The following is a 216,851-nucleotide window of genomic DNA, read 5'->3' on the forward strand; positions in this document are numbered from 1 at the left end:
ATGGTCAGTGAGTCACACAGAGCAGTGCTTCTCCACAGGTGCAGTTCCTTTCTGGACCAGCTTCGGACAGACGCCCATGCCAGCCTTGGGTTGGGCGCGGGGAGTGCAGAAGGGGCTCCGTGGCCTGAAAGAACCACAGGGGCAGGCCGGATGCCCTGCAGCAGCCGCTGAAACCGCAATGAAGCCACACGGCGTTTTCTGGGGCGCTGGACAGAAATGCAAACAGGAGGCTGCACACAATCTGCCCTCCCCCTGAGCAGGGCAGCAGGCAAGGCTGAGGCCTCGGACAAGGTCCGGAGGGGTCCTGACAAGTGCTTATTCAGTGAGTCAGGAGGGTCCCAGGGCCTCCAGCCCCGACCTGAAGGTCTCCACGGCCCGCCCATCTTCCCCACCAAGGCCCAAGGAGGACCGCTGTGGGGCAGAAAGGCCCCGGACCCTGGGCAGACGCCCCTTCCCCCGCCCCCCCCCCCCCCCCCGACCTCCCCCGACCAGGCCTTGCAAGCAGTTCTTCCCCACCCCCTCTGCCTCCTTCCCGATGCTTTTTCAGGAGATCATAGATATGCAAACAGGAAAAGAACGCAAATAGAAAAAGGCAAAAGAGGTTCTCTCTGGGTAATGAAGTGTATGTATGCTTGTCCATAGTCTCAAATTTTTAAAAATAGAACACCTTCACCTCCCGGGCCCTGATGGAAACCCCAGAGGGCTCTCAAATCAAATGGCGTGATTCTCAACTTCAGCCACCAGGTGGCGGCCAAGACCAGCGCATCCCGCCTCGGACCCGTCTCAGCGCGGCGGAGGGCGTGGGGCTTCTTCCCAGGGTTCTCTGGGTCCCAGGAGGTAGGAGAGGGCGACACCCGGAGGGAGACTGTCAGCTGCGGAGGGGCCACAGAATACCTCCCTACCGGTGGGCCCTCCCGACAGTGCCGAGGGGCAGGGACTGCCGCCCTCATTGGATGACTGGGGAGCTGAGATTTGGGGCGGGGCAGGGCCTTGTCCACCCTCCAACTGGCCAGCGTGGACAGAGCCTAAGCTGCAACTCTCCTCTCCCAGCTCGATCTAACCCACTCCGCAGATACCCAGGGGTCACCTGGCTTCTCCTGCCGCGCTCAGGACGGCAGGGCCGGGGTGCGCACCCAGCTGTGGCCTGCAGCAAACCAGGATGAGCCGGTTTTGAGCCCAGTCGGCCTGAGCACTCGCAGCCGCCCCGGAGCTTGTAGTCCACCTTCCGCGGCCATCCCCAGGGGTGAGGCTCCAGCAGCGGCCTTCTGCAACCGAGTCCAGGACTCATCGGGGTTCCTGCGCTCCAGTGTTCCAGTGGTGGGGGGCCCTTGGGGGCCTCCTGGGGTCCCACTGGGGCTGCCACAGGCAAGGGCTGAGCCGCTGGGTGCAGGGTATGGCCCAGGGCGCAGCTGGGAGGCTGTGCCATGCCCAGCCCAGGGATACCCCGCCCCAGCTCGGGAACCCATGTCAGCAGGAGTCTCGAGGGGGCCGGTCCCATACCAGCCAGACAGAAAGCAGCAGGAACAAGAGTACCAGGGCTGCAGCCAGGGTCAGAGAGGGCACCAGGTCCGAGTCCTCAGGGCCGGGAATGACGTCAGCCGGGGCATGGTGGGGGGCGGCCAGGGCACCAGACAGCTGGGTGTCAGAGACCTTCTCCCCGGGGGGCCCAGGCTGGCCCATCTGTGAGGAGGAGATGAGGGGCAGGACTTCCTCTGGGAGGGGCCCACCTCACACCCACCACCCCTCCCATCCGTCCCCCCATCACACCAGGAGCCAGGGGCCAAGAGGTGCCCCCGGACAGTGACTCCCTGAGCCTCGATGTTTTCCTCTGTGAAATGGGGATGCGGAGGACCACGGAGGGAGGGCAAGGACAGCCCCGGGGGCTGCCAGCGGCCCTGCCAAGCTTCCCACCTTCCCCCTCGAGATGACGGGGCCGGAGGCCAGGTTCAGCCCCACAGCTCCCTTCCTCGGAGACCTTTCCCCCTGTGCCAGGGAGTCTGGAATGCAGCTGGGTTAGTTTCCTGGGCAACTGGAAGCCAGCGGACTCGTCTGGAAGGCCCTCCTCACAATGCAGAAGCATTCGCAACAAGACTACCAGCTGCTCTCCGCCTGCATGGCAGTGAAGGACGGGAGCACCAGGCTGTGTCCATCTGGCAGATAAGAAAAGTGAGGCTCGCTAAAGGGAGAGCCTCCTGGAGCAGGTTCCCAAGAAGCCAGAGTCTGGCAGAGAGGGTCGCGGCGGCCTGAGACCCTACCCTCAGCCTCCAGCACAGGGAGGACTAGGTTTGGACTAGGTCGGTCGCTTGTTAAGCTCCAGGCCCTCGATCAGCCAGCGAGGTCCAGGAGACACGGAGTGTCTCTGCCCAGCCCCTGCCAACCCCCAGCCCCACAGTTCTGCAGGATGGTTACCTTCAGGCCATCAGGGCTCCCGCGTCCTGGGAGAAGCCTACCCCAGAGCTGCCATGTTCCCAGGGACAGGGGCCAGTGGGTGGCGGCCTGAATGATCACCTCAGCGGCCTCCTCTCTCCTCTAAGGAAACCACCCACTCTGGGGCTTCCCCCAGGGCGTGGCTACAGCTGGAGGCCGTGTGAGCCCCCCCCCCGCCCCCACCGCCAGGTGGGTGTGTCCAGGGCCCTCCCACCTGCGGAGCCAGGTGCCTCCTCCCCAGACAGCGCTTTCTGCTTCTTCTAAGCTGAGGCTTCCACGTGGGGGCTGAGGGAAGAGGGGATCCTTCCGACTCTGCGACCCCATGGACTGTAGCCTGCCAGGCTCCTCCATCCATGGGATTCTCCAGGCAGGAATACTGGAGTGGGTAACCACTTCCTCCTCCAAGGAGAAGGGGCAGACTCTAAATTCCAGTTGGCAAGGGGCTTCTAGGCACTGGCTGTGTGCCCATGCTGTGCCAGGCAGGGGGGTGGGTGGAAGATGGGGCATAGGCCCACCCCAGCGCCAGGGCCAGGTTCTGGAGCAGCCCGTCTGGGGCAGACCCAAGTGGGAGGGTTTGGAGGCCGGAGGACCACAGAAGTGATCTTTGCTGAAGGAAGTTATCCCTTACTGGCAAAGATGTTCATCCCATTGCTAATTTTAAAAGCGAAAAAAGGTAAGGACTTCCCTCGTGATCCAGTAGCTAAGACTCCATTTTCCCACTGCAGGGGGCCTGGGTTTGAACCCGGGTCAAGGAACTAACTCCCACGTGCCAGAACTAAAGATCCCACATGCACAACTCAGATCCAGTCATTCAAATAAATAAACACTTTTATAAATATATTAGTTTAGGGGGGAAAAGGCAAAAAGGTGTGAAATAACCTTAATACCCATGAAAAAAGACTCCTGAGCAATTCCAGCCTCATCCACTTAAGAACCTTAAAAACCCCCTAAGAAGGGGCTGTGAACAAGGAGAGTCATACAAGATTCATCCTTTTGCCCAAAACTGAAAGTGGCCTGTCCAGGAGGGGACCCTCTCCCCCTGCCCTTCTTCGCTATTTCAGCTGGTCTAATAATTAAATGGACACAAGACAGATCAACAGGAGGAAAACTAAACAAACAAACTGAATTTCATGCATACGGCGCTCTCGTAGACACAGAACCCAAAGAAACGACCGAAGGCGGGAAGCCTTCAAGTTATTTAGACAAAGAAACAACAAATCTGTCAAGAACTGACAAGAGAAAGACCCTTAGGCTTGGATACTAGTTACTGAAGACACCGAGTAAGGCTTGTTACCAGTTTTCTTGCCCTGATCCCCGTCTCTGGGGATAAGCCTGTCTCTGCCTCCTGGTCAGGAAGCGTAGCTTCCACATGGGAAATCTATTCCCGACTTTCACGGGGACAGAGAGTAGGGTCAGAGTCTCCTTCTTGCGTCCACTGCTTTTCTCAAGTAGCTTAAATTCAGAGTCATCAGTCTGCCACTTTGGCGTATTTTAGGGTGACTTGCCCTGAGCCCCGTGAAACCCAACCGCCCGTAAGAGAATGGCAGTCACACACACAGCAGCAAGAAGGGAGTAAGCCACCGGAGCGCACAGCACAGATGCATGTTGCAGACGTGCCGTATAAAAGCAGCAGAAAGGAAGCGCCACTCTGCAGGCCTCTTTCTATGAAACTCGAGGAAAGACTAGTGTAATCGGCAGTCAGAGACGGACGCTCAGCAGTGGCTTAGGGGTGGGCGGGGGGACGCACTGACTGGGAAGGGGGATTCTGGAGGATGGCTATCTGTCTTGATTGGGGTCCCAGGGTGACACAGTTGTCAACTCATCGACCTACACACTTAAAATGAGTTCATTTTCCTGTGTGTAGATTGTCCTTCAATAAAGCTGATTTTAAAAGAAAAGGAAAAAAAAAAAAAACCTGGGGGCTTCCCTGGTGGTCCGGTGGTTAAGAATCCACCTGCCAATGCAGGAAACATGGGTTCAATCCCTGATCTGGGAAAATCCCACATAGAAAAAAAAAATTAATGGGAAAAAACTGGGGGCGGGAAGAGCCAAAAACAAGAGCAGGGGTCATTTCAAGAGGTTCAAGAGTAGGGAAATCCAATCCATGAGGACAGAAGTCAGTGATGGGACCTCAGGAGGGCGCACATGACTGGAAAGAGGTGCCTGGGGCTTTCTGGAGGTGGTCAGAAGCTTCTTTTTTAATATGTATTTATTTGGCTGTGCTGGGTCTTGGTTGCCACATGCAGGATCTTCAATCTTCGTTGAAGCATGTGGGATCTAGTCCCCCAACGAGGGATTGAACCCGGGCCTCCTGCATTGGGAGCCCAGAGTCTCAGCCACCGGACACCAAGGAAGCCCCAGAAACCTCTTTCGTGATCTGAGCTGCAATTCCTGGGGGGCACACAGAAGTTTATTCATTATGCCGTACGTCTGAGATGTTGCTACTGGGCTCAGATTTGGCTGCTTGAAGCTTGCAATCCGATACTCAAGAAACCAGGATTGTCAGGAAAGGAAAGCTTGCTTTGTGTACAAGGCCAGAAACCTGGGGGAGAAGGCCGACTCGGGTCCAAAAGCCCACTCTGCTTGCTACTCAGGGATTTTCAGGATTTTCGTAGGTGATGGAGGGCTTCCCAAGTGCTGGCTGCGTTGTTCTCGGTCACTCAGTCCTGTCTGACTCTTTGCGGCCCAATGGACTGTAGCCCGCCAGGCTCCTCTGTTCATGGGGATCCTCCAGGCAAGAATACTGGAGTGGGTTGCCATGCCCTCCTCCAGGGGATCTTCCCAACCCAGGGATCAAACTCAGGTCTCCTGAATTGCCAGTGGATTCTGTACCATCTGAGCTACCAGGGAAGCCCAAGTGGTAAAGAACTGGCCTGCCGATGAAGGAAGCATACGAGACACAGATTTGATTCACATGTCACCACTCCAGTATTCTTGCCTGGAGAATCCAATGGACAGAGGAGCCTGGTGGGTTACAGTCCATAAGGTCACAAAGATTCGGACACAACTGAAGCGACTTAGCACGCACACATAGGTGGAGGGAGGGGGCTACATACCGAAACAGCTCAGTCAGCTCCAACAATCATCTTGAAATCGGTCACACAGTGGTCTCATCAGCGTCATCTTCAGTTCAGTTCAGTCAGTTGCTCAGTTGTGTCCGACTCTTTGCGACCCCATGAATTGCAGCACGCCAGGCCTCCCTGTCCATCACCAACTCCCGGAGTTCACTCAGACTCATGTCCATCGAGTCAGTGATGCCATCCAACCATCTCATCCTCTGTTGTCCCCTTCTCCTCCTGCCCCCAATCCCTCCCAGCATCAGAGTCCTTTCCAATGAGTCAACTCTTTGTATCTGGTGGCCAAAGGACTGGAGTTTCAGCTTTAGCATCATTCCTTCCAAAGAAATCCCAGGGCTGATCTCCTTCAGAATGGACTGGTTGGATCTCCTTGCAGTCCAAGGGACCCTCAAGAGTCTTCTTCAACACCACAGTTCAAAAGCATCAATTCTTCGGCGCTCAGCTTTCTTCACAGTCCAACTCTCACATCCATACATAACCACTGGAAAAACCATAGCCTTGACTAGACGGACCTTTGTTGGCAAAGTAATGTCTCTGCTTTTGAATATGCTATCTAGGTTGGTCATAACTTTCCTTCCAAGGAGTAAGCGTCTTTTAATTTCATGGCTGCACTCACCATCTGCAGTGATTTTGGAGCCCAGAAAAATAAAGTCTGACACTGTTTCCACTGTTTCCCCATCTATTTCCCATGAACTGATGGAACCAGATGCCATGATCTTCATTTTCTGAATGTTGAGCTTTATGCCAACTTTTTCACTCTCCTCTTTCACTTTCATCAAGAGGCTTTTGCGTTCCTCTTCACTTTCTGCCATAAGGGTGGTGTCATCTGTATATCTGAGGTTATTGATGTTTCTCCCAGCAATCTTGATTCCAGCTTGTGCTTCTTCCAGCCCAGTGTTTCTCATGATGTACCCTGCATATAAGTTAAATAAACAGGGTGACAATATACAGCCTTGACACACTCCTTTTCCTATTTGGAACCAGTCTGTTGTTCCATGTCCAGCCCAATATGCTACTGGAGATCAGTGGAGAAATATGAAGAATGAAGGGATGGAGCCAAAGCAAAAACAATACCCAGTTGTGGATGGGACTGGTGATAGAAGCAAGGTCCGATGCTGTAAAGACCAATATTGCATAGGAACCTGGAATGTCAGGTCCATGAATCAAGGCAAATTGGAAGTGGTCAGACAGGAGATGGCAAGAGTGAATGTCGACATTCTAGGAATCAGCGAACTAAAATGGACTGGAATGGGTGAATTTAACTCAGATGACCATTATGTCTACTCCTGTGGGCAGGAATCCCTTAGAAGAAATGGAGTAGCCATTGTGGTCAACAAAAGAGTCTGAAATGCAGTACTTGGATGCAGTCTCAAAAATGACAGAATGATCTCTGTTCGTTTCCAAGGCAAACCATTCAATATCACAGTAATCCAAGTCTATGCCCCAACCAGTAATGCTGAAAAAGCTGAAGTTGAACGGTTCTATGAAGACCTACAAGACCTTTTAGAACTAACACCCAAAAAAGATGTCCTTTTCATTATAGGGGACTGGAATGCACAAGTAGGAAGTCAAGAAACACCTGGAGTAACAGGCAAATTTGGCCTTGGAATATGGAATGAAGCAGGGCAAAGGCTAATAGAGTTTTGCCAAGAAAATGCACTGGTCATAGCAAACACCCTCTTCCAACAACACAAGAGAAGACTCTATACATGGACATCACCAGATGGTCAACACCGAAATCAGATTGATTATATTCTTTGCAGCCAAAGATGGAGAAGCTCTATACAGTCAGCAAAAACAAGACCAGGAGCTGACTGTGGCTCAGATCATGAACTCCTTATGGCCAAATTCAGACTTAAATTGAAGAAAGTAAGGAAAACTGCTACACCATTCAGGTATGACCTAAATCAAATCCCTTATGATTATATAGTGGAAGTGAGAAATAGATTTAAGGGACTAGATCTGATAGAGTGCCTGATGAACTATGGAATGAGGTTCGTGACATTGTACAGGAGACAGGGAGCAAGACCATCCCCATGGAAAAGACATGCAAAAAAAGCAGCGTCATCTTAAGTACAGTTAGTTTTCAGTCCCATTGTTGGCTTGGGTCCATTTCTTTGAGGCCAGTTCTTGGAACTATGCAAGATGCAGCACCTTATGTCATGGCTACGGTCTGGTCACAAGGAGTTAACTCCTTCCACCTGATGGGGGTTTCAGAATCAGCCAACAGCTCACAGGAGATGACTCAGAGTATTATCTATAGCCTTTGAGGAGGAACTAAGAGGTCCTTGACTTTGTTTAATGACTAAACTTTATTATTTTTCCTGTTTGCTTTTCTTTGCTTCTGTATTTTTTTTCCCTTTCTCTGAATAAGTTCATTCTATGGCTAACGTTGTTCTATAGACAAAAGGCAGGTGAAGGACATCAGGGTGGTGTTCTGTCCTGGGAAAGCCCCATCGGGTCCTGCGCAGGGTCAATGTCTTTTATCTCAGTTTTCAAACTACAGTCATGAGGACCACACAGCGTTGTAGCAGGAGTCACCACTTATTGGGTATGCTGAGTCCAGAGACTATGTCCTTGATAGCAAGAAGAAAATGCTTAAAAGACAGTGTGAAGTGTCACACGATCTGATGCACATTCAGTGTGCAAATATGCAAACAGGTACGTGGAGAAAAGAGGGGAAGGTGAGGCTGTTGGCAGAGCGTGTGGTTTTCCCACGTCTGTTTTCTCTATTCTAATATATATGGTTATACTTTGATGAGTATAAAAGAGAATTGTAACAACTTTTTAAAACTCTTTGCTATTTTGACAGATAAAATTTGGAAATAACCCAAATGCTCAACAACAAAGGATCGGTTTTAAAATATGTGTGGACATCCATTCAGTACAATAGGTTCATCTTCCTCTCTCCTCTCTGGAAAAGTCCAAAGGGAGAGTTGACACTAGTAACTCAAGACTTTTTGTCACTGCTGTGTGGTGTGTGCGTTTGTGTGTGGGTTGGGTTGGTTTTTTTGTTTGGTTGGTTGGGGAGGTTTTTTAGGTTGGACTTCCAGGGAATTTTCAGTTTCTGCTTTTTCTATTTGTAAATTGTATCTTATTACCTGGATGATTTGCTACAAGCCCAGGTTACTCCCCCGTCAGAAATGGGAAAATATACAAGTCTCGCCCACGGGAACCACCACTCCCTCCTCCTTCTGCGTTCACGCCACACCCCCTGGCTGAGGTGGCCCTAGATCTGGCGAGCCTGCCGGGTCTCACCGCGTTAGGGGACTGCGGTGACTCCAGACGCATTGTGGCAGGCCGAGAGGGAGTGGAGCGCAAGGCGGAGCCCACGGCCTTCCTTGGAAGGGGCACAAATATCCCCTGGGTGACCCTGACGCCTTGCGGCCCCTCTCTGGGTTTCAGCTTCCTCCCTCTTATACCAACTGGGCCCCGGGTGGGATGCAGGGATGCAGTCTATGCCCCCAGGGCTGGTACCCAGCTTGAACCAGGCCCCCCACGACTTCCAAGTGTCTCCCCCCCGCGAAGGGCTCCTATCTGCCTAGCGAGCCCTGCCACCTCCAGGGGCGCACGAGGGGCCTGCGGCATCCAGGGAAAACCCTGCCTCCCGGTTTCGGTTACTCCGGCCGGGACGCGAGTCGGCTCCCGGGGAAAGCCCGGCCGCCCCACCCAGCTCGGCGCCGGCATCCTCAGCATCCGCACCACTCGCGGCCGCCCCATTGGCCGACGCCCGCTCTGCAGGGCCGTCCCGCAGCCAATCGCGGCCGAGGGGCGGAGCTCCGGGCTCCGCCGGATGCTCCCATCCGCTGCGGCCCGACGCGCCTCTGGACAGAGCTGCCCCGGCCACTCGCGGCGCGCCCGGGCGGGAGGAGCCGGTCATGCAGGAGCCGCTGCTGGGAGCCGAAGGCCGGGACTATGACACCTTCCCCGAGAAGCCGCCCCCGTCACCAGGGGAGAGGACGCGGGTCGGGTGAGAGTCGGGCGTAGGGTCTGCGGGTGGAGGATGCGGATGGCCTGGTAACCTTGAGTGGGCAGCGGGCTCCCCGACCTTGGGCCTCCACTGACTGTCTGGGAGTGGCCACCAAGGGGCCGCCTCGTTCAGACACACTAGTCCGGGTGCCCCCGCCGAGTACTAGGCCCAGGCCCCAGCTGGCAGAGACAGGGCCATGGACGCCCAGAGAAGGTGAGGTGTTTGCCTAGTCAAGCAGCAAGCTTTCTTGCATGGCAAAGCTGGGCGCAGACGCCAGGGCTCCTGTTCTGGGAACGGCGCCGTGCACCGGTGTCCCAGCCCCAGCGATGGGCTATCCTCATGCCCCAGGGGCTTCCCCAGGGAGCTGGGGCTCAGCCCCGGGAGGTGCCAGTCTGACCAGCTCTTGACCTAGCTGTCCCAGCACAGCCATTGTGCTCAGGCCAGGCAGCAGTCAGAGGCGGGGGGACTCAAAGATCCTGACGGCTCTGCACTGCCCCCACACACACTAGGGTCCTGCAGAACAAGAGAGTGTTCCTGGCTACCTTCGCTGCTGTGCTGGGCAATTTCAGCTTCGGGTATGCCCTGGTCTACACGTCCCCCGTCATCCCCGCCCTGGAGCACTCCTCGGATCCAAACCTGAATCTGACCAAAACCCAGGCATCCTGGTTCGGGGTAAGAGCCATGCTCTGAGCTGACAAGGGATAGGGCAGGGGGACCGGGGACCCACTGAGTTCTGTCCCCAGCTAGGAAACCAACCCCCGCCCCCCAGACAAAGCCACAGGACCCCCTCCAGGGCCCTGGTCTGCCCCTCCCCCATCCACTCGGGTCGGCAGTAGAGGTGGGGGGTAATGAGGCCAGACAGTGGCTCCGAAATGAAAGAGGGAAGTGAAAGCTGATGGAGAAGGCGTGGGAAGGAGCAGGTGGGGAGGTGTTCCTTAAGATCTCTACCCAGCAGGGCTGAGGGTTCCCCAGAGCACCCCCCCAAAACAGAGCAGGCACCTCCCTGGACGAGGAGAGGCAGGACACTGGTGCTAAAGGAAGAGCACTGCTGGGCCACAGGGCGTCAGGAGAGGTGGTGAGCATGCGCGTGGGGCGAGCACGGGTCCTCGGAGTCCCAGGGTTCTACACCTGCCGTCTTAGCAGCCTTGGGTTTGCAACCTCAGCGTTATCAGCTAAAATAATAACACCCGATGCACGCTGTGTACCTAGTCTGTGCCGGGCCCCTGCTCGGCATTTCCCATGAGAGCTTTTTCACTCCGGGGTCAACCCTACGAGGTGGGTGCTGCTGCTCTCCCCATAATGTAGCTGCAGAAACTGAGGCTCAGACAGGCTCAGCAGGATGCCCAGGTCACTAACTGGATCCAACTCCCTGTATACTCAACAGGGAGTCTGAGAACCCCCAAACCTTAAAATCCCAAGGGCTTCGAGTCACAGAACCCTCCTGTCTGCTATATGACAGTACTGGGCGTTTAAACATCGGTCTGGACAGAACTCCGGCAGACACCTGTTGTGGCTTCCCTCACAGACAGCTGTCCATGTGCTGCTTGTACTCCTCTGGGGACAGGAGGCTCACCACCATCCAGAGTCCCAGTCCTGCAGCCCAGGCTCCCGGGACAGCCTGGGAGAGCAGCTGTCCCTAGGCTCTGATGGGGTGGGGGTGGGGGGTGCTGGGTGCCCAGAGCGCCCAGACATGCCTGCCCTGCACCCTCCTCTGCAGTCCGTGTTCACCCTGGGTGCGGCGGCCGGGGGACTCAGTGCCATGGTCCTCAATGACCTCCTGGGCCGGAAACTCAGCATCATGTTCTCAGCTGTGCCCTCGGCAGCCGGCTATGCGCTGATGGCAGGCGCCCACGGCCTCTGGATGCTGCTTCTGGGAAGGATGCTGACGGGCTTCGCAGGGGGGCTCACAGCTGCCTGCATCCCGGTAAGACCAGGACTGCCCAGGCCGGTCCCCTCACTGCCTCAGTATTTGCACTGACCACCATGAGCTGAGGGCACCTGGCTTCGGGCCCCCCCCACAATCCATGGGGATATGTTTGCCAGGGAGCCTCAGCTCAGCACCCCCAGGGCAGCTAACTTGGGGGAAATGTGACATTATGCCCCAAGGTGCCCCCAGTCTGGACTCCCCAAACTTCCTGTCTCAAGGCCTGGCAGAGTCGTTGCTCAATCAGAGAAAATCCATATTGAGCAACGTAATGGGGAGGAAAAGGAAGTCCTTGCCCTGCACCCCTCCTGGGACCTTGCATGTTACCCACCACTCCCACATCGGGGCTGGGCAGGCCCAGCTGGGCACAAAGCCCTGGGTTGGGGGAGTGGAGGCCAGAGTCTGGGTGCCCTCGGGCCTCCACCCCCATGTCAGAGCTGAGTGGTGCTGCCCACTTGACCGTTCAGGCAGCTGAGGTCCTGCTGAGATCACGACCAGGGCAAGAACCCACGGAAGCCCCCACTCCCTTGGTTCCCGGGGCTCACTGGGCCACCCCGCTCATCCCAGCCAGGCCCGGCGCGTGTGCTCAGCAGAGACTGGGTGGGCTGTGTCTTGCAGGTGTACGTGTCTGAGATTGCCCCGCCCAGCGTTCGCGGGGCCCTGGGTGCCACACCCCAGCTCATGGCGGTGTTCGGGTCACTATCCCTCTATGCCCTTGGCAAGTATCATCCGGACGCACACGGAACACCTCTTGTGTGCAGTCTGGGGGGTGGGGGACGGGGCCGCTGAGCAGCAGGGGCCAGAAGGGACAAGAGAAAGCAAAAGTGAGTCACAGTCGTGTCCGACTCTGCGACCCCGTGGACTGTAGCCCACCAGGCTCCTCTGTCCATGGGATTCTCCAGGCAAGAATACTGGGGTGGGTTGCCATTCCCTTCTCCACGGGGTTTTCCAGGCCCAGGGATCAAACCCAGGTGTCCTACATTGTAGGCAAACTACTTTACTGTCTGAGCCACCCAGGGAAGCCCGACCCAAGAGAGGAAGGGACAAACCTGCCCACGAATGAACCCCCTGCCGGGAGATGGTCAGTGTTTGCTGGTGGAGGCCCCCAGGGCCTTGCTGCTCAGGCTACTCCCCCGTCACTCCACTATGACCCCTGGGGCCCTCCAAGGACCTGGGCCCTGTGATCTAAGTGCAGCCCGGCTTGGAGCAACCAGGGGAGGCTTCCTGTAGGAGGCGGCCCTGGGACTAACCCTTGAAGGCGAGTGAGGCTGCTCAGAGGCCCCCGATGGGAAGGGCTGTGTTCAGCCCCGCCCCAGCCCCTCACAGCTCCTGTCCGCAGGCCTGCTGCTGCCCTGGCGCTGGCTGGCCGTGGCCGGGGAGGGGCCGGTGCTCGTCATGGTCCTGCTGCTCAGCTGCATGCCCAACTCCCCTCGCTTCCTGCTCTCCAAGGGCAGGGACGCGGAGGCGCTGCAGGCGCTGGCCTGGCTGCGAGGGCCCGATGCCGACACCCGCTGGGAGTTCGAGCAGATCCAGGACACCGTCCGGAGACAGGTGTGTGCGGGGTGGGTGCCCCGCAGCGCTGTGGGACACGGGCCTTTCACGCCGCTGGCATGAGCCTCGGTTGCTTTTCCTGGGAAGCAGGGATGAGAGCAGTTCCCACCTCCAGGAGCGGGGGTCGGGGCAGGACGTCTCGGGGTGTGTATGCGTCGCACCATGGATGCCCAGGGACCCGGCCGTGTTGCCAAGCAGGGGGTCTGCCTCAACCCACCCACTGACCCGGGAGCCTGGGTCCCTTGGGGGGGTCCCCAGAGCTGGGGCTGCCCCAGTGACAGGGACCTTTCCTGGAAGAGGGAAGAAGGGAGCCTCCTACCTAGCCCCAGGCAGCCCAGGCCAGGGTGGCTCCAGCCGGAGGGGCCGGCACAGCCCCCCGCAGCGGCAGCCTCGTGTCTCCAGAGCAGCCACCTGTCGTGGGCCGAGGCCCGGGACCCGCACATGTACCGCCCGATTGTCATCACCCTGCTGATGCGCTTCCTGCAGCAGCTGACAGGCATCACGCCCATCCTCGTCTACCTGCAGTCCATCTTCGACAGCACCGCGGTCCTGCTGGTGAGAGCGCGCCCCTGCCCCGGCCCTCTGTCCCCAGGCCCAGGGAGGCCGTGCCCGCTGAGCGCCTGCCCTGCCCGGGGCCGCAGGCACACCCACGTCTCATAACTGTTTCTGTGCACCTGCCTGTCCTGAGTAATGTTTGTAAGGCTTCCATGTTTTAAGCAAGATACTCGGAATTACAAGGGAGACCAGTCTTCTAGAAAAACAACCCCCTGGGAACCACAGATCCCAGGTTCAGAGCATCTGTCACTCGCTGAGGAAGTCAGGTCCCCCCCGCCAAAACCTCAGCTTCCTCCTCTGCGAACTGGAGATAATAGCCAGCAGGCCTTCACATGTCTGTCCTGGGCTCAGAGATGAGATGAGGTGTGAAGATTAGGGGCAGTGGTGCCAGGATCCAGTACTAGCCTGGGGCTTAGTGGTGGGCATGACAGTTGTGCCCCCTGCCAGCAAGGCCCCGCGGGCTGGGCTGGGTGACTGGCAGAAAGCCACTGAGCCCAGGGCCTGACCCTGCAGAGCCTTGGGGGTGGGGGAGAGGCCCAATGGGCTAGGGTCGCTCGGCCTCACGGCTCCCTCCTCGCAGCCTCCCAAGGTTGACGCCGCCATTGTGGGCGCCGTGAGGCTCCTGTCCGTGCTGATCGCCGCCCTCACCATGGACCTGGCCGGCCGCAAGGCCCTGCTCTTCATCTCGGGTGAGTGCGGGCGGTCACCTGTGCTTCCTTCTTTTGCTCCTCCAGCTGCTGCCCTTGTGGTGGGAGCACCAGGGGGGCCTGGGTCACAGCTGCCCTGCCGGGTGGACTCGGTCTGCCCGGCACCTGGTGCAGGGCTGGACATCCAGAAAGGCCGGCTGGGGCTTGCGAGAGTGAATGAGCCGCTGTGACACACGCACGCTGGGCGTGACACACGCACGCTGGGTGTGACAGCCCAAATGCCGACGGGGTGGGAGCGGCCTGATGGGGAGCGGGCGGCGCAGGGCGCCGAGGGGCTCGGGCTCACGGGGTCCCGGCCCCCTGAGAGCCTCTGGTCTGTCCACAGCGGCCGGCATGTTTGCTGCCAACCTGACCCTGGGGCTATACGTGCATTTTGGTCCGAAGTCTCTGGCCCCCAACAGCACCATGGGCCTGGAACGCGAGGCCCTGGCCGGCACAGAGCAGCCCCTGGCCACGCCCACCAGCTACCTCACCCTGGTGCCCCTGCTGGCCACCATGCTCTTCATCATGGGTAGGGGTGCCCGTGGAGGGGTGGGGGCAGGCCAGCGTCACGCTCAGATGGGCTGGGGTGCTGCCATCTCGGTGGTTGGGGAGGGTCTCCCAGCAGCTCCAGGGAGATACCGATGGCCCCCAGACAGGGTCTGAGCACACCCTCTTGCCCCCCACCCCCGCAGGCTACGCCATGGGCTGGGGCCCCATCACCTGGCTCCTCATGTCGGAGATCCTGCCGCTGCGGGCCCGTGGCGTGGCCTCGGGGCTCTGCGTGCTGGTCAGCTGGCTCACCGCCTTTGCCCTCACCAAGTCCTTCCTGCTGGTGACGGTGAGTGCTCGGCCGGCGGGCCCCTCTGGCCGGTGCCGGGGGCCCGTGCAAAGGCGTCTCCATGAGTCCCCTCAGCCTCAGCACACGCTCCCTTCGCACCAGGCCAGGGACCGTGAAGTGAGAGCCTGACGAGGGCTCCTTCAGTTCAGCAAACGCTCGGCTCGGGGAACTGTTGGGAGGTCAGGCAGCTGACCCCCAGACCGGGGTGAAACCACAGAGCCGGGCCTGCCCGCCCTGCCGCACCCTCCCGGGCAGTGAGCGCGGTCTTCCCTCTGGTGGGCAGCTTGGGTCTCAGCCGAGCGCGTCCCCGTCCTGACTTCACTCTCGGTTCAGCTTCCCAGCAGGCCTTGAAGCCAACCAGAGTCCCCAGTCCCCGGGTGGGAGGGGGTAACACGGACAGCTTGGGCAGGGCCTGTCCTGGTGCAGTCACTGCGGCAGGGCAGGGTGGGGGCACCCAGAGCCAGTGCCAGCAGGAGGCAGAGCGATGGTGGAGAGGGGGGTGTTGCAGGCAGAGTAGGAGCCCACCCCTGGCCGCGCCGTGGTGGTGAACCTGCTGCAGGGAGGCGCGTGGGAAGGCTGAGAGTGAAGGTGGGCGTTGGGACCAGGGAGAGAGAGGCTGGTGTCTGGGGCCAGGGTGGGCTCCAGCTCAGAGGTGGTGGTCAGTCCCAGGGCCCAGCACCAGAGGAGGGCTGCCTGCAGCCCTGGGGGGCCTCGAACACCCTGCTAAAACGGCTGGATTTCCTGCCGATGGTGGGGAGCCCCGGGGTGTCTGACCGGGTGATGTGATGGAGCCCCACCACCCCGGCTGGCTGGCACAAGCCGGGCCAGAAGCTGGCACTGGGCTCCCTGTGACCCGTGCACTCTCCCCCCCAGAACGCCTTTGGCCTGCAGGCCCCCTTCTTCTTCTTCGCCGCCGTGTGCCTGGTGAACCTGGCCTTCACTGGCTGCTGCGTGCCTGAGACCAAGGGCCGGTCGCTGGAGCAGATTGAGTCCTTCTTCCGCACCGGGAGGAGGTCCTTCCTGCACTAGAGAGCGGCCCCGCCAGAGGGGCCTGCCGGAGTGGGCGGCGGAGCTGGGCTCTGGCCCCAAACTGCACCCTGCACCCAGGAGGCGGCAGCAACCCGCTGTCGACGGCCCAGGCACAGGACGGCGGCCCAGAGGCCTGACAGCCCCCGGAACACGCACGGGCCCTGGGCGGGCCCTGGGCAGGCAGCACTGCCGTCCAGCGGCGTCACACATTTATCCGCCGGACCTGCTGGCAGAGGCGGCCATCACACGGCCTCAGGCCAGGGACAAGGCCTCGCTGGGAGACCTCGTGCTGAGGACAGACGGGGCCGGTGCTGGTGGACTGGCTCTGCACAGGGATGCCGCCACCCCATCTGGTGCTCCCATCGCCTGGTGGCCACTCGGGGACCAGGACAGGAAGCTGCACCAGTGAGGCCTGTGGACGCCACAGGGGACGCGCTGGATGCCCACCGGCCAGGGCACAGGACCCAGCATGGACTCTGCCTCCTACACCCGCCCTGCTTCCGGGAATAGGAAGCGCTTGAGGGTGAGCTGTGTTCACACTATTTATACCAATAAACGAGAGGAGGGAGTGGGGAGTACTCCCTGTGAGGGAGCCCCGCCCAGCAGCCAGGCCGGACCCAAGATTCAGCCAAGGTCACCAGGGCCTGCTACCCCAGGCCACCCCAGTCTGCCCGCTGCGAGGCAGAAGGAAGGGGCGAGGGCTGGGTGCCCCCGGCCGTGAGGTTCCAGCTCCTCCGAGCTGTGCGCTCGGAAGAGCCACCTGCGCGGTCTGAGATGCTGGGAGCAGGCTGCACGGCGCCCGTGACACAGCAGGTCCCCTGGGGCTGGGGCCCCACTCGGCTGCTCTGGGGTCGGGGCGTCCCTCTTGGACCAGAGGGAAAAGTTAACAAGCAGAGCGTGGGAGCAAGGGTACAGACCATCACCAGGCTTTATTGCTCAAAACGCAAGCCAGACACGGAGAGTCGACAAGGAGCATGGGAGGACAGAGCCCAGACCCCCAGGGTGGGTGAGCCCTGGCCACCTCGGCGGGTGACCTGCCCACTCTAGCCTGTGACCCGGGGGCTGGAGGGCCTGCCCAACACCCGCCCAGCTTCCTCACAGGCCAGAGCCACAACCCTGCTCCACATACAGCCAGCTCTTCCTTCCTGCAGCAAGGAGACACCCATCAGCAGGAAGGACCCCGTGAGCAGGGAGACCCCGTGAGCAGGGAGACCCAGCAGAGGCAGGAGTGACCCCAGAGCCCCACTTCCTGGGGAAGGATGAGCCAGGAGGTGGGCAGGGCCCTTGCTGCTCCAGGGAGGTAGACAGTCTGATCCACGGCACACGTAGGAGACACACGCACGCACACACACGCACACCCGGCCGGCCTGCGGAGGCCCACAGCCCTTTGACCCCGGCGCTGGCCTAAGGAAGGTGGTCCCAGAGGACCCCTGAAGGCACGTGCCACGCCGGGCCGGCCGCACGGTAGACCCTGCCACCCCAGAGCTCAGCCCAGCTGAGGGCTGGGGGCATGCTGCTATCCCCAGGACAGGGCCTGCCCCCCAGCCGCCAACCCTAGCAACCCCCAGAGGTGAAGGTCCACCTGGAAGCAAAGACTGGGTGCAGCCCTGGGGCTGGCTCCAGAAGGCGGGAGCGGCCCCCAGGCTCCTGGGAGGAGCAGGGGCAGAGCCCCAGAGCCGCGCACGCTGGCCCGGCCGGCCAGGCCCAGGGAAGAGACCTGCTTCCACGCTCGTCCACGGTGCTGCGACCAGAGGCCAGAGCACACCCAGCCGGTGGTCAGGCTGCCAGGGCTGCCGGCGGGCGCACTGGAGGGGCATCTCTGGGCTCCATGGAGGAGACTGGCGGGGCCTGGGCGGTGGTGGGAGGCCGGACAGAAGCAGCCCAGGCAGCTCAGCTCACGGGGTACCCTCGTGCCTGGGAGGCCAGGAGGCCCGAGCGGATGTGCCCACGCGTGGAGACGGGACCCACATCCCCAGGAGCAGCTCCTCCCAGGCCTCTGGCCGGTCACAGTGGGTGGTCCCGCCAGCCACGCGAGGTCTCGAAATCTACCCCGTGGCCTGCGGCCAGCCAAACCAGGCCAGCTGGGAACAGTGGGGCCAGGAGGGTGTCTGTGCGGAGCCCTGCAGCTGGTCACCCTGAGGCTCCCCCTGCTCGCCCTGCTGCTGCTGGTGAGGCCCTCCGAGCCCTCACCCTGCCCCTCGGCACTTGGCTCAGGGTGATGCCAAGGGCGGGGTGCAGGGGTGCAGAGAGAGGAGGACTCCGGGCGTGGGGACAGGTGAGCGGGATTAAGAGAACCAGACACCGGCTCCTCCCCAGACTCCTCAGGGTCCACTCTCCTCGGCACACGCTCACACAGACCAGGAGATGAGCGGGGGCAGGAGGGCCCCCGACCCCTCACAGCTCCCCCTCCAGGGTGTCCGTGAGCTTCTCCTCGTCCACCTGCTGCCTCTGCTGCTGGATCCTGGCGTAGGAGATCGCGTCGCCCCTGGGGAGACAGGGCAGTCAGCACCAGACGGGGGACAGACCCCAGAAACGCAGCCGCCCGGCCTCTGCCCCATTCCTGGCCTAGGGCCCTGGGCAGGGAGGCCCTGCCTAGTGCCTGACGCACCCCCTGGTTTCCCCAGATGAGACCCCGTCACTGAGGATGGCAAAGACCCATCCTGTCGCCTCTAAGAGTGGCCTGGGCTGCCGGGGACGTGAGTTGAGGAGGACTGGGACCCTCAGGCTGGGCTCTGCGGGACTAGGGGGCGGGGGGCATCAGAACACCGAGCTGGGAGCGGGCCCGATGGGCAGAGGCTCTCCAGGAGTTGTGGCCCTGCGTCCCTGCCATCTCTACGCCCCAGGGGTCCCGTGAGTTCTCCTGCCTCCACCCCTTAGAGCTCAGATGCCTGAGAGGCACTGACGAGAGTCACTGACGGCGGTAAACAGGGCCACTCCAGACCTGCGTCCCCGAGAGGCTCCAGAAGGGAGAGACCACCCCCACTCCCACTGCAGCCGGGCCGGGACCAGTAAACGCACTTTTTGCCTAGCGCTGATAGTCCATACAGCACTCCGGTGGCGAAGGCGATGGCGTTGCCCAGCAGTGTGGTCAGGGTCAGGCTGATGACGATGGGAACGACCGCCATCCTGGGGGAGGAGCAGAGGTCACGGGGCAGGCCCGCCCACCCATGGCCACGACACCACTTCCTGCTGCCCAGCCCCTTCCCCCACAGCGGGCACAGGAAGGGTCCCCCGGCATCAGCTGGGACACAGGCTCACAATCGGGCTTCATAGAATCCTCAAAGGCCCATGAGCCTGTCTGCAAAATTCTGTGCATTGGGGAGAGAATCCAAAGCTTTCATCGGATTTTGGGGAGACCTCCCTGGTGGCTCAGTGGTAAAGAACCCCCCTGCCAATGCAGCAGACACAGGTTTGATCCCTAATCCAAGAAGATCCCCCGTGCCACTGAGCAACGAAACCCGTGGGCCACAGCTACTGAGCTCTCGCTCCACAGAGCCCGTGCTCTGCAGCGAGAAGCCGGCAGACTGCGACTGAAGCGCAGCCCCTGAGGCTGCAGCTAGCGAAGGCCTAGACAAAGCAACAAGGGCCTGGCACAACCAGAACACAAGCAAAATTATTTAAAAAAAAAAAAAAAAAAAGATTTTTGAAAGGGTCCATGATCCAAAAAGGTGGAAACAGCGCTGAGATGGTCCAAGCCTTCAATGTGCATAGAGACAGAAAGAGGAGAAAATTCCGGTGTCCGTTCAGGCCTGTGCTGGCCTTGTGACTCAGGACAAGTTATTCAACTGAGGCTCAATCTCGTTAGGGTGAGGTGGGATCAAATCTCAGAGGTTGTGAGATGGAGCAGGTAAGGCGTGTTAACTACCTAACACGATGCCTGGAACAGCATAGACAGTAAATAAACCAAGGCTCTGACTGGCGCAGTAAAATCAGCCACATCTCAACAAGGAAGATTCCAAAGGTTAAACTGCATGGGACTCGCCCGCGGTGAGGCGCACGCGGATCGCATCACCGGTGAGGCATCACCCCGCTCCGTCTGGTCCCGCTGGCACCACCTGGAGGAAGGTGGGCACTCTGGCTTACGTGTCCACAGGGTCAGTGCCTGGTCCTGGTTGGGACGTCCAGACCAGCGTCAGTGATCTGGGTTAACACACACACCCTGTACGCAATGAAGACAAGACTGTATACCCTCTTCTTGGGCACGACCAACTGAATTCTACCTGCGTGTCCATTCTGGCGGGATGTGCGATCATGAGGTTTTACTGGAGTTATAAAATTTCCCAGTAATAAAATAATAATAGGAACTGTGAAGGAAAAAAGAGACCGTGGGAAAAAAATCTTCTGTCAAAACAAAATTAAAGGCAAACAACAGGCTGGAAATATATTCACAGGAAACACAATAAAAGATGATAAAATCTTTAATACAGAAAACACATGCAACTTACCAAATAAGACATGATGATGCCAATGGGTAAAAAGGAAACGAGACCATTGATTACCAAAGAAGAAAATGCAATTAGTAAAAGTGTAGAGAAAAAGACGTCCCCTCTTAGCTAACAGATAGAAAGGTGAAAATAGCACAGCACCCAGGGCCAGGGACAAGGAGGAAGAAACCCAGGGAGCCCTTGCAAATTGTGGAAACAATTTAGCCACACATTGGAATCATCTGAACGACCATCATCCTTGACCTAGTCACTCCACACCTGGAAACAGATCCTGAGGAAATCATCAGAAACACAGAAATTTTTAGCACCAAGATGCTCATCGCAGCCTGACCTGTACTTCAGTTGGCAAACGAAGAAAAGCGTGACACAGCCCGTGGGGTAAGTATTTCTGTCACTAACCGTCATCTTATGAAGCCTTTGTGGTAAAACTGAAAACATTTGTACCATGATGTTAAGGGGGAAAAACCAGGACACAAATTTACTTGCAATGGTTAAAACTGGGTGAGAAGCGGGTTTTTAATATGCCTGCAGACAGACTGAAAGAACTCATATCACAATGTAACAGGCAGTGGGGCTTTGAGTAACAACTTTCTCTTCTCCAGGTTATCTTTAACAAACATACGTTACTGTTAGCATTTTAAAATACATTTAAAAAATAAAGATCAAGGCACAGGACATGCTGACATGCATTTCATATTCCTCTGTGATCAGACACGGGGAAGGCAGCTCTAGAACCGAACACACATCTTATGCTCAGACTGTCACAACCACTGGCCTCCAGGAAGGGAAGAAACCTTTGAAATAAAAACCTCTGTGTTGACGCCTAAGGATAATCCAGATAACCACTCCTCCTGCTGCTGCCTGGAGCTCTTAACAGCCTCCCAGACACCAGGCGCTATTCTAGAAGCTGCATTAGACACATCCTGAAGTTAGTTCAACCTCAGGGTTCAGACGCGAGGACTCGGATGCGGACCTTGTTGCTAGGGGTGGGACAATCCGAGAAAAGCACGTTTGGAGGCCCTATTTCCTGTTCTTCCCCCTTCCGTGTCAGGACACCTAGGTGGGCCACTCTCCTGAAAGGCTTTCCAGAGGGACACGAGGATCTACCAGAATCCGCCCAACAACTCCAAACGGATGGGCCAACAGCCCAGGGGAGCCTCCCTTCCCTTATCACCCTCGATGCTGCAAGGCGCATGGGCCTCGCATCTGAAGCCTGTGTGCCCGGAGCTGCGGGCGGGGGCAGAGCCCTGGGCGCAGAACCACTGGATCACGTGGTACAGCAGGTCCATCGTGCGACTCAGCACAAAGGCCGTCCCCGTTTAACCTCCCCGGGGAGTACACAGGAGTGGTCAGCCGTCCCCTCCCCGCTCCCGGCCAACACCGCTGCGTGGGGCAGAGGCAGGGTCTGGGGGAGCCGAGTCACGCCCGGCCCGCAGCCCCTCACCCGCAGTAGAAGACGGCCTTCTGCCAGGAGCGCAGCCGGTCTGCCTTGGCTGCCACGGCGTTCGCAAACTCCATGAACTGGCAGCAGAAGGGCGCCTCGCACAGCAGCAGGACAGAGGCGTTCATGCTGGAGGGCCGGGGAGAGGAGCAGACTGACACCGGGCCAGGCTGGCGGGTCCCCGCGCCTGTGTCCCCGGGAAGCCACCCCTCCCGCTGCTGCCTTGAGGAACCCCTATCTGGGCTGCTCACCCCACCAGGCTCCGAGACAAGCCAGAACAGGGTGGCTGGAGCAGGGTGCCCAGGGCAGAGCCAAGGCTGGGGGCTGCCACGGCCCACCTCGGGGAGCTCCCATGGAGGAGCCCAGGTCCCAGTCGCAGTGACCAGACCCTGGGCCCTTCCAGCAGGCCAGGCCCTTTCATCCCCCCCCGCCCCAGCCTGGAGGGAAAGAGCCCCTGTTTGCCCCAAGAACCCCCCGAGCCTCGGAGCAGGAACTGTTCTGCACAACTCACACCCCTCCCAGGTCCCCGAGCCCCCCGCACACCACCAGCATCCGGCATGCCTCACAGACCAGCGCTCCCAACTCGACCCCCATGGGCTCCCCCCAGCCCTCCTGGGAGGTGAGGCTCTACACACACCCCCAACCCCCTAGGCAGGACCGTCGCATGCTTACTCACACCATCCACACGCCGGCCGCGATGTTTAGAGGATGGATGGTGATGCAGTTGAAGAGGCCCGAGATCGCACAAGCTGGAAAGAGAAACACACGAGCGGGAGTCGGCCAGGGGAGGCCACCCAGGGAGACAGCTCCAGACGGTGCGAGAAGCCCTTCCGACTCAGCCCCAGGCTCTCCTCACAGCACCCAGACGTCTGCCCTCGGATAGCTGACCCAAGCGAGGCCAGCACATGGCTCCACAGACCGGTGAGGACAGACTCAGGCAGGTGAAGTGCTTGCCCAGACCCCATGGCCAGGGCGCAGCTGGATCCCGGAGCTGGCTTGCTTGAGGGCTCAGTGAGGGCATCCCGCCCTCTCTCTGTCCCAGGCCTGGGGGAGCCCACCCTCTGAGCCCCAGCTGTCCCGACACCCACCTTGCAAAGTGAGCAGCATCAAAGACAGACTGTCTCTCAAGGGCTCGGGGCAGGGAGGCGGCACCACGCACGGCGTGGGCCGCGGGAGAGGCCCTTTGGGTGTAGGTGCAGACAGGAATGCCCCTCTTGGAACAGAAATCGGGATCAGGTCAGCCTGGGTCACAATCCCCGCTCTGACCACAACCCAGCCCAGTGACTCTGGGTACGGTCTTTTCACCTTTCCAGGCCTGTTTCCTCTCCTGCAGCCCAGCCCACCCACCTGGAAACACCCAGGGCCTGCGGTGTGGAGGGGGCATCCTCTGCTACCCGGGAAAGTGGCTTCCCTGGGGCCCCAAACGTGGAGCCCGCTCACGCCCCCGATGGCCTCCCGTGGCAGGGTCTGTGCACTCGCCTCCCTCCGTCCCCAGGGCCCCAGCCCGCTTCACCAAGAACTCCGGGAGCCTGCCAGGCAGGGCCAGGAAGCCGGTTGCTGGGCAGGAAGCTGCCCCCCCCGCCCCAAGGCAACAATGAGCAACCAGTTCATTAAATTTGCAGCAGCTCCCTCCATACCTGATCCCTGAGAAGGCCTGGAGCCCTCCTGGTGTGTTCCCGTGTAACCCTACACAGACAGCAAGCGATGCAAGACGAAACCACGTGCAGGAAGGAGCCTGCCCTGTGTGACCCCCAAGGTCTCCCGCAGCAACAGACGCGCTCTGCCCTACTAAAGGTGGCACCTGTCCCGGACCAACCGTCACCTTCATTCAGGCAGCAGGCTCCCCAGGGCCACAGGTATGAGTGCCCAAGACATGGCACTGCTTCTGCCCGACAGTCCGCTGTGCCCGTCTCGCCTGACAGAGGCCCATACGTCCTGCTTTCCACCTCCACCCCTGTGTCTACCAACAGCCAACCTTCCAGGAGAACCAGGTTTCAACCCAGACAAGCAGGCTCCAGCCAGGAGCCCTTTAACCATCAAGGGCTGGAAGATGTCCCCTCAGGGGCCTCCAATGCTCGTCCCAAGTGAGGGGGGTGTCCAGGGCCAGCCTGTCTTCTCCAGATGACAATCAAGACCCCGAGGAAATGCCTCTCCAAGGCCCCCTACCCGAGGAAGGTGGTGCTCCCGCACAGCGACCAGACAGAAGCAGGAGCTCTATCTGAACTCTAGTCTCATCTCTAAAACTCCTATGTGCTTTGCAATCGACCCTGTGTTACATGCTGTTGGGAATCCACATGACAATCACGTTCCCAAATCTGCAGGTGAAAGTGACATTTCAGGGTGAAGCCACAGGTCTCTCTTCATCTTCATGGGTCAGCACCCCAACACTATGAACTCCTGCAGCGGCCCAGGTATCCTGCTTCAAAAGCACAGAGCTGGCTGGGATGCCAGAGTTAACAAGGGACTCAGCCTCATGGCTCAGCTGGTAAAGCACCTGCCTGCGATGAGGAGACCCGGGTTCGATTCCTGGGTCGGAAAGATCCCCTGGAGAAGGAAATGGCAGCCCACTCCAGTATTCTTGCCTGGAGAATCCCATGGACAGAGGAGCCTGGCAGGCTACAGTCCACAGTCCATAGGGTCGCAAGAGTTGGACAAGACTTAGTGAATAAACCCCCACCACCGGCAGGGCTGAGGACCCCAAGACAGAGGGAGGAGGGTGATGGCCCACAGGACACAGTCAGGCCCTCCACTCCCCTCCCCATGCCTCATCAATGTCAGTCCCACAGCAGCCTCACTGATCTGCCAGGGAAACAGCTACCCAGACTCTGAAGGATCATATCTAAGACCCGACCAGTCTCTCCTACAAAGTCAAAAGCATGCTTCCTCTGAATAGCAGTGACAGAGACTCAGAGGCCCTTTGGTGACTGGCAGAGGGCCTGTCCCACTCTGGCCTCTGGACAGGGGCACACCCTGCCAGAGTAGCACACTCCTAACCTGCACTCCTGGCTTTCTTCTGGCCTCCACCCACCTGGGAGGGCCCCTAAAGAGGTGCTCCTTCTGGCATATCTGATCAGGGTCTGCCTGGCCCCAGCCCTCTGTGCCAGGCAGTCACTGTTCAAATCCTGAGAATGCCTGGACAGACAGACACTCCCTTTTTAAGACCTCGGGCTGTGCCCGCCTGAGTCCAGTAATTCTCAAGGTTGTGGGTAGCAGCACCATTTAGCTAGACTGACGCTTGCCTCGGAAGACCTCCAGATCTTTCTTTCACTGAGTAGCAGATCCGCCTTCCTATACCTGATCTTTTGAGGGTAATTGTGCTAAAAGAGCCTGGCTTCCCGGAAAACTTGAGGTTGGGGGTGTGTCCAGGACGAGCCTGCGTCCCGGGAACAGGAGGATGCGAGGCGCTGCTGCGGCTGAGTTGACAGCCGGAGGCAGAGCTGACATCAGAGGAAGCGCACCATCTCCAGATGGACCCCGAGGACCCAGAGGAGGGGCCACCTCCCTTCCTCGGGGATCACCTGCTCCCTGACACCACCTGCCCCTTGGGAAACCTGGCCAGACCTGTACCCGCCCCACGTGTAAACAACCTTCGCCGGAGGATAAGGCGGTCGCTGTCCGCACGCGCAGCAGAGTCAGCAGGCGGGGCTGCCCTCCGGCCAGGCGCGTCGGGGGGAGGGGGGAGCGGCAGTGAGGCCACGTCGGACCCGCGGCTCCCCGGGCGGTCACGCTCCACCTCCCCCGCGGCGGAACGCGCCTGGAGTCCCGGCCGCCAGCCGGTAACCATGGCAACCACAGAAGCGCCCGCTTCCCGCGCGCCCAGTGCATCCAGCAGACTGCATCCCGAGCGGGTCCCTTCCCGGGGGCTCGCGGGGTGGGGGGCGCGGGGCCGGGCCGAGTACTCACAGACTGCACCTAACACCCCCGACAGGCGACACAGCCAGCGGTACCACCACGTCATGCCCTCCTCCTGCGCGGGCTGCGCCGAGCTCCCGGGCGCCACCGCCGCCCCGCCCGCGCCGCTCATGGTGCCGCCGTCCGGCGCTGCCCGCCGCGCGCACAAAGGGCCGCGGAGCCGGCCGCGTCGTCCCGGCGCGCGGCCTTGTGGGAGAGGCGGCCGCTTATTAGCATAGGGGGCGGGGCTGGCGGGGAAGGGGCTGGCGGGGCCGAGCGGAGGGAGGGCGCCCGAGAGGCCCGGGCTTATTAGCATAGGGGCGGTGCGTCGTGTCTTTAGCATGGGGGCGTCTTTAGCCCTCGGATACCTGGACGGAGAGCGCCCGGGGGCCTCGCGCTTATTAGCATAGAGGCGGGGCTTCGTGTTATTAGCATACGGGGCGGGACCCGCTGGAGAGCCCGGGGGCCTCGCGTTTATTAGCGTAGGGGGCGGGGCCGCGGCGAGGTGCGCCCGAGAGGCCCGGGCTTATTAACGTACTAGCGCAGGGCCGGGCCCGGCCCCGCCGAACTCTCCGACGGTCTGCCTTCCCACCCAGACTAGCCTCCCACCCAGACTAGCAAAGGGGCGGGGCGTCGTAGGGAAGCGACAGGAGCGCGGGCATCAGGGCCTCGGTACTCCAGCCTCCCTCCTTGGGTAGACGGACGTCCGCTGGCAGTGGCCAGGGGTTTTCTGGAATCGGGTGTGGATGTGGAGCCCGACTGCGGCCAGGGAATCCCCGTCGTGCGGTGGGCTGGGTTTTCAAGCCGTGTTCGGACACTTTGGATAAAGAAAACGCCACTCAGCCGGAACGCTCAATTTATTGGTATCCGAGGGCTGGGAGAGTCCCGCCTCCCACCCTCTAGTGTTCTGTCTGTTGGAGGAGGCACTCAGACACCAGAGTCAGCTCACCGGGGCTGGACGGACACCTGCCAGGTGTTCATAAATGTCAGGCACCTTCCTTTCCCTACCGGGACTGGGAGGAGGCATTCCACTGTGTCCACTGGGCAGCTTAAGGATGCGCTTGGAGAGGAAGCTGAGGCAGGGGATCGGCTGGCTAACCAGCTCTCGTGTGGAGGGTCCAGTACTGGCCCCGAAGGCTGGCGTGTGCTTCCAGGAAGCCCTGGCTAAACTCCATCTCTGCCTGGCTGCCCTCTGACTCCCAGTAGAGCGTCTTCTGCCCACGAAATGCTGTTGTCCTCAGGCTGTGGATGTCCCGGATCTGGGAGAAAAGAGGCAGCCCAAAGGACCGACCACAAATAATAATTAGCATAAGCATTTTATGTGTAAAGTATCGTACACCCAGGTCACACAACAGCCCATCACAAAGACGCTGTTATTCTACCTGAGCAACTGAGGCTCAGAGAAGCTGCACTCCTTCCTCAAGGACACACAGCCAGAATGCCAGAGCTGGGATCTGAGCCCAGATTTGTACAGAGGCCAGACAGCCTCCTGCAGGGAGCTGATACCTTACAGAGGCCAGTTCGCCCAGAACACACCAAAGCTCATCGAGGGAGGGCTTGGCCTACTCTTCCAGTAAAATTATCTGATGCGCTAAAATTATGCTTCAGTCCTGGGTGAACCGGCTGCCTACATCAGCCAGTTCTGTATTTCATTCTTGTAGGGAGCTCAAGAAACATTTGTTGGTGAATAAATGGAAGAAACTTATCTCCCATTCATTCATTGATTTTGAGGATTTTGGTCTGAAGTAGACTCAGTGGTCCAGTCCAGTCCCTGCCCCCTGTCCCCAGGGACGGCTGTCCAGAATGATAGCAGAAGTCAGCCCTTCCTGTCCCCATCCCAGCAGCCTCACCAAGATGTAACTGGCATCAGTTCCCTCGGCTCTGGTGCCGCTGTCCACGGTCAGGGCATGGATGGCAATCCGGGCCCACGGGGCCACGTCGATGAAGATGCGACAGCCCCCCACGTTCCTCCCATCTGGACTCATCGATGGGCTCGAGATTTCGCCCCGGGGTCCGAAGAGCTGCATGTCACATCCTGCAGGGGAGAGCAGGTGGACAAACTGGGAGAGGACCATCTCACACACAGAGGATGCCCCAGGGATGGTTGCTCCTGCCAGAGGCCAGGACAGCTTACGGCCAGGCAGCAGTGGGGGTCGGTGCGGCACCACGGTCAGGATCAGGGCCCCCTGGCAGAAGTCCCCACTGAACCCCACCTCTACCACTTCCTGGCTGGGTGACCCTAATGAAGGCTTTAAATGCTCCGGGCTTCAGTTCCTTCTGTAAAGTGAAGGGAACAGCAGCACACACTGGGCAGGGCAGACTTTTTAAGATACCTCAGGGAAGCCACACGTGCAAAAGAGCTTCACACCAAACCCGGCCTGGGGGCAGCCCTCCTGAGTCTCCCCCTAGGTAGGTGCCTGTGCGTGGGGAGCCTGGGAAGTGAGGAGCGATGACCAGGCCAGCAGCCAGGGCCTGTGCTCCATGCTGAGGGGCCAAGGAAGAAGGGTCCCAGGATCCCACTTCCCACCTGAGGTCTGGGGGGCCCAGAAGTGCCTGGAACCCCGGGGGAAGCCACCTTCCAGCAGCTTGGGATGCAGAAAGAGGGCAAGACCCCCAAAGCAAGCCAGAGGGCTATCCATGGGTCTGCTGGGGCCCCAGGCTTGCAGGGCTCCCGGCCACTGTCCTGCACATGAGGTGCGTGTGCACACACACCCTGCTCTGCAGAGGATGAGCCAAGAGGACAGTGCACTCAGGGGGGCTGGGCAAGGCAGCTTGCAGAAGGCCCTTAAAGGATCCTGAAGGACCTGAGTGCCAGGCCAGGGTGTGGGGCCATGGTGGCCTGAGGGAGGGTGTGTGCCCTTGTGCCATGGGGCCCCAAGAGGAAGGGAGGCCACACAGCTCGGGACCCCATCCTGGCCACACGCGCAGGGGTGGGGTGTCAGGGGGTCCAGGAAGGCCACGCATTTCATTCGCAGTCAGCTCATTACTTTGCCGACAAAGGTCCGTCTGGTCAAAGCTACGGTTTTTCCAGTGGTCATGTACAGATGTGAGAGTTGGACCACAAAGAAAGCTGAGCACCGAAGAATTGATGCTTTTGAACTGTGGTGTTGGAGAAGACTCTTGAGAGTCCCTTGAACTGCAAGGAGATCAAACCAGTGAATCCTGAAGGAAATCAACCCTGAATATTCATTGGAAGGACTGATACTGAAGCTGAAGCTCCAATACTCTGGCCACCTGATGCGAAGAGCAGACTCACTGGAAAAGACCCTGATGCTGGGAAAGATTGAGGGCAGGAGGAGAAGGGGGTGACAGAGGATGGATGGTTGGATGGCAGCACTGACTCAGTGGACATGGGTTATGAGCGCACTCAGGGAAACAGTGAAGCACGAGGAAGCCTGGCGTGCTGCAGCCCCTGGGGTCTCAGAGAGTGGGGCACAACGGAGCAACTGAACAGCAATGGCTCAGTCCTCTGTCTGCCTGGCCCGCCAGCCCATCAGCACTGGCCCTGCTGGCAGGTTCTGGGCGGGTGGGGAGGCTCCACTGCCTCGCCGTACCTCGGTGGAAGGCTCCCAGGGCAGGCTGGCTTGAATACCGCAGCAGCACTCCGCCTCCGGGCCGCACAAGACGCTGCCTCACCAGCAGCGTGTTGGCTTGGGAGCTGAAAACCATGCCGGCTGGCTTCCCGCACATCTTCCTCCACACGAGCCTGCCCCAAAGCAGCAGCATCTCCCCTGGGAAGGGGCAGTGCAGTGAGGACCCGGCACCCCCAGTCCAGCGGCAGCCCAGTGGCCTGGGGCAGACTCAGCTGAGTTCAGGTCCCGACGCTCCCACTTACTGGCCATGCAACACTAAGGAACTCCATGTGTAAATTAATCTCTTCTAGCCTCAGTTTCCTCATCTGTGAAATGGGGACAGCCACACCCCAGTCCTCAGCTGGCTGTAGTGATTACACATGGGGAGGCACTTGGAGCATGCTCCCAGGCATGGGGCACCCTCGAGTTACCCTCACTGGCACCCCCAGACCCTGGGACTGGCAACAGCTGCTCCCGTGGCCCCAGACATACCAGCACTGCAGTTGAGAGAACCCTCCAGAAACCGGAGAGTCACCACTTCACCCAGGGGCCGCCCGATGGCCACCGCACAGTCTGGCCGCGCCGTGCCTCGCATGTCGATGATTCCCGTTGGCCCAAGGTGCTGCCGGCCACAGACACCTAGCAAGCAAGCAGCAGGACGGCGGGTGAGCAGCACTCCCAGGCAGCGCGTCCCCCGCGGGGCAGGGCCAGGGGAGGAGCCTGGGAGCTGGGGTGGCTCATGTCCTCCCAGGCCCCACCGGAAGCCTTCTCAGGTGAGCAGGGCACTGCGTGGGTCAGCGCATCACCACCCCAGGCACAGAGCCACGCCTGATGCGCCAGTGGGTCACACGGGCAGGGCTTCTGACTCTTCTCAACCTTCGGGTTCTTCTCCCCGATGGTAGTAAAAGTGAGCTTGCACTTTCCCAGTGAGGCAGAGGGCCCAGCCTCCCAAGCCCACCCCTCCAGTTCAGCCGTGCTCAGCCCAGTGTCCAGAGTGCTGCAGTCACAGGTCCACCCCCTTCTCTGGGAGGTCCCCATGAGGAGCTCTGTCTTACTCTCCCCGGTGAAGATGCCTTTGCCCCCACTCCTGCAGCCCCCCCGCACAGAAAGAAGGAATGAAACTAACTGGTCTCCACTGGGCTTTCCTGGGGCCCGGGCAGGCGTCCTTGAGCTGGGGAGAGGAGGCGGGTGTGGGGCTGGGGCCACTCCAGGGACGCAGCTGTGGCAGCTGTGGTCTGGCCTGGAGCAGTGGCTTCCTCACGGGGCGCCGGGCTGGCCATCCCCTGCCCCACGCAGGGCCCAGCCTGGCAGCCCCGCACGGTCACCGGCTTGGGCAGGTGCTGGCAGAAGTCGGCGGGCACAGGCACCTGGGCCCCAGGTCCTAGGCAGGCGTCGTGCCGATGCTGGATGCCCTCCCCACAGGAGACGGAGCACTGCCAGGGAAGAGGGACAGAGTGAGGCTGACCCTGCCAGGGCGAGACAAGCACAGTGGTTGACCAGTGGCCAGGCAGGATCTGATATAATCTCTGCCCAACGCAGGAGGCGAGCATACGTGCCCATTCTCCAGATGAGAAGACTGAGGCTCAGAGAAGTCACCCTTCAAGGGTCACAGAGGGAGGAAGAGCATGGATTCAAACCCGGGTCTCTCACTGTGGCCCTCCAGGCCTCGCTGCCTCCAGGCTGCAGAGTGAGGACCTGTGGCTTCCTCCTTCCGCCCTCCGTCACTCACTCAGTGCAGTGTCCACCCTGCCTTCCCGCCCCGCACCGCCCCTTCCAAGCGATCATCTCTCCACCCCGGATGCCCAGGCTCCTCCTGACGCTGGCGGCCATGTGCTCCGCCTCTTCTTCCCTCCGTGCTGTGAGCAAGCCCCTCCAGGGGGAGGGACCCAGCCCTGTCTACCTTCATCTCTCCAGGGCCTTGCAAGGTGCTGGGCGTGGGATGGCAGCTACTCACCTTCCGGAGTTATCAGCCCTTCATCTTCGGGCGTCTCCAGACCTTGGGGCCTCTGAAGGCCTACCTGTCCCCTGACACCTCTAGGTCTTCCGTCCCTGGGTGCCCTAACAGGCCTGGCTCTCCCCCTCCTTTCAGGGGATCACGACCCCCTGCCCACGTCCCCATGCGTGAGGACCCTCGGCTGACACACTGGCCGGCCGGCCCCAGCTGCAGCGCTTACCTGTGTCCAGGCGCTGACGTGCCACCGGTAGGCACAGTCAGCGACGATGCAAGGGATGCTGGCCTGTGGCCGCACAAGACCTGCGCAGGCTGCCCCGTCCACCTCTGTGTCCTGGCCGTGGTCCAGCCGCACACAGGCCAGCGAGCGTGTGGCCGTGCCTAGCCCACAGCTGGCCGAGCACGGGCCGAGGGACGTGACTTTCCACCTGCAGCAAGAGAAGACCCCAGAGAGGGGCTCGGCTCCCCCAGAGGTGGCACTGCCCAGGGGGGCTTCTCGGACGGCCAGCCAGGACCAGTTCCGAGGCCCTGGGGGTGTCCAGCAGCACAGCCCCTGGGCCCCTCCTGGCTGATCACCGGGCTGAGTGGCGTGGGGGAGGCTCTGCAGGAAAGAGAGCTCTGTTTCCTTAAGAAGGTCCCCCCTTCCGTCCCCTTTGTCACAGAACACCCGTGGCACCAGCTGCTGGCTGGGTCAAGAACAGGGCCGGGGCAGCGGTGCCCTGGGATGATGGACAGCTGATCTCCGTCCCCATCATTCACTCCTGACCATGGTGGTTTATCATCTTTCAGCAAATGATGACGACTGGTGCATTTCAGAGCCGAGGCTGAAGCCAGGCAGGCTGCCCTGGGGCCTGGAGTCCTAATCACCACACTAGGCTGCCCCGGCCCTGAGACCCGAGATGCCGCCTCCCGATCGCGTGCCTTCTGTGGGCTTGGCGCTGTTCTAGATGCCAAGATACGGCCGGGAACCAGACCAAGTCCTCCCCACGCGCCTCGGAGCACACACAGGTCTCCGCCTCGTGCCACTTGGGGCCGGATGGGTCTTTGTCGTGGGGCCATCTGAACGGTGGAGGGTGTGTTTAGGGGCACCCCCGGCCTCCACCCACCATATGCCAGCAGCAGCACGCCCCACGCCCACCCGCGTTGTGACGGTGTCCCGGGGGGACCCCCTGCCTCCCTGTGATGGCACTTTGAGCAGAGCCTGGGGAGGGATTTCTGAGGAGACACATACAAGAGCAGCGGGAAGGCAGGCGCACAAGCATCCCCTGGAATGTTCCAGAACATCAAGGGAGGCCAGGGTGGCCACAGGGACATTCCAGGGGTAAGCAGAGCTCCTGTGTGCACGAAATGCCCATTTGAAAAATCCCAGATCATCTCAAATATGATGCGCAAAAATAAATGGAGTGCACGTTTTAGCGTGAGCAAGGAAATCAAGGGACACGGGTGTGGATAGCAAATGGATCATAAAGTTACAGCGATTAAAACAGTTTGACTTGGGGGTGGCGGTAGGTGGGGGAATAAGCCAACAGAGCCTGGTAGGAGGCCCCACACAGATCCGACACACAGGAGAAGTGAGGTGCAATACAGGGGGCGCGTGGCAGGGGCGGGGGGTGCAGCCAGCGCTGCCGCGAGCTGGTGATGTGGAGAAACAGCTTGCTCCCCTACTTTGCACGCGTGCTGAGTTGCTTCAGTCGTGTCCGACTCTTTGTGACCCTATAGACTGTCGCCCTCCAAGTTCCTCTGTCCATGGGATTCTCCAGGTAAGAATACTGGAATGGGTTGCCATGCCCTCCTCCAGGAGATCTTCCCAGCCCAGGGGTCGAACCTGAGTCTCTTATGTCTTCTGCATTGGCAGGCGGGCTCTTTACCACTAGCACCCCCTGGAAGCCCCCTACTTTGCAACAGACCCCCAAATAAATCACAGATGAGTTTAAAGGTTTCAATGTAAGTGAAGTCATCCTGTGGTGGCGTACTTCTTTAAAATGAAGGAGACAGAGGAAACAGAGATACAGAAGCATCCGTGAAGCCTGGCAGTAGGATGTGGGTGACTTACGCTCTTTTCTGGATGTTTGAGTGACACAGAGGAGCACTGTGTTATTTAAAGTGCAAAATACAAAGAGGAAGCCGCAGGAGCACTGGGAGCTTCCCCATCGGGCTCCCATCCATCTCTGGACCCCCCTGGCGGGACCTGTGCTGTCCCCGTGGCTTCAGCGGTGCTGAGCCCCAGGTGGACCGCCCTCGGGCTCCGCTCAGATGCTGCCTCCTCCACTGGGAAGCCCCCAGCCCCACCCCCATTAGAGCTGACAGTGACTGAGTTTGCCAGAATGGCACCGGGTGCAGCCTGCCAGGAGGAAGGTGGGGGTCCTGTTTCCGTTGCCCCCAAGACGCCCTGTTACCCCCATTGGCCCAGCCCCACATCAGCACACGCTAGGCACTCAGGCTGCCTACTGCCCACGCTGGGGCTGCTGACCTGGGCGGGCAGGGCTCCGGGCTGCAGGCCTCCTGTTGCTCCGGGCGGGGCAGCCCCTGGCACTGGGTGTCTGGCAGGATCTCCTCGTCCGTGTCCTCGCCGTGGGCCCGGGCACAGTACAGGATCCTCTGCGCCACCCCTCCCCCACAGCTCAGGCTGCAAGCGGCCAGCTTGTACCGCCACCTGGGGCAAACGGGAGTCAGGGGGCACCCTGGGGGAGCCCGGCTTCCCCTCACGTCCACCCCAGACCAGAAAGGGCCTGGAAAAGGTTCTCTTTCCGGGGAGTCACTTTTACGTTTCCCCTGGGAGGCTCAGCGCAGTGGACAGAGAACATTCAGAAGACCCCACTTTGCAGAAGGGGAAGTTGAAGGCTGACGTGTCCAGAAAAGCAATGGGGGAAGGGGCAGGGCACCCAAGGGGCCCTGCAGAGACATCGGTCTCCAACAGGAATCCCACACCCACCGTCACCCGGGCCCGCTCCCCCAGGACTCCCAACCTTCTTTCCCGCTGTGTTTCCACATCACACCAACACCGTCCATCAAATTATACATATACACACATACATCAATCTTCTTTGTCATGCGTCCCCCACCCCCAGCCCCCAGCGTCTGCTCCATGAGACGGGGATGCCTCTGTCTTATTAGCGGTAGGGTCCCCTTGTGACAGCACAGCAGCTGGGCACAGTAGGTGCCCAGTAAAGAGCAACTGATGAAAAATGAGCCACCAACCGCATGTGCCCACAGCATTCCAAACCCTGTGTGATAAACGCCCTACCCCCCAGTCTTCTGTGCACCAGTATGACCCACTCCTGCGGGTGAGGATGCCAAGACTTAGGAGCTAATGGGAGGTGATGATGCCACCCTGCAAGGATGCTTGCCTAGGACCACCTGCCTCCTTAGGGAGGGGCCCACCTGGCAGGGCAGGGCTCCGGGCTGCAGTCCTCCAGGGGCCTAGGCCGGGGCATGGGCCAGCACTTGGAGTGAGGCAGGGAGACGAGGCGGCCTTGGTCCATCCTCACACAGCGAACAGCCAGTGGCACCTGCCCGCCTCCACAGGTCACCGGGCACGGTGCCAAGGCTCGGGTCTCCCACCTGCAGGGAGGGAAGGCCAGTGTTCCGTAGGGAGCCGCAGCCAGGGTGGAGCGCCTTCCTCCCGGGGGCACCCAGACTGCTGCAGCTCTGCACGGCCTCCCTCCCTCAGACTCACCTGGCCGGGCACGGGGCAGCCTGGCAGGCCTCCCGCCGGCTCCCGGGCTTGCTTGCCAGGTCACACAGCTCTTCCCGGACGGGTGTCCTGAGGGCAGTGTCCACGCACACAAAACGCAGTTCCACCAGGCCTGCGGGGAGGAAGGAGGAACCCCGCACCCCGAGAAGGGGGTCAGCGAGGACCATGGGAGCCCCAATCTCTGGACAGCTCTAGCAGATGAGGCCTCCCTGGATTTGAGTCCCGGCTTCCCTCAGAGCTCAGTTGGTAAAGAATCTGCCTGCAATGCAGGAGATCCCGGTTCTATCCCTGCATTGGGAAGATCCCCTGGAGAAGGGATAGGCTACCCACTCCAGTGTTCTTGGGCTTCCCTCGTGGTTCAGCTGATAAAGAATCCGCCTGCGATGCGGGAGACCGGGGTTCTATCCCTGGGTTGGGAAGGTCCCCTGGAGAAGGGAAAGGCTACCCACTCCAGTATTCTGCCTAGAGAATTCCATGGACTGTATAGTCCATGGGGTCGCAAAGAGTCAGACACGACTGAGCGACTTTCACTTTCTGCCACCTACCAGCTGTGTGACCTTGGACAAGTGACTTAACCTCTCTGAGGCTCAGTTTTTTCATCTAATGGTGCCTGATGTGGAGGGATATTTATCAAGATTTTTCCAGGAGACTAGACAGTGCTTGATGGGCTTCCCAGGTGGCTCAGTGGTAAAGAATCTGCCTGCCAATGCAGGAGTCACAAGAGACACGGGTTCGTTCCCTGGGTCAGGAAGATCCCAGGGAGAAGGAAATGCTAACCCACTCCAGGATTCTTAACCTGGGAAATTCCATGGACAGAGGAGCCTGGTGGGCTACAGTCCATGGGGTCACAAAGGGTTGGACATGACTGAGCGAATGAGCATGCACGCACACACAGAAAGTGCTTGGCACATAGTAGGCACTCAGAAATGGTGGCTGATCTTTTTATTGAGGGGCATTGTAAGAGTTGCTACATTAAAACCCTTTACTGTGTCTACCACCAAGATGTTATTAGGGCCGTGTCCTTGAATCTCTCCTTTAGGAGTATCCACAAAAGAAATCTCTGGCCTCAATTCTAAGTACCCTGGGGTTTAGCTGAGCAAGTGATTAGGGTTTTAGGTTGGTTAGTTATTTTCAGCCTTGCCTCGCAGCTTGCAGGATCTTAGTTCCCTGACCAGGGGTTGAACTTGGGCCACAGCAGTGAGTCCTACCCACTGGCCCACCAGGGCATTCCCAGGGTTTTCAGTTTAAAACACTCTGTATCTTAACATTAATTTTTGCTTCTCTGGATTGGCCACCAGAAAGCTCAGAGCTAAGTTTGGGGCCTTCCTTAGACCTGAAGAATAAGCTCCTGGGTCCCAGCACGGCTGGGTTTTATGATCACTTCCTACCTTCCAGCCAATCAACAAGCACGTTCGCATGGTTGCTGTGCTTGGCTGGCCCCAGTCTCCTTGCTTATAACGTCACGTCCTTGTGTATGCCACCTCAAACACTATTCTCGAGTTAGCCGACCCTCAGGAGCACCGGGGCCTCACCTTGACCACAGGAGACAGAGCAGGGCCCCGCCAGGGGTGTCCACACGTGCGCGGCAAGTGCCTCCAGCCCGGGGCCGCCCGCTGGGGACGCAGCCTCCCGCCCCGGGGGCCGGACGTCCAGCTGCAGGGGCCAGGCACCGAGCTGGTGGGTCTGGGCCTCCCACCTCCAGACCCCCGGGCACCTGGCCCTCCACTCCCACCCAGCACACCCCTTCAGGAGAGAAAGGAAGTGGTCACCAGCACCCAAAGGCCACCCACCCACGGCTGCTTTCCCGGGAAGCTGGCTTCCTGGCTCCGGCAGTGACTTCATGCCCCACACTGGTCTCTACACCAGCCTGAGCAGTCACCGTGGGGCAGGCGGTGCTGGGCCTTGGGAGCCAGATCAGCAGGCACGCCTGGCCCTGAAGTCCCCTCCCCACTGCCACAGCCCAGGGAAGTCGGGGGCATGGGCTGGCATGCTTGTCTGAAAGCAACGCCTCCCAGCTTGAGCCCATGGACGCCGGTGGGAGCCTGGCAGCAAAGTGCCACCATCTTATCAGGCTCTGGACGCTTCAGGCTGCTCGCCAGTGGGGAGGGGGCGTCCCAGCACCCTGAGCTCTGCATCGAAGTCTGCCCTCTGCCCAGGGGCCTCCCGGGGACAGCAGCCCTGCACGAGGGAGGTCTTCCCGCTCTGGCCAGGAGGCCAGTGTAACCAGAGCTCCCCCTTCTCCCAGGACGCTCACCTGGTCCCAGCCGGGAGGACATGTCGCCTCGACACAGGGCTCTGAGGCAGGCGGCTTCTCGTCTGCAGAGCAGGGCCCAGCAGTCACCAACAGCCCCGTGCCATCTGACCCCGGCACACACGTCGTGTTTTGCACGGCCGGGTCTGCGCCACAGGCCGACGAGCACGCGTCTGTTTCCCTGAGGACAGGACACGACAGCCGTCAGGCTCTGCCTCTGCCTTCGGGCGGTCGTGCAATCCAGGTCCTGGCATAGAGAGGCGGTGAACCTGCTCCCCAGTCTCCAAGAGCCCACAGAGGGTCCCCCACAAAGAGGCAAGGCCAGGAGCCTTTCCCTGAGGCCTGGCTGAACAGCTGCGGGCCTCCACTTGGCACCCAGGGTGCAGAGACTAGCCCTGACGCTCCCGCCTTCCAGAGGCAAAGGCGGGTCCCCAACCAGAGAAGAGCGTGGCTCCGCGCGACCTAGACCCAGCGGTGCTGGGAGGCACGTGCCAGATGCAGGCAGCTCGCCAGCTCAGGGGCAGCAAATGCGCCTCCTACGCCGGCCCTGAGAGCTAGAGGCGGCCTGGAGTGCTGTGTGGAGAGGATCCCAGGGCAGGCTCAGCCCTCAGCAGGAGAGAGCAGTGACTGCTGTGTCTGCCACGGTCACACGGCATGCGGGGGACAGGGAGGGTGCCCAGGGCCACCCGCGGACCACCAGCGCCCAGGCCACTCCCCTCCCCGCTGCCCAGGTGACAAATCTGGGACCCAGAGAGGGAGGGGACTGGCTTGGGTGCCCCAGACGGCTAGCGGCAAATCAGACTGATAAGCCTCTGTCAGCTGGAACGCTGCGGGGTGGACAACAGCAGCGACAGAGTGACGTCTGTGGCTGGACATCTGTGCGTTTGCTCTGTCCTCACGAGTTCGAAAAAAAGTTCAAAGAGACGGGACTGGCCAGTCCAGGGCCTCCTGGGTGGGAGGGTGGCAGGGGCTGGCCAGAGGCCTCGGGAAGAGGGGACACCCCAAAAGGGAAGGGCTCAGTGCAGGGACGAGCCCCGCCAGGGAGGCTCTGCCCGGATCTGGCCTTGGGGGGCCCTGCCCACCCCGTGCTCACCTCTGGGGGCAGGGCTGGGAATTGCAGGTGTCCACGGCCGCCGGCTGCGGGGCCAGCGCTCTGCACCGGGAGCGGGGAACGGTCCTCAGCAGGCCGCCCCGGGCCTCCACGCAGCGCACCTCTCGCTCCCGCAGGCCACCCCCACACGAGGCGCTGCAGGGGCCGAAGTCTCCAGCCTCCCAGCTGAGGAGAGGAACAGGGCATCCGAACAGATCCGTCTGACCCGTCAGATCACTTCCCTGGCCAGGGCAGGGCTCAGGGTCCCTTCAGGGACCTAGACGCTCTCCAGGTGTCCCTGAGCCGCACCTGAGCCTAAGGACATCTGTTTGAAAGCGCCAGCGGCTGGCTGCCCCCTCCCCCCACTCAACACGGACCACCTTGCTCCTAGCATCGTGCTCCCACCGGGCTGTGGTCCCTCCCCAAGCCAACACCACAACTCTCGCAGGCAGGGTGGTCCTCTCCCCGAGCAGTGGGCGCCTGAGCTCAGAGAGGGAGCGAGCTACCCATAGATGGGGGCAGCAGGTCACACCAGGCTGACCAGCCACTCGGGTCTGCCCGAGTCTCGGTGTCTTCACCTGCCACCTGGGGACACTGCCAGGGCCGATCAAGGACTCGCCCAGACCCTGCCAGCTGTGCTGCGAGGGCCCCTGAGCCACCCCACCCCCAGGCGGGCCACAGCCAGCACTCACTGCGGGGGGCAGGGCCCGGGGGTGCAGGTCTCTGACCACGCCGCGGGGGGCCGGCTCCCTGCACAGCGGGCAGCCTCCACCCACTCGCTCCTGGACTGGTCCTGACACCTGTAGGTCACCTGGCGCAGCCCTGGAGGGGAACAGGGGGCTGGGCCACCTCCACGGGGCGGGTGGCATGCCAGGCTTCCAGGCGAGCCCCGCCCCGGGCCCCACCTGCCCCGCAGCTCACGGAGCAGGGCCCCCGCACCGGGGCCCAAGCCCAGGCCTGCCGCTCGGGCTGGAAGTAGGTGAAGGTGATGTCGGGGCGGGCGGGGCTGCCGTACTCCTCGCCGTAGCGCCTGTAAACCTGCCGGGAGAGGGGGGCTGTCACGGCCGCCTCCTTCAGGAAGCCTCCCGCCCTGCCCTCCTCCCGCTTACGTTCTTTCACTCAGCAAACCACCGCTGATGCTGAGCTCACGCCACACGTAGCAGCCAGGACAGTGCCCCCGGCTCCGGGAGCTCATGGTGGCTGGGGGAGGGTGGGCTGCAGCCAGGCACAGCGACGGGTGTGCACAGGGGGCCAGGGAGCACAGAGAAGGGCCCCGAGGAGGCTGAGCAGGGTGGACAGCTGGAGGAGGCCGCGGAAGGGGCCTTCCAGGCCAAGCCCGGGGTGAGAAGCCCACAGCTCTGGCTTCTGCAGCATGAGTAAGGCCGTGGGAAGGGCAGGGACGGGCCGCATCTGGGGCTCTGGAGGGGGCCTGGCAGCGTGGGCTCGGCCCTGAGGACACAGCGGGTTAAGGAAGAGGGTCCAGCGGGGAGACTGGGCTGTCTGTACTGCAGAAAGGTCCCCAGGTCCCGGGAGGGGCCAGCCTGGTGGGCAGAGGCCAGGAGGAGGCTCCTGGTCCCAGCACCTGCCCCCACCCGTCACAGCCCTCTGCTAACACGCGTGTTCTCGGCACACACACCACCCCCCACTGTCACCAGCAGGTCCTAGGTCAGAGGCCCTGAATGCGGCCTGGGAATCTGTGTTTCTATCCGCGCTGCAAAGGATGCCAAGAGAACTGCTCGATAGCCAGCGTTTGGAAGTAGGCTCCTGGGGTGGGGAGGGGGCTGAGCTAGGCAGGCCACATGGGGAGGCAGGGAAGGGGTTAACCGCTCCCCGGGGGCTCGCTCTGGCCTGGCCTTCTAGGGGGAGCCCCGCTGCCTCCCCAGCTGTGGGAGCAGGGGGTTGGCTGCTAGACCAAGTCAGGGGCTGTCGACACTCGGCCCACCCCCAGAGGTTCTCCGGGGCTACTTCACCCTCCACTGCTTTCTGTCCAGCCCCATAAGCACCTTCCTCAGCAAAGCACGCACGGGCCGCTCGCAGGCCAGGTCCCAGCGGGAAGGACCCGCGCAGACACAGCCTGGGCTCCGTCCGCCCCAGAGAGACAGCAAGACCCACACCCACGCCGAGCTGCCCTGGGCGGGGCCTGCGGCCAACACTGCCTGGCGCACGCTCGCGTCCACTCCCGGGCCTGCCCGTGACCCCAGGAGGTAGGACTGCTCTCCACGTGCACGTGGGGGGTGCCGACGCTCGGCCAAGTGCCTACTGTGCAGGATTTTGGGGAAAAAATAGACGAATCTTCACCATCACTTTATCTCGGCGTGCTTAGTTTTGTTCCGCAGATGGGGGAAACCGAGGCTTGGAAAGGTTAAGCGTCCACCCCAAGTTTCTGTGGAGCCAGGGCTGAACCCTGGGCTGAGCCCCTAACCGGGCTCTTGACCCCTGTATCACCATGCTCCCCTTTCTTTGGCTGATTCTGCTCCTCCTGTTGGGACGACAGACCCCACGGGGGCCTCTAACCCGGGCGTCGGCCCGGACCCCCCAGCTGTCTAGAGGCCCACGGCCTCCGTCGGCGGGTCTGACACAGCCCAAACCCCACTGCACCTGCACAGGGACCCCCAGCAGCTCCCCAGGCCCCCAGGAGGGAGCTCAAACCCCTCATGCGGCCAGCAAGGCCCCTCAAGGTCTGCCCAGGCCTCCAGCAGCCTCCTCACCGGAGGGCCCCCTTGCTCCCCGCCCCTGAGCGCCTCTCCACTGCAGGCCCTGGTCCCCCAAGACTCTCCCCGCCCTGCTTGCCCGCAGCCTCAGCTGCAAGGCCCCTTCCTGGAAGCCCCCGGTCCCTCTGCAGGGCTCTCCCTCTGAGCCGCTCTCAGGACTCCAGGGGCTCTGGTGGGCTCTGAGTGGGACCCCAGCCCTGCAGTGGCTGCTGAAGGAGCAGGTGTGGGTCTGAGCTGATGGACAGGCCGACCCCGGCAGAGGCCCTGTGGTCACCTGGATCTCCACGTCGTCCCGGGTGGGGCCCCGGATGCGGATCTCCTCCCGGCGGGGCAGCCGGTCCTCACTCAGGGTGACCCTGTACTCCACGCGGTTGTCCTCCAGGAGGGAGGGGTAGCTGGTGCTGGCAGACGCGCTCCCGTTTCCGGCCACGACATAGCGGCCACGCACCCTCACTGCTGTGGGTGAGGGGCCGTCAGCACTGCAGGGCCCCCCACCCTGGGAGCCAGAACCTCCCCCTCCCACAGACGGCCCTGTTAGGGAGAGGGGACAACTGTGCCGGCAGGATGCACCGTCCAGGGCTTCACCTGCCACGCCCGCCCCAGGGCCCCCCACTCTCCCGGGAGCAGACCTTCCTGGCGCCCCACGCACAGGGTGTCTGACCGACGGAGGCTTCCCCACACCGTTACTCTGTGCCTCTTCCCGGAGCCTGGGGAGCACTGTGGACCTGCTCCCTCACCAAGGGCAGGCACAAGGACCTCAGGGTGAGCACCCCAACCCAGATTCAAAGGGCACCCACGGTGTAGAGAGGTCGGCCTTCCCCAGAGACGGGTCTGACCAGCGCCCTGTGCCTGACCTGATCCGTCTTTGTTTAGGGTGAAAGGTCAAATATGTGATTTAGGGTGGGGGCTTTGAGTCACCAAGCCTCAGCCAAGCTGGAGACTGAGAACGGAATGGTCCGGGCAGCGATCAATCAGTCCCTCAACCTCATCGACATAAGGAAGTCCCCATGACACCCGGGCACTGAGCTCAGGAGAGCTCCCAGGGTTGGCAGCACACTGCATGTGTGGTTGCTCTCGAGGCTGGACATAGAGCCCTCCCTGACACCACCCTAAGCATCTCTTCCTTTGGCTGCCCCCTTGTAATAAGCCGTAACTGTGAGTTTAACAGCTCTCAGAGTTCTGGGGGTCCACCTGGTGAATCCCCCAACTGAGGGCATTTGAGGGACCCTCAAACTTGCAGGTGGCATCGGAAGGGAGGACACCTCGGGGCTGTGCCCTCAGACTTCTCGGTCTGGCCAGCTCACCCAGGTGTGTGAAGAGAGGCCTGCGGTTGATGATGTAGATGCTGGTGAGGTTGGGGGTGACGGTCAGGAACGTGACGTACTCTAGGAGGAAGCAGAGGAGGGGTGGTCTCAGGTCGCTGAGGTCACAGTCAGAAAGAGGAAGTGTTGGCGCCAGAGGGAGGTGGGACTTAGCTCCTCGACCGACTTTGCAAGAGACCTGACTTCTTACATAAATAGATCAAAGTCAAGGATTTTCCAAGCATAGCATCCCTCATGCTCAGATGCCTCCAGCAGGAGAGGCGAGAACAGCCCACCTCAGCCATCCCACGTCTGTGTTCTTCTGCGTCACAGGTGCTGAGAGCAACCGTGAGTGATGGGCCACCGCATCACCGACCTGAGCCTCCTGGGGAGGCTGAGACCCACTGGGAGGGCCGAGGGCCAAGAGAGCACGCAGCCCCACCACCTAGGCAGAGGGCACCGGGCTCTGGGCTGGCGCGTTCTCCTGGAGGCTGGGGGGAGCCGGGCCCTTCGCCCCAGGGAGGCCCTACCTCTGGCCCTTCCGGCCGTGAAGGAGCCGCTCTGTGGCTGGCACGTGCTGTTGTCCCCGCCGCACACCTGGCACACGTCCCGCACCTGCCCGGAGTCCATCCTGCCATCACAGCCAAACGTCTGTGCAGAGGAGAGTGGCAGGTGAGGCCCCGGCGGTGTCTTCGGACAGGGCTGGCCTTTGAGGTTCGCACAACCAAACTGGCTGTTTCTGCCGTTTCTGGTGTAGGAGGTGAGCTTACATGACTTGCCCCAGGTCATGGCAAGGCTCTTGACTCCAAGCTCGACCTGTTCCCCAGCATCACCCAGCACAGACTCTGCTGCAGCTTCGTGGGGGCTGCACCCCCAGACTTGACCCCCTCGAAGGCCCCTTCATGCCCTGGCTTCTCTGGGGAGAACCCTCGGGGCCACAGAGGGTAGAAGGGCACTCTACCGCGCACACACGCCTACCCTGCAGCTGCCTGACACGCACAGCCTCAGGGCCCCGTCCTCCTGAGGGTCGCCCGGCACACAGCGCGTGCCGTCCAGGAAACGGTCCCCACGCCGCACCATGAAACTCTCGCCGACGGCCCGGCATACGTGTCTGCACAGGGCGTTCCCTGGGGAGAAGCAAAAGACAAGGAGCCCGGAGGGAGGGTGCAGGGAGCCGGGGACAGAGACTCTGCGAAGCTGGATCCAAGTGGGCTCTCACTGACCCCCAAGCGCCATCTCACTGGGCTCTTTGCATTTGGGGTCGGCGCGGGTTTTACTTCCCACCTGCCCCGCCTCCCGAGGCAGTAATCACATCACCATGTGATGAGTGGGCCGACTTGTGAGCCGAGTGCTTTTCCAGCATCACGCTACGCCTCCTATCTCCGTTTGACAGACGGGAGATGGAGACTCAGGGAGGAGGGGTCAGGGCTGACCTGCCGGCAAGGGGCTGAGCCGGGGCGGGTGGGATGCTCGGTGAGACACAGAGCCTGAGCCTGCTCGAAACAGCATCAGAGTGATGCCGGGCCTCCCCTAGTGACGCTCCCCGCCCAGGGTCTTGGGCCTGGCCCCCCAACCTGGGCCCACCTTCGCTGTACTGCTCTGCGGTCCCCCAACGGTAGAAGGCGGTGCTGCCCCCTGGGGAGAGGCGCAGGGGCTCGCTGTCCGTCTGCGCACACTGCTCAGACATGAACTCCAGCTGGGTCTTCTCGCAGGCCTGGATGGAGGAGGTGGAGGACGGGCACAGGAGGGGCCAGGGCAGGGGGCTCGGGGAGGGAACCCTCACCCCCGGGAGACAGCAAGGGCCCCTGCAGCGGGAAGATGAAAACTCGGGTTTGAGCCTGGCTCCTGGCTGCACCTCAGTTCCCTGCCCTGGAGAGTGCGGTGTCGAGAACCTTCCTCTGCTGACAGGAGGATTCTACAAGAGTCTGAGAGGACACAGGGCAGGGCCTGCCCCAGGCAACGAAGAGGAAAGAAAGCCAGGCAGAGAGCTCAGCAGAAGGGAGGCCCCGTTTATGTGGATCCACTACATCTGTGCTACGTCTAGCCAGAGCTGTGGTTTTTCCAGCGGTCATGTATGGATGTGAGAGTTGGACTATAAAGAAAGGTGAGCACCAAAGAACTGATGCTTTTGAACTGTGGTGTTGGAGAAGACTCTTGAGAGTCCCTTGGACTGCAAGGAGATCCAACCAGTCCATCCTAAAGGAGATCAGTCCTGGGTGTTCATTGGAAGGACTGATGTTGAAGTGAAACTCCAATACTTTGGCCACCTAATGCGAAGAGCTGACTCATTGGAAAAGACCCTGATGCTGGGAAAGATTGAAGGAGGAGGGGAGACAGAGGATGAGATGGTTGGATGGCATCACTGACTCAATGGAGATGAGTCTGAGTGAACTCTGGGAGTTGGTGATGGACAGGGAGGCCTGGCGTACTGCAGTCCAAGGGGTCGCAAGAGTTGGACACGACTGAGCAACTGAACTGAACTGAACTATGTCTGTGCAGGTATCAGTATTGGAAAAGTCAGAGGAGTCGAGAGCAAAGGGCCTTTGCACAAGAAGCTGGTGCTGAGGCGGGCTGCGTCCTGGCCTGCTCTGCACTGGAGTCTGAGGAAAACAATCGGAGTGGGCCTGTTGAGTCCGCCTGGGAAAGGCGGGCAGGGAAGGTCTCACCACGTGCAGATCTTAAGTCAAGGCCAGGGGAGTCTCTCCACACCCTCTATGATGGCCTCGTGGGAAACACAAGTAAGTGCTGGAGGGGATGTGGAGACGTCGGAACCCTCGCACATTCCTGGTGGGAAGGCCAACAGTTCAGCTGCCATGAGAAATGGCTTGGAGGTTCTCAAGGAGTTAAATGTAGAATTACCGTGTGATCCAGCAATTTGGCTTTTAGGTGTACACCCCAAAGAGTGAAAACCTGGTGCTCAAATAAGGCCACGTACACACACACTCGTAGCAGTGCTACTCGCAACAACCGAAGACAGAAACAGCCCAAATGTATCGACAAATGGACCACGGATGAAGGCGCGAGCAAAATGCGGTCCCGTGGAGCATTATTCAGCCACGAGAAGGAGTGGAGTTCTAAGGCATGCTACACATGAAAATACCACGCGCCGAGTGGAAGACGCCAGATGCAGAAAGCCACGCGCGGTATGATTCCCCTTAGATGAGATGTCCAGCGCAGGTAAACCCCCAGAGCTAGAAAGTGGATTGGTGACCGGCAGGGACCGGGGGGAGGCGGCAGGGGAGTGGCTGTTTAATGAGCTGGGGTTTGCTCTGGGGTGACGGGAACCGTTTGGAACCAGAAAAAGGTGGTGGTCGCACGGTGCTGTGAAGGTGCGAGATAACACTGAACCGCAGAATTTCACATGGTTGACGTTATGGGTGTCAAAGTCACCTGAACTCATAACTAAAAAAATCACCCATGCTCTCCCCGTATCCGGCTTGGCTGTGGGAAGGAGAGGTGTTCTCAGTGCAGGGCAGTGCCATCCGGGTAAGGAGGGGGACACTCTGGGGGCGGGGGCTGCTTTCAGTGGTCGGACAGGCCTGGGCTGTGTGCTGTGGTCCAGAAAGTGAAAGTCGCTCAGTTGTGTCTGACCCTTTGCGACCCCATGGACTATACAGTCCATGGAATTCTCCAGGCCAGAATACTGGAGTGGGTTGCCATGCCCTCCTCCATGGGATCTTCCCAACCCAGGGATCAAACCCAGGTCTGCCGCATTGCAGGCAGATTCTTTACCAGCTGAGCCACAAGGGAAGTCTAAGAATGCTGGAGTGGGTAGCCTATCCCTTCTCCAGCGGATCTTCCCAACCCAGGAATCGAACCAGGCTCTCCTGCATTGCAGGCAGATTCTTTACCAACTGAGCTATAAGGGGAAGGTATCAATAAAACCACTTTTGCTCTCGAACGTGCCCCGTGTGAACCACAGATCACAGCCATCCTGACCCTTGGGCTCCTCCAGGCCAGTGCCACCTCTGACCGAAGCCCCTCCCCTGCCCAAGGAAGCAGGCCTACCTGGGTGTTGCACATCTCGGCCTGGAGGTCAGAACCTACGCACGTGCGTCCCCCAAAGGCAGGTCTGAAAATGCCCACAAGACGACGGGGTGAGAGGGGACCCAGGGCCCCGAGCCAGGGAGCACGGAGCGGCCACCTCCACGCAGTACCTGGGGTTGTTGCACCGCCGTCTCCTGATAATCACGCCGCCTCCACAGGAGCGGGAGCAAGGACTGGCGGGCCCCCAGCCAGACCAGTGCCCGTGCACCACCCCCACGGGGGCCAGCTCCGCCAGCGAGCGGCAGTGACCCTTGGAGCACCACTGCAAGAGACGGATGGGACCGTGTTCTGCACCCAGGGCCCCCCACACCCACAGGCACCCACACCCAGGGCATGCCCGCACGCACAGGGTAACCCCCATACACACACACACACACACACACACTTGCAACCTCCACCAATGCTAAACAGGACAGCCGACACCTGCCCGCAGTGCAGGGACTGCAGGAAGGTTCTGGCCACACAAGGCAGAGGGGACACGCAGGGGAGCCGCAGGACAGGTGACCAGGGCAGGGCACACAGAGGCCCATGGCCGAGCGGTCACGAGAAGCCCTGCCCCTCCCAGCGAGAGGTCGCTGACAACACACCCCTGTCCACAGGCCACCACACCGGGCCTGGGAGCAGGCATCCCCAAGTATACTGTGCTCTCTGGGGGGAGTGAGGAGGTCAAGAGGGGGACCCTGGACCCTCGCCTGCTCCAGCAGAGTCGCAAGGGTCCCGTAAGCCTGGAATAAAGCCACCTGCAGAGGGGGTGGGGCAAGCACTGGGCTGCCTACCTCTCCTGAACAGCACACCCAGGACAGCGCCAGGACCCTCTGCCCCCTTTTACTGAGGTCCTGCTGTCTCCCACCCCAGGAGGAGGGCTGCAGGGTGCAGGTCTGGGTGAGCACGTGTGAGTACGCACGTGTGTGTCCACACACACACACACACATGCACGCACATGCCCTGCTGACTCCCCACTGACCTTCCCCACGCCACACTCTGTCCCATCCAGGAGAGGAATAAGCAGGCGGCTACAGCTGCTTGGGTCCAGGGGGTCTGTGTGGCAGGAGAGAGCCTGGCACATGTCCTAAGAGGGGGGACAGATGGCCAGCTGAGGGGCCCCCAGGGCCCGTGGGGTCAGTGCCCAGCTGCACCTGTCCCTCCCAGACCACGGGACAGTGACACAGCCAGCACCCTGGGCAGTGGAGCGTGGAGAGGGGGGCCTGGCTGACCCCTTTATCGGGAACAGGAACAGTGGCCAGGGCCCACAAAAGTGTCTTCATTTCTTTTAAAATCGGAAGAAAAAAAAGATGGTCTTTTAGATCAAATAGAATGTCCTAATATATAGCATTAATATACTTGTGTTTATAACAACACCTGTAATATCACATATTTTATGAAAACACTAAGCGTAATTCCAAGTATTTTGTAAGCAGGAAGGGGCTCACAGAGGCAAAAGTGCCTGCAAGTCCTCTGCAGCCCAGGGAGGAAGTCTGTCTTTAGGGTACCTGCCTCCTCCAGCTCCCCTCCCACTGCACTTTGGGCTTGGAGGTCACTTCCTCCAGGAAGCCCTCCAGCTCCCATAGGGTTGGAAGCTGTTGGTAACCACCTGTGCAGGATCAAGGTCCATGGGCTCAGGGGCTCTATCAGAGGCAGCTCTACATAATTTGTGGGGCTTCCTCAGAAGGAAAACCTAAGGGCCCTTGTTCAGAAACAGAATTTCCAGAGGCATCTGAGGGTCTGGGCCAGTGGGCAGGAGGGCGGAGAAGGGCGGTGGGGGCATGAGCGGGCAGAGGGAGGCCCTGGTGCGGAGGGGCGGGTGGCGGGGCGCGTCCCCCACGGCCGGACTCACCAGGTGCTCCCCGCGGAAGGTGCAGGCGACCGCCGTGGGGCCGAAGGCGACGCGGCACTGCTCGTCTGCGCCGTAGTAGAGGCCGGGCTGCACCTCGGGAGGCTGCCCCGCGGGCCCGGACAGCGGCCCCGGAGGGTCCCACAAGCAGCGCGCCCGTCCTGCGCTGCGACAAGGCCGCGGTTCAGGCCGGGGGTGGACCCCGGGTGGGGGACCCCGGGAGGGGGCGGGATGGACGGGTGGGCACCGGAGGTGAGGGCGAGCAAGGCCGAGATGGAGGGGTGCCCCCCGAGACGGGCCGCGAGCCCAAGGAGAGGTGGACTGGGGCCGCGACGGGAGCGGACACGAGCGGAGGGCCGCTGGAGGGCTGGGCCGGGGCGGAGGAGCGGGGCGCGCGGAGCCAGATGCGGGCGTAGGGAGGGGCGGGGCGGGGGCGCGGCTACCTGAGCAGACTCAGCAGCTGCCGGCGGCTGCAGGGGGACCACGCCGGGCCCCCGAGGGCGAGGGCGGGCGCCGCGCCGTCCGAGGCCATCACGTGGCCGCTGGGCCCGCAGCCGCTGCCCGGCACGCCATCGTGCTCCAGGCCGAAGCTGCGGAGGAGGCGGCCCTGAGGGCGGCGTTGACCCTGAGTAACCCACCCACCCTCGACTCCCTCGGCCCAGCGCTCTCGTCGCCCAGGTGGCTCTGGCCTCTTTTAGCCGATACACATCTAAAGGCTTTAGAAACGTGCAGGCCACACTCTTCACGGGGTTTGAAATCTGGGAGGACGGCGCTCCAGGGAGGGCCGTTGAGGCCCTGGTGCTGTTTGCCTTCTTGACCTGGGGTGCATCGGTGGGGTGAACACAGGAAAAACACTGCATTCTGGAGAAGTGGAAAGGTGGGCCTCTGGCCAGGGTTTCTGCTCCCAATGGAAGGCAACGGTTTTCAATTCCTGTTTGTTTCTCCCAACAAGATAGATGGAGGAGGGACTGCCCTAGCAGTCCAGTGGTTGAGAATTATTCATTTTCCAATGCAGTGGAGGGTTGGTCCCCAGCACAGGGGAACTGAGGTTACACATGGTGGGGGGTGGGGGGCACCTAAGAGCCCATGCAACTAAATAAATGAATAAATAAATATTTTTTACAAAAAAGATAGATGGAGGAATTGTGGTGGCTGGGCCGGGGGAGAAGTCAGGCAGAGATGCAGAGAACTGGGGTAAAAGTTGTGGCTGTGGGTAGGAGCCCAGCCTTGTCCTGGGGGGGGCGGAGATGGGAACTCCTCCACGCTGGCAGGAGGCTAACAGGCAGCATGTGGGAGCTGGGGGCTGGTGGGTGAGGAAGTTAGGCACTCACTTTCCACTTTAGGAGTCTCCGGTACTACTTGAATTTTCATAGGAAGCAGGTATTTGCTTTCATAATGAAAAGACTAAAAATCAAAAAAGCAAGACGCCCCCCACTCTTGGTAGACAACACAGAGGAGCGCGCTGCTGCTGCGTTGCTCAGTCGTGTCTGACTCAGCGACCCCGAGCACGGAGGCCCCCAGGCTCCCCTTCAGTCGTGTCCAGCTCTGCACGGCCCCACAGACAGCAGCCCGCCAGGCTTCCCCGTCCCTGGGACTCTCCAGGCAAGAACACTGGAGTGGGCTGCCGTCGCCTTCTCCAGTGCGTGAAAGTGAAAAGTGAGAGTGAAGTCGCTCAGTCGTGTCTGACCCTGTGCGGCCCCACAGACGGTGCCCACCAGGCTTCCCCGTCCCTGGGACTCTCCAGGCAAGAACACTGGAATGGGTTGCCACTGCCTTCTCCAATGCGTGACAGTGAAAAGTGAGAGTGAAGTCGCTCCGTTGTGTCCAAGTCTTAGCGACCCCCATGGACTGCAGCCCACCAGGCTCCTCCGTCCATGGGATTCTCCAGGCAAGAGTACTGGAGTGGGGTGCCATTGCCTTCTCTGACAGAGGAGCACAGAGTTGCCCAAAGAGCGTGTAACAGTCATACGAGGAAAAGTCTGAAAATAACCTAAGTCTAACACTGGGGAATGGATTGAGTAAAATACGTGCATACCAAAAAAAAATCAACATATATTGTAAAAGAACATTTGAGAGAAACGTTTGGGATATATTCTTATATAAAAAGGTTAACTTGGCTTCCCTGGTGGTCCAGCGACTAGAAATCCGCCTGCTGGTGCAGGGGGCATAGGTTCAGCCCCTGGTCCAGGAAGATCCCCCGCGCCTCGGAGCAACTAAGCCGGTGCACCACAGCTACTGAAGCCCAGGACCCCCGGAGTGGGCGCTCCGCAGCAAGAAGCCGCCACAGCAAGAAGCCCGCACGCCACTCCTAGAGCGGAGCCCCCACTCGTAGAAACTAGAGAAAGCCCGAGAGGAGCCATGAAGACCCAGTGCAGCCGAAGATAATTAATTAAAAAAATGGTTACGTGGAAAAAAATTTTTTAAAGGCAGTTAACCAACGTACAGCATAATCCCAATTTTGTGGATGAAAATGATGTGTGTGTGTGTGTAAAGAAAAGATGGATGTTTTCTCCAAGTGGTGGGATTTGGGGTGATTTTTACAGCCTTGTTTTCCTTTACATGAATTTCCTACAATAATCACTTTTTAACTCCTAAGTTTGTTTTGCTTATATTTTGCGGGGGAAAAATGTTTTAATTATTAGGTAATAAAGAAGTATCAGATTTCCAAGCCCTTGCTCCTCACCCTCCCGAGTCCACTGGGTCAAGAGTAGAGGCTCCTCCCACCTGGCTCTTCCTGATACCCCCACCAGCCATGACCTCTCCTCCCCAGGTCATGTCCTTGCCTGGAGCTTGGGGCCAGGGCATGGGGCCCCTTACCTGTGCCCAATCTCATGGGCGATGGTGAGCCCCAGGTCAAAGCCAGTATCCTCAGTGATAAGGCAGCTCCAGGAGGAGGAGCAGGCGCCCCCAAGCTGGGTGACCCCCCGAACCTGCCGGTTACCATCGGGCAATTCCAGGTCAAACCTCAGGAAGAGAGAACAGACACCCGGGGGGCACTGAGGTGCCTGCCCGCCAGCGGGCCACCTTGGCAGAGAACGGGAGCAGCTCCTGGGCAGGTTGGCATGCCTGCGGGGGCTTGGCTACCTGGTGATGTACAGGACCAGGTCAGCATGCCCGGGGTCCGTGTCGTCCTCGGGGTTCACTGTCCTGCTCCATTCACAGACGCTCAGCAGCGACGCGGTGATGTTAGCTGTGATCTCTGGAGCATCCTGGGAGGCCGGCAACAGAGCACACTTTTAGGGGCTCCACCCCAAGCAGGGTGCTGACTGCTGCTGCAGCCTCAGTCCTCATGACAACGCTACTACCATCCCAGGGCACAGAGGAGGGGCCTGGGGCTCAGCAGGGCAGAGCTGGAGCTCAGGGCCAGGGCTGGCAGGCAGGAAGACATCACCCCTGCTGTGCACCCGCTGGAGAAGTGAAGTGCAAGTCGCTCGGCGGTGTCTGACTCTCTGCGACCCCATGGACAATACAGTCCATGGGATTCTCCAGGCCAGAATACTGGAGTGAGTGGCCTTTCCCTTCTCCGGGGGAATCTTTCCGACCCAGGGATCGAACCCAGGTCTCCTGCATTGCAGGCAGATTCTTTACCAGCTGAGCCACCAGGGAAGCCCAAGAACACTGGAGTGGGCAGCCCATCCCTTCTCCAGCAGATCTTATGGACAGAGGTTAAAGACTGCAGAAACAGGTTTACCAGGGACTGGGCTCCCGGCTCAGCACCTACCTCAGGCTGGGTCAGGATGACCATCTTCACCAGGTGAACTCGGAACTGAGCCCCCAGGGATGGGTCCCTCAGCAGCTCTGACCCCTGTGGAAGGGCGGGCAGGAGAGGTGACACATGAGGGCGGCCGCGGCTGACGTCAGGGATCCAGGGGTGGGGGCGGGGTGCCTGGAGAGGATGCTCCATCAGCCTGGGGGGAACCTGAGGTGCTAGTCCTCCAGCTGGAAGCCAGCCATAGAGACAGTCGGTCCTCCGGCCCTCCCTTTGCTCACGGCTCAGGAAGGCCAGCCAACACAGAGAACCCTTGAAACAACAGGATGCAAATAACTGCCATCCATCTAGAACGTTCCTTTCAAACACGGGCTTCCCTGGTGGCTGAGATGGTAAAGAGTCTGCCTGCAATAAGAGACCCAGGTCGTTCCTGGGGTTGGGAAGATCTCCTGAAGAAGGAAATGGCTACCCACTCCAGTATTCTTGCCTGGAAAATCCCATGGCCAGAGGCGCCTGGCAGGCTACAGTCCATGGGGTTGCAAAGAGTTGGAACGACTGAGCGACTTCACTTTCACTCCTCTCGGCCTGGAGCCACCCTGTCCATTCTCATCTCCGTCCAATACCTCTCTTATCTCTGCTCATCTCCACGAGGCAGCTGAGGACCTCCTCCCCCTGCCCTGTGTCTCCTCCCTGGGCACCCCAATGAGAAGGCTCCCCTCCGGGTTCCCGGGCTTCCCATGTGGTACTAGTGGTAAAGAATCCACTTGCCAACGCAGGAGACACAAGAGACGCAGGTTTGATCCCTGGGTGGAGAAGAACCCCTGGAGGAGGAAATGGCAACCCACTCCAGTATGCTTGCCAGGAAAATTCCATGGGCAGAGGAGCCTAGTGGGCTACAGTCCATGGGGTCGCAAAGAGTTGGGCACAACTGAGCAACTGGGCACTCCTGCACCCGGCTCCCGCTCTTCCAGTGCATCTGCCAAGATGCCAGCAAGGCTGTCACCTTGCACAGCGGTTGTTCACGTGAGCTTGTCCTCTAGAGACGTGGCGTCTGGCAGAGGATGTGGCCGCCGCTGGCCTCGGCTGACCTGAGTCTGAGCCAGGCTCTCCCCCTACCTACCTGTGTCCTCAGGATCCTGTTAACTAACCTCAGGGCCCCAGTTCCCTCCTCTGTAAGAGGGAGAGAAAGACTTCCATGGCTGTTGGCAGACTTAGCAACAATGCAGCCGGCACACGGTGGGTGCCCGGCCGTGACGCGGGCCGTTACCACGACCGGCACCCCCTGGGAAGGAGCCAGTCTGCGGTACTACCTGACCACCGCTGGGCCTCATAAAACACGTTGAATGGCCAGAGGAAGCGTGGTTTGATGATCAAATTTCAGTATATTAGACGTAGAGGCACCCCCAAAGCTTGGAAACAAGAGCTTTCAAGTGACTTAGAGGGAATATTTTCCTTCTTGGGGGCTGGGAGCTGGAAACCCAAGATGGCTTGTCCTGGACTTGAGCCAGCTTCTCCAGGGATTGGGACCTTCCTTTTCTCCAAGATAGCTGGGCACACCTGACGCTGGGAACAAGGTGATGCCAAGGACCCCACCTTCTGACGCTGCCCCGACTCCAGGGTCCACTCACCAGGGGAGCAGCTCGGGCCCTGGTGCTGCCAGCAGGGGCATTGCTTTCCCAAGGTTTGTGGAAACTTCCCTGGCTGCCTAGGACACATGTGTCTCTGTGTATTTACAAGCGAATGCGCTCTGGTGTGGCCCGGCTCCAGTGGGAGCGCGATCACCAGCTTTGGGGCCGACTGTGTCTGTGCTGCGTCTTTGTCTCTGAGATAATAATCAGTTGGAACTGTGCGTCCTGCCCCCGCTGTTACCCCAGAAGTCAAGTAAGGGGGAGCCCCTCCCACACGGGGGTGCCGGCAAGAAGGGCGCGGAGAGAGCCCAGCGTGGGGGAGCCCACTACAAGCCAGTGTGAGCTGAGGGGCCCCCAGGTCAAAGGGACATTGGGGGAGCGGCCAGGCTTGTGGGTCCGGAGCACAGGGACCCAGGAGCAAGAAGCTGGGGGTTGCACTCCCCAGTTGAGTGGGGGATAAGAACAGATCGCATCTCTCCCCACCCCAGGACCCTGAGCCTCAAATGTGACCCCAGCCTCGGGCTTACACTGAGTTCGGCCCACCAGATAAGCGAGCCCACTGATGCTGTGCGCAAGCCCCAGGTACAGGGAGCTGTGTCCACGGGCTCCCAAGGACGGGCCAGCGGTGGCCTCCAAGGACCGCCGCCGCCCCCAGACCCCCGAGTCCGCCCCCAGTCCACACTGCCCACAGAGCCCGCTGCCCCGGCCCGCTCTCACCATGTTGAGGTTGGTGAGCACGTAGCGCTCCGTCTCCTCCCCGTGGGTCTGGTGGACGTCAGGACCCACGGCCACCAGCAGCTCCAGGTGCAGGACGTGCCCGGCGGCCCGTCTCCGGAGGCGAGGGGCAGGGGGGTGGCCTGGTGAGGGAGCAGGCAGGGCTGAGAGCCGGGGTCCTGCAAAGCAGGTGAAACGGGGCTCTGGCCACCGGGTCGGCTGACCTCAGGGCCCCGCATGGCCAGGCCTCACCATCCCCTATGCTCGTGGGCTTGGAGACACGGTGGTGGGAAGCCCCCCATGCCATCCACTGTGGGGAGGGGGTAGTTGGCGGGCCCCAGCCTCAGCTTCCTTGCAGGGAACTGCCTCTGGGACAGGGAGACTGAGAGAGCCGTTTGCCAGTTCTTTTCTAATTATTAATCTGCTAAGCATTTATTTAGTTAATTAACTGATGTATAGTAACTTACAATGTGTCAGTTTCAGATGTACAGCACCGTGACGCAGTTACGCGTGTGTGTGAGCGTGTGTGTGCATACGTGTGCATATGTGTATGTGCACGCGTGTGTGCATACGTGTGTGTGCGTGTGTGTGTGTGTGTTCAGTTGTTAAGTCATGTCTGACTCTGCAGCCCCATGGACTGTAGCCTGCCAGGCTCCTCTGTCCATGAGATTTTCCAGGCAAGAATACTGGAGTGAGTTGCCATTTCGTCCTCCAGGAGATCTTCCCGACCAATACATATAACCCAAATCTCTTGTATCTCCTGCGCTGACGGGCAGATTCTTCACCACTGTACCATTTCATATATCAGTTCAGTTCAGTTCAGTCGCTCAGTCGTGTCCGACTCTTTTCGACCCCATGAACTGCAGCACGCCAGGCCTCCCTGTCCATCACCAACTCCCAGAGTTCACCCAGACTCACGTCCATCGAGTCGGTGATGCCATCCAGCCATCTCATCCTCTGTCGTCCCCTTCTCCTCCTGCCCCCAATCCCTCCCAGCATCAGAGTCTTTTCCAATGAGTCAACTATTTGCATGAGGTGGCCAAAGTATTGGAGTTTCAGCTTTAGCATCATTCCTTCCAAAGAACACCCAGGACTGATCTCCTTTAGAATGGACTGATTGGATCTCCTTGCAGTCCAAGGGACTCTCAAGGGTCTTCTCCAACACCACAGTTCAAAAGCATCCATTCTTCTGCACTCAGCTTTCTTCACAGTCCAACTCTCACATCCATACATGACCACAGGAAAAACCAGAGCCTTGACTAGACGGACCTTTGTTGGCAAAGTAATGTCTCTGCTTTTCAATGTGCTATCTAGTTTGGTCATAACTTTCCTTCCAAGGAGTAAGCATCTTTTAATTTCATGACTGCAATCACCATCTGCAGTGATTTTGGAGCCCAAAAAAATAAAGTCTGACACTGCTTCCACTCTTTCCCCATCTATTTGCCAGGAAGTGATGGGACCAGATGCCATGATCTTCGTTTTCTGAATGTTGAGCTTTAAGCCAACTTTTTTACTCTCCACTTTCACTTTCATCAAGAGGCTTTTGAGTTCCTCTTCACTTTCTGCCATAAGGGTGGTGTCATCTGCATATCTGAGGGTATTGATATTTCTCCCAGCAATCTTGATTCCAGCTTGTGCTTCCTCCAGCCTAGAGTTTCTCATGATATACTCTGCATATAAATTAAATAAGCAGGGTGACAATATACAGCCTTGACGTAGTCCTTTTCATATATAGTACTGTGTATATAGCACCCCACTCCAGTACTCTTGCCTGGAAAATCCCATGGACGGCGGAGCCTGGTGGGCTGCAGTCCATGGGATCACTAAGAGTCCAGTACCACTGAGCGACTTCACTTTCACTTTTCACTTTCATGCATTGGAGAAGGAAATGGCAACCCACTCCAGTGTTCTTGCCTGGAGAATCCCAGGGACAGCGGAGCCTGGTGGGCTGCCGTCTATGGGGCCGCACAGAGTCGGACACGACTGAAGCAACTTAGCAGCAGCAGCAGTGTGCATATGTTAATCCCAAACTCCTAATCTACTCGTCCCCTCTGCTCCTTTCCTAACTATAAGCTTGTTTCCGGTGTTGAGCGAGCAGTTCCACGCTGGCCCTCCTGGAGCTGGCTTCTCAGCGCCCGTGGTTTTGCGCCCTCGGACAGCCACCAACTGAGTTAGGACATCTCTGCCGTCCTCGGGTGGGGAGTGGGAGGTGCCAAGCTCTCGCACGTCACTCACGCTATGACTTTTAGAACAGACGGCTCGCCTGGCTCACAGGAGAGAGGTGGCCAGGTCTTGGGAGGATGGCTGTCTCAGGTGGAGATACTTCATTCCACCCTCTGGGCTGGCTAGGCATGCAGGGCAGTGCAAGGCCCAGAAGTCAGCTACTGTGTGGAGTTTACATCCTCTGGCTACCCCAAAGCCCCACTGTGGGCACACTGGAGAACGACGTCACCCCAGGATGGTAAGAAAAGCCCAGGGCCCCACTGTGCTTGCAGCAGACGCAGCCTGGGGAAGGCATGAGCAGGCCTGCGGGCGACAGGGCCGACTCCCACCCTGGCTGTGCCCGGGAGTCCTTGCGTAGGCTTGCAGCGGGCACGGCTCATCTTTGGGCCCCTGGGTTCCCATCTGCTGCATGGGAACTCTCAGCGACCTCTGACCTAGGGCCCAAGGCTCCAAGGCCCACGTCAGTGAACGTGCTTTGTAGACAGTGAATGGCTGTTCAGAGGCGGGAGGTCTGCATGTCCGAGCAGACAGTCTGAGGGCACAGCTGGTGGCCATGTGCCCCCCAGCCTGCCCTGTGGGCTGGCACACCCTGCATGCTCACGAAGGCGGCTCGAGGAGCTCAGCTGTTCTGCATGGCCCCAGGCATCAGGAGAGCTGGGCCCTCCCCCAGAGCCGTCCCTGCCCACAGCCCCCTACCCCTCCCAGGAGCTGTACCTGGAACGGTGGGGGCCCCAGGGGTGGGCCTGTGGGTCAGATGGGGCTGTGCGCCCCCCAGGGATGCACCAGTGCCCGGTGCTGCCTCTTCAATGGCTGGATGTAGAACCTGTCTGCACCCACCAAGATGTCGCCCTCCTGAAGGACAGAGAGCCATCTGGTCTACCAGCCCTTCCCCCTGTGCAGGGAAGGGCCTCAGTGGGCCATCACAGCACCAGGCACGGACAGGCCCTGGGTCTCTCCCAGGGCTCCTCCCCGAGTCCAAGGCCCAAGAGCCCATCTGTGGGAGACAGCAAGGGACCCATGCCCTCTGGGGCTGCACCCACTGACTGCCACCTGCCGCCAGCTCCCACGGCCGGCTTCCCGTTCCCCATCACGTGCTCAGGCTTCAGCCCCCAGATTGCAGGGCCTGGTGAAGACCACAGACAAGGATGGAGGGGTTCTCAAGGGCTGTGCTAGGCCTGCGCTAATGGACAGTGCTGCCTGTCACCAGGTGGACCGCGAGTGCCCTGTCTCGGCCCGGGCTGGACCGCCCAACCTGGGAACCTGGCGGCAGGGGGCGGGGAGCGGGGGGTTGTAATGACATAAATGGCTCTGCTCACTGGGTGACACCGCGTGACGACACGTGACGCCAGTCCCCACAGCCCTCAGGAGGCCGGGGCCGCCTTCACCGCGCCTCAGGGACAGCACAGGTCAGCCGAGGGGCCGGCCCTGGGTCAGCTGGACGAAGGGGTGCAGCTGAGCCCGAGCTCAGCTCTGACTGCAAAGCCCACCCTCTTCCCGTCCCCACGCCCCGGGCCTGCACTCAGCTCTGCCCCTGCTAGCTGGGTGGCCCTAGGGAACTCAGCGGCTCCTCTGAGCCTCCAAGGAGCAGGCCCTCACTGGGTCAGAGTCTGGCAAAGATCCAAGCGGTCTTGCTCTCGCATCTGGGGGCTGGGGGACACATCTGCCCCATGGTGTCCCCCCAGCCAGCCCGGGCGCCCACTCACCATGAGGCCCGAGCCGTAGGTGAGCCTGGCTGCTGTGTCCGGGGGCAGCAGGGCCCAGCCTCCTGTGAGGCAGGGGTGGGGAGGCCCCCTCAGCAGCCGCAGGGAGGCACTGACTGCGCGCTCGCTGGCGAAGGAGGCAGCCAGCAGGCCCAGCTCAGGCTGGAAGCGGAAGGAGAGGAGCCAGCCCAGGGCTGCCAGGGAGCAGCGTGGGTCCCTGCACGGCCTGGCCTCGTCCTCGTCCTCACAGGCGCAGGCCAGGGGGGCCACATCGAACGGGGGCACCACGGGAGACAGGAGGCCCCGTGCTCACCCCTGCTCAGCCCTCCGGGTCCTCTCGGGGGTCCCCGCTGGCCCACAAGCCCGGCCCCATGCACCTGACCCCGACCCCAGAGCAGTCACGAGTGGGACACCCCTCACTCTCTGCTTGCCCTGCCCCTGGCCCCTACCAGCTCTGGATCAAAGTCCCCAGTGGTCCTCGTCAGAAAGGGGGCTGGCACCACAGAGAGGCCCCCAGAGGTGGCCCAGGAACAGCGGGAAGAGGCTCTGGCCGGAGCGCGACCCAGTGCCCGTCTTGCTTCTCACAGAAAACATAAATGTTTACATCCTGGCCAGAAACCCACAAGACTTCCTGAGCTGGTCGGCCCAGGCTAGGCGCCGGGCCGGGAGAGACCAGCTAATGAGTGACCATGGCCTTGAGCGAGATACCGAGGAGACTCCCAGGGTCAGAACCCCAGCTCGCCTGGAACACCCGGACAAGTCTTTATCAACTTGGCAGAGAGGACCAGAATTAATTAAGAGCGACAGCGGCACCTCTAACCTCCTCCCAGCAGAGCCTCCAAAAAGCCGGGCCCCCTGACTCAATGGTGAGACACCCCTGCCTCCCCGGACCCCCGTGGGCTCTGAGAAACCTCCCTTGCAAGGGGGCCCGCCAGGACGTGTACCTTCAAAGGCAGCATCAGGGCCAAAGTAAGAGGTCATGTCCGCTGGCTCCAGGGCCTGCAGAAACTGCCGTGAGACAGAGAGACAGCGCTGAGGAGTGGGGAGACACGGGGCAGGGACAGGGGGAGCAGGCCGAGGGGCGAGAGAGGGGCTCTGGACGGAGCGGGGTGGGGGGACGGCATCTGCCCTCACCATCGGGTGTGCAGCACTGAGGCCAACTCCATCTCCAGGGAGCCCACTTTTCCCCTGAACCCCGAGTTCAGACTTCCTCCCCCTCTGCCCAAACGCTGTTGGGCGCCCCCTTGCCCCCCAGGGAACCCAGCCCTAAGCCCCAGAAGAGTCTGGATTCCCAGCTCCCAGGTTCCCCAGCACCACGGCCTCATGGGCCCACCCACCTGCCGGGGATCAGGGAGTGCCCAGCAGCTCAGGAAGAAGAGCGCAGAAGTGAGGGTCCCCCGCACGCCTCTCCCCTGTGCAGAGGGAGCCATGCTGCCTGCGAGGATCTGCAGGAATCCTGGAGTGCCGGCAGGCGGGCCGAGGGGCTGGACCAGGAGGCTGGGTTTACTCGCGGGCGCTTCCTCCCAGGGCAGGCGCTGGGGTCTGGGCGGCCTGCTGGCTCCTCCTGGCTGTGCGCGGAGCTGGCTCTGACTCAGAGGACTGCCACCCAGCCTGCCCCTGGGAGCCCGGGGCTGGGGTTGGGGATTGGGGAGGGGTGGGATTCATCTCCCAGTGGTGACACACGGGGAGATGAATCCCAGGGACACCCTGCTTTCCGGGACCTATCCCTGCGCTCCCATCATCACCTCATTCCCTCCCTCTCGGCCACTGCCTGGCCTGTGTCTGTACCCGGCGGGCACTCACAGCACTGGGCTGGGGGCACCGGGCACACTCAGCGTCCCAGGCTCCCTGGTCCCCTCCGTTTGCTGGGAGGTTCTCAGGGACGTGTGCCCCACTCCATCCCGCCTCCAGGAGGCCTTCCCCAGCAGGAGGCTAACGAGGGAGGGGTCCCCCCTGGTCCATGCCCACCTCAACCCACTTCGAGTCCCATTACGCTGGAGGCACCTGCCCGTCCATCTGGGCTGGTCCGCTTCCCCTTACAGATGTCAGTAGCGGTCTGAGCCTCTGCCTTTTATCTGCCACGGGCATCCCACCCCAGTGGGTGGTGTTCATGCCCGACTCCACCTCTGGCAGCGCTTCTGAGACCCAAACTGACAACCCATGCTCATCCAGCCATCTCATCAACCTGGGCTGGGATCTGGACTGGGCTCCCCACCTGGCCCCTTGGCTCTCCCTCTCCACTCCCATCTGATGTCCTCACGCCCCAGCTCTGCCCTTAGGATGGCATGTCCACTGAGCCTCCAGGCCTTGTGATTCGTGATCTGGCCCCTGTCAGCCCTCTGCCTGCCTCCCTAGCCCGCCCCCTGTGCTCACAGACCTTTAGCTACCACCACCCCAGCTTGCCTTCCATCCCTCAGACACTTCCAGGGTTCTGTCCCTCCCTCTCACCCTGGGTCTTCACAGTCCAGTTTCAGCCCAAATATCACCTTCTTCATGGCGCCATCTAAATACCCCTGCCCCCAAGAGGGGTGCCACATTTAGAAGAAAAAGTCAGGACAGCAGTGGAATTTTACTTTCAGATAAACAATGGAATTTTTTTTTCTTCTTCTGGTGTAAGGGTGAAAGTAAATGCAAGAAGGCAAAGTAGTTGTCCTGGGATGTCTGACAATTAGCTGAGAAAAGAGAAGCAAAAGACAAAGGAGAAAGGGAAAGATCTATCCAAATGAATGCAGAGTTCCAGAGAAGAGCAAGGAGAGATGAGAAAGTCTTCCTAAGTGAACAATGCAAAGTAATGAAAGAAAACGGTAGAAACGGAAAGACTAGAGATCTCCTCAAGAAAATGAGAGATACCAAGGGGACATTTCATGCAAAGATGGACACAATAAAGGACAGAAACAGCAAGGACCTAACAAAAGCAGAAGAGATTAAGAAGACGTGACAAGAATACACAGAAGAACTATATAAAATAGGTCTTCAGTTCAGTGGCTCAGTTGTGTCCGACTCTTTGCAATCCCATGACTGCAGCACGCCAGGCCTCCCTGTCCATCACCAACTCCCGGAGTTTACTTAAACTCATGTCCGTTGAGTCATGATGCCATCCAACCATCTCATGCTCTGTCGTCCCCTTCTCCTCCCATCCTCAATCTTTCCCAGAATCAGGGTCTTTTCAAATGAGTCAGTTCTTAACATCAGGTGGCCAAAGGATTGGACTTTAGCTTCAACATCAGTCCTTCCAATGAACACTCAGGACTGATCTCCTTTAGGATGGACTGGTTGGATCTCCTTGCAGTCCAAGGGACTCTCAAGAGTCTTCTCCAACACCACAGTTCAAAAGCATCAATTCTTTGGTGCTCAGCTTTCTTTAGTCCAACTCTCACATCCATACATGACTACTGGAAAAACCATAGCCTTGACTAGACGGACCTTTGTTGACAAAGTAATGTCTCTGCTTTTCAATATTCTATCTAGGTTGCTCATAACTTTCCTTCCAAGGAACAAGCATCTTTTAATTTCATGGCTGCAGTCACCATCTGCAGTGATTTTGAAGCCCAAAAAATAAAGTTTGACACTGTTTCCACTGTTTCCCCATCTATTTGCCAGGAAGTGATGGGACTGGATGCCACGATCTTAGTTTTCTGAATGTTGAGCTTTAAGCCAACTTTTTCACTCTCCTCTTTCAGTTTAATCAAGAGGCTATTTAGTTCTTCTTCACTTTCTGTCATAAGGGTGGTGTCATCTGCATATCTGAGGTTATTGATACTTCTCCCAGCAACCTTGATTCCAGCTTGTGTTTCATCCAGCCCAGCATTTCTCATGATGTGCTCTGCATATAAGTTAAATAAGCAGGGTGACAATATACAGCCTTGACACACTCCTTTTCCTATTTGGAACCAGTCTGTTGTTCCATGTCCAGTTCTAACTGTTGCTTCCTGACCTACATACAGGTTTCTCAAGAGGCAGGTCAGGTGGTCTGGTATTCCCACCTCTTTCAGAATTTCCCACAGTTTCTTGTGATCCACACAGTCAAAGGCTTTGGCATAGTCAATAAAGCAGAAATAGATGTTTTTCTGGAACTCTCTTGCTTTTTCCATGATCCAGCGGATGTTGGCAATTTGATCTCTGGTTCCTCTGCCTTTTCTAAAACCAGCTTGAACATCTGGAAGTTCATGGTTCACATATTGCTGAAGCCTGGCTTGGAGAATTTTGAGCATTACTTTACTAGCGTGTGAGATGAGTGCAATTGTGCGGTAGTTTGAGCATTCTTTGGCATTGCCTTTTTTTGGGATTGGAATGAAAACTGAGCTTTTCCAGTCCTGTGGCCACTGCTGAGTTTTCCAAATGTGCTGGCATATTGAGTGCAGCACTTTCACAGCATCACCTTTCAGGGTTTGGAATAGCTCCACTGGAATCCCACCACCTCCACTACATCATGGAAAATGCTGGGTTGTATGAGTCACAACCTGGAATCAAGGTTGCCAGGAGAAACATCAAGAACCTCAGGTATGCAGATGACAGCACTCTAACAGCAGAAAATTAAGAGGAACTGAGGGACCTGTTGATGAGGGTGAATGAGGAGAGTGAAAAAGCTGACTTGAAATTCAACGTTCAAAAAACTAAGATTAAAAACACACGTGTACCTCATTGCAGCACTATTTCCAACAGCTAGAACATGGAAGCAAACTCCATGCCCACGGACAGATGGATGGACAAGGAAGCTGTGGATATGTACACAGTGGAATATTACTCAGCCAGCAAAAGGAACACATTTGAGTCAGTTCTGATGAGGTGGATGAAACTAGAACCTGTTAAACGGCTGAAGTGACTCAGAGAGAGAAAGATGAATGTTGTATTCTAACGCACATATACGGAATCTAGAAAAATGGTTCTGAATAATTTATTTGCAGGGCAGCAATGGAGAAATAGACATAGAGAACAGATCTATGGACATGGGGAGAGGGGAGGAGAGGGTGCGATGCATGGAGAGAGTAACAGGGAAACTTACATTACCATATGGAAAATGGGGAGCCAACGGGGATTTGCTGTCTGGCTCAGGAAACTCAAACAGGGGCTCTATGTCAACCCAGAGGGATGGGGTGGGGAGGGGGATGGGAGGGAGGGTCAAAAGGGAGAGGAGAGATGTGTACCTATGGCTGATTCGTGTTGGAGTTTGACAGAAAACAGAAAAATCCTGTAAAGCAATTATTCTTCAATAAAAAAATTAATTAAAAAATAAAACTAAGATTATGGCATCCAGTCCCATCACCCCATGGCAAATAGAAGGGGAAAAAGTGGAAGCAGTGACAGATTTTATTTTCTTCGGCTCCAAAATCACTGTGGATGGTAACTGCAGTCATGAAATTAAAAGACGCTTGTCCTTGGAAGGAAAGCTATGACAAACCTAGATGCTGTATTAAAAAGCAGAGACATCACTTTGCTGACAAAGGTCCATATAGTCAGAGCTATGGTTTTTCCAGTAATCATGTACAGGATGTGAGAGTTGGACCATAAAGAAGTCTGAGCACCAAAGAATTGATGGTTTCAAACTGCGGTGTTGGAGAAGACTCTTGAGAGTCCTTTGGACAGCAAGAAGATCAAACCAGTCAATCCTAAAGGAAATTAACCCTGAATATTCATTGGAAAGACTGATGCTGAAGCTGAAGCTCCAATAATTTGGCAACCTGATGCAAAGAGATGACTCCTTGGAAAAGACCCTGATGTTAGGAAAGATTGAGGGCAAGAGGAGAAGGGGATGACAGAGGATGAGATAGACAGATGGCATCATCAACTCAACAGATATGAGTTTGAGCAAACTCTGGGAGATGGTGTCGGACAGGGTAGCCTGGTGTGCTGTAGTCCATGGGGTTGCAAAAAGCTGGACACGACTTAGCAACTGAACAGTAACAACGATGCTCTCAGGGCTTCCCAGGTGGCTCAGTGACAAAGAATCTGCCTGCCAGGCGGGAGATGTTGTTGGATCCCTGGGTCGAAAGATCCTCTGGAGAAAGAAATGGCAACCCACTCCAGTATTCTTGCCTTGGGAAAGCCCATGGACAAGAGAAACCTGGCGGGCTACCGTCTACGGGGTCACAAGAGTTGGGACACAACCTAGCAACTAAACAAGAAGTATGCCCTCATATTGTAGCTATTATATGGAACATATTATGGTAAAAATTATCCTTTATCTGAAATTCCTGTTTCTCTGGGCGTCCTGCGTGTTCTCTGGCAGCCTTAACCTTCCTCGGTCTCTACCACAGCATTTCATCTTCTCATCTTGGTGGCAGTTGCTAGGATACAAAACTGCTGATTTGGTATCTGAATTTCCCTGAAGGCCCCCCAGCACAGGTACAGAGGCTGGGATGGGAGCTTTGGGGAAACGCAGGCCTGGCCTCCAGGTGTTGTCAGAGCCAGGCAGGAGGTGCGAGTGACATCTCTGTTGTCACATAACATACAACACGCTCACTCCTTGGAAGAAAAGTCATGACCAACCTAGACAGCATATTCAAAAGCAGAGACATTACTTTGCCAAAAAAGGTCCGTCTAGTCAAGGCTATGGTTTTTCCAGTAGTCATGTATGGATGTGAGATTTGGACCATAAAGAAAGCTGAGTGGCGAAGAAGGGATGCTTTTGAACTGTGGTGTTGGAGAAAACTCTTGAGAGTCCCTTGGACTGCAAGGAGATCCAACCAGTCCATCCTAAAGGAGATCAGTCTTGAGTGTTCATTAGAAGGACTGATGCTGAGGCTGAAACTCCAATACTTTGGCCACCTGATGCCAAGAGCTGACTCATTTGAAAAGACCCTGATGCTGGGAAAGATTGAAGGCGGGAGGAGAAGGGGACGACAGAGGACGACATGGTAGGATGGCATCACCGACTCAACGGACATGAGTTTGAGTACACTCCAGGAGTTGGTGATGGACAGGGAGGCCTGGCGTGCTGCAGTCCATGGGGTCGCAAGAGTTGGACACGACTGAGCGACTGAACTGAACTGAACAGACAACACTTGTCCCAGCGCTTTATCCTTGTTATCGGATGCTGCTGGACCGCGGAGAGCCACCTGGGGTCCTCCCTCCCGGCCCTGTGCCTGAGTGTCCCCGCCGCGTAGGCAAGACGGCCAGGGTGGGGACAGCGGCCGGGGGACAGCGGCTCCGCGCCCGCCGCTCCCCGGTCCGGCCGCCCAGCGCCCCCTGGCGGCCGCCTGCAGCTCTCCCCTCCGGCCCGGCCTCGGTGCTACACCAACAGCGGTCCCCCTCGCTCCCCTTCCGGCGCTCGCCTTTCTCGGCCCCGGGCCGGCCCTCAGAGACATCCCGGGCTTCTTCCAACCCGACCCGTGGCCTCCAACCGCGGACGCCGCTCACTAGGGCGGCGGCCCTTCGCCTTAGCAGCCGAGGAGGCCCGCCCTTCTCCCGGCTGTGTGGAACCAGAGGCGAAGGCCCGGTTTCCAGCCCGATTGGGGAGAGAGCGAGCACTTCCCGGAAACCGGCGCCCACGTGAGGGGGACGCGTGCCGGGCGGCTTCCGGGGTCTCGGAGGGCGGTGAGCCGGGCTCCGGGGCCGGAATGGTGAAGGCGAGGGGGCCGGCCGCCGGGCGCGCCCCGCGTGGCCCCGCGCCGGACGCCGGGCCCGTCAGGAAGCCAAGGCGGAAGAAAAGAGTCTGGAAGAACAAAGCGCGAGAAGCCGGCGGGACGCCGGGGGTCGACCCCGGAGTGGTCGCGGTGCGGCCCCCAAAGGCCCCGGAGGACTTTTCCCCGAACTGGAAGGCGCTGCAGGAGGCAAGTCCGCAGGGGCCCTACGGGCGGAGAGGGGGACGGTGTGTGGGTCACGCGGGGCGCGCGGGCTGGTGTGGACTCGGGGAGCAGAGCCGATCGCAGGGGCCGGAGCGCGTGGGCTGCTGAACAGCAGAGGCTCGATGCAGAGGGTCCTGCTAACCGTTCAGGGTAGTCGCTCAGTCGTGTCCGACTCTTCGCGACCACATGGACTGCAGCACACCGGGCCTCCGTGTCCATCACCAACTCCTGGAGTTCACTCAAACTCATGTCCATCGAGTCAGTGATGCTATCCAGCCATCTCATCCTCTGTCGTCCCCTTCTCCCGCCTTCAGTCTTTCCCAGCATCAGGGTCTTTTCGGATGAGTCAGTTCTTCGCATCAGGTGGCCAAAGTATTGGAGCTTCAGTCAGTCTCAGCATCAGTCCTTCCAATGAACACCCAGGGCTGATCTCCTTCAGGATGGACTGGTTGGATCTCCTTGCAGTCCAAGGGACTCTCAAGAGTCTTCTCCAACACCACAGTTCAAAAGCATCAATTCTTTGGTGCTCAGTTTTCTTTATAGTCCAACTCTCACATCCATACATGACTACTGGAAAAACCATAGCCTTGACTAGACGGATCTTTGTTGACAAAGCAACGTCTCTGCTTTTCAATATTCTATCTAGGTTGCTCATAACTTTCCTTCCAAGGAACAAGCATCTTTTAATTTCATGGCTGCAGTCACCATCTGCAGTGATTTTGGAGCCCAGAAAAATAAAGTCTGACACTGTTGCCACTATTTCCCCATCTATTTGCCATGAAGTTCTGGTAACACTGGGCTTTTAATCGGTGACCACTGCCACTGATCACTGAGCGCTTCAAATGTGCTTTAGACACTGCTGGATGAGATGAGGTGACGTGTTCATATTTAACCTGAGACTGACTCTCAGATCTTTTATCTTCTGCATTTTACAGATGAGGAAATGGGCCCGAAAGTTTAAGTAGATTGCAACCAGGTCAGCAGAACCAGGAGTCAGACCCCTCCGCCCCGCCCAACTCCCTGCTCGTAATGTCACGTTATACCTCCTTGCCTTTCTGGCCCATCAGTGGGCCAAGGCTCACTTGCAGATTACTTACTGGTCACTATCTCCTGAGTGCTGTTTGTTGGCTGTGCTTCACTCGTAAATTGTCTCCGGTTCCACTGGAGCTGGCTGCTGCTGTACCGCTTATTTCTGGATGAGGAGACTGGGAGGGGCTGAGGGATGAGTCCCAGGGTCACACAGCCAGCACCTGGGGTGCAGCTGCACAGGGCTGGGTGGGAGATTGCACTCTTTGCTGCTGCCAACCCTCGTGGTGTCTCTGCAGCCTCTTCTGAGCTCCTGAGATCTCTCCCGGAGCCTCAGAGTGGGTGAGGGGGAGAGCAGAGAAGGGCTTCTGAGACTGTTAACCTGCGCCTTAAGGGGGAAGTCCAGATCCTTCTCCTGTCCTAATACACAGACCGTGAAATTCCCTCGGGCAACCCCAGGGGTCTTGGACTTCCTGAGCTGTGACTCTGCCTCTTTCTCACAAGAAAGTAAAGCAAAAAGAAGCGAGCAGAAGGATGGATATTTATTGTGGGAAGAAACTTCACGTTTTCTCTAATTCATACAAGAAAGGCAGTTGTCCTGTTCCCTAAACATCATGGGAACAGGTAGGTAGGATCCGCCTCCTCACTCAGCTGGTTGCTGCACAGCAGGGTCTTAACCCAGGGCGCTGGGCTGGGAGACCTCAGCCCTCCCTGGAGGGGAGCAGGGGTGTGGTGGTCCACCCCGTGTCATTGGACGTGACCGTCTCTTCCTGAGATCCTCACAGCAGGAGCAAACCAAGAAATCTCACTGAGAAAGTGGCTACCGCGTGCCAGCTGTGAAGGAGTCAACTCTAAAATAACTGAACGTGGGAACAGGCTGCTTTTAGACACAGACACACTTTTTTTTCAGTCTCTAGTGTGTGATTTCCAAATTACAACGTGTTGTGTATTTTGTTTTGGGTTCTGTTAGCTGCTGAAACAAAGATCACAGACTCCACAAGAGCCTCCACTTCTGTCTCAAACGGATTCCAAAAAGCAGCCCCAGCGCGTCCAACAAAATAGAAACTCCATCTCACATAAAGCAAAGACAGATGCGATGGGGACGGAAAACACAGACCCCGAGGTCACAGGGGCCTCCGGGCCCTCGGGATCGCTGATGAGCAGGAAGATACAGGCGCAGCCCAAGGAGAAAGGGGCCCAGAAAAGGACCAATGGAGACATTTCCCCGCAACAAGGCGACATCAAACATAAGAAGCGGAAAGCGAGGGAGCCGACCGCCCCCTCGCCTCCAGCCCCGCCCACCAAGTAAGTACCGCTGGACGTGGTGACGGACACGTCTCCCTGGCCGCCCCGTGCCTCAGCCTCCTCCCCGGTCACAGCGACTGAGGCCTCTCTCCCTAAGGAGGCCGAGGCTGGTGGCCCCTCTGTCCCCTTATCCTGGGGTTGTGGGTTTCTTTGTTGGTAATTCAGGGTAATTCAGGTAATTTAGAATTAACCTGCTGCTACTGCTGTCACTTCAGTCTTGTCCAACTCTGTGTGACCCCATAGATGGCAGCCCACCAGGCCTGTGCGGGCAGAGGCCAGGGGGCCTGTCCTGTCGTCCAGTGCGTCTCGGAGGAGAGGACCCGGCTGCTGAGCATCGCAGCCTGAGCGTCCCCGTCTGCGGGCTCGGCACGGGGACGCCACGGGCACCAAGGGGTGTCTGAGTCTCTGTTCTCCTGGTAGCATGTTTATCTGTGGTTCCTAAATCCCAGGCTCTGCCGTCCCTGGGATTCTCTAGGCAAGAACACTGGAGTGGGTTGCCATTTCCTTCTCCAGTGCATGAAAGTGAAAAGTAAAAGTGAAGTCGCTCAGTTGTGTCTGACTCTTTGCGACCCCATGGACTGCAGCCTACCTGGCTCCTCCATCCATGGGATTTTCCAGGCAAGAGTACTGGAGTGGGTTGCCGTTGCCTTCTCCAAGAATTAACCTAGGGTAGGTCTATTCCCCTAGAACGTAGGCATAGCGGAGGCTGACCCTGTCCCATAGCTGCTGTATCTCCAGGGCCCAGAACAGGGCTTGGCACCTCGTGGGCCCCCAGGAAAGACTTGTGGAATGAATGAACACCAAAGCCAGAAAGACTTGAGTTCAAAACCGATTCCCACGTCCTGCCAGTGGGTGGTTTGGGGCAAGTTCCTGAGGAGCCCTGAGCCGCAGCCTGGTCACCAGTGTGGGTCTGTGAGGTGCCCGTGCCGCCCCAGTGCCTGGTGGTTACTCAACAAAGCCTGGGTGTCGCCCACACAGGGGACCGGCCAGCAGCTGCCTGTCCATGGCTCGGCAGGGGTTGGTGTGTCTGTAAGTCTGCCTGGCTATGTGTTGCCGGGGGTTGAAGACACAATGGCTGGAGGTTTTGGGAAGCAGCGTTTAAGGGTCTGCGTGTGTCCCGGTGCCGGGCGCCCTCTTGGGAAAGAGTGGTCCCAGCTGGGCCCTGCGTGGAGAAGGGGCCGCCGGGGGGCGGGGACAGACGACAGGCTGGTTCGTTTCAGTGACTCCCGCGGTGTCGTCGGGATCAGCCCCGCGAGGGAGGGGCCTGTGCGGGCAGAGGCCAGGGGACCTGTCCGGTCGGCCAGTGCGTCTCGGAGGAGAGGACCCGGCTGCTGAGCATCGCAGCCTGGGCGTCCCCGTCTGCGGGTTCGGCACAGGGACGCCGCGGGCACCAGGGGGTGTCTGAGTCTCCCTTCTGGCAGCATGTTTATCGGTGGTTCCTAAATGTCTGGTAGCTGTTCATTCTGTCACTGAGAAGAAAATGTCAGCAGCCGTCACACCCGGGTAGGGGTGGAGGTGTATTTCTGTTTCGTGTTCTTTGTGTTGCTCTGTGGTTCCTCCATTTTAGCTAAAGGGCGTATTTTTTAATTAAATGGGAAAGTGCCAAGGTGATCACCGTGGCCGGCGGCCAGGCACACGGGCCTGAGCGCCCTGAGAGCAGGCCACGCTCGCCACCACTCTCAGCCCGTTCTCCCCTCTGTCTCTTAGAGACGACATCTGGTTTGATGATGTTGACCCAGCGGACATCGAAGCGGCCATTGGCCCGGAGGCAGCGAGCATAGCGAGGCAGCAGCTGGGCCAGAGCGAGAGCAGCAGCACGCTGGTGAAGGAGCGGCCCTTCGGCGGGTACGCGGGGCACACTCAGCCTTGGGAGGCCGGGGGGTCTTCAGGAAAGGGCCGCTTCCCTCCCCTCCCGTCATGTGGGCAGGCGCCTCAGCGTGTGGCCGAGCCCGGTCCTCGGCACGTCGCTGAGCGGTGGAGCCGGTCCCGGGTCCCGCGGGGTTAACCTGGAGCCTTGGTCCCCCAGGCTGACTAAAGCCCTAGCCATGGACTGCGAGATGGTGGGCGTGGGCCCCGAGGGGGAGGAGAGCGTCGTGGCCCGCGTGTCCCTGGTGAACCAGCACGGGAGGTGCGTGTACGACAAGCACGTGAAGCCAACCCAGCCGGTGACTGACTACAGGACCGCGGTCAGCGGGGTCCGGCCTGCGGACCTGGCGCAGGGTGGGTGGCTCAGCCGGGCACGGCCGCCGCGGGGGCCCGGCGGTCTCTCCTCCCTCCCGGGTGGGTGGGCTTTGTGTCGGCCTGGCTGCCTCTTGGCCACCTGACTGTCAGCCAGGCCAGTGTTCCTGAGCTGCGGTGTCGCTGGGCAGTGGGACGGAGTCGGGTGTCGGAGGAAGGCCGCTGGGAGGTAAAGATGGGCCTGGGGAGGCGGGACAGGTGGCAGGGTCTTCTAGATTGTTCGGAAGCCGTGGGGATGGGGTGAGCAGCGGGAGGCCTGGCCTGGGGTGGGTTCTTGAAGGTTCCCTCAGGATCCCTATGGCTGCGGCATTGGGAATGAGGTTGGGGGGCGGGCGGAGGTGTCCCACCTTGGGACACACCCAGGTGCCTGGTCTGTAGACTTTGCCCTTGGGTGAGCTGTGCTCGGGGCCCTGAGATCTGGGGCCTGGAGGCATCCTGAGGGGGGGCTTGAGGCAGCTGCCCCCTCCTCCGGCCGCGTGGTCTCTGCCGTCCACGCCTCTCGGGTCCTCGAGCACGGCCCATGCTGCAGCCCGGCCGCTCCTCGGTCCCAGGCTCTTCAGTGCTGCCTGGGCCGGGCGGGCAGCCCGAGGGCACGAGCACGGTTGGCGCAGCCTCCCCTTGGCCCCCCGCTCCTGAGGGCCTCACCCACCCCGGGTCTGACGGGGCAGGAGCGCTCGCTCTCAGCGCGGCCCTGAAACCCCTCCTGTGTATGGCTTCCAGGAGAAGAGTTTGAAGTTGTTCAGAGGGAAGTCGCGGAGCTGCTCCAGGGCCGGATTCTGGTCGGACACGCGCTGCACAACGACCTCAAGGTGCCGGCCGCGCCTCTGTGTCCCCGGCGTCGGGGGTGCCCCGCGTGCGCGCCTGTGTGCCCCGCGGCGTCGGGGGTGCCCCGCGTGCGCGCGCCTCTGTGTCCCGGCGTCGGGGGTGCCCCGCGTGCGCGCGCCTCTGTGTCCCGCGGCGTCGGGGGTGTCGGCCCACGCCTCCTGAAGTGGGTGATGCGCCCGCAGGGAGAGCCGGGGCAGGGGGCGGCTCCTCACGCACCCGGGTAGACGGAGCCACGGCTGACGCTGCCTCCCTGCCCAGCGACGGCCCCACTCCTCAGGGCAGAGCCCCCTCCCCGGGCGGGGGCACCCCCAGTGCCTGTTACCCCGAAACCCCGGGCAGGCCATCTCACAGGCTGGCCCCTGAAGGCCAGCACGCCGGGTGGCAGGCCAGCTCCGAGGGCCCCTTCCTGTGTTCCCGAGGGTGGGGCTCGGCCTGTGCCCGCTAGGGTCTCTGCCCCGGGCCGCACTGGCTTGCCTCAGGCTCCCCCTTCAGCCCCTGTGCCCTCCCCACCCTGGTAACCTGGGCAGACTTGCCTTCCACCTTCTCCTGGGCCTGTCTCAAGGTCATGGGGGGACCCGTTTCATCCCCGACATCCTGTGTGTATATGTGTGTGTGTGTGATGCAAACTCAAGTACGGGACAAATGGTCGCTGGTTCCTTCGTGACTGAGTCTCCACCTTCCCCGCTTTTAAGGCTGTGTTTCTGTCCACGCGTTCTTCCTGCTGAGCATCACCTGTCCCGCGATAATCGCCCCTGGAAGTTCAGGCTCTCATCAGTGCCTTGTCCTGTCTGCATGCTCGGTATGGGATTCTGAGAAGGGGGTGCACCTTTCTGCAGACAGACACCAAAACGCCTGTCGTGCCTGCCTTCTCCAGGCGCTGTTTCTGGGCCACCCAAAGAAGAAGATCCGGGACACTCAGAAGTACAAGCCTTTCAGGACCCAAGTGAAGGTACCTGAAGCCATGCGGCTCTGAAGGCGTGGTTCACATGATTGTGGGTTCTGGTCCCCGGAAGCTGGCTTCCTGGTTAGAGGTGTTGGGTTTGCTTTGGTTTCCCTTTTAACCTTTAAAACTAAGAGGAGGGACTTCCCTACTTGTCCAGTGGCTGGGACTTGGCGCTTCCATTGCCAGGGGCCCAGGGTCAGTCCCTGCTCAGGAAACTGAGGTCCTGCATGCTGCGTGGTTCAGCCAAAAAAAAACCAGTGAATAAATAAACGAGAATCACAAGGAGAATTAGACGTTTTTAAAAAAAGTAATCTTAGAGAAAAAAGACTTGGCCAACCCAAAGTTTGTGCCGCTGAGGGCAGTGGGTCCGCTCTTGTCTGTGATCACACCCCCAGCCGAGGGCCAGAAGGCATGTTGTGTTTGCTCCAGAAGCAGGCCGCCCCATGACGAGCAGGGCTGCTCCCCACCCCGCCACGAGCAGGGCCGCCCGGGGCCAACGATGCACCGTCCCTCCCTGGTCCTCCACAGGCTGAGCGGGCAGTCACCAGCCCACACGGCCACTTTGCGTGGGAGGGACACTCACAGTCCCTTGGGTCAGTGCTCAGCGGGCCACCCCCTGCCCAGGCCCCCCCCCGAATGTGGCAACGTGCTCCCCTCTCCTCGGCAGAGTGGACGGCCGTCTCTGAAGTTGCTTGCAGAGAGAATCCTGGGGATCCAGGTGCAGCAGGCGGAGCACTGTTCGGTAAGCGTGTCCCAGGTGATGGGGGCGACGGGCCTCTGGGTGATGGGGTGAGGGGCCTCCAGGTCCCGGGTGAGGGGGCTGACGGGCCTCCGGGTCCCGTCTAGACCACAGGCCCCCAAGGGCTGAGGGTGAGGCTGCGGGCCCATAGAGCCTGGCCCTCTGGGTGTCGGGCTGGGCCCGTGGGACGTGGGAGCATGTCGCCACGATCGGGTGGGGCCTGGGCAGGGGGTGGCCTTCCGCGTCGTGTGGCATCCGGGGCCCCTCATGAGCCAGCACGCCCATCCCTCCCCTGAGCGGGGGCCACGTCAGTGATCGTCATCGCCCCACGTCTGGCAGCGGGACTCTGGAGCTGCGGGATGGACAGAGGGGTGTGGCCACACCGGTCACCGGCAGGATGACCGTGGTGATGCCCCATGTCCCCCAGGTCCAGGACGCACAGGTGGCGATGAGGCTGTATGTCCTGGTGAAGAGGGACTGGGAGAGCCTCGCTGGAGACAGGCGGCCCCCCGCTCCCGAGGCCCACAGCCAGGACGCCTAGCAGGGCCCCGCCCCCGGTGACCCTCGCGCCCGCGGGAGCCGCAGCCACATCAGACGACGGACGGAGCCCCGGAGTCCCCAGAGCCGGGATGCTGCGGGCGGGTTTCAGAATCATGACGGCAGAGGCGCGCGGCATGCGTGCTGCTGAGCTGAGCGTCTCTGTCTGGTTGTAGCGTCCGGGCCTCTCCCACACGGGGGCCCGGGCGGGAAGCGTCCGGTTGTCTGCTGCGTGTTCGTCACCTTCCTCTGAGGGGGGCCCTTTGCCTCACTGCCGTCGGCAACGGGAAGAAAGAAACTCCGTGGACTCGGGCGTGGACCGCGTGGCTGCCCCGTCGCACTCTTGTTGAGGGATTTTCTCTGCCACTCGGAGGCTTGGGGGGATCTCCTGAGGCTGGGGTTCCGCTCGCCCCCCCCTCCCGTGCACACCCACTATATTTGAGTTCCAGGTTAGAGCCTGCAGCAGGCAGGGGGCCTCGGGCTGCCCAGCACGGTTTTCCCGGAGGTGGGCGCCCCCCGACCTGAATGGACGTGTGAGTGCGAGTGTCTGCAGCGCCCCGCCTGGCCCGGGGTGCGGACTCTCTCAGGACAGGAACAGCCTTCTGCACTGAGGGGGCGTGCAGCGCCCGAGGCTATGCTGAGCCCCCGCTGGCCGTGTGAAAAGTCTGCAGCCACCATGAAGGTCGTGTGACATAAACGCATGTTTTTATTTGAGTTGCGCCTTGTGGAGGCCCCATGTCTGAGAGGACGGCTGGCTCCCACCTCTTCTGACCCCCTGCCCCCCAGGAGACGCCCGTGGCACTGGGCACCCCTTCAGGTACAGGTCGAGGGGGAGAGGAGGGCCGGGCGGCCCCAGGGTGCATCTACAGGCTGCCCTTGGAGCTGGGCTGGGCGGCCGCCTCCAGTCTGTGGAGCACGCTGGCTGTGTAAGAAACGAGCTCCTGCAAGGAGAAGAGGGTTGGCTGTCCTGGACTGTGTCTGGGCGCTGCCCCTGCCCCGTGGGGTGTCCCACAGCCCTGGTGGGGCCGTGCGATGAAGCAGGGAGTGCCCACCGGCGCTTACCAGGCTGGAGGTGAAGCGACCATGGATCTCCGCAACCAGGGGCTGGATGCCGCTGGACGCCAGCTCAGACAGGATCTCCTCTGCAGGCAGAGGATGGTCCTGAGGCCGGTGCGAGAGGGCTGGGCCCCCACCCTTCAGGGCTCAGTGAGAATCCCAGGGACTCAGGAGCACAGTCCTGGCCCAGCGCGTTCCCGCCCACCCCCAGTCGGTGGCGGCCACGAGCCGGGGTCCTCACTGTAGGTGCCCAAGTGGGCCAGCAGCAGGCACACGCTCTCTACCACCTCTGGGTCATCACGGTGCAGCTGGTACGTCTCCTGGATGAGGTCCAGGCCGCTGCCGCTCTCCCTGGGCAGCACCACCTGCAGGGCGGCCAGCTCTGGGCGGGGGTGGGGGGGGGAGTCGTTCCCTGATGGGTGGGCCTCAGGGTCCCCCAGGAGATGGGGAACGGCCATACTGAGTTTGTGGGGTTGTCGAGAGCCCAGAGTGCTGTGGGCAGCAAGCCTCAGCCGGCTGAGGACACCACGGTGGCCTCGGGAACCACAGCAGTCAGGCCTTGACCACTGTGCACCTTGGGGGTGTTCTCCGGCAGAGGGCACCTGTCTCTCCACCCCAGCAGTCTCCCAGGCCGGAGGGGCGAGGGAGCGCCCCCACGAGAGAAGGCCCGTCAGGGCAGGTTAGACCCGGCTCCTGATGCCATGTGTCATCAGGTCCCCTGGAGTCCCGGGGGAGGTGGACACCCCAAGGTGTCAATAGATCCTCTAACCCTAACCCAGACTCTGACTCGGGTGTGGCTCACTGGGTTCTGACGACCCAGCTCCCGTGCGCTGAGCCACGAGCCTTTTGCTCTCAGGGCTCCAGGCCCTGTCCCCGCCCGGTTTGCTGGGATCCCAGACAGAGTGGGGGCAGGCCTGCAGCTTAGGTTATCTGCATCAGAAAGGGGCGACCCTGCCCCACTCCAGAGCTTCTCCAGGAGCGAGGGTCACCCCATCTAGCCTGCGCATCCAAGCGGACCAGACGTCACAGGCTGAACCACCCTGACGCTGGTGGCAGCCTTGGCCGGACTCCAGGCCCCAAGCATCTCTAGAGTCTAGAGGGCTGTGGTCCTGAGTCGGGCGCAGCCAGGGTTCCCATGGCGGTGGGGTTCAGACCCAGTCTGCTGTGCTGACTTCACAGCCAAGCACCTCTGCTCACACCAAGTGTGCTTGGCAGGGGAGGCGGTCATGATACAGGGTCACACCAGCGAGTGTGACCGGGTGCAGAGGACGCCTGCGTGCTGGGACTACGGGTGTTTCTTTTTCCTGCTTTGAGTGTGTGTGTGGTTTTGGTCTGTGGGCCACCAGCAGGCTTCACTGGGGAGCCCGCCCCCCCCCCGCCCCGCCTCAGAGTGGCAGCCCCGTTGGGTCCAGGCTCACCGGACACCTTGGCGAGGCTGGCCAGCCCGCGGTAGGCGTTGTTCACCAGCAGGACTCGGTCCTGGTACAGCCGTACGCTCTGCAGGAGCAGGTCCACCACCTCCGCACACTCCTGCTCCCGGATGCAGCCTGTGGAGGGGCCAGCACGCCTGTGTCCAGGGCCCGGCCAGCTCTCCAGCCCTGGGCCCCCAGCTGCTCACCCAGCAAGGACAGCAGCCACAGAACCGCACAGCCAGCTTCAGCCACCTCCGCGTCCCTGGGGAACGTGACCAGTATCTCGGTGACGAGAGCCGGGGCTCTCTCCAAGGGGGCCTTGTTCACAATGATAGCTGCAACGGGATGGGGTGAGAAGGAGGGGTCGCCCACTTCCTGGCGAGGGGAGAAGTGCCTGCTGTGTGCATGGCCCCTGGCCCCACCTGCCACAGGGATAGCAGGAGCTTTGGGGTTCCAGGTCCGCTGTCCTCTGAGATGGGGAAATGGGAGGGCCGATTCCAGCCTGCTAAGCAAGTCTGGGCAGGCATCAGACCCCAAGGGGAGGCTTGGGGTATCTTGCACCCAGCTGTGCTCAGGGCCCTCCAAGGCTGGGAGACCTCTTCTCCTTGGGAAAATGACTGTCCAGGTGCTGGAGGGCCCAGTGGGACCTGGAGAGGAAGCCATTTGGCCAGCGGGGGTCCCCCTTTCTGAATCAAAAGTCAAGAGAGGTCGCCCAGTGCTAGAGCCAACCTGTGAGACCAGGGAAGCCTCTGATGTGTGCGAGCAGAGGGCCTCCTGGGGTGGGCGGGTGGGGGGCCTAGGGTCAGGGTCTGCCCCTTCCCTTCTCCCAGCTCTCAGGTGGTCAGGGAGCAGCGGGGAGGGGTACCAACCTCGGGCCCACTCACCATCTACCAGCAGGGCCCAGAGCAGGCTCAGGCCGTGGATACAGATGTCCCTGCTCCTGGGGAGGCTGTCCAGGCGCTTCAGGATGTCCTCAAACAGCCAGGCCCTCTGCAGCTCGTCTGTGGCCAGTCCTGTGGGTGGGCCCTGGAGTGAGGCCACAGAGAGCCCCTCCTCAGGAGGCCTTCCCTGGGGCCCCTCCCTCCTCTCCTGACCTCGGACACCACGATCTCACGCGTGCTTAGTCACTAGAGCATGTTCTGAGCCAGCCTCTGCCCAGCATGGGGCTCGGAAACAAAGGGGTGCTCTTGGTCCATCCCCTGGGCCACCATTCCAGCACCTCGCGTCCTGTCACTGGGCTGGGACCAGCCTCCAGGGCTTCTCTTCCAAGGTGTTTTCTCTCGGGTGGTAAGCGGACATTGCCAAGTGGCCCTGACTTATGCCTGTCATCCCAGCATGAAGGCGCATGGCAGCGCTTTTCAGTCCCCGCCATGAGGTCAGTGGACTGTGGTGGGCCCGTTAGTGCGGGCGGGCTCCAGGTGAGGGCCTGGGCTCTCTGGGGCCCCAGCTTCCCTTTGCAGAGGTGAGTGGTCAGACGGGAGTCAACTTGGGTAAGGCCCTAGGGGGTGACCCTCTCCCCCACGCCGCCCCTCGGCCAGGACTTGCTGGTGGCCATTGTGAGGTGGGGCGGAGGGGCCGGAGGGGGAGCAAGGGCAGGAACCTGAAGCCCACAGTGATGTCGCCGCCTGGCAGGGCCCATGCCTGTAGGCAGAGGGACGCATGTGGGCGCAGGGCAGCCAGAGGCGGTGTCTGTGCCCCTGTGGAGGGGCTGGGTGCCGCCCGCTCTGTGCCCAGCGCCCGAGGACGGCCCAGGCGGCACCCACCTTGGCTGGCCACGATGGTAAGCAGGCTGTAGACCATGGCCAGGAGCTGCTCCTCCGCGGGGTGGCTCTGCAGGATGCTCAGCAGCACAGCGGCGATGGTGCCGGTGTCCGCCACTGTGGCCGCCGGGTCCTGGGCCAGCGCTGCGTGGGCCACGGGAGAGGAGGGTTTACCCCAGGCTGGGGGCTTCGGGGAGGGGGCCTCCGTGATTGCAGGGAGGACGCTGAGGACGGGGCACAGAGCGGGTCCCCACAAGTGCTTGTGTGACCAAGTCAAGGACCTCGGGGCTGGGGGCCCACGCCAGGGTAGACGTTAATCACAGTGGACACGTAAAGCGTTGCATGGGAATTCAACCTAAATAATAAAGTTCAGAAAAGTAGTGAAATAATTCCAGTTTAAAAACCAGGTATTTAAAGCTTTGTTTAAAGACTCCAGGAGGAGCCCAGACCGTTGGCTCCAGCCTCTCGCTTACCCCCTCAGCTGACCCCCGTGGAAGCCCATGTCTAGGACCCCGCCCAGCCTGCCTGGGGGGGGCGGGTGGTCAGACCCCGAGTCCAGCTCCTCCTCTCGTGCCTGGAGACCAGCCAGAGCAGGGAGGAGCTGGCCCAGGGCCCCAGAGCAGGTCACAGGCAGGCCCCGGGTGCTGCCCCAGTCTCCTGGCCACACCGTGCCGTCATCCTGGGGTGAGGTTGGCTGGCAGAACGCCCAAAGGGTCCAGACGCCAAGGCCAGACCTGGTGAGGGGGGCAGGGAGCCCACCCGGGCCCAGGGTGGGCGTCAGGGGGTAGGGGGAGCCCATCCGGGCCCAGGGTGGGCGTCGGAGGGTAGGGGGAGCCCACCCGGGCCCAGGGTGGGCGTCGGGGGGTAGGGGGAGCCCACCCGGGCCCAGGGTGGGCGTCGGGGGGTAGGGGGAGCCCACCCGGGCCCAGGGTGGGTGTGGGGGGCCGGGGAAGCCACCTTGGCCCAGGGTGCGCAGCAGCAGGGCGCAGGCACACAGCTGTATGTCCAGGATCCTCTGGTGCTGCTTCATGACGGTGAGCAACACGTCCACCAGCTCCTCTGGCCACGGCAGACCTGAGTGGGTGGACAGGAGCAGGTGGGGGGAGGCGTGTGGACCAGACCAGGGACCAGCCCCGCCGGGAGTTGGGGGCATCGCACGTGGGCCCTGGGTGGCCAGACAGCATTCGTCAGGTATGCGGAGTGCCTGCCACTGGTCCACTGTAGCCGGCTTCCTATCCTAACAGCTCTACAAGGTCAACCCTCCGCTGACAGAAGAACCCAGCTGGTGTTACTCCAGAGTGCCAGCGCCCTTGGCTGCGGCTGCCCTCAGAGGGGACGTCTGCGGGCCCCTTAGACTGTCGGCTTGGCGGCCCGGGACCTGTGCCAAGCACGGGGAGGGGAGCAGGCCGTGGCGGCAGGGTCCAGGCCCAGCTGTGCCTCTTCCCACTGCCGTCCCCTCTCCCAGCCTGTGTCCCTGTGGTGAGAGTGACAAGGTCAGAGCTGCTGGCGCCAAGGAAGCCGAGTCGTGGCCGGCCCATCTTCAGACAAGGTGCCTGAGGCTGGGGTGGCCACCAAGGCCCCCTTCGGAAGGGACCCGGCACCGCCCTCGCCTTCCCTGGGAGCAGACTCTCTTTGCCCATGGACTCTGTCCTGGCCACAGCCCAGCTCCATGGGATCGCGGGGAGGGAGAAGGAAAGGGAAATGGCCAAGGGGAGGTCTCCGCAGCCTCATGAGGGGGCTGGGGTTTGGCCTGTGTGATCTGTGCAGCCCAGCCACTGGGACAGCCTGCTATGGAAGGATGGACGATGGACAAATGGACGGTGGGTGGATGGAGGAGGAGGATGGACGGTGGACGGAGGGGACAGGTGGTGGGTGGATGGAGGGGGATACTGGATGATGGACAGTGAGTGGAGGAGATGGATGGTGGGTGGATGGATGGATGATGGACAAATGGACGGCGGATGGAAGGGACCGATGGTGGGTGGATGGGTGCATGCATGTAATATTCAGGCTGGCGAGACAGGTTGAGTGCAGATCTTCCAAAACCCATCTTTTGGTAGAATTAACGGTATTAGTATTAACACTCAACGGAGATGCACTCTTGAGAGGTGAGTAGGTTGGTGCGTCTGCGCAGGCAGTAAGCAGCGTCTGTGAAAACATCAAGTACTCAGACCTGCACATTTGGGGTCTTACTATGCAGAAGCGGACGGAGCTCACAAACGCCCCGAGGTGGTCCATGTGAACTCGGTTATGACCCTGGGAAATCAGCAGCCACTCAGATGCCTGACCAGAGGGACGGTGGAGAGGTGGGGTGTCTGTGTAGCATCCAGGAAAAGCAGGTGGAATGAGGCCACAGGAGATGGTTCTGACCCCGAGCCATCCACCACCCGCCACCCTCGGCTCAGTAAGAGAAGTCCAGGCTCCTGCTCCCAGCAGGCAGTGGAGCCGCGGATGCTGACAGATCAGGCCTCACAGGAGTCCAGCGAGGAGCGCTGGAGCAGGTAGGGCTCCCCAGGAAGCGCGCAGGGACGGAGTGGAGCTGGGGCCGGGGGCTCTACCCAGCTGGTCTTCAGGCATCCTCAGGAGCCTCTTCAGGGCCCTGTGCTGGACTTCAGGGCGGCTGGAGAAGTTCTGCATGACCTCTGCAGAGGACGGCAGGGTGGGGAGGTCTCAGCTCAGGGCCCATCTGTGAGCCCCCCACCACACAGACACATGTGACCAGGCGTGAGGCCATGCCCTTATCCCCACCTCCTGGGCAGAGCCACCGGGCCAAAGTCCAAGGTCAGCCTCAGCGCCCACCCAGGGGGTTCAACTCAGGTGACTCCCTCGAGGCCACTCAGTTAGCGGGTGATGGGCTTCAACTGGACCCAGCTGTCTGCCTCCAAAGCCCATGACCAAGAGATGGGGAGACTGGGCCGCAAGGACCCAGGGGGTGCCCCTTGCCCACAAAGGGAGGCAGCGGTGGTTCACTGGGGGGTAGGTGGGTGGGAGGGAGTCCCTTGTAGCCCAGGCAGGGGGCCGCTGAAGGGGAGAAGGGAGTGAAGGGCCCACCCACACCAGGGGCAGCGGGGTGGGAGGGCGGAGCCAGGCCTGAACTGAAGGTGACCTCCAGACCCAACGTCCACCCAAGAGCAGAGGTGTGGCCCCGGCCGGCGCAGGTGGAGGGGTCTACTGAGCAGGGCACGCTTGGGAAGGATGAGGGGCAAGCCCACCGGCCGCACGGGAGGAGCAGTCCAGGGACCCCCAGCTTTATAAAGAGGCCACGGGGCCCCCCTGCGCTGGCCTCTGGGGCCCCCACGGTCACCGAAGATGCTGGCCACGTTGCTCTCGAGCAGCATGTCAATGATGAACTCGGGCACCACCTGCCGGCGCAGAACCAGGGCGAGGCTGGAGGACCGGAAGTTGCTACGCACGAAGGTGAAGTGAATCACGTCCCTGGGGAGGGGCAGAGAGCCGCCGCTTGTGCCCGCGCCCCACTTGCCGGCAGCCGCGTGGCCCCCACCTTCTGTGGGCGCCCACTTCTCAAGCACCTCTCACAGCAGGCGCCCCGGCACGTCCCGTCCAGGAGGGACCCAGCACTCGCACCCGCGTGGACCCCTCCCTCCATAATGTAGACTGAAAAAAAAAAAGAATTCCCGGCTGTGTTGCAGTAAAGGTGAACAGAACGCAGAATGGATCATTTTGTCCTTCTGACTTTAAAATACCTTAGAATTCAAACACGCTCCTGCGCCCAGGGCCGTGGCCCCTGTCGGGCCAGGGCTCAGAGACATGGCCGCAGCTTGGAACGGCCCAGCTCAGAGGAGCCATTGTCCGTGGACGGAGCACTTTGTGGCATTGAAACCCCAAGTGGCCGCTGAGAGATTGAGAGGGGAAGACGGTGGCAGACAAGAGTGAGATGGGACCCCGGAGCCTGAGCTCACCTAACGGTGACTCGCTCCGCGGGGTCGGCCTGGAGCATCAGAGGCAAGAGGGCCTGGAAGGTTTTCGCGTCGGGGACCTTCTTCTCCTCCATGGTCCGCAGGACGCCGCTCAGGCTGGCGGGGGAGCTCCGAATGGACTTGCGCAGGTGCATGGCTTCCAGCGTCTAGGAGGAGAGAGGACCGTGTATACTCTCCCCGCGGGAGGGAGGCGGCCTAACCCCAGACAGAGGGAGCTACGGTGGCCGCCGCTGTCAGGAAGGCATGGAGGCCACCTGTGCCCCGGAGTTCTGGTCCAAAGAAGAAATGCAGGTTCGGAGAAGAGCCAGTGGCCATCTCACTGGCCTGAGGGAGTGGGGACAACCTCCCTCCACGGCCGGGACCCCACGGTGGGCCGGGTAGCGCACCTGAACTCGGCGGATCTCGTCCCCGAGGGGCTTCTGTGAGGGCCAGGTTGGCGTGTTACCAGCATCGCCCCCACACGAGGGCCCAGTGGGGTGGAGCACAGGGGGCTTCACACAGGCACACCCGCTGCGGGAGGATGCCATGGGGGCGTGTGCCCCTCTCAGGGCCAAGGTGGGCTCCCGGGGGCTGAGGGGCGGGGGCGGGCGGGAGGCCCTCACGTCCAGGAAGGAACAGCTGGCCATGTCCAAGATGATGCACCCCAGGGACCAGATGTCAGATTTCTGGCTGAAGGAGAAGCTGAGGGCTTCGGGCGCCATCCAGGACTTCTGGAGGGGGTCTGTTGGCAGGAGCGAGGCGGGCCATACGTAAGTCCTGTGCTCCTCAGGGAAGCAAGCAGCTTGAAAATGGGCCCTTGGTCACTCTCCTCGGGGGAGGGAGAGACACGCTGTCTGAGGCCCCAGGCCAGTAAGATCCTGGCCCGCGAGGCTGGGGCCCACCAGGCTGGCCGTGTGCACCCCTGAGTCCCACGGTGGCTGCCGGAATGTTCGGACGGGGCGTCTCCAGGAAGGCTGAGACCGTGCGCTCACTCAGCATCGCCTCTGCGTGTCAGGACCTCGAGACAAAGCTCTAGGTCCCTTTCCAGTTTCTCAACTGGAGGCCCAAACGGGGTCCCTGTCCGGCTCAGGGCCTGACCCACCTTGGGCACCCCTGCCTTTCTGGACCCCCACTGCCCAGACAAAGTGGGGCCCAAGGACCCCTGCCATTTACACTGCCAGCAGACCGGCCCATCCACGCACCTGCCCGCCCACCCACCCATCCATCCACCTGTCCACTTGTCTGCATGTCCATCCACCCACCCACCGGTTCACCTGTCCACCATGGGCAGCATGCCACCAGCACCTGCCAGCCCAGGACTCTGCCGTTCTCCCATGGAGAGCCGCCCTCTCCTCTCACCGCCCTGATGGCTGTTAGGCTTGAAGCCCAGCTCCCTTTGCCCTGTGGTCTTTTCAGAGGATGGAAACATCTCTCTGACTCCTCACCTCTACCATCTCCTGGGTTACTCTGAGGCTCAGTAAAGAAATCCAACCCGAGGGGCTTCCCTGGTGGTGCAGTGGATAAGAACTCGCCTGCCAGTGCGGGGGATACCGGTTCAATTTTATGGTCCGGGAAGACCCCACAGGCTGCAGAGCAACCACGCCTGGGTACCACAGCTACGGAGCCCGAGTTCCGGAGCCTGCGAGTTGCAGCTCGTGAAGCCTGCGTGCTCCAGGGCCCGCAGGCCACAACAGCTGAAGCCCGTGTGCCTAGAGCCCGTGCTCCGCAACAAGAGAAGCCCCCGGAGTGAGAAGCCGGCGCACCGCATCTAGAGAGCAGCACCCCCGTCTGGAACTAGAGGAAGCCTGTGCAGCGATGAAGACCCCGCACGGCCACATATAAATAAACACAACCCGAGCTAGTGCCCGGCGTCCACCAGCCCTCCCCGCGCTTCCCTCCCCTTCCTTCCTTTGGAGACCTCCCTCCCCCTCCATGAAGGGGAGCATTTTCTGAGTGTCTTCTGGACCCTGCGTGTGCACCACCCCCCTGTGGTTGCACCCTGCTCGGTTACAGCCCAGGCAAGGGGGTCTCTGTGGAGTCCACAGAAGTCTGGGGTGGGGGGGTGGTCTCTGGGGACCTTCTGAGCAAGGGGAGGTTTGCTGTTGCCCTGTTCCAGCTGCTAGAGTGGCCCCTGCCCTTGGACCCCCCTCGAGGGGACGGCCCCCGCCGCTCCCAGCCACCGCTGCCTCCGGCCGGGGTGGTCAGCCACCTTCCTCCGCCCGGACGTTCCACTTGGCCTTGTCGGTCATGAGCGTGTTGGAGCTCAGGTCCTGCAGTTTGCAGTGGGCGTTGCTGACGAGGGCGATGTTGGAGGGCTTGAGGTTCCTGCAACCGAGAGGCGCGCCCTTCCACCCGCTGCCCGGCGGGGCCACGTATGCAAACCCTCCACTCCCGCCACACCTAGGGCCCCCACCCCTTCTCCCCCCGCCTCAGTAAACGCCTTTTGGGACCACTTCTCTTAAGTGTAAGTACACTCAGTCACTTCAAATGGGGAAAATGGGGCGAGTACGAGCAGGGAAACGGGCGATCCACCCGCGGTCCCTCCACTGGCAGCCTTCTAGATCTCAGCCGAGAGCTCGTTTGGGGCCTGGCTTCCCATCCGTGACTTTAACAGGATCGCAAGCGCTCCCTGCCTGTATTGGTTCACATGGTTTTCTCTCCTTCACCCACGGGCGGGTCCTTCCAGTGGTGACTAGAGCGTGCAGTTGCACTGCCGCTGCGACTCCCAGGGTCGAAAGCTCAGCCTGGGAGGGCCCGGAGCCCACGGGTGCTGCCATCTGCTGCTTGCCTTGCTCTTTAGAACCTCCCGCCCCCTGTGTGCCTGGGGAGGGTCGCAGAGGGGGTGGCACTCCCTCTGAGTCTGGGAGGTGCTCCGGGAGGAGCAGGGCCCACCCTCGTCCGGCTGCCCCTCCCTCCTATGGATGGGCCTGCCCCTGGTGGACGCTGCCCTGGGAGGTGCCACCCCCGGGAGGGGCCCGGCCACCCGCTCACCTGTGGATGACGTCCAAGTGGTGCAGGTAATCCAGTGCGTCCAGCACCTGGCCTAGCATGTTCTGCAGCCACTGGGGAGAAAGAGATGCCGGGATGGGGGGCCGGGAAGTGCCCGCCCTTCACAGGCAGCTCAGGGGCTGCTCAGCGCAGCCCGTGAGGTCACAGCCCGTTCCCACCCTGTGGGTCGAGATGGGCCTGAAGCCAGTGGCCAGCAGCTCAGAGCCAGCGCGGGAGCTTCTGCTGAGGGCTGCGTGGGGGCTCTCAGGACAGCAAGACCTCGTCAGTTGCAAGGCCCTGGGTTCCATCCCCAAGCTCTTGTCCCTGGGTTCCAGCTCTACCTGCACCCCACCCCTCAAGGGTACCAGAGATGCTGAGTGTTCAGCTCTCACTTGGGACTTCCATGTCCAGGTCATTAGTGTGCAAAGAGCCCTGAGAACATTCTGGAAGCAGTTTGTGTCAGCAACAAGATCCATGTGGTTTCTAGGGCAGTGGTTTTCACACCGTGTTCTTGAGATCCTGGACCCCACCCAGGGTGCCCGAGAGGGGCTGAGGGGCAGGACCTCGGACTTCCTGACCCCAGGCCCCTGAGTAGAGTGCCTCTGATCTCCTTACTGGGGTTCTGAGAACATCCTGTGCTTGACAGGGTTCTACAAACACAAAGTTTGAAACCCACTCTGAGCCTGTCTTGAGGCCCACCTTGGGAGAGGAGCCGGGTGCCCCTCGGAACACCCCACCACCACCCACCCATCACCAGCAGGGAGACGGTTCCCAGAGGCCCACAGAACAGAGGTGTGTCCAGAGTAAATGTCATGTGGTGTGGGTCACAGGCCTAAATGTGAAAGCGAGATAGATCCAGTCTGAGGAGAACGGAGCAAAATATCATCCTAATCCTGGGCCAAGAACAGCTGCCCCGAAGGCTCAGAAGGCACCAACCAGAGAAACACTGATGAACCTCAGCTCGTGACAACTAAGAAAGTGAGCCGGCGGCTGCAGACTAGGAGACACTTGGGCACCGTGTCCAGGATACAGACACCATTTGTCCGTTTGTACGGATCAGTAAGACGGATGGCCCCATGTTTAAACAGGCCAGGGCCTGAACAGACACCAAAGAAGACATCCAAATGGCCACAACGTGCTCACCGTGCCCATGCTCAAAGTCAGTGAGGCTGAAACGTGATTCTTAATTGAAACTAACAAGTCTAGGATTTCCCTGGCGTCCTGTGGTTAGGACTCTGGGCACCCAATGCCGGGGGCATGGGTTTGATCCCTGGTCGGAAATGAGCTCCCATAGACCACAAGCGAGAGTTCACACGGCACAGCTAGAGATCGCGCGTGCCCCGGCGAGGACCAAAGATCCCGCGAGCCCCGGCGAGGACCGAAGATCCCGCGTGCCTCGGTGAAGACCGAATATCCCGCGTGCCCCGGCGAGGACCAAAGATCCCGCGAGCCCCGGCGAGGACCGAAGATCCCGCGAGCCCCGGTGAAGACCGAATATCCCGCGTGCCCCGGCGAGGACCGAAGATCCCATGAGCCCCAGTGAAGACCGAAGATCCTGTGAGCCCCGGCGAAGACCGAAGATCCCGTGTGCCCTGGCGAAGACCAAAGATCCCACCAGCCGCTACTAAGACCCTGCGCAGCCCCGTGAAGAGACACTAAAAAGAAGAAGACTGACATGGAGCAGGGTGGGCCGGGATGCAGAGCCCGAGGGCCGCAACTTGAGGGTCAATACCAAGTTGACTAGCCATCCCGGAGACTGGGGACGCTGGCCACAGCAGCACACGCAGCCACTCTGTGACCTGGCAACTCCACGCTGAGGGACTCCCCCAGGAAACGGATATTTCGGTCCATCAGACACATGCCCTGCAGTGTTCGTGGCGGCCCTCACTCGCAACAGCCCCAAACTGGAAGCAATGCAGGTGCTCACAGCCCCGGGACCAGGTGTGCGATGGAGATGCGGCGTGCGATGGAGATGCGGCCATCCGATGGAGCCGCGCCTGGCCGTGGACAGGCGTGCTCTCATGACACACTCAATTCAGTTCAGTCGCTCATTCGTGTCCGACTCTTTGCGACCCCATGGACTGCAGCACGCCAGGTCTCCTTGTCCATCACCAACTCCCGGAGTTTATGCAAACTCATGTCCATCGAGTTGGTGATGCCATCCAGCCATCTCATCCTCTGTCATCCCCTTTTCCTCCTGCCTCCAATCTTTCCCAGCATCAGGTCAGTTCTTTGCATCAGGCGGCCAAAGTATTGGAGCTTCAGTTTCAGCGTCAGTCCTTCCAATAGATATTCGGGACTGATTTCCTTAAGGATTGACTGGTTTGATCTCCAAGGCGCTCTCAAGAGCCTTCAGCACCACAGTTCAGAAGCATCACCTGGTGTGAGTCAGGCGTGAGTCACCTGACACCCTCACAGGTGAGTGAATCTAAGCACCAGGACAAACAGGAGAAACCAGACACAGGCGAATGTCATGCTGTCCGAGCCCATCTGTGGGAACTTCAGGGACAGGCAGAGGATCTCCGGAGGCGGCAGTCGGGCCCTGGGCACCAGCTGGGGGCGTCTGGAGGGCCAGGAGCACTCTGACCTCATGGGAGGCGGGGATGGAGTGTCCACCCATGCAAAACTCAGCCCGCTCTACACTTAAGATCTGTGCACATTACTGCTGCTACTGCTAAGTCACTTCAGTCATGTCCGACTCTGTGCGACCCCATAGACGGCAGCCCACCAGGCTCCTCCGTCCCTGGGACTCTCCAGGCAAGAACACTGGAGTGGGTTGCCATTTCCTTCTCCAACGCATGAAAGTGAAAAGTGAAAGTGAAGTCGCCCAGTCGTGTCCGACTCCTAGCGACCCCATGGACTGCAGCCCACCAGGCTCCTCTGCCCATGGGATTTTCCAGGCAAGAGCACTGGAGTGGGTGCCATCGCCTTCTCCTGTGTACATTACGGTAGGCAAATACCTTCATTCATAAGCGTCGCAAGAAATGAGCCTGGGCTCCAGTGGTGCTTGCCCCCCGCTCTGCCGGTGCCCCTCTGCCCCCGCTGTGGGGCCTCACAAGGTCCAGGTGGGCCCCAGCCCTGGCATCCCCGACAGTCTGTCTTACCTCGGAGTCTATGGCTGTCTTTGCCCCCCGCTCTGCCGGTGCCCCTCTGCCCCCGCTGTGGGGCCTCACAAGGTCCAGGTGGGCCCCAGCCCTGGCATCCCCGGCAGTCTGTCTTACCTCAGAGTCTATAGCTGTCTTTGCCACCCTGTTCTTCTCAATGACATTCTGGAAGCTTTCCTTGTGGTACTCCATCACCAGGCAGAGGAACAGAGAGGAGATCTGCTGGGGACACAGCCCCTTAGCCGGGTCCTGCCCGGACCCCTTAGCCAGGTGCCAAGTTCAGGCCCCCGGCAGCCCAGGCCTGTGACCTCCTGGGCCATCAGCGCTCCAGGACCTTCCTCCCCCGGGCCAGCACCGGCCGTGGCTACGGCAGCACTGCCCTCGCCCCCCAGGGGGTGGACACGGCCCATCCCGAGTGGCTCCCCGCTCCTGCCCCACTTGGGCTTTTCTTAAAGGTGCATGAGTCCACCACAGCACATGCAGGCCACGGCGCCTGGGGCCCTGGCACCTTCATCCCTTAGGGCTCAGCTGAGACCCACTCCTCCTTCTGAGGGGTCTAGCCTGATGGGACCCAGCAGCCCCTGGCTCAACCCCATCTGGAGTAACCAGCAGGCAGGCCTCGGGGTCCCTGGAAAGACGAGGAGTCAGATGGCCACCGGGACCCAGCGCAGGGCTTAGGGGCTGCCAGGCCCAGACTTGAGAGACACTGCGTTGTTGCCAGCTGGTTTCTCCCAGCCTTCTCCTGGAAAGTGGGATAATGAGCCCCACGCAGAGGCTGTAGGGTCCCAGGTAAGATGCTGCCTAGAAGCCCCGCATGGCCCGGAGGGTGCAGAGCCAGGGGGCGCCTCGCAGAGGTCCTGCCATTGGTGCTCACAGGGTTACAATCGGCGGGGTGGGGGGCCCTCTGTGCCCGCCGAGTCCACGGGACCGGCTCTGACCCACCTCACTGTTCCACATGATGAAGAGCTCCTGGTAGATGGAGATGTGGGCGTGCTGAAGCTTCAGCAGCGGCATCAGCTGTGGACAGGGGCAGATGAGGTGGAAGTGTGGGGAGGACTGCATCTCAGCCAGCTCCTCCGCCCAGGGCAGGGGCGGGGTCCCGGGAGGGTGGGCGGCCCGGATGTTAGGAGCAAGATGGCCCGGGGTAAGTCCTGTCTCCAGGATGTGCTGGCTGTGCTGTGTGACTGGGGACAGGCTCCTCAACCTCTCTGAGCTGCCCAGCCCCATCTGGAAAGAGCAGTACCCATGTTATCTGCCTTGTGGGGTGTCAGGAGGACCAGGTGAGCCGATGCCGGCAGAATGCCTGGCCCGCCGGAAACAAGCAGAGTCCGGGATGTCTGGAGGAGCGGGTGTGGCCGAAGGGAGGAGGGTACTACTGTGCCCTGGCCCCCTGGCCTCCTGGCTGTGGGCACTAGAGGTCCCAGGCCCCTGCCCTCAGCTCCAAGTGCTTTGAGAACGATCGCAGTGAGGCGGCAGAAGTGGCTCCCTTAGCAACTTGGAGCCAGATGGACAGCTGCTCATGATGGCGGGTTGGGTGTGAAAGGCAGTGGCCTAGCAGGATGTGGGAGGGAGTTGGGCAGGGGGGCTGTGATGCTTGGTGGGGTACGGGATGGCCCCCCACTTCTTCCTTCCATGAATGTGGCCTGGGCCCACCACTGTGCCTCAGACACGCTGTGGATGGAATAGCTGCTGCTAAAGCTCGAAAGCTGGTGATTCCAGAAAGAAGAGAAACGGGTGGCCACTAGATGGAAGGGGAGACATTTAGCTTCGTGTAAAATCCAAGAAGAGCAGAGAAAACAACTCAGAGCCTTTGCCCAGCAAACTGAAGCATACGCAGCTGTTTCTGCTCTTACTATAAACCAGGACGTTACCGTCAGTGCCGACAGGCAGATCTAAGGAATGTAAACGAATTTACGTGTTCTTTGTTAAACATTCTCTATTTTCCAAATTTTCTGTTGTAACTGATACTTTCATAATTAAAGAAAAAGATCTTTTAAAAGATGGTTATTGGTAGGACAGCCTAGGGACCCAGCCAACATTTAAAGGTAATCTTCTCTGAGAATGTATATTCTAAGTTGTCGGCACCTGGATTTAGAAATAAATGTTTGGGGCACAGACTCCCTTCATGACATGGGGGATCTGGCTCCACAGCACCGGCCAAGAGCTGGTCCTGACTCTCCAAGCCCCCAGCAGCCCCCATTCTTCACTCCACAGGCGGGTACAGAACAGGCTCTGTGCGTCCTGCATCACACCCTCTGGAGAGGTGATCCCCCAGAGAGTTACCTCCTCCAGGGCCTCATTGGCCTGATGCTCATCAATGCACTCCACCTAGAGCAGCACAAGAGAGCTCAGTCAGTCTACACGCAGTGAACACCCCTATCAAGACTGCCACCACTGCCATCACCACCACCAGCATCAAAATCCCAGTCACTACCATCGTCACTGCCACCACCACCAGCATCATTCACCAGGGGTGCCAAGCTCCTGTCATTCGTAACCCACCACACAGCACCAGATGGGCCTGGAGAGGTTCTAAGGGATGGATCCAGAAATACTTTAAGCAGTGAGATCATCTTTGCTCCTATTGCAAGGATAAGTTTAGGACAGCATAACATAAACTTCAAAGCATCATTAACCATTTTCAGACCATCTCGAAAGCCGGGAGGAAAACAGTGTGTCGCCCCTAGAGCCAAGGAGCTTGGCAAAGTGTCAGCCTTATCCTGCATTTCTCACTTGGGCCGGGAGGGCTGTCCCCAGCGCTGGACGTGGCTGCTGGGGAACGTGTGCAGAGAGAGGCAGGTGCTGGACAGAGCAGCACCAGCTTCGACTCTGCACCATCTCTGGTGGCAGCAACTGTGGGTGCACGCTGTCCCCACATCTTACCAGATCCTCACCCAGAACTTCCGCTCGTAAGATTTACCAGTGGAGAACTCCTGTAATCAGCTGACCACAGATGAAACTGCAGTTGGAGAGTGGTTCTCAGACCCGTGTGAAGACCCTGAAACAGGCGCCCTGTGCGTCCCCTTCTTCTGCTCAGGGGCTCGTGCTTAAGTCATTTTGGCCAAAAACATACTGAGAGCTTTAAAATTATCACCTCTTTTTGACCTGGAAATCCCACCTCTAGGAATTTGTCCCAAGGAGACCATGGATCCTCAAAAAAAAAAAATTAACTAAGATTGTTTATCAGGGTTGCTTATTGTTGTTTGGTCACTAAGTTGTTTGTGACCCTATAGACCCCATGGAGCCCGCCAGGCTCCTCTGTCCATGGGATTTCCCAGGAAAGAATACTGGAGTGGGTTGCCATTTCCTCCCCCAGGGGATCTTCCCAACTCAGGGATTGAACTCGAGTCTCTGTAAAGGTGGATTCTTTACCACTGAGTCACCAGGGAAGCCCCATCAGAGTTGCTTATACAGAGTGAAAAATCAAGAAAATTTTAGCGCTTGTCCTGAGTGGATAGCTGGGGGGTCAGTCCTGGAAGCCAGCCCACAAAGGAGCAGGAGGCTTGTACGCATTCCCGGCCTGCCTGCCTGCCTGCCTCAGGGGAACTGCTGCAGAGACAGGAGGCCTGGCAGAGCGGAAGGGCGTTGGCAGCAGCCCGCAGCCAAGCTCTGGCCTAGACCCTCCACTCTTCCAGACCACCTGGGCTTGGACATGCCAAGGTGCACACTACACAACCCCCTGCAGTGCGCACTCCACCCTGCCATGCCAGCCCTGGTGAGGAGGTAGGGGAAGGGCCCAGGGTTGGTGACCTGCCCTTAAACTTGTGTGACCTTGGGCAAGTCCCTGCCCCTACTCCCCAGCCAGCCTCCTTCAGTTCAGTTCAGCTCAGTCGCTCAGTCATGTCCAACTCTTTGCGACCCCATGGGCTGTAGCACGCCGGGCCTCCCTGTCCATCGCCAACTCCCGGAGCTTACTCAATGTCCATTGAGTCGGTGATGCCAACCAGCTCCTTATCCCTGGCTAAGGATAAGGGGTCATCGGTCCCACTTTGTTGAGTTGGTGGGCAGTTAAATAAGATGACGAGGATGCCTGGCACCATGCCCAAGTCAATGGGGAGTGTGGTGGTGGTTGCTGCTGGAATAAACATGAGCATTCCTTCCCCATCAAGGTGGAAGACTTCAGTCTCCAGGGAACCCCAAGGAGCCTCACACCACCCCCACGGCTCCCCCCGCAGCCCCTGGCCGCCCCTGGATTGCCTCCAGGACTGCTGGCAGACAGGAACCCGGCTGTCGTATGAGGAAGCCTTCCTCTAGGGTGGGGGAGGACCGTGTGTGTCTGGGGCGCTGGCCCCACTGGAGTGCCTCAGGCACGGCCTCTTACCTGCTTTATCACGCGTTTTACTTTGGTTTTTGTCTCCTCTACCACGAGGTTCACCCCCAAAGCCCCAGGATTCAGCCACTCCAAAATCTGCCAGCAAAAGAGAAGCTTTCAGGAAAACGTACCCGTCTTTGCACTTCCCAAAGTGTGCCCACCTCCAGGGTCTGTTCCGGTCCTCCTAACTTTCTTCGTGGGCTGGCAAAGAAGGCAATGACCCAGAAGGCTGAGGAGGCCCGCAAAGGCAGAACCTGAGCCCGTCTCTCAGGGGCCGATTCTGGAGCTCTGTCCACCACCCCAGGCCCCTTCTCCAATCTGTGGTTAGGACCAGCCAGGCGTCCGAGAGCCGGCACCTCCCTGGGGCGGAGGGTTTCTTCACTCGCTGTAGCCCCTTAGGGTCCCAGCTTCCAGCAGCCACCTCCAAACTGGGCCACCAAACAAGAAAGTAACTGGTGCATAATTGGTGCAATCAAGCCGTGGCCCCATGTGAGCCTGGATGTGCCAAGCGCTTCACAGCCGCCCACACGCTTGGCACCGTTGCTTATGTCCTCACTTAGACGAGGAAACTGAGGCACCAGGAGCTGGGTCCTTGCCCAAGGGTGCAGCACCAGCACCTCAGAGGGCCTGGCCTGGACTGGAAGTCGGGAGTCTGACTCCAGAGATGGTGCACGGACGCACGAGGCTGGGTGGCCCGAGCACATTCCTCAGAGGATGAAGGAAAGGGCGCTGCAGGAGGCAGAGGAGTCCGTCCAGGTGGTGGGGCCCTCAGTCTGTGGACCCTCAGAGTCCAGAAAAGTTTTAGGGCTCTGTAACCCAGCACCCGCAGCCTAAAGCCTGCTGAGAGGGTGACGGGGCGGAGACCTGAGCAGCTCATGCCCCTGTAAGAAGGCTCACACTCAGGCACTCTCAGCAGGCAAATGAAACAGTAAAACGCACACGCGTCTCAGATCAAGGCTTTTTTTTTCCTCTTAGAAAAGTAACTTTGTTTTTAAAATTCTCTGGTCACCCAGAAACTCGTCTGCTTTACCACCGGCTCACTCCCCACCCCCGACCACCCCCACCCCTGTTGCTCCAACACAAAAGGGGATTCTCACAAAGTGAGCAAAACCTAACTTAACGAATCAGTCAGATTAACGAATCTTTTTACAAAGACTGACTCTAACATTTAATAAAGTGGACATCTTATGCATTTGGTAAACATTCAAATGCACTCATCTCACACACTACTAAAGTAATGCTCAAAATTCTCCAAGCCAGGCATCAGCAGTATGTGAACCGTGAACTTCCAGATGTTCAAGCTGGTTTTAGAAAAGGCAGAGGAACCAAAGATCAAATTGCGAAAATCCACTGGATCATCGAAAAACCAAGAGAGTTCCAGAAAAACATCTATTTCTGCTTTATTGACTATGCCAAAGCCTTTGACTGTGTGGATCACAATAAACTGTGGAAAATTCTGAAAGAGATGGGAATATCAGACCACCTGACCTGTCTCTTGAGAAACCTATATACAGGTCAGGAAGCAACAGTTAGAACTGGACATGGAACAACAGACTGGTTCCAAATAGGAAAAGGAGTACGTCAAGGTTGTATATTGTTACCCTGCTTATTTAACTTATATGCAGAGCACATCATGAGAAACACTGGACTGGAAGAAGCACAAGCTGGAATCAAGATTGCCAGGAGAAATATCAATAACCTCAGATATGCAGATGACACCACCCTTATGGCAGAAAGTGAAGAACTAAAGAGCCTCTTGATGAAAGTGAAAGAGGAGAGTGAAAAAGTTGGCTTAAAGCTCAACATTCAGAAAATGAAGATCATGGCATCTGGTCCTATCACTTCATGGGAAATAGATGGGGAAACAGTGGAAACAGTGGCAGACTTTATTTTTCTGGGCTCCAAAATCACTGCAGATGGTGACTGCAGCCATGAAATTAAAAGACGCTTACTCCTTGGAAGGAAAGTTATGACCAACCTAGATAGCATATTCAAAAGCAGAGACATTACTTTGCCAACAAAGGTCCGTCTAGTCAAGGCTATGGTTTTTCCAGTGGTTATGTATGGATGTGAGAGTTGGACTGTGAAGAAAGCTGAGCGCCGAAGAATTGATGCTTTTGAACTGTGGTGTTGAAGAAGACTCTTGAGGGTCCCTTGGACTGCAAGGAGATCCAACCAGTCCATTCTGAAGGAGATCAGCCCTGGGATTTCTTTGGAAGGAATGATGCTAAAGCTGAAACTCCAGTCCTTTGGCCACCAGATACAAAGAGTTGACTCATTGGAAAGGACTCTGATGCTGGGAGGGATTGGGGGCAGGAGGAGAAAGGGACAACAGAGGATGAGATGGTTGGATGGCATCACTGACTCGATGGACATGAGTCTGAGTGAACTCCGGGAGTTGGTGATGGACAGGGAGGCCTGGCGTGCTGCAATTCATGGGGTCGCAAAGAGTCGGACACAACTGAGCAACTGACTGAACTGAACTGAACTGAAACATTCAAATGGCTGTCTGAGGAGGCCTTACAAATAGCTGCGAAAAGAAGAGAAGCAAAAGGGAAAGGAGAAAAGGAAAGATACAGCCATCAGAATGCAGAGTTCCAAAGACTAGTAAGGAGGGGGAAGAAAGCCTTCCCAACTGATAAATACGAGGAAATAAAGGAAAACAATAGAATGGGAAAGACTGGAGATCTCTTCAAGAAAGTGAGAGATACTGAGGGGACATTTCATGCAAAGGTGGGCACAATATAGGACAGAAACAGTGTGGACCTAACAGAAGCAGAAGATATTAAGGAGACAAGAATACACAGAAGAACTAAAGAAAAAAGATCTTCATGACCCAGATAACCATGATGGTGCGATCACTCACCTAGAGCCAGACATCCTGGAATGCAAAGTCAAGTGGGCCTTAGGTAGCATCACTACAAACAAAGCTAGTGGAGGTGGTAGAATTCCAGCCGAGCTATTTCAAATCCTAAAACATGATGCTGTGAAAGTGCTGCACTCAATATGCCAACAAATTTGGAAAACTCAGCAGTGGCCACAGGACTGGAAAAGGTCAGTTCTCGTTCCAATCCCAAAGAAAGGTAATGCCAAAGAATGTTCAGACTACCACACAATTGCACTTATCTCACATGCTAGCAAAGTGATGTTCAAAATTCTCCAAGCTAGGCTTTGACAGTATGTGAACTGAGAACTTTCAGATGTTCAAGCTGGATTTAGAAAAGGCAGAGGAACCAGAGATCAAATTGCTAACATTCGTCGGATCACCGAAAAAGCCAGAGAATTCCAGAAAAACATATACTTCTGTTTCATTGACTACACTAAAGCCTTTAACTGTGTGGATCAAAACAAACTGAAAAATTACTCAAGAGACGGGAATACCAGACCACCTGACCTGCCTCCTGAGAAATCTGTGTGCAGGTCGAGAAGCAATGGTTAGAACCGGATTGGAACAATGAACTAGAACCAAATTGAGAAAGGAGTACGTCAAGGCTGCATATTGTCACCCTGCTTATTTAACTTCTATGCAGAGTACTTCATGTGAAATGCTGGGCTGGAAGAAGCACAAGCTGGAATCAAGTTTGCCAGGAGAAATATCAACAACCTCAGATATGCAGATGACACCACACTTATGGCAGAAAGCAAAGAGGAACTAAAGAGCCTCTTGATGAAAGTGAAAGAGGAGAGTGAAAAAACTGGTTTAAAATTCAACATTCAGAAAACTAAGATTATGGCGTCCGTCCCATCAGTTCATGGCAAACAGATGGGGAAACAATACAAACAGTGAGAGACTTTATTTTGGGGGGCTCCAATATCACTGCAGATGGTGACTGCAGCCATGAAATTAAAAGACACTTGCTCCTTGGAAGAAAAACTATGACAAACCTAGGCAGCATATTAAAAAGCAGAGACATTACTTTGCCAACAAAGGTCCATCTAGTCAAAGTGAAAGTGGCTCAGTCATGTCTGACTCTTTGCAATCCAATGGACTATACCGTCCATGGAATTCTCCAGGCCAGAACACTGGAGTGGGGGGCCTTTCCCTTCTCCAGGCAATCTTCCCAACCCAGGGATCAAACCCAGATCTCCTGAATTCCAGGTGGATTCTTTACCAGCTGAGCCACCAGGGAAGCCCAAGAATACTGGAATGGGTAGCCTATTTCTTCTCCAGCAGATCTTCCCGACCCAGGAATCGAACTGGGGTCTCATGCCGTTGCAGGAAGATTCTTTACCAGCTGAGCTACAGGGAATCACCCATCTAGTCAAAGATATGATTTTTCCAGTAGTCATGTATGGATGTGAGAGTTGGACCATAAAGAAAGCTGAGCACGGAATTGATGCTTTTGAACTGTGGTGCTGGAGAAGACTCTTGAGAGTCCCTTGGATTGCAAGCGGATCCAACCAGTCAATCCTAAAGGAAATCAGTCCTGAATATTTATTGGAAGGACTGATGCTGAAGCTGAAGCTCGTATACTTTGGGCACCTGATGTGAAGAACTGACCTGATGCTGGGAAAGATTGAAGGCAGGAGGAGAAGGGGACGACAAGAGGATGAATTGTTTGGATGGCATCACCGACTCGATGGACATGAGTCTGAACAAGCTCCGGGAGTTGGTGATGGACAGGCAGGCCTGGCAGGCTGCAGTCCATGGGGTTGCAAAGAGTTGGACACAACTGAGCGACTGAACTGAACTGAAACATTCATTTCTCTTTATTTTCCAACTTTCCTTTTGTGAATTTTTTAGGCCCTAAACATTTTCACAAGCCCTGAAAAAGGCCCAGTCTCCCCCAGGTAGGGACTACTGATGGGGTGTCTTAGGAGCCTGAGGGCTGCAGATGTTGAATTCTGAATGTTCTAGGGTTTGCAGGAGCTGAAGCGCATGGACCTGTGGGGAAAAAAGGATGAGGTTGTTTTCTAGCATGGAAAAAGCAAGAGAGTTCCAGAAAAACATCTATTTCTGCTTTATTGACTATGCCAAAGCTTTTGACTGTGTGGATCACAATAAACTGTGGAAAATTCTGAAAGAGATGGGAATATCAGACCACCTGACCTGCCTCTTGAGAAACCTATATGCAGGTCAGGAAGCAACAGTTAGAACTGGACATGGAACAACAGACTGGTTCCAAATAGGAAAAGGAGTGTGTCAAGGCTGTATATTGTTACCCTGCTTATTTAACTTATATGCAGAGTACATCATGAGAAACGCTGGACTGGAAGAAACACAAGCTGGAATCAAGATTGCCGGGAGAAATATCAATAACCTCAGCTATGCAGATGACACCACCCTTATGGCAGAAGGTGAAGAGGAACTAAAAGGCCTCTTGATGAAAGTGAAAGTGGAGAGTGAAAAAGTTGGCTTAAAGCTCAACATTCAGAAAACGAAGATCATGGCATCCGGTCCCATCACTTCATGGGAAATAGATGGGGAAACAGTGGAAACAGTGTCAGACTTTATTTTTCTGGGCTCCAAAATCACTGCAGATGGTGATCACAGCCATGAAATTAAAAGACGCTTACTCCTTGGAAGGAAAGTTATGACCAACCTAGATAGCATATTCAAAAGCAGAGACACTACTTTGCCAACAAAAGTTCGTCTAGTCAAGGCTATGGTTTTTCCTGTGGTCATGTATGGATGTGAGAGTTGGACTGTGAAGAAGGCTGAGTGCCGAAGCATTGATGCTTTTGAACGGTGGTGTTGGAGAAGACTCTTGAGAGTCCCTTGGACTGCAAGGAGATCCAACCAAGACTGCAAGGAGATCCAACCAAGTCCATTCTGAAGATCAGCCCTGGGATTTCTTTGGAAGGAATGATGCTAAAGCTGAAACTCCAGTACTTTGGCCACCTCCTGCAAAGAGTTGACTCATTGGAAAAAGACTCTGATGCTGGGAGGGATTGGGGGCAGGAGGAGAAGGGGACGACAGAGGATGAGATGGCTGGATGGCATCACTGACTCGATGGATGTGAGTCTCAGTGAACTCCGGGAGTTGGTGATGGACAGGGAGGCCTGGCGTGCTGCGATTCATGGGGTTGCAAAGAGTTAGACACGACTGAGCGACTGAACTGAACTGAATTGATATTCAGACTGGAGAGGCCTTAATTTCATCCGTCATTTTAGAGAGGGGGAAACCCAGTGTAGAGGGGCAAGGGACACCCAGGAGATCCCCTATGAGCTAGAGGCAAACACTGGCTAACATGGGCGCCTTGCCTCCCTGGGGTCAGACGTGGAAGCAGGGCGGCTTTTCAGGTGTGCTGTGCTTAGTTGCTCAGTCGTGTCCAGCACTTTGCAGCCCCCGTGGACGGTAGCCCACCAGGCTCCTCTGTCCATGGGATTCTCCAGCCAAGAATACTGGAGTGGATTGCCGTGCCCTCCTCCAGGGGATCTTCCCCACCCACCGATCGAGCTGGGGTCCCTCGCATTGCGGGGCGGATTCTTGACCAGCTGAGCCACCAGGGAAGCCCTGGGGGCCACAGGGACTGTGACCGTTAAACCGGTAGGAGCTGGGGGTAATGGCCACATGGCCGGGTCCTGGGCTCGGGCCTGACCATCGGCCCCTCGTCGTCCCCGCCTATTCGCCAGGGGACCGCTCGGCACCTGGTACTTTTCCATGGGGTCTTCAGGGAAAGACTCGGCCTCCCTGTCCCTCCGCGGGGCACTGGGGTGCACCTCTGGCCCGAGCCGCAGTCGGACCCCGGACTGAGCATGCGCAGTGTGGTCCGCGTCCGGTGTGCGCCCATCCCCCACCCGGGGGGCTCCCATCAGCCCCCGGGCGCTCGTTTGCCGACCCGGGCCCTCTCTGCCTGAACCGCGCTGGCTGCTGCGTCCTTTCAGCCGGCCGGCCCTCAGGGGCGGGCCCTCGCGCGGGGAGGGCGGGGCCTGAACGCGGCGGGGAGGGCGGGGCCTGGGTGCGGTGGGCCGCGCGCGGCCCCTTTAAGGCGCGGCCGGGGCGGGCCCCGCGGCGCGGCCCCTTTAAGGCTTGGCCTACGTGGCAGCCGCTGGAGCCGCGGACGCGGAGCGAGGCCGGCCGCTGGGTACTTCCTGTGGAGGCCGCAGCGGGCGCGGGCGCCGACGGGCCGAGCGCCGAGGGAGCGAGCGAGCGAGGGAGCGAGCGAGCGAGCGAGCGAGCCGAGCCTCCCGCCGCCGCCATGGGCCAGAACGACCTGATGGGCACGGCCGAGGACTTCGCCGACCAGGTGCGGCCTGCGGGCCCGTCCGCCCGGGGCGCCCCCCCACCGGCCCTCCTGTCGGGCCCCCGGCCTGGGTGTCTCCGGGGCCCCGCCCGTGCCCCGCGGAGCCGGCCCCCGGCCCCCGGGCCGCCCCGAGGCCTGGCCGGGCTCCTCCCGATGCCCTCGCCGGGCTCGCTCCCCCTCCCCCAGCCGGGCCCTGCCTCCCGGACTCGCCGCCTGCCCGGGCCGGGGCACCCCCAAACTCGGCCTCGGGGGCCCAGCCCGCCCTTGCGCCGTCTGCGCGCCGGGGCGCCCTGGGTGTGTTCCCCGGGCCCGGGCTTCGGGCGCCCGGCTTTGTGGGCCTGTCCTCCCTTCCTGATCCGGCCCGGCTCGTTCTAGACGCCGAGGGGCGCCAGCGGCTGTCTCCCCGCCTCCCGAGAAGGGGTCTGAGGCCCCGGGGTGGGATGGGGGATGCTTGGGGAGCGTCCTCGCCTTTCTGCACCGCTGAGTGGTCTCTGCACGCTTGTCCTTCCACTGGGCACTCTTAGGGGGCGGGTCCTGAACAGGGGGGTTGGTCAGACCGAGGCCTGAGGGGTCCTCCGGGTGGAAAGGGGGGCGCCCTGGTAGGCACCCCCGCTGCAGAAAGCCACGGCACTGATTCTTTGCTCTGTCCCAGACGTCTTGGGTCACGGGGTCCCTTTGACCCTTCCCTTCCATCTTCCTTCCCTGTCTGGACTCTGCCCCGCGATGAAATGAATGGATATCTGTCTGTACATACAGCTGGGGGGAGGGGGACGCCTACCTTCCTGTTCGGGAGTCCAGGAGTGTCCAGGTGGCATTCCTAGCAACAGGGAAGCGGCCCTTGAAACAGGCCACTGAGTCACTGCTAAAGGTGTTCGGAAACTAGACGGACTGAACCAGGTCCTGCCAAGGGGACAGAGCTCTCCCGCCGTCTGCTTCGACCAAGCGTGGCCTGGAGACCATGGTGGTGATTCTTCAGACGTGTGCCTTCTGCTTCTGAAAGTGTCCCGTTATGTCTACAGACTATAGGAGGAGCTGCGGCTGGCCCAGCCACCATGCTCTCTTTGGTTTACTTAATGGGTGTGTGGCTTTGTCAGAGTTAAAAGTAGTGAGCTTTAGGTTTCTGTTTTTATGGGGGTGGTTATAATTCATCATACTCCAAGGCTGGGCTCTCTGGAAGGTGTGTGTGTGAGAGAGAGAGATTTTTAAACAATAGTTAAGTGAGCTGTTTTCTAATCAGTTATTGGTGAACAAGATTTCCTGTTGTGCCCCTGACGGATGAGATCTCTCTAGTGTGGCCTCCCCATTGGGTTCTCCCAGCCCCACTTTCCTGTGAGCTGCTTATGTTATAAAACTGTGGGGCTAAAACAGTCACCTTGAAGAAATGTTTTTCCCTCAGGTCACGATTTTGTTTACAATCTAAAAATTGTATCCCTTGCAAAAACAATTTGTATAGAAAGCGCTCAAAAACCAAGCCAGCCGACATTGTCCGCTTTCGCTGACATGATTTTAGTGACCCAGTTTTGTTTCCCCAAGTAGCCGCTATCTAAGAAGACAGCTCAATTCAGCCATGGTAGCTGTGAGAGCCTCGTACACTCTCTGCAGCCCGGAAAAACCCCAGTTTTGCAAGTGAATTTCATAACTGAATCTAGATAAAATGTCTCCACTCAAGTTGCTGCCAACTATCAAATGATAAACCCTCCTCCTGCCAAAAAAAAAAAAAAGACTATCTTTACGTAATCCTTTCTTTTTTTTTTCTCCATGCATTTTGTTTGCTTTAAATGAAAGAAGCAGAATCTTGGAACTGGAAAGGCCCTCGAGGGGCACACAGGATCAACCTGTACTGGTTTCACTGCTGAGGCTCCTGGGGCCACAGCCCCGGGCAAAGCCCACAGGCAACACGCTTCTCAGGCCTGCTGTTTTTCTGTAAGAGAGCACACTGCCTAAGATCTGGAAAAACAAGGTCACATCTACCGGGCAGGGCAGGTTCCTGCAGTCAGTTTTTGAGGGCCAGAGCCCACCTTGGTGGTGACAGCTGTCCACAGACACCTCCGTGCCCTTCCGTAGGAGGGTGGGGCAGGAGCTGCTTCTGCCACCTGGCCTGGTGTGCGAGAAAGGCATGGACAGGTGACGGGGTGCAGAGCAAAAGTGATGGCTTCCTGTGGACAGAATCTGGCCAGGCTGGGCTGGTGCTTTTGTTTTTTGACATCGATCCACATAGTGTTAATACAGCTGCCAACAGTAAAGGTGCAGAGAGTCTGGGCTTTTAAGATGAAAATGATCTCACTTGCAGGGATTGGGGAAGTGTCATGACAGTCACTGATGTGACCAATAAATATAAACATGACATGCGTGGCTTTTCCAACCTCATTTTCAGAAAACAAAAGCAAAAATGAGGGACAGAAGGTCAGCCAGAAGTCAGCAGGGTCTCAGAAGGGCCATGTTCCCCTGAGACCTATGACGGTAATCTGGAATCTTCGATGCTCCGGCATAGGGCCAGGCCATCCGTGCACACTCTTTGTGTTGCTCGAGGGTCCCGGGAGCTTGGGCCACAGCACTTGCATCCAGATGCAGAGAGGGAGGTCTGTGTGGCCTTGCGCGGCATGTGGTGGCCCACCACGCTGAGTCGGCGAGCTGCGACCTTCCTCCGGGCCTGCAGAGACACTAGTGCGGGTGAGTGGTCTGGCGCCCTGCAGCCAGCAGGCTCAGCTGCCTCTTTGGCATCAGGCTCCTTGCCCTGGGTGGCAGGGACAGCGTCCTCCTGCTGGAGAAAGTGCTGAGAGAGCTGTCTGCGGAAGCTGGCATTCGGAAGCCATCTGAGCCTGGGTCTGAAGGGGCCAGAGACTAATGAACTCAGCAATCCAAAATGACGCCCGTCCCCTGCAGCTGGGACTCAGGGCCAGGCTGCAGGCTATGACTCCTAAGCACATTTGCCCCAGTAAATAGGAGTATTAGCACTTAATGGGCTGTGTCACCAAGGTGACAGATAAGCCGCATGAAGCCTTGCTTTCCGTGTGGCCTTTGGTATTTCCACCTGTCCCCTGGCAGGACAGAGCCAGTCCTGGGAGCTCACACCTCCAGGAGCTCCCTTTGGCCTCGGGTCAAGTGCTGGGGAGCAGGGCATGGCTCTGGTGGGACACTGAGCCGGGCCTCCGTAGCCCCCAGGTCTCGGGGCTGTGCCTTAACCCCGCGTGGAGCCACTGGTGTGGGTAGGGTTTGGGACAGCGCTGGGTGGCTTCTCTGTGTTCTCCGCCTGTTCCTTTGTCATCCCTCCCCCACAAGGGCTTCCGGCCTTACACCAAAAAGGAGCGGGGAGAGGGCAGAGAGGAGCCGGCTGACTCACTGCTGTCCTCTGCTCTGACCTCAGACAGGAGGTTCTGAGAAGGCACCCTGCCTCCCTACCTCTTGGGGAGCGGGGTGGAGGCGCGGGCGTGGGGGCAGGGGCAGCAGGGCTTATCCCGGAAGTTCATGAGCAGCCTGGCACTGCTCCTGTCTCAGTGGCACTGTGTCCCACTGGCTTCGGTAGGGAAGCCAGGCCATCTCTCCAGCCCAGGGCTGATCGACACCTCTTCCTGGACATCCAGGCGCTGCGTGGCCTTACAGAGCACTCAGGGAGACTCACTGGGGGTCTGGGGGCCCTGGTGGATGCGCCCCTGTGAGTCACCGGGCTCAGGTACCAGCCCTGACTCAGCCTGATTGGCCGGAGGTCACTGGCCACAGGCTGTAATCTTCTGGGGTGTGCAGGCTCGGAGTGGCCCTGGAGAAGGGCAGCCCCAGTTCTCAGGGTGCACGGAAGCCTGACCTGCCTCTGCCTGCAAGTTCTCATAAACCAAGAGTTGCAGCCTGCTTTCCTCAAGTCCCTTTTGTCCTGAACACCCAGAGAGAGTGGGTTTCCCTGTGTTCTGTGGGAGCTGCAGATGGCTGTGTGACGTGATGGCCGTGTCCCAGAGCCACGTCCCAGGTTGGGTACAACTGCTGCTTAAATCCCTGCTGCTCGGAAACCACAGCCCCGTGTGTGGAAACCTTAGCTCTGTAGGTGAGTCCTCAGATGGGGTCTTGCTTAGGACCCATATGTCACGCTGGACCGTAAGATTCCTGTGAAAGGCCTGCCCCCCAGAGGGTGACAGACCCTGTCCCTTGCCCTGCAGGCCCTGCCCACTCAGCATCTCCTTCCGGCCTTCCCATCGTGATCCTCTGTCTGGGCACAGCGTGCACTGCCCGTGACCACTGGGTGCGTGGGCCACAGTCAGCCCCTGCCCTCGGGGCCCATGGTGTGTGCAGGAGGCCAGCTTAGCGTGAGCACCGGCCGGGTGGCCTCTGGGGGCCTGCTTCAGGGGCTCCTCGGCCGTGCCAGGGGGACGCTGTCTGCAGCAGCACAGCGTGGGCCCAGGGACCGGGCGCCGAGAGTGTAGTGTGTGCAGGCGAGGCGCACATCGGGTCTGCTCTCACTCTGTCCCCCCGGCTGCCTTCCTCCGTGTTCAGTCCAAACAGGTGCTCACTAGAGGGTGGCTGGTCTCAGAGAGGCCCTGGATCGGCCTGACATATAAAACAGCCCCAAACCTAGCCCACGCCGTTGTTTAGCTGCTAAGTCACGTCCAGCTCTTTGCGACCCCATGGCTGTAGCCCACCGGGCTCCTCTGACCATGGGATTTCCCAGGCAAGAATACTGGGGTGGGTGGGTTGTCATTTCCTTCTCCAGGGGATCTTTCTAACCCAGGAATTGAACCCACGTCTCCTGCATTGGCAGGTGGATTCTTTATCACTGAGATGTGCTTAGTTGAGAGCACAGATACCTGAATTTTTGCAGTGTTTTCTAACTCAGAGATGTCTGTCTTGGCATGTCTGCACTCTGAGGAAGGAGTGAATTACCTGTCCAAAGAGAACTTCTCTCCGCCGCTCTCTAATCCCCATGACCCAGACACTCAAATTAAGAGCGCAGACGTGTCATGGAGGCTTTAAACACCGCCTCCGTCTTGAGGTTTAGGGGCCAGTGGAGGCGAGTCGGCCCCCGCCTGGGATTCACAGTCCACACTGCCCTCCCGGCAGGCTGTGCCAGCCTCATATGGCTTTCCCCAGGTTTCAACACTCTGCTGAGGCCTGTGTTGTTGCCAGGGCTCCTTGGCTGGTGGCTGGGCCTACCAGGCTGGGTGATTACCCCGTTGCTGGGTGTTTTGATTCAGGCCCTGAGGCAGAAACGGGAGGGTGTGTGGCCTCCGCTGTTCCCACAGCTCCTGATCTGAAGTGCTTCTACCCTACGTGGACTCCGGAGTTCATGTAGGTGTATTTGGGATCTCTTTTTTTTGTTCCTTTTAAAGACAAGGTCCATTGTCCTCTTTTTTCCTCTGCTTATTAAAGTTGGAAAGAATCTTCACGACTGTTAACCCAGTGGTCCTCACTTTGTAGGATAGTAGAGACCCCCGCCCCCACCAGAGCATTCACTCAGCTTGTCCACAGCGCGTGGCCATCGGGGTCAGAGCCAGGGTGAGAGCACCGGCCGTCAGCCTCAGCCCCGGGCCCGCCTGCTCGCCTGTCTGCGCCTCTCCCTCTCCCACTGGGACTCTGGTGCGATTCCGTGGGGGTCAGGGGCCAAGCAGATGCGGGCAGAAGTGACGCCTTGGGGCCCAGGCTCTGGGACCTGGAGAGGGTGGACACCTGGCTTGTCACCCCTCTGTCCTCAGGCCAGGCTGCTGTGGCCCAGAGCCCGGGGGAGGGGAGGCGTCTCTGTGCTGACTAAGCCAGAACAGACAACTAAAAGTTGGTCTACACAGCTGGCGGCTTGCTAACCATGGTGGACGGCTTTAGCAGCGCCTAGGACTTTCAGTCAGCTTTTCAAAACACCAAAGCGGAAGAAACGCTCCCAGGCACACCGTCTTCTATCTCAGCAGCAGGTTGGCAGCCTCAGAGGTTGTGACACTCAGTGTCCCTTCGAGGGGTCAGATTCATGGGTGCCCTTCGGACTCTGGCTGCTGACACACAAGTCACGTGGGCGGGCACCCGATCTTTCTCCCCAGTTCCTGCTGTTACTGGGTATCACAGGGCGTCTTTCCCTTTGTCTCTCCGCTTTGAGCGCTTGGTAAGAGAAGGTGCGTGTGGTTCACCCGAATGACACTCGCGCCTCGGTTTCGAGTTGCGTGTGTGTTTCTTAGTCAGCCATCGTAAATGGCCTGGCTGGCACGGGGCAGGAGGAAGCTGTGTCTGCAGGCATTGCTGGCTGTCACCGTGGGAGCAGGGCTGTCCCAGCAGCTCGAGGGTAGCGAGGCCAGGCAGGTTCTCACTTCATGGATGCCCCGAGACGGACCCTGGGCACATGCCGGGACAGCAGTTCTGCAGTGGAGAGACCCTGGGCCAGCGCGCCGCCGAGGCCCACTGAGTCTGTCATGGGCCAGCCTGGCTTCCCACGCCCTTGACTGAGGTGGGCGTGCTGTCGTGCAGCAGTTCCACATGCGATGACAGTAGTTGACACGCACACGCCGGCTGAAACGACAGAGGAGGAGGTCGGGGGCCGGATGGAGGTCTCTCTCACCTCCAGGCAGGGTGCCCGGACCGCGCCCCCGCCCCCTGGGCAGTGCTGGGAGCGGGCGACAGGCCTCCCCCGACCCCGTCCCGCCGCCCTCACTGTGGCTTTCCCGGCCTGCAGTTCCTGCGCGTCACGAAGCAGTACCTGCCGCACGTGGCACGCCTCTGCCTCATCAGCACGTTCCTGGAGGACGGCATCCGCATGTGGTTCCAGTGGAGCGAGCAGCGGGACTACATCGACACCACCTGGAACTGCGGCTACCTGCTGGCCTCCTCCTTCGTCTTCCTCAACCTGCTCGGACAGCTGAGTGAGTGGCGCCCGTGCCCCCGCGGGTCTCCCGGGCGGCGGGGTCTCCCGGGCAGCGGCCTGCGACCCGCTCCCCCCAGCAGGGCGCCAGGTGGGCCTGGGAGCAGGCCCTGCCGGCCCTCGGCTGGCTGCCCTGTTTAGTCCTGGCCGCATCGCTTTGCGGCCCTGGGCTCAGTGACCGGAGCAGGAGGTACAGGGCACTGGGGGGCGGCCAGTGAGGAGCCGAGGCACCCCGAACCCGGGGTCTGGGAGGGTGACAGCGGCAAACAGAGAAGGGCGGGCCTGGGTCACCGGTGTGGCCACGTGGCTTCGGGCCCGGCTCCCGCGACCGTCCCGTGTCCTCGGGGCACAGGGCAGGACTGCAGCTCCCTGCAGAGCTCCTGTAACACGCCGACTCTAGCCAGGAGGGCGCGTTCTGGACCAGGGCTTTGGATAGGTAGAGGCCATCCCCGCCAGAGGCTGCTTTTGGCTTGGGGTGGGTGGCTGGGCTGGCGCGGCGCCAGCAGCCAGTGCAGGGCTGCAGCCCTGACCTCAGCCCCCTTGCAGCCGGCTGCATCCTGGTGCTGAGCAGGAACTTCGTGCAGTACGCCTGCTTTGGGCTCTTTGGCATCATCGCGCTGCAGGTGAGTGGTCTCCCTCCTCTCTCCCTGCTTAGAGCCGAGCCCCTGGGGCAGAGGCCGTGAGGACTTGGCCCCACTCCCCTTCAGCCCGCTTGTGTCTGCCTGGGACTGCTCGGCGGGCTCCGGGCTTCCACCGTTGTCCACTTCCCCAAGTTCCTTGTGACAAGGCAGCAGGTCAAAGGGTTCTCTACTTCACAGAGAACGCGTAGCTACTCATGAAACGTTTAGCTCACATTTCACCCGGATTGGGTCTTGTCCTCCAGAACCATCTGGGCCCAGCTCTGAGGAAGCAAGGGCTTGTTGACAGGTCCGGGCCACCACCCACCCCAAGGGACGCTGAGCCCGTTGCTGAGTTTGGGGCTGTTGATGTCCCGAAAGGGTTTTGTCTGTCTGGTTATTTAGATTTCTCATGTGTGTTGGAAGAATTGCCTGATGCCGTTAATTCTGTAGAAACAAATTTGTCTGGAAACGCTGAGACTGCAGTTTGTCTTTCCTCTTCCCTCAGACGATCGCCTACAGCATTTTATGGGACTTGAAGTTTCTGATGAGGTAGGCAGCTTCTGCTTGGTGGCTAGTGTATCTCTTCGTGTCTCTAAAGTCAGTAGCTGTTGGTGGAAGTGAGTTTCTCTGGGTCAAAACCATGCTTCTTAGACTCTGTAGTGAACGTTGGTGAGGACTTTTCCTCCCCATCCCCGAACCCCGAGAACACAGGTGAGAACCCCACGTCTCACGAGGGCTCACGGGTCCAGGGGGAGTGCTGGTCAGCAGGAGAGCCCGGCGCAGGCCCTGCAATGGGTGCAGATGTCCATGGGGGTCAGCGGGGTCCCCTTCCTGCTGGGGCCTCCGACCCTGTCCGCCCGGCACTGGTGGGGCCGGGGGGCCTGAGCGACTGCTGCGGGGGTGTGTCCCGCAGGAACCTGGCCCTGGGAGGAGGCTTGCTGCTGCTGCTGGCTGAGTCCCGATCCGAAGGCAAGAGCATGTTCGCGGGCGTCCCCACCATGCGTGAGAGCTCCCCCAAGCAGTACATGCAGCTCGGAGGCCGAGTCCTGCTGGTCCTGATGTTCATGACGCTGCTCCACTTTGACGCCAGCTTCTTCTCGGTACGTCTCCCCGGTTGAGTCCCGACCTTCTGGAAGGGCGCTGCCCCCTCCTCTGCATGCTGCACACCGCCGAGGGGCCGTCAGATGGGACCTTGACACTGCCGAGTTCTTGGGGCCAGGAAGCTGCCCTGGCCTTGCCGCAGGGCCCCTCCAGCTGGGGATGCAGGCTCCCAGCGCGCACACCTGCAGCTTCCAGGCACGCCCGCGTGCAGCGGGCACTGTCTGCACACGGGGGGTCGGGGCTGCAGAGTCGAAGGCTTCATCCTTGGCCCTAGGAGCTCATAGAGCCGGGGCCCTGGCTGGGCAGGGTCCCCAGGAGGGCTTTTGGCACTGGGGGCAGGGAGTGGTTGGTCCTGAGCAGCTCCGGGGAGTGTGGTCCCAGGGTCAGCCGTGAGTGAGTCCCGCTAATAACCCTGCCTGTGAACTGCAGACCTCTCTCCGTCCCGAGTTACTCCACCCTGGCGCGAGGCCCGCAGGGACGCGGGCAGCTGGAACCGGCCTGCACATCAAACAGGACACGTCTCTTCTTCACGTTCATTCTCATTCCATACCTTTCGACCTATGCAGATCCTCCAGAACATCGTGGGCACGGCTCTGATGATTTTGGTGGCCATCGGCTTTAAAACCAAGCTGGCCGCCTTGACTCTTGTCGTCTGGCTGTTTGCCATCAACGTGTACTTCAATGCCTTCTGGACCATTCCCGTCTATAAGCCCATGCACGACTTTCTCAAGTACGACTTCTTCCAGACCATGTCGGTGATCGGAGGCTTGCTCCTGGTGGTGGCCCTGGGCCCCGGGGGTGTGTCCATGGACGAGAAGAAGAAAGAATGGTAACGGAGTCCTCCCTGCCTGGCTGGGACCCGCGGCCGTCGAGGACTGGTTCAGGGTGGATTTGAGTAACTGCCAGCATCTCCTGTACCCTCTTTCCTTCCCTCCCTTGGTAAAGGCACAGATGTTTTGAGAACTTTATTTGCAGACACCTGATCGTTAATGGCTAAACCTGCTAAGGACCCACAGCCTGGCACCTGACTATGTGGAGCCGGCCGGCCCAGGCCAGCGCCCCCGCCCCGGGGCAGGGCCTGGCTTGTTGGAGTGAGCATCTTGCTTGGCTGTGGCCTGTCAGCCCAACTTTTTTTTTTTCTTTTTTGGGGTGGGGGACCTTGAAGCTGTACTGTGAGCAGATACATTTGTGTATCATTCAAAGCAGTCTCCCCTTTTTTTTTTTTTTTTTTTTGAAGTTTACCTTTTTAGCTAACTACTCAATGATTTGGGGTGGCCCAGCCCAACATCACACTGGTTCAGGCCCGCACCAGTGCCTTCCCCGTGGGCTCCGCCCTGCGCTGTGATCCTCTTATAGGGCCGGTGAGAGCGTGTAGAGAAACCCCAGACCCCAAGAATAAGGCAGTATTAGAGCAGCAGCCAAAACTGCGGTTTACGGCCAGGGCGTTCCTCAGAGAAGTGGCTGGGGTCGGTGCGGTTTCCGCAGCGTGCTGCCTGGGAGCGCAAGGGGCTCACAGTTGGGGACGAGGCCCTCAAAGGCCGCCTGGAGCCCGCAGGGGCCGGAACCCAGGCCTGGCAGCATGTGTGGGCCTTATTGGTGCCCGCATGCCCAGATGGGGAGCAGCTGCCACTGCAGGCAGGGCTGGACCGGAGCGGGCGCTCAGACCAGTTACCTCAGGCCGACCTGTCCCAGAGCCGCAGCCGGCGCCCACTGCCCAGCGCCCCTGGCCCGCTCGCTCCCTGCCCTCACGAGGCCGCTGCTTGCTCAGATTGTCTATTTGCTATGCTGAATGCAGCCCCAGTTACTTTTTACGATCTGTGATGCCTTACCGATTGGATCTTGATCCTGTATTTAAAGTTTTCTAACATTGCCTTATACTGTGTTTCTCTTCTTGGGGGTGGGGCTGTGAGCTCTTCTCGCTGTTCTTCACTCGTCCACCTGGTAGCAGAGGCCATGAGGTGACGGCAACCCCTATGCCGCCCCGGGTCCTCCTGGGGCCAGGCCCTCCAAGGTCTCACAAGACTTGCCTTGGAGTGGGCCCCATCTTCTCTGGATTCATCTGCTAGGGGTGCGAGCCTGACCCAAGGGCCTTTCCTGGGGCTTCTGGGGCCCATCCTGAACCCAGATCCACATGGACCTTCGTGTTGAGCCAGGGTGAGGGGAGCAACCCCCACCCCGACCCACTCAAGCCCCTGGCCAGCTTCACAGGGCAGGGGCAGGCTGGCTCTTACTCACTGGAGCTGCTAGAACCTTCCCTACAGTCTGGACCCAGCTAACCTGAGGGGAGCCATTGCCACCTTTCCAGCACCACCCATGTGCCCCCACCCACACCTAGGCCCCCACTACAGAGGTTCCTTATAGCCCACCCCCAGGAGCCCACTTCCCTACTCCCCAAGTATTTACAAGGATGGAGGGCTTTCTACTTCCGTCCCTGGGGTGCTCCCATGTGAAGGGGGTTCTGACTCTGTCTCAGTCTAGGCAGGGTGGTCTCTCTCAGCGCACCCCCACCCAGTTACCCCAGCCTCCCAGCCCCAGGAACAGCCCACTTGGCTAGGCCGCAGCTGCTCTGTGGCTTTGTTTTTGGCAGGGTACAGTTTCTGGTTTGTACAAACCGAGACTGACCCCTGGTGGTCCCCAGTCCATCTCCCCTGTCCCTGAGTGGGCTAGTGCTCGGGGCAGGGGTAGATGCTTATGTAAGAAGAAAAGGACCTATTAAATTGGTTTTAGCAAAAAGAATTTCTGAAAAAAAAAACAAAACTTTTTTTTGCTCTCTGTGGGAAATAGGTATAAATCTCATGCTGTATTTTATATCTTAGTTGTGTTTGAAAACATTTTGATTTTTGGAGACACGTCAAAATAAATAATGGCATTTGTTGTATGCAGTGTGGTCCTCTGGTGTCCTCCAGCCAGGTGGGGCCTGGCCAGGGCTCTTCGCCGGAGACCACGTCCAGACGGAGGTCTTCCTTCGGGGTCCCTGCTGCTCCCTGGGTGTGGGGTCAGACCCTAGCCGTGCAGGCAGGGGCAGCAAACGAGGAGTGCGTGGAGCAGGTCTTGGGAACTGGATCAGCGGGGACCCTGGCGGGCAGCTTCCGAAGACTTTCAGAATTCTCTCAAGATGTGTTTTACCCCAGCGACCTTTCATCAACCTGACTGTTTAAAAGAGCTGAAGCTCTTAGGTTTGCGGTGGTTATTTTTGAACTTCTTTTTCAAGGAGCTGGACCGCTTCTGTGGCACAAACGGAGAATTCCCGTCAGCGGGAGCATTCGGACGCAATACCGGGGTGCTGTGAGCCTGCCTCCCAACCCCAGCCTGCAGGGAGGAAGGGGCTTTGGTGGGAACCCCTTGGCAGCTTTCTGCCTGCGGCTTCCGTGACGACTTGGCCGGACAGTTAAAAGGCAGCACTCGGACCCCAACCGCACAGCCCTGCCCCGCCCTCTACCAGCCCAGTGCTACGTCACTGACGGAACTTCTTTCCTGCCCCAGTCTCACAGGTTCCGGGGGCTGTGATCGAGTCCCTTCCTCGAGGTTCCTGCGCAGCGCTCTGGCCGCCCTGCCTTAGACCGCGGGCCCTGAGCCTGCTCCCTGCAGCCCCTTCTGCGCAGGCGCAAAGCAGGAAGCAGCCCCGCCCCGACCGGGTAGCCCCGCCAGCGCGTCTTGTATACTGCTGGCTTGAAATTTCAGCTTTAAAAAAAAAGGTATCTGATTTTTTTCTAAAGAAGCTGAAACCCACGGCTATAGGAAGCTGCTGCCGCGCCCGCAGCCCGAGGGCCAGAACTACCTTCCTGCGCTTGAGGACGCGCTCCCGGCCCGCTTCCAGGGCCCTGCTGTCTTCAGGGCCCGGCTCTCGGGGGCACCTCGGCTTCTCATCCTCGTCCTCGGTCAGAAAGTCGTCAGTGCTGTCCCCAGGCCCAGTCGCTTCTGGGTCCTTCTTGGCGAACAGCTCTGCTGCAGGGGTAGAGGTTGGGGCTGTCTGAGGTCAAGTGCACCACCTGTGCCCAGGGGTCAGCCAGGCGTAGGACCAGAGGCGGACACGCAGCGGGAGGGAGCTGCTTGCGGATGGAACCCGCGGTGGCAGCTGTGACCGAATCCCGAGGACGGGTGGGCGGCGCTTACGCGGGTACAGGTCTGTCATGCTGTCGTCACTGTCGCTCGGGGCGGCGCCGTCATCACTGGACGGGGGCTCCCAAAAGGCTTCTCTAGGACGTGGCAGCCCGTCACCGTCCTGCTGGTCTTCCCTCCTCCTCCTCTTGTGCAGGAGGCAGGCCGGCACGAACTCCACGCCCCGCTCCTGACACTCCTCATCTGCGAGACAGACCGGTAAGCTGCCTGGCTCCCTCGCGCCTCCCCACCGTCCTCCGGCACACAGCTGGGCTCAGCCAGGCCCTGCCACCCTCCTCCCCAGGGAAACGTCAGGAGACCCTTCAGCTCGGCTCCTCCTGGGAGAGCAGCCAGGTACGTGGGGGTGCAGGCCAGGGACAGGACAGTGGAGACCGAACAGGCCTGGAGCGCCCATTCCATCGGCTCCAGCCAGTTTCCAGGAAGCTGTGCCTGGGAGAGTGCCAAGCAGGCACAGGAAGCCACGCCAGCCTGCCACCCGGAGACTGAAGTCCCCTCGAGCACAGCAGCTAGGACCCCTCCCTGGATGGTGCGCTCCATAAAGTCCCGGCTCTAAGCCTCCAGCGCACTCCCATCCAAAGCTGCCAAGACCCTCCGTGGTCTTGTCCCCTCCTGCCTTTCTAAGCCCACCTTGCCTGGTGGCACAGTGTCCTACAGAACCACCCCCCCCCAGCCAAGCCGAGCACTCTCCCCACAGCCCCTCAAGTCCTGTCTGAAGAGAAACCCTCAGAGAGCCGCCTGTGTCAGGCAGGCCCACTGGGCTCAGCACCACCTTCTTCAGAGCACTTGACCTCACCTGCGCCGCTCTGGAGTCCGCTGCCCGCCCTGCGCTGCCTCTACCATCGCCCTCTCCTCACCGTGCTGGGACTGGGCCTGGTGCACCCACCAAGGGCCACCAAAGGCTGACCGGGCTGCCGTTTCTGCCTTCTAGGGCTGCTGGCCTGGGGAGAGCACACAAGCACCCAGACACCCACGTCCCCCGAGGCTACTTACACTTCCGCAGCGCCCTCTGGTACCGCTGGCCCTGGGTGTGCCTCAGCACGTGCTCCGGGGACTTGTTGATGTGTCTCAGGGTGAGTTTGCAGAACAGCTGGTGCCTAAGGGACAGTTCACAAGCCAGGGTCTAGACCCACAGCTCTCTACCATGACCACGTCTTAGAATCACCACCAGAGAGTATGATGGGGGAGGTCTGCCGTGTGGCTTAGGCATCAGGATTCTTCCAAGCTTCCAAGCAACTGCAGCCTGCCACTCCTCCAGACAGCCTCACCGTCCACCCAGCAAATAGGTGTAGACAGCCTGGCCAGCCTCCCCAAACTGCTCCGGCAGGAGAGGCATGTGGACCACTGCTTCACAAAGCACTGGACAGTGGGACTGTCTGCCACCCCCTTCATCTTGACTACTACTGTCAACCGTGCCCTCTCGGCTAAATCAAAGCTCTCCTTTAAACGAAAGAAGGAAAATGAACACTTTCAGAACCTCAGATGACAAACCACAAGTGTGCCAACCCTCTACGAAGCACACAGGCCCGGGTGGCAAACCTCGTGTTTCCAAAAAGAAAACGAAATATCAACTTCAGATATGCAGATGGTACCACTGTAATGCGCTACCACCCAGCAGTCATGTATGAATGTGAGACTTGGACCATAAAGAAAGCTGAGTGTGGAGGAACTGATGCTTTTGAATTGTGATGCTCAAGAAGACCTTTGAGAGTCCCTTCTACAGCAAAATCAAACCAGTCACTTCTAAAGGAAATCAACCCTGAATATTCACTGGAAGGGCTGATGCTGAAGCTGAAGCTCCAATACTTTGGCCACCTGATGCGAAGAGCCGACTCAGTGGAAAAGACCCTTAAATTGGGAAAGATTCAGAGCAAGGGGAGAAGGGGATGACAGAGGATGAGATGGTTAGCTAGCATCACCGACTCCATGGACATGAATTTGAGCAAACTCCAGGAGATGGTGAAGGACAGAAAAGCCCGGTGCACTGCAGCTCACGGGGTCGCAAAGAGTCGGACACGACTGAGCGACTGAACACACACACATACAGACATGAGCGAGACGGGGGCCTCACTTGGGGTCCCAGGTGACTCACAGCTCCAGAACTCCCACCTGCATCTCAGGTCTCCTATCAGACGGGAGGGTGGGCGCTGCCAGACTGGCCGCATCTCTGAGGAGCGCTCACTCTGCGCAGAGGGGTCGGGGCTCCGGAGTCTACCCAGTCCCGGCCAGACTCAGCACTAGGAACTGTCCCTCCCCGGCAGTGCCCGGCCGCCCCGCCCCGGTCTGGCCACGTACGGGTTCTTGGTGCTGGGCACGATGTGCGGCTCAAACTCGGCGTAGTCGAAAGCCGGGGAGGCGCGGACCAGCCGCTGGTACTTCTTGCCGCGGGTGTAGACCTGGAGCTCGGGCAGGCGACACGGCAGCTCGTGGCCGGTCAGAGCGCACCTCACCTGCGGGCGGGAGCGCGGCGCGGTCACGGGGTCCGGGCGCTGGGGGTCTCGGGGCCCGCCGTGGGGTTTCCGCACCCCACCCCCGCCCCGCTCCCACCTTGCAGGCGCCGGGCTCCAGCCGCAGGCTCGGGTGCTCGCGCAGAAAGGCGCGCACGTCTGCCGGCAGCTCGCTCATGGCTCGGCGCGCGGAGCTGGGCACCGACCTTCGCCGGAACCACGTGGGCCGGGGGCGGGGCCGGGGGCGGGGCCGAACGGCGCCCGGGAAGCACACGCCTCCAGGGCCCGGAAGTGAGCGGGCGGGGCGATGGCGGCGGCGCGGCAACTGGGGCTGCGCGCTGCGGGTCTGCGGCCGCTCCTGTGCGCGGCGGGCGCGGGGCCGGTGAGCGGGCCGGGGCGGTGCGGCCGGGCGAGGGTGCGGCCGGCCGGGCGCGCCCTCGGAGTGGGCGCGCTCAGCCGGCCCCTCGCGTCTCCGCAGGCCCCGGCCAGCGTCATCTGGAGGAGCGTCCTGGGGATCGCCCCGCGCGCAGGTGAGTTCTCGGGCAGGGACGCCCCAGGCGCCCCGGGGAACCGTTTCAGTCCGTGCGTCCACTTTGCTGGGGGCGAGGGCGTCGCGATAAGCTCTGAAACTGCCGCCCCAGCCTCGGGAGTCAGACCCTGGGTGCGCGCGCGCTGTTCTCGGTGCTGCCGCCCTCCCGCCGCACCCGGCCAAGTGCAGCCACTGCCCGAGGGCCCCTGAGGCTGAGGCGGGGCCGACCCGAGACTGAAGCCGTCTGGGATCCTAAAGGAAAGCATGGCTTATCTGTACAGTTTGCATGTGGTCCCCGAGGTTCAGCAAAGGATGTTTGTGTATAGAGCGCTGTGCACCCTGGAAAGGCGGCTGTAAGTCTACTCCAGGCCTGCCTTTTTGTAACCATCCCTAAGACCTAGGATGCTTTCCGTTGATGGAACTCACGCTCTGAGAGCTTAAAGGTATCTCTTGTGTACGTTTTTCCAACTTTAAATTTATGAGCGATTATCGTTCTGAGAGGTCTGTAAAGCACTCTCCTGAAGTGTATCACGTTCTCTCTCTGCAGAGCATGGGCAAGTCCTTGAGTCTAAGTGACAGGATACGTCTCAGCATGTCCTTGCAGGAAAGCCATGAGGTGGTTCCATGAGTTACCCAGAGTCATGTGGGTGGCAGAGCCAGGCCCTAGTCGCTGGATCTCATTCAGTCGGTGACTGTCCGCTGAATGCGCCGGGCGCTGGGTTTGGAGCGGGCTGGACGCAGGTGCTGCTGGTTGGCTGCGACTGCCCGTGGTGGCCCGGCCCTCCTCCTGTTCCATGTTCTCTCAGGCAGCCAGGGCAGCTTCGAGGAACTGGCCACTCCAGTTTTTCGTTCCAGGGCTTCCGGCCCCATGCCCATGCTGTGACATCTCCTAGGGTTGGCCTGGAGGCCCCGCAGGTGTGGCAGCTCTTCAGCCGAAGCAACTGCCACAAAAACCGAAGATGAGTCCTTCCTCCGCTGGTTTCTGCTTCTCATTCCTGTGACTGCCTTTGGCCTGGGGACGTGGCAGGTAAAGGCTGATGTGGCTCTCCTGGCCCTGAGCCCTTGACCGTGCTGCTGCCCACTTGGGCTTACGCCCTGTGCCCACAGGTCCAGCGTCGGAAGTGGAAGCTACAGCTGATCGCAGAGCTAGAGTCCAGAGTTATGGCCGAGCCCATCCCACTGCCCGCAGAGTGAGTTTGTGTGACTGCCCAGCTGGGGCTGGTCTTGCTCGAGGTCAGCAGCGGGGCCTGGCTGCGGCTTGCCTGGTCCTGCTAGGCTTCTTGTTGACATCCAGCTGCTGCCTGACACACAGGTGTAGAAAGGCCTTTGGGCTTCACCCGTTTCCAGGCCCAGTGTACTGAGGGCTCTCGCAGTGCTGACGGCCTTCCGTAGCAGTAGTTCTTAGGTGGCGGGGTGCACGCGTCTGTTGCATCTGGACATGAGTGGTGTTTTGAAAATGTGCCTAGTGATTCTTCTGCCTTCCCTCCTTTAAAAGCACTCACCTACAAGGACGGCTGTCATCATGACGCTTCCCATTCAAAGGAGCAGACAGTGGGTCATATTTGCCTTGCAGATGGTTGCTTTGGCCCCTGTTTTACTGAGTTCACACAAGAGTCCACAGCTTTGTTTTTCTTGAAAACGAGAACCTTTTGGCAGCGTAGATCCTTGTTCCCACGTGGCTTCCAAGGACTCAGCCCCACCTAGAGGGCACAGCATGCAGCCCTGCAACCCCCACGGTGCTTGAGCATCGCCTTCTGCTCAGGCCATGGTGGGCGTCGTGGTCTGCAGACCCTCAAGTGGGTCTCGGCTCCCCTTCTCCCACCCCATGTAGCCCAATGGAACTGAAGAACCTGGAGTACAGGCCCGTGAAGGTCAGGGGGCACTTTGACCACTCCCAGGAGCTGTACATGATGCCGCGGACAATGGTGGACCCTGCCCGGGAGGCCCGGGAGGCTGGCCGGCTCTCATCAGCGGCCGAGAGCGGGGTCTACGTGGTCACTCCCTTCCACTGCACTGAGCTGGGGTGAGTGGTGTGGCAGAGGTACTGGTTCCCACGTTCCTTCTCAGCCCCCAGCCCCGGGGAATCCAAGCTACCCAGACAGCTCAACTCCTTGGAGAGTTTGAAATATCATCCTGGTGTCATTAAGACAACTAATTACTGAACTTCGTCTGCGTTGTCGAGCTCCAAAGGGGAAGGAGAATGAAACAGGCCCCTTTGGAGAAAACTGTTTAGTGGCTGACATATTTAGTGATTATGGGGCGACAAGAGGGGCCAGCAGAGGAGCCCCGGCCTTGCGTGGAGGGTTTCAGGTCAGGGGAGCCTTCCCAGGAGTGTTTGAGTAGGAAGTGGTATGTACTCGGCACCACCCCCACAGCACCGCTTCCCCCCCACCCCCTCAAGATCCAAAACTAGAGCATCAGCCCAAGAAGGAAAACCCAGGGCCTCAGCCTCCGCCTTCTGGCTTTAGGTGCAGGATGGGCCCCAGTGCTGCAGCTAGGGACAGGACAGGGAACTGAGGGCAGGAGTTGAAGGGAGAGGCAGTGGGGAGACGTCTGTCGCTGGCTGTGTCGCAGCAGGCCAAACAGCAGAGGTTGGCGGTGGGGAGGGCGTTAACCCAGCTCCCCCCCAACCAGCTCGCTCTGCTTCAGTCTTCCCTGGGGCACCCAGTGACCACTGGTCATCACCTGCATTCAGAACCTCTTCCCTGCCTGAAACAGTGTTCTTACTACTCTAGAATCACCATTCTGGTAAACAGAGGGTTTGTGCCCAGGAGGAAGGTGAATCCAGACACACGGCGTAAAGGCCAGGTGAGGGGCTGGACTGTCCTCTCCCGGAGGAGCCGTCCCAGCTCTGCAGAGACGGCATTTCGCACCTTTCCTCACAGGTTGAGGGAGAAGTCGATCTGGTGGGGATGGTGAGGCTCACAGAGACCAGGAAGCCTTTTGTCCCCGAGAATAACCCGGAGCGGAACCACTGGCATTACCGGGACCTGGAGGCCATGGCCAGGCTCACAGGCGCAGAACCCATCTTTATCGATGCTGACTTCAGTATGTCATGACCAGCACACCCCAATCCCTCCCTCCTCCCCTCCTGTCCTCTACACCCCAGCGTGTGTCGGTGGTGGGAGTGAGCCCGCCGTGGCTGAGTGTCCCACAGCCACCGTGAGGACACCCTTCTGTGTTCCTGCAGAGAGCACAGTCCCTGGAGGGCCCATCGGAGGGCAGACCAGAGTCACCCTGCGGAATGAGCACCTGCAGTACATCATCACCTGGTGAGCCAGGCTCTGGCCTTGCCCCCCGCCCCCACCCCCCACCCCAGACCGTGACAGTATGCCCTGCTTTTCAACCCAAGGTACGGACTCTGTGCGGCCACATCATACCTCTGGTGCAAGAAGTTCCTAAGTTGGACTCCTGGTGTGTGAGGAGGTTCGCAGAAGTCAGCCTGTCCCTGAACAACTGAAGCCACTTCAAGAGATTTGGTTTTATGCTGATCACATGCTCTTAGTATAAATAAACCTCCACCACACAAAGTGCCTTTCTTTCCACCCAAATTCCAGTGTACCACCTAAGACAGCTGGAGACACAGACAGGGCCTCCGTGGTGGCACAGTGGGGAACCCCTGCCATGAGAAGCCCGCGCACAGCTGGAGTGGCCCCTGCTCGCCAGATAGAGGGCAAAGCGCCACGCAGCAAACGAAAGCAAAACTGATCAAAGCATTGCCACTATCCCCAAACTCATTCCAGAATGCTTGACACCAGCTGAAGGAGAATCTTTATTACTTTTATGTACAGAAAACTCCCTAGTGTGCTCAGCCCAGCTTGGTGGCCAGCTCTTTGGCCTTCGCCTTTTCCAGCTTGGCGATGCGCGCCACCGACTTCGGCCCCAGGACGTTGCCTCCCCAGTGACGACGGATCTGTGGGAGCAGAGAGGCAGTCGTTTTCTGAGGCTTTCAAACCACAACAGTTCATGCAGTTCTATTTCACTGTTCGCAGCTGACTGGCATGTACAACTGCTCAGAGTCAAGAGCGGCCAGTCTTTGACTAAAGGCTCTACTCAAAGACAATGTCTTGTATGAATATGTTTCTTACCTCATCGTATCTGTCGTTGTAATTGGTCCTGATGGCTTCCACCAGCTTAGCCAGGGCACTCTTGTCCTCCCTGACAAAGCAGAGGGGGAAATTCAGGTCACTGGCCTTCACAGGTTACCCCCCTCCCTCAAAGCAGACATGACATCAATTTAGCTCCAACACAAGTCTCTTGCCTCAGATATAGCATGACCACATGGCTTATTCAGGTGAAGAAATTCATAACCATCATTGGCAAAGATTCAGAAAATGTTTTTTTTAAAGCTTGGTCTTTAAGGTAAGATCCTGAGAAATTATGGGAACCTGGAGTGGGGGTAGGGTGGTCCCCCAGTGACAGGAATGCTGGGCCCTGTGCACTTACGAGTTGACTTGTGTGAAGGCTACGGTGGTGCACGTCTTCCTGTGCACCAGGCGCCCCAGCCGGGCCTTGCCCTTGATGATGCAGTAGGGAACCCCCATCTTGCGGCACAGGGCAGGCAGGAAGACCACGAGCTGGAAGACAGCGTTAGCGCTACCGTTATCTGAAGCAAAAGCAGTAATATGAAAGGGCTAACGTGGTAGCAATTGCTCAGGGTTAAAAAGCTCATGTGTTTGCACTTCAAGGTTTAATTCAGTAAGAAGTTCACATCATTGCAAAAGCCAGGAACTGCATCCCTTGTCAGGACTTCCTTACGTGAAAAGCTGACCACCCCTGCCATTCCGCCAGGGCCTGCCAGACCCAGCGTCTAGCTGGCGCTCTTCCTGGGACAGACAAGCACCCACCCATCTAAGCCCAGCAGTCGACACAGGAGCAGCAGCCACACATACCTCAATGGGATCCACGTCGTGAGCGATCACCACCAGCTGAGCCTTCTTGTTCTCCACCAGGGTGGTGACCGTGTTGACCCCTAGAACACACAGCCAGTTTGCATGAGGGCGCCGTGGGGCTGCTGTTCCCAAGAGCAGTTCCACTGCAGCCTGGCTGTGACTCAGGGTTAAAAAGCTCGGATTTTACTCTCCACAGTGATTCCAGGTGAAGAAATTCATGCATCATTGCCAACAGCCTGCCCCACAACTCACCCTCTTCAAGGAGAGGTTCCCTCACCTGCTCGAAGGACAGGTGGCCTCTTGGTGGGGACATCGCCTTTGCCCGCGGCTTTCTTCTCAGCTCGGGCCAGCAGCCTCTGCTTCTTCTCTTGCTTTGTCTCTGGTCTGTACTTGTGGGCCAGCTTAAGCAGTTGAGTAGCTGGCAAAAAAAAAAAAAAAAGACCACCGTTCAGATGTGAAGTTGCGATATTTGTCACTTAAATGCTAGATCACTGTCCTGAGTACAACCACAATCCAAGACATCTCAGACCCAGTTCATTATCCCATCAGTGTATCATGTTGTGGAACTAGACAAGGAAAACCAGCCTATTAAAAATACCTACTGCCCCTTCAAACGCCTGAGTTCTAGCAGGTCCAAGAAAGGGTGGCAACCGTGCCCAAGAAATACCCCCCAGCAGTGTTTCTAGGCCACAGAGCCGCACCTGTTTGTCGGTCCAAGGCCTGCGTGAACTGGTTAATTGCAGGAGGCACTTTCAGCCGCTTATAGAGAATAGCCCTTTGCCGCTGCAGCCGGATGTAGCGGGGCCATTTGACAAAGCGGGTGAGGTCCCTCTTGGGTTGGATGTCCTGTCCTGTGAGGTAAAAAGTAACTAGGTGAGGCTCAAGCTCCTTGCCGAATTCGGGTATAGACATACACTTATGATGTAGTGCATCAGCGATCTTGGTGGTTTAAAGTGTCATCACCATCTTCCAGGTAACATACTTTTGCATCACTTGCACACAGACACCAAAGAACACAGAGGAGACGACAGCGCCACCTCTTGTTCAACAAGCAGCCAAGGTGCAGCCAGCCCCATCACCTCTGCTCTGGCCAGTTTTTGGTGGCCAGCACCCGGGCTCCGTGTTGACGCAAGTTCGGGCCACCGAAAAACGACCATCACTGTGCCCCCTCTTAAGGCAAGAGACTAAAAGCCAGGCACAATTTAGTTAGAAAGTGGCAAAAACGTGAGAATTCTAACCCAAGTAAGCCTCGACTCCAAACCCAGTGAAATCTAGGATAGGACACGACCTTCTGTTGTTCAACTATTTTCTCCATCGAGGACTACGTGAAAACACATCTCCTCCCGTTTCTTACCAATGCCAAAATTCTTGGGCCTCTTCTCGAACAGGGGGTTGACCACCTTCTTGGCCTCCTGCTTCTTCACCACGGCCGGGGCCGGGGCCACCTTCTTCCCCTTGGCCTTCTTTCCCTTCGGCTGGGTGAGAACAAACACCAGCTTTCGCCGCCGCCTCTGCCGGTTTCTCTGCAGAGGGGCGGGTGCGGGGGCCTGGCCCCCCGAAGACGAGTGCGGACGGCGGGCGACCCCGCCACCCGCGAGGGCAAGCACGACCCCTGTGTCGGCGCCGCGCAGGCCCGGAGGCCGCGCCCGGCTCGTACATCAGCGATCTTGGTGGTCAGGACAGTCCTCACCATCACTCAGATAGCAAATATTCTTTCACATCATCTGCACAAGCCCGGCGGGCCCGCGAACCCGCGGCGCCGCCCCTTCCACGCGACGGGGCAGCGGGCCCCCTCTTCGGGGACCGGCAGGCTCCAAACAGCAGAAGCGAGCGAAGACACCGCGCGGGCCAAGACGCCCTGAGCGGGCCCCCAAGAAATGGAGGAGCCCCCCACCCCCGGGGCACCGGCGCGCTTCGGCCCCGTCCGTCCCCGAGCCCCGCACTGCGGCGCTGCTCTCCTCGGATCCTCATCCCCCACTGCCGGGCGAAGTCGGGGAGTGTTATCCAGCCCCAAGGCCGCTGAGCGAGGTCCTGCGGGGCGCCCCTCGCTCTGGGCAGTGGAGGCACCCTGGCGAGGTCGCGCTCCGAGGAGGATGGCGGCGGATAGAGCTCAGACGGCAGAGCCGGCACCACGAGAGAAAAGCAAACTCACCATCTTGAAGGGCTGGCGTAGAGAGAAAGGACGGGGTATTGTGGGTAATTTGTAAGCGTCCTCGGAGATCGCGAGAATTGGCGCCGGCGCGGGATTTCGGATTTAAAGAGAAAACTCCCTTTTCCCCGCTGCGCGGTCGGGGGCGGTGCCTAAAGCAGGAAGAGCCGTGGGAGACCCGGGGAAGGGCCGCGGAGACTGACCCGCAGGGGCACGCGTTTGTTCCCCGACTCCGCCCCTAGCGAGGTACCCAGCGGGCCCTGGCTCTGCGGGCCCACTGAGGGAGCTGGGGCGTCGTGGCTCGGTCGGCGTCCTTCTGGTGGGGTTTACTCCCCCGCGAATTCGGTCGGGGGCCTCGCCGGGCGGGAGCGCGCGTAGCCCGGAGGCACCTGGCGCGGGGCGGGAGGGCGGGGGGTCCCGGGACTGAGGAGCCCCGACGCCTCCTGGGGCCGCCGTCTAGGGGCCCCGGCGTGGAGACGGGGGCGGCAGAGTCGGGATAGGACCCGAGCGGCTCGGCGGGGACGTGCGTGAGCCTGGCCTCCGAGAGGGCTGCGCCGGCGCCGGCCCGGTAGTCGTCGGGGTCCGGCCAAGGGGGCGCGGACCAGAGGAGAGCCCATAGCGCGTTTGGCAGAAAGGGCATCTCCGGAGAGCCTGCCCGAGGGTCCTACCCAGGCTGGCGCCTGCAGCGGGGAGAAAGGCCGGAGCTGGCCTGCTCACACCCAGACTCGGTTCCAGGTGTCCCGCTCCCCGTCCTGCGCTGCCTGAGGCCCCGCCATGGCCCAGCAGAGAGCCCTGCCGCAGAGCAAGGAGACGCTGCTGCAGTCTTACAATAAGCGGCTTAAGGACGATGTCAAGTCCATCATGGACAACTTCACTGAGATCATCAAGACCGCCAAGGTGGGTGGGGGCCACCGGTCTCCGGCTCCCTTGGAGACCAATACAGTGGTGAGCAGAGCTGAGTCGGGGAGTCCGCTTTCAACCTCCCAGCCAGGTGGTGGACATACTGCAGTGAGCCCATAGGCAGGGCCCTCGTCCCCATGGGGAGAAGTTTGGGAGGGCCGGGGATGGGGGGGCGGTGACCGCAGCAAACAGGGAGGCAGGTGAGTCATCTGGCTAATTACAGGCCCTGGGGAGGCATTTGTAGGGGGCTCCAGTCACAATGCCGGGATCCAGCATCACTTACTAGCAGCAAGGGGTTGGATGACGTCTTGACGTCTCAGTGCCTCAGTGTCCCCTGCAGCATGGCATCCTTGTATGGCTGGATGAGTTTATCCACGTAAAGCGGTCACTGTGGGGACTATTGTGAGCACATGTGGTCGCTGAGAAAAGCTGGGGAAAGCTCCTCACGTGGTCAGAGAGAGGGTCAGCGGCCGGTTCCGGGCAGGCAAGCCCACTGACTGGAGTGGGCCAGAACTCTGCATGACTGTTCCAGTCCTGTAACTTGTTTGAGCCTTAATAGTGACGATGACCGCTAGTGCTGTCGGTTGGGCTTCCCTAGGGGCTTAGAGGTTAAAGCGTCTGCCTGCATTGTGGGAGACCTGGGTTTGATCCCTGGTTCAGGAAGATCCCCTGGAGAAGGAAATGGCAACCTACTCCAGTATTCTTGCCTGGAGAATCCCACGGATGGAGGAGCCTGGTGGGCTACGGTCCACGGGGTCACAAAGAGTTGGACTCGACTGAGCGACTTCACTTTCACTAACTTTCAGTGTCAGGCTGAGCTGTGAGGGCCCTTTGTGTGCCGTCCCATTTAATGGTCACAAGAATGTTGTAGGGCAGGTCATTGCTCTCCAGTTCCTTTTCAGAGGAGGGAACAGGGACTCAGAAGCTTTAGCATCCTGCCCCAAGTCAGGATATTCTGCGAATATCCAGCAGGGCTGGGATTAGGACCTGGGAGATCTGGGTCCCCACCACTCAGGGTGCCCTGACCCCTGCCCATATCGTGGCCTGGTGGGTGGGTTGGGACAGTTGGTAGCCCGGACCTTGCACAGGACAGGCAGGCAGGACTCCCGGCCCCTCCACTGACTGTCTGAGGCACCTGGAGTGCACTCAGGTCTGTCCCGGCTTCAGGTTTGCCCACGAGGGAGAATGGTCCAGGCTTCAGTGAGTTTCCTAAGACGATGGTCAAGTGCTTAACACAGTACCTGGCACCCAGAAAGTGCTCAGTAAATGGTCACTTAAAAAAGTACATTGTCCTTTTATTCATCCATTTAGCAGGTCACTGACTGCCCAAGCTAAAAAGATGGGGCCAACCCCTCCTTGCACCTGGCACAGCAGCCCTCGTACTTAGGCATCTGTTGGCCCTGTGAGGCTGCCCATTACCCCTTAGAATGGGGCGGGGGGTGCCGGTACACACAGCCCGATGTCTGGGGGCGGCGCCTGGGGCAGAGGGCACGGTAGGCCACGGTGTGGCGAGTGTGGGTGCACTGCTGTCGCCGCCAGGCGCTGCGGGCCAGGGCACCTGCCCACGCTGGACTTTCTCGTTTGCCCCCCAGATTGAGGACGAGACGCAGGTGTCAAGGGCTACTCAGGGCGAGCAGGACAACTACGAGATGCACGTGAGAGCTGCCAACATCGTGAGTCACCAGGTGGAGGGGACAGTCTGGGCTCCAGAAGCCTTTGGCCCCTACTGGGTTCCCGGGGGGCAGAGGGGCAAACCACTTCTCAGGAGACTCCCTTTGAGAGGAGGGCTTTCCTCAGCAGCTGAGGGAGGGGCTGGCAGGTAGTGGGTACGGTCACGATGTCGAGTGCTGGGCAGGGGTTACAAAGAGGTCAGCCTTTCCTCTCTGAAAGTCCTCTATAAGTGCAGGCTCTCTATAAACTAAGGTTCCTTGCAAGTGAAGGTTCTGTAAATGCAGGAAGCAAACGGCTAGATGAAACAGGACAGGCGTCTTGATCCCTTTCAATGCCACAGAATAAGCCTAGCTACCAAGCGTTTCCATGGGTCCACACCCATGATGGAAATCCATAGCATGGGGTCCTAAATGAGTCCCCGCCAACTGGCAGGTATGCTGGCCCTAAGGAAGAACAGGGCAGGTTAAATGGACGGCAGTTTTGTCTGGGGTTTGAGGTTTTCAGAAGCAGAATACGTGATTGAATAAAGTGTGCGATTGGCCATCACACCTGCAGGAGTGGGAGCCAGAGGCCCGACAGAACCTGCCTTGGCAACAACTCACGTGCCTGCAGTGGCTGCCAGGGACCCTGCCCTCCCCTCGCTCACCTTCTAGTCCCTCACTTCTGACAATGACCCTGTGTGAGTGCCGTGGCCCCACTTCGAGGATGAGGCCACCGCTGCCATTGCCTACCCAGCATCAGGCGCACGGAGGCAGGCAGTCCCTCACCACGCCCCCCGATCCCCACGGCCGCAGGTCCGAGCCGGCGAGTCCCTGATGAAGCTGGTGTCTGACCTCAAGCAGTTTCTCATCCTCAACGACTTCCCATCGGTGAACGAGGCCATCGACCAGCGTAACCAGCAGCTGCGAGCCCTGCAGGAGGAGTGTGACCGGAAGCTCATCGCGCTGCGGGACGAGGTTTCCATCGACCTGTACGAGCTGGAAGAGGAGTATTACTCGTCCAGGTACAAATAGGGCTGGACCCCTTGCACGGCGGACCTGCAGATCCTGGCCCGGCCAGCAGGAGTGCCCAGCCCCACCCGGCAGCCTCGTTTCCAAATCCTTCGTGGTCTCAGCAACAGAACCCTTTGTCTGGGTTTCACAGCAGACCTCAGGGTCAGAGCATCTGATCAACAGACAGCTGATGCTGCCTCCTGGGGCCCAGGCGTCAGAATGAAAATCAGAACCTCGAGGGTTGGAGGGCCAGGCCAGCGTTTCTGTCTGGGGGCGCGTCTGTCCGGAATAACCGTCTCATCCAGATCTGAATGTCCTAGCCGGGCGGGGCCAGCGCTCTTGGCTACCGGCCCCTGTCCAGGACCCCAGTGCTTGCCCAGGTTGTGACTCACCGTGGGTGACACCGTGGGCGTCACTGAACGCCCACGCTGTGTGTCTCGGGGTGGGGGTTCCTGGGAAGGACGGGGAGAAAATCCAAGCGGAGTGTGGCCTTGAACGCCAGGCCCGGGCACTCATACCACTGAGTTCTCATTCAGTTCAGCGTCACAGACCACAGCCCTCCTGCACGCTGGACCCAGCTACAGCAGTGGGCAAGGCCCGTGACACCAGCGCTTGTGGCCTGCTTAGAATCCTGAAACCCAAGGCAGTTTGAGCTGGAGGGGCCCCAGGAATCAGAATCCAGGTGTAATTTACTCACGGGGAAGCTGAGGCTGGAGAGGCCCCCCACGTCCATGCTTGTTAGCTTGGAAAAATCAAGACTCAGTCCAGCGGACACTGGGTTGGCAGCCCCTCGCCCTCGCTGGACAAATGTGTCTTTCCCGTCATGGATTTTCATTGCTCCTTTCTGTCCGGTGGCGGCCAGGCTGGAGCCACAGAAGCCCAGAGCCAGCGTGTCTGTGGTCTGAGGCTGGATTTCTCTGTGTGCGTTCCAGTGCCACCCCTCACGGTCCCTCCCACCTTTACCTCCGTGGGAAGGGACAAACGTCGCTGCCCAGTGGGAGTGGTTTAAACTCTTCCGGAGGGTTCTGGGGCCACCTCCATCCCTGATGCCTGTTGGCTCAGCAGACATGGAGCAAGTGCCTCCTACGTACCAGCCTTCAGGGAGGGGTCCAGAGTGGTCCCTGGGGGGTTTCAGATCCTGCTGGGGACATGGCTCCTTATGGCCTTGTTTGTCCCCCTGTGGCCCCCATGGACTGAATGTCTGCAGGAGAGCAGCTTGGGCCTGCCTTTTGAGGCTGAGGGCAGAGAGGGCTGCAGGGGAATGCCTGAGAGCCAGGCTCCTCCTGTCCTGGCTCCGGGCCATCAGTCTGGCCCAGAGGGGTTTCTAGTCCAGCCTGGGGTCTTCGAGAGGCTGAGGCCCTCCATCTGTAAATGCCTGTGGTGGCCAGGGCTCAGCTGAGTCAGGGCCAGCCAGCTGTGGGCCCCTCTCTGCTTGTTCCCTACACAGGCGGCGTGTCCCGCCCCCCCCACCAAGCCACCGGCGCTCAGCCCGTTCTCCTTGTGCGTCCCCGCTGCCCACAGGCTCGCTCCCCCGCTTTCTGCTCACGATTTGCTCTTTCTCTCCCTCTCGCCTTCCACTCTCCTCGAAACTCTGCTCTGTGTCCAGGATGGTTCTGAGGCTGGATGCTGGGGGCAGGAGCAAGGGAGGGAGCTCGAGGCAGGACTCGGGAGGAAGCCAGCGAGACATGTGGGGAGGGGCAGGCCCCACTCGCCCCCTCAACGCCCTCCGCGAGCCATGCTCTGTCCACGTGCATCCTTGCTGAGAGGCCAGCCATGCTGTCCCCACACTGGACGAGATCTGGTGCGTTCAGTGTGGCGTGGCTGCAGATTGTCCCCGTGTTAGAGATGGGAGCCTGAATTCAAGGCGCTGGAGTCCTGTTTGAGGTCACACAGCTGGTGCAGGGCTGCAGGACAGAACGCCAGGGCCTCTGCTCCTAACCACCAGCCCATTCAAGCTGAGTCCCAGGCCCAGAGAGGAGACAGCATCTCTGTCCCCAGGGGCCTTGAGAAGCGCAGGGACTGTGGAGAACACTTCTAGATGCTGGTTCCTGCAACTGCAGAATGGAGCGTGTGTTCAGGCTGGCAGCTCCCTGCTAGAGGAAGGCAGCTGGAGCCAGGACAGGAGGGGGTGGCAGGAGGGACGCGGATGGGTCAGTGGAACGGACCTGCCGCGGTCACACAGCCTGCCAGTGGCTGGTCCCAAATGGGTCCCTGTGGAGCCCCTGGAGGGCCCAGAAGCAGGGGCCGCGCCCATGCCTCCCCCTCAGCCAAGCCTACTTGGTGGAGGGGCCCGCACACGGGAGGAGGGGAATGCAGGTCTGTGGTGTGGTCTGTGTTTCCTTAACTGCTTCTATCTTGCTTTCCTTCCCTGGCTTCATCTCTGCCTGCTCCTGTCTCTCCCTGGGTTTCTGGTGGTGGAAAAGCTCAAGTCTATGCGAAGCTAATGATCTGCCTCTGTGTGAAGCTTACTGGAGGCTGGACCCGGACACAGACTCCACTGACTGCCTCTCAGCCCCTCTGCTCGCGTCCCCGGAGCCCAGTGCTGGCGGCCCCCTGCAGGCTGCAGCCCCCACCCACCCCCACGCTGGTGGCCCTGGGCCCACGGAGCACGCCTGAGCCCCCCAGGGCTCCCCCACCCCCCCACCCCCGGGCCCCGGGATCTTCGGAACGACATCCAATTCTCACCCCAGGCTCAACTCCCTGCAGCCCTGGTTCCCACTTGGGGAGCCACTGTGGCTTCTTTGGGAACCTTGTCAGCCCAGGGACAGCCCACCTAGGAGTGCTGGGGGGAGGAGTGCCCCCACCATCCCAGGGTGGCCTATCCTTCCGATTTGCTACTTTCTGGGCTGGCCAGGAGGGTGTTTCCAGGAGAGTTTGTCCCCTTGAGGACCTAGCAGCAGGGCAGGAGGATGCCCAGTGTTGGGAAACCTGACCTGTGCATACTGTTTACCATGGGGGGAGGGGGAGGTGCTCAGAGTGGACAGTACTAGCCAAGGCCCAGCCTCCACGCACAGCTCTGCACACTACCTCATGCTGAGGCTCCTCTGATAGCTGACTGCCCCTGCAGGGCTGTGGGGAAAGGGGGCTGCCCACTCTCATGGAAGTCAGGCAGGGTCCTTCCTAATTCTGCTGCTACGTATGCTTGGTTATTTTTGTAATAAGAGACTGTTGAATAAAACCACCTCTGCCCTTTGGCATCGCTTGGTTCCCTTTCTTGCTTTTGGACCACTCGGTCTCCCAGTGGCTGTCAGGAAAGAGCCCCTGGGCTCTGCCTGGTCAACCTCGGCCTTCAGGTCAGCTTTCTGGCCCTGGGGGGCTCTATCAGCATAGGGTTCATGGCTGCATTTCCACTGCCTGGAGAGAGCTGGCTAGGACCTAGAAGGGCCTTGATAGTAGTACTTCGTGAACGTATGAGAAACTGCTACCGTTACTGCATGTCACGTGGCCCGGGCATCTGAACCTCCGGTTGCCCCCAGGTCGGGGCTGTGGTTACCGGCATCTCAGAGAGAGGAGCTCCGAAGGGGGCGAAGTGTTGTGCCCCGTGGTCTGCGAGCTGGGGAGTGCAGTGAGAGGGGCAGGACTCAGCCCAGGTGGAACACGAGGCCCTGTGCCCGGTCTCCTTCCCAGAGGGAGGTCAGCGTCCCAGTGTACGGAGGAAGCGGCAGCCCGCGACCTGACACCTGCGATACTCAGAGTTTATCACTAGTCACCAAGGAGCCACACACTCGACGGGAACACCACCACGTGTTTTCTTCATCGCTCGCATCCCCGGGGCTTGGAACCTGCCTGGCGCGCAAGTCCTTTCCAGACGAACGCGGTCTCGCCAGCTTCCCCTTGGGGGCTGAGCTCTAAACAGGCCTCAATTACTACGGTCTGTATGCAGGTCAGGAAGCAACAGTTAGAACTGGACATGGAACAACACACTGGTTCCAAATAGGAAAAGGAGTACGTCAAGGCTGTATATTGTCACCCTGCTTATTTAATTTATATGCAGAGTACACTGTGAGAAACGCTGGACTGGAAGAAACACAAGCTGGAATCAAGATTGCCGGGAGAAATATCAATAACCTCAGCTACACAGATGATACCACCCTCATAGCAGAAAGTGAAGAGGAACTAAAAAGCCTCTTGATGAAAGTGAAAGTGGAGAGTGAAAAAGTTGGCTTAAAGCTCAACATTCAGAAAATGAAGATCATGGCATCTGGTCCCATCACTTCATGGCAAATAGATGGGGAAACAGTGGAAACAGTGTCAGAGTTTATTTTTCTGGGCTCCAAAATCACTTCGGATGGTGACTGCAGCCATGAAATTAAAAGACGCTTACTCCTTGGCAGGAAAGTTATGACCAACCTAGACAGCATATTCCAGAGAAGGCAATGGCACCCCACTCCAGTACTTTTGCCTGGAAAATCCCATGGGTGGAGGAGCCTGGTAGGCTGCAGTCCATGGGGTCGCTAAGAGTCGGACACTACTGAACAACTTCACTTTCACTTTTTCTCTTTCATGCATTGGAGAAGGAAATGGCAACCCACTCCAGTGTTCTTGCCTGGAGAATCCCAGGGGCAGGAGAGCCTGGCGGGCTGATGTCTACGGGGTCACACAGAGTCGGACACGACTGAAGTGACTTAGCAGCAGTAGCAGCAGCAGACAGCATATTCAAAAGCAGAGACATTACTTTGCCAACAAAGGTCCGTCTAGTCAAGGCTATGGTTTTTCCTGTGGTCATGTATGGATGTGAGAGTTGGACTGTGAAGAAGGCTGAGCACCAAAGAATGGATGCTTTTGAACTGTGGTGTTGGAGAAGACTCTTGAGAGTCCCTTGGACTGCAAGGAGATCCAACCAGTCCATTCTAAAGATCAGTCCTGGGTGTTCTTTGGAAGGAATGATGGTAAAGCTGAAACTCCAGTACTCTGGCCACCTCATGCGAAGAGTTGACTCATTGGAAAAGACTCTGATGCTGGGAGGGATTGGGGGCAGGAGGAGAAGGGGACGACAGGGGATGAGATGGCTGGATGGCATCACCGACTCGATGGATGTGAGTCTGGGTGAACTCTGGCAGTTGGTGATGGACAGGGAGGCCTGGCGTGCTGCGATTCAGGGGGTCGCAAAGAGTCGGACGCGACTGAACTGAACTGAAGTGATTCCAGTCGCCCCCATAGGTTACCGGGCGCCCGCCGCGTACTGGGAGCCGCCTCTGCCCACAATGCTTTGCGTCCCGCCCCACAGTGCTTTGCGTTTCCCGCCCCAAAGTCTTCCGGCGGCAGCGAGGCCCGGTTAATCGATCGCCGCGCGCTGGCGGCTCGGCGCTCGGCCAGCCGCGCCTGCGCACGTGGTGATTTCCAGCGAGTGCCGCTGGGCGGGTGAGGGTCTTGTCTCGTGCTGAGGGCCCTGTGGGCCTGGTGGCGGCCCGGAACGCTGCACCCCGGTCCTTCTCGCTCCGAGCAGGACGGTGAGCGAGCCCCGGCCGACCCCCGAGCCTCCGGCTATGACATCCCTGCTGGCGAAGGACGCTTACCTGCAGGGCCTGGCCAAGAAGATCTGCTCCCAGCCCAGCGCCGAGCCGCAGAAGCGCAAATCGGGTAAAGGCGCAGCCCGGGGGGCCAGGGCGGTGAGGGCTTCGGACAGGGTACCCCGTCCGCCCTCGCGGCGCTCGCGTCCCCACTCCCCTGCACCGCCCCTGAGCCGTCTTCAGGCGGAGCAGACCCTCAGACGCGTGAAGCGGGCCTGCGACGTTCCAGAGGGAGACACCGTGAGAGACGCTCAGGGCCGCGCCGCCGCCCCGGCCCGTTGGGGGCTGTCTCGGGGTCCGAGGGGGCTCAGCCGTGCGCCCCACCAGGCGGGAAGCTCCGCCGGGGTTTGGAGGACGTGACTCTGCGGAACAGGCTCGGCCAGCTCTCCACATTGAGTGGCAAGGCTGGTGTGAGCGTTGATGAGAAAGATGATTTATTCAGCCCATTACTGTGGGCAGTGTGGGGAGAAGGGAGGAAGAAGGTGGCCCTGCCAATGGTAGTGTACGTGGCAGGGGTGACAGGGCCCCCTCATACACACAAATAGGCGAAGCAGACAAAAGCTGCCCTGTGGGGAGCCGGGGCTCGTAAGTCCTGTCCAGCCTGGGAGGAGAGGGAGAGCGGCAGGGACGGGCGTGGACCTACCAGAGGAGAAACGGACTTTCGTTACACCCGGAAACCTGTTCACTCTAGGGGTTAAGTGAGTTCCCATCACTCAGTGAAAAGTTAGATCTGTGTCTTTCTAGTTCCTTTCCTATGTATTTCTCCCTGAACCAATCGGGTCCCTACTTGGTGCACTCATTTCTCATTTTCCTTTTAAAATATAAACATTTTCTCCACCTTTTCTTTGCCACATCACTTATGGGATCTTAGTTCCCCAACCACACATTGAACTCAGCCCTTGGCAGTGAGAGTGTGGGGTCCTAACCACTGATTCAGTTCAGCTGCTCAGTCGTGTCTGAGTCTTTTCCACCCCATGGACTGCAGCACCCCAGGCTTCCCTGTCCATCACCAATTCCCAGAGTTTGCTCAAACTCATGTCCATCGAGTCCATGATGCCATCCACCCATCCCACCATGTGTCAGTCCTCCCACCGCATCCTGACGCCTTCTACTCCTGCCTTCACTCTTTCCCAGAATCAGGATCTCCAGTGAATATTAGGTGTTGATTTCCTTTAGGATTGACTGGTTTGATCTTGCAGTCCAAGGGACACCAACTCCCAGAGCTTGCTCAAACTTCTGTCCATTGAATTGGTGATACCATTCAACCATCTCATCCTCTGTCATCCCCTTCTCCTGCCTTCAATCTTTCCCAGCATCAGGGTCTTTTTCAGTGAGTCAGTTCTTCACATCAGGTGGCCAAAGTATTGGCGCTTCAGCATCAGTCCTTCCAATGAATAGTCAGGACTGATTTCCTTTAGGATGGATTGGTTTGATCTCTTTGCAGTCCAAGGGACTCTCAGGAGTCTTCTCCAACACCACAGTTCAAAAGCATCAATTCTTTGGTGCTCAGCTTTCTTTATGGTCCAACTCTCACTTCCACACGTGACCACTGGAAAAACCACAGCTTTGACTAGCGGACCTTTGCTTTTTAGTATGTTGTCTAGGTTAGTCATAGCTTTTTTCCAAGAAGTAAGTGTCTTTTAATTTCATGGCTGCAGTCATTTTGGAGCCCAAGAAAATAAAATCTGTCACTGTTTGTACTGTTTCCCCATCTGTTTGCCATGAAGTGATGAGACTGGAGCCATGGTCTTCATTTTTTTTTTTTTTTTTTCCATTTTTTGAATGTTGAGTTTTAAGCCAGCTTTTTCACTCTCCTCTTTCACTTTCATCAAGAAGCTCTTTAGTTCCTCTTTGCTTTCTGCCATAAGGATGGTATCATCTGCATATCTCAGGTTACTGATATTTCTGCTGGCAATCTTGATTCCAGCTTGTGCTTCATCCAGTCTGGCATTTTGCATGATGTACTCTGCATATAAGTTAAATGAGCGGAGTGACAATATACTGCCTTGACGTATCCCAGTTTTGAACGAGTTCATTTTTCCATGTCTGGTTCTAACTGTTGCTTCTTGATCTGCATACAGATTTCTCAGGAGGCAGGTAAGGTGGTCTGGTATTCCCATCTCTTTAAAAATTTTCCACAGTTTGTTGTGATCCACACAGTCAAAGACTTTAGTGTAGTCAATGAAGCAGATGTAGGTGTTTTCCTGGAAATCCCCTTGCTTTTTCGATGATCCAGTGGATGTTGGCAATTTGATCTCTGGTTCCTCTGTCTTTTCTAAATCCAGCTTGAACATCTGAAACTTGTCAGTTTATGTACTGTTGAAGCCTAGCTTGGAGAATTTTGAGCATTACTTTGCTAGCAGGTGAGATGAGTGCAATTGTGCGGTAGTTTGAACATTCTTTGGCACTGCCTTTCTTTGAGATTGGAATGAAAACTGACCTTTTCCAGTCCTGTGGCCACTGCTGTTTTCCAAATTTGCTGACATATTGAATGCAGCACTTTTACAGCATCATCTTTTAGGATTTGAAGTAGCTCAGCTGGAATTCCATCACCTCCGCTAGCTTTGTTTGTAATGATGCTTTCTAAGGCCCACTTGACTTCACACTCCAGGATGTCTGGCTCTAGGTGAGTGATCACACCATCGTGGTTATCTGGATCATGAAGATCTTTTTTTGTATAGTTCTGTGTATCCTTGCCACCTTTTCTTAATATGTTCTGCTTCTGTTAGGTCCATGCTGTTTCTGTCCTTTATTGTGCCCATCTTGCATGAAATGTTTCCATGGTATCTCTTAATTTTCTTGAAGAGATCTCTAGTCTTTCCCATTCTGTTGTTTTCCTCTATTTCTTTGCATTGATCACTTAGGAAGGCTTTCTCTGCTGTTCTTTGGAACTCTGCGTTCAAGTGGGTATATCTTTCCTTTTCTCCTTTGCCTTTTGCTTCTCTTCTTTTCTCAGCTATTTGTAAGGCCTCCCCAGACAGCCATTTTGCCTGGACTGTCAGGGAATTCCCTTTCCATCTTTTAATTTGAAAGCGTGTGTGTGTGTGTTCAGTCAGCTCAGTGTGTCCAGCACTTTGCGGACCCCGTGTACTGTAGCCTGCCAGGCTTCCCTGTCCATGGCGTTTTTCCAGGCAAGAGTTCTGGAGCAGGTTGCCATTTCCTCCTCCAGGGCACCTTGCTGACACAAGGATCGAACCCGCATCTCTTTGCCAAGTGGATTCTTTCCCACTAGCGCCACCTGGGAAGCCCAAAACGATATAGCTCATTCTGGGGTACACAGTTTGTTGTGGGACGTGCCTTCATTGTCCCTGAGGATGGATACAAGGAGACTGCTGGGTCAGCGTGTGGATGTTGGCGGTGGGTCAGCATATTACACTCATCAGGGATTGATGAGTGTGACCAGTCTGCTTTCCAGGAGGTGTGTGGTTCTGAGCTCAGTGGATGAGGGTCCCCACAACTCCCATCTCAACTGGCTTTTGGCATCCTTCTGAAATCAAAACCTTTGCAGGACCTTCTTACCTACTGACTGGGTCACGGGGATTGAAGTGGCAGCCCTTTATCGTTTCTTGTTTCAGCTGGCAAAACTCAAGTCTCAGAAGCTGCTGCGCCCCCCAGGAAGAAGAGGAAGAAAGCGCAGAAGAAATCCCGGGAGCGGGAGAGGAAGACTGCAAAGCCCAAGGCCCAGGCCTCTGCGGAGAAGTCTGAGGCCAGGAAGCCAGAGGTGGCCAAGGAGGAGGAGGGAGCCACCAGCTCCACCAGGGTCCCAGCAGGTGAGGGGGGCAGGCAGGCAGGCAGAGCCTGCTGGGATCTGGGATAGGTGTGCATGTGGCCCTCTCTGGTTATAACAGCAAGATCAGGTACACTGGGATGGTATGAGGCTTTGTAGAGGACAGATCGCAGGGTCTGTGGGTGGATGGGCAGCTCAGGAAGGGCACAGAAGCCCCAGGTCATATAGTAACCGGGACAGAGAGGGGCATGGCTGTGTCCTCTAAAATCCTCAGCGACCTGGCATGCCGAGCTTCACTGCCCTCAAGTTTCTGAAGTGATGTCCTGAGAGCTGCCTCTGGGTGTGGGTGGGTGCCGCAGGAGTTGGAAGAATCCAGAGATGGGTTTGGCCCGTGCTACACAAGCAAGCCCTACCCCGGAGGCCAATCCAGCTTGAAGAGGCCCTACAGTTCCACCAGTGGCCACTGGGCGGGAGTGGGGGTGTGGGGCGCACACGGAGGCTCAGGCTTTGAATCCGGCCCCTGTTGTGGCGGGGGGGGGGGCACAGGAAGGTTGGGAGGGGCTCTCCTTTCGGATTTCTGATCCTTCTTTGCAGATGGCCTGGCCGCAGAGCCTGACTCTTTGTTTGCCTTGGACGTTCTGCGGCAGCGCCTGCATGAGAAGATTCAGGAGGCACGGGGCCAGGTAGGTGTGGGGTGGGGGCGGGCAAGGGTCTCTGGGTGCTGCAGGGCTTTCCCCACCCCACCTGGAGGAGACACCCTGGTGCTCTCCGAGGTTGGCTCCCTGCTCTGCCAGCCGTCGTGGGCCTGGGCAGGAGGGTCTCGGCAGCTCTGTTCTGCGGGAGGTCAGGTGCCGTTCTCGTCATCTAGGGGGGCGGTGCAGGCTCAGCCCCCATGTTGAGCTGCTGCCTCTTCTCTGCTGCGGCCTTTGAGAGGCTTGGGCTCCTCTCTCAGTAGCACTTCCTGGGCGTTCGTTCTTTTGATTGTCCTGACGGCCCCTGAGGTAAGCCAGGGCCTGAGGTGAGGCGACCTGCCCGAGGGGACCGCCACGGGACTGTTGCTCCGGGATGTGAACCAGCCTCAGTGCCGAGTGCTTAGTGGGGTCGCCTCCCCCTCCTTTCCCTGGGAACCTCCCCAGGCCTCTGCCGTGGGGGACAGGCCCGAGGGCCGTGCCTTCCTGCGGTGGTCCAGAGTGCTCTTGTCTGCCGGGCGGGGTCTGCACCAGCAACACTGCCTTGTCCTGACCGAACCTCCCCATCTGGTGGTGGCAGGGCCTCAGCCGCCTGCCGTCACCCCGTCTGACCGGATGGAGGCCAGTGTGCCCCTTGTTGGGTCATCAGGTAGACTTAGTGGCCCCCTTTTGGGAAGTGCCCTGGCAGGTGGTCTGTGCCTGGAATCTGGAAGGTGTGGTTCTCAGAGGGTCCCCTCGTCCTTGTTTTGGGCGCACTCTGGGGCCAAGTCATCTCGGGGTGGGACGCCGCACCCCGCCGGCCCTGGTCCTGACCTGACTGCACGTGCTAAGCTGGGGGCCCCATTATGAGAACCTTATGAGTGAGCGCGGGATCACCCCACAGGGCAGCGCCAAGGAGCTGTCCGCCGCTGTTTTGGAGAAAAGACGCCGGAGGAAGCAGGAGCGCGACCGGAAAAAGAGGAAACGGAGGGAGCTGAGAGCAAAGGAGAAGGCGGCCAAGGCACTGGAGGGGGCAGAGGCCACCGAGCCGGACCTTCAGGTGCCCAGGGAGGAGGCGCAGGCCCAGCCGGGGCTGCTCTTCAACAAGGTGAGCGCTGGGCTGAGTGCCCGCCCTGTGCTGCCGTGGGGCAGGCGGAAGTGGGCCCCGTGGCAGGCGGGCAGCGGCCCTAAGCTCGAGTCGCCCTCTCCCGCGAGGTGGAGGTGACCGAGGAGGAGCCGGCCAACAAGGCCCAGCGCCGGAAGGAGAAGAGGCAGAAGCTGAAGGGGAACCTGACACCGCTGACGGGCAGGAACTACCGGCAGCTGCTGGAGCGCCTGCAGGCGCGGCAGGCCCGGCTGGAGGATCTGCGGGACCGGGACGCGGGGCAGGCCCAGGAGCTCGAGGCCAAGATGCGCTGGACCAACCTGCTGTACAAGGCCGAGGGCGTGAGGATCCGCGACGATGAGCGCCTGCTGCAGGAGGCCCTGAAGCGCAAGGAGAAGCGGCGCGCGCAGCGCCAACGCGCCTGGGAGAAGCGCACGGCGCACGTGGTGGGCAAGATGCAGCAGAGGCAGGACCAGCGGCGGCAGAACCTGCGCAAGAAGAAGGCGGCCAAGGCCGAGCGCCGCCTGGAGAAGGCTCGCAAGAAGGGCCGCATCCTGCCCCAAGACCTGGAGCGCGCCGGCCTGGCCTGAGGCCCTGGCTGCCCAGCCCCCATCTCGGGTCATGCAGGCTCCGGCGGAAAGTGGACTCTGCCACGTACCTCTCACCGGTTTGTCCGGGGCTCAGTACCCCCGTGCAGAAGAGCCTTCAGATCCGGGGAAGGGGCTGACCCGGATCCAGCTCCAACCTCTTATTAGACCAGAGGCTCTCTGCAGGTTGTGGGGTAGCGGCCCAGGGAGCTGTGAGGAGGGAGCGGGCACCTGGGGGGGCTTTGCTGGCCGCCCCTTCCTCTCACTGTCGCAGGAGCAGGAAGGGCATGGCCTTTGTGACTGCGGTGTTGGCCCCAGGCGCGCTTGGTAAGGGAATAAGCAGCTCCTGCAGCAGAGCTACAGTGGAGGTGATGGGCTTGGTAACGGAGCAGGAGGGCGTCCTCAGGCGCCTGTGATTGAGTTACACAAGTTGATGTGGAAAGAGGGTAGAGAGTAGAATTTAAGGTGAAGATGGTTATTAAAAATTCTAACTACTAAAAGATAGTGTTATTGGAGTAGGAGGGAAAAGAAATTGGAGCCGGCTGGATAGTATCAGTCTAGGGGGAAGTGGGAGAGAAGGGGTAAAACCTGGAGAACTACCTGGATGGATGGAGGGTCCGCAGTGACGGACAGGTGAGTGCAAGCCCACAGGCAGGCAGCGTTGACACGCGCGGGTGAAGTGTGTGGTACGTGGGTTGTGTTTCAGGAAGACTTCGTAACATTCTTTAGACTAAATTCCAGTTAAGAAACAGATGGTAACCAAAAGGAAACTGGTGTGACTGTCATTAGATGACGATGTGTTACTAGAGTTTTAAAGGTATTGCTAGAGAGAAAGGATGTCACTGAATAGTGAAACAGGTTCAGATCACCTGGAAGGTAAACAGCCTTGCCCCAGAAACAGCTTCAGATCTGCCTAACAGAAGCTGACACTCTGCAAGAAGTCAGTTCACAAACCAAGTGGGAGATGCTTAACATCTGCTCTAGGGACTGATGGTCAAGTAGACAAAATCAGATGGATCCGGAAGATTCAGATGAGAGTGTTTATAAGCTTGATCTAATGGACACACAGACCTGTGTACCTGAAAACTGTGTGTACTGGGATTTCTCTAGTGGCCCAGTGCTTTAGTTCAGTCACTCAGTCACGTCCAACTCTTTGCTCCCCCTTGGACTACGGCATAACAGCAGGCTTTCCTGTCCATCACCGACTCCTGGAGCTTGCTCACACTCGTGTCCATCAAGTTGGTGATGGACTCTGCTCCAGTGCAGGGGTATGGGTTCAGTCCCTGGTTGGGAAACTAAGATCCTGGATTCCGCAGGCTGTGGCCACATTTTTTTTAAGAAATTAAAAAGAAAACCTCAAGCACACACGGAACAGTGGTGAAAACTGAGCATCACCTGGTCCACAAAGCAAGTCGTATTTCAGAGCTTGGGCTTCGCACAAAGTGTGTTATTGGGCCATAAGACAGTTTTAAATTCCAGAGGTAACTGTTAAAGTTACATGTCTGGAAGTTTAAAAACACACTTCTAAATTACCTGTCAAAGAATCCTCATAGATGTGAGAGACTGTTTAGGATTGGAAGATAACGGAAGTGGTGTGCATTAACATTTGTGGGCCTCAGCTGAGACAGTGCCAAAAGCACTTTATAGCCGCAAAGCTGTGCTTATGTGTATCCTTGGTTTTAAGTGTTAGCAGGTGAGTCCATCATGCGGCACAATTTTCTGCTTGACCTAGAGCCTCACTCCTGGGCTCTGTTGACCCGCTCTGCCCCGGGCAGTTGCTCCCAAATTAATGTCCACACGTTGCAGTCAGGAGAGTTGGGAGAGTGTAGCCCCCTGTGGGAGTTGAAGGAGCATCTCCCAAGGCCTGGTGGGTATGTGTCATTGGGTATTCCGCTCCTTCCTCTGAAGCCTGGAAGGCCAGGAAGCACGCCCCTCCACCCTAGAGTGCTGCTGTGGCCTAGTGTCATGTAGCTCGTGTGCGAAGCGAGCAAATGGTGCGCTTTGGTGGCATGTTGCATCAAGCAGCCCTGGACAATAGGAGTTAGAGGGAAGGAAGGGTGAGGAGGTATGGAGCATCCACCTGGTGGGAGACCGTCTGTGTCCAAGTATAGAACAACGCTGCAGCCACCCTGGGCTGGGCCGCCACGCTCCTGTCTGACCCAGGGCTGGGAGCTGGTGGTGCACAGAAGCAAGGACGTGCCACACAGGACTCAGGGCAACAGAAGTATCTCACTTGCAAGGAAGAGAACATTACTGGTTGAGTCTAGGAAGCTTGATGCCAACTTCTTGGGTGCTGTGTGCCTCGAGTGCAGAAAGTGAAATGCAGAAAACTTCCAACAGGCCTCACATCTCATATTTTCAGGACCAAATGACAAGAGTCTCAGAAGGCCCCCTTCCTGGTCTATCCAGTGAGTAGGATAAAAGTAACCCCTAACAGGACACATTCATGGACTGTGGCTCACGAGGATCTGGGTTCCAACAGTCCCACAAAGATGGTACTCTTAGTCCACTGGCCCTCCTCGGGTGAAGCTGGGAAGAAGGCTCCCAGCCAGCCTTTCCTTCTGCTTGGGTGCTCCAGGACTTGAGTGAACTCGTGGTTAGAAATTCAGTGAGGGGCTGTAAGCAATTGAGTAGCTCAGTGAAGCTCTTGTTCGCCAGAGCTGCCGTCCAGGTGCAGAGGGCAGAGACCGGTCTCCAGACCCCCATGGGCTGGCTCGTTTGGGTCATTGCACTGAGCACTAGCTTGGCCAACAGTTGAGGAACCTCACACGACCATGTCACAACATGTTCCCTGCTGCCCTCAGGTCCCCGGTCTGCACGGCCCCGGGAGCTTGGTTCTACCCCTGTGTCTCCCACAGCATTCCATCCAGCCTTCAAAGAGCCACTGTGGTGCCTCTCTGGTGCTTTTCCCAGGACCTTGGGAGAGGAGGAGTCTTCTGTAGGCTCCCCAGCCTATGAGGTGGATGAGCAGGTAACACAGTTAAGACCCTCCAACAAGCCTGGCCCTCTACTGAGAGTTCTTAGCTCTTGTAAGTTATTCCTAGGGATTTCTGTAAAGTTCACTTAACCTTAGCTTGGGCCACTGTGGGTTCCAGGTTTTGGCTGAGCACCAAAGGAAGTAATGGGAACTTTTCCGGTTCCCTAGTCAGCCCACTAGACCTTGCTTCTGGAAGGAACCATATCTGGAACTGCACCACTCCTTTCTTGGCCAAGCACTTCTAGAATTAGTTCCCACTTAGTTACGTGATTTTTTTTTCCCCCAAACTTTCTTTTCTTTTTTTTAAGGGAGTGCTGCTCCCTTTAAAAAAAAAAAAAAGTTTATTTCTTTTTGGCTGTGTTGGCTCTTCATTACTGCTCAGGCTTTTCTCTAGTTGTGAATGGGGGCTCCTCTCTAAATAAATGGGCTTTATTTCAGTGGCCTCTCGTGCAGCACAGGCTCAGTAGTTGGGAGATACTGACTTAGTTGCTCTTTGCCATGTGGGATCCTCCCGGATCAGGGATCGAACCCATGTCATCTGCATTGGCTGGCAAATTCTCTACCACTGAGCCACCAGGGAAGCCCCTCAGACTCTTCTGACTTTGACTTTGTAATTGACCACGTGGGTCTTGCTGAGATCTCTCATATATCAGTCTAGAGACAAGGTGAGATGGGGGTGAAATGGAGGAGACTGGTTTCACCTTGGAAGTGACGCCTCAGATGAGTTTTTAGATATGGCAGGGACTGATTTCTCAAGGTGGTCCTCGGTAGGTTGGATATTCAGGGTACCCAAGGTACCCAAAATTGTCCAAATACCCCTGTCTCAATTCCCAGGACTGATGAGTGCTCCAGCTCTCCCATGAGAGATCTGGTAAGGTTGTGAATTCACCTGTTGGTAGGATTTGCTAGTGAACTAGCTAAAACTTCAGTTTTCTGTTAATTCAGTCTTGGCAGTTGCAAACTCAGAGATTCTTCTACAAAGTAAGAGAAAGTTCCTGATTCTCAGCTCTTGTCTTGACCTAAAACTTTAGGACTTTGAGCCTGTCGTTGTCTATTGACTACCCAGCACTGTTAAGGGAGACCTCCCCATCCCCAGTCGCCTTGAGTAGTCCTTGAGTTTCTCAAGTCTTACTGTTTTTAAGGTGGTGTCAGCTAGTCTCAAAGTCTTGCCTTCAAAAGATATTTGTCTCTGGTGTCCACATCTCCAGATAAGTTGTTTTGTAGCTGTGTGCCAGTACATCCAGGGTCCCCTCCCTTGGTGCTGTCTAGATGGCTACCCTCTGCTAAAATCATAGGCTTCCCAGGTGGTGCTACTGGTAAGGAACCCACATGTCAACGCAGAAGACGTAAGAAATGTGGCTTCAGTCCCTGGGTCGGGAAGATCCCCTGTAGAGGGCATGGCAACCCACTCCAGTATTCTTGCCTGGAGAATCCCACTGACAGAGGAGCCTGGTGGGCTACAGCCCATAGGGTTGCTAAGGGTCAGTACGACAGAAGCGCCTTCGCATACACAGCTAAAATCCAGCCAGATAACAAATCCCAGGTTTTCCCTGACTCATCCATGACAGGTCATGTTGTGTTGTGTTCACAAAAGTGCTTTTTAACAAAACTAGTAGTTAAAAGCCACGCTGATGACTGGATATGTCTTAGCAACTAGGAATAGAGGAAAGTGTCCTCAACTGGGTAAAAGTTTACCAAAAGTGTAAAAATACCATCATACTTAATACCGTCATCAGAGTTTTCTTGCTAAGATGAAGAACAAGGCAAGAATGTCTCTTCTCATAGCTGCTTTTCAGTGTCACACTAGAAGTCCTAGCACATGCAATAAGACAAGAAAAATAAAACATGCAGATTGGGAAGGAAGAAGTCAAACTGTCTTTGCAAATGACATGATCATCTATATAGACATCCAAAAGATGACAAACCCTGAAACGCATAAATGACTATATCAGGGTTGCGGGGTACAAAGTAAACATGTAAACGTCAGCCGCTTTCCTGTATACCAGTAATGAACAAGTGGACTTTAAAATCAATAACATATTATCATTTACACTGTGAAAATCAATATAAGCATACCTCAGATATATTGCCATTTATTGCAATATCCAGATATTGCAGATAGACCACCACAATAAAATGAATATTGCAATAAAGTCACACCTTTTTCTTTTGTTTCCCAGAGCATATAAAAGTTATGTTTACACTATATTGTGGTTAGTTATTAAGTGTGCAATAACATTATGTCTAAAAAAAATGCACATACCCACACCTTAATTTTTAAAATATTAGCAAAAAATGCTACCCGTCACCTGAACCTGCAGTGAGTTGTATTAAAATCAAAGATCACAGATCACTGTAACATACAATAACAGTATAAAGTTTTCTTTCAAGATTGTGAGAGGTGCAAAATGGGACATAGAAGCATGAAGTAAGGGAACGCTGCTGGGAACATGGTGCTGACGGACGCTTGACGCGCCAGCCTTCAATTTTTAAGGAAGCAGTGTCCTTGACGTGGAGTAAGGCAAAGTGCAGGAAGAGGTGTGCCTGTAAAGGGCGATCTCGCTGACACGGAGCTGAAAGGACAGAAGCAGAAGCTCTCATGCACATATCACTCAATACAGTGTCAGTAGGAGCTGGGCCTTGCCTCTCAGGCAGGAATGACCCCACTACTGCCAACAGGAGGAAGAGAGAATTTCTCCTTGCCTGGTGGTAGCTCAATGTCAGGCTGTCACAACTCAGCTGATGAAAATCCACTGTACGTCAAGTCCCAGTTTACTCCAATGGACATATAATTTTTAGTAGCCCTTTCCAACTTCCCCTTCTGCTCTATAAAAGAGTTTCCTTGCAGCTTCCATGGTGGCCTGGTGGTAAAGAGTCTACCTTGCAATGCAGGGTATGTGGGTTCAAACATTGGTCAGGGAACTAAGATCCCATATGCCATAGGGCACCCTAGTCCACAAGGAAGAGCTGCTGAGCCCGTGCACCACAACTAGAGAGTCCATGCACTGCCAGGAGAAGGTCCCATATGACACAGGATCCTACGTGCTGCAGCGAAGACCTGATGCAGCCAATAACTGTTTGAAAAGTCTCCTTTACTGGACTTGCATGCGGTCCACCATAGTTGCATGTCCTGAATTGCAATTATTTGCTGCTCCTGAATAGGCCTTTTTTTTGGTGGTGGTGGTGGTGAAATAACTGATTGTCACTAACACACCTGTTAAAGTGAAGTCGCTCAGTCATGTCTGACTCTTGGTGACCCCATGGACTGTAGCCTATCAGGCTCCTCTGTCCATGGGATTTTCCAGGCAAGAGTGCTGGAGTGGACTGTCATTTCCTTCTCCAGGGGATCTTCCTGACCCAGGGATCGAACCTGGGTCTCCTGGATTGCAGGCAGATGCTTTACCATCTGAGCCACCAGGGGAGCCCTGACACACCTGTTAGAAATGGCCAGAATGCAGAACACTTGACGACATTGAATTCTGGTGAAGATATGGAGCAGTACAGTTTCATTCACTGCCAGAATGCAAAATGATATAGCTGTGTTAAAAAAAAAAAAAAAAACACTGGCAGTTTCTTACAAAATGAAACAAATTCTTACCGTATGACCCAGCAATCATACTCCTCAGTATTCACCCAAATAAAGTGAAAATTTATGTCCATACAAAATCCTGCAGAAGGACGTTTATAACAGCCTTATTTACAATTGCCAAAACTTAGAAGCAGAGCAACCTAGATGTCCATTGACAGATGAGTAGAGAAAAAAATTGTGGTACATATATATAATGGAATATTACTCAACTATAAAAAAGAATATATTTGAGTCAATCCTAAAGAGGTGGATGAACCTAGAGCCTATTATGCAGAATGAAGTAGGTCAGAAGTTCAGTCACTTAGTCGTGTCTGACTCTTGGGACCCCATGGACTGCAGCGCTCCAGGCTTCCCTGTCCATCACCAACTCCCAGAGCTTGCTCAAATTCATGTCCACTGAGTCAGTAATGCCATCCAAACATCTTATCCTCTGTCGGCCCCTTCTCTTCCTGCCTTCAATGTTTCCCAGCATCAGGGTCTTTTCCAATGAATCAGTTCTTCGCATCAGGTGGCCAAAGCATTGTGGCTTCAGCATCAGTCCTTCCAATGATTATTCAGGACTGATTTCCTTTATGATGGACTGGTTTGATCTCCTTGCAGTCCAAGGGACTCTCAAGAGTCTTCTCCAACACCACAGTTCAAAAGCATCAATTCTTTGGTGGTCAGCTTTCTTTATAGTCCAACTCTCACATCCATACATGACTACTGGAAAAACCATAGCTTTGAGTAGACGGACCTTTGTTGGCAAAGTAATGTCTCCGCTTTTGAATATGCTGTCTAGGTTGGTCATAGCTTTTCTTCCAAGGAGCAAGCATCTTTTAATTTCATGGCTGCAGTCACCATCTGCAGTGATTTTGGAGCTCCAAAAATAAAGTCTCTCACTGTTTCCCCGTCTATTTGCTGTGAAGTGATGGACCAGATGCCATGATCTTAGTTTTCTGAATGTTGAGCTTTAAGCCAACTTTTTCACTCTCCTCTTTCACTTTCATCAAGAGGCTCTTTAGTTCTTCCTCACTTTCTGTCATAGGGTGGTGTCATCTGTGTATCTGAGGTTATTGGTATTTCTCCTGGCAATCTTGATCCCAGCTTGTGCTTCATCCAGCCCAGCATTTCTCATGATGCACTCTGTGAAAGTTAAATAAATTAAATAAGCAGGGTGACAATATACAGCCTTGACGTGCTCCTTTCCAGATTTGGAACCAGTCTATTGTTCCATTTCCAGTTCTAACTGTTGCTTCTTGACCAGCACACAGATTTCTCAGGAGGCAGGTAAGGTGGTCTGATATTCCCAAGTCTTTAAGAATTTTCCACAGTTTGTTGTGATTCACACAACTATAAAAAAGAATGTATTCAAGTCAGTCCTAATGAGGTGGATGAACGTAGAGCCTATTACACAGCGTGAAGTAAGTCAGAAAGAGAAAGACAAATACTGTGTATTAACACATGTGTATGGAATCTAGAAAGATGGTATTGAGGAACCTATTTGCAGGGCAGCAATGGAGATGCAGACATAGAGAGCAGACTTGTGGACACAGTAGGGGAAGGAGGCGGGGATGAGCTGAGAGAGTAGCATTGAAACATATACATTACCATATGGAAGACAGATAGCAAGTGGGAGTTTGCTGTGTGACCCAGGGAGGTCAACTTGACACCCTCTGGCAACCTAGAGGAGCAGGGTGGGGTGGGCGATGGGAGGGGTGTTCACAAGGGAGGGGACATATGTATACTTGTGACTGATTCATGTCGATGTATGGCAGAAAGCAACACAATATTGGAAAGCAATTATCGTCCAAAAAAAAAAAGACATCCTTCAGGAGACCAATAAATAAATGTTGGTCCATTCAGACCAACATGAATACATAATATTAAGTGAAAGAACCCAATCTGAAAAGGCTACAAAGTGACTGATTCCAGCTGTTTATGACAGTCTGGAAAAGGCAAAACCATGCAGACAGTAGAAAGATCAGTGGTTGCCAGGGAGTAAGGGGAGGTGGAGGGGCGAAAAGGTGGAGCACAGAGGATGTTTAGGGCACTGAAACGATTCTGCACAATCCTGTGATGGAGGGCACACGCCATTATACATGTGTCAAAACCCATCGGATGCACAGGCGCTTCCCTGGCAGCTCAGATGGCCAAGAGTCCACCTGCAATGTGTGAGGCCAGGGTTTGATCCCTGGGTCAGGAAGAGCCCCTGGAGGAGGGAATGGATACCCATTCCAGAATTCTTGACTGGAGAATGCCATGGGCAGAGGAGCCTGGCAGGCTACAGTCCTTGGGGTCACAAAGAGTCAGGCACGACTGAGTGACTAATGCTTTCACTTTTCACTTTTGAAGAATGTACAGCACCAAGAGTGAATCCTAATGTGAACTGGACTTTGGGTGATAATGACGTGTCAGTGTAGGCTCATTGATCCTCACCTGTGGTGCAGGATGTCGGTAGTGCGGAAGGCCGTGTGTGGGAGACAAGAGGTTTTATGGGAACTGTTTGCACTCAGTGAACCTAAAACTGCTCTTAAAAAAAAAATTTAGGGACTTCCCTGGCAGTCCAGTGGTTAAGCCTTCATGCCTCCACTGCAAGGGGCATGGTTTCAGTCCCTGGTCAGTGAACTAAGATCCCACATGTTGCTTGCCATGGCCAAAAAAGTAGTAATAATAAAGTTTATTAGTTGAAAAAACAGAGTGATCATTGAAACTGAACGCTTTTCCCTGGAAGTGTGGTGTATCACTTCTGGTCACACTTCACTGCCCAAAGCAAGTCACATGGCTACAGTTCTTCCCAGGGCCTGGAAAGAGAGAGCAAGGATGTTCTTAGGAGCTCTGATGCCTCCTGAGCAAGTGTCACCTGCCGCCACTCTTGGTACAAATGTTTATGTCAATCAGGACTCTTAGGTGCAATTAATTGTATTAATTTAAGCAGAAAGGGGATTTATTAAAAAAGATATTAGGGCATGTCCAACTTGAAGATTCCTCTAGTCTCCTTTCAGAAAGTACCACAGAGCAACTCGGAGAGGAAAAAAAAAAACAGAAACCACCTCCTAGAGTTAACTAACGATGCATTTAATGTCTTGGACCATACAGAAGTGGACAAGGCGTGGGAAATAGTAGAGGGGCGTCAGGAGAGCCAAATGAAGGGAGCAGGGGTTGTGCTTGGCTCCAAAGCTCTGGAAGCACTGGTGAGCCCCCTTCTCCAAGGTGCAAACCCAAAATCCTGCTCTGGCAATGAGGACGGCATGGGCGATGCAGCAGCCAGAGCCTGCGTGGAGTTCTGCTTCTGAGAAGCAGAGGGCTGGGTGTTGAATGAAGACCTACATGATGAGGTTTATTTGCAGGACTGTGTTGGAGGCTGGGGTTAGAGAGTCGATGCACTGGGAACAGCCTTAAAGCTTCCTTTTCTCTCTGACTCAGCGAAGTAAAGGCTAGAGGAACTGACACATCACGGAAATCCTTATTGCCCTTAATTATGATCTTGTTCCCTCCCACAGGGACACTTGTGCAACTGTCTATGCCAGGAAATACCTTACGTGTGGATGAGTTTCAAAATGGGGAATAGCAGAGGATCTATGTAATAACCTTACAGGATTAAAAGGAAGAAAGGAAAAGGTGAAACTTGTGGAAAATGAAGAAGCCACACCAAAAAAATTTATAAAACAGATGGACTTCTGTCTGATATTTCTCCATGAATTTTCAAAAAATTAAGCAATCTCCTTAAAGCACAAAACAGAAAAATATGAGCTTATGGAGGAAATAGTCAACAGAAGGATTTAAAAATCTAAGTGAGACAAACTCAGTGGAAAAAAATCATCACAGAAATTAAGTAAAATTAGAATTAGCATATGAAAGGACGGCTGGCTGTGTTGTGTTCGTTGCTCAGTCGTGTCTGACTCTTTGTGACCCCAGCGGCTCTAGCCCACCAGGCTCCTCTGTCCATGGGATTCTCCAGGCAAGAACACTGGAGTGTGTAGCCGTTCCCTTCTCCAGAGGATCTTCCTGACCCAGGGATAGAACCCGGGTCTCCCACATCACAGGCAGATTCTTTACCATCTGAGCCACCAGGGAAGCCCATATGAAAGAATGCTGCTGCTAAGTCGCTTCAGTCGTGTCCGACTCTGCGACCCCAGAGATGGCAGCCCACCAGGATCCCCCGTCCCTGGGATTCTCCAGGCAAGAGTACTGGAGTGGGGTGCCATTGCCTTCTCCATATGAAAGAATAAACCCTCCTAAAAACACTGTAAGGGACATGGGGGGAAAAGTCATGATTATAGGAGTCCCAGAAGAAGCAGGCAGGAAGAAAGAAGCTGAGAGCATATTTGAAGACATAATAGCTGAAAATTCCCCTAACCTGGGAATGGAGGCAGACATCCCGTCCAGGAAGCAAAGGCAATCTCAAAGGGAATCAACCCAAAGAGGGTCACACCAAGACACACTGTAATTAAAAGGGCAAAGATTAAAGATAAGGAGAGAATGCTGTAATCAACAGGGAAAAGTAACATACAAGGTAACTCCCATTAAGCAAACTTTTCAGCAGAAACTCTAAGCCAGAAGAGAGTGAGTGGCATGATATACCTCAAGTGATGAAAAGGAATAACCTACAACCAAGAAGACTCAGCAAGGCTTTTATTCACATTTCATGGAAAGATCAAAAGTTTTACAGACAAAAACTAAAAGAGGTCAGCACCATCAAACCAGCTTTACAAGAAGTGTTAAAAGAACCTGTCCAAGTTGAAAAGAGAAGGCCACAGCTAGAGCTCCTTGGTAAAGGCAAACATGTCAACCATAGTAGGGAGGTTAAAAGGTCATCTATATCCAAAATAAGTAGTTAAGGGATACACACACACACACACACACACACACACAGATGTCAAAAACTAAATGTCGAGGGTGGTGTAGTAAAAACGAAGGGTTGTTAAAATGCTGGGAAGGTCATGTTCAACATCCCTTAAGCTAGGCTTCAGCAGTATGCGAACCAAGAACTTCCAGATGTTCAAGCTGGTTTAGAAAAGGCAGGGGAACCAGAGATCAAATTGCCAACATCTGTTGGATCATAGAGAAAGCAAGGGGATTTCCAGGAAAACACTTCTGCTTCACTGACTACATGAAAGCCTTTGACTGTGTGGATCACAAGAAACTGTGGAAAATTCTTAAAGTGGTGGGAATACCAGACCACCTTACCTGCCTCCTGAGAAACCTGTATGCAGAACAAGAAGCAACAATTAGAACTGGATATGGAACAACTGGTTCAAAATTGGGAAAGGATTACATCAAGGCTGTATATTGGAACCCTGCCTGTTTAACTTATATGCAGGGTGCATCATGCAAAATGCCAGACTAGACCACTCACAAGCTGGAATCAAGATTGCCGGGAGAAATCAACAACCTCAGATATGCAGATGATACCACTCTAATGGCAAAAAGCAAAGAGGAACTAAAGAGCTTCTTGATGAGAGTTAAAGAGGAGAGTGAAAAAGCTGGCTTAAAATTCAACATTCAAAAAACTAAGATCATGACATCCAGCCCCATCACTTCATGGCAAACAGAAGGAGAAAACATGGAGCAGTCACAGACTTCCTTCTCCTGGCTCCAGAATCGCTGAGACAGTGACTGCAGCCATGAAATTAAAAGCGCTTGCTCCTTGGAAGGAAAGCTGTGACAAACCTAGACAGGGTATTAAAAGACAGAGGTGTCACTTTGCCAACAAAAGTCTATATAGACAAAGCTATGTTCTTTCCAGTAGTCACATACAGATATGCGAGTTGGATCACAAAGAAGGCTGAGCCCTGACGGATTGATGCTTTTGAACTGTGGTGCTGGAGGAGACTCTTGAGTGTCCCTTGGACAGCGAGAAGATCAAATCAGTCAATCCTAAAGGAAAGCAACCCTGAATATTCACTGGAAGGATTGATGCTGAAGCTCCAATACTTTGCCCACCTGATGCAAAGAGCTGACTGATTGGAAAAGACCCTGATGCTGGGAAAGACTGAAGGCAGGAGGAGAAGGGGACGAGAGAGGATGAGATGGTTGGATGGCATCACCGACTCAACAGACATGAGTTTGCGCAAGCTCTGGGAGATAGTGAAGGACAGGGGAGCCTGGTGTGCTGCAGTCCATGGGGCACAAAGAATTGGACAGGACTTAGTCACTGAACAACAACTGCAAGAACAAACGCATGTGTGTGTGTGTGTGTGTGTGTGTGTGTGTGTGTGTAAATGGGGGAATGTAGTAAATAACTCTGAATACCTTTTGATGGTGGCGTGTTGATGGGACTACAAAATGGCGAAGCAGGACATGCTCTCATCTTCTGCGAGAATTCCAAAATTACAACTCGCTGCTGAACAACCGTTGACAGGAGAATGTTAGATCCCATCAAAAAAAGATACCCCACGTCCAAGGGCAAAGGAGAAGCCCCAGCAAGACAGTAGGAGGGGCAAAATCGCATTTAGAATCAAACCCCATACCTGCCAGAGATGCTCAGAGGGCTCAGACAAACCTTGTGGGCACCAGGAGCCCACAGAGACTGAGCCAGAACTGTGTTTGAGTGTCTCCTGTGGGGGTACAGGCCAGCAGTGGCCTGCCACACGGGCAGGGGCTCTGGGTGCAGCAGACCTGGGTATGGCACAAGCCCTCTTGGAGGAGGTTGCCATTAACCTCACCACAGAGCCATCAGAACTTACCCAGGACTGGGAAACAGACTCTGGGAGGGCACAAACAGAACCCTGCACACCAGGACCCAGGAGAAAGGAGCTGTGACCCCACAAGAGACTGCCCCAGACTTGCCCGGGAGTGTCCTGGAGTCTCTGGCGGAGGCGTGGGTTGGCGGTGGCCTGCTGCAGGGTCGGGGGCACTGACTGTAGCAGTGCATCATGGACCTTCTGAAGGAGGTCGCCATTATCTTCATCACCTCCACCATAGTTTGGCCTCAGGTCAAACAACAGGGAGGGAACACAGCCCCTTCCATCAACAGATCAGATCAGATCAGTCACTCAATCGTGTCCGACTCTTCGACCCCATGAATTGTAGCACGCCAGGCCACCCTGCCCATCACCAACTCCCGAAGTTCACTGAGACTCATGTCCATCGAGTCAGTGATGTCATCCAGCCATCTCATCCTCTGTCATCCCCTTCTCCTCCTGCCCCCAATCCCTCCCAGCATCAGAGTCTTTTCCAATGAGTCAACTCTTCGCATGAGGTGGCCAAAGGACCGGAGTTTGAACTTTAGCATCATTCCTTCCAAAGAAATCCCAGGGCTGATCTCCTTCCGAATGCACTGGTTGGATCTCCTTGCAGTCCAAGGGACTCTCAAGAGTCTTCTCCAACACCACAGTTCAAAAGCATCAATTCTTCAGCACTCAGCCTTCTTCACAGACTCTCACATCCATACATGACCACAGGAAAAACCATAGCCTTGACTAGACGGACCTTTGTTGGCAAAGTAATGTCTCTGCTTTTCAATATGCTATCTAGGTTGGTCATAACTTTCCTTCCAAGGAGTAAGCGTCTTTTAATTTCATGGCTGCAGTCACCATCTGCAGTGATTTTGGAGCCCAGAAAAATAAACTCTGACACTGTTTCCACTGTTTCCCCATCTATTTCCCATGAAGTGATGGGACCAGATGCCATGATCTTCGTTTTCTGAATGTTGAGCTTTAAGCCAACTTTTTCACTCTCCACTTTCACTTTCATCAAGAGGCTTGTGAATTCCTCTTCAATTTCTGCCATAAGGGTGGTGTCATCTGCATATCTGAGGTTATTGATATTTCTCCTGGCAATCTTGATTCCAGCTTGTGTTTCTTCCAGTCCAGCATTTCTCATGATGTACTCTGCATAGAAGTTAAACAAGCAGGGTGACAATATACAGCCTTGACGTACTCCTTTTCCTATTTGGAACCAGTCTGTTGTTCCATGTCCAGTTCTAACTGTTGCTTCCTGACCTGCATACACATTTCTCGAGAGGCAGATCAGGTGGTCTGGTATTCCCATCTCTTTCAGATTTTTCCGCAGTTTATTGTGATCCACACAGTCAAAGGCTTTGGCATAGTCAATAAAGCAGAAATAGATGCTTTTCTGGAACTCTCTTGCTTTTTCCATGATCCAGCGGATGTTGGCAATTTGATCTCTGGTTCCTCTGCCTTTTCCAAAACCAGCTTGAACATCAGGAAGTTCACGGATCACATATTGCTGAAGCCTGGCTTGGAGAATTTTGAGCATTACTTTACTCGCGTGTGAGATAAGTGCAATTGTGCAGTAGTTTGAGCATTCTTTGGCATTGCCTTTCTTTGGGATTGGAATGAAAACTGACCTTTTCCAGTCCTGTGGCCACTGCTGAATTTTCCAAATTTGCTGGCATATTGAGTGCAGCACTTTCACAGCATCATCTTCCAGGATTTTAAGTAGCTCCACTGGAATTCCATCACCTCCACTAGCTTTGTTCGTAGTGATGCTTTCTAAGGCCCACTTGACTTCACATTCCAGGATGTCTGGCTCTAGGTCAGTGATCACACCATCGTGATTATCTGGGTCGTGAAGATCTTTTTTGTACAGTTCTTCTGTGTATTCTTGCCATCTCTTCTTAATATCTTCTGCTTCTGTTAGGTCCATACCATTTCTGTCCTTTATCGAGCCCATCTTTGCATGAAATGTTCCTTTGGTATCTCTGATTTTCTTGAAGAGATCCCTAGTCTTTCCCATTCTGTTGTTTTCCTCTATTTCTTTGCATTGATCGATGAAAAAGGCTTTCTTATCTCTTCTTGCTATTCTTTGGAACTTTGCATTCAGATGTTTATATCTTTCCTTTTCTCCTTTGCTTTTCGCTTCTCTTCTTTTCACAGCTATTTGTAAGGCCTCGCCAGACAGCCATTTTGCTTTTTTGCATTTCTTTTCCATGGGGATGGTCTTGATTCCTGTCTCCTGTACAATGTCACGAACCTCATTCCATAGATCATCAGGCACTCTATCTATCAGATCTAGGCCCTTAAATCTATTTCTCACTTCCACTGTATAATCATAAGGGATTTGATTTAGGTCATACCTGAATGGTCTAGTGGTTTTCCGTACTTTCTTCAATTTCAGTCTGAATTTGGCAATAAGGAGTTCATGGTCTGAGCCACAGTCAGCTTCTGGTCTTGTTTTTGCTGACTGTATAGAGCTTCTCCATCTTTGGCTGCAAAGAATATAACCAATCTGATTTCAATATTGACCATCTGGTGATGTCCATGTGTAGAGTCTTCTCTTGTGTTGTTGGGAGAGGATGTTTGTTATGACCAGTGCATTTTCTTGGCAAAACTCTATTAGTCTTTGCCCTGCTTCATTCTGTATTCCAAGGCCAAATTTGCCTGTTACTCCAGGTGTTTCTTGACTTCCTACTTTTGCATTCCAGTCCCCTATAATGAAAAGGACATCTTTTTTGGGTGTTAGTTCTAAAAGGTCTTGTAGGTCTTCATAGAACCGTTGAGCTTCTTTAGCGTTACTGGTTGGGGCATAGAATTGGATTACTGTGATATTGAATGGTTTGCCTTGGAAACGAACAGAGATCATTCTGTCGTTTTTGAGATTGCACCCAAGTACTGCATTTCGGACTCTTTTGTTGACCATGATGGCTACTCCATTTCTTCTGAGGGATTCTTGACTGCAGTAGTAGATATAATGGTCATCTGAGTTAAATTCACCCATTCCAGTCCATTTTAGTTCTCTGATTCCTAGAATGTCGACATTCACTCTTGCCATCTCTTGTTTGAGCACTTCTAATTTGCCTTGATTCATGGACCTGACATTCCAGGTTCCTATGCAATATTGTTCTTTACAGCATCGGACCTTGCTTCTATCACCAGTCACATCCACAGCTGGGTATTCTTTTTGCTTTGGCTCCATCCCTTCATTCTTTCTGGAGTTATTTCTCCACTGATCTCCAGTAGCATATTGGGCACCTACTGACTTGGGGAGTTTCTCTTTCAGTATCCTATCATTTTGCCTTTTCATACTGTTCATGGGGTTCTCAAGGCAAGAATAGTGAAGTGGTTTGCCAGTCCCTTCTCCAGTGGACCACATTCTGTCAACAGAAAACCAGATTAAAGATTTACTGAGCATGGCCCGGCCCATTAGAACAAGACCCAGTTTCCCCCTCAGTCAGTCTCTCCCATCAGGAAGCTTCCATAAGCCTCTTATCCTTCTCCATCAGAGGGCAGACAGACTGAAAACCACAATCACAGAAAACTAACCAAACTGATCACATGAACCACAGCCTTGTGATTTCATTGAAACTGGGCCATGCCGTGTAGGGCCACCCAAGACAGACGGGTCACGGTGGAGAATTCTGACAAAATATGGTCCACTGGAGAAGGAAATGGCAAACCACTCCACTATTCTTGCCTTGAGAACCCCATGAACAGTATGAAAAGGCGAAAAGACAGGACACTGAAAGATAAACTCGTCACATCGGGAGGTGCCCAATATGCTCCTGGAGATCAGTGGAGAAATAACTCCAGAAAGAATGAAGAGACAGAGCCAAAGCAAAAACAACACCCAGCTGTGGATGTGACTGTGATGGAAGTAAAGTCTGATGCTATAAAGAGCAATATTGCATAGGAACCTGGAATGTTAGGTCCATGAATCAAGATAAATTGGAAGTGGTCAAACAAGAGATGGCAAGAGTGAATATCGACATTCTAGGAATCAGCAAACTAAAATGGACTGGAATGGGTGAATTTAACTCAAATGATCATTATATCTACTACTGTGGGCAAGAATCCCTTACAAGAAATGGAGTAGCCATCATAGTCAACAAAAGAGTCCGAAATGCAGTACTTGGATGCAGTCTCAAAAATGACAGAATGATCTCTGTTCATTTCCAAGGCAAACCATTCAATATCACAGTAATCCAAGTCTGTGCCCAACCAGTAATGCTGAAGAAGCTGAAGTCGAACAGTTCTATGAAGACCTACGAGACTTTCTAGAACTAACACCCCCCAAAAATGTCCTTTTCATTATGGGGGACTGGAATGCAAAAGTAGGAAGTCAAGAGATACCTGGAGTAAAAGGCAAATTTGACCTTGGAGTACAAAATGAAGCAGGGCAAAGGCTAACAGAGTTTTGCCAAGGAACGCACTGGTCATAGCAAACACCCTCTTCCAACAACACAAGAGAAGACTCTACACATGGACATCACCAGATGGTCAATATTGAAATCAGATTGATTATATTCTTTACAGCCAAAGATGGAGAAGCTCTGTACAGTCAGCAAAAACAAGACCGAGAGCTGACTGTGGCTCAAATCATGAACCCCTTATTGCCAAATTCAGACTTAAATTGAAGAAAGTAGGGAAAACCACCAGACCATTCAGGTATGATCTAAATCAAATCCCTTATGATTGTACAGTGGAAGTGACAAATAGATTCAAGGGATTAGATCTGATAGTGCCTGAAGAACTATGGCCGGAGGTTTGTGACACTATACAGGAGGCAGTGATCAAGACCATCCCCAAGAAAAAGAAATGCAAAAAGGCAAAATGCTTGTCTGATGAGGCCTTACAAATAGCTGAGAAAAGAAGAGAAGCAAAGGCAAAGGAGAAAAGGAAAGATATAACCATCTGAATGCAGAGTTCCAAAGAAGAGCAAGGAGAGATAAGAAAGCGTTCCTCAGTGATCAGTGCAAAGATAATAGAGAAAAAGAATAGAATGGGAAAGACTAAAGATCTCTTCAAGAAAATTAAAGATACCAAGGGAACATTTCATGCATAGATGGGCATAATTAAGGACAGAAACGGTATGGACCCAACAGAAGCAGAAGATAGTAAGAAAAGGTGGCAAGAATACACAGAAGAACTATACAAAAAAAAGATCCAGATAACCACGATGGTGTGTGTGATCACTCACCTAGAGCCACACATCCTGGAGTGAGAAGTCGAGTGGGCCTTAGAAAGCATCACTACGAACAAAGCTAGTAGAGGTGATGGAATTCCAGTTGAGCTATTTCAAATCCTGAAAGATGATGCTGTGAAAGTGCTGCACTCAATATGCCAGCAAATTTGAAAAACAGCAGTGGCCACAGGACTGGAAAAGGTCAGTTTTCATTCCAATCCCAAAGAAAGGCAATGCCAAAGAATACTCAAACTACCACACAATTGCACTCATCTCACACGCTAGCAAAGTAATGCTCAAAATTCTCCAAGCCAGGCTTCAGCAGTACATAAACTGACAAGTCACAGATGTTCAAGCTGGATTTAGAAAAGGCAGAGGAACCAGAGATCAAATTGACAACATGGATCATAGAAAAAGCAAGAGAATTTCAGAAAAACATATACTTCTGCTTCATTGACTATACTAAAGTCTTTAACTGTGTGGATCACAACAAACTGTGGAAAATTCTGAAAGAGATGGGAATGTCAGACCACCTGACCTGCCTTCTGAGAAATCTGTATGCATGTCAAGAAGCCACAATTAGAACTGGACATGGAACAACAGACTGGTTCCAAACTGGGAAAGGAGTTCAGCAAGGCTGCATATTATCACCCTGCTTATTTAACTTCTATGCAGAGTACATCATGAGAAATGCTGGGCTCGATGAAGCACAAGCTGGGATCAAGATTGCTGGGAGAAATATCAATAACCTCAGATATGCAGATGACATCACCCTTATGGCAGAAAGAGAAGAGGAACTAAAGACCCTCCTGATGGAAGTCTATCCTAAAGGAAATCAGTCCTGAATATTCGTTGGAAGGACTGATGCTGAAACTGAAACTCCAATACTTTGGACCCCTGATGCGAAGAACTGACTCACTAGAAAAGACCCTGGTGCTGGGAAAGATTGAAGGCGGAGGATTGATGGTTGGATGGCATCACAGACTTGATGCACATGAGTTTGAGTAAACCTCTGGAGTTGGTGATGGACAGGGCAGCCTGGCGTGCTGCAGTCCATGGGGTCACAAAGAGTTGGGCACGACCGAGCGACTGCACGGAACTGATGCTGTAACTAGACTCATGGCGATCACTTTGAAACGCGTAGAGATTCCAAAGCACTGTGTTGTGTAATAGGAAGTAACTGCGCTGGACGTCAGTTATATGTCAAAAACAAAGAGGCTAATAGAAAGAGAGATCAGACTTGGGTTTGCCGAAGGAAGAGGATGGAGGGCGGCGGGGAAGTGGAGGAAGGCATTGAAAAGGTACAGAGTTCCAGTTCTAAGATAAGTACTGGAGATCTGATGCACAACATAATAAATACAATTAACACGGCTGTACGTTATATATGAAAATTGTTACGAGTAAACCCTAATCGTTCTCATCACAAGGAACAATTTTTTCTACTTCTTTAATATTGTATTTATATAAGATGATGGACGTTCATGAAACTTACTGTAATGATCAGGTCATTATGCTGCACACCTTGGAGTTACACAGTGCTGTGTGTCGATTATATCTCCATTAAACTGGAAGAGAAAATTAAAAAACACCCCAAAATAGATTCATAAAGAAATACGTAGATGCAAGTTATTAAAATATGGATGCAAATTCCAGAAAAACCAGGAACAGCATGGAAATGGCCTCTGGGGGTGGGGGGCTTGGGGGTGGAGGACTTCGGAGCAGAATCTGACTGTTATTGCTTCTTAACACTGTGAACCTGTTTCAGGCATTTCCCTTATTTAAAAAACATCGAGCAGATCACTAGGTGCAGGGGCGCACGGCGGAGAGCTTGTGTCCAGCCCAGGGAGGAGAGGGAGCGAGGCTCGGGCGGGACGTGGGCGGCAAGAGCGGGGGGCAGCGGAGCAGAGGGTGGGGGTCACTGGCTGGAGTGGAGGGTCCCTGCAGAGCTTGTGGAGGAGACAAGACAGGGAGTCATGGTGAGCCTGGGGTGCACCAGGAGAAGGGATCGTCCGCTGGGCACAAAGAGAGCGGCACAGATGAAGGCAGCTGGGGAGGGAGGCAGGGACAGGGACAGGCCTGTGAGCAGGCCCTGAGGCTCCTCGGAGGGCGGACGCCTGTGCTGAGGCCCCGCGGTCCAAGCGGGTGATTCCACATGCCCACAGCGCTCCCGGAGGCAGGGACGGAGGAGGCAGACATCTGGGGGGCACCTAGCTTATGGTGGGGGAACGGGGTCGAGGCCATGACGCCGGGTGGAGGCTGCGGTGCTGGGGAGAGAGAGGGGTGGGGGTCCTTACCCTCCTTTCTCCACCAGGCCTCTGAACCTCCTCCCTCCGACAGCACCTGCCACGCAGCCAGCTGCAACCCCAGTCGGCTACTACATGAACCTTTATGCGACATCTTGTGGACACGGCGACAGAATGTGTGCCAGCCTGCCCTCAGGCTTGCATTCTGCAGGGGACACGAAGCGCTTCAGTGGTGTGGGCAGGCCTTCCATGGGGCAGTGCCCGATGCCCGCAGGCCTGGGGAATCAGGGAGAACCCTGGGGGAGCTGTTCCTAAGGGTGGCCTGGAGGCCAGTCAGAGGGGAGGGGTGCCGGGGCAGGTGTGGAGGTAGGGGAGAGATGAAGGGTTTCTGGGGGGCCACAGGGAGTTTTCTCTGGTGGGCTTCAGGCAGCAGGGGAGCCAAGGTGGGTGAGTGGGGCACGTGGGCGGCATGCCGGATCTGTGGGCCTGTGTTCAAAGCCTTTTCCTCTAAGGTAACCTGGCCACGTAGGTGCTGGGTGGCTGAGGGGTGTGGAGAGAAAGGAGCGAATGCTGTTTATTCGGCTGAGAAGGAAATGGTCCTGGGTATCGAGACTCTGGAAATAAGGTGCCAGGAGCCCTGGCCAGGGGAGATTGGATTGACCAGACCAGCTTGGGACAAGGCTGGGGCCAACCCCGGGGAGCACGGCCACAGAGCCCAGGGGCAGGGGCCCGGCAGGCCGGGCACAGAGGCAGAGAAGACCCGCAGGATGCCCCCTTTGGTAAGGCAAGGGCGGAAGAAAGTTTGAGGAAAGAGCCAGAGCTGTAGGGAGGTTGTAGCCTGTCTGGATGGGCTCCTTGCCAGCCGGGCTTGAGCAACATCAGCTTTATTTTTCCTTAATTTCCATTGAGTTAGGCTCTGCCCTAACTGCCCTAACCTGTGTGTTAGCATTTGGAACTTCGACCCAATTTGAGTCATTGCCCCATGAGCGTGCCCCGTTCCTATCTCTCCTGGCCGCGTGGTGACCACTGCTTCTTCAGCCACATGGTTGTCCTCGGCCCTGACCTCAGGCTTGGCCTCTGGGGTCCCACGCTCTGTTCCCCAGGCCTCGATCTCAGTGTCCAGCCCCACGGGTACTCTTGCACATGCCCGCAGCAGATGTCCAGCCATCCCAGGCTTGGCGAGCACTGGAGACCCTCCCTCTGCCTCTCCCCACATCCTCCGCCAGACCCATCAAAGCCCAAACTTCTCCTGGTAAGAAAAACCCAGTCCCAGGAACTGGGAGACGTGGTTTCTGGGAAAGCAAATATCCTTATTTATTCATCACGAGCCTGTGGTAGAAAATACAACACAGTCGATTTTTTTAAAAATGTTAAGAGGAAGTTCACATACAACATTAAAAATTTTAAAGTATGCAATTCAGTGGCGCCTAGTCGATTCACAATCCTATGGAGCCATCGTCTGAATTTTGTCCAGAACATTTTCATCGTGCCCTAAAAAGATCCAGGACCCAGCGAACAGTCACTCCCCGTTCCCTCCTAGTCCTCGCCCACCAACCACCAGTCTGGGTTCATCTCTACAGACTCCCCTCTTCTGAGTACTTCTTATAAGTGGAATTACGTGATTGATCTGGGCCCTTGTGTCTCCTTTCTTTAACTGATCACATTGTTTTTTGGGGTCCATCCACGAGGTGGCATGTATCAGTACTTCATTCTTCTTTATGGCTGAATGACGCTCTGCGGTGAGAGTGGACCATTCTGTGTTAACCGTTTATCTGTTGATGGACACTGGGGATCTTTCTACCTTTTGGCTACTGTGAGCAGCGTTGCTGTGAACGTTTGGGTGCAGGTACTGGTCTGTTTTCAATTCCTCTGGGTCTATACCGAGGAGTGGAGTTGCTGGGTCATAGGATAATCCCGCGTTTACATTTTGGGGGAACTGCCAAACTGTTTACCACGGCAACTGCACCACTTTCCATTCCCAGGCAAAGCGTGAGGGTTCCGATGTCTCCACACCTTCACATCACTTGTCATTTTCCTTTTTTTTTTTTTTTTTTGGATTTGGTGTGAAGGGTTGTCTCATTGTGGCTTTGATGTGTGTGCGTGTCCTTGACGGCTGGGGGGCTGAGCATCTCTTCACGTGCTTATTGGCGATGTGCATTTTGAGAATCGTCCATTCTGAAATTGAGTGGTGTTTGCTGCGTTCTAAAGGTTCCTATTTCTGCTTTATTGACTATGCCAAAGCCTTTGACTGTGTGGATCACAATAAACTGTGGAAAATTCTGAAAGAGATGGGAATACCAGACCACCTGATCTGCCTCTTGAGAAATCTGTATGCAGGTCAGGAAGCAACAGTTAGAACTGGACATGGAACAACAGCCTGGTTCCAAATAGGAAAAGGAGTACATCAAGGCTGTATATTGTCACCCTGTTTATTTAACTTCTATGCAGAGTACATCATGAGAAACACTGGGCTGGAAGAAACACAAGCTGGAATCAAGATTGCCGGGAGAAATATCAATAACCTCAGATATGCAGATGACACCACCCTTATGGCAGAGAGTGAAGAAGAACTCACAAGCCTCTTGATGAAAGTGAAAATGGAGAGTGAAAAAGTTGGCTTAAGGCTCAACATTCAGAAAACGAAGATCATGGCATCCGGTCCCATCACTTCATGGGAAATAGATGGGGAAACAGTGGAAACAGTGTCAGAGTTTATTTTTCTGGGCTCCAAAATCACTGCAGATGGTGACTGCAGCCATGAAATTAAAAGACGCTTACTCCTTGGAAGGAAAGTTATGACCAACCTAGATAGCATATTGAAAAGCAGAGACATTACTTTGCCAACAAAGGTCCGTCTAGTCAAGGCTATGGTTTTTCCTGTGGTCATGTATGGATGTGAGAGTTGGACTGTGAAGAAGGCTGAGCACCAAAGAATGGATGCTTTTGAAGTGTGGTGTTGGAGAAGACTCTTGAGAGTCCCTTGGACTGCAAGGAGATCCAACCAGTGCATTCGGAAGGAGATCAGCCCTGGGATTTCTTTGGAAGGAATGATGCTAAAGTTCAAACTCCGGTCCTTTGGCCACCTCATGCGAAGAGTTGACTCATTGGCAAAGACTCTGATGCTGGGAGGGATTGGGGGCAGGAGGAGAAGGGGATGACAGAGGATGAGATGGCTGGATGGCATCACTGACTCGATGGACGTGAGTCTGAGTGAACTCCGGGAGTTGGTGATGGACAGGGTGGCCTGGCGTGCTGCAATTCATGGGGTCGCAAAGAGTCGGACACGACTGAACGACTGATCTGATCTGATCTGATGTGAAAGGTCCCTTACACATTCTAGACACTGGATCCTTATCAGATTTACAGTTTGCAAATACCCCCCCTTCACTGCGTTGCTTTCCCTCTCTCAATACTGTTCTCTGATGCACAAAAGTTTCAAATTCAGATGAAGGCCCGCTTCCTTTTTTTTCTTTTGTTCTTATGCTTCTGGAGTCATATCTAAGGGTCCATCACTGAATCCAAGTCAAGAAACCTCTGTTTTCCCCTAAGAGCTTTTATTTATAAGCTCTTATATTTAGGTTCACAAAAATTAACTAAAAAGGGATTTAACTTTTGTGTATATGGTATGAGGTAAAGGTGACAGATGATTTTCATTCAACTCTTTAAAAAATATTTTATTGAAATATAGTTTATTTACAATGTGTTAGTTTCAGGTATACAGGAAAGATTCATATATGTAGCCTTTGTGATTCATATATATATACACTGAATCTTTAGGATTCGTATGTGTATGTTAGATTCTTTTCTATCATAGGTTACTATAAGATACTGAGTCGTTCCCTGTGATATACAGTAAGCCCTTGTTGGTTATCTCTTTTATATACAGTAGTGTGTGTATGTTAGCCTCAGACTCCTAATTTATCCCTCTCCCATCCTTTCCCCTTTGGTAACCATAAATTTGTTTTCTATGTCTGTGAGTTTATTTCTGCTTTGTAAAGAACTTCATCTGTATCACTTTTTCAGATTCCACATATAAGTGAGGTCATGTGATATTTGTTCTTCTCTGACTTACTTCGCTTAGTGTGACCATCTCTGGGTCCATCCATTTGCTGCAAATAGCACGACTTCATTGTTTTCCTGTGGCTCCCGCAGCCCCAGCTCGGCAAAGGCTAGGACCTGCCCTGGGGATGCTGGTGCAAGGACCCTCTCCTCCTTCCCCAGTGGCCGGCACCCAGGGATGGAAGCTGGAGAGGAGACAGCGTCCAGCTTGTAGGATGAGCCTGCGAGCCGCTACTCAGGAGGCTGCTCCCCATCCAGCCTGGTTCCCTCGTCCCCCTCCCTCGGCCGGGCGGGCAGGCGGGCAGGCGGGCACCGGCACACAAAGCATGAGCTGGGGGAGGGGGCAGAGAGAGGGCTGCCGTCTCCTCTGCCCCTCTCTGAGCTGGTGAGCTGGGCCGTGTTGGACTTTTGAATGAGGCCCACCGGCCTGGGGTTCCCGCTCCCCAGATGGACCTCCCCAGGAGACACAGGGACAACTTCACTGAAGCTCCCCTTTACCCCCGAATGCTGGGATTCTCTGGGGCCAGAAGCTTCCCTCCAGAGAGGATGACGGAGCCCAGCGAGTGTCCAGGGCCTCTGGGCTGTTCAGCGTCAGGCGGGTGAGACAACAGGTGTTTGAGAAAAGCAGTCCCCAGGGTGGAGAGACGGCGAAGGGGGCGGTGGGGGGGAGAGGCAAGCGGGGTCCACCACTCGCACCCCTCGCCGGGCTTGAGGGCCAGAGCGCGGGGCAGGGCTTGGCCCTGCAAGCAGGGGGAGCGGCCCACAGGGCCCCTCTGTGATCTGAGGTGTGGGCAAGTCACTGCCCCCGAGCTACGGGGGCAGCCAGCTTTGGGCATCCAGCCAACAAGTCTGGTTTCCGTCGTGGGACTGACCTGGCTGGCGGCCCTGGGCAGATCTGGGCAAACAGGTGAGCTGCTGAGGTTCCTCCCACCCCGAACGGACAGGCAGGATTGGCCCTGGGGAAGGGGCTGGACCTAAGTCCTCAGCTCTGGCTCTGAGCCTGAGGTCCAAGCTGCCTTCAGCTTCTGCTGCGCTGACCGCAGCCTCCCATCCCCGGCCTCTATCTCCAAGCACCTGGCTTGCAGGTCCTCCCAGGAGCCATGGATCCCAGAGGTGAGTGGGGAGGGCCAAGGGCTCCAGAACCAGGGGTGTGGGCACCTCTCGAGGGATCTGACCATCTGGCCAAGCGTGCCCAGCGGGGTTAGAGCCGGCGGTCCTGAACCAGGAGATGGGTGCAGAGAAGGCTTTATGTGTGTGGTGGGTGGTCGCCGGCAGGAATGGTGATGGCTCTCAGGGAAGTAGGGCTTCTCTGCTGGCTCAGACAGGTAGAGAATCCACCTGCCATGCAGGAGACCGGGGTTCAGTCCCTGGGCAGGAAAGATCCCCTGGAGAAGGGAATGGCTACCCACTCCAGTATTCTTGCCTGGGGAATTCCACGGACAGAGGAGCCTGGACGTGCCCAGGATGGTGGAGGGTGGAGGGCAGACCCTTGAGGGCAGCTGTCCTGATTCGACAGCCAGGTCTCCCCCAGGTAGAAGCACCCCCAACAGGCGCATCTCCGGAGCTCTCTCTTTCCTCCACTTTGTCTGGGCCCCAGAGGAGGGAGCAGATGGTCACCGAAGGACTTCCTTCTGCTGTGAAGACTGCCCGGTCAAAGGCCCTCCCGGGTCAAAGTCTCTCGAAGTCCCAGTGTGGGAAGTTGGAACCCAGGACATCTGGGGAGTGGGGGGTTGGTGGGGGTGGGGACAGAGCAGGAAGCAGGGAGGGAGTGAGGGAGGGAAGGAGGAGCTGGCCAAGGGGCAAGGAAGCTCTGAAGGCACAGACTGTTTCCTGGATGGCAGAGCCCAGCCCAGCCCCAACCCGAAGCAACAAGCCAGCGTCAACCAAGTCCACCTGTGAGTCTGGGGGTCGAGAGGCAGAGGGGAATGGACCAGAGCGGGCGAGGAGGAGGAAGGGGCCGCGTGCTGCTAGGGTGCTCTATGCCCCCGGGGTGGGGGTGGAGGCTCAGCCTGGCCCTCTCCTGCCCCGCCCTGTGGCTTCCTGGCAACCACTCCTCTCTCTTCTGGGAACCGCCTGCTCTCATCCCCACCCTCCTAAGCCCTGGGTGGGCCCGCCCAGCCCCTGTGACTGCTCATGCAAAACCCAGGCTCTACGGGCAAGGGGACTGCCGGGCACCTGGACTCCTCAGGACCCCCGCACGGGGCCATTCATGTGCCCCCTTCACAGAGCCCAGCTCAGTGAGCACCCACAGTGCGAGGCGGGATAGTGGGGCGCTGGTGTGCAACCCAAGCTCCAGCTGGGGGTGGGGGGCGGGGCACCCTGTAGCCGGGGGTGGGGAAGGGGGGCACCCTGCAGCCGGGGGCCACTCCTGGGGGCAGGCCAGGACACTGGGACCTGACTCTTGTGTGCGTGTGTCCCAGGCCGACCCAGGCACTGTTCATTCACCTCATCTGGGGCCGGTTGCAATGAACCTGCCAGAGCAGCGGTCCGAGGCATGAATGGGAAAACCGGCTCTGTGGGTCCCCTTCTCCCGGGGACTAACCAGGGCTGCGGTCAAACCCCAGCTCCTGGAGTCTCCCCTTACTTGACCGGTGGAGGAAGGTAGGGAGGGACCTGGGGGCTCTGGGCTTTCCAGACGCCTAGGAAGTCTCCCCTGCCCTCCCGGCCACCCGCCAACCCAGAGCAGGAGGAGGCGGCCCTGGTGGGAAGCTGGGAGGGTCGGAGAGGCGACCAGCACCAACCTGGACCCCTCTCTCTGCGCCCTCCTGGCTCCAGGGACCGGAGGTCGGGGGGACTGGCCGTAGGGGATGCCTGCCACCACATGCGAGGAGGAGACAGTGGAGGGAGGCGGGACTCCCGCCGTCCTTCAGGGGTCAGTGGGAGCAGGACCCAGTCCTCTGCCTGCTCACGGGAGCCCCTGGGTGCCTGGGGGTCACACTCTCTCGGAAGACCAGGGTGCACGGCCGCCTCTTTTTTCTGACAGTTGACACGGAAGTTCTCTTTCACTGATGGAAGGAGGCAGACTGACTTGGCTGAGGCTGGGCTGCCGGGTAGAGCTCCTGGAAGAAATCCTTTTCCCAAACAGACTGGGAAGGACGCACTGGGTGTTCCCGGCTCAAGTGGCTCGAGTTTGTACTGATTCCCTGAAGCCGTGTGTCCTCAGTCTGCTCTTCACGACCCAAGCAGAGAGGCCCTTGTGAGGGTGGTGCGTGGGAGCCGCGGGAACCAGGGCTCTCGGCCTTTCCCAGTCAACAGAAATTGACCAGAGGCCGGACAGTAGAGATTGACCAGAGGCCAGAGAAGTTCAGGCAAGGTTTTACTGGGGGGTCTGCGGCAGCAGAGGGTAGTGAGAAGTAACAGATTCCCTTGCTTGCTTGCTTACTGGGGGTGTGGGGGGTGGGCAGGCTTGTTCCTTTTGTGGGCTGAGGGTAGGGGTGTGTCCAGGCGTGGGACTGCAGGGCTGGTTCGCCCACCCCTCAGGTGCTATTGTGAGCAGGGTGCATGCGGGCTACCCTGCTTTTGCTCCCAATCCCCTGCTTTTGTTCCTGGCTTTTCTGAGGTGATAACTAAGGGTTGGTTTGGTTTTTTTTTTTTTTTTTTTGTATCTTTTGTCCAGAATTTACCCCAACTGTGCGTGCATGAAGTTATTTTTAGTGCCATAGAAATTCTTTGTGTCTTGTTGCTGGAGGAGAGGTGTGTCCAGGGGCAAGTACTGCAGAAAAGGGTCCCGCGTCGTCTCCCGCGTCCCAGCCTGTCTCACTTCCCACTGAGAGACTCTACACCCTTATTCGTAAGGGGTTAGGGACCTGCAGTCTCTCCTTCTGAAACTTCTTCCTGCTGGTCTTCCCGGAGACCCTAGGTTTCCCGAGAGGTGTAGAAGTCCCTTGCTGACTGTTCCAAAGGCCTGCAGGGACTTGAACCACCCTCCACAGGAATGGGTTGAACTCCTTGAGTCATCATGAGCCTTACTTGAAACTTTGGAGCCTAGTAGACACAAACTTCACTTTCACTTCTCACTTTCATGCATTGGAGAAGGAAATGGCAACCCACTCCAGTGTTCTTGCCTGGAGAATCCCAGGGACGGGGAAGCCTGGTGGGCTGCCGTCTATGAGGTCGCACAGAGGCAGACACGACTGAAGCGACTTAGCAGCAGCAGCAGACACAAACCTAATCAAAAGGTTAAACAAACAAGGCCTAGAAAGAAGAACAACACCAGTCACTAAAGGGCTCAGGCGGGGAAGGAGCCAGGCGAGCTGTGAGAGGCTCCCTTAGCTGCCGACCCGTCAGTGCGTGCCGTCACCCGTGCCGTGAGGTCATTCTGCTTGGGCGTATGTTTTTGCTTATGTCGGGATTAACCTTTCACATGTTTCTCTACTTTTCGAGTGGGAGATCTGGCCCTGGTCCCACGTGTCCTTCTTGAACCGAAAAGTCACAGGTTTACGACGCTTGGGAAGACAGTGGAGCGCCAGGGGAAACATGGCATAAATCAATGTCGACTGAAAAGAAAAGGGTTACGAGAAATGGAAACCTCCTGGCAGAAAGCTTTTTATGGCTTGTAGGATCCAAGAGAGCAGACTAGCCGGCCACTCTCCAACCTCCCCACTGTACTGAGTAACCAGCGTTGGTGACTGAGCGTCTGCTGAGGCCAAATGGCTTTTCTCAGGGTCACGTTCTAGCTGGTGTGGCCTCAGAGCTGTTCTCTTTGCCTCCCAATCTGCCTGCTGTTCCCTTGGATAAACTGAGAATTTTCGCTTCGCTGCCCATGGCTTAGGCCTAAGATAGCCTGTTTTCTATCTGGAGATAGCTCTCTGCTTCCAGGGTTTATAACATATCTCAGATATTTGACTTGTTGTTTTGAGAGTTGTGCCTTCATTTGGGAGAATGTGTGAATCCAGGTCTCAAGGAAATTAAGGACTTCGGTGCTACTCTGGTCTGGGGCCTCCATGGCGGGATTCCATATTAACATGCTGTCCGCGTGCTGTAGAGCAGCCTCCTCTTCTGGGTGTGTTTCCCTCAGTTCTTTCCTCAGGGCCTGGGCAAACCAGTGTGGGCGCCTTGAAACCCCTGAGGCCGTGCTGCCCAGGCATATCGCTGCATCGGGCCCCACCGGGGGTCTGTTCACTCAAAGGCAAACAGACGCTGCTCGGAGGGATGAAATGGGATTCCAAAGAGGGCGCTCTTGAGGGCAAGCACAGTAAGCCGCTTGGCTTCTCCAGGAATCTGGGCCGATACAAGGGCTGGCCACGGGGGGACTGATAAGGACCACCTGCCTTGCACAGTTCTAAGGTCTTGTGCTATTCGACATTCCCCCATTGACTGAACAACGGGCAGAATTAGGATATTGCACGGGGCTTCCCTGGTGGCTCAGACAGTGAAGAATCTGGGTTGGGAAGATCCACCGGAGAAGGGAGTGGCTACCCACTCCAGCATTCTTGCCTGGAGAATTCCACAGACAGAGGAGCCTGGCGGGCTACCGTCCATGGAGTTGCAGAGTCAGACACAACTGAGAGACTAACACTTGTTCACTGTGGAGACTGATGGGGTACTAAGAGGCCATGTTTTAGGGATTCATCTGTGAGGGGTTGCAAACTTTTTTTTGCTCCCAACTTTATGTCTTATTAGGATAAGTGGCTTCTGGCTTAAGGTTAATTTTTACAGGTTGGATATTTATGGACTTCCCAAGGATTCTTTTGCCCCAAACATCAGGGAATAGGATCTTGCTCTTGCGAGTGATCTTTCTTATTCAGAGTCAAGAACAAGGGCTGCCTGGGGTCTCCTAATTGTCATATGGCTGAGAGGCAGCCATATTATGGTCTCTCCCCAGTAGTGGGGAGAACTTCCCTGGTGGCTCAGACAGTAAAGTGTCTGCCTACGATGTGGGAGACCCGGGTTCAACCCCTGGGTCGGGAAAATCCTCTGGAAAAGGAAATGGCACCCCACTCCAGTACTCTTGCCTGGACAATCCCGTGGACGGAGGAGCCTGGTGGGCTACAGTCCACGGGGTCGCAGAGTCGGACACAACTGAGCGACTTCCCTCTCCAGTAGTGGGTAGGAAGCTCAGGCACAGCTACAGAGTGTGTGTTCGATTGGCAAGTGAGAGGCCCAGGGGAGCAACTGCTTCAAGGTTTTCCATCAACAGCAGTTACTGTGCAGGTTTTAGAGGGAAGAGGTCCAGAGGGAGAAGTCAGGACAGAGTAAGTGGCTCCGTATTGATTTAAAAAGTCAGTCTTCTTACCTGCCGCGTCAAGGACCACCCATGGCTTCTTGATGGAGACAGACAGCTTGTTGAGGGGCGTCACCAGAAGCCCCAAGCGGCCTTAGTCGTCCAGCACAGCTGTCTGGGGAGTGGGAGCCCCTCCCGCTTTGGGAGGGGATGGCCCCACCTCCGAGGACCGTGTACAGACTGGGCAGGGACCAGGGGGTCTTTTTTTTTTGCACTTTTGGCCCAGTGGCCAGTTGACCGATATTTGAAGCATTCACCCCTGCTGGTTTTACCTCCAGGAGGACGGTTGGACTTCCGTGGCCCCCTTGGGTTGTCCTGAGGCTGCACGGCTAACAGCATGGCCGTCAGTTCAGCTCGGGCCCTGGCCAGCCTGTTTGCACGCCAGGTTCTCTCTTCCTCCTCGGTTTGATCTGGATTATTAAATAGCCCAGAGGTCTCTCTAGGAGCTGGGGCATCGGGGTTTGTGGGCCGAATTGTAACTTTTGGAGTTTCCGCCTGCTATCAGGGGCAGGATGGCTGTTAAAATGTTGTCCCAGCAGGGACTGACCCCTCAGGAGTGGATGGATCGAGGTCAGTAGATTTTTTTTTAAAAACCACAGGCCATCCCTGAAAGAGGGCTGAATTTTCTTTTTCCTTCTTGGGTTGCTCCTTTAGCCTTTTCATAGTTAACTGGCTTTTTGATGCACTTTCTCATTCTTCTGTACACACCGTAGCAAATGTTCGCCGGCTTCTGTCCGTTCCCAGGAACTGCAATGCCCTCAGGATTCCCGACGTGAGACCGCGTCCCCACCCACATCAGAACGTTCGGGTCGGTCCTCGTCAGTGTGTCCCTGTCCCGGGGTCCAGCCCCGGTTGGATCCAGGGATATCCTCAGGAGGACGGCATTGGCGAAAGGATAGTTAAAAGGAGAAAGAGACAGAGGCTTGACCTGACTGGTTTATGTGGGAAACCAATAAAGTTCGTGACACCGAACTTGCTCTGACCACGGAGGCCGCAGGCGCCCTCTCGAATAGCTGAAGGTGCCCCACCTTAGGCACCTTCTGGAGTGCGTCTTAGAAGCCCAGGCAGGTAAGTGGTCTCAGAGAGCCCCCACGCTCCGAATCAGCCATCCTGAAGGAAGAACAGAGGAGAAAAGGAGAGAAAAGGAAGCAAGAAAGAACAACGTGGGGAGACCAAGCTTCGGTGAGCAAGGCCCAGTAGCTTTATTTTCAAAGGGAGCTTATATACCTTAAGTTGTGCGTAGAGGATAACAGGGGGTGTGAAATCGTGCAAAGTCAGCAGTCTTTGATCCTTATCGAGACCAGGCTTTCTTTTCTGCAAACTTATCATATACAAATGCTTTAGGTGATTTACATCATCTTCTGGCCAGAAGGCCTATTAACATTTTAGGAGTCTTTGTCCCGATAAAGGTTAGTTAACCAGAAAACTTGTTTTTTCTAAGAGTAATTATTTTAAAGTTTGGCGCCATCCTTTGAAAGTGTTAGATAAAGTTGCATTCCTATAGGACAAAGGTGCAGTGAGCTCACAGCAAGGAAAGAATTTATTACCTTAAGGGTCTAAGGTTGTTAGCACCAAGGCCACTATTTATTTCTTCTATATACCAACTATATTAATTAATATACACAATATAGGGGATGTGGCAAGCATTGGCTCAACAATGAAATATTCTGCTAGTTCCATTCTAACAATTTCTCTATACTATTTGAATATCTTAAGCTTCCCGTCATTCCATCCGGGTAAACCTGTCAGGCAAGTTAGAGAGCCATCTGAGGGGTTTGGATTGAAATACTCTTAATATGCCCAGGAGGCTAATTAACTAGAGCTTTAAGTTGATTTTCTTCAAAGAAAAGGTGATCTGGGATAGCCCCCCGTTAATGTCAGAGGAGTTGGTGGAAGTCGTAAAATAGTTTAAAAAAAAAAAAAAGAAAGTCATAAAATAGTAAAACAGACAGATTCTGGTTTTGGGGTAGACGCTCAGGCAAATCCGGGGGGCCCTCGAGTCCTGACTTGCCTTTGCATATCAGGCCTCTCCGCATGTCCTTTGTCATGGGTGGGAACTCCCATGCTGGCTCCTGGTACCCCTGGGCTGCCGCCCAGGCTCTCTGTTTTTCCTCAAGGGTACAGCAAGTAGATAAGACTATTTGGACACCCTTCCAAGTTACAGGCCAGAGTTAGGGCCTGAAACCTTTCAACAAACTTACTAGGTCTTCTGAAAACGGGCTCAGTCGCTGTTTACATGGGGTTAAGTCAAAGAGAAGGGTACATGTCCTCTGATTGGATGTCCTTTTGCCCTTTGCCACTTCCCTAAGTTAGTTCAGCTCAGTCGCTCAGTCGTGTCCGGCTCTGTGTGACCCCATGGACTGCGACACGCCAGGCCTCCCTGTCCTTCACCAACTTCCTGAAGAGGACATCCTATTCCCGACTCTGGCTTATAGGAAGTCCCATTATGAATCACCCCGAGGGACTAGTCTCTCCCTCCAGGGGTAATAGAGACTATAAAGGAACATAGGTGGGGTGAGGGGTTGGTCAGAGGGATCTGGGGAAGCAGGTGGCTCCGGAGAAGCAGGGGAAAGATTGGAGAGGGTTAGAAGGAGTTCACCTAACATGTTGGGAGTGCTTTCCGACTCCCCAGGCTTTTCACTACAGGAGACACACAGAGTGGGGTTTTGGTAAAGGACCATGAAGTCTTGGACATATAGAACCTCAGTTCATCTTCCCATCTTGCAACAGTAAAGATCCAATTGCAAGATAGTACTGTAATTTAGAGACCCATATTCAGGTCATTTCCCTCCATAGCCCCAACTTATCTAAATGCCAGGCAATCACAGTAGACTTCAAGTTTTTTTTCCTTTTCTGCCCATCTATTTTTAAAATGTCCAATTTTTTAGGGATACATCCCAGAGATGTTTCTTCTGACTTAGAAGAGGATCCTTCTGTGTTGATTAACCTGCAACTAAAAACGCTTCTAGAAATGAAATCCATCCTGGAGACGTTTACCAGGAGGCTGTTATCAGAAGAGAGTCAGGGTGTCCTCTGAATTTCCTTCTTACCTATGAGATTGGGAGCATCATCCACGCTCCCTTGGATTCCCTGGGGGCTCAGACAATAAAGAGTCTGCCCTCAATTCGGGAGGCCCGGGTTTGATCCCTGGGTCAGGAAGATCCCCTGGAGAAGGAAACGGCAACCCACTCCAGTATTCTTGCCTGGAGAATCCCACAGACAGAGGAGCCTGGCGGGCTAGAGTCCACGGGGTCCCAAAGAGTCGGACACAACAGAGTGACTGACACTTTTACTTTCTTTCACTCCTTGTTCAGACATTTAGTCTGAACAGGGACTTCACTGGCCTCATGCAAGCCAGGCAGACGGTCACCCTGGCCTGGATCTGAGCCCTGACATTGCCGGGAGTTCTACATGACTTTGGGCAAGGCTGTTCCTTCTATGGAAAGTTCCTCCCTGGCTGGAGCTCCTGTAATGAATTCTTGGGGGACGGTGATGCCCACACTCTCCTCTGCAAAGCCCTCTATTTCCTCCCCTCGCCTGAGCACTAAGAAAGGAGGAGCACTGTTTCCAAGGAGGAAGTTCAGGGTGGCCTAGGGGACACCTGAGGCCCTGTGAATTGCTGTCGTTGTTCAGTCAGCAAGTCAAGTCTGACTTTTTGATCCCATAGACGGCAGCCTGCCAGGCCTCCCTGTCCCTCACCACCTCCTGGAGCTTGCTCAAACTTACGTCCATCGAGTCAGTGATGCCATCCAGCCATGTCATCCTCTGTCGTCCCCTTCTCCTCCTGCCCTCAATCTTGCCTTAGCATCAAGGTCTTTTCCCACGAGTCGGCTCCCAAGCACTGGAAGCATCAGTCCTTCCAATGAATATTCAGGATTGCTTTCCTTTAGGATTGACTGGTTTGATCTTGCTTTGAATATTTGAAATTAAAAATCTCTGGCTTCCTTGGTTAGTGGGTGATAAAGCGTTCTTTGTTCATCTCACGTGACCTGTCGGCAGCAGCCCCGGGACACCTCTGGGTGTGGTTTGGCGGTGTCAGGGCACAGATTTCAAGAACCTGTCGGGGAAGTGCAGCCTTCGAGACCTCTTCCCTACTCCATCCCCACACCCTCTCCCTCCCTGGACGTGCGACTCAGGACAAACACCATGACAGCTTGCTTGTTGTCGTGCCCAAGTGCCATATCCAGTCCAACCCTGGGGCCCGGCGGCCCAGCTTCCAGGCTCCCTGGATCCTCCAACGCCAGGAGCCTTCCATGGTCTCTTCCATCATCCGGCCTCTCCTCCTCTCTCTGGTCCAGCTCACCTCACTGCACCCCACCTTCTGGGCTCACTTCCCCGTCCTGAGCTGCTAGCCCTATGCCTTTGTGGGAGCACAGGAGAGCTTCTTGCACTTTGCCTCAGAACAGTCTTTTGAGGTTCACCTGTGCAGCCCGCTCTGTTTCAGAGGTGGGTGAGGAGTCAGGGGGCTCAGGAAGTCAGCTGGAAAGTGCCAGGAACTTCAGACCAGCTTCCAGCTCCGAGCCACTGGGCAGCTGAGCTGTACAAGGTGTGGGCCGAGAAGATTCCATCCAGATCTGTGTGCCAAACACCATTGAGAGAAGGGACGAGAAGAGAGTCAGAACACGTGTCCCGACGCCCCCAGCCATCCTGCATGGGGCCGGGGGAGATGCCAACAGGGGAACCTCGAGGTCGGGATGTGGCTTTGCTGGACGGGACCCACCTTCAGCCCACCCTCCCGTCAGCTCGCCTGGGCCACTGAGCCCCATCAGCGGCAGGAAATGAGCCTCCAAGCCCACCCCATTTGTCGGCCCACTTTTTTTTTTTTTAAGAATTATTGTGGTAATATATACATAACAAGAAACTTACCATCTAAACCACGTTTAAGTGTACATTCCTGCGACCATCACCACCACCGTCTCCAGAACGTCTCATCTTCCCAAGTGGAAACTCTATGCTCCATCCCAGCCCTGGCCCCTGACCCCTACCACCTACTTTCTGCCTCTAAGGATGTGATTCCTCTAGGGACCTCAGAGAAGTGGGAAACTACAGGATTTGCCCCTGGTGACTGGCTTGCTCCACTTGGCATGATGTCCCTGAAGTCCATCCACGTTGTATCTCATGAAAGGGATAGTGTTAGTCGCTCAGTCGTGTCCGACTCTTTGCCACCCCATGGACTGTAGCCCATCAGTCTCCTCTGTCCATGGGATTTTCCAAGCAAGAATACTGGAGTGGGCTGCCATTTCTTTCTCCAGGGCATCTTCCCAACCCAGGGATCGAACCTGGGTCCCCTGCATTGCGGGCAGATTCTTTACCGTCTAAGCCACCAGAGAAGATCCTGTTGCATCTCATGCCAAGCCTTTGTAAGGCTGGCTCGAATTCCACAGTACTGATGCCCCACGGTTTCTTTATCCATCGATGGATGTTGGGGTGTGTCTTCGTTTCGGCTCTTGTGAATAATTCTGCTGTGAACACCAGTGTCCAAATATCTGTCTGAGTCTCTGCTTTTACCTCTTTTGGGGTATATGCCCATGAGCAGGCTTGCTGGATGATAAAGAATTATATGTTTGATTTTTTTGAAGAACTGCCATACCTTTTCCCACATGACCAGGGATACATCTTGAAGTTGGAACTGACACGGTGAGACAGTGAACTGAATTCAGGAAAAGGAAAAGTTAAAGATGCCTCGGGTTTTTTTGTTTTATGGCCACCAACCAGGGCTCGGACTTGGGGCCAGCAGCAAAAGCTCCGAGTCTTAGCCACTGGATCGTTGGGGAATTCCCAGCCTCAGACTTTTCTTAACGTTTATTTATTTTTGGCTGTGTCGAGTCTCAGTTGTGACACACAGGGTCTTCCTCGTGGCACGAGGGATCTTTCGTTGGGGTGCACGGGCTTCTCTCCAGTTGTGACTCGTGGGTTTAATTGCCCTGTGGCATGTGGGGCTCAGTGGTAAAGAATCTTCCTGCCAATACAGGAGATGTGGGTGCAATCCCTAGATCGGGAAGACCCCTTGGAGAAGGAAATGGCAATCCACTCCAGTATTCTTGCCTGGGAAATCCCATGGACAGAGGAGCCTGGCGGGCTACAGTCCATGTGGTCGCAGAAGAGACAGATACTACTTAGCAACTAAACAGCAATAATGACCTCTGGGACCTTAGTTCTCCAGCCATGGACTGAACCCCCGTCCCCCGCACTGGAAGGCGGATTCGTAACCCCTAGACCACCAGGGAAGTCTCAGCCTTGGACCTTTATGTGCATGGTGATGCCCTATCCTCAGACAGGAAGCGTGCCCCTTGGAGGTGTGGTGATGGGGACCTGTACGTCCTGTTTGGCCATGATAAGGTTGATGTGCCCTCAGTGGGGATGGCCATTCCAGTTTCCTGGTCCGCAGGTCCACAGAGCGGTGAAGGCTGCAGATATGCAGGGTCATCAGCATAGGTATGATATTTAATGCTCTAGGAGCCCCTGGGTGGTGAGTGCGGGTGCAGGAGGGAGCCCAGGACCACGCCTGGAGCCTCCAGTTCTCATGCTACATGGCGAGGAAGAGCGAAGGGAAATAGCCCAAAGAGTTCAACTGCAGCTGATGCGTTAACTCAGACAAGGACGAAGACATCGGATTAGGGAGCTGAGACTCTTGGAGGCTTTGTGTAGGGAAGCTTCAGTGAGGTGCAGGGTGAAAGGCTGGCTAGTGAGGGTTAAGAAGACTCTGGAGAAGGGTTGGAGGGCTCAGGAATAGAGGATTTTCTTTTCCAAGATTTTCTCTAAAGAGATGCTCAGATGAAAAGGGAGGGGCGCCAGAGGCAGACAAGTCAAAAGAAGAATGTAAGCGATGTACACACGTCACATTCTGCCGCACCCCTGCTCTGGCCACGGCCATTGTTCCTGCTCACCTGGTCCTCCACACACCTTATTACCAGGGCACAGCCAACACCCCATTGCTCACCCGGTGGGTGAGAACTGGAGTCTCAAACAATCTTTATCTGCCCACCCTTCCTATCATGAGGCTGAATGCCTTTCAACATGCATTGTCATTTCACACACTTTGCCCCTGAAAAAAATTCAACAATTGCTTATATTTATTAAGTCATAGGAGGTATTATTAAGGGAATTAGGATTTTTCTACGACATGAGTTGTAAACATTTTTTTCTCCGTTTTGGTTTCTTTTGACTTTGTCTGTGGTTCTTTTTAACCATGCATAGCACTTCATTGGGTTATATTTATTTGCCTCCATTTAGGGCTATTAAGAAAATCTTTTGTCAAACTTGGGCTTTTCTCCTCTCCAGGATTTAAAAAGTGACATGTTATTCTGGTTTATTTACATGCTTATTTAATGTCATTATTGTATATTTGGAGAAGGAGATGGCAACCCACTCCAGTATTCTTGCCTGGAGAATCTCATGGACAGAGAAGCCTGGTGAGCTGCAATCCATGGGGGTCACAGAGAGTCAGACACGGCTGAGTGACTAACACATTGTACATTACCTGGTTAAAAAATAACAATGATTCTTCAAGAGATAAACTACACGTCACGTCCACCTGGCCACCGCGAATACTGCTCCCCTGCTCTTTATGCACATTTTGCATTTATTTCTTGCGCTGCCTTTTCAGTTCAGCCAGTTCAGTTCAGTCGCTCAGTCGTGTCCGACTTTTTGTGACCCCATGAACCACAGCATGCCAGGCCTCCCTGTCCATCACCAACTCCCGGAGTCCACCCAAACCCATGTCCATTGAGTTGGTTAAGCCATCCAGCCATCTCACCCTCTGTCGTCCCCTTCTCCTCCCGCCTTCAATCTTTCCCAGCATCAGGGTCTTTTCAAATGAGTCAGCTCTTCACATCAGGTGCCAAAGTATTGGAGTTTGAGCTTCAGCATCAGTCCTTCCAGTGAACACCCAGGACTGATCCCCTTTAGGATGGACTGGTTGGATCTCCTTGCTGCTGCCTTTTAGGTTTTTTTTTTATGTAAATGTAAGTTAATATGATTACATGTCCTTTCCACCCTCTTTTCTTGCACAATGGGTAGAATATTACTTGCACTGTTCTGTACTTTGCTTGAAGCACGACTTATAAATTCCAACCGCATTTTTTTTGACGGTTGTATAGTATGCTTTGTTGGACACACCAAAGCCAATTTAATCAGCACAGCCCCGCCCCAGAGGAACCCTTGGGTTGCTACCAGTCCTTTGCCCTCACATACCAAGCCTACCAGTCACTCTACTCGTGTGCAGCTTCCTCTGCCCTGTAGCTAGTCCGAACTGAATCTGCAAGGTCACTTGCTGAATCTGCCTCTGGGCAGGTACTGTCTCATCTGCCTTCGTTGTGGGTTCTACCCTCTTCTACTCTCTACAGCGGTGTTTCTCGCTCGCCCCCCACCTCCACACACACAGCTACGGCACTGTGATGGAAAATATTTTAGAAGATCTTATTGAGGAAATGGCACCCCACTCCAGTACTCTTGCCTGGAAAATCCCATGGACAGAAGAGCCTGGTAGGTTACGGTCCATGGGGTCGCAAAGAGTTGGACACGACTGAGCGACTTCACTATTGAGTCAGGTTAAGCTTTGGAAGGCCACACATCATTGATGTCCAAGGTTTTTTGCACCCCAAGGGTCAGTTTTCACCCTCTTAGGGGTGATATGCCTGCTCGCCCTTCTCCCGGCTCCTACCCTGCCTTGAGAAAGTGCCACACCAAGGCGTGAGCAGGTGCGGTCCACGCAGTCCACTCAGTCCCTCCCGCAGAGCGTCCATCATCGCTGGTCTTTTCTCCATCTGATGGTGAGAAGCGGGACCTCGCTGTGGCTTCATTGTTTTTATTTTTAAAACAGCTTCAGGAATAATTGACATAATTGAGGGTTCCATCCCTGGGTCGGGGAGATCCCCTGGAGAAGGAAATGGCACCCCACTCCAGTTTTCTTGCCTGGAGAATTCTGTGGACAGAAGAGCCTGGTGGGCTACAGTCCACGGGGTCCCAAAGAGTCGGACATGACTTAGTGACTAAAACCCAGCAACAACAAGCTACACGTATTCAGAGTGTGCTGTTGGATAAACGTGTAACATCTGTGTACCTCCGTGAAGCTATCGCCACAATCGGGGTAACAGATGAACCTGTCACCATGACAGTTTCCTCTTGCCCTTCTGTGCCCCGTTCCACCTTGCCCACCCCTGCCACACAAGCCAGAGCCCCCTTTCTGTCCCTATAGACTACTGTGCATCTTCCAGAATTTCATATACAGGCAACTGTACAGTAATGATTCCTCCTCATCTGGCCTCTCATTATTTTGCAAATCCTCCACGCAGATCTGTGTATCCAGTTCGTTCTTTCTGCTGTGGTGCAGGCACACATCGATTTGCATGTCCTTCCATCTGTTGATGGACATTTGAATTCTTCGCTGTGACAAATAAAGCTGCTGCACCAGTCTTTGTGAGCACACGCTTTCATTTCTGCTGGAAAGGCTGGGTCATCTGGGAGGAAATGCCTAACTTTTTCAGAGCAGTTGGGTAATACTACAACCCCCCCACACAAGCATATGAGAATTTCTTTAAAAAAATTTTTTAATTTATTTATTTTTAATTGAAGGATAATTGCTTTACAATATTGTGTTGGTTTCTGCCACACATCAACGTGAATCAACCATAGGTACATGCCTGTCCCCTCCCTCTTGAGCCTCTCTCCCATCTCTCACTCGTCTAGGTTATCACAGAGAGTTTCGGTTGCTTCATATCCTCACCATCATTTGGTATTATTGACCTTTTAAATTCTAGTAGATATATAACAGTATATTACTGTGGTGTTATTTTATACTTGAAAATGATTTCTTTTTAATTTTAATTAATTTATTTTTCAGCCTCACCACATGGTTGGTGGGATCTTAGTTCCCCGACTAGGGATTGAACCAGCATCCTTGGCAGTAAAAGTGCAGCGTCCCAACCACTGGGCCGTCAGGAAATTTCTTTTACTGTGATTTTAACGTACATTTCTCTAATGACTAATGATGAACATTTTTCATAAACTTTTTTTTGACATCTCTATATCTTCTTTAATGAAGTCACGTGTGTTCAGACCATACATATATGTATTGGGTTGGCCAAAGGTTTTTCTGTAAGATTTTATTGCAAAACCTGAATGATCTTTTTGGCTAACCCTATGTATAGAATTGATGCCTTTAAACTGTGGTGCTGGAGAAGACTCCTGAGAGTCTCTTGGACTGCAAGGAGATCAAAACGGTCAATCTTAAGGGAAATCAACTCTGAATACTAGTTGGAAGGACTGATGCTGAAGTTGAAACTCCAGTATTTTGGTCATCTGATGTGAAAAGCTGACTCATTGGAAAACTCCCCAATGCTGGGTAAGATTAAGGGCAGAAGGAAGAGGGTGTCAGAGAATGAGACGGCTGGATGGCACCACCGATGCAATGGGCATGACCTTGGGCAAACCTTGGGAGATGGTGAGGGACAGGGAGGCCTGGTGTGCTGCAGTCCATGGGTCACAAAGAGTTGGACATGACTGGGGGACTAGACAGTTCAGTTCAGTTCAGTCGTGTTCAGTCGCTCGGTCGTGTGCGACTCTTTGTGACCCCATGAATTGGAGCACACCGGGCCTGCCCGTCCATCACAACAATAAAAATAATATGTGTGTGTTTTCATACAATTGGGTTTTAGATGCGGCTCCTTTATCAGATATGTGACTTGGAAATAATCTTTTCCTGGCTGATTTGTTTTTTTATTCTCCTGTGTTGTTGACAGAGCAGAAGTTACTCATTTTGATTAAATCCAATTTATGAATTTCTCTTTTCTGGATATTGCTTTTGGTGTTGTATCTAAGAAATCTTTACCTAGTCCAAGGCCATAAAAGTTGTATTATTTTTTTCTAAATGTTTTATAGTTTCAGCTCGTATATCTTTGTCTATGATCCATTGCAGTTAATGTTTGTACATGGAACAAAGTTCATCATTTCTGTGTACAGATCGCCAATCTATACACAAGAAAATAAGGTCTGTCACCGCTTCCACTTTTCCCCTCCTATTTGCATGAGGTGGTGGGACCAGATGCCAAGACTTTAGTTTTTTGAATGTTGAGTTTCAAGCTAGCTTTCCACTCTCCTCTACCATCCTCATCAAGAGGCTCTTTAGTTTCTCTTTGCTTTCTGCTGTTAGAGTGGTATCATCTACATATCTGAGGTTGTTGATAATAACAATTGGTTTTTGTATGCTGACCTTGTATCCTGCCATTTTGCTAAACTCACCTGCTCACTTGTTAATTCTAATGGTTTTTTTTAAATAGATTCCATCAGATTTTCTACAGAGATGAACATGTAGTATGGGAATACAGACCGATCTGCTTTTTCCTTTCCAATCTGGATGCATTTCTTTTTCTTTTTTTAAAAGCAGCTTTATAGAGGTAAAGTAGACATGTAACAAACTACACATTAATTTAGAAACTATAGAATCTAATAACTTTGACATGTACACCTGCAAAACCCATCATGACAATTATGAAAATTAATATAACTCTCACCCCCTAAAGAGTCCTGTGCTCATTTGCAACTTCTCTCTGCCATGCTCTGCCCACCGCCATCCCCAGGCAACCACTGTTCTGTTTTCTGGCACTACAGATCAATTTGCATTCCCTAGAATCATATATTGGAGAAGGCAATGGCACCCCACTCCAGTACTCTTGCCTGGAAAATCCCATGGACGGAGGAGCCTGCTAGGCTGCAGTCCATGGGGTCGCTAAGAGTGGGGCACGACTGAGCGACTTCACTTTCACTTTTCACTTTCATGCATTGGAGAAGGAAATGGTAACCCACTCCAGTGTTCTTGCCTGGAGAGTCCCAGGGACGGGGGAGCCTGGTAGGCTGCCGTCTATGGGGTCGCACAGAGTCGGACACGACTGAAGCAACTTAGCAGCAGTAGCAGCAGAATCATATATAAATGGAATCTTCCAGTAAGTACTTGCTCCTATCTGGATTTTTCCACACAGCATAATTTGTTTTAAACTATGATTGTAAGCTGGATTCATCTAATTCTCTCAGACACACAAGACGGAACAGAAGGCTCTCAAGTACAACAAAATCTCCCTATGCACTTGAAAATCTTCTCCATCCATTAAATCAAACCCAAACTGCGCATATCAAGTTCCCTTAAACATTGAAAATATGGGACACATAGAGTTTATACAGAATTATATAACACAGTGTTACCAAATTCATTGTAAACTTGTATAAGCTCAAGCTTTTGTTTTGTCTTTAATTTTTATTTTTTTAATTGAAGTATAGTTGATTTACAATATTGTGCTCATTTTAGGTGTACAGGAAAGTGATTCGGTATTTTATATATCAGATCAGATCAGATCAGTCACTCAGTCGTGTCCGACTCTTTACGACCCCATGAATCGCAGCACGCCAGGCCTCCTTGTCCATCACCAACTCCCGGAGTTCACTCAGACTCACGTCCATCGAGTCAGTGATGCCATCCAGCCATCTCATCCTCTGTCGTCCCCTTCTCCTCCTGCCCCCAATCCCTCCCAGCATCAGAGTCTTTGCCAATGAGTCAACTCTTCACGTGAGGTGGCCAAAGTACTGGAGTTTCAGCTTTAGCATCATTCCTTCCAAAGAAATCCCAGGGCTGATCTCCTTCAGAATGGACTGGTTGGATCTCCTTGCAGTCCAAGGGACTCTCAAGAGTCTTCTCCAACACCACACTTCAAACGCATCAATTCTTCAGTGCTCAGCCTTCTTCACAGTCCAACTCTCACATCCATACAAGACCACAGGAAAAACCATAGCCTTGACTAGACGAACCTTTGTTGGCAAAGTAATGTCTCTGCTTCTCAATATGCTATCTAGGTTGGTCATAACTTTCCTGCCAAGGAGTAAGCGTCTTTTAATTTCATGGCTGCAGTCACCATCTGTAGTGATTTTAGAGCCCAGAAAAATAAAGTCTGATACTGTTTCCACAGTTTCCCCATCTATTTCCCATGAAGTGGTGGGACCGGATGCCATGATCTTCGTTTTCTGAATGTTGAGCTTTAAGCCAACTTTTTCACTCGCCACTTTCACTTTCATCAAGAGGCTTTTGAGTTCCTCTTCACTTTCTGCCATAAGGGTGGTGTCATCTGCATATCTGAGGTTATTGATATTTCTCCTGGCAATCTTGATTCCAGCTTGTGTTTCTTCCAGTCCAGCGTTTGTCATGATGTACTCTGCATATAAGTTAAATAAACAGGGTGACAATATACAGCCTTGACAAACTCCTTTTCCTATCTGGAACCAGTCTGTTGTTCCATGTCCAGTTCTAACTGTTGCTTCCTGACCTGCATACACATTTCTCGAGAGGCAGATCAGGTGGTCTGGTATTCCCATCTCTTTCAGAATTTTCCAGTTTATTGTGATCCACACAGTCAAAGGTTTTGGCATAGTCAATAAAGCAGAAATAGATGTTTTTCTGGAACTCCCTTGCTTTTTCTATGATCCAGCGGATGTTGGCAATTTGATCTCTGGTTCCTCTGCCTTTTCTAAAACCAGCTTGAACATCTGGAAGTTCACGGTTCACATATTGCTGAAGCCTGGCTTGGAGAATTTTGAGCATTACTTTACTAGCGTGTGAGATGAGTGCAATTGTGCGGTAGTTTGAGCATTCTTTGGCATTGCCTTTCTTTGGGATTGGAATGAAAACTGACCTTTTCCAGTCCTGTGGCCACTGCTGAATTTTCCAAATTTGCTGGCATATTGAGTGCAGCACTTTCACAGCATCATCTTTCAGGGTTTGGAATAGCTCCACTGGAATTCCATCACCTCCACTAGCTTTGTTCGTAGTGATGCTTTCTAAGTCCACTTGACTTCACATTCCAGGATGTCTGGCTCTAGGTCAGTGATCACACCATCGTGATTATCTGGGTCGTGAAGATCTTTTTTGTACGGTTCTTCTGTGTATTCTTGCCATCTCTTCTTAATATCTTCTGCTTCTGTTAGGTCCATACCATTTCTGTCCTTTATCGAGTTCACCTTTGCATGAAATGTTCCTTTGGTATCTCTGATTTTCTTGAAGAGATCCCTAGTCTTTCCCATTCTGTTGTTTTCCTCTATTTCTTTGCATTGATTGCTGAAGAAGGCTTTCTTATCTCTTCTTGCTCTTCTTCGGAACTTTGCATTCAGATGTTTATATCTTTCCTTTTCTCCTTTGCTTTTGGCTTCTCTTCTTTTCACAGCTATTTGTAAGGCCTCCCCAGACAGCCATTTTGCTTTTTTGCATTTCTTTTCTGTGGGAATGGTCTTGATCCCTGTCTCCTGTACAATGTCACGAACCTCATTCCATAGTTCATCAGGCACTCTATCTATCAGATCTAGGCCCTTAAATCTATTTCTCACTTCCACTGTATAATCATAAGGGATTTGATTTAGGTCATACCTGAATGGTCTAGTGGTTTTCCCTACTTTCTTCAATTTCAGTCTGAATTTTATATATATATATACACATACATATAACATGTATATATATTCTTTTTCAGATTCCTTTTCCTTCTAGGTCATTATATAATATTGAGTAAATCTCTCTGTGCTATACAACCAGTCCTTTTTGGTTATCTATTTTATATATAATACTGTGTATATGTTAATCCCAAACTCCTAACTTATCCCTCTCCCCCCTTTTTCCTTTTGATAACCATCAGCTTGTTTTCTGTCTGTGGATCTATTCCTACTCATTTGGACCTTTTATAAGTGATACCATATATTTGCCTTTTTCCGTCTAGCTCACCTCACTTAGTGTGAAAATCTCTGGGTGCACCCGTGTTGCTGCAAGTGGCGTTATTTCGCTCCTTTTTGTGGTTGAGTACCGTCCCATTGTACATATTCTTGTATACCTACCACATCTTCTTTCTCCCTCCGTCTGTTGATGGTCATTTCGGTTGCTTCCGTGCCTTGGCTATATATGTGAATAGAAATCTCATCTTCATGCCGTTTTCATCTTCACACCTACTCAAAGGAAGCAGACGTGTCTGTCTTTGGCCAAACGCGGTTCTTTGGTAAATGTTTCTGGACTGCACCCGATGTACATACTTTTCTTAGTTCACACTTGGGAGCCCCTCAGGCCGCTGCAACGTGAGACTTGGGCCTCTGAGACCCAGTGTGCTGGCCGCGGGTGGGGGCTCATTCAGGATGTCGTTCAGTCGCACAGTTGTGTCCGACTCCTTGCAACCCTGTGGACTGCAGCGCGCCAGCGTGGGGCTTGCTAAACGCACAACCTCCAGCCAAGACTGTATCAGCACATATGACACAGCTTCCTTCAAACATGTACGTTCCCTGGAGTGTAGCATCCTTGCAGGGTCTCCCGGGCCTGACTGTTTCTGTTGTAGGTAACCCTGGTGGGAGCTCCTACAGCATTAGGGATTCAGGTATTTCGGAGGCTAGGAACCCCCTTGGCAGCTGGACTTGCGACCTTTGTCTCTCACAGTCCTGTGTCTCGTCACCCACCCTGCTGGTCAGCTCATGGCCATTGCACCTGCTTCTCTGGAGTGTCCACGTGGTCCTGGCCTCCAGGGGCCTGCTAATGAGCAGGAGTGCCCAGGCAGGTGCCCAGGGGCTGCAGGGCAAGGTTCAGTGGGATTACGGCTCCAGGAGAGGTTACAACCCACCTGCCCTGTGAGCGTAAAGGAGGGAGAGGCCGTCCCTGGCCAGTGCCTGATTTTGGCCTCGACAGGGTGACAGGCACCAGGTGACCCAGACTTCCTCTTCACAGATTTCTGGGGAAACCGCACCAAGTCCTGGCTGTGTCTGATCCTGCTCTTTGCCGTACTTCTGGGCTTCTACAGGTAAGGAGGATGGGACAGCCCGGGGCCCTGTGGAGGAGGGGACTCATGACCTAAGTGACCGGAGCAGGTGTGAATGGCGTCGTAATTCCCATCGTGCCGATCTCGTCGGGGCAAGGCTGAGGCGCTGGTTCCCCTCCAGCACCTTGCTCTGCTCCCAGGTGGTTTACAGGCGTGGCTGTAACTGCAGGTGATGGGCTCACCTGGGAGGTGGGTATAAATGTGACTGCGGGTGGGGAGGGCTCCGGAAGGCAGTGCTCATAGCTTTTTAGAAACACCAATTACATCAACAAAAGGGGCTCACAGGGCTTCCCAGGTGGCACTCATGGTACAGAACCTGCCTCCCAATGCAGGAGATGTAAGAGACGCAGTTTCGATCCCTGGGTTAGGAAGATGCCCTGGAGGAGGACACGGCAACCCACTCCAGGGTTCTTGCCTGGAGAATCTCCATGGACAGAGGAGCCTGGCGGGCTACCGTCCACATGTTCACAAAGAGTCGGACACGACTGAAGTGACTGAGCACACAGGCACGCATGGGGCTCACGTCGCACTTTACACAAATTTATGGAGAATAGATGACAGCTTTTCACTGCATTGGAATACACTATTTTATGTTTTAAAACAAACCTGGCAGCTGTAAAAGTGTATTCCCTTCAAAGAAGCTAGTCAATACTTTTTCAGTACTCTGGTTCTTATTCCACAAGAGGGTGAAATTACCCCCAGACTCAGTTGCGCAGTGAGTGCCGAATGTTTATTTACTGTTTCAGACTGCAGATTGCATATGTATTTAGTTGTTAGTTGTTAGAGCTATATACACTTTGTCACTGATGACTTTTGCAAAGAAATGTGTTAGAAAGAGCCTCCATTTATGGGGTGTTCATTCTGTGTGATGGCTTGAGGGGAATGCATGATGGGTCTTCCAGGCTCTCTCCACAACCTGTAAGATAGTCATTACTGTTGTGGTTTAGCCACTCAGTCGTGTCCAACACTTTTGTGACCCTGTGGACTGTAGCCTACCAGGCTCCCCAGTCCATGGGATTTCCCAGGCAAGAATACTGGAGTGGGTTGCCATTCCCTTCTCCAGCGGACCTTCCTGACCCAGGGATCAAACCCGAGTCTCCTGCATTGGCAGGTAGACTCTTTACCACTGAGCCACCAGGAAAGCCCAAGACAGGCATTATTATTCCCATTTTATACCCCAGGAAAGGAGGCTCCAGAGGTTAAGGAATGAGACCAAGGTCATACAGTAGGAAGTGGCAAGGCCAGGGTGCCAGCCCCTCCACCAGACTCCAAACCCAGGTTGCCGGGTCCCTCAGGGAAAGTGTACCTTAGGATGAGCATCCAGTCTTAGGGCTGACGGCCTAGGCATTGCAGGCTTTGGAAAACGGAGTGCACGCGCAGCGGGACAGGCCTGACGCTCACCTCTGTGAGCGTTTACTGAGTGCCTGCTTTGAGCCTGGTGGTTTGGAGGGCACCAGGATGCCAGTGTCCGTGGGACGGTCCTTGTTCTGAAGGATGTCAGGTCTGTTAGGAGAAGACAGGTGCCAGGCAGTTACAGGTGACTGGCTGTCACAGGAGTGGGTACAGGATGTCCTGGCACTCCTGGGAGGGAGACCACCCCTCCTTGGTCTGCCAGCATTGGACTTACTGGGGCTTCCTGGAGCGAGTCTTGTCTGAGCAACAAAGCGAGCTCATCACATACACATCTGGTGCAGGGTCGGGAAGGATGGGACATGCCTTGCATGGGGGCTGTTCGCTTGCACAGGGCCCCTCCTGAATTGCTGCGGCACTGCCCTGGGCGCCCATCTCCGTCTCAGAGCCGCCTCTGTCATGCTGTGGGTCTCGGGGCCACGCTGGTCCCGCAGAGTCACTGGCAGGTGGCCAAGCCTCCATCCGATCGTCCCCCAGCAGGAGCGCTCAGTTCTCTGCAAGCAGCCTGTCCCCATATCTGATTCTTAGAACAAGTGCTCAGTTCAGTCACTCAGTTGTGTCCGACTCTCTGTGACTCCACGAAGCACAGCACACCAGGCCTCCCTGTCCATCACCAACTCCCGGAATCCACCCAAACCCGTGTCCATTGAGTCGTGGTGCCATCCAACCATCTCATCCTCTGTCATCCCCTTCTCCTGCCCTCAATCTTTCCCAGCATCAGGGTCTTTTCAAATGAGTCAGCTCTTCGCATCAGGTGGCCAAAGTATTTGAGTTTCAGCTTCAGCATCAGTCCTTCCAATGAATATTCAGGACTGATTTCCTTTAGGATGGACTGGTTGGATCTCCTTGCAGTCCAAGGCACTCTCAGGAGTCTTCTCCAACACCACAGTTCAAAAGCATCAATTTTTCGGCACTCAGCTTTCTTCACAGTCCAACTCTCACATCCATACATGACCACTGGAAAAACCATAGCCTTGACTAGACGGACCTTTGTTGGCAAAGTAATGTCTCTGCTTTTGAATATGCTGTCTAGATTGGTCATAACTTTCCTTCCAAGGAGTAAGCATCTTTTAATTTCATGGCTGCAGTCACCATCTCCAGTTATTTTGGAGCCCCCCAAAATAAAGTCAGCCACTGTTTCCACTGTTTCCCCATCTAGAACAAGTGCTGGAATTGCATAAAGATATTCTTCCTTATAACAGAAGGACCCCAGGGAGCCCTGAGAGCCGTGTGGCACATTCTGGGTCGTGCCTTCAAGAGTCTGGAGACACCCGTGGCCATGTCTTGCAGCTTCCCGCTGTAACTCAGCTCTGAAACTGCTCATCCCCTCTGGACTCCCCCTATTTCCATAAAGTGCCCAGGTCTGGCAGCCTGTTGAGTCTGGGGTCTGACCTCTCTTCTTTTTTGTTGTTTTTGGCCAAACTGCACAGCACACAGGATCTTATTTCCCCGACAAGGGTTTGAACTCAAGTGCCTTTAGTGGAAGCTCCGAGTCCTAACCACTGGACTGCCAGAGAAGTCCCTGACTGCTCTTCTTTATCTAATGCAGCCTTTTTGGACTTTTCATCTAGCAGCCTCCTCTTCTATATTATTCGTGTTTGTGTTCAGTCGTGTTTGACCTTTGCGACTCCATGGACTGTAGAGTGCCCGGCTCCTCTGCCCATGGGATTTCCCAGGCAAGAGTACTGGAGTGGGTTGCCATTTCCTCCTCCAGGGGAGGGATCAAACCCAAGTCTCCTGTGTCTCCTGCATTGCTGGCGGATTCTTGGCCTGCTGAGTCATCAGAGAAGCTCATCTTGTGTTTAGATTTCATTTCATCTTCTCCCCACCCCCTCATTTTTGTCATGCTTTATCTTGTCTTTTTTTAAAAAAAAAAAAAAGAAAGAAAATTAATAAATATTGACATCCAAAAGAGTCATCTTGAACTGTGGTGTTGGAGAAGACTCTTGAGAGTCCCTTGGACCGCAAGGAGATCCAACCAGTCCATCCTAAAGGAGATCAGTCCTGAATATTCATTGGAAGGACTGATGCTGAAACTGAAACTCCAATACTTTGGCCACCTGATGCGAAGAACTGACTTACTAGAAAAGACCCTGATGCTGGGAAAGACTGAAGGCGGGAGGCGAAGGGGCCGACAGAGGATGAGATAATTGGATGGCATCACTGACTCAATGGACATGAGTTTGAGTAAACTCCGAGAGTTGGTGATGGACAGGAAGGCCTGGCGTGCTGCAGTCCATGGGGTCGCAAAGAGTCAGACGTGACTGAGTGACTGCACTGATACTGATTGACTGAAAAGAGTCATCTGACTTCTGAAATAAGTTTTCTTCTAGAGCAAAGTTTTTAAAAGATTGGACTTTGCCTCAGAGATTCCTTTCATAATTTTTTATGGCTGTAGAATTTTTACATTTTTTGCTTGCATACAACTTAAAATTCAATCCTGGTTTGAATATGAACACTTTCCAGCAAGCTTCAAAAGCTCCCAGGGACGTCCCTGGCACTCCAGTGGTTAAGACTCCATTCTTCCAGTGCAAGGGGCACAGGTTCAAGCCCTGGTTAAGGAACTAAGGTCCCCACATGCTGTGTGGTGCTCTATGTGGCAGGGTTTCTGTAAAACAGAAAGGAGGCTGGTTCTCAACTGTAGAGTGTACGCAGATCACTTAGGGAGCCTGTTAAAAGTGGAGATTGCTACACATACACATCCCCTCCACACACACACACTCCCCTCCTAACTGCTCAGGTCTGGATTCAGGAAGTCTGGATTTGCCTCTAAAAACAATTCCCCAGATGATTCTGATGCTGGGGTCCCCTATCCCCAGAGACCAAGGCCATGAGCAAGCTATTACAAGCTAATACTTACAAGCTATTCAGTTCAGTTCAGTCCAATCACTCAGTCATGTCCAACTCTTTGCGACCCCATGGACTGCAGCACGCCAGTCTTCCCTGTCCATCACCAACTCCTGGAGCTTGCTCAAAGTCAAGTCTGTTGAGTCAGTGATGCCATCCAACCATCTCATACTGTCATCCCCTTCTCCTCCCACCTTCAGTCTTTCCCAGCATCAGGGTCTTTTCCAATGAGTCAGTTCTTTGCATCACGTGGCCAAAGTATTGGAGCTTCAGCTTCAGCATCATTCCTTCCTAAGAATATTCAGGACTGATTTCCTTTAGGATGGACTGCTTTGGTCTCCTTCCAGTCCAAGGGACTCTCAAAATTCTTCTCCAACACCACAGTTCAAAAGCATCCATTCTTCAGCGCTTAGCTTTCTTTATGATCCAACTCTTAAATCCATACACGACTACTGGAAAAAACCATAGCTTTGACTAGATGACCACTGTTGGCAAAGTGATGTCTCTGCTTTTGAATATGGTGTCTAGGTTTGTCATAGCTTTTCTTCCAGGGACCAATGGTCTTTTAATTTCATGGCTGCAGTCGCCAACTGCAGTGATTTTGGAGCCCAAGAAAATAAAGTCTCTCACTATTTCCATTGTTTCCCCATCAACTTGCTATGAAGTGATGGGGCCGGATGCCATGATCTTTGTTTTATGAATGTTGAGTTTTAAGCCAGCTTTTTCACTCTTCTCTTTCACTTTCATCAAGAGGCTTTCTAGTTTTTCTTTCTGCCATAAGGGTGGTGTCATCTGCATATCTGAGGTTCTTGATATTTCTCAAGTTATTAGTTAGGGTGATGACATGGGGTTAAAGTAGGGTGGAATGGGGGAAGAGGGGATTAGAGCACCGCCTGGGGGATCTGCCTGTGCACCTCATTCTCTCCTTCCACCCGCGTGAGATGTCCCACTGGCTCCACTCGGGCCCCACACCTATTTTCTCAGGAGCCGGAGACCAAATGATCAGAATGCTGTGTTGAAGTCTCAGCCTCAAAACCACAGCCTGTACGCTCTTCTCTCTCTGGTGAGGACTCAACTCCACACTCTTTTTGTCCCCCCAGCAACGTGTTCAGCCTGATCCCCAGAAGACAGACAGAAAAGTCTCAAAGGTAATGGATGGGTCTTTGGAGTCAAGGTGGTTCCTTCTAGAAAGATCTAGAACAGAAATAAAAATAGAATATGCAATGAATTGGAGGTCCTTATAATGAAAGAGGCACTCAGTTCTCGACAGATTCCGAGTTCCTCTCTCTACCATGTTTCTCAAACCTAAAAAACTACAAAGACAAAATCCTGTTTTCTGTTGGAGAGGACGCTTTGATGGCTGGCAGCAGCTCCAGGCCCAGGTGTGGGGACGAGTAGTGACCAGTGTTCAGTTCAGTCGCTCAGTCATGTCCGACTCTTGGCGACCCCATGAACCACAGCACGCCAGGCCTCCCTGTCCATCACTAACTGCTGGAATCTACCCAAACCCATGTCCATTGAGTCGGTGATGCCATCCAGCCATCTCATCCTCTGTCGTCCCCTTCTCCTCCTGCCCCCAATCCCTCCCAGCATCAGGGTCTTTTCAAATGAGTCAGTTCTTCGCAATAGGTGGCCAAAGTATTGGAGCTTCAGCTTCAGCATCAGTCCTTCCAAAGAACACCCAGGACTGATTTCCTTTAGGATGGACTGGTTGGATCTCCTTGCAGTCCAAGGGACTCTCAAGAGTCTTCTCCAACACCACAGTTCAAAAGCATCAATTCTTCAGCACTCAGCTTTCTTTATAGTCCAGTGACCAGTGTTGATTCCATGTAAAGCCATCCCCAGTGGCCAGTCCGTGACAGGGCGCCCTCTGACCCTCTTAGCACCCAGATGGGGAAAGGCTCATTTTTCCTCCCAGAGCTAATTCTTCCGCGATCGTCAGTCTCTGGCTGACCGACAACAGATAAGGTGAGCGCTCCTGACCAGCCTCCTGCAAGACCCCGCAAGGCAGAACCTCGAAGTCAAGTCCGGCCCCGATCCCTCCTCTGTTCAGGCCTTATGCTATGCTATGCTAAGTCACTTCAGTCGTGTCCGACTCTGTGCGACCCATAGACGGCAGCCCACCAGGCTCCCCCGTCCCTGGGATCCTCCAGCCTTGGGGCCCAGCAAATCCTTGCTGGGTAGAAGGGTGGATGAATGGGTTGAGCTGACCGGGCTTTTCTGTCTCAGCAGCCCTGAGGCCCACCACGTGCAGGGGCAACGGGAGAGCCTGACTTTAAGGTAATGCCTTTCACTTCTTCCTTTTTATCCACACAAATTTGGCATTCCTGAGCCTTACCAGCAGCTGGAGACTTTGCTTGGTCTTCCGGACTGGGACGGCCGGGCCCCTCCGAGCTTCAACGGTGCGAAAGGGACAGGCCGGGTGGGAAGGGGCGGGGCTAGTGAGGAGGGCAGGGCTGGTAAGAAGGGGCGGGGCCGATGAGGGGATAGGCTGATGTAGAGGGGCGGGGTTTGTGGGGAGGGCGGAGCTGGCGGGGAGGGCGGGGCTGGCAAGAAGGGGCGGGGCTGGTGGAGAGAGGGGGAGAGCGGGGCTGGCAGGAAGGGGCGGGGCTGGTGGAGAGAGGGAGAGGGGCGGGGCCGGTGAGGAGGGCGGGGCTGGTTAGGAGGGATTGGTGTGAGGGGCGGGGCTGCTGAGGGCGGGGCTGGTGGAAAGGGTCGGGGCTGCTGGAGAGGGACTGGGCGGGTAGAGAGGGTGGGGTTTGTGGGGAGGGCGGGGCTGGTAGAAAGAGGCGGGGCTGGCAGGGAGGGCCGGGCTGTGGGAAGGGGACGCAATCCTAGCCTTTGTCCTAGCCCCCTCCCCTCTTGAAGGGGCGCTTAGTTAGCAAGGCGCTCCTTTTTCCTGGTGACTGGGAGCCTGTTCCCTCTGCAGCCAGGATGAAAACGGCATGGTTCTGCAGCGGATGCTGCGGGAGAAGGAGTCCAGGTGGGGCGGCAGCTGGGCTCCCAGGGCTGAGGGGGCCGTTGCCAGAGCTTCCCTTCGGATCGCAGGGCCGACCTGGGCGTCCATGGCTCTTCCCCTCCGGAGCGGGGTTCTCCCCAGGCTGGTTTGTCACCATCGGGCGTGGCATCGCTTCGGGCAGACTGGGCACCAGGCACCCAGACACGGCCATCGTGTCCGAGGTGTCTTCGCCCTGTTTCCCGCCCCCGGTCCCCTCACCTGCCCACACGGCCGAGCTCTGCAGCCATGGGAGCTCTCCTCTGTAGGGGCTGCGACGTGATGGCCCTCGGGAGCCCTGGCCGGGCCGCACAGCAGTGCTTCTCCCAGCGCCATCAGCTCTGAGCGCTCTGTTTTCCTCCCTCAGTGAAGGTGACGGCCACCTGGACACCTGCAGGATACCTGAGGTACCCAGGTACTGTAGACCGCGTCTTTGGGCGGTGTCTGGGCAAGTCGACCTGCTGTTTCCCCGCTCCACTGTCCCCCTCATACTCCCCTTGAGTCTGATTGTGAGATTTATCAGGAGGGAAGGAGCAAGGGAAGCTGGGAGGAGGGTAACGAGGGGCAGAAGAGAATGGGAGCAGGGGGAGCAGGCGTCAGATGGTGGGGTCACAGGTGAGCCCGCTGTGACCTCAGCCTCTCGGCTGTCCCAGCTCAGCGGTCTTACCCGGGGTAGACTAGCTGTAGCTTCTAAGCCCTCAGCTCTGTTGAAAACTGACAGGGTTGCCAGGGAGGGCATGGAGGGTGAAGGAGCCAGCAGGAGAGCGGAGAGGGGCGGTGAGGTGGCTCCAGGTGGGATGCAGCTGGTGGACAGGTGGGAGAGGCCACCCCTGTGCTTCCCACTCCTGAATAAAGCAGGACACCAAGACCTTCCTCATAACGAGTTAGACCACAGGAAGCACTTCCGAAGCACAGGAGGGTCTCTAACCTCAGCTGAGCACGAGAGGGGGAACAGCCTCCTAGCCCATTCTCACATTTCCACCCCATCAGTTTCTCTGTCGGTTTATCCTTAGGGAAGCCCCTGACAGCCCTGGGCTGGGGAGGGGTGGGAGGTGGCTGGATGAAGGAAGATGGGAGGATGGAAGGAAGGAAGCCCCTGTGGCTGAGTGCCGCCTCCTGGCAGAGCTGCCCACTGAACCGGGAAGAGGCCCCTGGCAGCTCTGGCATTGGTGACGTGCGTGTCTGCTCACACGCATGTCTTGTCTGCAGGTTGCTTTACCCCAAGGCTCAGCTGCTCAAGCCCTCGTAAGTAGACGGAGTTTCTGCCGTGGCTGCGACCAGTGGGTTCCCTGCCACCACTACCTTATGGTTGCCTTCTCTCGCTTCACTCCCTGGTTTCAGTCTTTCTTTTGCCTTTTTCCTTTCCTTTCTGTCTGTGCTATGGGAGGCTGGGCTAGTTTTCAGTGGGTTTGGTACACACTGAAGGACCAATGGAAGGTGCCTCTAATTTGTGGTCACCAGGAGCTGTGCAGAGGTCCGCACCAGGCATGGAAGCTTCTCTTGTTTCTTCTCGGGGAAGGAAGTTGGGGTCTGGGCTGGGTTATCCCTGAGGCCTTTCCATGACCATCAATGTCTGAGGGCTTATGGTTCCAGCTTGCCTTCACATGCAAGTGTCTGTCTCCTAATCCAGGCCTCCTTGCCTGTGCCCACACCTCCTGCTTCCACTGCCCGAGAGAGTGCTGGCAGCCTGTCACTGAGGCACTAGATCCCCGAGCTTCGGGACAGGAAGTCGCCCAGAGACCACTTTGATCAGCCCCGTTTTATGGGCAGGGAAACTGAGGCTCAGAGAAGTGAAGGAGGTTGCTTGAGGCCCCTTGGCTGGAGAAGGACAGGTCAGGATGCAAGCTGAGTGGCCTCTGTTACATCCTGCCACATCCCTGCCAGGGGACCTGGAGGTGCTCACTGTCATTTCTGGAAACCACATACACACCTCCTTGAACTTCCAGAGCCGCCAGCCACGTGTGGCCTTGAACGCTTGAAACAGGACTGCTCTAGGAGGAGCTGTGCTGTCCGCGTGGGGTGCACGGTGGACTCCACTTAGTACATGAAAAATGTACCAGGAGCTTGGGATTAACATAGGCACACTGCTGTATATAAGACAGGTGAACAACAGGACCCACTGAATGGCCCAGGGACTCTACTCGATATCTTGTCATATCCTATATGGGAAAAGAACTTGAAAAAGAATATATATGTATAGAGGCACACCTGAACCACTTTGCTGTACATTTGAAACTAACACAGCATTGTCAATTAACTATATACTTCAATAAATGTATCAATTACGTACTGAAATGATAATATTTTGGATATGTTGGGTTGAACAAAGTCTATCATATTAACAGTCATTTTGCTTGGTTCCATTTACTTTTCTGTGACTCCCAGACAATTTTTAGTGGCATACATTTCCAGGGGTCGGCACACATCTGGAGGGGCAGGTGGGCATGAACTTTTTTGGTGGATCCTGGTGGGGTGATGAACGAGTGAATGAACACTCGTGAAATAAGAGTCAGGGGAAGGTGAAAGGGGTCCATGCCGGCTGGAGAATGGAGAAGGGGCAGAGATCACAGGACACGAAGAGCCCCTGCGAGGGGAGGGGGCTTGAAACTCAGCTCTGCCTCTGAAAGAAAACCTTGTTCTGTCTGCTCACAGCAAGCATGTGGTTATCCACACCAGGTGATTCTGACACTCCCTGCAGTCAGCACAGACACCGCAGGTGGACAGTCAGCTTCACAGCCTGCCCACACTCAGACCCTTGTCGCAAGTTCCATATTGTCATCTGAGCTTTGACCAACGGGCTATAAATCATTGCTCACCACCCGCTCCTTGGGTTTGCTGGTTTGCTGGGATGCCCCCAGAACTCAAGAAGACTTTACTTACTAGATTCTTGGCTTGTTATAAAGGATGCAGCTCAGAGACAGTCAGACTAAGAGGTAAATAGGGCAGGAGGGGGAAGGGACGGGGCGCCCAAGCCCTCCCCAGAGCACCTCCCTCCCAGCACCTCCCTGTGTTCACCAACCTGGAAGCACTCTGAACTCCACAGCTAAGGGATATTTATGGAGGCTTCATCTCGCTGGCGTGATTGATTGTTAACTTGACCTCCAGTCCCTCTCCCTTCCCAGAAGGAAGGGATCATCAGTTCGGTTCAGTGCAGTCGCTCAGTCGTGTCCGACTCTTTGCGACCCCATGGACTGCAGCACGCCAGGCCTCCCTGTCCATCACCAACTCCCAGAGTTTACTCAAATTCATGTCCATTGAGTTGATGATGCCATCCAACCAACTCATCCTCTGTCGTCACCTTCTCTTCCTGCCTTGACTCTTTCCCAGCCTCAGGGTCTTTTCAAATGAGTCAGTTCTTTGCATCAGGTGGCCAAAGTATTGGAGTTTCAGCTTCAACATCAGTCCTTCCAATGAATATTCAGGGTTGATTTCCTTTAGGATAGACTAGTTGGACCTCCTTACAGTCCGAGGGACTCTCAAGAGTCTTCTCCAACACCACACTTCAAAGGCATCAATTCTTTAGCACTCAGCTTTCTTTATAGTCCAACTCTCACATCCATACATGATCACTGGGAAAACCGTAGCCTTGACTAGATGGACCTCTGTTGGCAAAGTAATGTCTCTGCTTTTGAATATGCTATCTAGGTTGGTCATAACTTTCCTTCCAAGGAGTAAGCGTCTTTTAATTTCATGGCTGCAGTCATCATCTGCAGTGATTTTGGAGCCCCCCAAAATAAAGTCTGTCACTGTTTCCACCGTTTCTCCATCTATTTGCCGTGAAGTGATGGGACCAGATGCCATGATCTTTGTTTTCTGAATGTTGAGCTTAGGAAGGGATGTGAGGCAGAAAGTTCTAAGTTCCAAGTTTCTAATCCTGGCTTGGTCTTTCTGGTGACCAGCCCCTATCCTGAACTACCCCCAAGCCCACCTGGAGTCACCTCATCAGAACAAAAGATGCTCCTACAATCCAGGACCTCCCAAGGGTCCTAGAAGCCTAGTGCAGGTAAAGGGAGGGCTGTGGCAGAGACCAAATGTCTGTTTCTTGTTATGGCAAAGTTCTCACGTGCTGAGAGAGGGCTTAGTGCTTGCCCTCCCTCGAGACTGTGCTCCTCCTGGAAACAAGGGGCCTCAGAAAAGGATGTTTCAGGGGTTCTAGCACATGGCTGGTACTCCGGAGATACTCTGAGTTACGGCAATGACGGGATGGAAGTGTTGAGTCCTTGGTGCTGAGCTTATGCTGCCAAAAGCACTGGGTTGGGAATCCAGAGTCCTGTCTGCTCCTAGCTCTGCAGCTCACGGACTGTGCAGCTTTGGACAAATCCTTCTCTGTGGCCCACACCCCCATGACCTGCTCTCGCGTGCTGTGACTCATCTCCCCAGGAGAGTGGACGTGCTGGTCATGACCCCCTGGTTTGCCCCCGTCGTCTGGGACGGGACCTTCGACTCTGCCCTCTTGGATGTGCAATTCAGAAACACCACCATTGGGCTGACCGTGTTCGCCATCAAAAAGTAAGTGACGGACGCTCACCCGGGGTGAGCCAGGGAGCCGGCCTGAGCTGCAGGGCAGCACTCCACTCTGTTTTCCGGGACAAGGTGCTCAGCTCACAGGGTGGGTGGGTGTGCAGAGGCACCAGTGACTTTGGGTGTGGGTGCGCGTGGGCTGGGTTGTGCAGGGGTCACTGGGCAGTCACACATATATATGTGTGCGCCATGATAGCACACAGCGACGTGTGTGTGTGTGAGCTAACTCACTTCAGTTGTGTCCAGCTGTTTCTGACCCTCTGGATGGTAGCCCCCCAGGCTCCTCTGCCCATGGGATTCTCCAGGCAAGAACAGGGAGTGGGTTACCATTTCCTCCTCCAGGGGCTCTTCCTGACCCACGGATCAAACCCCTGTCTCTTATTTCTCCTGTATCGGCAGGCAGGTTCTTTACCACTAGCGTCATCTGGGAGCCCCTGCTCAAAATAGCAGTCCCACAGCTGCGAGTCATCACCCCAGAGGTTACTGTCAACCTTTTAGAGACGGGCAGCTCACGTCGCCATCTCCAGTACCAGCCACTGTGCCAGGGGGTCAACCCCACCACTGCCCCGACGCTGGTGCTCCGTTCCCCCAGTCTGTCACCCTGGGAGGCCAAGCGTTTGCTGCTGTCTTCTCCCCGCGTGTAGGTCACCTTTTCACTCTGCGGATCGTTCCTCTTGCCGTGCAGAAGCTTTTCAGTTTGATGTAGCGGAGCTCGTTTATTTTTTGCTGCTTGTGGTTTAGGTGTCGTGTCCAACAAGTCACTGCAAAGATCCACGCGCACGAGCTCCCCACTGTTTTCAAATAAGTATCTTATGGTCTTACATGTCAGTCTTCGATCCATTTCAGGTTACTCTTGCTGAGTGTGAGACAGAGGTCTGTTTTCATTCTTCTCTGTGCCAATATTCAATTTTCCCACGTGCTGCGACTAAGACCCAGCACAGGTGGTGAATATCCTGAGTGCTGTGTCTAAGACCTCGAGCATCCATACACATACATATTTTAAAAAAGAAGATTGTGTGAGTGTCAGAAAAATATGTTAGATGGCAACATGAGCTCCAAAAAATAACTAAGTTTGGGCAAGGGGATAGAGAGTAATTTGTTTTCATGTTTATTTGCTCCTTTTTATTTATTTTATTTTTATTTATTTTTTACTTGAAGGATAATTGCTTTACAGAATTTTGTTTTCTGTCAAACCTCAACATGAATCAGCCGTAGGAATACATCTCTCCCCTCCCTTTTGAACCTCCCTCCCATCTCCCTCCCATCCCACCCCTCTAGGTTGACACAGAGCCCCTGTTTGAGTTTCCTGAGACATAGAGCAAATTCCTGTTGGCTCTCTATTTTCCATATGGTAATGTAAGTTTTCATGTTACTCTCTCCATACATCTCACCCTCTCCCCGTGTCCATAAGTCTATTCTCTGTCTGTTTCTCCACTGCTGTCCTGTAAATAAATTCTTCAGTACCATTTTTCTAGATTCTGTATATGTGTGTTAGAACACAATATTTATCTTTCTCTTTCTGACTTGCTTCACTCTGTATAATAGGCTCTAGTTCCTCCATCTCATTAGGACTGACTCAAATGTGTTCCTTTTTGTGGCTGAGTAATATTCCATCCCCGCTCCTTTTTATTGAGCTGTAATTTGCACATGGTCAGATGGACACGTTCAAGTGCACAGCCTGCTGGAGTTTTACATCTGGTTGCACTGGTGTAAGTGCCAGCAGAACGAGCTCTGGGGCGTGTCCAGTCTGGGCATTAGTCAGAGGACGGAATGCCCCTCTAGGGTGAATACTGCAGGGGAAGGATTCCAGGCAGAAGAAGGTGCAGAGGCCTGGAGGAGGGTGGATGGCATGTGTCAGGAATATCAAGGAGCTGGCCTGCCCTCCAGAGGACGGAGGAGAGAGAAGAAGACAAAGTCAGAGCAGATCTTGTAGGGCCTGGTAGACCACTGCAGGATCTTGAATTGCTTTATTATTATTTTTTTAATACAAGAAGCCATTTATTTATTTTTTAAAGCCCAATGGTATTTTTTTTTTAATATCTATTTGTTTGGCTGGGTCAGGTCTGAGTCGTGGCATGCAGGCTCCTTGCTTTGGTAGCTGGGCTCTAGAGTGCTCAGGCTGAGTGGCATGTGGAACCTTAGCTCCCCAAGCAGGGATCAAACCCGTGGGCCCTTCACTGGAAGGAGGATTTCTAACCACCGGACCACCAGGGAAGTCCCAGAAGCCACCGATTTTATACCTAGCAGTCCGTAGCTCTCAGCCCCCCACCCCTGCGTTGCCCGCCCCTCCGCACTCCCCACGGTAAGCACCAGCTTGTTGTGTGTCTGCGAGTCTGTCTCTGTTATGTTAGATTCGTTTGTTTGCTTTATTTACATTGAACACCACAGGCAATGTTGTTATTCAGGTGCTAAGTCTTGCCCGACTCTTTGTGACCCCATGGACCGCAGCACACCAGGCTTCCCTGTCCTTCACTGTCTCCTGGAGCTTGCTCAAACTCATGTCCATTGAGTCAGTGATGCCATCCAACCATCTCATCCTCTGTCACCCCCTTCTCCTCCTGCCTTCAGTCTTTCCCAGCACCAGGGTCTTTTCCAATGAGTCAGCTCTTCGTATCAGGTGTCCAAAGTATTGGAGCTTCAGCATCAGTCCTTCCAATGAATATTCAGAGTTGATTTCCTTTAGGATTGTTTGGTTTGATCTCCTTGCAGTCCAAGGGACTCTCAAGAATCTTCTCCAACACCACAGTTCAAAAGCATTAGTTCTTCTTCGGCACTGAGCCTTCTTTATGATACAATTTTATAGCCAATATTTTACAATACCTTTAAAAGGAGTATAATCTATATAAATTTGGAATCACTATTTTGTACTCCTGAAACTAATATAATATTGTAAATCAACTATACCTCAATTAAAAAAAAAAGACAAGAAGCCATTGGATGGTCCTGAGCTGGGAGACATCCATCATTTGGATACTATCAATCATTTGAATTTTTGCCAAACTTGTGGATTAATCAAATATCTTATGGTTGTGAATATTTGCTCAACACCAAATAATCTGAACCCCTCCTCTTACCAGCCACTCAGGGTCTTATCTGGTGGAAGGGCTATGGTTTTGTTTCAGAGTTTTAATTTTGGTAACATGCACACAGGGCTTTCCAGGCAATGCAGTGGTAGAGAATCCGCTTATCAAAGCAGGAGCCTCGAGGGACTCAATCCCTGGACTGGGAAGATCCTTTGGAGGAGGAAATGGCAACCCACTCCAGTATTCTCACCTGGAAAATTCCATGCACAGAGAAGCCTGGCAGGCTACAGTCCATGGGGTCACAAAGAGTCGGACACGACTGAGCGCACACAACTCACAAAATGCACATAATAGAAAACTCACCATCTTAACTGTTTTTAAGTGTGCACTTCAGTACACATTTAAGATGTGATACCACCATCAGCACTGTCCCTCCCCAGAACGGTTCTCATCTTGCAAAACTAAAATTTCTGTGCCCATTAAACACTCGCTGCTGGTTCCCCGTCCATGGGGTCACTGAGGGTCAGACACGACTGGCCAACTTCGATTTCACTTTTCACTTTCATGTATTGGAGAAGGAAATGACAACCCACTCCAGTGTCCTTGCCTGGAGAATCCCAGGGACTGGGGAGCCTGATGGGCTGCCATCTATGGGGTCGCACGGAGTCCGACACGACTGAAGTGACTTAGCAGCAGCAACAGCTGGTTCCCCATTCCCTCAGTGTCTGGCAACCACCATTCTATTTCTGTGTCTAAGACATTGCCTGTTCTGGGCACCTCATCTACGTGGAATCATATAGCTTTTTGACTTTTTGTGGTTGTCTTATTTCACTTAGCATAACGTCCTCAAAGTATGGCTAAGGTTTCACAGACTGTTTTTGCCCAAGTGGATTCTTCTGGCGCTGTTTGATTCTGTTAACTCCCACCGTCTCTTTCCTGTTGGATTTAGATACGTGGTCTTCCTGCGGCTCTTCCTGGAGACGGCGGAGAAGTACTTCATGGTGGGGCACAAGGTCATCTACTACGTCTTCACCGACCGGCCGGCGGACGTGCCCCAGATCGCCCTCCAGGACGGGAGGCAGGTGGTGGTCCTCCACGTCGGCAACTACAGACGCTGGCAGGACATCTCCATGCACCGGATGGAGATGATCAGCAACTTCTCGCGGCAGCGCTTCCTCCGCGAGGTAGACTACCTGGTGTGCCTGTACGTGGACATGAAGTTCAGCGACCACGTGGGCGTGGAGATCCTGGCGCCACTCTTCGGGACCCTACACCCTGGCTTCTACGCCGCGGATCGCCAGTCCTTCACCTATGAGCGCCGGCCCTTGTCTCGAGCCTACATCCCGAGAGACGAGGGTGATTTCTACTACGCGGGAGGCTTTTTTGGGGGGTCGGTCCCTGAGGTTTACCGGCTTACCATGGCCTGCCACCAGGCCATGACGGCCGACCAGGCCCAGGGCATCGAGGCCGTGTGGCATGACGAGAGCCACCTGAACCGGTACCTGCTGTCGCACAAACCCAGCAAGGTGCTGTCCCCCGAGTACCTGTGGGACGAGCAGATGCTGCAGAGGCCGCCTTTACTCCGGAAACTGCGCTACGTGGCTGTGCCCATGAACCATACAGAGATTCGGAGCCGATGAGAACGTGCTTGCCAAGAAAGTCCGTGGGCATCAGACCGCAGCGCATGTCAGTGGTTCTACCCTCTTGATAAGGGATTGGCCAAAGGTTTGATGGAACCAATGAGAACGTACTTTCCAAGAAAGTCCGTGGGAATCCGGCCGCAGCGTATGTCAGCGGTTCTACCGTCTCGATAAGGGATTGGCTAAAGGCTTGATGATGCGGGTGAAGCCATCGGCTTACTTCCTCTTCTGGAGGGAACTCCACTCGGCAGACAAAGCCGGCCCTGCAGTCTTCATTCCCTCCTCATCCCGCTTCCTCTTTCAATGTGACTTGTCCTCCGAGAGCTTGACAAGGTCACCTTCCTAGGACGCTTTCTTTGGTTCTCTCTTTCTTCGTTCGTTGAAGGGAATTTCTCCTTCCTCTGAGAAAACAACAGAAAGAACTGTGTTTTCATAGAGCACTAAGGATAAACCTTTGGCTGCGTCTGCCTTTCTGCCTACCTTACCCATTGGTCTTGCCCATTATAATGTGAGATCCTGAGGGTGGAGATCAAGATGTCTTCATCTTTCTGTCCATCAGGACATACCTCAGTGCTTGAGGTTTGCATTTAAATTTCAGGAAGGGACTTCCCTGGTACCCGTCCAGTGGTTAAGAGGCTGTCTGCCAATGCTGCAGACACAAGTTGGATCCCTGATCCAGAAGCTAAGATCCCATGTGCTATGGGGCCACGGCTACTGAGCTGGCGCTCTAGAGCCAACAAGAGAGGCCACCCAAAGGAGCAGCCCCAACTTGCTGCAACTAGAGAAAGACCCAAAGACCACGTGCAGCAAGGAAGAGGCTGTGTGCTACAACGAAGACCCAGTGCAGTCAAAAATAAATCAATGAATTAGAAAAATAAAATAAATCAATTAAAAAATTAAAAGTAAATGCATACATTTAAGGAACTCTTTGTTTTTCAGTTTCTTTTTTTCCCCCAGACTTTATTTAAATTTTGTATTTTGTCTTGGGGAATATTGTCAGGTGGAAAGGAAGGGACTCGGCAGTACCTACACATGTGTCCGTTCTCCCCCAGACCCTCCTCCCATCCAGGCTGCCACACAACACTGAGCAGAGCAACTCTTTTTTTTTTTTTAACTAATTTTTTTGGGGGGACAGTGCTTTGCTGCTTGCAAAATCTCAGCTCCCCATCAGGGCTTGAAGCCAATTCCTCGGCAGTGAAAGTTTGGAGTCCTAACTTCTGGACCTAAACGTCGGGGACTCCTGAAAGCCTAGCTTACCATGCTGTGTGACAGCGGGGGAGGCCCAGCCCGGAAGCACCTACCGCTTTGGTTTGCTTGTGTTGGTAGCTTGTCGCTTTGGGTTGTCTGTCTTTTTCTTATTGATCTGTGGGTGTCTGTTAGTATTTTGGATGTTAGCACTTCTAGTAGACACATATTAAAAATAGCTTCTTCCAGTTTTTAGGTTGCCATTTCAACTCTTTTAACGTAGGTGAATTTGAGGAATCATCGCCTGCTTTGAAATCACCCAAATAGCCTTCTAGTTATTCTCTGAAAGCTTTTATGTTCTTGCCTCATACTTAGGTCTTTGAAAGTGAAAGTCACTTAGTCGTGTCTGACTCTTTGCAACCCCACGATGGAATTCTTCGGGCCAGAATACTGGAGTGGGTAGCCTTTCCCTTCTCCAGGGGATCTTCCCAACCCAGGGATCGAACCCAGGTCTCCCGCATTGCAGGCAAACCCTTTACCAGCTGAGTCACCAGGGAAGACCTGAGATTAAAGACTTAGGTCCTAATCTACTGGAATTGACTTGTGTGTGATCTTAATGGGACTTCCCTGGTGGCTCAGACGGTAAAGCATCTGTCTACCATGCGGGAGACCCGGGTTCAGTCCCTGGGTTGGGAAGATCCATTGGAAAAGGAAATGGCAATCCACTCCGGTACTATTGCCTGGAAAATCTTAATGTAAGGGCCCATTTTGACTTTTCTTCCTCTGGGTAATCATTATCTGAACACCACTTAACTGACAATGTGTTTGAAAACTTACTGAAAAGCTCTCTTCCCTACTGATTTGCAGTATCACTGGTCACATGATATCAAGCATCCGCATGTGCCCGGGTGTTTGGGGGGCTCTCTAGTCTGTGTGCACTGGTCTGTTTGTCTGTCCTTATCGTCTCAGCCACTCTAGGTTTATACGTAGATGTTGGGATCTGACTCGGCAAGTCTCCCCACCTGGTTTCTCAAGAATGTCTCAACTGCTCTCAGCCTGTTGCATTTCCATCTAAAGTTTAAACTCTTTTGTCAAGTTGTACAAAGGAGCCTTCTGGGCTTTTTAAAAAATCAGAATTATGTTGAAGATATCTGGCATCTTTTCAATAACTGGGATATCCCAAAGTAAGAACAAATCTCTCTATTTATTTAGGTCTTCTTTAATATCTTTCAATAATTTCATAAGTTTCCCCATATAGGTCTTCCAAATCTTTTTTTAAAGATTTAAAAATCTTTAAAGACTTCAAGGTTTTTAAAATCTGTTTTTCTCAACATTTTATTTTGAAAAATTTTAAGCATACAAAAAATTGTAAGAAATTGTACAGTGAATATTCACATCAGTTCAGTTCAGTCGCTCAGTCGTGTCCGACTCTTTGTGACCCCACGAATCGAAGCACGACAGGCCTCCCTGTGCATCACCATCTCCCGGAGTTCACTCAAACTCATGTCCATCGAGTTGGTGATGCCATCCAGCCATCTCATGCTCTGTCGTCCCCTTCTCCTCCTGCCCGCAATCCCTCCCAGCATCAGAGTCTTTTCCAGTGAGTCAACTCTTCGCATGAGGTGGCCAAAGTACTGGAGTTTCAGCTTTAGCATCAGTCCTTCCAATGAACACCCAGGACTGATCTCCTTTAGGATGGACTAGTTGGATCTCCTTGCAGTCCAAGGGACTCTCAAGAGTCTGCTCCAACACCACAGTTCAAAAGCATCAATATTCACATACCTATTGTCTAAATACTACCATTAACGTTTTGCTGTGTACTGAGATTGTCCCACTCACGTGTGTCATCCATCTGTCTGTTTGTGCCTTCATCCACCCATCCACTCAGGAAGATACATTTCCTGTTTCTTCATGTGTCTACTCATTCTTCATTGTCTCCTAGACATTGTGATCATTTATTGTGGAGTGAGTTTCTTTTAGAGTCTTTAGGAAAAGGTTAACTCTTTTGTTGTGGGAGGTAGGAACTTGGGTGGCTCCAAATTCCAGGCTCTCTCTCCTCTGTGGTGGGTGGGCCACAGCTCAATTCTTCGATTACTCTTCTAGAGTCAGCTTGGTGGCTTGACGTCTGCCCTACATGACTAGTTCACAGATCAGCCAAAGACTTGGGCTGAGGTTACACACAGAATTCAGGGCTCCTTCTCTCTGGCTCTCTCATTTCTGGTATTTTCCCTTGTAGTTTCCAGCCGCTGTGGTCACCCCAGACTTGTCTCCTTGTTCTTCAAACAAGTAAGATGTGAATTTTTTTCCTTATTGAGTTTTGGCTGCATGTTGCTGATGGGCTTGTGGCTTCAGACTTACAGCTGTAAGTAAAGGAATCTCTCTGACTGTTATCTCTTTTTCCCAGTGAAGATTTTCCTTCCAAATGTTCACTTTTCATCACTTTCTAAAGGCTTCAGGTAGTTTTGTAAAAAATGTATATTTTGGCTAAAGTTTACAGTTATCATGTCCAAGAAGGTGTGTCGTCTATGAACCACTCATCCACTAATAAAAGCAGAACTTTGTAATTTTCCTTTATATACATTGCCCATGGTTCGTAAGTTTCATTTCTAGGCATTTAATGGTTTTTATGGCTGTGGTGAATGGTTTCATTCCTATTACCAGGGTCAGCAAACTTTTTCTGTGAAGGGTCAGATAGTGAATGTTTTAGGGCTTATGGGTCATTCAGCCCCTGTCATAACTAATTTAAGTCTGCACTTACTGCAAAAGCAGCCATAAGTACATGAACAAATGAGTGGTTGTATTTCTGAAAACAGGCAGTGGGATAGATTTAGTCCACACGCCACAATTTGCTGGTCCCTGCCATCACATTTGCCAATTAGTTCTTACTGGTGTGCGTGTATGAGAAAGCTACTTATGATTAACAGTGTCTGTATCACGCATCTGGTTATATTTTCAGAATCTTTTATGAGTCTTAGCAGGCTTTCTTCTGATTGATCCTCTTGAATTTTCTAGGCAGATCATCACATCAAAATTAAAAAGAATAATACTTTTATTTATTTCTTCTAGTAGTCCTGTTGACTTTCTCTTTTCATTCCCTTCTGATACCTGGCCAGCTCTCAGGGTCATCATAAACAGGAAGACCAGTCCACCCCATCCGGATCTCGGTGCTCCGAGACCAGCTCATTTAGGGCACGTGGCCAGTGAGCTGCTTCTTGCTCCCTGTTCTTGGTTTCCTCCGTTTGGCAACAAGTTGGTAGAAATGTGTCCTCAGGTCGGCTGTTCCCCAGATGTCCTCCGACAGGAATGCTGGGATTTGTGCAGCCCCCAAACCACTCTCCCCTGGATTCCACACACGTCTCTGCACAGGACATCCACCCAGGTGGTCTGTACCATCTCTGGGTGGTCCCACGGTGTGGCCTCCACCAAGAGCTCCTTGGGCAGCAGCCCCTCCTGTGGGGTGACTATGTCATCACCTCACGGGAAAGGGCTTGGTGTCCTGGGCCACCTCCCAAAGCTCTTGTGTCCAGTGTTCACATTTCTGACCAGGCTGGTTTTATTTCTTCCTTTGACCCAAAGGTATTCAGAAGAGTAATTTCTCCCCATTTGGGGGGGCGTGGTTTGGTCTCACTGTGGTGCAGTCCTTCGCTTGCTCACGTCTGCATTTGCTGTATTTTAGTCCAAGTGCTTGTTCAACAGCATTAGTCTTCACGCTGGCTGGCTTCCTTCCAGGTGTGGACACACAACAGTGTGTCTCTGAAATGAGAATCACGTAAGGAGCTATATGTTTACTGTGGTGACATCTCCTGCCGGCCAGTTGGTAATGAACAGACTGAGCTATTCATTGTCCCTGACCTGTTGATTCTGGTGTGTGTGTGTGTCTGTGCATAAGCCTAAGTTTATTCCCACTAAGTCTACTTATCTCTAAGTTACATTGTACTTGCTGTTGTCCTTTATTTTACTCCCCACGAGTCTCTCTTTTTCTTCTGCTCCTCCTTTTTCCTCTTCCTGGTTCTTGCAGGGTGTGCAGAGCAACACTGAACAGTGACGGTTAGAAGAAAGACTCCCCAGGGCTTCCCCGGGGGCTCAGTGGTAAAGAATCCGCCTGCCAGTGTGGGAGACTCGGGTGCTATCCCTGATCCGGGCAGATCCCACGTGCAGCAGAGCAGCTGAGACCGCGTGCCACAGCTCCTGAACCTGGGCTCTCGAGCCCGGGAACCACAGCTCCTGAGCCCACGTGCCTCAGCCATGAAACCCGCACGCACAGAGCCTGCGCGCCACAAGAGAGGTCACAGCAACGGGAGGCCCACCCACCGCAACTAGAGAGCAATCCCCAGTTGACACAAGCAAAGAAAAGCCCACGAAACCACAGAGACCTGGCATAGCCATAAATAGATAGATAGGTAAATTAAAAGAAAGAAGACTCCCTATCCCTTCAAGTGTCCCTCTCTGCTTTGCTGTTGCTTAAACAACAGTGAGATTATTTCATCATCTCGGGAAGCTAGACATCTGAGGTCGAGGTGTTGGTTGGTTGGGTTGGTTCCCTCTGAGGCCATCAAGCAGGTTCTGCCCCATTCCGCTCCCTGGCTTCTAGTGTTTTGCTGCTGATCTTTGGGGTTCCTTGGATTGCAGACGTTGAACCACCGCCCACCTCTGCCTTCATCCTCGAGTGTCCCTTCTCAAGCATGAAAGAATTCATGGACTATAGCACAGAAAAGTCTTTTATCAAAAATAGCTCAATGGGGGCTTCCCTGGTGGTCCAGTGGCTAAGACTCCATGAGCCCAATGCAGGGGTCCTGGGTTCGATCCCTGGTCAGGGAATTAGATCCTGCATGCAGCAGTGAAGATCAAAACCCTTTGTGCCACTGCTAAAACCTAGGGCAGCCAAGTAAATTAGTTAATTTTAAAAATAGCTTGATGAACAAATCATCTCTCGAGATTAAAAAAAAAAATAGAGTTTCACCATTTCCTTCATTTTTAGTGTGGTTTCCTTTTCCCTCTTTCTTTCCATTATTCTGGTACCTTGAAGTGGGCTTCTTCGGTGGCACAAGGGTAAAGAATCCACCTGCCAATGTAGGAGACACGTGCTTGATCCCTGGGTCAAGAAGATCTCCAGGAGAAAGAAATGGCAACCCACTCTAGTATTCTTGCCTGGTAAATCCCATGGTCAGAGGAGCCTGGCAGGGTGCAGTCCATGGGGTCACAAACAAGTCAGACACAGCTTAGCAACTAAACGACATACCCTGAAGTACGTTGTCCCAAGGGTCTGTCATGCTCTGATGTGCAAAAATGTACATTCCCTTGGTCTTAAATAAAACTGTGATTCAAAACATCCTCCTCAGACTGCTTTCAACCAAACTGTCGCCCACAAGACTTTACCGTGGGGAAATTCTGGGACTTCCCTGCTGGGGTGCAGGTGGGGGGCACCCTTCTCATATTTCTTACTGTAGCTGCGGTGTTAGCGGTGATTCACCATAGGAACCAGAGTTTGTTGCTGTTTCAAGATAACTTCTCTTTATTAAATTTAGAGTTCCTTAACTGTAGGTTCCCCTGCCCAACCTAGTCATGAATTTTGACTTTTGTCAAGTTGTTTTGTAATCTACTGTGATAGATAATTCCTCTCTTTCTCATATCATTAATATAAGTGAATTCCAAAGAGTATTTCTGAATTTATTTATCCTTACAAACCTGAAGTAAATTGTACTTGGCCATGGTATATTATTTCAGCATACTGATTATTATTTATATCATATTCACCAGCAAGATTGATTTGTGGTTCCCTTGTGGAATCTTCCCAGTAAAATTGTTACTGTGATCTATATAGTCTGAAAGTGAAAGTGTTAGTCGTTCAGTCGTGTCCGACTCTCTGTGACCCCATGGACTGTAGACTGCCAGGCTCCTCTGTCCATGGAATTCTCCAGGCAAGAAGACTGAAGTGGGTTGTCATTCCCTTCTCCAGGGGATATTCCTGACCCAGGAATCAAAGCCAGGTCTCCTGCATTGCAGGCAGATTCTTCATTGTCTGAGCCACCAGGGAAGCCCCAAGCAGTCTAGTAGACTGAATTGAGAACTCTTCATTATTTTTTTAGACTCAGAGATATTTGAATAATCTTGGACTTTGTATTTGCTTGTATGATGTATGGTGGTAAATATTTGATGAGCTTTTCTATTTTCTTCAAGGTTACAATTCCTTCTGTTGTAATTTATTCAAGTTTTCCACCTTGAGTCAATTTTGATCATTTATATTTTCTTGGAAAACTTTTCTGTGGTTTTGATTTTATGCTTATTTTTTCCTTTAACTTTACTTTTATTTTTTTTAGCACCCTTCTTGACTAGGGTGCTTGGTTACCAGGGTCATTTATTTTGAATGATACTTGTTTCTAAGAAAAGCATATGGTTTCAACTTTCCATTTGAGGAGAACATAAATTCTGTCTCTGGGACCTTTACAGCAAGGGTCTTCATTGTCAGTCATTTCGAAAGAGAACATTTCATGCAAAAATGAGCACAATAAAGGACAGACACGGCAAGGACCTAAGAGGAGGAGGAGGGTAAGAAGGGGTGGCAAGAACACACAAAACTATAAAAAATAGGTGTTAGTGACCGGGAGAGCCATAATGGTGTGGTCCCTCACACAGAGCCAAACATCCTGAAGTGTGAAGTCAAGTGGGCCTTGGGAAGCATTGCTGCAAACACAGATAGATGAGGTGATGGAATTCTAGCTGAGCTATTTAAACTCCTAAAAGATGATGCTGTTAAAGTGCTGCATCAATATGCCAGCAAATTTGGAAAACTCAGCTGTGGCCACATGCCTTGAAAATGTCAGTTTTCATTCCAACCCCAAAGAAGGGCAATGCCAAAGAATGTTCAAAACACCACACACTTTGAAATAGTCTGATGTTTTTCCTTTGTAATTTAAAGTTATTTGAAAGACTCACTAACCATGTGTGAGTTGAAGTAGTGAGTCTTGCTTCTTGTCATCACTCCTTAGGTCTTTGTTTCTAGGTATATTGTTGCTGTTTACTCCTGTCCGACTCTTTGTGACCCCGTGGACTGCAGCCCACCAGGCTCCTCTGTCCATGGGATTCTCCAGGCAAGAATACTGGAGTGGGTTGCCATTTCCTTCTCCAGGGGATCTTTCCGACCCAGGGATTGAACCCATGTCTCCTGCTTGGCAGGTGATTCCTCATCACTGAGGCGGTTGGGAATCCCTTCCAGATACATAGTTTTACAGTAAGAATGAAATGAGCAGCACAGGTCTGACTTCGCTGTACCGATGTGTCGTTCACTTTTCGTGGGTAATGAAACCCAGAGTGGCTTTCCCTGCCCTTGGACATGGCACACCACACTGGTGACTGATATCAGACAGTGGCTGCCATGGAGAGAGGTGGCAGTGATTGCCTGGAAAATGGGCTGGAGAGAGATATGGGAGAGTGATGGAAATATTCTCATCCTGTTACAGGCGATTAAAGGGTATATTGCAATTGCCAAACATATTTGGTGTGTTTAGTGTATGTAAATTATATTGCAATTAAAATACCGGAACAATCCCTGCTTGCCAGTTAGCGCATCCCACATATTTGGATTCCATTTGTTTCCCTGGACTTCATAACAAAGTGCTACCAATTGGGTGCCTTAAAGCAATGAAGAAGGAAATGGCAACCCACTCCAGTATTCTTGCCTGGGAAATTCCATGGACAGAGGAAGAGGACTCCATCACAAGAGTCGGACTCCACTTAGTGACTAAGCCACCACCAGAACAACAGAAATTTGTCCTCACAGTTCTGAAGGATAAAGTCTGGAGTCATGGAGTCAGCAGGACTGTGCAAATATAGACACTCACAGTCACGTACGCAGCATGAGCCAGGACCGGTGATCCCTGATCGCATCGTGTGTTCCCCACACTGTCCAGCACCATTAGGAGCCACCGGCCAACCTCACTATGCTTGTTAGTTTGACAGAAATGTCCCAGAGGATCAAATGCGTGATCATCCAGAGCCTGCCTCTTACACAGATATGACTGGGGATGTTTTGTACATCCTGCTTGCCCATCACTGTCAGAACTTCTTCACTATTGGAAATGGAATCATCAGAGCATTTCCATTGAATCAGATCCAGGAACCTTACCTGAAATCCCAGAGCCAATCCGTAAACTCGCCCTTAAGATTCTCTTCCTCTAGAGTCATCCAAGCACAAAGTGTGTATTAACCTGGGTTCTCTAGACAAACAGACCCAGTAGGATATGCATATTTATGGACAGAGATTCATTATTAGGAATTGAGCGATGTGATTTTGGAGGCTGGCAGTCCCAAATCTGCAGGTGGGCCAGCAGGCTGGAGGCCAACAAGCGCTGGCACTGCAGCTTGAGTCTGAAGGCATTGTGGGAGCACAGCTCCCGCCTCCTAGGGGGCCCTCTGTCTGCTTCCTCAAGGGCCTTCAACCGACCGGGTGCAGCCCACCCCCATTCTGGAGGGTGGTCTTCACTGACGAAGCCTGGAACATGGCAGGGACGAGGTAACATGTGCTCAGTGAGGAAAGAGTGAGAGAATGGAACCACAGAGGCAGGAGTCTACTCGAAATGAGCCTCTACTGGGGGTGAGGACCGGCAAGAGGGCGCGGTCACAGCACCGGCCCTGGATGGTGGCATGGAGGCCTTCCAGCTGTCCCTCCAGCACTGAGCCTCCTTCATCTGCGCTGTGCTGACCTCCTGGACCTTCATATGATGCTGCCTGTTCCTGGGGGCAGGGCTGCAGGAGGGGCCCCTGAGGAGGGACGTCCTGGACCCTGGACCCTGCGGGACCACCGTGAGCTCACACCTGACTCTGTGCGACCCCGTGGACTGTAGCCTGCCAGGTTCCTCCGCCCATGAGATTCTCCAGGCAAGAATACTGCAGTGGGTTGCCATTTCCTCCTCCAGGGCGTCTTCCCCACCCAGGGACGGAGCCCGCCTCTCTTAGCGTTGCCTGCGTTGGCAGGCGGTTCTTGACCACTGGCGCCCCCTGCAGGTGGCTCTTACATTCCAGGCACCCAGCAAGAGACCCAACGAGTCATTTCTTGGGTGAGTCTCCCAACAGCCATCAGGCTGGGCCAGTGATTTACCCATTTCACAGACAGGGCAACTGAGGCTTAGAGCCTTGCCTGGGGCACCAGCTACGAAGAGGCTGAGCTGGAGTTAGAACCCCACCTCCCCGACTTGGATCATTCCTGACTGCTGTCCCACACTGGGGGCCTCCTGGCGCTCAGGGGTCCTGGCTTCCCTGGGGGCCACACCCTCCTGGCCTTGAGCTTCCTGTGAAATCTGGGGTCAGAGCCACGCCTCTGTCTGGGGCTGGCAGTGACGGTTGGGGAATGGCCACCAGCCCTGGGCACTGTGGGCTCTCCCAGTACCCAGACCAGCCTATCCCCACCAGAGGACGAGGTTCCCTCTCTGGGCACCAGGACCAATGACTCAGGGAACGTCAGAGCCCAGAGGTCCCTCCTGTAGCATCTAGATGCAGCATCAATGTCAGGTGGGCCCCGCGGGGTCTAACAGGCACTGGGTTCAAATCCCGCCTTGGTCATTCTGTTGGGCACAGAGGGGGCAAGTCTCTCTAAGCCTCAGTTTCCTCATCAGTGAAATGAAGGCATTAATCCCTCCTGGGCCGGGGCCAGTCCTGCCTCTCGCCGCCACAGTGACCCACAGGCCAATGAAGTCCTGGGTATGAGGATGCGTGAGTCCAGCCCAGCCTGGTCGCGGTCCCGGGTCTCCATCCTGCGTGACTGTAGCGGGACCCGCTCTGATGCGTGCGCGCCGCCGGCCTGCGGGGCTGCCGGGCCTCGTGTCCACGGCCGGGCGCTCACACCCGGCAGCGCGTGCACGTGACGCCGCCTGGCTGCGCCCGCACAACGCCAACGGCTCTCCGCGCAGTTGGTCCAGCCAACGGCTCTGCGATCCCCGCGTCTCCCGAGCCCTGGGATCACCCCGGCCCACAGGGCCAGCCGGCCGCAGGGTGCCGGCGCGGTGGGTTGCCATCCCGGGAGAAGAAAGTCGCCGAACAACCACCCCCACCCCTCTGTCCTGGCAGCCAGACTCCATCCTGGGGCCCAGCTCAGCGCGTGGCCAGCCCGGGGACCTGGAGCCACAGTGGACGTCTACTCCGGAGAGAAAGGACAGGCTGCCCCACCCTTCCTCGTCTACACCCTGTCCTGGCCCCCGGTCTTCCTGGAAGGACCCATGGAGGAGGGGGCCCACCACCCTTATGGGTGAGGGTTGAGAGGCAGTTCCTGCTATGAGGGGGCCTTCTGGGTGCTCAGTGATTTCACCCCACTTTGTAGATGAAGAGCGGCCCCATTGCTCAAGGTCAATCAGCTCTAAGTGACCAGAGCGGCCCCATTGCTCAAGGTCATTCAGCTCTAAGTGACCAAGGCCGGCTGTGATGGGGGGACTTGGAACCATTGCTCTTCACCTCCACCGAGCCCGTGCTGACCATTGCAGGCCTTGTCCTGTGTTGGACTCTCCCAGCCAGGCCACCTCCTGAGACCAAGCACTTTGGGTGCCTTCATCTCTCAACCTTTATCCCCTCAAAGCCTTCCAAGGTCAGAGTCGCTGACTCCATCTTCAGTGGAGGAGACTGAGGCTCTGAGAGTCGCCGCAGGAGCTGGCCTGTCACAGGGCCGGGAGTGGCCTTGCTATAGGTTTGAACCCAGGTCATTCTGACCCCCAAATCGGTTCCAGCACAGGAGCCTTGGAGATAGCTCTGAACCAGGTTGGTGGAGAGTCTGTCATTTGGGGGGGGCTGTGGGGAGGGGGTGCTGCAGGCAGGGGGCTCTGAGGGGGAGGGCTTGGAAGGGTCCCAGGGGGAGGAAGGCGGTAGGGAGGCTGGGGTGGGGGCGGGGGGTGCTCACGGGGGAGGGAGGGTGGACCAGACCACACAGGGCTCTGAGTGTGGGGCCGGGGGTCAGAGGTCACCACAGGTTGTGTGTGGGGACAGGGCATGAGGGGGCTGTCCTATCAGATCCGCAGCATGCTAGATTTGGAGGGAGCATGGAGGGCACATTAACTACTGCCCCCAAGCATGGGTCTCCAGTGACCTACCAGGAGGAGGAGGCCGCCTCAGTTTCCCCTGCGCACAGTGGGGGCTGTGGTGGTCGTCTGCCTCATCTCAGGGTGGGGCCCGCTGCCCGGAGGGTCCACAGATGGCCTCTTGTCGAGGCGGCCATTCAGCAGAGGTCTGTGCCCAGGGACGTGTGAGTGAGGGGACCGAGGCGTTGCCCTCCCGGTCAGCGTGAAGCTCTTGTCCATGTTGTGTTCTCATGCCCAGGCTGACATGGATGATGCAGCGTCGTCCACCTGCCGGATGGAGAGCAACAGTGAAGGGCTGGGCTGCAATCCCCGAGACCCAGCGTTCGTGTGCCTGGGGCTCCACAGACATGTGGGCAGCCAGGTGCGGCTGGAGGCCCCGTGGGGGCCCGAGGTCCCGGAGGATGAAGACGGTGTCGACTCCCAGAACCCACGGATGGCGAGAGCAGCAGAGGCCCTGGACTGTGCGGGGCGCCCCATGCCAGCATCCAGCACTGGGGGCCTCTTGGCCACTTCTGTGGTGTGGAGGGGGAGACTGGTCACCGGAAGGAAGAGCTGGGAAAAGCTGTTCGGGGAGGGGGGTGGCGTAATCACCTTGTTTTCCTGGGCATCAGGGGACTCGGGGTCACAGCCCACGTAGTCGTGACACGCTGCAGAGTGGAGGAGCTGGGCACGTGCTCATGCAGCGCAGGGCAGCGTCCCCATGGCTGAGGTCGGTGCCCTGCCTGAGCTGCTCACGCTGCGGAGTGGGAGCTGTCCCTGGCCCTGGAGTCTGTGGGGGGGACCTGGTGACTGATGGAGGGGCCAGCTCCGCAGGGGTCCCACCCACTGGGTGAGTGGTGCTCTGGGGTGTCCATGGGCACACCCAGGGACCGTGTGACCTGCATCCGGGAAGGTGCGGGGCAGGTGCACAGAGGATGGGTCTGGGTGGGGGACAGGGCACCGTGCTGGTGGGCAGCGCCCCTCGGAAAGTCAGCTGGAGCTAGCCCGGTGGACGGGCTCCAAGGCTGGGCTGGCTCTGCCTCTGGCAGCTGTGCCCAAAGTGATGCCCGAGCCAGTGGAGATGGGCGTGGCTTAGGTCTGGAGGGGAAGCCAGAGCGTGCTCTGACCCTGGAGCTGGTCCAGGTGAGAAGGCTGTGAGTGGGCCACCGGAGGTCAGGTCGGCCTGTTGAGCAGCAAGTGTCATCTTGGCAGCAGAAGTTCAAGGTGAAGTGTGCTCGGGTGGTCTGGACTGTCTTTTTGGAAACAAAGTGCCCAGCTGGTCTTGGTCTCTTGAGTCTGTAAGTGCTTGGCTTCCCAGCTGGGTATAGACCCCGGCAGGGCACCCTGTGACTGGCCAGCGCGGGGGGCGATGAGAAGGTGCTGTTGGCAACCTTGAGCCCCTCTGGCTTCATGTGGGGGAGGGTTGAGCTGGCTCCATCCTTGGCCTCACCCCTCTGGTGAAGGTCAGCATCTTCAGGACAAAGTCATGGTGGGCGGTGGAGCCAGCGGCACTGAACACATTGGTGGTGTCAGAGGTCTTCATCTCTGGTGGGGCGGGGCACGGGAGGGTCAGCCGAGCTCTGGAGGGGGCCGCAGGCCGGGGCGAGGGGCGGGCACGGAGGCTGCAAGCAGGTTCACAGTTGTTGGGCGGGGATTGAGGTGTAACTGCTTGGTGGGTGCAGGGCTCCTGTTGTCATGATGAAGATGCTCTTGACCTAGGGAGTGGTGATGTTACACGGTCCAGAGGATGTAGTTAACAGAGTGCCCACTTAAAACTGACGAAAGATGAAATTATATTGAATCTAAAATTTAGCGTATTAAATATAAACAAACCTATCACATGTAACAGAAATGTGTTGCCCTCACAGGCGAGCTTCCCTGGTGGCTCAGCTGGTGAAGAATCCCCCTGCAATGCAGGAGATCTGGGATCGATTCCTGGGGTTGGGAAGATCCCCTGGAGAAGGGAAAGGCTACCCACTCTAGTATTCTGGCCTGGAGAATTCCATGAACTGTATAGTCCATGGGGTTGAAAAGAATTGGACACAACTGAGTGACTTTCAGAGGCGAGGTGGAGGAGGTCTCTGGGGTTGTAGTCGGGAGTGGCCAGAGCTTAGCGATAGGCGCTGAGGGTGGAGCTGTGGATGAGGCTGGACAGATGGCTGGTTCTGCCTGTGGAACGGGCCTGGGAGCTGGTGCCTCTTACGAGGCTGGAACATGGCTGTATCAGGCAACCGTGCTGGGTCTGGTTCTAGAATTGGCTCTAGTTCTGAGATCAATTCCAGTTCTGGCGCTGATACCAGATTCAGTGCAAGAACCGGCGACTGCAATGGCTTCAGCTCTGGAGGCGGTCCCTTTGAGCTGGAGCTAGCTCTAGTCTGGAGCTGGGGCCCGAGCGGGCACTCGTCTACGGGTAGGGCACGTTCTCGCACTTCAGGGGGCTCCAGCCCTGGAGCGGGCTCTGCAGTCCACTCTAGCTCCACAGCTGGTGGAAGATGTTGTGCTGGAGAGGCCCTGGCTCTGCAGCCCCCACCACTGTGGCCATGGCTGAGACGCTGCACCCCTCCGTGGGTGAGCTCTCTGACGGCGGGGCTGGGGTGGGCTCACCACAGTGCCCCAGGTGCCTGCACACAGCAGGGACCACTCACAGTGCGCAAGGCCCGAGTGATGGAACCGCGGAATCTCTCCGCTTGCTCATCTGTAACATAGCACCTACCTCTTAGGCCTGTTGGGAGCATCGCACTGGTTCAATAGAATTTACTTGCTTACCTCGTACCAGGCAGTGTTCTAGAGGCCTGGGAACACCGAGCTGAGCAGGCCTGGAGCCGACGGGGGCCGGGGTCAGATGAGTTCAGAGCCCGGGCAGGGGCCCCAGCTCAGGTGGGAGCCGCAGGTCCCCCAGGCGTCTCTGTCCAGCCGCTCAGGACCTAGCAGGTGGGGGCTGTGGTGCAGGGGATATGAGGCCCTTGGTCTGAGTGCCCATGCTGCCCATCACCCCCACATACCTGCTCCCTCCACTGTCCTCACTCAGCCTTGCCCTCCATAAAATGGGCCTGTGAGGATGTCTTTTCCTAGGTTCCATCACGAAGGTGGCCTTCATCTTTTCAGACAGAAGGTAACTAGCCATTCTATGTCCTCCCAGCGGTAACTCAGAGGGCTGGGCTCGAGTCCAGCAGGGGAACCAGACGGCGCTCCCAGGGCATTGGCTAGGGTCCCCCTCCTGCTCAGGGGCTGAGCTGGGCCAGAAGTCCTGGGCTCACAGACAAAGCTACTCTTCAGGTGCTTAGAAAAGGCAGCCCGAAGTCCGGGGGACTGTCCAGTGAGGCTCAGCCCTGCCAGCGGTCAGCACCAGGGGCGATCTTTCCAGGTCAGCGCTCAGAGGTCTTCCCTTCCTCCCTTCTTCCTCCTTATTTTCTACCCCAATAACACTTTGTTTCCTCGTGTGGACGGTCATCACGTATCCTCTCCCCTACTGGAGGGAGCTGGGGTGTGTCCAGTCTTTTGCTCTGATGAAGGTGCAGGAAACAAAACATACCCATGGCAAGTGTAGAGGTGTTTCTAGGGGATGGACCCCTGACCTGGGACTACTGAGTCAGAGGGTGAATGCGTCTGTAATTTTGACAGACATGACCAAACTGTCTCCATTGGAAAGAAACATGTATTCCCATCAATGATGAATAAAATTTCCTATTTCCACACAGCCCCGGAGTATATTTCCAAACCCTGGGGGTTCTGGAGTCATAACACTGAACTGTTAATTGTGTGTGTGACATGTCTGATAATGACCTTTGTGTTCCTTTATCTGCACGGCTGATTTTCTTCGTTTCTAGGGACTCTTTTTTGGGGGGGGCTGCACTGCGCTGCGCCTCTTGCAGGATCTTAGTTCCCTGACAAGGGATTGAACCCAGGCCCTTAGCAGTGAAAGCCTGAGTCCTGACCCCTGGGCCACCAGGGAGGTCCCTCGGGACTTTTTACATAAGAGGACGTGAGCCGCTTTGACACGTGACAATTATTAGTTCCAGCTGATTATTTCCTCTTTTCAAATTTATGTGCTTTGCCCTCATGTATTGTTTCTTCTTCCCCAGTTAACACAGACTGTATAAAATACCGTAGCACCTATCTCATTGTGGAAACTTGGTCTTTTCATTCTTTGCTCCCATCTCTGCCCCGGTGACAATCTGAATTGCTGCCACAGAGGACGTTGTCGTGCT

At 55.6% G+C, this 216,851-nt stretch overlaps 12 protein-coding genes and 5 non-coding genes across 52 annotated transcripts; 7 read left to right on the forward strand and 10 right to left on the reverse strand.

Annotated features, from left to right (window-relative positions):
- The first annotated feature begins 9,251 nt into the window (after positions 1-9,251).
- Positions 9,252-16,669, forward strand: SLC2A6 (solute carrier family 2 member 6). 2 transcript variants are annotated; one of them, XM_086324226.1, is made up of 10 exons: positions 9,252-9,474; positions 9,984-10,146; positions 11,192-11,398; positions 12,017-12,116; positions 12,738-12,949; positions 13,352-13,504; positions 14,085-14,193; positions 14,537-14,722; positions 14,886-15,031; positions 15,905-16,669. In XM_086324226.1, exons 1-10 carry the CDS (start codon positions 9,383-9,385, stop codon positions 16,058-16,060), a joined length of 1,524 nt encoding a protein of 507 aa, XP_086180352.1. In that variant the 5' UTR covers positions 9,252-9,382; the 3' UTR covers positions 16,061-16,669. The 2 variants fall into 2 exon arrangements, with proteins under 2 accessions (XP_086180352.1, XP_086180353.1); XM_086324227.1 differs by lacking the exon at positions 12,017-12,116 and having other exon boundaries at positions 9,287-9,474; positions 12,848-12,949.
- A 301-nt stretch (positions 16,670-16,970) lies between these two features.
- Positions 16,971-26,004, reverse strand: CACFD1 (calcium channel flower domain containing 1). 2 transcript variants are annotated; one of them, XM_086324228.1, is made up of 5 exons: positions 25,850-26,004; positions 22,623-22,695; positions 21,950-22,075; positions 19,079-19,186; positions 16,971-18,545 (listed from the first exon to the last, which is right to left on the reverse strand). In XM_086324228.1, the coding sequence occupies exons 1-5, from the start codon at positions 25,968-25,970 to the stop codon at positions 18,455-18,457; spliced, it is 519 nt and encodes a 172-aa protein (XP_086180354.1). In that variant the 5' UTR covers positions 25,971-26,004; the 3' UTR covers positions 16,971-18,454. The 2 variants fall into 2 exon arrangements, with proteins under 2 accessions (XP_086180354.1, XP_086180355.1); XM_086324229.1 differs by lacking the exon at positions 21,950-22,075.
- Positions 26,005-26,676: 672 nt separating this feature from the next.
- Positions 26,677-59,793, reverse strand: ADAMTS13 (ADAM metallopeptidase with thrombospondin type 1 motif 13). 5 transcript variants are annotated; one of them, XM_086324223.1, is made up of 30 exons: positions 59,597-59,793; positions 59,204-59,267; positions 54,340-54,515; positions 52,007-52,090; positions 51,370-51,494; positions 51,103-51,249; positions 48,729-48,875; positions 48,289-48,451; positions 47,419-47,523; positions 46,565-46,716; positions 46,416-46,479; positions 43,992-44,121; positions 43,386-43,534; positions 42,938-43,058; positions 42,411-42,491; positions 41,381-41,559; positions 39,301-39,433; positions 39,088-39,217; positions 38,399-38,581; positions 37,309-37,486; positions 36,587-36,707; positions 35,037-35,166; positions 34,742-34,921; positions 33,831-34,013; positions 31,584-31,788; positions 30,536-30,842; positions 29,902-30,048; positions 29,392-29,568; positions 27,688-27,872; positions 26,677-27,096 (listed from the first exon to the last, which is right to left on the reverse strand). In XM_086324223.1, the coding sequence occupies exons 1-30, from the start codon at positions 59,687-59,689 to the stop codon at positions 26,932-26,934; spliced, it is 4,404 nt and encodes a 1,467-aa protein (XP_086180349.1). In that variant the 5' UTR covers positions 59,690-59,793; the 3' UTR covers positions 26,677-26,931. The 5 variants fall into 5 exon arrangements, 4 of the variants coding, with proteins under 4 accessions (XP_086180349.1, XP_086180348.1, XP_086180350.1 ...); XM_086324222.1 differs by having other exon boundaries at positions 41,381-41,562; XM_086324224.1 differs by having other exon boundaries at positions 41,381-41,562; positions 54,340-54,479; positions 59,597-59,758.
- Positions 59,794-65,755: 5,962 nt separating this feature from the next.
- Positions 65,756-74,370, forward strand: REXO4 (RNA exonuclease 4). 3 transcript variants are annotated; one of them, XM_086324252.1, is made up of 8 exons: positions 65,756-66,028; positions 68,040-68,374; positions 70,082-70,219; positions 70,401-70,594; positions 71,333-71,421; positions 72,312-72,386; positions 73,048-73,122; positions 73,547-74,370. In XM_086324252.1, the coding sequence occupies exons 1-8, from the start codon at positions 65,816-65,818 to the stop codon at positions 73,658-73,660; spliced, it is 1,233 nt and encodes a 410-aa protein (XP_086180378.1). In that variant the 5' UTR covers positions 65,756-65,815; the 3' UTR covers positions 73,661-74,370. The 3 variants fall into 3 exon arrangements, 2 of the variants coding, with proteins under 2 accessions (XP_086180378.1, XP_086180379.1); XR_015136094.1 differs by lacking the exon at positions 70,401-70,594; XM_086324253.1 differs by lacking the exons at positions 70,082-70,219; positions 70,401-70,594 and adding an exon at positions 66,758-66,782 and having other exon boundaries at positions 65,756-66,068; positions 68,244-68,374; positions 73,547-74,353.
- STKLD1 (serine/threonine kinase like domain containing 1) lies at positions 74,340-99,074 on the reverse strand. The gene is made up of 20 exons (XM_086324266.1): positions 98,798-99,074; positions 92,215-92,301; positions 90,814-90,891; positions 90,177-90,221; positions 88,836-88,910; positions 88,011-88,112; positions 84,793-84,863; positions 84,011-84,126; positions 82,425-82,543; positions 81,805-81,968; positions 81,189-81,319; positions 80,443-80,526; positions 78,842-78,958; positions 77,888-78,028; positions 77,009-77,137; positions 76,331-76,459; positions 76,131-76,259; positions 74,954-75,094; positions 74,719-74,798; positions 74,340-74,597 (listed from the first exon to the last, which is right to left on the reverse strand). The coding sequence occupies exons 1-20, from the start codon at positions 98,960-98,962 to the stop codon at positions 74,520-74,522; spliced, it is 2,181 nt and encodes a 726-aa protein (XP_086180392.1). The 5' UTR covers positions 98,963-99,074; the 3' UTR covers positions 74,340-74,519.
- A 126-nt stretch (positions 99,075-99,200) lies between these two features.
- Positions 99,201-110,812, forward strand: SURF4 (surfeit 4). Of its 2 annotated transcripts, none has more exons than XM_086324251.1 (6): positions 99,201-99,396; positions 106,028-106,214; positions 106,760-106,836; positions 107,339-107,382; positions 107,747-107,933; positions 108,364-110,812. In XM_086324251.1, the coding sequence occupies exons 1-6, from the start codon at positions 99,349-99,351 to the stop codon at positions 108,529-108,531; spliced, it is 711 nt and encodes a 236-aa protein (XP_086180377.1). In that variant the 5' UTR covers positions 99,201-99,348; the 3' UTR covers positions 108,532-110,812. The 2 variants fall into 2 exon arrangements, with proteins under 2 accessions (XP_086180377.1, XP_086180376.1); XM_086324250.1 differs by having other exon boundaries at positions 108,501-110,812.
- On the reverse strand, positions 110,716-114,723 carry SURF2 (surfeit 2). Of its 2 annotated transcripts, none has more exons than XM_086324262.1 (6): positions 114,598-114,723; positions 114,346-114,500; positions 113,044-113,147; positions 112,048-112,236; positions 111,713-111,879; positions 110,716-111,159 (listed from the first exon to the last, which is right to left on the reverse strand). In XM_086324262.1, exons 1-6 carry the CDS (start codon positions 114,673-114,675, stop codon positions 111,076-111,078), a joined length of 777 nt encoding a protein of 258 aa, XP_086180388.1. In that variant the 5' UTR covers positions 114,676-114,723; the 3' UTR covers positions 110,716-111,075. The 2 variants fall into 2 exon arrangements, with proteins under 2 accessions (XP_086180388.1, XP_086180389.1); XM_086324263.1 differs by having other exon boundaries at positions 114,160-114,500.
- A 67-nt stretch (positions 114,724-114,790) lies between these two features.
- SURF1 (SURF1 cytochrome c oxidase assembly factor) lies at positions 114,791-118,556 on the forward strand. Of its 4 annotated transcripts, none has more exons than XM_086324260.1 (9): positions 114,791-114,879; positions 114,976-115,027; positions 115,869-116,053; positions 116,134-116,216; positions 116,858-117,049; positions 117,762-117,834; positions 117,912-118,074; positions 118,217-118,298; positions 118,379-118,556. In XM_086324260.1, exons 4-9 carry the CDS (start codon positions 116,188-116,190, stop codon positions 118,446-118,448), a joined length of 609 nt encoding a protein of 202 aa, XP_086180386.1. In that variant the 5' UTR covers positions 114,791-114,879; positions 114,976-115,027; positions 115,869-116,053; positions 116,134-116,187; the 3' UTR covers positions 118,449-118,556. The 4 variants fall into 4 exon arrangements, with proteins under 4 accessions (XP_086180386.1, XP_086180385.1, XP_086180384.1 ...); XM_086324259.1 differs by having other exon boundaries at positions 115,882-116,053; XM_086324258.1 differs by having other exon boundaries at positions 115,920-116,053.
- A 224-nt stretch (positions 118,557-118,780) lies between these two features.
- RPL7A (ribosomal protein L7a) lies at positions 118,781-122,099 on the reverse strand. The gene is made up of 8 exons (XM_086324261.1): positions 122,071-122,099; positions 121,273-121,393; positions 120,620-120,769; positions 120,196-120,336; positions 119,919-119,998; positions 119,473-119,603; positions 119,115-119,184; positions 118,781-118,939 (listed from the first exon to the last, which is right to left on the reverse strand). Exons 1-8 carry the CDS (start codon positions 122,071-122,073, stop codon positions 118,835-118,837), a joined length of 801 nt encoding a protein of 266 aa, XP_086180387.1. The 5' UTR covers positions 122,074-122,099; the 3' UTR covers positions 118,781-118,834.
- Positions 119,284-119,348, reverse strand: LOC147362301 (small nucleolar RNA SNORD36). Its single transcript, XR_015137536.1, has one exon. It is a non-coding gene; the product is annotated as a small nucleolar RNA SNORD36 (small nucleolar RNA).
- On the reverse strand, positions 119,675-119,747 carry LOC147362302 (small nucleolar RNA SNORD36). Its single transcript, XR_015137473.1, has one exon. It is a non-coding gene; the product is annotated as a small nucleolar RNA SNORD36 (small nucleolar RNA).
- On the reverse strand, positions 120,075-120,149 carry LOC147362303 (small nucleolar RNA SNORD36). Its single transcript, XR_015137525.1, has one exon. It is a non-coding gene; the product is annotated as a small nucleolar RNA SNORD36 (small nucleolar RNA).
- LOC147362304 (small nucleolar RNA SNORD24) lies at positions 120,846-120,916 on the reverse strand. The gene has a single exon (XR_015137483.1). It is a non-coding gene; the product is annotated as a small nucleolar RNA SNORD24 (small nucleolar RNA).
- On the reverse strand, positions 121,573-121,647 carry LOC147362305 (small nucleolar RNA SNORD24). Its single transcript, XR_015137482.1, has one exon. It is a non-coding gene; the product is annotated as a small nucleolar RNA SNORD24 (small nucleolar RNA).
- A 127-nt stretch (positions 122,100-122,226) lies between the features above and the next one.
- Positions 122,227-128,827, forward strand: MED22 (mediator complex subunit 22). Of its 2 annotated transcripts, none has more exons than XM_086324265.1 (5): positions 122,227-122,386; positions 122,803-122,964; positions 124,560-124,640; positions 125,433-125,641; positions 128,054-128,827. In XM_086324265.1, exons 2-5 carry the CDS (start codon positions 122,842-122,844, stop codon positions 128,244-128,246), a joined length of 606 nt encoding a protein of 201 aa, XP_086180391.1. In that variant the 5' UTR covers positions 122,227-122,386; positions 122,803-122,841; the 3' UTR covers positions 128,247-128,827. The 2 variants fall into 2 exon arrangements, with proteins under 2 accessions (XP_086180391.1, XP_086180390.1); XM_086324264.1 differs by having other exon boundaries at positions 122,227-122,313.
- Positions 128,828-130,965: 2,138 nt separating this feature from the next.
- SURF6 (surfeit 6) lies at positions 130,966-147,632 on the forward strand. 3 transcript variants are annotated; one of them, XM_086324255.1, is made up of 5 exons: positions 130,966-131,210; positions 134,716-134,910; positions 135,462-135,550; positions 136,440-136,643; positions 147,276-147,632. In XM_086324255.1, exons 1-5 carry the CDS (start codon positions 131,117-131,119, stop codon positions 147,357-147,359), a joined length of 666 nt encoding a protein of 221 aa, XP_086180381.1. In that variant the 5' UTR covers positions 130,966-131,116; the 3' UTR covers positions 147,360-147,632. The 3 variants fall into 3 exon arrangements, with proteins under 3 accessions (XP_086180381.1, XP_086180380.1, XP_086180382.1); XM_086324254.1 differs by lacking the exon at positions 147,276-147,632 and adding an exon at positions 136,751-137,727; XM_086324256.1 differs by lacking the exons at positions 135,462-135,550; positions 147,276-147,632 and adding an exon at positions 136,751-137,727 and having other exon boundaries at positions 130,966-131,323.
- Positions 147,633-162,880: 15,248 nt separating this feature from the next.
- LOC147362308 (histo-blood group ABO system transferase 1-like) lies at positions 162,881-201,346 on the forward strand. 20 transcript variants are annotated; one of them, XM_086324249.1, is made up of 9 exons: positions 163,686-163,837; positions 183,896-183,968; positions 189,344-189,391; positions 190,473-190,523; positions 191,606-191,653; positions 192,448-192,483; positions 195,523-195,747; positions 196,163-196,399; positions 199,732-201,306. In XM_086324249.1, exons 1-9 carry the CDS (start codon positions 163,777-163,779, stop codon positions 200,420-200,422), a joined length of 1,470 nt encoding a protein of 489 aa, XP_086180375.1. In that variant the 5' UTR covers positions 163,686-163,776; the 3' UTR covers positions 200,423-201,306. The 20 variants fall into 20 exon arrangements, with proteins under 20 accessions (XP_086180364.1, XP_086180367.1, XP_086180365.1 ...); XM_086324238.1 differs by lacking the exons at positions 163,686-163,837; positions 196,163-196,399 and adding an exon at positions 162,881-163,055 and having other exon boundaries at positions 199,732-201,346; XM_086324241.1 differs by lacking the exons at positions 163,686-163,837; positions 196,163-196,399 and adding an exon at positions 162,881-163,055 and having other exon boundaries at positions 195,619-195,747; positions 199,732-201,346.
- Positions 201,347-216,851: the final 15,505 nt, after the last annotated feature.

This window comes from Bos grunniens, chromosome 11, assembly GCF_055505025.1.
Source record: "Bos grunniens cultivar Pamir isolate PY7600 chromosome 11, Bosgru_T2T1.0, whole genome shotgun sequence".
NCBI lineage: Eukaryota > Metazoa > Chordata > Mammalia > Artiodactyla > Bovidae > Bos > Bos grunniens.

Coding starts and splice junctions, on each gene's coding strand:
- SLC2A6 (XM_086324226.1), top strand. CDS start 9,383: ATGCAGGAGCCGCTGCTGGGAGCCGAAGGCCGGGACTATGACACCTTC. Junction 12,950..13,351: donor AGGACACCGTCCGGAGACAG/GTGTGTGCGGGG, acceptor TCGTGTCTCCAG/AGCAGCCACCTGTCGTGGGC. Junction 14,723..14,885: donor CACCATGCTCTTCATCATGG/GTAGGGGTGCCC, acceptor CCACCCCCGCAG/GCTACGCCATGGGCTGGGGC.
- CACFD1 (XM_086324228.1), bottom strand. CDS start 25,970: ATGAGCGGCGCGGGCGGGGCGGCGGTGGCGCCCGGGAGCTCGGCGCAG. Junction 22,696..25,849: donor GGGGGTGTTAGGTGCAGTCT/GTGAGTACTCGG, acceptor TTCTCTTTCCAG/CTTGTGCGATCTCGGGCCTC. Junction 19,187..21,949: donor AAGGCCGTCTTCTACTGCGG/GTGAGGGGCTGC, acceptor CTCCTCCCCCAG/GATGGCGGTCGTTCCCATCG.
- ADAMTS13 (XM_086324222.1), bottom strand. CDS start 59,689: ATGGCTCCCTCTGCACAGGGGAGAGGCGTGCGGGGGACCCTCACTTCT. Junction 43,535..43,991: donor CGCAGAGCAGTACAGCGAAG/GTGGGCCCAGGT, acceptor GCTTCTCCCCAG/GGAACGCCCTGTGCAGACAC. Junction 30,049..30,535: donor GGAAAGCCCAGTGGAGACCA/GTTAGTTTCATT, acceptor CTTGCTTGCTAG/GTGTCTGTGGCCGGCAGCAC.
- REXO4 (XM_086324252.1), top strand. CDS start 65,816: ATGGTGAAGGCGAGGGGGCCGGCCGCCGGGCGCGCCCCGCGTGGCCCC. Junction 70,220..70,400: donor AAGGAGCGGCCCTTCGGCGG/GTACGCGGGGCA, acceptor TTGGTCCCCCAG/GCTGACTAAAGCCCTAGCCA. Junction 70,595..71,332: donor GCCTGCGGACCTGGCGCAGG/GTGGGTGGCTCA, acceptor TATGGCTTCCAG/GAGAAGAGTTTGAAGTTGTT.
- STKLD1 (XM_086324266.1), bottom strand. CDS start 98,962: ATGGGAGCCCCCCGGGTGGGGGATGGGCGCACACCGGACGCGGACCAC. Junction 88,113..88,835: donor TCATCATGTGGAACAGTGAG/GTGGGTCAGAGC, acceptor TGTCCCCAGCAG/ATCTCCTCTCTGTTCCTCTG. Junction 81,969..82,424: donor CCAGCTGTTCCTTCCTGGAC/GTGAGGGCCTCC, acceptor CTCTCCTCCTAG/ACGCTGGAAGCCATGCACCT.
- SURF4 (XM_086324250.1), top strand. CDS start 99,349: ATGGGCCAGAACGACCTGATGGGCACGGCCGAGGACTTCGCCGACCAG. Junction 106,837..107,338: donor TTGGCATCATCGCGCTGCAG/GTGAGTGGTCTC, acceptor CTCTTCCCTCAG/ACGATCGCCTACAGCATTTT. Junction 107,934..108,500: donor TTGACGCCAGCTTCTTCTCG/GTACGTCTCCCC, acceptor CGACCTATGCAG/ATCCTCCAGAACATCGTGGG.
- SURF2 (XM_086324262.1), bottom strand. CDS start 114,675: ATGAGCGAGCTGCCGGCAGACGTGCGCGCCTTTCTGCGCGAGCACCCG. Junction 112,237..113,043: donor CCAGAGGGCGCTGCGGAAGT/GTAAGTAGCCTC, acceptor TCTGTCTCGCAG/ATGAGGAGTGTCAGGAGCGG. Junction 111,880..112,047: donor CATGACAGACCTGTACCCGC/GTAAGCGCCGCC, acceptor CTACCCCTGCAG/CAGAGCTGTTCGCCAAGAAG.
- SURF1 (XM_086324257.1), top strand. CDS start 114,805: ATGGCGGCGGCGCGGCAACTGGGGCTGCGCGCTGCGGGTCTGCGGCCG. Junction 117,050..117,761: donor TTCCACTGCACTGAGCTGGG/GTGAGTGGTGTG, acceptor TTACTACTCTAG/AATCACCATTCTGGTAAACA. Junction 118,299..118,378: donor CTGCAGTACATCATCACCTG/GTGAGCCAGGCT, acceptor TTTCAACCCAAG/GTACGGACTCTGTGCGGCCA.
- RPL7A (XM_086324261.1), bottom strand. Junction 119,604..119,918: donor ACGACGTGGATCCCATTGAG/GTATGTGTGGCT, acceptor GCTGTCTTCCAG/CTCGTGGTCTTCCTGCCTGC. Junction 119,185..119,472: donor GCCTTCACACAAGTCAACTC/GTAAGTGCACAG, acceptor CTGCTTTGTCAG/GGAGGACAAGAGTGCCCTGG.
- MED22 (XM_086324265.1), top strand. CDS start 122,842: ATGGCCCAGCAGAGAGCCCTGCCGCAGAGCAAGGAGACGCTGCTGCAG. Junction 124,641..125,432: donor ACGTGAGAGCTGCCAACATC/GTGAGTCACCAG, acceptor CCACGGCCGCAG/GTCCGAGCCGGCGAGTCCCT. Junction 125,642..128,053: donor GAGGAGTATTACTCGTCCAG/GTACAAATAGGG, acceptor GTGGTGGAAAAG/CTCAAGTCTATGCGAAGCTA.
- SURF6 (XM_086324256.1), top strand. CDS start 131,117: ATGACATCCCTGCTGGCGAAGGACGCTTACCTGCAGGGCCTGGCCAAG. Junction 134,911..136,439: donor CTCCACCAGGGTCCCAGCAG/GTGAGGGGGGCA, acceptor ATCACCCCACAG/GGCAGCGCCAAGGAGCTGTC. Junction 136,644..136,750: donor CGGGGCTGCTCTTCAACAAG/GTGAGCGCTGGG, acceptor CTCTCCCGCGAG/GTGGAGGTGACCGAGGAGGA.
- LOC147362308 (XM_086324249.1), top strand. CDS start 163,777: ATGGCAGAGCCCAGCCCAGCCCCAACCCGAAGCAACAAGCCAGCGTCA. Junction 189,392..190,472: donor CAGACAGAAAAGTCTCAAAG/GTAATGGATGGG, acceptor TTTCTGTCTCAG/CAGCCCTGAGGCCCACCACG. Junction 190,524..191,605: donor CGGGAGAGCCTGACTTTAAG/GTAATGCCTTTC, acceptor TTCCTCCCTCAG/TGAAGGTGACGGCCACCTGG.